The sequence below is a fragment of the Hyla sarda genome, chromosome 5 (assembly GCF_029499605.1).
Source record: "Hyla sarda isolate aHylSar1 chromosome 5, aHylSar1.hap1, whole genome shotgun sequence".
Taxonomy (NCBI): Eukaryota; Metazoa; Chordata; class Amphibia; order Anura; family Hylidae; genus Hyla; species Hyla sarda.
The window spans coordinates 229,312,958-229,601,315 of NC_079193.1; positions in this window are offsets into that span (position 1 = coordinate 229,312,958).

Consider the following 288,358-nt stretch of genomic DNA (forward strand, 5'->3'; position numbering starts at 1 on the left):
CTGTGCAGAATCAGACAAGTATAATGGAGATCCAGATGTGGAGGTCCTTGAATGGAGAGTTCCACAGTGGTTGTGGTGGAATTTGTGCAGTAGAATTTTATGTCTCTAAGGAGCTCCATCTTCAGGATTACCATTTCTGACGACATTTGTGTCATGAAAACTGTTAGATTGGAATTTTACACTATCTTACTGGAAAACCAACAAGTTATCTGGTGAGTGATCAACTTAAGGTGTCCATAAACTTTATACTGACATTGTCAGCTGCAGGATTGTCCAACTATCTAAGGTGGATTAGTTTCTCCTAACTCTCAGCCAACAGATAATGTCAGCAAATAGGTGACCTCCAAACTGTCAACAGGATTCAAAGGCACTGGACACACAAATGCAGGGATCTCAAGTTTATTCACCAATGATGCAATGTGTTTCACAGAAAGACTGCTTCATCAGGTATGATAATGTCGATACAGATGATGGCAATATAGAGAAGGGTCAGGCGTTTTGGACCCTATTGTTTAGGGAGCAATACATCACAAGAGCTATCTGGCTGCAACTTACCCCTTCCCATAGAGAACACATGAACATCATGTGGCTGACCTTTCTTGAAAATGCTGGAAGCCTTTAAAGACAAAACACACAATGTGGTCTTTATTTATTTTAACAAATTTTTTTATTTTTTGATAATTTAGACTTTTTAATAAAAAAAAAACATTAACATATTAATCATTTTAGAACTCTGTATGCAAAGTTTTTGTTAGAATATAGTACATATAGCAGTACGTTCATGGGTGTAAATTTTGGAACCCCTGAAATTTTTCAAGAAAGTGAGGAATTTCTCACAGAAAAGGACTGCAGTAACACATGTTTTGCTATACACATATTTATTCCCTTTGTGTGTATTGGAACTAAACCAAAAAAGGGAGGAAAAAAGCAAATTGGACATAATGTCACACCAAACTCCAAAAATGGGCTGGACAAAATGATTGGCACCATTTCAAAATTGTGGAAAAATAAGATTGTTTCAAGCATGTGATGCTCCTTTAAACTAACCTTGGGCAAGTAACCGGTGTGGGCATGGATAACAGAAAGAGGAGAACTGTCTGAGGACTTGAGAACCAAAATTGTGAAAAAAATATCAACAATCTCAAGGTTACAAGTCCATCTCCAGAGATCTAGATTTGCCTTTGTCCACATTGCGCAACATTATATCGAGAAGCTTGCAAACCCTGGCACTGTAGCTAATCTCCCTGGGCGTGGACGGAAGAGAAAAATTGATGAAAGGTGTCAACGCAAGATAGTCCGGATGGTGGATAAGCAGCCCCAAACAAGTTCCAAAGATATTCAAGCTGTCCTGCAGGCTCAGGGAGCATCAGTGTCAGCGCAAACTATCTGTCGACATTTAAATGAAATGAAACGCTATGGCAGGAGACCCAGTAGGACCCCACTGCTGACACAGAGACATAAAAAAGCAAGACTACATTTTGCTAAAATGAACTTGAGTAAGCCAAAATCCTTCTGGGAAAACATCTTGTGGACAGATGAAACCAAGATAGAGCTTTTTGGTAAGACACATCATTCTACTGTTTACCGAAAACGGAATGAGGCCAACATAGAAAAGAACACATTACCTACAGTGAAATATGGTGGAGGTTCAATTATGTTTTGGTGTTGTTTTGCTGCCTCTGGCACTGGGTGCCTTGAATGTGCGCAAGGCATCATAAAATCTGAGGATTACCAATGGATTTTGGGTCGCACTGTACAGCCCAGTGTCAGAAAGCTGGGTTTGCGTCCAGCAGGACAATGACCCCAAACATATGTCAAAAAGCACCCAGAAATGGATGGCAACAAAGCGCTGGAGAGTTCAGAAGTGGCCAGCAATGAGTCCAGATCTAAATCCCATTGAACACCGGTGGAGAGATCTTAAAATTGCTGTTGGGAAAAGGCGCCCTTCCAATAAGAGAGATCTGGAGCAGTTTGCAAAAGAAGAGTGGTCCAACAAGCTTATTGATGGTTATAGGAAGTGACTGATTTCAGTTATTTTTTCCAAAGAGTGTGCAACAAAATATTAAGTTAAGGGTGCCAATAATTTTGTCCAGCCCATTTTTTGAGTTTGGTGGGACATAATGACCATTTTTTCCCCTCCCATTTTCCTCCCATTTTTGGGAATAAACATGTGTATAGCAACACATGTGTTACTGCAGTCCTTTTGTGTGAGAAATACTTAATTTTCTTGAAAAATTTCAGGGGTGCCAACATTTACAGCCATAACTGTATATATATATATATATATATATATATATATATATATATATATATATATATAGTTGTAAAATAAATAATAATAGAACAAGTGAGAAAATGTTAATGTTAAATAGTAAAGTCTATAATTAAATACAAATATAACCTTAGGAAAGAAAGAGAAGGGAACACAAAAGAAGAAAAAGGAAAACAGAGACAAAATAAATAAATAAATAAATAAATAAAAAAGAACAATGTAGTAGCATAAGGATAATAAGTCAAAATTAAGAAATAGGCCCAGTATTTATCAGCCTGAAACCCAAGTTGTCTGGTTTTCCCATAGCAACCAATCATAGCTCAACTTTCACTTTACAAAAGCTTGCTAAGATATAAAATCTGATCTGTGATTGGTTGTTATGGGAAAAAGCAGACAATTAGGGTTTCAGGCATAAATCCTCCCCATAATGTTATTTTTAGTATTAAGTAAATATATATAATAAAAAATGTACATAGAGACAATATAACATTTTATTATATTTGCCATTGTACAGGATATGTTAAGAGAGAAGTATCAGTTGTCATCGGTTTGCATCACCACAGTAGGAATATGTGAAATATGTGAGTTTAATATATAAATATAATAAGAAAAAAATATACTGTATATAGAATTGTCTATCTTAAATGTATAAGAAAAAAATTTACATTTCAACCCCTTGGTGGAATTTTTTTTATCCAACTTTCCGTCGCTTGACTGAAAGGCCAAAACCTTTTCGGTTGCATAGTTAGTGCTTATTAGAATAGTGATTAGAATAGTGATTCTTGTCCTTTACACCAGGGGATGTTGCCAGGAATATTTTAGCTAATTTTACTGATGTGAAATATCATCTTGTTCCATCTTGGTAAAATTTTTTAGGTATTGTTCCTAGTGGAGAATTTTTTAGTCAATTGAAAAGCTAGTTTCCATTTGTTAACTGGAAAATCTCACATAGATTGTTTTTCCTCGTACATAGGAGATGGAGTCTATGTGTGGAAGGATGTGGTCTTGATTTTTACAGAAAATCTGCCATCAGCATTACTAGCACTAAACTATTTGTACAGGCTTGTAGTGCGGGTGACACTGAAGACAATGGTACTTAAAGGAAAACTGTCACACATTTTCTCCCGCACTATCCACAGGTATTGGTGGATAGTGCGGGAGACACTGATTAAAATGAGCCCTACTTTGATCTGATCTGCGCCGCCGTTCGCCCGCAATTGTAGTTTTAATCTCTGTGTATATACTGCTGTAACTGGCAAAGGCGGGGCTTCTGCGGGCTAACGGACACTGATGTCAGCGCCGCTCATGAATAGTCATCTCTCCCTCTGGTTAGGAGCGGCCAAGAGAGGGAGAACAGGAGGGATGAATATTCATGAGCGGCGCTGACGTCAGTGTCCGTTAGCCTGCAAAATCAACTGGTGCCAGAAAGTTAAACAGATTTGTAAATGACGTCTATCTATTTAAAAAATCTTAATCCTTCCAGTACTTATTAGATGCTGAATACTACAGAGGAAATGGTTTTCTTTTTGGAACACTGAGCTCTCTGCTGACATCATGACCACAGTGCTCTCTGCTGACATCTCTGTCCATTTTAGGAACCGTCCAGAGCAGCATATGTTTTCTGTGGGGATTTTCTCCTAGTCTGGACAGTTCTTAAAATGGACAGAGATGTCAGCAGAGAACACTGTGGTCATGATGTCAGCAGAGAGCTCTGTGTTCCAAAAAGAGAACCATTTCCTCTGTAGTATTCAGCAGCTAATAAGTACTGGAAGGATTAAGATTTTTTAATAGAAGACATTTACAAATCTGTTTAACTTTCTGGCACAGTTGATTTAAAAGAAAAAGTTTTCCACGGGAGTACCCCTTTAACCCCTTAAGGACTCAGGGTTTTTCCGTTTTTGCACTTTCGTTTTTTCCTCCTTACCTTTTAAAAATCGTAATCCTTTCAATTTTCCACCTAAAAATCCATATTATGGTTTATTTTTTGCGTCGCCAATTCTACTTTGCAGTGAAATTAGTCATTTTACCCAAAAATGCACGGCGAAACAGAAAAAAAAATCATTGTGCGACAAAATCGAAAAAAACGCCATTTTGTAACTTTTGGGGGCTTCCGTTTCTACGCAGTGCATATTTCGGTAAAAATTACACCTTATCATTATTCTGTAGGTCCATACGGTTAAAATGATACCCTACTTATATAGGTTTGATTTTGTCGCACTTCTGGAAAAAATCATAACTACATGCAGGAAAATTTATATGTTTAAAAATGTCATCTTCTGACCCCTATAACTTTTTTATTTTTCCACGTACAGGGCGGTATGAGGACTAATTTTTTGCGCTGTGATCTGAAGTTTTTATCAGTGTTTCGATCGGACTTTTTGATCACTTTTTATTCATTTTTTAATGGTATAAAAGTGACCAAAAATGCACTTTTTTTGAATTTGGAATTTTTTTGCGCGTACGCCATTGACCGTGCGGTTTAATTAATTATATATTTTTATAGTTCGGACATTTACGCAAGCAGCGATACCACATATGTTTATTTTTATTATTTTTACACTGTTTTAAATTTTTTATGGGAAAAGGGGGGTGATACAAACTTTTATTAGGGAAGGGGTTAAATGACCTTTATTAACACTTTTTTTTTACTTTTTTTTTGCAGTGTTATAGGTCCCATAGGGACCTATAACACTGCACACACTGATCTCTCATCCTGATCACAGGCGTGTATTAACACGCCTGTGATCAGTGCTATCGGCGCTTGACTGCTCCTGCCTGGATCTCAGGCACGGAGCAGTCATTCGCCGATCGGACACCGAGGAGGCAGATAAGGGCCCTCCCGGTGTCCTGCAAGCTGTTCGGGATGCCGCGATTTCACCGCGGCGGTCCCGAACAGCCCGACTGAGCAGCAGGGTCACTTTCACTTTCACTTTAGAAGCGGCGGTCAGCTTTGACAGCCGCTTCTAAAGGGTTAATACCGCACATTGCCGCGATCGGCGATGTGTTGTATTAGCCGCGGGTCCCGGCCGTTGATGAGCGCCGGGACCGACGCGATATGATGCGGGATCGCCGCGCGATCCCGCTTCATATCGCGGGAGCCGGCGCAGGACGTAAATATACGTCCTGCGTCGTTAAGGGGTTAACAGCAGTTTCTTTTTGCATTGTTTTGCTAAAATCTTTTTTATTTTGGATACTGCATAATTTGGGACTGTTTGGTCAAGTTCAACATAGGACTGAGCACCCGCCTGGATCCTGGGATCTATAATCCCACACAGTGCCACCCCTGCCTTCACATTTTTCGAGATATATATGTATATATATATATATATATATATATATATATATATATATATATATACGTTTTGAGTGGTGCAACAAATTATCTAACATTCACCCACAGAACAAAGTACAGGAACCCAGTATAATTATATAGAAACACTCAATATTTCAGAGTGTTGCTATTTTTCACTATACAGTAAATAGATCATTGGGGAAATCACCTTTCATCTATTGATGTAGGTCTCTTTGAAACACGTTTAACTGCTGCAATATATATATGTCCAGGTAATTGACATTGATCAATTGCTCATGGGAATAACTGCTTCTGTAAATCTATTGTTCTGTTTCTACAATTGTTCAGTCACAAAATGTTTTTTTTATTCTGTGTTTATTGAAGTACAATAATGAAATTCAACAAGAACAGAACAACTAATATGTCCATATCCCCAGCTTGATCAGAGCACAAGCACAATATGAAACTGATGGATAAACACCAAACATAGCATGTCAATTTTGAATCAGATGGCGATAGGGCTTCTTTCACACTGCCGTTAGTGCACGCCAGTGTGACGGCTGTCGGGAGAGTCGGGCAGAATAGTGGGAGAAAATGTACTGCTTGTGTCGTCTTTTTCTCCCGCTATTCATAACAGGGCCCAGCGGCCCCCATAATAGTAAATGGGAGCCACTGAGACCTGTTGTTTTCCGTTGCTCCCTGTCATGAGAACGACCATCAGGAAAAAATTTTACTTTGACGGAGACCTCAACAGGGAGCAATGGCAGTTTGTAAGGGGCTTTACAAATTATTTTCTTACTACAATGTTTCTGCAGGAAGGTGTCTATCCAATAAACTCCCTGTAATGTCCTTTTTTGTTTTGCCTTTCCCAATTTTGGATGTATCTGGTTGTTGCTTGACTCCTATTGCTTGGTTTTCCAGGCCAGTACAATTGGTGGTCTATCCTCAGGATAGGCCATCAACTGATGATCAGTGAGGTGCTGACATCCAGCTCTCTGCTAGTCAACTGTTTGGCTCACACACTAAATGTGAATGGAGATTGAAAAAGGTAGCCCATCCACTATGCAGTAAACAGAGCCAATAGCATCTAGCCCCATTCACTGTGCAGTGCAGATGCAGAACAGCTGATTGGCAGGGGTGCCAAATGTCGACATCCCGCCTGAGGATCAACCATCAATTATTCTGTCCCGGAAAACTCATTAAACAGTCTACATACGTTATGCACCTGCCAATGATATTATTAAGTTAATCTGTGTGTCTATGCACTGGGTCCTAATATGCCTGTTGGTAAGTTAGTATATAGGTTTGACTGCTGACAATGATACTTATGAAGCGTGTTTCTTGTGTGATTCCTGGAGGATCTTCTTATTCTGCTGCTTTAGGGAAATCCTGGTTCTGCAGACTAGTGACTCACCAGCATTATTACACTCATACATATGTGTCGCCTCATAACCAAATCCTGAAAATTCTAATAAAAACTTTAATCCAGTGCTCCGCCTGATTTCCAGAGGCCAACTACTTCCAGAGGCCAAATACTTCAATACTAATATGTTGACCACCAGAAAGTACATTTAATGTACCACTAACTACTAAGTGCCAGGTTATGATTAGTAAAAAGGTCATGAAGAACAGCTTTGATCTACAGGAAAAAATAATGATTTTGCTGGGAAAGTATACAGCTAGCCTTGTAACATGTAACATCATCACTGTGACTTTGAGACAAGTATAAAAACTAAAAGGCAAAACAATTCAAAGAGGAGCTTTTAGCTGGTGGCTTCTTTTTGCTTTTCCTCTTTTCTAGAGCCCCACTCCACAAGGACAGATGGAGCTAGATGATATTGGTAATGGCCTTTATAAACTGGAAAGCAGCTAGTCATTATATAGACCAGGGGTGCACAACTACTATAAGTTGAGATCCCCCTTATCTATGTCTGGCTTAAAACCGAGGTCCAAACTGAACGCTAAGGCCCAGTTCACACCTAGCAGCCACTGCAATGCAAGAAAGAGGCACTGTATGTTGTGGAAAATTATTATTACCCAAATAATATGTCACAGGGTAAAAAAAATTCCTTTTGAAGTATGTATGATGTATATCTACAGTTTGTAGTGTGACTTTAACGTTTAATGCTAACTGAAAAAAATCAGCCATTATCTCACTACAGATCATACAAGAACTACAGTACTCATTAGATGCAGTCAGAGTCATAATATTCATTTATATCTAGGGTTTCACAAAGAAATAGGGAAAAGTTTAGCCCTGAGCTTGCCCCAAACAACTGTCCCTGTTTGCTTGGATGACCCTAAGTGTCAGCCCCCAACTGGGCACTACACTCAGCTAATTCATGGGACATCAAGAGAGGTCAAACAGACCAGGTCAAGAACAAGTCACAAAATCTTAACAAAGAGGTCAGTACAGTACACAAACCAAAATCAAAGCAATAAATGGTCAAGCCAGGAAAGAAGCGTGTTACAAAATCAGCAATAAAGAAGGAAATCTAAATAAAGGCAAAGGTCAGGTAAGGTTAGGTTCCAACACAGGGGACAGGCAGAGAAAAAAAAAGGAACATGTTTTAAATCTTCCATCACAGGGAGGTTAGAGCACCAGTGCCAAGGTTGATTGGCTCAATGCTCCCACCTCCTATCTGACTAGGTTGACTGTGTCAATAGTAACGATCAGTCCTATACCATGCAGGACACGTCACTAGGGACAATAAGGAATGCTGCCAGTGGTGCCTGATAGAGACCTGAGACAGCGATGGACTGGGACAGGTAAGATTGTTACACAAGGACACACAAGTGAGATATTTTTAGATTGGATCTTCACTGTCTATACTAGAATCAAATATTTTACACTGTGCACCCCTACATATTATATTGCCACAGCCTGAATACAATACTGTCACATGCCATTCCCCAAATATAATATTGCCACACACTGTGTACTGAATAAAAACATTTTTTATTTTGCCTCCTGATACAATAAATGATGCAACTCAAATAGTGAGTTGTTCTACTGTGACCCCTAATGAACTGTACCCCTGTCCCCATAATAAACTATTCCCCCCCCCCCCCCCCCCATGAACTGGCCCACTGCTACTTTAATGAACTGTGTCAATGTGCTCGAATCAACTTTTTCACTCTGCCCATAATGATCTGTGCCACCCCCTTATGAACTGTGCCTTTGTCTACATAATAAACTGCCAATATCTGCATAATGAACTGTGCCACTGTCCTCATAATAAAGTGTACCACTGTCCCCTTAATAAACTGTGCAACTCTTCCCTTAATTAATCCTATTCTAATAAAAATGATAATTCTATAATGTAGATAATAACATTAAATGTATATTTGTCAGGGGTCAAGCCCTGCAAGACTCCTGCTAATAGAAATAGTGTTCCTGTTGTAGAAAAAGTGCAGGAACTCAGTTCCAACACATTTCTGCACGACTTAAGCCCTGATATTTGTAATATACATTGGTTAAAAAATATGTATATTTTTAGCTAAAAAAAAAGCTGACTTGCCCCCTCCCATAGACTTGCATTGAGGGAGTGGGGCATGATGTCATGAGGGGGCAGGGCTATGATGTCACGAGCTCCCGGCGGTGGCTCCAGCATTTGGAACAGTTTATTCCAGAAGCTGAGCTACCCCTTTAAGTTATTCAAAGTTTGTCTCAGGCTATCTGTGTCTCTGTGGCAACGCCCAGGCCAATTAGGGAGCTTGGAGCCTTTCCTTTCTGGTCTCAGCTTTCATCCCAGTCAGTCTGTTTATCAAGTCAACTGTGTTAGATATATCAGCACTAGCATCTATTCTACTACTTACTTGAACCTTTCTGTGTACTTTTAACTCTAGGCTGAGTTCCAACTATCTCTCTGTCTTCTATTTTTGTTCTGCAGACTTTCTTAATTTGATTGAGCCTGTCTGACTATGCTTTCTCTGTCTATTTATTGCCAGTGTTTTATACTTTGTGCTTTGCCTGTTACCCCTTTGTATCCTGACCTGCCTTCCTGATGTCTATACAGTGTTCTGTTTATTGTTATGGATCTTGTTACGCTCTTACACATACTCAGAACAGGAACAGCCATTCAGTTGAGGATCAGATACTCAAGTAAGCAGGGAAAATTTCTGCGAGTGAGTTTAGGGCTGCACTAATCCCTGTCCGACTTGACACATACATTTTGGAACAGGATATTTAACTCATGGGAGGATGTTCAAATATTTGCACAGATTTCTTTACATCTACCATATGGTTTATCTTCTATCATTCAAGCAATATGCTTTGCAAAGTTTAAGCTTATTTTTATTATAGCAAAATTTTGCTCATTTTACTTTGAAAGGCTTAAAGCGTACCTGTCAGATCCAACAAAAAACATTTTTTAAATATATCACTCAATACCTAATCCTGACCGCGTAATTTTTATGTGTCTAGCACATTTTTTTTTTATTACACTTTTAATTTAGCTCACTAGTCTGAATTCCTCTCAAAGGGAGGGGGTGGGGCCTCATTGTGCAGGTCTCCGCCCCCTCTGTCAGTATGCTGTCTGCTCACATCTCCCCTACCATTAGCAAAAGCTGACAGTGGGAGAATTTTTCCTCCAGCTGTGAGCCCTGTGCTCGCAGCTGTCAATCAAGGAAGTGTGTCCATGACACATGGACACAGCAGGACTAGTATGTGTCCAAGCAGGCAAGGGGGCAGTTGTTTGACTGGCTTTTTCAGTATGAAATACTGAAATTTTTTTAAATGAAAGCAATTGCAAAACCTATTGGTTTTGCAGCTTTACAACATATCAAAAGTTTTTGTATCTGACATTGCCCATTTAAACAGAAAATAAATATTGCTCAGTTTAAAGCAGTTTCTCCCTATAGTTAGAGCTATTTTTGTGGCCACGAGTCTGTAGTATATTTTTGTACAATGCCAAGGCAGAATATTTTCAGGAAAGAATATTGGATCAACTTATTTTTGTTCAATAAAACCTTATCCTGTACAGCTGTAAGTTAAATTTTTGACATACAGGGGGTGATAAAGTGGCTTTACAAAGTCACTCAGAGAACATGCTGAGTAATACATTAAATATGGATTCTCGCTGCAAAGTAGTGGAAGGCCAATATATTCATCAGTATGGCACTTACAAGTGATTTTAGTGCCCACAGTAAAAGCTAAAATAATACATTATGCAGCTATGACCAGTCTTTACTAACCCTTTCTATTCTACTACCAAGTGATAAAAGGGGTATTCCAGAATTCTAAATTTTCTCATATGTTGCTGGGGGTGCAGAAAAAAAATTGTACTAAAATACCCCAGTTGCTGGAGCTCTCGTTCCAGGGATTTCCTGTATCTTGTTGCTACTTCCAAGATGAATCTTCTCATGAGAATGTGCCGATCATTGGCTGCAGCGGTGTCCTGCCTTAATCAGTGATTGGCTAAGTGGGCAGGTCCTGCTGAGGAGACCTGCCTTAGGAGTCACAACTGGTGACAAGTGGAAAACTGGAAGATGCTGAAAGCAGAGCTGCGGGGGATTTATTTCTTAACACGTCCCCTGCAACATATCAATATTTTGGATACTTGAATATCCCTTTAACATTGTTCCATGCAGAGTATGTATTAAAATAATTTCACCTAAAAAAATGACAGATTTTAGCAAGGGGTTACCCAACTCTTACATTAGACTCTAATAGGACACCCTAATCACCATTATGGGGCCTTCTCAGCATTCTCAATGTATGTGCTGCTTTTATGGCAGTAATGATGCAATGTTTTGATCATTAGTAAATTAATAGGATTTACCATTACCGTCCGTCCATATTGGACAAAGCAGTCTGAAAGTATTTATGCAACCGGTTAATTTTACTTCAGATTAAGCACCACTGGGGTTAACACAAAAGCCTTCCTTTTTATGACAGACATTTAGGGCTGCAGCTAACGATTATTTTAATAATCGATTAGTTGTCAATTATTTAATCGATTAATTGGAAAAAATGTCAAAATGCCAAAAGAAAGGTGTTCAGCTGATTCTACTTGAAAAGTAAAATGGCCATATTTAAAGTTTCCAGCATGTGATGTGACCAAACAGCAACATTTTTTTTTAAAGTTTACGCCGGTTGCTGTACAGGATCATTATTAATGATCCTGTACAGAAACCAGCGTATGTTTGATATTGCCACATGGGTAACTGTCTGAACTTTTAAAATAAAATGTTAATGATTTACTAACATTTAATTTTAATAGTTCAGACAGTTAGCCATGCGGCAGTATCAGATATGTAAAAAAAATATGTTTCTTTTTTTTGTATAGCAATTGGAAAAGGGGGAGATAATTTGTTTTGGTGGAGCATTGCACCTGACCCATGTCTGTAGTACAGACTCTATAGTACTACAAACACTATGATGCAATGCTCTGCACATACTACCAAGTGTATAGCAGTGAATATGTACTACATACACACTGCTTTACCCATGGGGGTATGTGCAGAGCATTCGTCCCTTGTGTCTGTACTACAGGCACAAGGGTGCAATGCTCTGTACATACCCCTATGGGTAAAGCGGTGTGCTCTGCACACACTCTATTAAGTAGGGCCATTATATTACCTCCCTTTGATGCCCCTGTGCCATTATATCCCCCCCCCTCTGATGCTCCCTGTGCCATTATACCCCCTCCCCCCTATAATGACTCCTGTGTCATTATATTCCCCCCTCTGATGCTCCCTGTGCCATTATACCCCTCCCCCTCTAATGACTCCTGTGTCATTATATTCACCCCCTCTGATGCCCCCTGTGTCATTGTACCCCCCTCTGAAGCCCCCTGTGTCATTATATTCCCCCCTCTGATGCCCCCTCTTTCATTATATCACCCCCTCTGATGCCCCCTCTTTCATTATATTCCCCCTCTCTCATGCACTGTGTCATTATACTCCTCCTCTGATGCCCCCGTGTCATGATATTTCAGCTCAACCCCTTCCCCTCTCCTGTACCACATTATTACCAAACCTCCCCTCCTCTCTGATCCCCTGCTACCTGCACTCCGCCCCTATGTGCGCTCCGGCAGACTCAGGGGCTCGGCGGTCATTGTTGGTAATGGACGGCATCCTCAGTCCGGATGGAGGTGCGTGCGGTGAGTGGCGTCATCACACGTACCTACACCGGGACACTCGTCCTGTGCAGCTCGCTATAGGCTGCGGCGCACAGCTGCAGCCTATAGAAGTTTAGTTACAGGGCAAAACCGATTGCCCCGATATATGTGAATTTCTCAGGCATTTGGCCCTGCTTGCCCGAAGAACTGCATGTCCCGGGCGTCGGGCGATACAATTTCCACAGTGACTCACTGTCACTGCGACTGCTGCAGGATTTTCGGGATTTGTGATTGACCGCAGCAGCCTCCTTGCTGTGGACTTGGAATCGGGCGATTATTCGATAACGAGAGTCGTCGACAACGAATCCCAATATCGTATTTAATCGATTTTATCGATTAATAATTGCAGCTCTACAGACATTAGTGTAGGGGTATGTGTATTTTAATCAAATATCCAGTGAACCGTTATTAGCAGGTATGTATAGGTATTCATAGCGGTTTACTTTATACAATATATGTTATAGTTACACCAATTTGTGTACAGTACTTTTGGCAGATAATAATGCACTAGGGTTATAGTAGTTCCCCAAATACCATATTATGAGATATTACTGATATTAAAAGAAACATCACCCTGAAAACCAACGCTAATAAGAATCAATGAGGCAATTTGTAAAATAATTTTTTAGAACAATCTCAAGTTCTAAGTTCTCGAGCAGCCTTGTCTGTGCATCTATGGAGAGACGGCTAAATAGACTTGTGCAGTAGTAAGTGCGCAATGACATCAGGCTGAGAACGGCCAGAATAAACCTGACAGAGAAGAAGTTCTCCATTGGACAGTGCTGTTGTCATTCATGTGGCTTTGTGGCTAATTCCAATTGAAGAATGAAATTAGCATTTGGTTGGTAAATTATTTTGTCCATCAGATCTCAACTTTTGAGATTGTTTTTATTGGAAATTAGGCTGCATGATTGTGCAATTAAACTGTGTCATCATACAAGAGAGGTTGTAAAAGCCCTGCTGTGGCTTGTTTGCATGATATATACCCATTTGCACTTGATAAAGCCATAGTGTGTAGTGAAATGTTGTGTTTTATAATCACCTGCATGGTTCATGTACCTTGTGGGCCATTTATATCGATACACTAGTGATGAGTGGCATTGCCCATATTCGAATTCGCAATATTTCACAAATATATGGACTAATATTCGTCCTATATTCGCGAATTTCGCGTTTTCATTATATTCGCATTAGTGAATATTCGCATATGCGAATATTCCCATATACGAATATTCGCATATGTGAATATTCACATATTCGATGAAGAAAACAGTGAGGGGTGGGCAACTTTACTATTGCTTGCTAGGGATGTTGTTGAAAACCTCTGACAAGTGTTTTTGCATCATTCTAACTGGCCCCAAGTGAAAAGAAGGAATAAGCGAATATTCACATATGCCAATATTCACATATGCGAATATGCGCATATGCAAATATTCTCATATGCGAATATGCGCATATGCGGGAAAAAAGCTAATATTCGCTATTTCGAATATATAGTGCTATATTTGCAATATTCGTGAATTTGCGAATATGCGATATTCGCAATTAAAATTCAAATTGCGAATATTCTTGAGCAACACTAGGATACACCTTAATAAAATGGGAATGGTTTGTAATATTAACTTCCTGTTTGTGGCACATTAGTATATGTGAGGGCGGAAACTTTTCAAGATGGGTAGTGACCATGGTGGCCATTTTGAAGTTGGTCATTTTGAATCCAACTTTTGTTTTTTCCATAGGAAGAAGGTCATGTGACACATAAAACTAATTGGGAATTTCACAAGAAAAACAATGATGTGCTTGGTTTTAAAGTAACTTTATTCTTTCATGAGTTATTTACACGTTTCTGAACACCTATAAAATGTGTTAAATGTGCTGCCCATTGTGTTGGATTGTCAATGCAACCCTCTTCTCCCACTCTTCACACACTGATAGCAACACCGCAGGAGAAATGCTAGCACAGGCTTCCAGTATCCGTAGTTTCAGGTGCTGCACATCTTGTATCTTCACAGCATAGACAATTGCCTTCAGATGACCCCAAAGATAAAAGTCTAAGGGGGTCAGATCGGGAGACCTTGGGGGCCATTCAACTGGCCCACGATGACCAATCCACTTTCCAGGAAACTTTTCATCTAGGAATGCTCGGACCTGACACCCATAATGTGGTGGTGCACCATCTTGCTGGAAAAACTCAGAGAACGTGCCAGCTTCAGTGCATAAAGAGGGAAACACATCATCATGTAGCAATTTCGCATATCCAGTGGCCTTGAGGTTTCAATTGATGAAGAATGGCCCCACTATCTTTGTACCCCATATACCATACCATCAATTTTTGTGTTCCAACAGTCTTGGAGGGATCTATCCAATGTGGGTTAGTGTCAGACCAATAGCGGTGGTTTTGTTTGTTAACTTCACCATTCACATAAAAGTTTGCCTCATCACTGAACAAAATCTTCTGCGTAAACTGAGGGTCCTGTTCCAATTTTTGTTTTGCCCATTCTGCAGCACCTGAAACTACGGATACTGGAAGCCTGTGCTAGCATTTCTCCTGCGGTGTTGCTATCAGTGTGTGAAGAGTGGGAGAAGAGGATTGCATTGACAATCCAACACAATGGGCAGCACATTGAACACATTTTATAAGTGGTCAGAAACTTGTAAATAACTCATGAAAGAATAAAGTTATGTTAAAACCAAGCACATCATTGTTTTTCTTGTGAAATTCCCAATACGTTTTTTGTGTCACATGACCTTCTTGCTATTGAAAAAACAAAAGTTGGATTCAAAATGGCCGCCATGGTCACCACCCATCTTGAAAAATTTTCCCCCTCACATATACTAATGTGCCACAAACAGGAAGTCAATATCACCAACCATTCCCATTTTATTAATGTGTATCCATATAAGTGGCCCACCCTGTATATTGCTGAGGAAACATTGTGTAGAAGAATAGGAATTATAGCATTTTTTTTATATTAATCCTTTTATTTTCAAATCCACAATTTTTTTATCCTCTATGGAGAATTGGATAGGATGTGGAAGATGGTGTTGTGATGGAGGGTAAATAAATTTTATGTGATAACCTGTTATTGTATTTAAAATAATCCATGAGTCAACATTTTCCAATTTTGGAAAAAATATTGGAGTCTCCCTCCTAATGGAATATGAGGAGACGGAAGTAGACTTACCTGAGGAGGACATTGGTCTGAAGTTTCCGTGTCTTCCTCTAGCCCTTCATGATCGGCCCCTGTAGGGGGGTGGACTGTATAGGAGGGGTTGGGAAGGATGGACGTAAAGGTTGAATGGGGCCTCTATGAGATGATCTATAATATGATGCAAGGCTGGGAGAGCGACCCCATCCTCTCCCAGCCCTGCCGAAAACCTTGGTAGCAAATACCTTTTTTTATAGAAGCTTGAGCCTTGTCAAGGCTAGAAAAAAGGCCTACATATTTAGAAGTCACCTTAATGAACGAGTAGCCAAATAGCAAACCTTTAGTTGGAGATGATGACTCTTGGGAGGCCAAATGTGATAATTCATTATCTAATTTCATAAAAATAGTTTTGCGTCTCTCAGAGCAAAAGGCAGAATTGGCATTGCTAAATTGACATATTGACCTTTGGCGCATTCTTTGAGCATGTCAATGTCTAATGGAGTATTAGTAGATGAGGCAACTTCGGCCAAGTCCCAAATTTTTGTCAATGGGCCGAGCAAATCAAGAAATTTGTCTTGACAGGTTTTGAATGATCTATCCAAGACTTTTTAGGGTTCTTTCCAGATTTTAATAAGTATTTATTAAGAATGGGGTCTATATCGGGAGTAGCCGCTGCGTTCATCGGTAAGGAGGGTCTATGGTGTGACTTAGAGACACCTGCATGAGGGCTAACATTTTTAGATGAGCCTGGTATGTGGTCTTGACCTACTTCTTTGCATATTTTATTACGGCTAGAGGAGGAATGGTCGTCATTGACTAAATGTCGTTTTTTAGCGGTATGCTTGCGACCCCTAGTGGAATTATCAGCTTCCTCAGCCGACCAAAATTGTTCGGACTGAGCCGAAGCAGTTGCTTGGGGAGATTTTTGGGGATTATTTTGAGAAATAGCAAAAGCCACTGAATGAGAAATGGATTCTTGCATGGTAACCAATGCCGCATGAATGGCTGCATGGACAGATTTTGATACAGAATCATGTATAAAATTTTTTATTTGATCTCTGGACATATGATCAAAATCAATGTCATCAGGTCTGTCATGGGAAGACAGTAATAAACTGATATACTAAAAATATAAAATATAAAAGGGTATGGGAATAATAAATATTAAAAATGATATAAATATTTATGGAATTAATTAGAGATGAGGGAAATTACAGTAAATTCGATTTGTCACGAACTTCTCGGCTCGGCAGTTGATGACTTTTCCTGCGTAAATTAGTTCAGCCTTCAGGTGGTGGATACAGTCCTAGGAAAGAGTCTCCTAGGACTGTATCCACCTTTTCCAGCCCACCAGAGCACCGGAAAGCTGAACTAATTTATGCAGGAAAAGTCATCAACTGCCGAGCCGAGAAGTTCGTGACGAATCTAATTTACTGTAAGTTCGCTCATCTCTAGAATTAATGTATAAATTAATTATAGATAATATAATTAATTTAATATAGAATCATGAGGGAAATTAATGATATTAAGTAAAAATGTATGTAATGAAAAAAATGTTTTAATGAAAAGATCATGAGGAGATTAAATAAATAATTTTATTATATAGGAATGAATTATATAGGAAATAATTAATGTATGTAATTAATTAATAATGGGTAATGAGGGGAAGAGAAGAAAAGGGGGGAGGGAGATAAAAATCAGTACTACCTCAGTAACACCAGTAGATGACGCTGTAAGCTGTGTAATTAGAAGGGGAGCCGGACTGAGCTGAATGAAGGTCAGATGGAGCTGAAAGACTAACGCTGACAGGACGGGAGCCGGAGATGAAGGCTGTGACAGGAGTCCCTCACTGAAGCGAACGGCGGGAAACGGCGGGTGAGGTATAAGAATATCAACTTCACAACAGTAAACACGAGCGGAACGGAACACGTGACCGGGTAATGAACGTTAAGATAATATGCAGTAAGAATAAGAGTATATGGGGAAAGGATAGATATGAAGAAAATATGTACATAGATATAATTAAAATATTTAAATGATGGTATGTGAGAAAATAGTAACAAGGAGGCAATAATATGGGAATAATCAATGATGAAAAGAGGGATATGAAATATAAATATGAAAAGAAAATATTAATAAAAGATATATATTCTGATATTAATAGTAATAAATATAAGAAATGAAATAAATAAATAATGTCATAATAAGGGATTGGAAAGAAATTAATGGAGACACATTAATGACACATGCACTTATTATCTCTTTGGAAGCAGCAAAGAAAGAGGATGTTGACTAGAGTGTCACACCTTATATAACCTATGCTGTTCTCCAATTGGTGCTTACAAGTATAGCATGTTTGTATACGCTATTTCAAGTTTATTTTTCTGTAACTTATTATTAACCATTTGTTTGCTGCTATACAGTAAAAAGAAAGAGTGCATTTCATAACGTGAAGTCTCCGTCCTGTAATAAAATCCCCAAACCAAGGTTTGCAAACCTTGTGACATCATACTCAAGAAGACTGTAATTGCTGTCAATGGCAATTTAACTAAATAATATGTAAGGGGTCTGAATACTTATGTCAATGCAATATTTTAGTTTTTCCTTTTCAATAAATTAGCAAATATTTGTTACATTCTGTGTTCGCTTTGTCATTAAGGCAAATTGAGTATAGAATGATGGGAAAAAACATGTGAAAAGGTTGCAACATAACAAAATGTGAAAAAAGTAAAGGGTATTAGAACTGTCCAAATGCACTGCATGTACAATTTTTAACCAATTTACGGTAGAACTATATTTTTAAAACACTCCATCAATGGCTATAATAAGCATACCACCCATCACCACCAGCTCCAGGAAAGGTACAGTTTGCTTTAATACCCTAACAGCTATCCAATCTTGTCTGCAGGCCTTAAAGGGGTATTCCAGACTATTTTTAATTTCAGCCTTCAAGCATGCAGAGTTACAATACTGTGTGATATGCTTCTATTACCTCCATATTTTACATGAAGGTAAACTCTTATAGTGTCAGGGACCACAGAATATACTGAGTAAGTGGCCTGTGATGTGTATGCATTGACAGTCACATACTCAGCTCTATGAAAACTGTGAATACATGTTTGACAGTGGCTATATTTGTATCTAAGATACAGTATATAACCAACAACAATGGAATTAACTTATAAATTATGTACTTGTCCTTACTCCATGACTGGGCCCATATGCTCAGTTAATAGTCTGCTGAGGTTATACGTAAAATTAAGCATTTCAGAGACTTCTGACAATTCCACATTAAAGGGGTTATCCAGGAATAGAAAAACAGAAGTCATTTTTTTCAAAAAACGCTCCCTGTCTGTCTCCAGGTTGGGTGTGGCATTACAACTTGGCTCCATTCACTTCAACGGAACTGAGCTGCAGAACCACACCCAACCTGGAGACAGACAGGGAGCGATTTTGGAAAGAATATACCTCTGTTTTTCTATTCCTGGATAACCCGTTTAAGTTTGATCGAACATTTACAAACAACAGCCGACTTATCATCTTTGCAGGATGGAGCATTGTTATGGAGCAGTTTTTGGGGTTTTGTTTTTCACATGAATTTTCAATTGGAATGGCATCCAAACTATGAATGACTTTAATAAAAATGATTTAGTATTCTTATTTCTACACCTAGATACATTACCATCCTGAAAAATGACTTTATTATCACCAAACCTATTTAGTATCAATGGAATAAAAAAGAAGTCTAAAATATCTATGTACATGTGGGCATTGACTGTTGACATTTGCCATCTTCCTGGTCCTTTAGCTATAGAATTCACACAACACAGAGTATACTTGAGAAAGGAGGGGTAACCTCCGAAACATCATCTGTGTTCAACGCGATCCCAGCTGCTGTGTCCTTAGTGAGAGGAAGGAACGTTGGCTGCAGGATGCCCAGGAGTGGGCGAAAATGATCTGGCTAAGTGCGTCTAGTTGGTGCACCCTGAGTGCACCCTGGGTGAATGTAATGTGTTTTATACCTATTTTTGATACTCTTGGACTGTGTTGTCTATGATGAAGAAAAAACACTAAAGCTGCAGAAGAAAAAGAGACTGTGTTGTGTGAATTATATTGCTTGTGTATGTATACTTAACGGGGAGAGGGAGCCTCCATACTGTTCACACTGCTATATCCTGGTGCTGGTAGGTTATTTATATATTTCTTGGACTTCCTGGTCCTTTATCCTACCTGAAAGTCCATATCATAAAGAAGTGAGAAAATGTGTCTGTTTTCTATAGGCAGTCATTAGAAATCACCAGGAAAAAGTTCCCGCATCATCTCTTTGGCAGGCACAAAAGATCACTTTGGATGAATCATCCACACTCCATCATTAGTCCACTGGAACTTTGTTTTCTCTTTAGGGTTTAGTGGTGGTGGTTGTCTGGCTTTTCTACATGTAAATCCCATTATATTTAGTCCTTTTTTTACAGTCCTGTCACAAACACTGGCTCATTACCCCTTATTACAATTTTATTTGTTAGGTTGCACATTTTTTATTTTTGGACTAATTGCTTTGAGTTTTCTATTCTTTATTTTACATTTTTTGACCCTTCTATTTTTTTTCCCACTTGAACCAAAATAATACACAATGCTAGCTTAGAACAGCCAAAATATTTTGCCATATTCTGGGTTAGATTTCTGTCCTTAAGAAGTTTTATAATTCATTTCCTTGATCAATTGACAACTCTTGTGGGACCATAATTTCTTTCACTTAGACAGGTTGTAATGGTGGTGGACCCTCTGGGCCTGTGTGGATGATGACGTAAGCCATGCAAGGTAGCAGAGTCTAAGGTGCCGCTAGTTTTCACCAGAGCCGCCCAAAGCGGGATGGTCTTGCTGTGGAAGGCGGCACCCAGTTCGCTACCCTGGCATGACTCGTCCACACATGTAGCTGGTATGAAGCGTGGTACAGATGGATAAGGAGAAGACAAGGTCAGGATAGCTGAAGGTCAGGGCAGATGTTACGCCTAGCGCTCCGGGTCCCCGCTCCTCCCCGGAGCGCGTACGGCGTCTCTCTCTCCGCAGCGCCCCGGTCGGTCCCGCTGACCGGGAGCGCTGCCCTGTCATGGCCGTTGGGGATGCGATTCGCACAGCGGGACGCGCCCGCTCGCGAATCGCATCCCAGGTCACTTACCCGTTCCCGTCTCCTGCTGTCATGTGCTGGCGCGCGCGGCTCCGCTCTCTAGGGCGCGCGCGCGCCAGCTCCCTGAGATTTAAAGGGCCAGTGCACCAATGATTGGTGCCTGGCCCAATTAGCTTATTGTGTTCACCTGTGCACTTCCCTATATCTAGTCACTTCCCTTGCACTCCCTTGCCGGATCTTGTTGCCTTAGTGCCTAGTGAAAGCGTTCCCTAGTCTGTTCCTAGTCCGTGTTCCTGACCTCCTGCCGTTGCCCCTGACTACGATCCTTGCCGCCTGCCCCCGACCTTCTGCTACGTCCGACCTTGCTTCTGCCTACTCCATTGTACCGCGCCTATCTTCAGCATCTTCAGCAGCCAGAGAGGTAAGCCGTTGCTAGTGGATACGACCTGGTCACTACCGCCGCAGCAAGACCATCCCGCTTTGCGGCGGGCTCTGGTGAAAACCTGTAGTGGCTTAGAACCGGTCCACTAGCGCGGTCCTCGCCATCCCTCTCTGGCACAGGGGATCCACTACCTGCCAGCCGGCATCGTGACAGTAGATCCGGCCATGGATCCCGCTGAAGTTCCTCTGTCAGTGGTCGCTGACCTCACCACGGTGGCCGCCCAGCAAGCCCGACTGATCGCCCTTCTAACCCGTCAGCTGTCGGAAATGTCCACCATTTCGCACCAACTTCAGTCGCAACTTCTCCAGCAATCTTCTCCTCCGCCAGCTCCTGCACCTCCTCCGCAGCGAGTGGCCACTCCTAGCCTCTGCCTGTCCTTGCCGGACAAATTTGATGGGGACTCTAAGTATTGCCGTGGCTTTCTTTCGCAATGTTCCCAGCACTTGGAGATGATGTCGGACCAGTTTCCTACTGAGAGGTCTATGGTGGCTTTCGTAGTCAGCCTTCTGTCTGGAAAAGCCCTGTCATGGGCCGCACCGCTCTGGGACCGCAATGACCCCGTCACTGCCTCTGTACACTCCTTCTTCTCGGAAATTCGAAGTGTCTTTGAGGAACCTGCCCGAGCTTCTTCAGCCGAGATTGCCCTGCTGAACCTGGCCCAGGGTGTTTCTTCCGTTGGCGAGTACGCCATTCAGTTCCGTGCTCTTGCTTACGAGTTGTCCTGGAATAGTGAGGTTCTCTGCGCGACCTTTAAAAAAGGCCTATCCAGCAACATTAAAGATGTTCTGGCCGCACGAGAGACTCCTGCTGACCTACATGAACTCATTCATCTTGCCACTCGCATTGACATGCGTTCTTCCGGATGGCGTCTGGAGCTTCGCCTGGATATGGACTTTGTTCGCACGAAGCGTTTTTTCTCCCCGGCTCCTCTCTCCTCTGGTCCTCTGCAATCTGTTCCTGTGCTTCCCGCCGCGGAGGCTATGCAAGTTGACCGGTCTCGCTTGACACCTCAAGAGAGGACACGATGCCGTATGGAGAACCTCTGCCTGTACTGTGCTAGTACCGAACACTTCCTAAGAGATTGTCCTATCCGTCCTCCCCGCCAGGAAAGACGTACGCTGACTCCGCACAAAGGTGAGACAGTCCTTGATGTCTACTCTGCTTCTCCACGTCTTACTGTGCCTGTGCGGATGTCTGCCTCTGCCTTCTCCTTCTCTACAGTGGCCTTCTTGGATTCCGGATCTGCAGGAAAATTTTTTTTGGCCTCTCTCATCAACAGGTTCTACGTTCCTGTGACCAGTCTCGCCAGACCCCTCTACATCTATTGTTTTTACAATAAAAGATTGGACTGTCTCGTTCGTTTCCACACAGAACCCCTCCTAATTTGCATCGGACCTCATCACGGAAAAATTGAATTTTTTTTCCTCAGGTTCTTTGGCCCCAAGAAGAGGGGGAGACCTAAGGGGGGGGGGTACTGTTACGCCTAGCGCTCCGGGTCCCCGCTCCTCCCCGGAGCGCGTACGGCGTCTCTCTCTCCGCAGCGCCCCGGTCGGTCCCGCTGACCGGGAGCGCTGCCCTGTCATGGCCGTTGGGGATGCGATTCGCACAGCGGGACGCACCCGCTCGCGAATCGCATCCCAGGTCACTTACCCGTTCCCGTCTCCTGCTGTCATGTGCTGGCGCGCGCGGCTCCGCTCTCTAGGGCGCGCGCGCGCCAGCTCCCTGAGATTTAAAGGGCCAGTGCACCAATGATTGGTGCCTGGCCCAATTAGCTTATTGTGTTCACCTGTGCACTTCCCTATATCTAGTCACTTCCCTTGCACTCCCTTGCCGGATCTTGTTGCCTTAGTGCCTAGTGAAAGCGTTCCCTAGTCTGTTCCTAGTCCGTGTTCCTGACCTCCTGCCGTTGCCCCTGACTACGATCCTTGCCGCCTGCCCCCGACCTTCTGCTACGTCCGACCTTGCTTCTGCCTACTCCATTGTACCGCGCCTATCTTCAGCATCTTCAGCAGCCAGAGAGGTAAGCCGTTGCTAGTGGATACGACCTGGTCACTACCGCCGCAGCAAGACCATCCCGCTTTGCGGCGGGCTCTGGTGAAAACCTGTAGTGGCTTAGAACCGGTCCACTAGCGCGGTCCTCGCCATCCCTCTCTGGCACAGGGGATCCACTACCTGCCAGCCGGCATCGTGACAGCAGATGGCACAGTAGCAGGGTCAGGTCATGGAACAAGGTTTAGGTTCACAGATAGACAGGATCACAGGAATACAGTAGCTTTCTCTATGGCACTAGGGCAACAAAGATCCGGCCCCAGGCAGGGGTAGGTGCACACACTTATAGGGAAGGTACAGGTGAAGGCACTAATTAGGGCATACTGGCCCTTTAAACCACAGCGCTCCTTCGCGCGCGTGCCCTAAGAGGCAGGGGCACGCGCGCCTGGACTAAGAACATGGAAGACCAGGGAGGTGAGTGACAGGCTGGAAATCGCATGCGGGTGCATCCTGTGATGCGAATCCCAGCCCTGACTGCATCGGGGACATGAGAAGAGAGCGCTCACGGCCAGCGTGTCTGGCCGGAGCGCTGACATTACAGTACCCCCCTTTGGTCTCCCTCTTTTCTTGGAATTTAGAAGTACAGGAAGGCAGGTCAGTAATAAAGGTCTCAGCACAATGAGACCAAGGTTTCAGAAGTGGGCAAAGGCTGTAGGTGGTCCGCAGGTTTCTGTAGAATAGTTTTGTTACGGGCACAGGTAACGCAGGAACAAACAAAATCTGCAACATCGCTTTCAAGGTGCGAGATCAATTAAATAGTCTTCTGTTTTCCAGGGTGAACAGGCAGCAAAGAAGACTGTCCCCAATTCAAGACTTTACATCTCAGTTTAGCAGGTACAACAGATTTCCAGGTGGAACTTGCTGAAAATAGACAGGAGCCAAAGGAATCAATCGCTCAGGAGGAATATTATGCCTTGGCGTGGAGTCCAAACCTGCGACATCGGAGGACCTGGAAAAAGCGTCAGCCCTGAAGTTTTTGTTAGCAGGCCTAGGAGGAGGTGAAGAAAGAGTTTTAGACCGGATCATCACAAGACAATGATTTTTGTAAAACTGTCCCCAACATGTGATTTCGCCAGCTTTCCAGTCTAGTTGAGAATGACGTTGAAGCCAAGGAAGATCAAGAAGAAGCTCCGAAGTACATTTGGAAGCACATAGAACTCAATGTTTTCCTTATGCAAATCTCCTACTTGCACGATGAGAGGTTCAGTGCAGTATAGCACCTTACAGTTCAGATTTTGTCCATTAACCGAGGAAATGTACAAGGGCTTGGCAAGATGAGTCACTAGAAGACAAAGTTTCTGGACAAGGGAGAAACCAATGAAGCCGCCAGCGAAACCAGAGTCCAAAAATGCCGAAGCATTGAAAGATGCCTTGGCAGGAGAAAAGACCTGAACTGGAATGGAACGCCAGGGACGCCACTCTTACTTGTCCAAGATGCAAGCGTTCTCCCAGACACGGACTGGCACAATATAGGCACAAATTCTCATTGCGTCGACGGGATATTTCCTGATGCGTTAGGCGAAAGCGATCCACCTCCATAGCCTCGTCGGCAGGAGGCAAAGAAGACGGAAGAGGTGAAGGTTGGAACACAGGAGCCAGTTGAGGAAATTGCAGTGTTCAAGCAGGTTCTCTTTCCAAATGAAGTTCTTCCTGCCTCTCGGCAAAATGCACATCAATACGGGTGGTCAAATGGATAAGTTTGCTCAGGTTAGTCGGAGGATCTTGAGCAGAGAAAGGATCCTTGATTCTACTGGAGAGTCAATTTTTAAAGGTGACACACATGGCTTTGTCATTCCAAGCCAGTTCGGAAGCAAGTGTGTGGAATTGAACAGCATAGTTGCCCACAAAGGAGTTACTTTGACAAAGAGTAAGAAGAGCCATCTCAGCAGAGAAGGCTCGTGCGGGTTCTTCAAATACTTTGCGGAATTCTGCAAGGAAGGCCGGCAGGTTCAAGAAGACTGGATCATTATGATCCCAGAGAGGTGTAGCCCAGGCCAGGGCTTTACCTGACAGTAGATTGTTCTCAAATGCCACTTTAGCATGCTCCGTCAGGAATTCATTTACCATGAGTTTAAGATGCATAGAACACTGTGTGACAGAGCCTCTACGCAGCTTGGTATCTCTGTAAAACTTTGAGGGCAAGGATAAGCGAAGCTTGGACTCGGAAGAAACAGCTGACACTGGAGGAGGCTCAGGCACAGGTTGCTGCTGTTGTTGCTGCTGAGTGGCAAGAAGTTGTTGCACCATAGTTGATTCAGCTGTTTCGCTTGATGAGCTAACTGCTGCGACTGTTGAGCCACGATGGTGGAGAGATCCGAAACATCTGGCAGAGGCACCCCAGCGGGATCCATGGCCGGATCTTACTGTAAGGTTCACGGCAGGTGGTGTATACTCTGCGCCTGTGTGGATGATTACGTGAGCCGTGCGAGGGAGTGGAGTCTAAGGTGCCACTGGTTTTCACCAGAGCCCATCGTAAAGCGGGATGGTCTTGCTGCGGCAGGCAGCACCCAGGTCGCTACCCCTGGCGCGACTCGTCCACACAGGTAGCTGGGATGAAGCGTGGTATAGATGGATAAGGACAAGACGAGATCAGGATAGCTGAAGGTCAGGGCAGGCGGCACAGTAGCAGGGTCAGGTAACGGAACAAGGATCAGGTACACGGATAGACAGGATCACAGGAATAAAGTAGCTTTCCCTCAGGCACTAGGGCAACAAAGATCCAGCCCCAGGCAGGGGGAGGTGCACACACTTATAGAGAAGGAACAGGTGAAAACACTAATTAGGGTGTACTGGTCCTTTAAATCACAGAGCTCTGGCGTGCACATGCCATAGGAGACGGGGGCACGTACACCGGGACTGAGAACACAGAAGACCAGGGAGGTAAGTGATGGGCTGGAACTTGCATGCGGGCTCGTTCCGCAATGCGAATCCCAGCCCCCGGGACATGAGAGGAGAGTGCTCATGGCCAGCGTGCCTGGCCTGAGCGCTGACATTACACAAGTCCATAGCTTGCTCAGGTCTGATAGCAATTTCCCTTTTAACTGCAGAATTATTAGCATTTCTACTTGTGTAAGTATTTTTTTTATTAGAAATGCAAATTGCAAGGTTATTCCATATTCTGTTTTTCCTCTACTTGTGATTTGTACAGGGCTGGCATCAGAAATTTTGGGGCCCCTTACACAGCTCAAGGCCTGCCCCACCCCCACCTCAATCCCCAGGGCCTGCCCGCTATCTTGCTATCTTCCCAATCATCCATTCATCAATAAAAATAAATGTAAACCACAGGACAAGAAAATCAAGAGCCCTTTTGTTCAATGGGAGAGGAAGGAGGATATACATCACCATGCATATTACTGTCATACTGTTACTGACCAAATCCTGTATACTAAGACCAATACTACCAAAAATACCAGTATACAAGGAGGAATATTATTACCATACATACTACCATCATACTGTTCATCATACTGTTACTTACCAAATCCTGTATACTGAGACCAATTTTACCAATAATACCAGTATACAAAGTGGAATATTATCAACATACATATAACCATTGTACTGTTACTGACCAAATCCTGTATACTGGGACCAATATTGCCAATTATACCAGTATACAAGGAGGAAATATTACCCCCCCCCCCCATACAGTAACCATATAGTGGTAGATATTAGCTCTACACAGGCTCTACAGACCATATAGGTGATTACCTACTGTTATATCAGGTGACGTCTTCTCTGATCGGGGTCATTCACTTTCTTTTTCCTTCTTCTTCCAGCCCAGACCATCATGACGACTTCTTCCTTTAAAAACTTGTCTCCACAGAACCTGCCAGACAAACATTTTAGGCTCCGCACTTTTCCTGCACCTATAACGCACCATATAGTAATGATAGAGTGACTAGATAAGTGGGCTGGGGAAGAGTAGGTAGGTTCATCCCCAGGGCCGGCGTTAAGGTGGGGCAAACTGGGCAATTGCCCAGGGCACCCAACCCTGCGTGTGCCCATAGGAACGTAGGAGTGGAGCATGGTGGAGGAGGACGCGTGCTGGCGTTTACCAGATGCACGTCATCTTTGGTACTCCGACCACCGCTCATTTGGTCCCGGGACCTACTGCCCAGAGGAGCAGTGCACAGAGCACTGAAGTGGGGCTGTACAAAGACATACACCCTCCAGCCATACACTGTATATGGCTGAAGGCTGTATGTCTGTGGGGGAACTATACTGCCGACCTAATGTGGGGGAACTATACTGCCAACCTAATGTGGGGGGGACTACAACCTAATGTGGGGGAACTGTACTGCCTACTTAATGTGGGGGAATATACTGCTAACCTAATGTTGGGGAACTATACTGCCAACCTAATGTGGGAGAACTACAACCTAATGTTGGGAAACTATACTGCTAGCCTACTGTACGGGAACTACAACCTAATGGAGGGGGGACTAAGCTGCCAACCTAATGTGGGGGAACTACAACCTAATGTTGGGAAACTATACTGCTAGCCTACTGTACGGGAACTACAACCTAATGTTGGAGAACTATACTGCCAGCCTAATGTGGGGGAACTATACTGCCAACCTAATGTGGGGGAACTATACTGCCAACCTAATGTAGGGGAACTATACTGCCAACCTAATGTGGGGAAACTATACTGCAAACCTAAAATCAAGAGGGCGCTCTAGGCGGCCACCTGTCTTACCTATCAGTGGTGCTGGCCCTACAATGATAAATCTAGCCTCCCTGCTGCCTGAGGCGAACTAAAGGAAGGTGCCCATATATACAGGTGCAATGAGCCGAAGTTTTTACTGGTACCACTTTTGCATAGTTAATTTTAAGATCACTTTTAATTACATTTTCTGGGATGTGATGTGACCAAAAATCATCGATTTTGGCATTTAGAATTTTTTTGTACTTACACCATCGACTGTATGGGATCAGGAACAACATTTTGAAAATGGGAATACAGGGTCAATTTGCATTTTAATGGGAGTTTCGTTTCTTTTTTTTCTTTTTTTTCTTGTTTTTTTTTTCTTTTTTAACACTTTTCTATCCCTTCTAGGGGCCTTTTACAATTATTGACCATGATTAGAGAGCTTATATAGATTAATGTAATGCACATTAATTACCTTGATCTATAGGATTGGTGCTCTATTGATACAGCCTTCTATAGGCAGGCTGTATCAATAGCTAAATGATGTAAGGCATCAAGGCCTAGTGCAGGCTTTAGGCTGCCCTGACAACCATTCAAGTGCCAATCTCAACACTATACATTAGAGATGAATGTCAAAAAATGTGTTAAATGCCAACTGTTTAACTGGTTAAACAGTTAAATGACCATCATTGTAGTGAGCTCCAATGTTGATTATTTCCTGCTGGAGTCTTCTGCAGATAGCAGCCGGCACCCACAAAATGTGAAGCAGACCTGAACTGAATTATTACTATTTTTGCTATATTGTGGAAATGAAAGGCCTTAATATCACTAAGAGATTTTGAAATATCCTCTTACAAAAAAAGTTGGAGGCTGAAAAGGCAAATTAATAAAAACATTTATAGATATCTAGAACTAGAGCCACAAGGAGTGACTTGCAAAATTAGACAGAGTGCCTTTAGAGACACATTTTAAGATGTCTAAATCACTGAAAAAATCTCTATTGATTTTACTAGAAGCACATCCTGCAGTACTTTCTGCCTGGAAACTCGTTTGTTAGTCAGCAGATAACTGGCTTAACCATAATCTAACTACTGGTACTGATACAAGGGCAAAATGCTGTCAATGTGGCTACATAATTTCTCTTACCCCTTAAGGACCAAGCCCATTTTGACCTTAAAGCGTACTCGTCAGATCCAACAAAAAAAAACTTTTTTTTAAATATATCACTCAGTACCTAATCCTGACCATGTACATCTAATTTGTATGTGTCTAGCACCTTTATTTATATTTTATTACACTTTAAATTTAGCTCAATAGTCTGAATTCCTCTCAAAGGGAGGGGGCGTGGCCTCACTGAGCAGGTCTCCGCCCCCTCCCTCAGTATACTGTCTGCTCACATCTCCACTAGCATTAGCAAAACTATAGCTCCCAGCTTGTCCTCACTGACAGTAGCGGGAAACAAGCTGACAGTGGAAGGATTTTTTCTCCAGCTGTGAGCCCTGTGCTCACAGCTGTCAATCAAGAAATTGTGTCCATGATGTAGGTGATGACTCGTGGACACAGCAGGATTGGTATGTGTCCAAGCAGGCAGGGGGGGCAGTTGTTTGACTGGCTTTTTCAGTATGAAATACTGAAAATGTTCTAATGAAAGCAATTGCAAAACCTATTGGTTGGTTTACAACATATCAAAAGTTTTTGTATCTGACAGTGCCCATTGGACACAGCCAATTTTATTTTTGTATTTTCGTTTTTTCCTCCTCGCCTTCTAAAAATCATAACTCTTTTATATTTTCATCTACAGATGAGTATCCGGGCTTATTTTTGGTGCGATGAGTTGTCCTTTTAATGATATCACTCATTTTACCATAAAATGAATGGCACAACCAAAAAAATACTATTTGTGTGGGGAAATTGAAAAGAAAAAGAAATATAATTTATGGAAAAATTACATGTTTTCTTTATTCTGTAGGGCAATACAATTACATATGTGATACACATGATTACATACTTTTCTGTTATTGTACTGCTTTAAAAAAAAACTCAAACTTTTTAACCAAATTAGTACTTGTGGTCCTCTATTTTGACGACCTATAACTTTTTCATTTTTTTGTATAAGCTTCGGTATGAGGGCAAATTTTTTGCGCCATGATCTGTACTTTTTATTGATACCACATTGGTGTATATAAAACTTTTAATAATTTTTTATATTAATTTTTTCTGGAATATGATGTGACAAAAAAAATCTGCAATTTTGGACTTTAAAAAAATAATAATTTTACACCGTTTACGCCGTTTACCGTATGGGATCATTAACATTATATTTTGATAGTTTGGACATTTACGCATGGTAAAATGGGAAAAAAGGGACAATTTTTATTGGGGGAGGGGACTTTTTTTTCTTTACACTTTTTATGTCCCTATAGGGGACTTTTTATAGCAATTACTTGATTGCTAATACTGCTCAGTGCTATGCAGAGGAATAGCACTGATCAATGTTCTCAGCTATCTTCTGCTCTGGTCTGTAACTATTCTGCTCTGGTCTGTAACCATAATAAAAATATTACCACATATGTGTAGAAACGGAAGCCCCCAAAAGGTTTGGGTAAAACGACTCATGTCATTACAAAGTAGAATTCATGGCGCAAAGAATAAGTCATTATATGGATTTTTACGTGCAAGATTGAAAGGGTTATTATTTTTAAAAGGTAAGGAGGAAAAAATGAAAGTGCAAAAATGGAAAAATGCTTGGTCCTTAAGGGGTTAAGAAAGGATTACACTCTCCTTGTTACGCCGAGCGCTCCGGGTCCCCGCTCCTCCCCGGAGCGCTCGCTACTCTCTCGCTACTGCAGCGCTCCGGTCAGATCCACTGACCCGGTGCGCTGCGATTCCGCCTCCAGCCGGGATGCGATTCGCGATGCGGGTGGCGCCCGCTCGCGATGCGCACCCCGGCTCCCGTACCTGACTCGCTCTCCGTCGGTCCTGTCCCGGCGCGCGCGGCCCCGCTCCCTAGGGCGCGCGCGCGCCGGGTCTCTGCGATTTAAAGGGCCACTGCGCCGCTGATTGGCGCAAGTGGTTCTAATTAGTGTGTTCACCTGTGCACTCCCTATGTATACCTCACTTCCCCTGCACTCCCTCGCCGGATCTTGTTGCCATTGTGCCAGTGAAAGCGTTTCCTTGTGTGTTCCTAGCCTGTGTTCCAGACCTCCTGCCGTTGCCCCTGACTACGATCCTTGCTGCCTGCCCCAACCTTCTGCTACGTCCGACCTTGCTTCTGTCTACTCCCTTGTACCGCGCCTATCTTCAGCAGTCAGAGAGGTTGAGCCGTTGCTAGTGGATACGACCTGGTCACTACCGCCGCGGCAAGACCATCCCGCTTTGCGGCGGGCTCTGGTGAATACCAGTAGTGACTTAGAACCGGTCCACTAGCACGGTCCACGCCAATCCCTCTCTGGCACAGAGGATCCACCTCCTGCCAGCCGGCATCGTGACAGTAGATCCGGCCATGGATCCCGCTGAAGTTCCTCTGCCAGTTGTCGCCGACCTCACCACGGTGGTCGCCCAGCAGTCACAACAGATAGCGCAACAAGGCCACCAGCTGTCTCAACTGACCGTGATGCTACAGCAGCTACTACCACAGCTTCAGCAATCATCTCCTCCGCCAGCTCCTGCACCTCCTCCGCAGCGAGTGGCCGCTTCAGGCCTACGACTATCCTTGCCGGATAAATTTGATGGGGACTCTAAATTTTGCCGTGGCTTTCTTTCTCAATGTTCCCTGCACTTGGAGATGATGTCGGACCAGTTTTCTACTGAAAGGTCTAAGGTGGCTTTCGTAGTCAGCCTTCTGTCTGGAAAAGCTCTGTCATGGGCCACACCGCTCTGGGACCGCAATGACCCCGTCACTGCCTCTGTACACTCCTTCTTCTCGGAAATTCAAAGTGTCTTTGAGGAACCTGCCCGAGCCTCTTCTGCTGAGACTGCCCTGTTGAACCTGGTCCAAGGTAATTCTTCCGTTGGCGAGTACGCCGTACAATTCCGTACTCTTGCTTCAGAACTATCCTGGAATAATGAGGCCCTCTGCGCGACCTTTAAAAAAGGCCTATCCAGCAACATTAAAGATGTTCTGGCCGCACGAGAAATCCCTGCTAACCTACATGAACTCATTCATCTAGCCACTCGCATTGACATGCGTTTTTCCGAAAGGCGTCAGGAGCTCCGCCAGGATATGGACTTTGTTCGCACGAGGCGTTTTTTCTCCCCAGCTCCTCTCTCCTCTGGTCCCCTGCAATCCGTTCCTGTGCCTTCAGCCGTGGAGGCTATGCAGGTCAACCGGTCTCGCCTGACACCTCAAGAGAGGACACGACGCCGCATGGAGAATCTCTGCCTGTACTGTGCCGGTACCGAACACTTCCTGAAGGATTGTCCTATCCGTCCTCCCCGCCTGGAAAGACGTACGCTGACTCCGCACAAAGGTGAAACAGTCCTTGATGTCAACTCTGCTTCTCCACGTCTTACTGTGCCTGTGCGGATATCTGCCTCTACCTTCTCCTTCTCTACTATGGCCTTCTTGGATTCCGGATCTGCAGGAAATTTTATTTTGGCCTCTCTCATCAACAGGTTCAACATCCCGGTGACCAGTCTCGCCAGACCCCTCTACATCAATTGTGTTAACAATGAAAAATTGGACTGTACCATACGTTTCCGCACGGAGCCTCTCCTAATGTGCATCGGACCTCATCACGAAAAAATTGAGTTTTTGGTCCTCCCCAATTGTACTTCCGAAATTCTCCTTGGTCTACCCTGGCTTCAACACCATTCCCCAACCCTGGATTGGTCCACTGGGGAGATCAAGAGTTGGGGTACCTCTTGTTTCAAGGACTGCCTTAAACCGGTTCCCAGTACTCCTTGCCGTGACCCTGTGGTTTCCCCTGTAACCGGTCTCCCTAAGGCCTATATGGACTTTGCGGATGTATTTTGCAAAAAACAAGCTGAGACTCTACCTCCTCACAGGCCTTATGACTGTCCTATTGACCTCCTCCCGGGCACTACTCCACCCCGGGGCAGAATTTATCCTCTCTCCGCCCCAGAGACTCTTGCTATGTCTGAGTACATCCAGGAAAATTTAAAAAAGGGCTTTATCCGCAAATCCTCCTCTCCTGCCGGAGCCGGATTTTTCTTTGTGTCCAAAAAAGATGGCTCCCTACGTCCTTGCATTGACTACCGCGGTCTTAAAAAAATCACGGTAAAGAACCGCTACCCTCTACCTCTTATCTCTGAACTCTTTGATCGCCTCCAAGGTGCCCACATCTTTACCAAACTGGACTTAAGAGGTGCTTATAATCTCATCCGCATCAGAGAGGGGGATGAATGGAAAACGGCATTTAACACTAGAGATGGACACTTTGAGTATCTGGTCATGCCCTTTGGCCTGTGCAACGCCCCTGCCGTCTTCCAAGACTTTGTTAATGAAATTTTTCGTGATCTCTTATATTCCTGTGTTGTTGTGTATCTGGACGATATCCTGATTTTTTCTGCCAACCTAGAAGAACACCGCCAGCATGTCCGCATGGTTCTTCAGAGACTTCGTGACAATCAACTTTATGCCAAGATGGAGAAATGTCTATTTGAATGTCAATCTCTTCCTTTCCTAGGATACTTGGTCTCTGGCCAGGGACTACAAATGGATCCAGACAAACTCTCTGCCATCTTAGATTGGCCACGCCCCTCCGGACTCCATGCTATCCAACGTTTTTTGGGGTTCGCCAATTATTACAGACAATTTATTCCACATTTTTCCACCATTGTGGCTCCTATCGTGGCTTTAACCAAAAAGAATGCCAATCCTAAGTCATGGCCTCCTCAAGCGGAAGACGCCTTTAAACAGCTCAAGTCTGCCTTTTCTTCTGCTCCCGTGCTCTCCAGACCTGACCCATCTAAACCCTTCCTATTGGAGGTAGATGCCTCCTCAGTAGGAGCGGGAGCGGTCCTTCTACAAAAAAATTCTTCCGGGCATGCTGTTACTTGTGGTTTTTTTTCTAAGACCTTCTCTCCGGCGGAGAGGAACTACTCCATCGGGGATCGAGAGCTACTAGCCATTAAATTAGCACTTGAGGAATGGAGGCATCTGCTGGAGGGATCAAGATTTCCAGTTATTATTTACACCGATCTCAAGAATCTCTCCTATCTCCAGTCTGCCCAACGGCTGAATCCTCGCCAGGCCAGGTGGTCTCTGTTCTTTGCCCGATTTAATTTTGAAATTCACTTTCGGCCTGCCGATAAGAACATTAGGGCCGATGCTCTCTCTCGTTCTTCGCATGCCTCGGAAGTAGAGCTCTCTCCGCAACACATCATTCCTCCTGACTGCCTGATCTCCACTTCTCCAGCCTCCATCAGGCAAACTCCTCCAGGGAAGACCTTCGTCACTCCACGCCAACGCCTCGGAATCCTCAAATGGGGTCACTCCTCCCATCTCGCAGGCCATGCGAGCATCAAGAAATCTGTGCAACTCATCTCTCATTTCTATTGGTGGCCGACTCTGGAGACGGATGTTGTTGATTTTGTGCGGGCCTGCACTGTCTGTGCCCGGGATAAGACTCCTCGCCAGAAGCCCGCTGGTCTTCTTCATCCTCTGCCTGTCCCCGAACAGCCTTGGTCTCTGATTGGTATGGACTTTATTACAGACTTACCCCCATCCCGTGGCAACACTGTTGTTTGGGTGGTCGTTGATCGATTCTCCAAGATGGCACATTTCATCCCTCTTCCTGGTCTTCCTTCTGCGCCTCAGTTGGCAAAACAATTTTTTGTACACATTTTTCGTCTTCACGGGTTGCCCACGCAGATCGTCTCGGATAGAGGCGTCCAATTCGTGTCAAAATTCTGGAGGGCTCTCTGTAAACAACTCAAGATTAAATTGAACTTTTCTTCTGCTTATCATCCTCAATCCAATGGGCAAGTAGAAAGAATTAACCAGGTCCTGGGTGATTATTTACGGCATTTTGTTTCCTCCCGCCAGGATGACTGGGCAGATCTTCTACCATGGGCCGAATTCTCGTATAACTTCAGAGTTTCTGAATCTTCTTCCAAATCTCCATTTTTCGTGGTGTACGGCCGTCACCCTCTTCCCCCCCTCCCTACTCCCTTGCCCTCTGGTTTGCCCGCTGTGGATGAAATAACTCGTGATCTTTCCACCATATGGAAAGAGACCCAAAATTCTCTCTTACAGGCTTCATCACGCATGAAGAAGTTTGCTGATAAGAAAAGAAGAGCTCCCCCCATTTTTTCTCCAGGAGACAAGGTATGGCTCTCCGCTAAATATGTCCGCTTCCGTGTTCCTAGCTACAAATTGGGACCACGCTATCTTGGTCCTTTCAAAATTTTGTGCCAGATTAATCCTGTCTCTTACAAACTTCTTCTTCCTCCTTCTCTTCGTATTCCTAATGCCTTTCACGTTTCTCTTCTTAAACCACTCATCATCAACCGTTTCTCTCCCAAACTTGTTTCTCCCACTCCTGTTTCCGGCTCCTCGGACATCTTCTCAGTAAAGGAGATACTGGCCTCCAAGAAGGTCAGAGGGAAAAACTTTTTTTTTGGTCGATTGGGAGGGCTGTGGTCCTGAAGAGAGATCCTGGGAACCTGAGGACAATATCCTAGACAAAAGTCTGCTCCTCAGGTTCTCAGGCTCTAAGAAGAGGGGGAGACCCAAGGGGGGGGGTACTGTTACGCCGAGCGCTCCGGGTCCCCGCTCCTCCCCGGAGCGCTCGCTACTCTCTCGCTACTGCAGCGCTTCGGTCAGATCCACTGACCCGGTGCGCTGCGATTCCGCCTCCAGCCGGGATGCGATTCGCGATGCGGGTGGCGCCCGCTCGCGATGCGCACCCCGGCTCCCGTACCTGACTCGCTCTCCGTCTGTCCTGTCCCAGCGCGCGCGGCCCCGCTCCCTAGGGCGCGCGCGCGCCGGGTCTCTGCGATTTAAAGGGCCACTGCGCCGCTGATTGGCGCAAGTGGTTCTAATTAGTGTGTTCACCTGTGCACTCCCTATGTATACCTCACTTCCCCTGCACTCCCTCGCCGGATCTTGTTGCCATTGTGCCAGTGAAAGCGTTTCCTTGTGTGTTCCTAGCCTGTGTTCCAGACCTCCTGCCGTTGCCCCTGACTACGATCCTTGCTGCCTGCCCCGACCTTCTGCTACGTCCGACCTTGCTTCTGTCTACTCCCTTGTACCGCGCCTATCTTCAGCAGTCAGAGAGGTTGAGCCGTTGCTAGTGGATACGACCTGGTCACTACCGCCGCAGCAAGACCATCCCGCTTTGCGGCGGGCTCTGGTGAATACCAGTAGTGACTTAGAACCGGTCCACTAGCACGGTCCACGCCAATCCCTCTCTGGCACAGAGGATCCACCTCCTGCCAGCCGGCATCGTGACACTCCTGCCTAATGGATCTTTCAATAGGGATGCTTCCTCTTAAGGAAAGACAGATTTTTCTAAGAGCTTAGTTACTGCTAGGTAACTTTGGGTTGCACTTCCCAAGCAGAAACTTCCTTAGAATCAAGTCCTTACAGATTTATTTACCTAAGCCCAAATTCTAGTTTATTGTCAGGTTTCTGCCATCTATTTTACATACACTCCTGCAAAAGCTGATGCCCTGGAAAAACCTTTTCTTTGTTTGGAGGGAAATAGAACAAACAATCCTTATTTGATTTGTTCTCAGTATCTTTGTCAGATTCCAGTGTGTGCTTTACCGCCTTAAGCAGAGAAGAAATCTTATCATTCTGAAACAAATACACATCCCAGATAGAAAGATCATCAGAGCTATCTGAGGAAAGCTCCCTGGCCAACATCAGAGGAAGATGAAGAGAGAGTAATAGCCAGGATGGGGATTCTTATGAATCCATAGATTTCTTTTTAAGGCTAAAAGACAATACCTAAACCCCTTAATGATGCAGCGATTTTTCATCTTTTGAATTTTCATTTTTTCCTCTTCACCTTTTAAAATGACATCACTCATTTTACCACAAAATGTACGGTGAAAGGCAAAAAAAAATTATTTGTGGGGCAAAAAAAAAAATGCTATTATGCAACTTTTAGGGGGTTTAGTTTCTTCATAGTGCACTTTCAAGTAAAAATGACATATTTTTATCGAGTACAAATAATTACAACAATACCTAATGTACAGTGACCCCCGACCTACGATGGCCCCGACATACAATAATTTCAGAGGCCATCGCATGTTGAAGGCAACATCAACATACAATGCTTTTGTATGTCGGGCCATGGCATAAACGGCTATCAGGCAGCGCTGACTGCTTCAGCTGCCACCTGATAGCCGTTTACGGTGCCCCGTGTGCTCCAGTGATGGTCTATTACCTGTCCTCGGGGTTCCAGAGCGTTCTCTTTGGGATCCCCTCCATCGCCGGCGCTCTCCATCGTCGACATCACGTCGCCGCGCACGCCGTCCCATCATCCAAAAGGAGTGGCGTACGTAGTGACGTGATCACGGCGACGTGAGAGCGACGTACCCGGGCAGCAGAGACGTTCCGGAGCGGCGGGGACACCCCGGGGACACGCCGACAGCGATGGAGCGCAACATCCAGGGCAGCGGTGAACCAGCGGTGACGGGTCCGGAGTGGCGGGGACAGGTGAGTACAACTTCCTATTCTTTACATTGCAATGGTTCATTTGGAGGGACCATCGTATGTTGAGGGACCACTGTATGTAGGTTTTGTTTTATTTTACTAGTCAAAAAAATTATAACTGTTTGTAAGAAAATTTTATTTTCCGTAAACAGGGCTGTATTGTTTTACACCATGATCTCTAGTTTTTATTGGTATCATTTTTGTTTTGATAGGAGTTTTTGATCCCTTTTTATTCATTTTCTGGTACATGAAGTGACCACAATTCTTGACTTTGCTTTTTACTGCCTTCAGGGTACTACTCCGTGGGTCTGATACATAGCACCCGGCCCACAGAATGTAAAGAGGTAAGTAATAATGCATAAACCACTTTTCTGTAACCCATGCTGAGCTGAGCAATATATGCTGGTCCAACATGAAATGAGTGCTAGTTTATTCAATGGGGGTATACAGTATATACAGCCTTCTATATAGATGACTGTATACTGTATACATGTCCACTTATCCTCCTGACTTCTGCTGTGATCTTGTCTGGTGTTGCCCCGCCTCTAGTGAAGACATCCTTAGAGGCGTAGCTACAGCCAGGAACTGAATGCTAAGTGAGGCTCTGTTCACATTGAACATTTTTACCATGCTTTTTTTGTTTAAAAAAATGCATATTAAAAATGTATAATGTGAGCAGAGTATTTCTGGCAGTGTCTTTCCAAACAGGAAGCCTCCAGCTGTTAGTAAACTACAACTTCCATTATTCTGTTGGGATCACACTGCTTTAAGGGTGCTCTCCCCAGGGGAGAACACCCAAAATGTACTAACCAATGTTTTGTGTTTTTATTTTCTTCTCTTTCAGATACGTGTATGCCAAGGACTACTTTAGATATGGTGGACTACGTTGATGACCGGCATTTTTATTTTTATTTAAAAAAAAAAGGTTACAGAGGGCTTGTGGGAGAGTGTTTTTTGTAATAACTTTCTCCATGTGTCGTGTTTTTATTTTATTTTTAAAAACTTAGTATTGGAAGCTGTCTTATAGATGGTGTCCATTACTATGTTGGGGCTTAGCGTTAGTCCAAACAACAGCTAGCGCTAACCCCCAATTCTTACCCCAGTACCTACTTTCACACAAACCCAAAAACATTAAAATGCTAAATCCAGACATGCAAAATGGGTTTAGCATTTTATATTCTCCTAATGACTCCCTACCAATATCTGTGGGACCAGAGAATCTGGTTTCTTGGAGAGTCCTTTAGGTCTTTTTTAGCAAAAATCTAGGCAGGCTTTTAAATATTTTTTATTTAATTTTTTACTAAAGAAAGGCTTCTTTCTGACAAGCCCAGATTGGTGGAATGTTGCAGTGATAGTTGACCTTATGAAAGTTTTTTCCATCTGCATACAGAACCTTTGGAGCTCAGCGAAAGTGACCTGGGTTCCTGGTCACCTCTTTACCAAAGCCCTTCTCTCCGATTAATTAATTTGGTAGGGTGGCCAGCTTAAGAAAGTGTTCTGTGTGCTCCAAACTTTTTCCATTGAGGAATTTTGGAAGTCAATGTGTTGGCCTCTATACAAGCCTATCTCTACAGGCAACTCTTTCCCTTCTCATGGCTTTGGTTTGCTCTGATATACATTGTACGCTGTGAGACTTTATATAGACAGGGCAATGTCTTTTCAAATAATGACCAATCAATTCAATTTACCACAGGTGACTCTAATCAAGGTCCAGAAACACCTCAGAGATTATCAAGAGAGGACCCCTGAGCTAAATTTAGCAAAAGGACTGAATACTTATGTCCGTGTATTTTTTCTTTTATTTGCAAAGAAATAATAAAAAAAAATAATAATAATAATAGTTTTTTTTTTTACCTTGTCATTATGGGGTGCTGAGTGCAGAATGTTGGGGAAAAACTTAATAATTATTAATAATATTTGTATTTTAGCAAAAGGCCACAATAAAATATGCAAGGGTCTGAAAACTTTTTAATGCATTGTATGTTTAAATGTGTCGTATGACTGTATATTGACAGGTCAGCTCTTTATGTTTTATGTATTTGAACATGCTGTTCAAAAACAGTAAAACCTCTTTTGAGAAGACCACCCAAATTTGTATTAAATATTGGTCCTTTCTGGTGGATCTGAAGAGACAAAAAGGGGAGAAGGCGCTCTTATGTGCAGGAATCCAAGCAATCCCACAGGGAGGGGGAGAAGGAAGACAGCCGGTTACCAAAGTTAGTTGTGTAACATACACAACAATGTGAAGCGCATATCAAGCAAGTTCCATCTGCAGCCGTCCTGTCAGAATGTATGTATAGCAAAGAGGACTTCAGAATATGGCAGGATCTCCCGGCGCTGATCGGAACAAGAAGAGAAGGAGAACAAAACAGTTTACAAAATATAAAAGAATTCGGACCTCAAGGAACAGTTGGCAAAAATGGTAATAAATTAAAAATATGGCTAGAGATGTGGCTGGTTTTAAAATACGTCTTTTATTTAATAGATCAATATAGTCTGGTATAGTGATAATAGTGTGGAACTGTACCCTGAGCAGGGCCCTTGCTGCATGGTCAGCACATGTATAACATATCATATAAAATAATATAAAATATAATGCAGATTTAAAATACATAAGTTAATATCAGTGGACAAGACTTCTGCCACCTGTGATAATATAGGTGTTCAGTGTTCAGAGCGCTGGTATCGGTATATAAAAGGCTATTATTGCCGCAATGGTATGTCAGAGAGTATCAGTTATACATTAATACAGCTGAAGTACAGGAGAAAGAGAAAGTACAGTCTACTCGCAGGGTGGCACGGGTATGTACCCGGCCTACTGTTCTGATAGTGCCTGCGGTCCTGGGATGGTGTGCAAATATGCAAATGCAGGATGGAGATTAGCAGGTGGTAGTGAGACTTGCCTGTCTGCCAGGTGGAAATGCTGAAGGGTGATCCAACTTCTGGATGGCACAGAGCAGTGTCCGGCTCGATGGAGATAGGTCCAGGTAGTGGATGTGTGGTGGCGGATGAGAGGTTACTGTCTTGTGGGAGTGTAGGGTAATTAGGGTGTTGCTGTTCAGGATAGTTAATGGCGCCGTTAACCCTTGTCACTCGTGATGCCAGGGTGAAGGTTAAATGCTGTTTTTCTTGATAGGCCTATTGCCACCCTTCCCAAGAGCAATAGGTGATGCAGAAAATAAAGGATTGTCGACTATCGCTGTTAACTCAAAACTTGCTGGAACTTTTACTGAAGAATTTCTGTACATGAAGTAATAGTAACAGTCCAGATAACAGAGTCTCTCTACATATAGCTTGAGCAGCGATTGACAGTCGGTTGGAATCAGATAAGCCCAATTTAGCTTCTTAAGGATTGTATAGCAGAGATCCGCTGGATTTAGGGGAATATTTAGGTCCAGTGATCTTGCGATGAGTAGCGGGGAATTGCTTAGTCTATCCACTATGTTAGAGGCCTAGGCCGCAAGGCTTTGGCCTAGTAAATTGTCTTGTAAGCTGCAGAGGTCCTACCTCTTCCAGAGTCAGCAGCCCAAGAGAGAAGAGGACGATCAAGATGGCGCAGGTCCCTTATATGGGCAGGGGCCGGCCGCTTTTGACTGGTCCGTAACGACTGTCACTCACCGTTACAGTGCATTGGGTAAACACGTCACGGGAACCTCCAAAGGTCCTGTAGCAAAACCATAGAGTTCTAACCTAATCACGTGACCTGCAGGTCCTGCCATGCTCCGAACAGGTAAATAACTAAATATATACATATCTATACTTATACTTCTATTTATATTGATAAGAACTGCTTTATAGTAATCGACTAAGTGTGAGGTGACAAGGGGAAAACAACAAAAGAGGGACCCCGACGTCCTAGGGACTCTGACTATGGGGACCTCTATACAGGTAACTGTCACGATGCCGGCTGGCAGGTAGTGGACCCTCTGTGCCAGAGAGGGATTGGCGTGGACCGTGCTAGTGGACCGGTTCTAAGCCACTACTGGTTTTCACCAGAGCCCGCCGCAAAGCGGGATGGTCTTGCTGCGGCGGTAGTGACCAGGTCGTATCCACTAGCAACGGCTCACCTCTCTGGCTGCTGAAGATAGGCGCGGTACAAGGGAGTAGGCAGAAGCAAGGTCGGACGTAGCAGAAGGTCGGGGCAGGCAGCAAGGATCGTAGTCAGGGGCAACGGCAGAAGGTCTGGAAACACAGGCAAGGAACACACAAGGAACGCTTTCACTGGCACTAAGGCAACAAGATCCGGCAAGGGAGTGCAAGGGAAGTGAGGTAATATAGGGAAGTGCACAGGTGAAAACCCTAATTGGAACCACTGCGCCAATCAGCGGCGCAGTGGCCCTTTAAATCGCAGAGACCCGGCGCGCGCGCGCCCTAGGGAGCGGGGCCGCGCGCGCCGGGACAGAACAGACGGGGAGCGAGTCAGGTAGGGGAGCCGGGGTGCGCATCGCGAGCGGGCGCTACCCGCATCGCGAATCGCATCCCGGCTGGCAGCAGGATCGCAGCGCCCCGGGTCAGAGGACGTGACCGGAGCGCTGCAGCGGAGGGAGTGAAGCGAGCGCTCCGGGGAGGAGCGGGGACCCGGAGCGCTCGGCGTAACAGTACCCCCCCCCCTTGGGTCTCCCCCTCTTCTTGGAGCCTGAGAACCTGAGGAGCAGACTTTTGTCAAGGATGTTGTCCTCAGGTTCCCAGGATCTCTCTTCAGGACCACAACCCTCCCAGTCTACTAAAAAAAAATTTTTCCCTCTGACCTTTTTGGCAGCCAAAATTTCCTTGACCGAGAAGACGTCCGAGGAGCCGGAAACAGGAGTGGGAGGAACAGATTTGGGAGAAAAACGGTTGAGGATGAGTGGTTTGAGAAGAGAGACGTGAAAGGCATTAGGGATACGAAGAGAAGGAGGAAGAAGAAGTTTATAAGAGACAGGATTAATTTGACACAAAATTTTGAAAGGACCAAGATAGCGTGGTCCCAACTTGTAGCTAGGGACACGGAAGCGGACATATTTAGCGGAGAGCCATACCTTGTCTCCAGGGGAAAAAACGGGGGGAGCTCTTCTTTTCTTATCCGCGAACCTCTTCATGCGTGAAGAAGCCTGTAAGAGAGAATTTTGGGTCTCTCTCCATATAATGGAAAGGTCACGAGAAATTTCATCCACAGCGGGCAGACCAGAGGGCAAGGGGGTAGGGAGGGGGGGAAGAGGGTGACGGCCGTACACCACGAAAAATGGGGATTTGGAGGAAGATTCAGAGACCCTGAAGTTATACGAAAATTCGGCCCATGGAAGGAGATCTGCCCAGTCATCCTGGCGGGAGGAAACAAAATGTCGCAAATAATCACCCAGGATCTGGTTAATTCTTTCTACTTGTCCATTGGACTGGGGATGATATGCAGAGGAAAAATTTAATTTAATCTTGAGTTGTTTACAGAGAGCCCTCCAGAATTTAGACACGAATTGGACCCCTCTATCCGAGACAATCTGCGTAGGCAACCCGTGAAGACGAAAAATGTGTACAAAAAATTGTTTAGCCAACTGAGGCGCAGAAGGAAGACCAGGAAGAGGGATGAAATGTGCCATTTTGGAGAATCGATCAACGACCACCCAAATAACGGTGTTGCCACGGGAAGGGGGTAAATCAGTAATAAAATCCATACCAATCAGAGACCAAGGCTGTTCGGGGACAGGCAGAGGATGAAGAAAACCAGCGGGCTTCTGGCGAGGAGTCTTATCCCGGGCACAGATAGTGCAGGCTCGCACAAAGTCCCCAACATCCGTCTCCAGAGTCGGCCACCAATAGAAGCGGGAGATGAGTTGCACAGATTTCTTGATGCCCGCATGACCTGCGAGATGGGAGGAGTGACCCCATTTGAGGATTCCGAGGCGTTGGCGTGGAGAAACAAAGGTCTTTCCTGGAGGAGTCTGCCTGATGGAGGCAGGAGAAGTGGAGATCAGGCAGTCAGGTGGAATGATGTGTTGCGGAGGGAGATCAACTTCTGAGGCATCCGAGGAACGAGAGAGAGCATCGGCCCTAATGTTCTTATCGGCAGGACGAAAGTGAATCTCAAAATTAAATCGGGCAAAGAACAGAGACCACCGGGCCTGGCGAGGATTCAGCCGTTGGGCCGACTGGAGGTAGGAGAGGTTCTTGTGGTCGGTGTAGATAATAACAGGAAATCTTGATCCCTCCAGCAGATGCCTCCATTCCTCAAGTGCTAATTTAATGGCTAGAAGCTCTCGATCCCCGATGGAGTAGTTCCTCTCCGCTGGAGAGAAGGTCCTAGAGAAAAAACCACAAGTGACAGCATGCCCGGAAGGATTTTTTTGTAGAAGAACAGCTCCAGCTCCTACTGAGGAGGCATCAACCTCCAATAGGAAGGGTTTGGAAGGGTCAGGTCTGGAGAGCACGGGAGCCGAAGAAAAGGCAGACTTGAGTCGTTTAAAGGAGTCTTCTGCTTGAGGAGGCCAGGACTTGGGATCAGCATTTTTCTTGGTTAAAGCCACGATAGGAGCCACAATGGTAGAAAAATGTGGAATAAATTGCCTGTAATAATTGGCGAACCCCAAAAAGCGTTGGATAGCACGGAGTCCGGAGGGGCGTGGCCAATTTAAGACGGCAGAGAGTTTGTCTGGATCCATCTGTAGTCCCTGGCCAGAGACCAAATATCCTAGAAAAGGAAGAGATTGGCATTCAAACAGACATTTCTCAATTTTGGCATAGAGTTGGTTGTCACGAAGTCTCTGAAGAACCATACGGACATGCTGGCGGTGTTCTTCTAGATTGGCAGAAAAAATTAGGATATCGTCCAGATATACCACAACACAGGAGTATAACAGATCACGAAAAATTTCATTGACAAAGTCTTGGAAGACGGCAGGGGCATTGCACAGTCCAAAGGGCATGACCAGATACTCAAAGTGTCCATCTCTGGTGTTAAATGCCGTTTTCCACTCGTCCCCCTCTCTGATGCGGATGAGGTTATAGGCGCCTCTTAAGTCCAATTTAGTGAAGATGTGGGCACCTTGGAGGCGATCAAAGAGTTCAGAGATGAGGGGTAAGGGGTAGCGGTTCTTAACCGTGATTTTATTAAGACCGCGGTAGTCAATGCAAGGACGTAGGGAGCCATCTTTTTTGGACACAAAGAAAAATCCGGCTCCGGCAGGAGAGGAGGATTTACGGATAAAACCCTTTTTTAGATTCTCCTGGACGTATTCGGACATGGCAAGAGTCTCTGGGGCAGAGAGAGGATAAATTCTGCCCCGGGGTGGAGTAGTACCCGGGAGGAGGTCGATAGGGCAATCATAAGGCCTGTGAGGAGGTAGAGTCTCAGCTTGTTTTTTGCAGAAAACATCCGCGAAGTCCATATAGGCCTTAGGGAGACCGGCTACTGGAGGAACCACAGAGTTACGGCAAGGGTTACTGGGAACCGGTTTTAGACAGTTCTTGGAACAAGAGGACCCCCAACTCTTGATCTCCCCAGTGGACCAATCCAGGGTTGGGGAATGAAGTTGAAGCCAGGGAAGTCCAAGGAGAATCTCCGAGGTGCAATTGGGGAGGACCAAAAGTTCAATCCTCTCATGATGAGATCCGATGCTCATAAGAAGGGGCTCCGTGCGGAAACGTATGGTACAGTCCAATCTTTCATTATTTACACAATTGATGTAGAGGGGTCTGGCGAGACTGGTCACTGGGATGTTGAACCTGTTGACGAGAGAGGCCAAAATAAAATTTCCTGCAGATCCAGAGTCCAAGAAGGCCACTGTAGAGAAGGAGAAGGCAGAGGCAGACATCCGCACAGGCACAGTAAGACGTGGAGAAGCAGAGTAGACATCAAGGACTGTCTCACCTTTGTGCGGAGTCAGCGTACGTCTTTCCAGGCGGGGAGGACGGATAGGACAATCCCTCAGGAAGTGTTCGGTACTAGCACAGTACAGGCAGAGGTTCTCCATACGGCGTCGTGTCCTCTCTTGAGGTGTCAGGCGAGACCGGTCGACCTGCATAGCCTCCACGGCGGGAGGCACAGGAACAGATTGCAGGGGACCAGAGGAGAGAGGAGCCGAGGAGACGAAACGCCTCGTGCGAACAGAGTCCATATCTTGGCGGAGTTCCTGACGCCTTTCAGAAAAACGCATGTCAATGCGAGTGGCTAGGTGAATAAGTTCATGTAGATTAGCAGGAATTTCTCGTGCGGCCAGAACATCTTTAATGTTGCTGGATAGGCCTTTTTTGAAGGTCGCGCAGAGGGCCTCATTATTCCAGGACAATTCTGAAGCAAGTGTACGGAATTGTACGGCATACTCGCCAACGGAAGAATTACCCTGGACCAGGTTCAACAGGGCAGTCTCAGCAGAAGAGGCTCGGGCAGGTTCCTCAAAGACACTTCGGATTTCCGAGAAGAAGGAGTGTACAGAGGCAGTGACGGGGTCATTGCGGTCCCAGAGCGGTGTGGCCCATGACAGGGCTTTTCCGGACAGAAGACTGACTACGAAAGCCACCTTAGACCTTTCAGTGGGAAACAGGTCCGACATCATCTCCAGATGCAGGGAACATTGGGAAAGAAAGCCACGGCAAAACTTAGAGTCCCCATCAAATTTATCCGGCAAGGATAAGCGTATCCCAGGAGCGGCCACTCGCTGCGGAGGAGGTGCAGGAGCTGGCGGAGGAGATGACTGCTGAAGCTGTGGTAGCAACTGTTGTAGCATAACGGTCAGTTGAGACAGCTGTTGGCCTTGTTGCGCTATCTGTTGTGACTGCTGGGCGACCACCGTGGTGAGGTCAGCGACAACTGGCAGAGGAACTTCAGCGGGATCCATGGCCGGATCTACTGTCACGATGCCGGCTGGCAGGTAGTGGACCCTCTGTGCCAGAGAGGGATTGGCGTGGACCGTGCTAGTGGACCGGTTCTAAGCCACTACTGGTTTTCACCAGAGCCCGCCGCAAAGCGGGATGGTCTTGCTGCGGCGGTAGTGACCAGGTCGTATCCACTAGCAACGGCTCACCTCTCTGGCTGCTGAAGATAGGCGCGGTACAAGGGAGTAGGCAGAAGCAAGGTCGGACGTAGCAGAAGGTCAGGGCAGGCAGCAAGGATCGTAGTCAGGGGCAACGGCAGAAGGTCTGGAAACACAGGCAAGGAACACACAAGGAACGCTTTCACTGGCACTAAGGCAACAAGATCCGGCAAGGGAGTGCAAGGGAAGTGAGGTAATATAGGGAAGTGCACAGGTGAAAACCCTAATTGGAACCACTGCGCCAATCAGCGGCGCAGTGGCCCTTTAAATCGCAGAGACCCGGCGCGCGCGCGCCCTAGGGAGCGGGGCCGCGCGCGCCGGGACAGAACAGACGGGGAGCGAGTCAGGTAGGGGAGCCGGGGTGCGCATCGCGAGCGGGCGCTACCCGCATCGCGAATCGCATCCCGGCTGGCAGCAGGATCGCAGCGCCCCGGGTCAGAGGACGTGACCGGAGCGCTGCAGCGGAGGGAGTGAAGCGAGCGCTCCGGGGAGGAGCGGGGACCCGGAGCGCTCGGCGTAACAGTAACGTATACAATACGGTACCGGGACACCACAGATGCGATGCATGCGCTTCAGGCAGCAGCATCCTCGTGCAGCAATTGCCGTTTAAGCATGCATCACACTGTACGGTGGTACACTAAATAGGAGGTTGCAGCGTTTGCAAGGAGTGTATGTGAGTGGTGTTTTCTGTGGCAGATCATAAGTGTAGATCTGTGGAAATATCTAACTTATGTATTTTAAACCTGCATTATCATATTTTATATTATTTTAGTTAGTTTAGGGTACAGTTCTACGCTGTATTGATCTATTAAATTAAAGACGTATTGTGTAAAACCAGCCACATCTCTAGACATATTTTAAATTAATTACCATTTTTGCCAACTGTTCCTTGAGGTCTGAATACCTTTATATTTTGTAAACTGTTGTTTGGCACTACGGGTATAGTGCAACTCAGTACCTCGGCACAGTTTGGACACCCATTATTTTAGTGTGTAGCCACCCACCCCTTTTTTTTTTTTTTTATATATAACTGTTTATTTTATTTTTGCAAGAAAAATAACATAATAAAATAACATACCATATTAACAGTGCATAAGACATAGAAAATTGTCATAAAGACACAGCTGTCATCAATCAAGGTCTGTAGAAGAATATATAAAGCAGTTCAATCAGTATCTTTGATGGGGTCAAAGAGAGAGAAAGTATTCAAGAAGATCATTAATCCAACAATTTTTTCTAGTTCACTAGGACAACAAAACCTTCAGTTGAGTAGCTTTAATGATCCAAGATGCAATGCGTTTAGCTGCACATGCGCAGCGATACATGTTGCATCTTGGATCATTAAAGCTACTCACCTGAAGGTTTTGTTGTCCTCTTCTTGTTCCGATCAGCGCCGGGAGATCCTGCTACCTTCTGAAGTCCTCTTTGCTATACTTTCATGGTGGATGGTCGCTATGTAAAGTGTAAAGTGAACTGAAAAGCCAAAAAGCCATCTTGCAAAATTTGCTCTGGATAAGGGGCTTCACATTTTTAATATATTGTTTTTCTTTATACTAGACAATTAAATGTGCCAACGATGTGCTTTAGTAGCCTTCAACCACACTGCTTCTCCTGCAGAATGCAGAAGGACAAACGTGTATCTTAATGTATTGGCCTCAGTCCTGCTTTTTGTCTATACAGGCCACAGCATTCTCCTCTAGCACCTCTTGTAGCTGTCTACACTCTCCTTAATGGGTGCAGGTTTTTAACAAATTTCCCATGGCTCTTTTGAACGAGTATTGAAGTGCAGCAGAGTGGAGTTGTGGTGTCCCAGCACAAATATGTGTCCTGTGGCTTTGGACTGCTTCAGGCAGCTTGGCAGCACAAGCTGTTGGGCCCCCTAGAGACTAATAGTTAAATTAATTATATTTGTACTTTACTGCAAAATAATATATTTTTCTAAATTAATTATATTAATGTTATTTGTACTGTATATGTATTAAGCCTATAAATGGCTGTATTTGTGCCAGGGGCGTGAGTATCCATCAACCCCTCCACCTCTAGGCGGGGTTATAAGAGTTAGTGCGGGGAGGGTATGTGTATATAAAGCCCCTTATTCCTTAGGGCAGAGTGCACGTGACGTTTTTGGAGCGGGACATTTACTAAATCGGCGTTCGGGGTTTGGATTTTCTGCCAAGATTCCGGCAGCTGCAAGCGGCAACGCTCTCACTGCAACTACTGGGGCCTCTCTGCTTCTCACGCAGCCCGACGACTGCCTAAGGTGGGATTCTAGCCACTCGACACCCGCAAGGTACGGCCTCTCTGCCTCTGAGTACAGAGGTTGCGGCGGTGCTCAGTTACTTAGAGGTACGGGCGGGGGTCAGTGGTGAAGGCATCTGCACGCATGAGGCATGGAGGTGCTTACTTTAGGGACACTACTATATTGATCGTAGGGAATGTCAGGGTGCTGGCTGGTGATTCTTCTCAGCTAGCGGGTTGCCAGTGGCCCTACCACAAGGGGCTTAACTGGAGACCTGGCCAATTGCTGGGAAGGAGGATGTTCTGAAGATGCATTCAGCGTAGCTGAACCAAACCCCCTGCACCCCCGTGGCGCCCTGGCCCAGCCAGGTGCACGTGCAGCACACTTTCCTTCATTCCTGTCCTGTCACACTGTGACGAGCTCCCCAGCTGTGGTCAGCACATTTTCTTAAGGTGGATGCTCTGGCTGCAGCTATATTACACGCTAGGTTAAAAGTCATAAGTTTTATACTGTTTATTGCATTATTTCTTGAGTTCATTCAGAACATCCATGCAATACGTCAGTTCAAAACTTTATACAATACTTACAGTCATAATTTTACACCTTAGATTAGCAGTGTCTGAGCTCACACTATCCTGGGCACACTCATAGTTGTTATACCAGACACACGTGCATATCAGAGCATTTATGCAGTACGTGCGCTTACAGCATTTAGACAATACACATGCTTATAGCATTTTACAGTATGTGCACTCATTGCATTTATACAGTAGGTATGCTCATAGTGTTTTTACAGTATGTACGCTCATAGCATTATACGGTATGTATGCTCATAGCATTATACGTTATGTACGCTCATAGAGGTTATACAGTATGGATGCTCATTGCATTTATACAACACGCATGCTCATAGCATTATATGGTATATACTCTCATAGCATTACACGGTACGTACGCTCACAGCATTATACGGTATGTACACTCATAACAGTTATTCAGTACAGATGCTTATAGAAGTTATACAGTGCAGTTATACATTACATACATTCTAGCATTCATGCAGTGTATAAGTTCATAGCATTTATGCTAGGAATCCTCAAACTTTTTAAACAGGGGGCCAGTTCACTGTCCCTCAGACCATTGGAGGGCCAGACTATAGTTAAAAAAAAACTATGAACAAATTCCTATGCACACTGCATCTATCTTATTTTGAAGTGAAGAAACAAAACAGGAACAAATACAATATTTAAAATGAAGAATAAGTAAAGTTAACTCAACAAACTTGCCAGTATTTCAATGGGAACTATGGGCCTGCTTTTGGCTTATGAGATGGTCAATGTCCGGTTTCATATTTGTCACTGCTAGTCGTAACAAGTGATGCAAGTGTTGGAGATTTCAAATGTTTCATTCTGGAAAAAGTCTGTTCACAGACATAAGTGTTGCCAAAGATTGTTGCCCTTTTTGAGTGCATGGTTCCTGAGATGAGGATATGTCTCAGAGGGGAGAGATGCATAGAAATTATGAAGGCTGCTTGACTTGAATGCATCTTTCAGAGAGTCACAATTCTGCAGTTCAGCCAATTCCATTTGGCTGTATCCCCATTTTCACTGTCAATAGAAAATGGGTTACGGAAAAGCTGTAAGTCCTGTTCATGGAGATGAAGCTCTTTAAATCTACATAGGAACTCCTTTTGCAATATTTCCAGTGTATCCACATGTTTTATTTGGGAATGCAACCAATGGTTTTTCCGCTAACAGATTTTGAGTTGTGGGGAGATGGCAGAAGTTTTCCTCTTTCACTTGTTTGATGAGGAGGCCTAATTTTACTTCAAATGCTTTGACATGTGATTGCATATCACAGATGAGCTTCCCCTTTCCTTGAAGTTGCACATTGAAACTGTTGAGTAGCACTGTTACATCTGTTAGAAAGGCAAGGTGCCATTTCCATTCTGCATCATTGAGCTCTGGTACTTCTTTGTTTTTTTGAAGGCAGAAAAGCTGTAACTGTGGAAGTACCGTATTTATCGGGGCATACCACGCACCGGCCTATAACACGCACCCTCATTGTACCAAGGATATTTGATAAAAAAAGTTTGTGTGTGCCTGTGTATACCCCGATACACTGTTTCTTACCCCGCAGAAGCCCCCAGGAAAGGCAGGGGGAGAGAGGCCGTCGCTGCCCGCTTCTCTCCCCCTGCCTTTCCTGGGGTCTAGAGCTGTGTCACTCGTCATTGCGCCGTGCAGCGCATAGCAACGGCGCAGGGGACGCACACCGGAGGCCTGAAGCAGCACGGACCCGACCCCGGCAACAGGTAATTATACAATCGGGGATGGGGGAGGCAACGGGGCAGCGGCGCCAACAGACAGGGGGAGAGAAGGGGCGGAGGCACCCATTGCCGGCACCGCTGCCCCATTGCCGGCACCTCTTCTCTCCCCTTGGCTATCGGCGCCGGCAATGAGCCAGCGGCACCGATAGCCAGGGGGAGAGAAGGGGCAGCGGCACCGATAGACAGGGGGAGAGAAGGGGCAGCAGCGCCGATAGCAGGGGGAGAGAAGCGGCGGCAGAAGGGACCCCAGGACAGGCAGGGGCAGAGAAGCCGGCAGCGCTGGCAGTCTCTGCACCTGAAAAAGCCGCTGCAGTTCATTGATTTAAAGCGCCCACTTTAAATCATTGAACTGCAGCGGCTTATCGGCGTATAACACGCAGGTAGACTTTAGGCTAAAAATTTTTGCCTAAAAAATGCGTGTTATACGCCGATAAATACGGTAAGTCATAGAAATGTTTCAAAACGCTCCCTCGACTCAGCCAACGGACTTCTGTGTGGTACAGAACATCTTCATAGTCAGCATTTAGCTCAGACAGAAATTCCTGAAATTGTCTGTGGTTTAGTGCATGAGCTCTAATGAAGTTAACACAAGATACCACAATTTTCATAACAGAGTCCCACTTCAGTGATTTACTACACAGCGCTTGTTGGTGGATGAGGCAGTGTATGGCTATTGGATGAGAATGGTTATGTTTGTCCATCTCTTGGTTAATGCGAGCAATTAATCCTTTCTTAGACCCCAACATGCTAGGAACACCATCAGTTGTCACACTGGCTAGTTTAGCCCAGTCCAGCTCCAAACCATTCACAGATGGGCAAACCTTTTCATAGATACCCTCTCCTGTAGATGTTCCTTTGATGCTTTGCAGTGCAGCAAGCTTTTCTATGACTTCGAAATGGTCATTCGTCCCACAAATACAAATTTGAAGTTGTGCAGAATCGCGAACATCATTGCTTTCGTCGAGTGCCAAGGAAAAATAGGAAAGTTTTTTTGTTGAATTTTGCAAATTCTGATGCAAATTGTCTCCCATTTCTTCAATCCTCCGTGTAATTGTAGGTCCTAAAAGACTCACTGTACTAAATAAATCGACACATTTCTTTGGCAACAGAAAGAAGGCATTCTTTAAATTCTCCCTCCACAAATGGACTGCCAGTGCACGCTATTAGCTTGGCAACTTGAAAACTTGCTCACAGTGATGACATATTTAGCTGCTTCTGCTTCACAAAAGTATTTTGATGAGTTGTCAATGTAATTTTCAGTTTTAATATTTTATCTTTTCTCACTTCTCCGACCAAAACAATCATATTTATATTTATGTTGAGTTTCACAATGTTGACGCAAATTGTATTCTTTGAACACAGACACTATATTCTGGCATATCAGACACACTTTCCTTGTACTGTATGAAAAAGTAATCATAAGTCTACTGTTCTTTGAATATCCTACACTTGGAGTCAATTTTTCTCTTTCTTGACGTCACTGTTTCCTAGGGATTCCAAATTGCTATTAGTAAAATACCAATATATATATACAGCACTACAAAAACAATATGCCAGCAATAACTTTGCCCACACAGAGACATACAGAATGCACTGACCATCAATGCAGTCTGATTAGTGTCCATCAATGCAGTGTGATTGGTGGAACTGCGCTTTTACCCCAGGCTCACACTGGTGCGGGTGCCCTTTAACAAAGGGGCCTACCCAAACTATATGGAAGCTGCAACCATGAACAGAGAGGCCTACACAAACTATATCGGTGACTCCATATAATTTGGGTAGGCCCCTCTGTTAATAGTTGCCCCCATAGTTGTGGTAGGCAAAACACTCTGTGCCCTTCACACATAGCAATAATGCCCTATCCTGTGCCCCCACATATAATACTAATAATAATAATTATGACCTGTTCTGTGCCCCACATAGTAATAAAGTCTGTCCTGTTCCCCTCACATAATAATGCCCTTTGTCCTGTGCCCCTAACATATAATGACCCTGCCCTGCCCTGCCCCCTCAGGGGGCATTATATTGAGGGGCACATGAGGGGGCAAAATATATGTGAGGAGCACAGCACAGGGGGCATTATATGTGAGAAGCACATGACAAAGGCCCTCTTGTCATGTGTCCCTCACATATAATGCCCCCTGTCATGTGCCCCTCACTTATAATGCTCCCTGCCATGTTTCTCTCACATTACTTTTATGTGCCCCTACGTTTCATAATGCCCTGTGTACTATACAGTGCCCCTGTGGTGTTTCCTACAGCTTACCAAAACCAGACACCAAACCCCAGTCACCGTGGATGAAGGGGGTATGAAACCCCTAACTGAATCTTCCCTCCCTATATATAATATTTCACTTTTACACTGATAAAAGGTCCCATATAGTGAGTTAAAATCACAGCAAACTTCCCTATTTAATTGATTACACTCCTGTATGGAGATAATATATGATTGACAGTGGCTGCAGACCACTGTCTACTTGGGAATAGAGCTGCTGTTTAAAATATAATCAATTTGTCTCCCCTACATGTTTTGTGGTATGACTCATGTCCTCAGGGGTTTAGAGACAAATGGCCATGTGTAGATGAAAGTGCTTCCTCATATAATTATCCATACAGTAGTGTAATCAATTGAATAGGGAAGTTTGCTGTGATTTTAACTCACTGTATGGGACCTTTTATCAGTGTAAAAGTGAAGTTTTATATATAAGGAGGGAATATTAAGTTAAGGGTTTCATACCTTGTCAGCCACGGTGACTGGGGTTTGGTGTCTGGTTTTGGTTTATTTAACCCCCTTTCCCACCCTGGGCAAATTTATTATAGTCAGACCTACAGCTTACCACACATACTCTCTCTATCACACACACACACACTCACTCACTCACACTCACACACTCACTCACACACACTCACACTCCGTTTTAGCTAGCCCAGTCTATAGCGTCTTACTGAGCTTACTTGGTCTTTGGGAGCTGCGGGGACGTGATTGCCTGGTGTCGGCGCGATGATGTGCCCTGAGAGATCGCGACCCTGCCGCTCACATGCTGCTCCATGCAAGGAGCAAGCAGCGTGAGAAAAAGATGTGTGAATGGTGGAGCGGGAGCTCACAGCTCCCGCTCCACCATGCTACAGTACAGGGGGGGGGGGATCCACCACTGGTCTGACCACAGTGCTCCTGCACTCGCCCATTTTAAAACAGGTATGACAAGCCATTATCCGGCGGGCCGGATAAATGTCCTCCACAGGCCGTATGTGGCTCGCGGGCCGTAGTTTGAGGACCCCTGATTTATGCAGTGCATGCACACATTACATTATGCAGTGCGCATGCTCATGGCATTTGTGCTGGGTGTATGCTCATAGCGCTCATACAGTACGTACGCTAATTGCTCTTACACAGTGGGCACATTTATACAATATGTACCTTTATAGCACTCTTACAGAATGCACTCTCATAACATTCATACATTACATATTCTCGTAACAGTTATACAGTACATACGCTCATAGCATGCATATGTTACGTACACTCATAGCATCCATATATTTCATACGCTCATAGCATTTATATATTATGTACAACACAAATAGAAAAACATAGCCGCACATCCACCATTTGTATATTGATCTACTTGCTTCCCAGCATAATTTTAAAAACTAACAGGTTGTTAGTATACATTTTTATCAAAAAGTACAAGCCCACTCGCCACATCAAGGCCACCTAGTAGGAGTGGGTCCCTAACCCAACACTGGTGTAGCGCCGGGTGGCGACCACCGCCTCCGAGACACCATGCCCATCGGGGGGGGGGGGGGGGGACCCAGTGGCCAGGCAGCCCCACTGCTGCCCAATCAAGCCCCTGGCTTTGGGTCGCACCACCCCACAGACAAATCATCATAGAAACAATGGCCACCACAGAGAACCACATCAGTGTGAACACATACCACGTGTTCCCTACCAGAGGGCTGGGAGAATGTTAGGAGGAAACCCTTGTGCAGTCTCCTGCTCATAAAATGTATATATTTATATATTACGTGCGTTCTAAACATTCATATATTGCGTACTCTCATAGGGGGCTAGAGTTATCATTAGGTGTCTATTGTAGACACAGATCTACCCCTTTACACTGCTTGTCTAATTTTCACTCTTGCTCAAGATTTACTAAAGTTGTGCACTCCTTTGATAAATTTTGTGCAAATATAGAAACAACCCCTCTTGCTCTACCATGCACTCCTTCTCTATCTCACACTTCACAGAGCTTCACTTCTCAGAACTGTGGCATTTTCCTTCTGTACACTGCTTATATATCTAGAAGTGCCAGAGCAGTAGCGTATGCCGAACAAAACTCTGCACAATAGTAAAATCATAAATCTTTATAAAGAGGGGGAGATTCTCAAAGAATTTTGCACCCAAAAAAAATAAATTATAATAATTTTGGCGCGAAAAGTATCGACCACATTTTCAAAGAGCTTTGTGCTGCGGTTTACACTGTTGACATCAGTTTTGTTTGTAAAAGTGGCCATGTATATTGTCTGCTTTACATGATATTTTCGAAGGGGTGAGAGTCCAGTTTACATCAAAAATTTCACACCAGCTTTTAGATTTTTCAGGCTTAGTAGTAGAAGCCGTCTTGTAGACAGAATCCAGTATTAAGTCAGGGCTTAGCATAGCCCTAAAATCAGCTAGTGCTAACCACCAATTATTACTCCCCGGTACCCACCGCCACAGGGGTGCCGGGAAGAGCCGGTACCAACAGGCCCGGAGCATCAAAAATGGCGCTCCTGGGCCTAGGTGGTAACAGGCTGGTGTTATTTAGGCTGTTGCTGCTTAGTTGGTATCTGGCTGATAATGAAAAAATGGGGGAACCACACACTTTTTTTTAAAATTTATTTATTTAAAATAATTTTAAAAAATGCATAGGGTTCCCCCTATTTTCAGTATCAGCCAGATACCAACCAAGCAGCAGCAGCCTTATGTTACCAGGGTGGGCGAGGACCATTGTTACTGGCCCTCCCCAGCCTAAATAATGCCAACCTGTTACCGCTTAGGCCCAGGAGCGCCATTTTTGACGCTCTGGGCCTGTTGGTATCGGCACCCCTGTGGGGGTGGGTATCAGGGTAATAATTAGAGGTTAGCGTTTGCTGATTTTTGGGCTAACGCTAAGACCTGGCATAGTGATGGATGTCATCTATAAGACGGCTTCCACTACTAAGCCTAAAAGTTCAATTATAAAAAACACAACACATTGAAAAAAAAATTTTATTTAAAAAACAATCCCCCACAGCCCTCGTTAACCATTTTAATTAAATAAAAAAAAATGCTGGTCATCGTCGCAGTCCACCGAATCTGGTCTAGTCATGTGCATTCAGGTATCTGAAATGAGAAGAAAAGAAAAACAAGAAATATGGGTTAGTAAATGTTTTGCGCTCTCCCCTGGGGAGCACAATGTTCTGCCGAGTTTTACAGTCAATAAATGCGGATCGCAGCAGGTCGCTGGAGAATGCGCTGCCCGCCGGCTCCTGTATACTGTATCACATTTCATAATCCCGCCCGGGAGACGGGAGCTCTGATTGGTGAAAAGCTATTCACAAATCAGAGCTCCTGTCTCCTGGCGGCGGGGATTATGAAATATGAGTGGTGCTGGAGGCCTGCACAGTGTAGCCGCATGTTCCACTGGCTTTTACAGTTAATAAATGCTGATTGAAGCGGGTCTCTGGAGAATGACCCAGTGCGATCTGCCTTTCAGCCCCTGGACTACAACTCCTATCACGGGACCGAGTCTGTCCCAAGATGGGAGTAGTTGTCGTACCGCAGTGCTGGGGGATGGCACTTGCACATCTCCCGGCTACAGCACTTTTAGGACTACTACTCCCATCATGGACAGACTCCATCCATGATGGGAGTTATAGTCCATGGGCTGAGGTGCAGAGCGCCCCGGGTCATTCTCCAGAGACCCGTTTAAAGAAAAGAGAGAAAGAACTGATAACCAGAGTGAGTGCACACCAACCGCTGCATTAATGCAATTGAATAAAATGAATCTTTATTAACAAACGACAAAGAAGGAGGGGGTACAAATACCATAAAAACACTTAAAAACATACACAAAAAAATACGTAGAGCCTAGGAACGTAATCCCATCTCTGTCCCCTGACTCATGCAAAAAATAGCAACTTGGGTGAATCAAATAGTATAAATATCAGTCCATCAAAAAATATCTATAGATATAACTATAAATATGAACCAGAACCCTGATATTAGCAGCAATAAACAGCAACAAGCCTATGTAAAGTGCTATGTGCCTACCAAAGAATATCCAATGAAGTCTACCAAACAAAAATAAGTGCTCTATAGCAATAAAATATAAATGTGCAAAACACCAATATAAATACCTACAATACATGTGTGACAACCAAAAGATAAAATCCCTCATGTGAATATTGCAGAAAGGTCCCGGCCACAAAAAGTATAAGCTATAAAAATGTGCAATAGGACATGAACTAGATATCACCCAGAGTCAGGGGACCTGCTTGCTCCACGCATTCCGCCACCCCCACCGGTGGCTTCCTCAGGAGTAACTCAACACCCCCCTCCCATGTCTTATATATATCAATAATCATGACAAATGCATACACCTGTAGGCATATGTCAGTTACCTGTTATTAGGTGGATCCAACATGGCTCCCGTTTGTTTTCCCATTTCAGTACGCAGTTACCGGAAATGGGTCAGGACGCTGAGAGCTCCCGGAAGTGTGTCAGCTCCCAGCTTTCTGCACATGCGTCCCTATACATCTACGTATCTGTGCGCATCACCTGTGACAGATCCACACACTGCGCATATGTGGATCGAAACATCAGTGCGGGCTCCGGAAGTGACGTATGTCCGCACATAATGCAGTCACCGGTAACATGGCTGCCCCCTATTACAGTGCGCATGTGCCGTACATATGGCGGCGCATCTAAGTGCATCTAGTACCCTCATCATAGTCTCCGGAAATGTCGTTTACATGGCGATGCGTCTATGTGCACCTAATAGTCTATTTGCACCTAATAGTCTCATAGTAATCTCCGGACATGTACTGCGCACGCGCCTCCCCTATATCACCAGGGAAGCGTGTGCGCTAGAGAATATTTGGCTCTAATGGTAAGTATCTCATATTTTTGTATAAATGACATACAAATAACCTAAACCAATCTAGAGTTATAGCTCAATTTTACTGTGCACTGCATGGGTAATACAAACCAAACAAATATCACAATCATATCTTAATGTCCCTCTATTGGCCATGTCCATATACAATCAGCTTGCCAAAAGAGAATGCATTCTCTAAATGCATCAAAAAAGACGCATCTATATAGCAATCAAGGATTTTCTTCACCTGAAGATACGGTGAGAGTTCCTTTTTTAAATTGAGGGACAACCATCACAAAAAGCAATGGAAAAGATGGATAACAAACTTCCTAGAAAGAGGCCAGCCAGGAGAAGGGGCCATGAAAGAAAAGGGAAATCTTAAGAGTGTTGCAGTCCTTGCCATAATACGATTGATGTTCAGAACAATAGGGCATCTTGGAGCCAACATCATGGATCCCTCCAACTTCTTCATTTTATCAAAGGTCAGAGATGTGTCCCATAAGAGTAACCATCAAAACAAACAGCGGTCAAAGACCAGAAAAACGGGACGTCATGCCGGGGCTCAAACTTCAAAGTAAAAGGTTCTTTATTTGATGAGATGCAACGCTAAACAGTAGGGAGCGTTTCTTGCCCGTACCGGGCTCATCGTCAGGCAATGACAAACAAATGAAAGGACAGGTATTTAAGACAAAGTGTAAAAATACTTCCCAATACCCAATACGCCTGCTCACTTTGGTTGAGTTTCACTATACACCCGCATCCATACCGGACTGTTCCTTATGACGTCATTTACACTAGGTACGGAACATTGTGTTGTTACTTTTAACCTTATTTAAATTTTTTATGTGTATGCTCTTTTATTAATATGTATGGACTTCCTCTTTGGACTATATCATTATTCAATTGATGTTTTACTTGTATACAATTTTTCCTCCGGTCCATTTTGACCCAGAAGTATTTTTACACTTTGTCTTAAATACCTGTCCTTTCATTTGCTTGTCATGCCTGACGAAGAGTCCGGTATGGGCTAGAAACGCTCCCGACTGTTTAGCGTTGCGTCTCACCAAATAAAGAACCTTTTACTTTGAAGTTCGCGCCCTGGCAGGACGTCCCGTTTTTCTGGTCTTTGACCGCTGTGTGCTTTGAAGTGTTACCGTTTTCCGCTGGAATCACGGAGGGACCAGGAGGCTGCACTTCCCATTTGATATGCTTGTCCAGATGTTATGCTCTTAGCATAACTTATAAAGGTAAGGGTCCACCTTGCGGACACTTCTTTTGTGCCATTCTTCACTCATATTGTACTTGGGTTACCTGCACGAGGTGCGCACCTGTATTTTTCTTTCTCCTGTTATAAGAGTAACCATGTGTCAGCTGGCACAACTCAGTAAGTGAGACGGAGATAGGTTGTTGCTTCTGAAAATACTAAATAAACAAATATTAGTACTGAAAGAATAAAAAAATGTTTTTTGTGTGTTGAATCAATAATGTGCTAGTGTGTAAATAAGCATGTACTGTGTGCAAATGTTGTATGATAACTAATACTGTGTTTGCAAACAATTATGTGATCATGGTGGACTATGTGCATGATGATAATTGATATAGAAAGCTGAATGTGATGAAAAATTGTGTCATATGTGAATGGGAACAAAATATGCGAAAGGAAGAAAGGAGAGGGAAGGGGAAAGGGGAGAAGAACGAACAAAAAAGAGAGGAAAAAAAAGGGAGGGATGTGTGAAACAGGTGAACAAACAAAGACAAACCAAACAGTGCCGAAAAAAGTGCATAATGAAAAAAAATTTAATAAAAATAAAATAAAATATTAAAATAACAATTTTGGACAATTTATTACTACTTATTGCTATATTAGCCCAAAAAGCCTGTAAAGGCTAATTCCTCATTTAGTCCGTGTGGCACAACTGTATTTAAATCAAAAATCCATTTGGGTTCATGTCGGAGTAGGAGACCAACCATATCTTCGTCACGGATCCCACACATTAGTTTCTCAAGTCCCACAACCTTCATACGCCGAGGCTTACCTTGATGTTTAGTCCGAAAATGTGCTGCCACAGAGGTCAAGGTGGGGTCTCTCCTGAAATCTCTCTCCACCAGGGATATGGTCGATAGATGTTACCGGCGTACAATTACGGCATATCCGCAGAAATTGGCCTATTGGAACTCCTCGTCTCGTATTTACTGGGTGAAAGCTGTTAAAATTAAGCAAACTATTGGTTGCTGTTTCCTTACAGTAGAGTGATGTCATTATATTTTCACCCAGTACCTCCAATTTGAGATCCAAAAATTCTACCATTTCCTCCGACATCTTTGAAGTCAAGCGTATGTTCAATTGGTTCCTATTCAGGCAGTCGATGAATTCCCGGCACTGTTCCTGTGTTCCTGTCCAGAGAAAAAGGATATCGTCGATATACCTATACCATTTGAGAACATGTTTTTTTATACACTTCCATCGGGTACACGTGTGCCCCCTACCCCAAAAAGAGATTGGCGTAGGAGGGAGCACGACGTGCATCCATGGCGGTCCCTGAGATCTGCCTATAATACTTGCCGCCAAACAGAAAAAAGTTAAGTCGTAGAATGAAATTAAGTAAGTCTATGAGGAATGAATCATGCATATGTTTGCGATTAACTTGTCCATCTAGGATTTCCGATACTGCTCTAATGTCATCCTCATGGGAAATATTCGAGTACAAGGACTCCACGTTGCAGGTTACAAGTGTGAGGCCCCGTGGTGCCTCAATCGTCTGAATCTGTTTCATTAGATGCATTGAGTCTCTCACATAAGACGGTAGGTCCTGTGCCAGCTGTTGGAGAAAAAAATCCACATAAGTGCAAGCATGTTCAGTAAGACTTCCAATTCCCGCTACAATCGGTCCCCCTGGTGGTCTCATAAGGTCTTTATGCACCTTGGGCAACATATAAAAGGTACTGGTCACAGGTGTTGTAACATACATGTTGTGGTCTTCAATGGAAGAAAAGAAAGATGCAGGCACTTGCTGGACTAGCTGAGATGGTATGGTGCAGTATATATGCTAGTGGCAAACGGACAACAGAAACGCTGCAACTACGGTGGTGCTCATTTGTAGAAAAGACCAAGCATGATGTGACATCCAAAAAAGAGGAAATACAAAGGCACTCACCCGTACAGTGATTTTTCTTGCTTTATTGTTCAAAAGTCCATACAGACATATGGCTGCGGCATGCAGCTACAGCAGGTGAGAGACGCCAGTGCGCACTGATAGGTGACAGCTGTTTCTTTCCTTTCAGAACTTCAACAGACCAATTCCTCTAGCCCGTGCTACAGTGATTAAGTACACTCCCCTCTAGTGTGACTGGGAACACAGGTAAGTGGAAGGGGTGGTACAAATAGAAAAAGTGATATAATATAAATATCATTATAAAACAGTGTAATACATATTTAAAAATCTATCTGTATCTATTAAGTTGCAAAATGTCACAGAAAGACTCCCATGTCTATCCTGTCATTCAAACCTGTGTTTTCCTGTGCTCGCATTCGCAGGATCCATCTGGCTTCTGATTCACGTAGTCTTTTTATATTATCTTGACCCACTTCTAACTTGAGTTTATGCCCTGTTAATGCGTCTAGAAAGGAGAGGGTACCCTAAAAAAGTCCTGGAGGATGCCCTCCAATGAGTGCATAATGTTGATCGAAAAACACTGCTGAAAAAAACACACCACAAGTATGTCAGATTTAAAAATGACACGGAAGAGACCACAGGTTGTTTTTCCTTTTCTTTTAAATTCAGTCCCCTTGCCGATCTTACTAAAAAAATCTATTCTGTCTCACTGGAATCTATTAGAAAGAGATCCCACTCTTGGACCACAGCGTTTATCAAAACCTATGATAACTTTTAAATGCACTAGTAATCTTAAGGATACTCTAGTAAGTAGTAGGTTCACAGAAGACTAGTGCTTAAAGTTTGCTAAATAGAACCCCTGTAAAAGGTAACTGGAAATGTGGGCACTGTAACTGGTGCGCACAATTTGAAACAGGTAAAGATGTAACATTAGGTGGTGTGAACAGGCGCCTAAATGACTTCATGTGCTGCAGGTCCAAATTCGTAGTATACGCAATCGAATACGATTGTAAGCGCTACTATATTGGCAGTACAATTAGACCAATGAACACCAGATTTAGAGAGCATGTCAGATCTGTAGTAACTGGAAAAGGTTCCCCCAGATTAATAACACATATTAGATCCGAACATCATAGTGATACAAATAAATAAAAATTCATGGGTCTGCAAAAAAGTTAGAAGCGGTTCAAGATAATATAAAAAGACTATGTGAATTAGAAGCCAGATGGATCCTGCGAACGCGAGTACTAGAAAACGCAGGTTTGAATGACAGGATAGACATGGGAGTCTTTCTGTGACATTTTGCAACTGAATAGATACAGATTTTTAAATAGGTATTACACTGTTTTATAATGATATTGATATTATATCATTTTTTCTATTTGTACCACCCCTTCCACTTACCTGTGTTCCACGTCACACTAGAGGGGAGTGTACTTAATCACTGGAGCACGGGCTAGAGGAATTGGTCTGTTGAAGTTCCGAAAGGAAGGAAACAGCTGTCACCTATCAGTGCGCACTGGCATCTCTCACCTGCTGTAGCTGCATGCCGCAGCCATATGTCTGTATGGACTTTTGAACAATAAAGCAAGAAGAATCACTGTATGAGTGCCGTTGTATTTCCTCTTTTTTGGATGTCACACCATGCTTGGTCTTTTCTACAAATGAGCACCACCGTAGTTGCAGCGTTTCTGTTGTCCTGTTGGCACTAGCATATATACTGCACCATACCATCTCAGCTAGTCCAGCACGTGCCTGCATCTTACTTTTCTTCCATTGAAGATTATTTGCATTTCTTTGAGTATGAGCACGCCGGAAGAACTAGCTATATTAATGGACAATATGGAGACTGGAGCTACACCCAAAGAACCCGTCTCCAAGGCAAAGGACACACTATCAGCGGGTAGAGAAGACGCCAGTGCGTTTTTTGCATCTTGCAACGGAATAGACATGTTCCATTTCATGAGCACTAAAACCCTCACATTCAAAATTACCAGTCTGGCCGAAAAAAAGACACGGTTCTGAAATCTTACCAGGACTGTGCTAGAGTTCCTAGAGGATTACACAGGTATAAAGAAGCCTCACAGTACACAGAAGACCCGACGTTCATGTAAAAATGGCACGATCTACACAAAAATTATTCCCTACAAATGTTGGATCTAGTCCTACAAAGAAAAAAAGAGGAGTATGATACAACTCAATGTGAACTTAGCCAGGCTAAAAGTGAGCTGCGATTGAGACTCTCGGATGATGCCTTCGATGAGTTCAATCAAAAGATAGACAAAAAACTATCTCTCCTACAGAAAATCATAAAAAAGACAAAAAGAGATACATTTTTGAGAGATCGTGCAGACTATGATTCCGGATTAGTTTTCGACTATGCAAATAAAAAGAATAAAGGAGGAAATAAAAACTTCCAAACTCAGAGAAAACAACGCCCTCCTAGCAATAAAAAATCTAAAAAAAAAGTTTCAGATTTTTGGACCACGGATGGAGACTCCAGCACCTCAGAAGAAACCAGTGATGTAAGGGAAGAAGTTTCACTGCCAAAAAACGGGGGGACTTTGCCACAGCAAAAAAGAGAAGTAAAAAGATCAGAAGAGGGCGAGGAAGCCAAAGAAAAGGAAAAAGAAAAGAAGAAAACAAAACGCAAACGAGTGGTGTGGAATCACTAATGGATATTTCTAGTGTGAACAGTCCCTATGAGGTTAATAAAGAAGCACCAGCAGTAGTTAATCTTTCAGATCTTGTGTTTGATGAAGTTGCAATACAATTATTATCTATCTTAACTTTTGTTTAGTTGAGGATTTCAGTCTCGAAGATTTCGAGATTGATTTCTTCAAAAACATACGTAAATTAAATTAAAAAAAATTCTTTGCAGAGCAAAATGTAATTAATAAAAAAGGACCTAGTAAAAAAGGAGAAATTCCTACATCTATAGGCCCCCTAGGTTTTTCAGCTTTTAGAGAGGGCACTATACAGGATAAAGAATGTTTAAGCAACCTCATTGAATTAGCAGGCAGCAGTATGCTAGCATCTGATGTTGAAACAGAGTTTGGAGTGTTTCTAGGTGGGAGCAGTTCCAGGTTCTCTCCACCCCTCCAACCGGAAGGTAGCCTTGATCTGTACCAGCATAAGGTACTAAGTGATGTTAGAGCCCTGATTTATCCTAAAGCTATAAAGAACTTAAGTGAAGGAGAGCAAAAAGCCCTCAAATGGTTAAAAGAACAGGACAAAATAATTATAAAAAAAGGCCGATAAAGGGGGTAATACAGTTGTCATGAACAAATCTTATTATTTGGCGGAAGCCAAAAGGCAACTGTATAACCCTGACACGTACACTAAATTACCAGCTAACCCTATGAAAAAATTACAATCAAAATTGCAAAAACATTTCTATGTAAGCAAGTGGAGAATAATGTATTGTCTGAAAAAAGTGCTAAAAAATTGTTTCCGTTACATCCCAAGAATGCCAAATGGTACTTCGTACCTAAAATTCATAAGACTTTAGAAAGTCCACCGGGTCGCCCTATTGTGGCAGGGGTAGGTTCTTTAATTGAACCCCTGTCACAGTATGTCGACTGGCTACTGTGGCCCCTCCTAGAAGAGGTACCGGTGTTGGTAAAAGATACCAATGAATTTCTTCAGGCATTAGAAGGGATAACTGTAACCGAAGGCATGATTTTAACATCTATAGACGTAGAGTCATTATATACACGTATTCCACAACACATTGCTATTGACAGCATCCGTCACATTTTAAAGAGAACTAATAAAACTGACAATTTCATTAATTTTGTATGTGAGGCCTTGGAATTTATACTTAAAAACAATGTGTTACAATTTGGAGAAGAATGGTTCTCTCAAAATGGCGCCACGGCGATGGGCACGCCCGTAGGGTGCTCGCTAGCCCATTTATTCCTGGCCTGCTTCGAGGAGAAGTATGTTTTTTCACCGGGGAACCGCACCTAAGGCACATAGGATGTTATCTGCATTTTGTAGATGACATCTTTATGTTGTGCAGCGGTTCCCCGGATGAGTTCATTCAGTTCGTGGCCGCACTCAATGGGAACGACATGAATATGCGGTTCACGTCAAAATGGAGTAAAAGTGAGATTGAGGTCCTAGACGTCACAAGGAGACCACTTACGAACTGAAGGATACCGTAAACCCACTGCCACTAACACTATACTCCACTATTCAAGTTACCATCCCACACACACTAAAACTGCTATACCAGTCAATTGTTACGCCTGAAACGTATTAACAGTACAGCAGAAACTTTCAATGAACAAGCTACTTCCCTGTTAATGTGTCTAGAAAGGAGAGGGTACCCTAAAAAAGTCCTGGAGGATGCCCTCCAAGGAGTTCATAATGTTGATCGAAAAACACTTCTGAAAAAAACACACCGCAAGCATGTCAGATTTAAAAATGACACGGAAGAGACCACAGGTTGTTTTTCCTTTTCTTTTAAATTCACTCCCCTTGCTGATCTTATTAAAAAATCTATTCTGTCTCACTGGAATCTATTAGAAAGAGATCTCACTCTTGGACCACAGCGTTTATCAAAACCTATGATAACTTTTAAAAGCACTAGTAATCTTAAGGATGCTCTAGTAAGTAGTAGGTTCACAGAAGATAAGACTAGTGCTGAAAGTTGGCTAAATAGAACCCCTGTAAAAGGTAACTGGAAATGTGGGTACTGTAACTGGTGCGCACAATACGAAACAGGTAAAGATGTAACATTAGGTGGTGTGAACAGTGACCTAAATGACTTCATGCTGCAGGTCCAAATTCATAGTATACGCAATCGAATGCGATTGTAAGCACTACTGTAACGCCGAGCGATCCGGGTCCCGCTCCTTCCCCGGAGCGCTCGCGGTGTTCGTCTTCTGTTAGCAGCGCCCCGGTCAGACTCACTGACCCGGAGTGCTGCTCTGAGTCCCCCGGCGGGGATGCGATCCGCACGGCGGGACGTGCCTGCCCGCAGGTCGCATCCCGTTCTGCTCACCTGCCCTGTCCTCCTTCTGTCCCGTCCCGGCACGCGTGGCCCCGCTCTCTAGGGCGCGCGCGTGCCGGCTCTCTGAAATTTAAAGGGCCAGTGCACCACTAATTGGTGCCTGGCCCAATCAAGTGCAATCACCTCCATTCTTATAAAAACCCACTTCCCCTTCCTGTCCTCGCCGGATCTTGTTGCCTTGTGCCGTGAGAAAGCGTTTCTGTGTGTTCCCTAGCCTTTGTATCCAGACCCCTTGCCGTTGCCCCTGACTACGAACCTTGCCGCCCGCCTCGACCTTTTTCTACGTCTGACCTCGCCTTGCCTTGTCCTTGTGTACCGCGCCTGTCTCAGCTGTCAGTGAGGTTGAGTCGCTATCGGGTGGAACGACCTTGGGGTTACCTGCCGCAGCAAGTCCATCCCGCTTTGCGGTGGGCTCTGGTGAAAACCAGTAACCTCTTAGATTCCGTTCCCCTGGTACCGCCCACGCCATCGCCTCACTGATACAGAGGATCCACTCCAGTGCCCTTCCTGCATACCAGCCCGGATCCTGACAGTAGATCTGGCCATGGATCCCGCTAAGGTGCCGCTGCCGAGTCTTGCTGATCTCACTACCGTTGTTGCCCAGCAGTCCCAGCAGATCGCCCAGCAAGGACAACAGCTGACGCAGTTGACCGCCATGCTCCAGCAGCTTCTGCCAGCCCAGTGTCAACCATCTCCTCCGCCAGCTCCAGCATCTCCTACACTCCGCGTTGCTGCAACTACCTTTAGATCCGCTTGTCTCTCCCGGAGAAATTTGATGGGGACTCTAAGTTGTGGAGGGGATTCATGTCCCAATGTTCCCTGCACCTCGAAATGATGTCGGACCAGTTCCCCACAGAATGGTCTATGGTGGCTTTCGTGGTCAGTTTGTTATCTGGAAAGGCCTTGTCCTGGGCCACACCGCTGTGGGACCGCAACGATCCTGCCACTGCTTCTGTTCAGTCCTTCTTCTCCGAAGTACGCAGCGTCTTCGAGGAGCCAGCCCGGGCTTCTCTGCCAAGACAGCTCTTCGGAATCTCGTCCAAGTGAGCTCTCCAGTGGGCGAATATGCCATCCAGTTCCGCACCCTCGCCTCTGAGCTAGCTTGGAACAATGAGGCCCTCTGCGCGACCTTCAAGAATGGTTTATCCAGCCACATCAAAGATTTCCTGGCCGCACGAGAAATTCCTGCTACCTTGTCTGAACTTATCCATTTGGCCACCCGCATTGATATGCGTTTCTCTGAAAGACGCCAGGAGCTTCGCCAGGAAAAGGATCTTGTTCACACCAGGCGGTTTTCTCGCTTGGCACCTCTCTTCCAGAGTCCTCTGTAACCTACTCCTGTGCCTCCCGCCGAGGAGACTATGCAAGTGGACTGGTCTCGCCTAACCCAAGAAGAGAGGACTCGCAGCAGAAATGGAAACCTCTACTTGTACTGTGCCAGTACTGAACATTTCCTTAAAGATTGCCCTATTCGCCCTCCACGTCAGGGAAACGCTCGCACCTAGTTAATGTGGGAGAGGCGTTACTAGGTGTGAATTCCTCCTCTCCACGCCTGACTATTCCAGTGCGGATTTCTCCATCTGCTAACTCCTCCTTCTCTGCGGTGGCCTTCCTGGACTCTGATTCTGCAGGAAATTTTATTTAAGCCTCGTTCATCAACAGATTTAACATTCCTGTTACTTGTCTCATCAAACCCTTCTACATCTCATCAGTAAACGGAGAGAATCTGGACTGCACCGTGCGTTACCGCACTGAACCCTTGCTCATGACCGTTGGAATTCTCCACCAAGAAAAAATTGAATTCTTTGTTTTGCCAAATTGTACCTCGGACATTCTGCTTGGTTTGCCCTGGCTCCAGCGTCATACTCCTACCCTCGATTGGACCACTGGGGACATTAAGTCCTGGGGCGCTTCCTGTCACAAACATTGCCTTAAGTCTGTACCCATCAGCCAAGTCCCCATCGCTACTCCATGGCCTGGCCTTCCTAAGGTCTACCAGGACTTTGCTGACGTCTTTAGTAAAAAGCAAGCGGAGGTCCTGCCTCCACATAGACCCTACGACTGTCCTATTGACTTGCTTCCGGGCACCACTCCGCCCCGTGGCAGAATCTATCCTCTCTCCGCTCCTGAAACCAGGGCCATGTCTGAATACATTCAGGAAAATCTTGACAGGTTTCATTAGGAAGTCTTCTTCACCAGCCGGAGCGGGGTTCTTCTTTGTTGCCAAGAAAAATGGATCACTACGCCCCTGCATAGACTATCGTGGCCTCAATAAAATTACAGGAAAGAACCACTACCCTCTGCCTCTCATCTCTGAGCTCTTTGACTGTCTGCGCGGAGCAAACGTTTTTACAAAGCTTGACCTCAGGGGCGTCTACAACCTCATCAGAATTCATGAAGGAGATGAGTGGAAAACCACTTTTAATACCAGAGATGGCCACTTCGAATATCTCCTCATGCCATTTGGACTTTGCAATGCCCCTGTCAACAAAATCTTTCGGGACTCACTGTATACCTGCGTAGTGGTCTATCTAGATGACATCCTATTTTTTTCCTCCAACCTTGAGGAACACTGGCTCCATGTGCGTCAAGTACTCCAGCGCCTTCGTGTAAACCATCTTTACGCCAAATTAGAAAAATGCCTTTTTGAACGTAGCTGTCTTCCTTTCCTGGAATACCTGGTCTCTGGACAGGGTCTTCAAATGAATCCTGACAAGCTCTCCGCGGTCTTGGATTGGCCACGACCCTCTGAACTCCGTGCTATCCAGCGCTTCCTCGGATTCACCAACTACTATCGTCAGTTCATTCCCCACTTCTCCACCATCATTGCCCCTATTGTGGCACTGATGAAGAAAAGCGTGAATCCGAAGTCCTGGCCTTCCCAAGCGGATGAAGCTTTTACTCACCTTAAGGCCGCTTTTGCTTCTGCACCAGTCTTATCTAGGCCAGATCCACTGAAGACTTTCTTCCTTGAGGTTGACGCCTCCTCGGTAGGAGCCGGGGCTGTCCTTCTTCAAAGAATCGCTAAAGGAAAAAACGTCACTTGCAGTTTTTTCTCCAAAACTTTTTCTCCTCCTGAAAAGAACTATTCCATAGGAGACCGTGAACTGTTGGCCATCAAGTTGGCACTTGAAGAGTGGAGACAACTCCTGGAAGGGTCCCTTCACCCTATCATCATCTACACTGACCATAAAAATCTGTCTTATCTTCAGTCCGCCCAGCGTTTAAATCCTTGCCAGGCCAGGTAGTCGTTGTTCTTTGCCCGCTTCAATTTTCAAATTCATTTTTGTTCTGCAGATAAGAATATCCGGGCTGATGCCTTATCACGTTCCACCGATGCCTCCGAAGCCGAGACCCCTCCTCAGCACATCATACCTCCAGAGTGCCTGATCTCCTCTGCTCCTGCTTCTCTGGTGCCAGTTCCTCCAGGAAAAACTTATGTTCCTCCACGTCTTCGCCTCCAGACTCTCAAATGGGGTCATTCCTCCCATCTTGCTGGTCACGCTGGAATAAAAAAATCCATACAGTGGATTTCCAGACACTACTGGTGGTCTTCCCTGGAAAAAGATGTGACTGATTTCGTACGGGCCTGTACAGTATGTGCACGTGATAAAACTCCACGCCAGAAGCCTGCAGGTCTTCTCCACCCCCTGCTGGTGCCTGAACAGCCATGGTCCCACATAGCCATGGACTTCATCATGGACCTTCCTTCATCTCATGGCAACACGGTCATTTGAGTGGTCGTTGATCGTTTTTCCAAAATGGCTCATTTTGTCCCGCTTCCTTGCCTTCCTTTTGCGCCACAGTTGGCAAAGCATGTTTTTCTGCAGATTTTTCGTCTCCAAGGGCTTCCCACGCATATCGTCTCTGATAGAGGCGTTCAATTTATCTCAAAATTTTGGAGAGCACTCTGCACTCAATTAAAGATGAAATTACATTTCTCGTCCGCCTATCACCCCTAATCCAATGGACAAGTGGAGAGGGTGAATCAAATTCTTGGTGAATACCTGCGACATTTTGTCTCCTCCCGTCAAGATGATTGGGTTGATCTGCTGCCCTGGCCCAAATTTTCGCACAATTTCAAGAATTCTGAGTCTTCCGCCAAATCTCCATTTTTTGTAGTGTACAGCCGTCACCCGCTGCCCCCCCCCCCCTTCCCATTCCCATTTCATCTGGAGTTCCTGCCATAGATGAATTGATTCAGGACTTCTCATTTATCTGGAAGGAGACTCAAAAGTCGCTTTCACTGGCCTCGTCTCGCATGAAGAGACGTGCGGATAAGAAGAGAAGAACTCCTCCTGTCTTTGCCCCTGGTGACAAAGTATGGCTCTCTGCCAAATTCATTCAGTTCCGGGTCTCTAGTAGTGTTGCTCGCGAATATTCGCAATTCGAATATTATTCGCGAATATCGCATATTCGCGAATTCGCGAATTTCGCAAATATAGCGCTATATATTCGTAATTACGAATATTCGTTTTTTTTTTTTCTTCACAGTACACATCACAGTGATCACCCCTCTCTGCTTCCAGCTTGTGTGGTGTAAAGAAGGCTGTAATACTACTGTGTGAGACTGGGGTGCAAACATTCGCATATGCGAAAATTAGCATATGCTAATGTTTGCATATGTTAATTTTGTATATGCTAATTTTCACATATGTTAATTTTCGCATACGCGAATTTTCGCATATGCGCAAATAAAACGAGAATATAACGAATATGCGAATATTCGCGAATATATGACGAATTTTCGTCCATATATTCGCAAATATTCGCGAATTCGAATATGGCCTATGCCGCTCAACACTAGTCCCTAGCTACAAGCTGGGCCCTCGTTACCTAGGGCCTTTTAAAATCAAAAATCTAATTAATTCTGTCTCCTACAAGCTCCATCTTCCTCCCTCTCTTCGTATTCCTAACTCTTTCCATGTCTCCCTTCTCAAACCCCTCATACTTAACCGTTATTCCCCAAGGTCACCGCTCCTGCTCCTGTTACTGGGTCCTCTGATGTCTTCTCAGTGAAAGAGATCCTCGCCTCCAAGGTCATCCGAGGTAAAAAAAAAAATTCTTGTTTATTGGGAGAATTGTGGCCCCGGAGAGAGTTCTTGGGAACCTGAAGCCAATATCCTGGACAAGGAACTCATTTATAATTTTTGGGGTTCTAAAAAGAGGGGGAGACCCAAGGGGGGGGGGGAACTGTAACGCCGAACGCCCCGGGTCCCGCTCCTCCCCCGGAGCGCTCGCGGCATTCGTCTTCTGTTAGCAGCGCCCCGGTCAATGACCGGGAATGCTGCTCTGAGTCCCCCGGTGGGGATGCGATCCGCACGGCGGGACATGCCTGCCCGCGGGTCGCGTCCCGTTCTGCTCACCTGCCCCGTCCTCCTTCTGTCCCGTCCCAGCACGCGCGGCCCCGCTCTCTAGGGCGCGTGCGCGCCGGCTCTCTGACATTTAAAGGGCCAGTGCACCACTAATTGGTGCCTGGCCCAATCAAGTACAATCACCTCCATTCTTATAAAAACCCACTTCCCCTTCCTGTCCTCACCGGATCTTGTTGCTTTGTGCCCTGAGAAAGCATTTCTGTGTGTTTCCTAGCCTGTGTATCCAGACCCCTTGCCGTTGCCCCTGACTACGAACCCTGCCGCCCGCCTCGACCTTCTGCTACGTCTGATCTCGCCTTGCCTTGTCCTAGTGTACCGCGCCTGTCTCAGCTGTCAGTGAGGTTGAGTCGCTATTGGGTGGAACGACCTGTGGGTTACCTGCCGCAGCAAGTCCATCCCGCTTTGCGGCGGGCTCTGGTGAAAACCAGTAACCTCTTAGATTCCGTTCCTCTGGTACGGCCCACGCCATCGCCTCACTGACACAGAGGATCCACTCCAGTGCCCTTCCTGCATAACAGCCCGGATCCTGACAGCTACTATATTGGCAGTACAATTAGACCAATGAACACCAGATTTAGAGAACATGTCAGATCTGTAGTTGGAAAAGGTTCCCCCAGATTAATAACACATATTAGATCCGAACATCATAGTGATACAAATAAATTAAAATTCATGGGTCTGCAAAAACTCAAGTTAGAAGCGGGTCTAGATAATTTGAAAAGACTACGTGAATTTGAAGCCAGATGGAACCTGCGAACGCGAGCACAAGAAAATGCAGGTTTGAATGACAGGATAGACATGGGAGTCTTTCTGTGACATTTTGCAACTGAATAGATACAGATAGATTTTTAAATATGTATTACACTGTTTTATAATGATATTTATATTATATCACTTTTTCTATTTGTACCACCCCTTCCACTTACCTGTGTTCCACGTCACACTAGAGGGGAGTGTACTTAATCACTGGAGCACGGGCTAGAGGAATTGGTCTGTTGAAGTTCCGAAAGGAAGGAAACAGCTGTCACCTATCAGTGAGCACTGGCATCTCTCACCTGCTGTAGCTGCATGCCGCAGCCATATGTCTGTATGGACTTTTGAACAATAAAGCAAGAAGAATCACTGTACGGGTGAGTGCCTTTGTATTTCCTCTTTTTTGGATGTCATACATGTAGCGGTGTTCTCTGTCTGTGACAATCCCATACCATTGAGCGGCATCCAAGAGCATTCCCAATTTCTTCTTAAAAATTTCAGTAGGGTCCGAAGGCAGGATTGAGTAGTAATCACTGTTCTCCAACTGTCTCTTGGCTTCTGCAACAAATAAATCAATGGGCCATAAGACAATGTTGCCCCCTTTATCGGCCTCCTTAATTACGAAATCACTTTGCCCCTGCAAAGATTTTATAGCTTTCAATTCCTTCTGGGTTAGATTTTTACCAGTAAGAACCAACTTAGGTAGCTTTTTGATTTCCTGAGTCAATACATTAAAGAAGACCTGGATAGAGGGGAAACCAGAAAAAGAGGGTGCAAACTTAGAAGGAGGTCTAGCTGGAAAGCGCGTCATATTACCTGGTTGTTCTTCATTTTCTGTAAGCAGGTCAAACAGGTCCCGCAGGACCTGCTGGTCCAATTGTCCATCATGCATATCCTCCCGATGTGTATAGATCATCCTGAGTGCCAGTTTTCTGCAAAAAATATATAAATCCTTTACTAACATGAATTTATCAATTCGGGCTGTAGGTGAGAATGAGAGGCCCTTCTCCAATACGGACCTCTCTTCTATGCTCAAATTGTATGCAGACAGGTTGTGACTTGTAAAGATTGGGAGGGGCTATCTACCTGCGCCTCCTGGACCGACTCCCGTACGTCGGTGGATAGTTGTAGTCTGCCTTCCGTTGTCTGGGGGCCTTTTTTCTGGGGTTGTGGCGTCTGCCCTGCCGAGTCCTGTGTCTGTATCGCTTGACCCTAAAAAATCACTGGGGCTTGATGTGCCCTGTCCAGAGGTCAATGCTGCATCCTTATGCTCATAAAAACCTCTCGTATTGCCAGTCTGCTTCCACTTATAAGTCGACCCTCTCGCATAGTCGCCTTTATCACGTGCAAATTTTGACCTTTTCCCTGCTATAATATCCCTTTCATACTTATTCAAGATGTCACTTAACCTCTTCTTAAATGGTTCCACTTGTTCCACCTTATCAAAGGAATCAAATTTTGCCTCCAGAGCCCGTATGTTCTGTTTGGTCTCTTCAATTAACCTTCTATCATTGTCCAACAACATATTGGTAATAATCCTTGAGCATTGCGCCAACCTGGTTTCCCAGGTCTCCTTAACCAATTAAGGACCAAGAACGTACCGGTACGTCCTTGGTCCTGCTCCCGTGATATAACGCGGGGTTACACGGTAACCCCGCATCATATCATGGCGGGCCTGGCGTCATAGTGAAGCCGGGACCCACCGCTAATAGCGCGCAACGCCGATCGCGGCGCCGTGCGCTATTAACCCTTTAGCCGCGCGCTCAGAGCTGAGCCACGCGGCTAAAAGTGAAAGTGAAAACTGCCGGTTAACTCAGTGGGCTGTTCGGGATAGCAGTGGTGAAATCGCGGCATCCCGAACAGCTTACAGGAGAGCGGGAGGGTCCCTACCTGCCTCCTCGCTGTCCGATTGCTTCTGCTTCTGTCTCCCGGCTGCGGGGATTATGAATTATGAACGGTGTATACAGGAGCCGGCGGCCAGCACAGTGGAGCCGCATGTTCTACCGGCTTTTACAGTTAATAAATGCGGATCGCAGCGGGTCTCTGGAGAATGACCCGATGCGATCGGCACCTCAGCCCCTGGACTACAACTCCCATCATGGGACCGAGTCTGTCCCATGAGGGCAGTAGTTGTAGTACTTGGCACTTGCACATCCCCCGGCTGTGGGACTTTTAGGACTACTGTTCCCATCATGCACAGACTCAGTCCATGAAGGGAGTTATAGTCCAGGGGCTGAGGAGCAGATTGCATCGGGTCATTCTCCAGAGACCTGCTGCAATCCGCATTTATTAACTGTAAAAGCCGGAGGCACATGCGACTACATTGCGCTGCCCGCTGGCTCCTGTATACTATATCACATTTCATAATCCCCGCCCGGGAGACGGGAGCTCTGATTGGTGAAAAGCTATTCACCAATCAGAGCTCCTGTCTCTCGGCGGCGGGGATTATGAAATATGAGTGGTGTATACAGGAGCCGGCGGCCAGCGCAGTGGAGCTGCATGTTCCACCGGCTTTTATAGTTAATAAATGCGGATCGCAGCGGGTCTCTGCAGAATGACCCAGTGTGATTTGCACCTCAGCCCCTGGACTACAACTCCCATCATGGGCAGAGTCTGTCCATGATGGGAGTAGTAGTCCTAACTGTCCCAAAATAGTTAATATAATTCTCAGATGCTTTAGAACACTTGGGTACGTTGTAGTACCGCAGCGCTGAGGGATGGTACTTGCACATCCCCCCCGGCTGCGGGGCTTTTAGAACTACTATTCCCATCATCGACAGACTCCGTCTTTCATATTATGAAATACGAGCAGTGTATACAGGAGTCGGCGGCCAGCGCAGTGGAGCCGCATGTTTCGCTGGCTTTTACAGTTAATAAATGCAGATCGCATCTTTTCACCAATCAGCTTTTCACCAATCATAGCTCACATCTCCCGGGCGGGGATTATGAAACGTGATACAGTATACAGGAGCCGGCGGGGAGCGGCAATAAATGTGGATTGCAGCGGGTCTCTGCACAATGACCCGGTGTGATCTGCACCTCAGCTCCTGGACTACAACTCCCATCATGGGCAGAGTCTGTCCATGATGGGAGTAGTAGTCCTAACAGTCCCAAAATAGTTAATATAATTCTCAGATGCTTTAGAACACTTGGGTACGTGTCCTCCGAGGTGGTGTATATTTGCGCAAGAAAAGTGCATCTGTGCATTTTTTTTGCATAAAAAAAAACCACGTAGTTAAATAAATTTGATTCTACAGTAGAAAGTGCTTTACGGTAATCTTAACTGTAGACATGGCTATGAAGAATTCCATCACATTTTGCGGGGGAAAAAAAGACGCAAAAAAACTCTTGCACAAATTTTTGCGTTAAAAAATAGATTTAAAAAAAGCTATATACAGTGATAAATTCCCCCCACAGCTTTCATATATTTCATATGCTCATAGCATTTATATATTACGTAAGCGCATAATATTTATATTTAAGGACGCTTACATCATTTATATATTGTGGACGCTCATAGCATTTATATAGTATGTACGCTCATAGTATTAATAGCACGTACGCTCATAGCATTTATATAGTACGTACGCTTATAGCATTTATATATCACAAATGCTCATAGCTTAATTTCATTTATACTCTCTCGTAATAGTCACGTCACGTACACGACCTCAAAAGTAATTTCATGTATACGGTTATAGTAGTCATTCTTACGCCCTCATAATAGTCCTGTCATGTATACGCTCTCATAGTAGTCATTTCATGTATACGCTCTCATAGTTATCACTGCATGTATTTACTCTCATAACAGTCATTTCATGTATATGCTCTCATAGTAGTCATTCGTACACTCGCATACTAGTCATTTCATGTATATGGTCTCGTAATAGTCATTCTTGTGCTCTCACAGTTGTCACTTCATGGATATACTATCATAGCAGTCTTTTCATGAATACGCTCTCATAATAGTCATTCTTATGCTCTCATAATAGTCATTTCAGGTATACGCTCTCATAGTAGTCATTCTTACGCTCTAATTTCTTATCACTTCATATATACATCCTCATAGCAGTCATTTCATGTATACACTCGAATAGTAGTCATACTTACGCTCTCATAATAGTAATTTCATGTATACGCTCTCATAGTAGTTATTCTTTCACTCTCATTGTTGTCACTGCATGTATACCCTCTAATAGCAGACATTTCATGTATACGCTCACATAGTAGTCATTCTACGCTTCATTATAGTCATTTCATATACGCTCTCATAGTAGTTATTTCATGGATACGCTCTGATAGTAGTAGTATATGCTCTCATAACAGTCTTTACATGTCTACACTCTCATACTTCATGTAAGCGCTCTCATAGTAGTCACATCAGGCATATGCTCTCATAGTAGTCTTTCTACCCTCGCATAGTTGTCACTTCATGTTATGTTCTCACAGTAATCTTTCTTACGCTTTCTTAGTTGTCACTTCATGTATACACTCTCATTCTAGTCATTTTTACGCTCTCATAATAGCCATTGCATGTATACGCTCTCATAGTAGTCACTTCATGTATATGCTCTCATAGCAGTCATTTCATGTAGAACGCTCTCAGAGCAGTCACTACATTTATACGGTCTCATAGTAGTCATTTCATACGCTCTCATAGTCGTCATGTCATGTATATGCTCTCATAATAGTCACTTAATGGAAATGCTCTCATAGCAGTCATTTCATGTATATGCGCTCATAGTAGTCATTCTTCTGCTCTCATAGTTGTCACTTCACATATATGTTCTAATAATAGTCACTTCATGTATACGCTCTCATAATAGTCACGTCATGTATACGCTCTCATAGTAGGCATTTCATATATACGCTTTCATGGTAATCATTCTTACGTTCTCATAGTTGTCACTTCATATATTCGCTCTGATAGTAGTAACTTCATGTATGCATTCTCATAATAGTCACTTCATGTATAGGCTCTCATAGTAGTCAACTAAGGTGTCACGTCTGGGTAGGGAAGGAGTGCACATTATTCTTGCCCACTCCCCTGTCGCAGCCTAAACGACAGGTTCATATCCACGGTGACAGTCCCTTCCTAAATAAGCGAGGGACAGACAGAAAGTAAAAACAATAAACTACAAAACTGACAAAAGGTTGGGAAAGGCTGGAGGTACACGACTAACAGAAAACAAACTTAAACACGCACACACAAAAATACGTACTCAGAGGGCCGAGCCTAAACCTGGAGAGCATGAAGTACAGTAACAGAGTATCGAAGGGAAGTCAAAAGCTAAGTCAAAAGTCACAAAACCAGAATAAACAGAATGAGTACAGAGATAGCTAGGTAAGTTACTAAGAACTATCAAAAGCAGAGAATGACTGAAAAGTGCCTCCTTATATATGCCTGAGCTGCAACCAGGAGGACTCTAATTGCCTCAGCAAGCTTAACCACACCCAGGAGCACAGAGGCATCGTCCCAGCAACCAAAACAAACAACAGGGCTAGAAATCATTAACCCTATGGGTTTTGGCAGAACCAGTCATCACAGTACCCCCCTTTTATGAGGGGCCACCGGACCCTTACAAATCTTAGAGGGTTGAGAGACAGACGGACCATCGATCTCCTCTATCGTGTCCTCATCCTCAATATCACACCATTCATTGGTGTCATCTAGCTCAATATTATCCTCATCACAATCCACAGACACAGGTTCAACATGAAAATTTTAGCTGGCTTCTTAAAACTCCCAGAAAAAACATTAGTTGATACAACAGGCATAGCAATTCCCCCCAGAGACAAATTAGCATGTTTACATTTTTGGGAATCGGAAAATACCTGTGCGCCCAAGTGGCTGCCACGATGACCACTTTAACACGGACGCTTGGCCCAGGTACTGATGAAATGAGTATCCTCTCCACAATAGAAACACAGGCCGTTGAGATACTGGAACCTTTTAGGATTTTCTGGAGTAGATATGGAGCCAAGCTGCATGGGCTCCTCCTCAGACACCAGTTGATTATTGGAAACAGAAGAGGAGACAGGAAAAAATGGAGAGACAGAGGAGGAACAACATTCTTGTCTGCGTTCACGGAAACGTCTATCTAAACATACCGCTAAAGTCATAGCTTGGTCTAAGGTGTCAGGAGAGGGGTAGGTCACCAGCATGTTCTTTAGGATGTCAGATAACCCCAGTCTGAACTGGCAAATCAAAGCTGGGGTGTTCTATTTGGAAGTCACACACCACTTCCTAAAATCTGTGCAATATTCCAGGTCTACGTCCCTGTTTGAATGAAATGTACGCAGCTCGATCAGGTTCTGCATACAGAAGACCCAAGCCAGCAAACAGAGAGTCCACAGAGGACAACTCAGGGGCATCAGGATCAAGAGAAAATACCCACTCTTGGGGACCTCCTTGCAAAAGAGACATAATAATATCAACTTTTTGCGCCTCAGTATCAGACGAATGGGGTCTTAACCGAAAGTATAGCTTGCAATTTACACAAAAAGTTTTAAAAGCTTTCCGGTTCCCAGAAAAACGCTCAGGAAGACTAAACTGAGGTTCCAAAGGAGCCAAAAGAGAAGTAGGAACAATTGAGTGTGAAGACTCAAGCTCCAAGATTCTGGACAACAACCTCTGATTCAGCTGCTCCTTATGTTCAAGCCTTTCAATCAAGTCCTGGTTTATTCTAGACTGAGATTAAGACGACTCTTGCTGCTGTACCATCTCAGCCAAATCCTGGACCAACTGAGTTAGGTTCTGCATCTGACCAACAAGAGCTGTCATGGGGTCTATGTCTAACAACAAAACAGATGCAGTAGTTTGGCTTGAGATAATGTCACGTCTGGGCAGGGAAGGAGTGCACACTATATTTGACCACTCCCCTATCCCTGTCCTAGACGACAGGTCTGTAACCAGTGACAGTCCCTTCCTAAATGAGTGAGGGGCAGTAAAAAAAGTGAAAACAATAAACTACAAAACTGACAAAATGTCGGGAAAGGCTGGAGGTACACGACTAACAGAAAACAAACCTAAACACGCACACACAAAAATACGTAGTCAGAGGGCCGAGTCTAAAATTGTAGAGCAGAAAGTACAGTAATAGAGTATCAAAGGGAAGTCAAAAGCCAAGCCAAAAGTCACAAAATCAGAATAAACAGAACGAGTACAGAGATAGCTAGGTGAGTTACTAAGAACTATCACAAGCAGAGAATGACAGAAAAGGGCCTCCTTATATATGCCTGAGCTTCAACCAGGAGGGCTCTAATTGGCTCAGCAAGCTTAACCACACCCAGGAGCACAGAGGCATCATCCCAGCAACCAAAACAAACAACAGGGCTAGAAATCATTAACCCTATGGGTTCTGGCAGAACCAGTCATCACATAAGGTTTACACGCTCATATTAGTCATTCACACACGCTCATAATAGTCGTGCACATGCTCTCATAGTGGTCTTTTCATTAAGTCGACACAAGTGGCAGTCCTCACAGTACCTGACACGTCAGATGAGAAGCGATTTACATCATTATTTTTACTGAAATGTTTTCAGAGCAATAATACCTCAACATATAGGGGGTCTTATCACCACAGTACCTGACACGTCTTCAAGTGGGATGCGATTGGCCCAATTGTTATTATTGACACGTCTTCAGAGCAATAATAACTCGACATATAGGTGCTTGTATCCCCCTGGTACCTGATTCACAGTCAGGTTTGAGTTTAACAGTTATTGTTACTGACACGCTGTCAGAGCAATAACGTCTTGATACATAGCTGGTTGTAGTCTCATGTTATTGGATGGATTTGGTCGGATGCATCATTGTGGTTTAAGCTTGCGAGGTAAGCCGCATACTGTTACTACAGCAGATATACCGCCTACATTGTTTCTAGAGCATAGTTCATGCATAGCATGCGTTCCTTACATACGTCCGCAATGGCAGATATGTCATGCATGCCTGTGCTGTGGTATCTTTTCTACACATATGGTTTGCTATGGCACTGTTACTATGCAATCGATACTACAGAGAATAAACAGTGCATTAGTTATCAACTTATTAGTGTTACTGACACATTTCTGTAAGAGTGGGTAGGTACATCTGGCAAATGAGGGTATGACTGTATTTAGTTTGGTAATGTCTTCAGGTAAGATATTTGCATGAGTTTCGGTTAGTCTACAGGTGAACGTTCGTCACAAGGTCATCATCTGCAAAGATCTGTCTGGTTGTCAGGTTATCATTTATCTAACAAGTTATTTTGCCTCTTAATAGCAGGGACCTGGGATAGCATTAGGTTTATGCCTGGCAAGCATAGAACAGTTCCCTCCTTGCCACATTGACAAAGGTAAGTTGGCGAATATATACAGTAGCTAGGATGTCAGCCTGGTTTGGTATCAATTCATTATATTTAGTGTGGGCGTTACCAACACAGCTTCTCATTACCAGGTATCAGCTCATATGGTCACCAGTTGGCAGCTGCAATGCTGTCTCGCGAGATATAGTTAAGCCTAGGGGACATGAGTGTTGAGGTGGCTAGTGTGTGAGGTATTCATTTATGATAATTGTCATTGTTATTCTTTCTATTATGTTGACTTTTGCCCTCTATAGGCATGCCCTCGAACAAGGTTTATGGCACACCTCTGACCGCTTTTCTAAAGTTATTGTAGTTCATACAGGTAGGTATGCAACGTTTGCAGCCACAAGTACGAGTTTATAGCCCCAAGTACAAGTATTAAGCCTGTAAATGGCTATATTTGGGGGGGGGGGGCTTGAGTGCACGTGACTTTTTGGAACCCGCCCATCCCTCCCTTATTCATTCATTTACACGGTTTATGGCACACCTCTGACCGCTTAGCTAAAGTTATTGTAGAACATACAGGTCGGTATGCAACGTTTGTAGCCACAAGTACGAGTTTGTACCTCGAGTATAAAGGTTATTAATGTGTTACTATACCCTTAAGTGAGAATCGTATGTGACCCTTCCTGCCAATGGGAACCCTTAAAGTCTCTCCTATATAGAGCAGTGGGGAAAGGAGTTAACCAAAGTTCTAGTTTAGTTACTACTGAGCACAGTGATGTTCAGGTGCTTTGTGCTGTGTGCTCTCAGGGAAGGCCTAGCTCAAATCTACTCTCTCTGGTCATCCTGCAAGAATCTCCCGTACGGTGGAAGTTCATGCCCCAACAGAGAAGGCTTCAATACCTTGACAGGACCCTACCTACTAGGATTCATCTAACCATCTTTCAAGTCAGTATAAATCTGTTTGGTGAAAGCACAAGTCCCAACAAGGAGACAGGGCTCCCATGGGGTTAAGCTGCACTCTCTCACCTAAAGCCAACTGTCTGTGTAATACCATCTGCACCCAGCTCAGTAAAGACATAACATAATGCCGGTTTGTTCATTTACTCCAGTAAAAGCTGTTTCCAACCTCAGACCGTGTATAGGATAATGGTGCCCTGGCATCACAAAGTGATGAGGTATTTCTACTAACACCCTGTGGCTATCACAGAGTTATCACAGGCATCATATTTCTTTTGGATGTATAGTATCCATTGAAAGTGAAAATCAACTATTGACAAAAGGATACAGTTCCTGCAAGGGAGAATGCACAGTCCATCTTACTTTCATATGATCTGTGATACATTTTAATTATGTAGACATTTAAATAAGCTCTGACCAGACTTAGTACAGCCATGAAGCTCCTCAATTTATATGTCTATCCACGGGAAAACAACATAAAACCATCAATAGCTACTTTATTAGAGCATAGAGTCAGATGCCTTTAAAATTATTAAGTGACAGTCATTACATTCGCTATGACTCTTTTTTGTCTTCCTATTAGCCATTTAGGTGACAGCTGCTGTATTACACATAAAGATGAACCATTCCTTCAGGAATGATTGTAGTTCCACTGTGACACTACTGGCATAAAATATTATCAGACCATAGCTGTGCTCAGCGCCATCAGTGTCTCCTAGGCACCTATCAGTACCCTCATTATCTGCATGGCAGAGTGTCTAGGAAGAAGACTGCCAGGCTTCACAGCTTTGCAGCTCATTTGAAGAGAGGAAATTAAATATCCCAGGAGAAAGCCAAGCACATTGTAATGGCAGTTATGCTATATAACAATAACATGTTGACTGTTGTAGCACTGTCTTCTATCTCATTAATTTAATAGGCTCCTGGAATGAGATTTGGAAGGTACAAAATCAGCATTTACTAGGAACATCAGCAGTTCGCAAATTTTCACCCATTATTTCTGCTATGAAAAATTAAGGCTGGGTTACATTTTATGCTCAAAAGTAGGGCATCATTTAACTTATTACTTAAAGTACATATTTTACTAACTTATTTTAACTTTTCACATAGTGTAAAATGAAAACAAAAAAGGCAGAAAATAAGTATAAAAAACTGCAGTTTTTTGTAATAATGTGTTCTATTAATGTCTATAAAAATTAACTGCAAGTGCCCTCATTGTAAAAAAAAAAAACAGCCTTTTTGAGTTAAAGTCAGAAGTGGACCCATGAGGAAGGAGAAGTGTAAGTCTTTCCATTGTATTCCTCATTCCTTCTGAATACATTTCTGGCTTTGACTTAAAAATTGCAGGCTCAAGAAAAAAAAAAGGAGCCAGAAAAAAGCCTGTGTGAAAATCTAGCCTTTTCCTGTGTTTTTTGACCCACTCCTGGTATATGGTAAAAATACAGACCAGAATGTGTGAACCCAGCCTTAGATTTAAAAAAAAAAAAAAAAAAAAATGTCACTTTTTATACCTATTTTACTGTTGTCTTTTCTTTTTATATTTAACTTCACACTCAATGAAATGCATAGTCCACAGTAGGAAAAATGCACATGTTGCTTTATTCCCTTAAGAACATTAAATTATCAAATTTTAAAACAACTGCCCTCTATTTGATAGCTTGCATGAGTTCTAAAATATGTGTAAATCTCTTCATTTACAAAAATGACTCAATGACTCATTACTTAAAAAAAGCTCTAAAGTCTTCTAGAGACAACATTATGCATTTCACTTTCACGCAAACTGCTGTCCGTGTCCTGTTGTCAGGGGAATTATGTATTTCTTTAGTAGCAGAGAGACCAAGAATGAACACAAAAAGCGGGGACAGGGCTTACATAGCACCTTGCAAACACATTACATGGATAACCACTCCCCCCCTTACATGTGACCTTTAGTACTGTATCCCCAATATAATGCCAGCCTGTGTAGTCTAAGCAGTACACTTATCTCTTGCACTGACTATGGCCCTCATTTACTATTCTAAACCCGACCTCTTTTGTCGGGTTTTTTTGTCGCATCTTTGTCTGCGCCATGTCGCAGACATCGTGCGCCAGTCTGCGACACTATGCGACATTTCTTCCCGACAGACCCGATGTGGATTCTCCCAAACCCGAAAAAGGGGCGTAACCTGACATTTCTGAGCTTTCCCATGTATTTATTAAGGTTTCCAACCCAAATTTGTTGAATTGTTGTGGATTTTTTCCCGACAGCTCAGAGGAGTTGGAAACCAAAACCTACAAAACCCACGTGCGACAAACAGGATGCAACATAATAATAAATACCAGGGGAAAAAAGCAGTCGGGTAAGAAAGCAACATAGACTTACAACCCGATTTTCTTAGTAAATGAGGGCCAATGTGTACCATGTCTCCTCTTCATCAAAGCCATAGAGGCATAGTACAGAGAAAAAACTATTCTTATAGATTGGTGCTCTCCTGTCATTGTGCATATAGCAAAGAGAAAGGAACTCAATGTGTGAGTACAGATAGAAAACAGCTCAGCTCTGGTCCTGCCCCTGAAATGGAGGAAATAAGAAATAGCAGTGCACAATGGAGTGGGCTCTCAGGGGCTCAATATAGTTCATAAAGTTGAAAAAATACCAGAGTTCATCAAGTTCAACCTATGACCCTATTGCAAGCTATAACCCTATTGTGAGAGAACTGAAAAAAAGAAACCCTTGGAGTATGGTGCTGCAGACTCTTGGTGATGGAAGAAGCGAAGTCCAGATGTAATCGTTAAAGGTCCTCAGCAGGATCATTTATTAAAAAACAATAAAATGGGTTAAAATACAGGATGATTACGCATTTCGGGAGGAGCCCTCCCTTCCTCAGATAAGGGTACAAAGATAGTGCCATACTCAGATATATATAGCCCAAAATAGGCACCAAAAACAAGGGGGAGTGGTGTACATGGGATAACCGTATTTGCATAAGCAGCTTCCAAAATACATACACATAAAAATGTATACAATTATCGGCGAATGAAAGACATATTCGGCAGGGATTAAGCATAAAAATAAATCATATAAAGAATAATCATTCAGGTGGCGTTGTCCTCCGCACCGCTGTGTAGAAATGCAACATCATGTGTAGAAAAGATGATGGAGGCACTCACCAAATAAATTAAATGCTGTACTTTATTCCATGGGAGACATACAAAAGGCAGGTGTAAACACGTAGCGTCCCACGTGTTTACACCTGCCTTTTGTATGTCTTCCACGGAATGAAGTTGTTATTATGATGCTGGGTGATATGTCTGGAGACACTATGTAGGAGAAAACCATTAGAGTTATTCCTATGAGAAAACCACCAGAGTTATTCTTATGTTTAGTGATCCTTTCACGTAGACATCTAATGGTTATCAACACATACTGTACCCCACACTGACATTGAAAAAGATATATTACATATTGTGTGGAGCAGTTACATAATTACATAGTACGGTTGAAAAAAGACATACGTCCATCAAGTTCAACCAGGAAATTGAAGGGTAGGGGTGTGGCGCGATATTGGGGAAGGGATGGGATTTTTTATTTCTTCTTAAGCATTAATGTTATTTTGTTCCAGGAATGTATCTAACCCTGTTTTAAAGCTGTTAATTTTTCCTGCTCTGACTAGTTCCTGAGGTAGACTGTTCCATAAGTTCACAGTTCTTATGGTAAAGAAGGCGTGTCGCCCCTTGAGACTAAACCTTTTCTTCTCCAGATGGAGGGAGTGCCCTCTCGTCCTTTGGGGGGGGGGGGGGGGGGGGGTTTAACCTGGAACAGTTTTTCTCCATATTTTTTGTATGGGCCATTAATATACTTATATACATTTATCATATCCCCCCTTAAACGTCTCTTCTCAAGACTAAACAACTGTAACTCCTTTAACCTGTTCAGGACCCAGGGCGTAATTTTACTCCCCGGCACCCTGGTACTTAAGGACCCAGGGAGTAAACTTACGCCCTGGCGGTTTCTGGTCCCTGCCGCGAGCCGGGCGGGGATCAGAATCGGATGCCTGCTGAAATGCTTCAGCCGGCATCCAGGGCCAACGCCGAGGGGGGCCATGTAGGCCATTGCGATCTGCGGCGATACCGGGCTGATCGGGTCTCTGGGACCCGACCGTCCGGTAATTTTGCATGATCCCGGCTGTCACAGACAGCCAGGACCATGCTAAAGTATAGGAGCGAGGTGGCAAGCCTGCCACCTCCTCCCATACCCTGCGATCCGTGGGTTAGTTAACCGACCAATCGCAGGGGGGGGGGGGGGGCGGTTACTTCCTCCCATCCTGCCCTGCCCCTGAAAGTCCGGAGAGGACAGGAGGAAGACCGGAAGACTCGACGGGGGAGTGCTGGGTACTTACCTCGTCCCTGAAGACCCGGATCCCGGAGATGAAGATGGCGGCGACAGGTGAGTTCCTCTTCAGCCGTGGTAGGGCCCTTTACAGCAATGCACGTTGCCGTAAAGCGACATGCATTGCTGTAATGGGATCCTGTATACTACAACTCCCAGCATGCCCAGACAGCCCTTGGCGTCTGGGCATGCTGGGAGTTGCAGTTTTGCAACATCTGGAGGTCCACAGTTTGGAGACCACTGTGCCCTTCCAGATGTTGCAAAACTACACATCCTCAGCATGCCCTTACTGTCCAGGCATGCTGGGAGTAGTAGTTCTGTAACATCTGGCCCTTCAGATGTTGCAGAACTACAACTCTCAGCATGCCTGGACAATTTTGGCATACTGGGAGTTGTAGTTTTGCAACATCTGGAAGGGCACAGATTGGGAACCACTGTATTAGTGGTCTGCAAACTAGTCCTCCAGATGTTGCAAAACTACAACTCCAAACATGCTGGGAGTTGTAGTTAGGCAACATCTGGCTCTAAAGATGTTGCCGAACTACTACTTCCAGCATGCCTGAGAATGTTTGGGAGTAGTGGTTTTGCAACAACTGGAGGCACACTGGTTGGCAAACATTGTCTGTTTCCTAACTCAGTGTTTCCCAACCCGTGTGCCTCCAGCTGTTGCAAAACTATAACTACCAGCATGCACTGATAGACTGTACATGCTGGGAGCTGTAGTTTTGCAACAGCTGGAGGTCCCCCCCCCTGTGAATGTACAGGGTACATTCACATGGGCAGGGGGCTTACAGTGAGTATCAGGCTGCAAGTTTGCGATGCAGCAAATTTTGCGCGGCAGCTCAAACTCGCAGCGGGAAACTCGCTGTAATCCCCCGCCCGTGTGACTGTACCCTAAAAACACTACACTACCACAAAATAAAATAAAAAGTAAAAAACACTACATACACACATACCCCTACACAGCCCCCCTCCCCAATAAAAATTAAAAACGTCTGGTACGCCACTGTTTCCAAAATGGAGCCTCCAGCTGTTGCAAAACAACAACTCCCAGTATTGTCGGACAGCCATTGACTGTCCAAGCATTCTGGGAGTTTTGCAACAGCTGGAGGCACCCTGTTTGGGAATCACTGGTGTAGAATACCCCTATGTCCACCCCTATGCAAATCCCTAATTCAGGCCTCAAATGCGCATTGCGCTCTCACTTTGGAGCCCTGTTGTATTTCAAGGCAACAGTTTAGAGCCACATATGGGGTATCGCCGTACTCGGGAGAAATTGCCTAACAAATTTTGGGGGGCTTTTTCTCCTTTCACCCCTTATGAAAAGGTGAAGTTTGGGTTTACGCCAGCATGTTAGTGTAAAAAAATAATTTTTTTACACTAACATGCTGGTGTTGCCCTATACTTTTCATTTTGACAAGAGGTCAAAGGGAAAAACACCCCCCAAAATTTGTAAAGCAATTTCTCCCGACTACGGAGATACCCCATATGTGGGCGTAAAGTCCTCTGGGGGCGCACAACAAGGCCCAGAAGGGAGAGTGCACCATGTACATTTTAGGTGATTTGCACAGGGGTGGCTGATTGTTACAGCGGTTTTGACAAACGCAAAAAAAAAACAAAAAAAAAAACATATGTGACCCCATTTCGGAAACTACACCCCTCACAGAATGTAATGAGGGGTGCAGTGGGAATTTACACCACACAGGTGTCTGACAGAGCTTTGGAACAGTGAGCTGTGCAAATAAAAAATTTTGTACAGCTCACTGTTTCAAAGATCTGACAGACATCAGTGGGGGGTAAATGCTCACTGTACCCTTTGTTACGTTCCTCAAGGGGTCTTGTTTCCAAAATGGTATGCCATGGGGGGTTATTTTGCTGTCCTGGCACCATAGGGGCGTCCTAAATGCGACATGCCCCCGAGCAAAATTTGCTCTCAAAAAGCCAAATATGACTCCTTCTCTTCTGAGCATTGTAGTTCGCCGTAGTGCACTTCAGGTCAACTTATGGGGTACCTTCATACTCAGAAGAGATGGGGTTACAAATTTTGGCGGGTATTTTCTGCTATTAACCCTTGCAAAAATGTGAAATTTGGGGGGAAACACACATTTTAGTGAAAGAAATTATATATTTTTTTTACATATGCAAAAGTCGTGAAACACCTGTGGGGTATTAAGGCTCACTTTATTCCTTGTTACGTTCCTCAAGGGGTCTAGTTTCCAAAATGGTATGCCATGTGGGGGGGGGTTGCTGTTCTGGCACCATAGGGGCTTCCCAAATGCAACATGCCCCCCAAAAACCATTTCAGAAAAACATACTCTCCAAAATCCCCTTGTCGCTCCTTCGCTTCTGAGCCCTCTACTGCGCCCGCCGAACACTTTAACTAGACATATGAGGTATGTGCTTACTCGAGAGAAATTGGGCTACAAAAATAATTAACAATCCATTTTCTCCTTTTACCCCTTTTAAAAATTAAAAAATTTGGTCTGCAAGAACATGCGAGTGTAAAAAATGAAGATTGTGAATTTTCTCCTTCACTTTGCTGCTATTCCTGTGAAACACCTAAAGGGTTAAAATGCTGACTGAATGTAATTTTTAATACTTTGGGGGGTGCAGTTTTTATAATGGGGTCATTTGTGGGGTATTTCTAAGATGAAGACCCTTCAAATCCACTTCAAACCTGAACTGGTCCCTGAAAAATTGTGATTTTGGAAATTTTGTGAAAAATTGGAAAATTGCTGCTGAACTTTGAAGCCCTCTGGTGTCTTCCAAAAGTAAAAACACATCGATTTTATGATGCAAACATAAAGTAGACATATTTTATATTCCAGAGTTATTAATGTTTAAAGTGACAGTGGTCAGATGTGCAAAAAATGGCCGGGTCCTAAGGTGTAAAATGGCTGGGTCCTTAAGGGGTTAATCGCTCCTCATAGCTAAGATATTCCATGCCCCATATTAGTTTAGTTGCGCGTCTCTGCACCCTTTCCAGCTCCACAGTGTCCCTTTTATGGACTTGTGCCCAAAACTGAACAGCATATTCCAGGTGAGGCCGTACCAATGCTTTATAAAGGGGGGATATTAAGTCCCTGTCCCTCGAGTCCATGCCTCTTTTTATACATGACAATATCCTGCCGGCCTTGGAAGCAGCAGCCTGACATTGCATGCTATTTTGAAGTCTGTGATCTACAAGTACACCCAGATCCTTCTCTACCAATCCCCCCTAAGACATACGACGCATGGATGTTATTAGTACCCAGATGCATATCTTTACATTTATCCACATTGAACCTCATTTGCCAAGTGGATGCCCAGACACTTAGTCTATCCAAGTCATCTTGTAACCTATACACATCCTCTATAGACTGTACCGTGCTACAAAGCTTGGTGTTATCTGCAAAGATAGAAACAGAGCTGTTAATGCCATCCTCTATATCATTGATAAATAAATTAAACAACAGCGGGCCCAGTACTGAACCTTGGGGTACACCACTAATTACCGGGGACCAATCAGAGTACGAATCATTGATCACCACTCTCTGGGTACGATCCATGAGCCAGTGTTCAAACCAGTTACAAACTAAAGTTTCCAAGCCCAAAGACCTTAACTTACCTGTCAGATGTCTATGAAGGACAGTATCAAACACTTTAGCAAAATTCAGAAACACTATATCCACAGCCATTCCTCTGTCAAGGCTTCTACTCACATCTTCATAAAAGCCAATTAGATTTCTTTGACAACTTCCATCCTTAGTAAACCCATGCTGGCTATCACTTACAATACAATTATCCGCTATGTATTCCTGTATGTAATCCCTTATAAGTCCTTCAAACAATTTACCCACAATGCACGTTAAACTTACCGGTCTATAGTTTCCTGGGGAAGACCTAGAGCCCTTTTTGAAGATTGGCACCACATTCGCCTTGCGCCAGTCCCTTGGCCAGTGAATCTCTAAATATCATGAACAGGGGTACAGATATTACTGAACTTAGTTCTCTAAGAACTCTTGGTGCAATCCATCTGGCCCTGGAGTTTTGCTTACATTTATATTACTTAACTTACCTTGTACCATTTCTACATTAAGCCAGTTCAGTACATTACATGATGTGTTACCAGCACTGACCTGTAGTGTTTTAATGGGGAAGGTGTCTCCTCTGGTGTTAGAGGAAAAGGTCTTGGCCCGGTGGTTGATGTTGGCACAACATTTACATCTTGTATGCCCATCTTTATAAGCCCCTATCATAGAAAAAAAGTTCTCTGGGATAAGTCTCTTTGTTTTGAGGTGGCTTGGGGCTATAATGTTTCAATGGGTCTTACCTCTTCTGAAAGTAACCCCTGATTTTTGTGGGAGAGTGTTTCGTAGGAAGGAATCATTCCTCAGAATGGGCAAATGTTTCATTTGATGGCTCCATGTTCTCTAGTGTATGTGGTAATAAAGTTCATAGACTTATTCTTGACAGTGTTGATAGCAGCATTGTTTCTAGTTAAACAATCAGATTGAGATAGGGCATCCGCCCTCTTAAAAGATGATTCCACAATGGCCTTGGGGTATTTTTGTGCTTTAAAGTTTCTTTAAAATAAAACTTTGATCTTTAAAATCATTAGTATTCGAGCAATTTTTGTAGTGTGAACTAGTAAAATCAAGGTAACTGTTACTGTCTACCTTTTTAAAGAAAGTTTTCGTATTTAAACTCTCATGGGCATTGTGGAATACACCAACATCTAAAAGCTCTGCATCATCTTTAAAAACATTCTGTGTAAAATTCAATCCCCAAGTATTATTATTGAGATATTATAAAAATTCATCAAGTAAACTTACAGGTCCCTTCCAGATAAAAAAGATATCTGTCACGATGCCGGCTGGCAGGTAGTGGACCCTCTGTGCCAGAGAGGGATTGGCGTGGACCGTGCTAGTGGACCGGTTCTAAGCCACTACTGGTTTTCACCAGAGCCCGCCGCAAAGCGGGATGGTCTTGCTGCGGCGGTAGTGACCAGGTCGTATCCACTAGCAACGGCTCACCTCTCCGGCTGCTGAAGATAGGCGCGGTACAAGGGAGTAGGCAGAAGCAAGGTCGGACGTAGCAGAAGGTCGGGGCAGGCAGCAAGGATCGTAGTCAGGGGCAACGGCAGAAGGTCTGGAAACACAGGCAAGGAACACACAAGGAACGCTTTCACTGGCACTAAGGCAACAAGATCCGGCAAGGGAGTGCAAGGGAAGTGAGGTAATATAGGGAAGTGCACAGGTGAAAACCCTAATAGGAACCACTGCGCCAATCAGCGGCGCAGTGGCCCTTTAAATCGCAGAGACCCGGCGCGCGCGCGCCCTAGGGAGCGGGGCCGCGCGCGCCGGGACAGAACAGACGGGGAGCGAGTCAGGTAGGGGAGCCGGGGTGCGCATCGCGAGCGGGCGCTACCCGCATCGCGAATCGCATCCCGGCTGGCAGCAGGATCGCAGCGCCCCGGGTCAGAGGACGTGACCGGAGCGCTGCAGCGGAGGGAGTGAAGCGAGCGCTCCGGGGAGGAGCGGGGACCCGGAGCGCTCGGCGTAACAGTACCCCCCCCCTTGGGTCTCCCCCTCTTCTTGGAGCCTGAGAACCTGAGGAGCAGACTTTTGTCAAGGATGTTGTCCTCAGGTTCCCAGGATCTCTCTTCAGGACCACAACCCTCCCAGTCTACTAAAAAAAAATTTTTCCCTCTGACCTTTTTGGCAGCCAAAATTTCCTTGACCGAGAAGACGTCCGAGGAGCCGGAAACAGGAGTGGGAGGAACAGATTTGGGAGAAAAACGGTTGAGGATGAGTGGTTTGAGAAGAGAGACGTGAAAGGCATTAGGGATACGAAGAGAAGGAGGAAGAAGAAGTTTATAAGAGACAGGATTAATTTGACACAAAATTTTGAAAGGACCAAGATAGCGTGGTCCCAACTTGTAGCTAGGGACACGGAAGCGGACATATTTAGCGGAGAGCCATACCTTGTCTCCAGGGGAAAAAACGGGGGGAGCTCTTCTTTTCTTATCCGCGAACCTCTTCATGCGTGAAGAAGCCTGTAAGAGAGAATTTTGGGTCTCTCTCCATATAATGGAAAGGTCACGAGAAATTTCATCCACAGCGGGCAGACCAGAGGGCAAGGGGGTAGGGAGGGGGGGAAGAGGGTGACGGCCGTACACCACGAAAAATGGGGATTTGGAGGAAGATTCAGAGACCCTGAAGTTATACGAAAATTCGGCCCATGGAAGGAGATCTGCCCAGTCATCCTGGCGGGAGGAAACAAAATGTCGCAAATAATCACCCAGGATCTGGTTAATTCTTTCTACTTGTCCATTGGACTGGGGATGATATGCAGAGGAAAAATTTAATTTAATCTTGAGTTGTTTACAGAGAGCCCTCCAGAATTTAGACACGAATTGGACCCCTCTATCCGAGACAATCTGCGTAGGCAACCCGTGAAGACGAAAAATGTGTACAAAAAATTGTTTAGCCAACTGAGGCGCAGAAGGAAGACCAGGAAGAGGGATGAAATGTGCCATTTTGGAGAATCGATCAACGACCACCCAAATAACGGTGTTGCCACGGGAAGGGGGTAAATCAGTAATAAAATCCATACCAATCAGAGACCAAGGCTGTTCGGGGACAGGCAGAGGATGAAGAAAACCAGCGGGCTTCTGGCGAGGAGTCTTATCCCGGGCACAGATAGTGCAGGCACGCACAAAGTCCCCAACATCCGTCTCCAGAGTCGGCCACCAATAGAAGCGGGAGATGAGTTGCACAGATTTCTTGATGCCCGCATGACCTGCGAGATGGGAGGAGTGACCCCATTTGAGGATTCCGAGGCGTTGGCGTGGAGAAACAAAGGTCTTTCCTGGAGGAGTCTGCCTGATGGAGGCAGGAGAAGTGGAGATCAGGCAGTCAGGTGGAATGATGTGTTGCGGAGGGAGATCAACTTCTGAGGCATCCGAGGAACGAGAGAGAGCATCGGCCCTAATGTTCTTATCGGCAGGACGAAAGTGAATCTCAAAATTAAATCGGGCAAAGAACAGAGACCACCGGGCCTGGCGAGGATTCAGCCGTTGGGCCGACTGGAGGTAGGAGAGGTTCTTGTGGTCGGTGTAGATAATAACAGGAAATCTTGATCCCTCCAGCAGATGCCTCCATTCCTCAAGTGCTAATTTAATGGCTAGAAGCTCTCGATCCCCGATGGAGTAGTTCCTCTCCGCTGGAGAGAAGGTCCTAGAGAAAAAACCACAAGTGACAGCATGCCCGGAAGGATTTTTTTGTAGAAGAACAGCTCCAGCTCCTACTGAGGAGGCATCAACCTCCAATAGGAAGGGTTTGGAAGGGTCAGGTCTGGAGAGCACGGGAGCCGAAGAAAAGGCAGACTTGAGTCGTTTAAAGGAGTCTTCTGCTTGAGGAGGCCAGGACTTGGGATCAGCATTTTTCTTGGTTAAAACCACGATAGGAGCCACAATGGTAGAAAAATGTGGAATAAATTGCCTGTAATAATTGGCGAACCCCAAAAAGCGTTGGATAGCACGGAGTCCGGAGGGGCGTGGCCAATTTAAGACGGCCGAGAGTTTGTCTGGATCCATCTGTAGTCCCTGGCCAGAGACCAAATATCCTAGAAAAGGAAGAGATTGGCATTCAAACAGACATTTCTCAATTTTGGCATAGAGTTGGTTGTCACGAAGTCTCTGAAGAACCATACGGACATGCTGGCGGTGTTCTTCTAGATTGGCAGAAAAAATTAGGATATCGTCCAGATATACCACAACACAGGAGTATAACAGATCACGAAAAATTTCATTGACAAAGTCTTGGAAGACGGCAGGGGCATTGCACAGTCCAAAGGGCATGACCAGATACTCAAAGTGTCCATCTCTGGTGTTAAATGCCGTTTTCCACTCGTCCCCCTCTCTGATGCGGATGAGGTTATAGGCGCCTCTTAAGTCCAATTTAGTGAAGATGTGGGCACCTTGGAGGCGATCAAAGAGTTCAGAGATGAGGGGTAAGGGGTAGCGGTTCTTAACCGTGATTTTATTAAGACCGCGGTAGTCAATGCAAGGACGTAGGGAGCCATCTTTTTTGGACACAAAGAAAAATCCGGCTCCGGCAGGAGAGGAGGATTTACGGATAAAGCCCTTTTTTAGATTCTCCTGGACGTATTCGGACATGGCAAGAGTCTCTGGGGCAGAGAGAGGATAAATTCTGCCCCGGGGTGGAGTAGTACCCGGGAGGAGGTCGATAGGGCAATCATAAGGCCTGTGAGGAGGTAGAGTCTCAGCTTGTTTTTTGCAGAAAACATCCGCGAAGTCCATATAGGCCTTAGGGAGACCGGTTACTGGAGGAACCACAGAGTTACGGCAAGGGTTACTGGGAACCGGTTTTAGACAGTTCTTGGAACAAGAGGACCCCCAACTCTTGATCTCCCCAGTGGACCAATCCAGGGTTGGGGAATGAAGTTGAAGCCAGGGAAGTCCAAGGAGAATCTCCGAGGTGCAATTGGGGAGGACCAAAAGTTCAATCCTCTCATGATGAGATCCGATGCTCATAAGAAGGGGCTCCGTGCGGAAACGTATGGTACAGTCCAATCTTTCATTATTTACACAATTGATGTAGAGGGGTCTGGCGAGACTGGTCACTGGAATGTTGAACCTGTTGACGAGAGAGGCCAAAATAAAATTTCCTGCAGATCCAGAGTCCAAGAAGGCCACTGTAGAGAAGGAGAAGGCAGAGGCAGACATCCGCACAGGCACAGTAAGACGTGGAGAAGCAGAGTAGACATCAAGGACTGTCTCACCTTTGTGCGGAGTCAGCGTACGTCTTTCCAGGCGGGGAGGACGGATAGGACAATCCCTCAGGAAGTGTTCGGTACTAGCACAGTACAGGCAGAGGTTCTCCATACGGCGTCGTGTCCTCTCTTGAGGTGTCAGGCAAGACCGGTCGACCTGCATAGCCTCCACGGCGGGAGGCACAGGAACAGATTGCAGGGGACCAGAGGAGAGAGGAGCCGAGGAGACGAAACGCCTCGTGCGAACAGAGTCCATATCTTGGCGGAGTTCCTGACGCCTTTCAGAAAAACGCATGTCAATGCGAGTGGCTAGGTGAATAAGTTCATGTAGATTAGCAGGAATTTCTCGTGCGGCCAGAACATCTTTAATGTTGCTGGATAGGCCTTTTTTGAAGGTCGCGCAGAGGGCCTCATTATTCCAGGACAATTCTGAAGCAAGTGTACGGAATTGTACGGCATACTCGCCAACGGAAGAATTACCCTGGACCAGGTTCAACAGGGCAGTCTCAGCAGAAGAGGCTCGGGCAGGTTCCTCAAAGACACTTCGGATTTCCGAGAAGAAGGAGTGTACAGAGGCAGTGACGGGGTCATTGCGGTCCCAGAGCGGTGTGGCCCATGACAGGGCTTTTCCGGACAGAAGACTGACTACGAAAGCCACCTTAGACCTTTCAGTGGGAAACAGGTCCGACATCATCTCCAGATGCAGGGAACATTGGGAAAGAAAGCCACGGCAAAACTTAGAGTCCCCATCAAATTTATCCGGCAAGGATAAGCGTATCCCAGGAGCGGCCACTCGCTGCGGAGGAGGTGCAGGAGCTGGCGGAGGAGATGACTGCTGAAGCTGTGGTAGCAACTGTTGTAGCATAACGGTCAGTTGAGACAGCTGTTGGCCTTGTTGCGCTATCTGTTGTGACTGCTGGGCGACCACCGTGGTGAGGTCAGCGACAACTGGCAGAGGAACTTCAGCGGGATCCATGGCCGGATCTACTGTCACGATGCCGGCTGGCAGGTAGTGGACCCTCTGTGCCAGAGAGGGATTGGCGTGGACCGTGCTAGTGGACCGGTTCTAAGCCACTACTGGTTTTCACCAGAGCCCGCCGCAAAGCGGGATGGTCTTGCTGCGGCGGTAGTGACCAGGTCGTATCCACTAGCAACGGCTCACCTCTCCGGCTGCTGAAGATAGGCGCGGTACAAGGGAGTAGGCAGAAGCAAGGTCGGACGTAGCAGAAGGTCGGGGCAGGCAGCAAGGATCGTAGTCAGGGGCAACGGCAGAAGGTCTGGAAACACAGGCAAGGAACACACAAGGAACGCTTTCACTGGCACTAAGGCAACAAGATCCGGCAAGGGAGTGCAAGGGAAGTGAGGTAATATAGGGAAGTGCACAGGTGAAAACCCTAATAGGAACCACTGCGCCAATCAGCGGCGCAGTGGCCCTTTAAATCGCAGAGACCCGGCGCGCGCGCGCCCTAGGGAGCGGGGCCGCGCGCGCCGGGACAGAACAGACGGGGAGCGAGTCAGGTAGGGGAGCCGGGGTGCGCATCGCGAGCGGGCGCTACCCGCATCGCGAATCGCATCCCGGCTGGCAGCAGGATCGCAGCGCCCCGGGTCAGAGGACGTGACCGGAGCGCTGCAGCGGAGGGAGTGAAGCGAGCGCTCCGGGGAGGAGCGGGGACCCGGAGCGCTCGGCGTAACAATATCATCAATGAACCGCTTGTAAAATACACAGTGTTGAAATAAGTGATGAGGGTAAATAAAGGTCTCTTTAAACAGGCCCACAAAGAGGTTTGCGAAACAAGGTTAAAATGGGCTTGGTCCTTAAAGGGTTAACTAAAACTCCTAAGGCATTTTCCATGTCAGTCTTCCCCAGTGTTTTCCCTTTTTAATACATATTCCCAGTTTGGATTTTTCTCCCCATGTACATAACCTTACATTTATCAGTGTTGAACCTCATCTGCCACTTCTCAGCCCAAGCCTTCAACTTATCCAAACCATTTGTAACAATGTGCTGTCCTCTATTGTGTTAATCGCTTTGCAGAGCTTAGTATCATCTGCAAATATTGATACTTTACAATATAATCCCTCTACAATGTCATTAATAAATATATAAAAAATAATAGACCCCAAAACTGACCCATGTAAAACCCCACTAGTAACATTCACCCAGAGTATGTACTATTAATAACCACAAACCTTTTATTTATGCACAATTTTAAATGCTTTAGAAAAATCAAGATATATGAAATCCACCAATTCACCCTGGTCCAGTATTTAGCTCAACTTCTCATCTACTCTCTACCAGAGGACAGTGGCTGCAGGCTTGGATATTTTGAAAAGTCAATTTAGGTATTGTGCTCTTAGCACAACTCTACTCAGTGAGTACCATTCCAACCACCATCGATACCCTCTATATGAACGTACTTCACTAGGGGCGCAATTGTTTTCCCCCTTTTCTTTTTTCTTTCTATTTGTGGCTACTACTACGTAGGAGTTAAACCCAACGGTACAAGCTGAAGCTCAGGGCAGAGCTGCCCCCTGCAGAGGTCGCGTTCATCGAGGATGGAATGTTATCAAAACAGGATCAGCCTGTGGGAACAACAAATCACTAGGCTTACCAGAGGAGGATCTTTGAAAGATACAGGACGGAACTCAGAAGGTGTCGGTGACCAAGAATTTTTGGACACTGATATCCAAACCATGACTGGACTTTTCAATACTTTGAAACAGCATCTAAAAACTGAGCTACAACACCAGGTAGACGTTACCTTTTTGAATATCTATTTATGTGAAAAGATCACCCCTAGGGGATTGAGACTGATTGTCAATCCTGCCTTTCCAGATGATGTAGAATATGCACAAGAATGGTTTAAATTACTTGACCATAGCACATTTAATATGTTACGTATGTTGATTGAAAAAAGATGTGCTTTGTGTGTTACTGCAGAAAAAAATATAAAAGAAATCATGGGAAAATTACAGAAATATCACAACCATACTGATTTTCACTATATTAATCACAATATCACTACTAGATTCACCAGGTTAGAGGCTGATATTATTGACAATAAAGTGCACAAAGTAAATAGGGATAGGGGGGATTACATAAAAGGGGACCCCTGGAACTTGAAGGAGGAAACAGGGTCATCAAGACACTCACACCAACATCCACATGTCCAGAATAGCAATTGTGACCACCCCACCCCCATCCCCGCACATACCAAAAACAAAATGGATAAACATCAAAAAACCACACTAAACTCATATAATAATAACACCCACATTAATAACCAAACCAAATATAAAAAACTACAGAAATAACAAAACAAGGGAAAAGAAGTATCTAGGGCCATGGAAATGGGAAAAAGTATGAAAACCTTGGACAAGCTGAATCTTCTGGACAAACTCCAGAAACTCCCTCTAAGAATATCTCACAAAAGGGTTCTCAGATAACCATGGGTCAAGATGAAAACAAAATACCAGAACAAACTAACATGACCATGCTATGGCTACTACAAGCAGGCTTGAGCTTCAAAAAGAAATATGAAGCAATCCTCAAAAAAAAAAAATGAATTGTCACTCATGGGATCACCCATAAGTCTCAAAACCAGAACTACTAGAATCACTAGTTCTTTATACCACCTCCTGGACCTCTCAGTCCATGATCAACCTGAGTTCCAAAATACTGAAATACTAAAAATAACGAGGTTCGGAATACCCAAACTATCAACAAAGAAGTAAGTATTGTAATACTTGACAACACGGCTAATGCATCAACTTTAGTACCATTTCTAAAAACAGCCACAAGTGAAACAAATCATGGCGATTGTGATGCAAAGTAGTTCAACACCAAGATGAAAACAGATCACCAAATGACCATCAGGATTTTTGTTTCCCAATATATATTTTTATTAAATTTAAGAGCATCATACAACATGTACAATCGGCGGGTGCAGAAGAAAGAGTGCTAGGCACCAATAGAGGATAGCAATCATTGTTCAAAACAGAAAGATAATAACTAAATTGAACATAACATTTCGTAAAATATCAGCCGCCGTCAACGGAGCTCTGACGATGGAAGCCAAAGGTGATATTGTGTAGTTGGCATAATGAAAGGCCTAAGGCCGTGACCTGACGGAGGGATCAATGAGATAGGATAAGAAAAGGAGAAAGCAAAAGGGAAAAGGTCAGGTGGGAGAGCGGTGGAAGGGAGGAGGAGGAGTAGAGGGAGAAGGAAGAAATAAGAGAGGAGGAAAGAAAGAAGGACCTCAGACGTAGAATACTTCCCAGGCGAACCGATACGATCCAGGAGCCCCACCGACGCCCATCAGCATAATAGCAAGAAAAGGGAGAAGGGGGGGAGAGTCCAGTCAACAGTGAATGGTAGGTGTGGTGCGACGAGGTACGCCAGGAGGGTGGGCGGTCGGGTGGGAAGAGTCAGCCGACAAGGTACAGGCTGTCATAGTCCGAGGAGGACACAAAGGTCACCCAAGGCAGCAAAATTAGTCTATAGCTGGCCAATTGGCTTGGGGACTTGGCCATCAGCTCCTCCATCCTATGAAGTCGGGAAACCTCCTGGAGCCATGCGGAGATGGAAGGGGGAGACTGTGTCTTCCACAGTCTGGGTATCACTGTCCTAGCTGCCAGGAGCATAAATGATATTAGGCGAGTGGAGGCCCTGGGGGTTGAGAGTGGAAGAATGCATAGTAGGAGGGACTCAGGTGAGCGCTGGAGAGCCACCAAGGTAACATGGTAGATAATATCTATCACTCTGGACCAGTAGGTCGATAGGCAAGGGCAGGTCAACCAGATATGCAGCATCGTGCCCCTCTCAGTAGTATATCTCCAGCACCGGTCCGAGGCTCCTGGGTACATGGTGGCCAGTAGAGATGGGACTCTATACCATCTAGATAGTATTTTATAATTCACCTCCTGGGCCCTGCAAGAAATTGAAGTCGTGTGACACCTGATGAGAGCAGTATTCCAATCTGGGTCAGAAATCGGGTGCCCCATATCTCTCTCCCAGCCCGCTGTAAATGGAAGTGGTGCGTCCGTCTGCGTCTCAAGAACCATAGGATATAGTACACTAATAGCGTGGGGTATCGGGGATGAGGATAAGCACAACTTTTCGAACACTCTGAGTGGGCGATGGAGACGCAAAGTTTGTGCAGAGGACATATAAAAGTGTCTCAGCTGGGCATGGTAAAAGAACTGGATGGGGGAAGGACAATCCCCTCCTATTATCTTAGAGAGGGTTTCAGGGTCGTTTCTGTCAGGAGGGACTGCAGTGTGGTGTAATCTTGTTTGTGAAATGACAAAAAGGAACCCCTAGATTGTGCTGGGGGGAATGCAGGATTATCAAATAGGGGCATCAGGGGTCCGTCTCGGGTGAAGAAGGGTTTGCGGGTCATGTAGAGCCGTATGGAGTGGTGTAAGGAGGCCGAGACTGGTGGAAAGGTAGAGGTATCCAGAGGACGATCAAAAGTATGGGGGCGCCACAGTATAGAACGCTGGTCACATTTTAGGGCGGCGGATTCAAGTAGAATCCACTGTTTATCGGAGGTGTTGTGGAAGCAATCTAGAATGCGAGTGAGAATCGTCGCTTGGTAGTAGGAGATATTATCAGGTAGGGCCAATCCTCCGTCACGTTTGCGTCTGATCAATGAGTGCCACGCCAGCCTGGGGTGCCGATGGGCCCATACAAAATTGGTTTGGATTGCAGAGAGTTCCTTGAAGAAGTTGCAGGGGGGGGGGGACGACTACGAGAAGACAAGAGAAGAGGTAAAGCAAGCGGGGCAGGATGTTCATTTTGAGAATATTAATTCTGCCTATCCAGGAGAAGTCCTTTTTGTCCCATTTGGAAAGATCAGCCCGTAGTGCATGTAAGATAGGTGGGTAGTTAAGTTTAAAGGCATCTGAGAAACGTGATGGTACCTGAATTCCAAGGTATTTAATCGAGGTGGGTTGCCACTTAAATGGGTAGGTGGTTTTCAGGAGGTGATCTGTGTGTGAAGGGAGAGGGATATTGAGCGCCTTGCATTTGGCCATGTTAAGTTTATAGTTACTAAGGGACGTGAAACGTTTAATGGTGGAGAGTAGGGACGGGACGGAGATTACGGGGGAGGAGAGGTACAGCAGGAGATTGTCAGCAAATGCAGGACACTTGCTATGGCACTCAGGCAGGAGAAGGCCCCAAATATCTGGATTTAGGGGAATAGCCATCAAGATTTTTTAGGGAGGAAGCCATTTGAAAATCCATCACCCCTCTCAGATCACCATAGACCCGATCTTTGAATCTCGGAAACAGCAAATGAAGAACCAAAAAAGAATAAAAGAACTAGAGGAAGCCAAGCAGGCAAAAAGAGAAAAAATTGAGTAACAGAATCCAATATTAAAATAATAAAAATCCCAAAGATACAGAAAAATCTTCAATCTCTCCCAATACAAATTAAACCCATATGAGATATCCCTGTTAAGAAAGGGATTATCTTTTTGTCCAACACATCATCCTGACAAATTCCAGCTTTTTCTGGACGTACACAGCTTTACAAGGAAAATCACAAGCAAAAGATTCTTCTACATGCAACAAAACAAGATTCCACCTGAACAAGCTGGTTCTTCCACAGATTTAGTGGATGAAAACCATATTAAACACCAATCAGAGAGCACCCTCAAGTGGGAGCACCCCTTTACCGTATACACTCTCAGGGTCACCATATTAGTACTTTTCATGATTTTCTATGCAAGGAATTCAAGGAACTACCCACCAAAAAAACTAAATCCAACCTTTTGTAACATGAACAGCTAAATACATAACGAACTTGTAACACTGTTTCAGCAAGCAGTTGATAACAATATACTTAACAAACAGGAACATCAGTTCCTGACAGTCAACAATCACAACCATCCGTATTTTTATTACCTGCCCAAAATTCACTTACTAAACCGGCATATGTCATGATCACATGCGATGTAACCTCTCTGTATACGAACATCGACCACCAACTGGGGCTGAGAGTAGTGGTGACATTCCTGGTCAATGATACAGAGATTTCTAAAACTCAGAGACAGTTCCTGATGGATGGCCTCAAGTTTATTCTAGAGAACAATTTATTTTCTTATAATGGTACCACCTACCAGCAGAGGAAAGGTACCGCAATGGGGGCCAGAGTAGCCCCCACATATGCCAACTTATTCATGGGGACCTTTGAGGACCAACATATCTAGGGCAATGCCTCCATTATGGAACAGGTAGTCTGATATAGGCGATATATTGACAACCTGGTGTTCATTTCTAGTCACCTGCTTGAAAGCCTCAACAACAACAACTGGGGCATCTCCTTTACCATACACACCAGCAGAGACTCCATAGAATTTTTGGATCTGATCATCTCTCATGACGACGAAAAATTCCTTATTTCCACTTTTTTCAAGAAGGTCGACACACATATATCGATATCTGCTATATCGATTTCTCAAGCGGCCACTATAAAAAGTGGTTGGAAAACATAACGCACTTATAGTACAAGAGAGTGAGAAAAAACTGTACAAACAACTAAGACTTCAATATACAAGCAGGGATATTAAAAAAGAGAGTCATCGCCCAAAAATACCCTCCTAAGCTGCTCTCAGACACATACCAAAAAACAAAAATGCTAACCCGAGAAGACTGCCTGAATCCGAAATCAGGAGGTAAACCCACGAAAAACTGGGATTACAATTTCATCACTACAAATAGCTCCTCATTCAGAGATATAAAAAGGACAAGGAGACAACACTGGCACATCCTGGAACATGACAGTCACCTAAAGGACACGTTACCCAAAAACCCAGCGGAGACATTTCGAAGGGCCCCATCCATAAAAAACATCCTTGCTCCTAGCCAGTTGAAGCAGCCAGGGCCGTTTGAAGGAATTTGGGGGCCCCAAGCAAAATGGACATGGAGCCCCCCCCCCTTGATGTTCACGCATGTCACGCTCTAGGGCCGGCGTTAGGACGTAGTAATGCCGGCCCTTGAATGCTGGGAACGCGGCGTGAGCGAATGTCTATACGAGGCCCCCACATTAGGTGCAGCACAGCTCCCCCACATTAGGTGCGGCACAGTCGTCCCCCCCAAGTTAGGTGCGGCACAGTTCCCCCCACGTTAGGTACGGCACAGTTCCCCCCATGTTAGGTGCGGCACAGGTCCCCCCACGTTAGGTGCGGCACAGTTCCCCCCACGTTCGGTGTGGCACAGTTCCTCCCATGTTAGGTGCGGTAGAGTTCCCCCCGCATTAGGTGCAGCAGAGTTTCCCCACATTAGGTGCAGCAGAGTTCTCCCCACATTAGGCTAGCAGTGTTCCCCCACATTAGGCAGTATAGTTACCCACATTAGGTGCAGTATAGTTCCCCACATTAGGTGCAGTATAGTTCCCCCACATTAGGCTGTAGTTCCCCCACATTAGGTGCAGTATAGTTCTCCACATTAGGTGCAGTATAGTTCCCCCACATTAGGTGCAGTATAGTTCTCCCCACATTAGGTGCATTATAGTGCCCACACATTAGGTGCAGTATAGTTCCCCCACATTAGGTGCAGTATAGTCCCCCACATTCGGTGCAGTATAGTTCTCCCCACATTAGGTGCAGTACAGTTCCCCCACATTAGGTGCAGTATAGTTCTCCCCACATTAGGTGCAGTATAGTCCCCCACATTAGGTGCAGTATAGTTCTCCCCACTTTAGGTGTAGCATAGTTCTCCCCACATTAGGTGCAGTATAATCCTCCCCACATTAGGTGCAGTATAGTTCTCCCCACATTAGATGCAGTATAGTTCTCCACATTAGGTGCAGTATAGTTCCCCACATTAGGTGCAGTATAGTTCTCCACATTAGGTTGGCAGCATAGTTTACCCCACATTAGGTGCAGTATAGTTCTCCACATTAGGTGCAGTATAGTTCTCCACATTAGGTTGGCAGTATAGTTTACCCCACATTAGGTGCAGTATAGTCCCCCCACATTAGGTGTAGTATGGCTGGAGGCTGTATGCCTGTTTACTGCCCTACTTAAGTGTTCTGACCACTGCTCCTTTTGTTCGGCCAACAGAGCAGTAGGTCCGGGGACTGGAGGAGCGGTGGTCGGAGCACTGAAGCTGATGTGCCGCTGGTCACTTACCATGCTGGCCAGCGTATGTCCTGCTCCTCCGTGTTGCTTTCCAATGGGCGCACGCACGGAATGGTGCAATTGCCCTGTTTGCCACCCTGGATCTGCCACTGCATGCATTATATACACACACAACACACTGTATACATTACATACTGTACATGCATGCTTCATGCACACACAACACACTGTACATGCATGCTTCATACACAAACAACATACTGTACACATTACATACTGTACATGCTTCATACACACAAAACACACTGTACACATTACATACTGTACATGCATGCCTCATACACACACAGACACTGTACACATTACATACTGTACATACATGCTTCATGCACACACAACACACTGTACATGCATGCTTCATACACACACAACACACTGTACACATTACATACTGTACATGCATGCTTCATACACACACACAACACACTGTACACATTACATACTGTACATGCATGCTTCATACACACACAACACACTGTACACATTACATACTGTACATGCATCATACACACACACATTCTGTACACATTACATACTGTACATGCATCATACACACTGTACACATTACATACTGTTCATGCATGCTTCATACACACACAACATACACATTACATACTGTACATGCTTCATACACACAAAACACACTGTACACATTACATACTGTACATGCATCATACACACACAACACATACTGTACACATTACATACTGTACATGCATCATATACACACACATACTGTACACATTACATACTGTGCATGCATCATACACACACTGTACACATTACATACTGTACATGCATTATACACACACACACTGTACACATTACATACTGCACATGCATCAAACACACACACACACACACTGTATACATTACATACTGTACATGCATCATACACACACTGTACACATTACATAGTGTACATGCATCACACACACATTGTACACATTACATACTGTACATGCATCATACACACACACTGTACACATTACATACTGTACATGCATCATACACACACTGTACACATTACATACTGTACATGCATCGTACACACACACTGTACACATTACATACTGTACATGCATCATACACACTGTACACATTACATACTGTACATGCATCACACACACTGTACACATTACATACTGTACATGCATCATACACACACACACTGTACACATTACATACTGTACATGCATCATACACACACATACTGTACACATTACATACTGTACATGCATCATACACACAACATACTGTACACATTACATACTTCTACATGCTTCATACACACACAACATACTGTACACATTACATACTGTACATGCATCATACACACACATACTGTACACATTACATATTGTACATGCATCATACACACACAACATACTGTACACATTACATACTGTACATGCATCCTACACACACATACTGTACATATTACATACTGTACATGCATCATACACACAACATACTGTACACATTACATACTGTACATGCATCATACACACACTGTACACATTACATACTGTACATTCATCATACACACACACACACTGTACACATTACATACTGTACATGTATCACACACACACACACTGTACACATTACATACTGTACATGCTTCATACACACACATACTGTACACATTACATACTGTACATGCATCATGCACACATTACATACTGTACACTTTACATACTGTACATGCATCATACACTCACATACTGTACACATTACATACTATACATGCTTCATACACACAGAATAGATCAGTGTTTCCCAACCAGAATGCCTACAGAGGTTGCAAAACTACAACTTCCAGCATGCCCAGACAGCCTTTGGCTGTCTGGGCATGCTGGGAGTTGTAGTTTTGCAACAACTGGAGGCACCCTGGTTGGGAAACACTGGTATAGATACACACATGCACTTTACATATAGTCATCCACAGTAGTAACACACACAGGCACAGTACATAGACATACACATATGTACACACATATATATATATCCATACACACACACGCTTATACACAAATACATGCAGGGACACCTACGTTAGTCAGGCCCCATGTTGTACAGCCTCTGCGGTCTCCTTTCTTCACAGCTCTCTCCTCCCCCCTCCCACTCCTCCTGCTCAGACGGCTGAAGGCTGAGAGAAGAGTCCGGGCTGAGGGAAGATACCAAGTGCAGCGGGGGTGGGAGGAGTGTGATTGTGGTGAGGTGAGAAGAACTCCAAAGCTGCAAATTAGTTTATTTTAAAAACATGGCAGACATTCGGGGGCCCTCTTGTTTGGGTTCCTGGGGCCCAGAGCACAAACTCCAAGAGCAGGATTGTTAATCGCTACAGGATGGGCAAGCACTGGCTGTGCTCGGGGGCCCCCAGCCAGCTCGGGGGCCCCAAGCAATTGCTTGGTTTGCCTGTCCTGTAGCGATGGGCCTGGAAGCAGCAACAACCGAAGGAATCCCAACATGGCCCAAGAGTTGCCTCGGCTGTGGGAAGAATCGGTGCCTGTCTTGCAAAGAAATCTCTCACAACAGTCAGAACTTTAACTCGACAGGGACAGGAGAGACATTCAAGATAAAAATATCATCTGACCTGCTAATAAGAATTCATTATCTTCTTAATCCAATGTCACTGCGGTCTGCAATATATTGGGAGAACACTCAGAAACTCAGAAGTAGAATCAACAAGCACAGATTCAACATCAAAACTGGATTTCTGTTACACAGCCTATCTTGACACTGTGCCACTGTCCATAGAGAAGTCAAAAAAACATTCAAAGTTCTCCCAATCGACCATGTTTCAAAATACAGATCCAACAGATTTGAAATCTTGAAACAACTCCCCTTTTAAACTCTGCAACGCCCCTTTTAAACTCCGCTACAGCACACCATGGCGCCCTGTCTACCAGTGCCACCATTCTCTCCTGAACATACTCCCTCTGATTCCAGCTTACTCAAGCGCTAGCTCCGAGAGACCCAGGGAGCTCGGACACTCCATATATACTCTGATCACAGTAACTGGGAGCAATTATGACTATGTTCGTCATATCGCTGGGATTAAACATACTTGGCATATGTCTAACATATGATGCTTTTATTTCTTGTTTTATTTCTTGCTTTGTGTTCTAAGTTTTTTGTTATGTGCACGAAATTTCTTACCTGTAGTTTGCGCAGTGACAGCAACTGCGCATACTACGTTACAACAAGTTCCTGAATATCCAAATTAACGTAACCTTTGAATTTACGTACTGAGTGTATTTCTACACTGCCGTTCACACTTTTTGTATACATTTTGCCTGACGAAGGGTCCGGTATGGACTAGAAATGTGTTACCTGTGTTTGTCCAAATAAACTACTTTTAAAAGACATTACCAGATGTCCTAGTCCTAATGCCTTCAGCAGACCAGCACCAAGACGGTCATTTTTTCCTACTTTATCTACTATTCTTGTTTTGAGGACATTATCCCAGTTTCCCAGTACTCCGCCCCAAGACATCTTAGCCCCTATTCAAAGGACAGGGGATAAGATGTCTGATCGCAGGGGTCCTGCCGCTGGGGATCCCCGTAATCTCTCCTGCAGAACCCACTTGTCATTAGCTGCACAAAGCGAAGATCGCTCAGTGTCTGACGACTCACGATACAGGAGCTGGAGAATCGTGACGTCACTGCTTTGCCCCCTCATGATGTCATGCCCTGCCCCCTCAAAGCAAGTCTATGGGAAGGGGCGTGGCAGCCATCACGTGCCCCTCCCATAGGGATGCATTGAGGGGGCAGAGCCATGGTGTCACAATACTCCGGCTCCTGTATCGTGAGTCATTATACACAGAGCAATCCTTGCTAGGCTTGTGCAATTCATTTCGGACGTAATTCGTTTTTGTCCGAATTGTTCAAATTTCGTACCTTGGGATTGATTCAAATGTACGAAATATTTACATCCGAATGAATCCGAATTCATAACAAAATGAATTGTACATGCCTACGAAATTGTGAAAAACAAATTTTATTTTTGTTAAAACAAAATTACTTTTCATTTAGAAGCAAGGGACCATTTAATAAAGTGTGTGTTTCACTTTTTTTCTCTATCCTTAAAATTTTTTAGGTAGTACTACTACTTCCAGCATGGAACAGACTGTTCAATGTTGGCAGTAGTAGCACCTGTACTAATAGACATATTGCCCCGGGTCAGTCGTGTCACCCAATGCGATTGTCCGTAACATAGCAGAGATGCAGAGCTGCTCTATACATCGCTCGCATCTCTGCACTATACTCCGGCCAGTGATGTGACTGATCACTCATTCCTATTTTCCGCCCAGAGTGGTGATTGGCCGGATGGTTGCAGCCAAGCCCCGCTCTCTGAGGGAAATATGAATGAGTGGCCGGACGGAGTATAGTGCAGAGATGCGAGCGCACTAGAAAGCCGCTCCATTTCTGCAATAGACAGGTCGATCATAGCGGATGCTAGTAGTGATACCCACATGATCTTTTCTTACCTGCAGGTACTACTACTCCCAACATGGAGCACACTCTGCTCCATGCTGGGAGCTGTAGTACCTGCATTAATAGACAGATTGCAGTGAGTGTAAATTCTGAAACCTGTTGCGATCTGTCTATTAATGCAGGCACTACAGCTCCCAGCATGGAGCAGAGTGTGCTCCATGTTGGGAGTAGTAGTACCTGCAGTTAAGTAAAGATCACAGCGGATGTCACTCCTGACACCTGCTGTGATCCTCCTGTATAATGTATAGATGCGGTCAGCCGCTCTTCTATGGTCCCCTGCACTGACATATATACACACATTCATATTTTCCACAGAGAGTTGTGATTGGCTGGAACCATCTGGACAATCACAGCCCTCTGTGGGAAATATGAATAGGTGTATATATACAGCAGTGCAGGGGACCATAGAGGAGCAGCCAGCCGCATCTAAACATTATACAGGAGGATCACAACAAACCCTGGGCGATCTTTCAACTAGTACATGTACTACTACTCCCATCATGGATCAGTGTGTTCCATGCTGGGAGTAGTAGTACTACCTAAAAAAATGTAAAAATAAAGAAAAAAAGTGAAAAACACACACACACTACATTTTTATTATTGTCGGCTACATTTTTAGTGCCCTGCCCGCAAACATAAATTGATCTCTGTTTAAAAATGAAGAAAAAATTTGTTATAAAAAGATACATTTTGTTAGATACAATTTTTTCATTCACTACTGAATCTTTTCTATTTTAGTTTTTTAATGGTACCCTATGAAATTTTATTTAAAAAAGGTATCTCCATCTCCAATAACCATAAAAACGAATAACGAAATTGGCCGAAAACTAAAGTAAAACTAATGACATGTATAACGAATAGATCCGAAATAACTAATTCATCCGAAAGCCTAACAGTTTCCGAATAGAAAGAGAAAAAAAATATATGAATAGGTCCGAAAACAGAATAAAATGAATTACTGTATCCCGAAGATTTAACAGAGCCAAAATTTTTGGTTGTGCACATGTCTAATCTTCGCTCTGTGCAGCTAATGACAAGTGGGTGCTGCAGGAGAGATAGCGGGGGGGGGGGGGGGGGTCCCCAGCAGTGGGACCCCCACGATCATACATCTTAACACCTTTCCTTTGGATAAGGGATAAGATGTCTAGGGGCGGAGTACCCCTTTAAGGGCTTGTCTTAGCTAAGCAAACTTTGCCTTCCTAAAGTTCATTGTTCTTGTGGCTTCTCGTAGGGTTATTGAAGGACAAGTTATGATCTATTAAATTGTGATCACTATTTCCTAGGTGTCCTCCTACCTGCACATTATTTATTCTGTCAGGTTTATTGGTTAATATTAAGTCCAGTAGGGTGCCTCTGGAGATGAGCACATTTTTGAAAAATTATATTGTGGCAGCAGGGAGACCATATGGCATCAAAATTGAAGAGAGTAAATAGATTTTTTTATGTAATTTTTATTTAATGTAATATGAATTTATTTAAATTTTGTGAGTACCAATTATGGTTAGCATCGAGCTGGCGGTTCGCCACGAGGCGAGCTACTACCTGTTCCAGCCTGTGACTCTCAATGCCCCCCCCCCCCCCATTGTCTTACTCTTTTGTGGAACTGCAAATGTTTCATTTAATCAGTAATAGTTCATTGTGATCGCTCCAACCTGTTTCATTGGATTCTTGTGGTAATTCCACAGTTACTATATGACATCGACAACCATAGGACCTCAGTCTTGAAAAGATTACATAGATTTTTTTAAATTGAAATTTAAGATGTTGAAATTGAAATTTAAGATTTTGAAATTGAAATATAAGATTTTAAATTGAAATTTTATCTAACACTCCCAAGTTTTAGTGTCCTGGGCCCAGGCGTGTGGATACATAGGACCAAATGTCCAAACATGTCACATCACAGCATGATGACAGAGCCTAGAGGTGGCATCAGTATGAGGAGACCATATAGTGGCTGAATGACCACCTGGAGTTTGTGGCAGCATGAAGACACCATATAATGTCTAAATAGCACAGCCTGAAGGTGGCTGAAGCATGAAGAGAATAGTGGCTGAAGCATAAAGTGGCTGAATGGCACAGTGGCTGAATGGCACAGCCTGGAGTTTGCGGCAGCATGAGGAGACCATATAGTGTCTGAATGGCACAGCCTGGAGTTGGCTGAAGCATAAAGGGGAGAACATATACTGTCTGAATGGCACAGCCTGGAGGTGGCTGAAGCATGAGGAGACCATATAGTGGCTGAATGACACAGCCTGGAGTTGTCTGAAGCATGAGGATACCATACAGTGGCTGAATGGCACAGCCTGGAGGTGGCTGAAGCATGAAGAGACCATATAGTGGCTGAATGGCACTGCATGGAGTATGTGGCAGCATGAGGAGACCATGTAGTGTCTGCATGGCACAGCCTGGAGGTGGCTGAAGCATGAGGAGACCATATAGTGGCTGAATGGCACAGCCTGGAGTTTGTGGCAGCAGGAGGAGACCATATAGTGTCTGAATGGCACAGCTTGGAGGTGGCTGAAGCATGAGGATACCATACAGTGGCTGAATGGCACAGCCTGGAGTTGGCTGAAGCATGAGGATAACATATAGTGACTGAATAGCACAGCCTGGAGGTGGCTGAAGCATGAGGAGAAATCATATAGTGTCTGAATGGCACAGCCTGGAGTTTGTGGCAACATGAGGATACTATATAGTGTCTGAATGGCACAGCCTGGAGGTGGCTGAAGCATGAGGAGAGACCATATAGTGTCTGAATGGCACAGCATGGAGTTGGCAGCACCATGAGGAGACCATATAGTGTCTGAATGGCACAGCCTGGAGGTGGCTGAAGCATGAGAAGAGACCATATAGTGGCTAAATGGCACAGCCTGGAGGTGGCTGAAGCACGAGGAGACCATATATTGGCTGAATGGCGCATTCTAGAGTTTGTTGCAGCATGAAGAGACCATATAGTGGCTGAATGGCACAGCCTGGAGGTGGCTGAAGCATGAGAAGACCATATAATGGCTGAATGCACAGCCTGGAGGTGGCTGAAGCATGAAAGACTATATAGTGGCTGAATGGCACAGCCTGGAGTTGGGTGAAGCATGTCCTTTCACTGTATGTAGGCCCTTGACAGATTATTAGGTACAAAATAGTATACCACTTAGATGTAGGTATGTGGTATGCAATCATGAGGGCAGAAAAATGCGCTACAGTACTCTTAAAAAACGTATTGGAGTAAAACACCAGCCGTTGATTACTTTTGGCTGTCCTTTCACAGTATGTAGGCCCTTGACAGATTAACAGGTACAAAATAGTACACTACTTAGATGTAGGTATGTGGTATGTACTTATGAGGGCAGAAAAAATGTGCTACAGTATGCAGTACAAAATAGTGCTGCAGCACACAGTCACTGTGTACTAAACCCAAAATTGCAAAAAGACTCTTTCTCATATACTATTAGGAATGGACTGCTGGGTATGGATTACACCGTCTACAGACTAGTATAACAAGCAGAAACAGATTTGCCCTAATAAAAAAAATTATTCCTCCTCTGAAAACGTTTCTGCAGCTGAAGCAACACACAGCTATCTGCCCCTCTCTGTAATACAATGCTGTTCACAGTGACTGAGGGGTTAATTGCTGCAGTAAGAATTCATTTGTGTGCAAAAAATTTATGCTGTGCTCTGTGTCCAACAGAAGGCTGAGGTGACTAGGAGGTAAAACGCTGCTTTAAAAGCTTTTCTGTGTAACACACACACAGCGATGTCCGTCCTATCTCTCTGCAGTGTAATAAATGAAATGATGAGCCGGAATATGGCTGCCAAATATATAGGGTTGTGACATCACAGGGGTGACTGGCTGCTGATAGGCTGAATCCTGCATATTATTCAGGGTCATCACGCCCACTCACCTTCCCGCCTTGCCTTCCCGCCTTCCCAGCATTCCTTGTCCCATGTCCTGACATGTGGATCCGCCATTTTAGATGCCCTGGAGCCTGGACCGTAATAAATGGAGTTTAATGAAAAGATTCGCACGATAGAATCGCGGCAATATTCACTTTTGTTGCAAATCAAAATTTTCATGAAATTCGTAACTAATTCGGGTTCGTCGACTTCCATTTGCTCATCTCTAATATTTATCTTTAGCTGTAGTCAGAAACCTGCTTCTCTTATGAGATACACAGCTCTGTTTCCCAGTTTATATGGGGATAGTTAATGCCCCCCAATAATAACCTCCTTATTACGATTTGCTGCCTTGTTTATTTTCCTTAATAATTGTTGTCCCTTCTTTAAATTGGTATGTTATTATTTTTCTCTCCATATATTTTTACCCATAATGATTCCTCACTATCATTTCTGTCACATATATCCTCCTGCAGGTAGCCTTCAGACTGGACTTTACATAGAGGATACCATTTTTCAAAGAGCAATTGTGGTGTCCCGGTACCGCATTGTATACGGTACCTATGTATATGTGGGTCCCCATAGCCAGAGTCCCTAGGATGTAGGGATTCCTGTGATGTAGTTTACCCCTTGTCGCCTCTGTTCCAGCTCATAGACCAGTAATTTATTTAAGGTTAATGTAAATAGGGTAATATATATGTAACTAAATGGTAAATTACCTGTTCCATAGCGTTGCAGGACCTGCGGGTCATATGACTTGGTAAACTCTATGGTATTCTGCTTAAGGACCTTTGGAGGCCCTGTGACGTAAGCAATCCCATTACTCTCTGTAATGGTGAGTGACAGATGTTCGGACCAATCGGATTCGCCCCGCCCCCTGCCCATATAAGGGAGCGGCGGCCATCTTCTCGCTCTTTTGTTCCTGGGCTGTCAAACGAGAAGGACCTGTACAGCAACTAACGCAGTGAGTTAGGCCCGAGCCTTGCACCAACGGCTGAATCATTCCAAATATAGAGTGTATCAATTCCCAGACAGCATCACCGGACCTAATAATACCCCTAAATCCAGACGGATCTGCAAATATCTACCCTAAATTCAGAGACTGTTTAAATAGCAAGGTCCGCAACAACTGTCAGTCACTAAGCGATATAAGGACTGTTTGTACGAGACTGTTACTGTGCCCTCGATGTATCGCAAGCACTTAAGTAAAGTTGTTCAAGTTCAAGTTCAATCTCCTTGTGGACCTTCCATACACCCACCACTGCCATACACCCCCCAAGGGCTACCACAAAGCCTTTTTGGCGTCCCGAACAGGATTCGGGTGTTTGCCTATTATTGCCACTAGTGAAAGTGTACTCCCCCCCCCAGAAAACAAGCTTTATTTATGTGTTGCTGTGTACAGGAACAGTGCTTGTGGTGCACCATACAAGTGGGCCAAGAGAAAAGTAAGGGGGGAGGCGAAGATTTGTCTACAGTTGAAATGTGTAAACTGCGCAATGAATTCATGCTGCGATCCTCTGGTCCGGTCGGCACAGGTGGAGCTGAACTGCTGCCGGAAAAGCGCGCAAAGAAAGCCCGTGCTGCGCCACGCCCTGCCCCGGGGCGTGGACGCCAAGTTGCTGCATCCCAGCCGAAAGGGAACTCAGAGATGCAGGAGTCGTTTCTGGAGGGACCGGAAGTCGGGGCTGCACCGATAGCGTCCTTCCTGCCCAGTGCCATTTTGGAGAAGCCCACTATAAAAGACGCCACACAGAGCAACCTCTTCAGTCTGCAGAGAGAGCCGGAGAGTACAGACATGGCGGAGAGCAGCGTTCCACGTGGTAAAGTTGGCAAAATGGCGCTGGAAACACGGAAAGTTGTGGCAGTCGCAGCCCAACTTTTTCAAGAGCTTGCTGACCATATGCAGCGGTTGTCATTAGACGAAGAGGGGGCATGCAATCTTCCCCCACTGCCTGATGATGATGACGATTGGCCAGAGACACCTCCAGCGAACAGTGCAGGGACACCTGGAGGTGCGTCACCAGTGAGATTATTCCTTCACCACAGGACCTGGGGCTCATGGGCCAAGATCCCGTCGGAGGAGTCTGCTGTGGGTACCCCGCCAGAGGCGGCCTATTCTTCCTCCTCCAGCTCTGAGGTCATTCCTCGATCAAGTTTGCCAAGTGCACGACCTTGCTCACCAAAATTGCCGCAATGGGTGTTCGGAGATGAGCCGGAGCTGATCGAGTACATGCACAGAGTATTGCAACCATTACCTGGGAAAACCACTCCCACCAATCCCAACTGCAGAAAGGGAAAGGGCCCATCAAGAAGCCGAGCTGGCCGAATTGAAGGAAAAGCTAAAGGCCCGATACAAAGAACTCTATGCTCCAAAACATGTACATTTGCCTTATGAAGAAAGAGTGCAGTATCAAGAAAATACCAAAGAAATGGAGGCATTGTACATCCGTAAATGGGATCACCCCCAAGAAGGGGAGGAGCCATTAGAAAGAAGAAGAGCAACTGTGGCCAAGTTCGACAAGGTCAGAGGTTATGGGACACTCCTTGACTGCCACACTGGGCAGACCATCCTCGTAAACCGGCGAGCAGTGCAAAGGCCATATCTCCATAAGAAGTTCTACACCTTGGAGGTGGGTGAAATTGTGGAGTAAACCCCCGTCCAGAGCCTTTGTGGAGAATGGGCTGCAGCGGTCACCAGACCAACAGCCCCAACACAGCTTCCTTTCAAATATTTCCCGTCAACGGATTGGGAGTCCGATCCCTTCAACTTGAGGCCGAAAAGGTCTGCTCCTAAAGCCTAAATATGTTTATGGTTCTGTGCACGGAGAGATATCCTTGTATCTTTGTACATAAAAAGTAAGTTAGAGTTGTACATGGAAAATTTCGACATACTGCACGTGTACACTCAACACTAAAAATATGTACAATACTGGTACATACAAATGTATAATAAACTAAAGATGTTTAGTAGGTAACTCAGCAGGGGACACCTCGGCTCCTCCGAGGGTAGTATTTTTGTTGTCGCCCATCGCTAGCACCTGTCTCCACCAAAAATGACAGGGAGGATTTCCTTTCAAATAGTACTTGCACACAGTACCCTCAATTACTCACTTAATGGTACTACCTCAACATTTCTCTAGTACATAAATCAAAATAAATATCTCACTTAAGAAAACACTTAAGGAATTGTAACATATTGGTACCCAATTCCAGCCACTGTTAGGTACACTTCTTTTCTTTTTTCATTGCGTGTGTGAGATGCTCTGCCTGGCCAGTAGGTGCTCTTGCTAATACAGAATTATACACATAATCCTAAGAATAACCTAATAGGTTGTTTTGAAAGTGCTCTAGGGGTAAGTAGCGTGTAATCGATAGACCCTAGCAGCCACCCTTACTGTGACCTAGCTTCCGGCTAGCCAGTATACCTTTCGTATACTAACTAACAGGTAACTTATTGTTGGCGAATAGAATGTGTGAGATAATACAAATGCCTAGTCAGCTTGAAGCTAACTGTATAGAAAGCTGTACTAATGTCTAGCCTTATTTATAGAAGTATGTGCTAATGTTCAGTTTAGCCTCATAAAAATGTATAGAGAGCTAATAAAGTGTCTTAGGAGCTAGCAACTACATGTCAGATAGCTACCTAATTGTCTAGTAAGCTTAAAAATGTATAATACGTTTAATAAAGTTGTATAGGAAGCTAGAAACTAAAGGATAGATAGCTTCTTTAAATGTCTAGATAACTTTAAATGTGTAGATAGCTTTAAATGTCTAGATAGCATTGAATGTCTAGATACCATTATATGTCTAGATAGACTTCTAATAGCCTAATCCAGATACTAGGAAAGGTATCAAAAGAATGTAAATGTGTTTAATCTACTTAGGATGTATAGCAAAAGAACAGATCATCCTGTTCTATAGCATCCTGTTCTAGTCCTAGTCCCTCTGTCTCAGGGAACAGACGTCGAGGCCGACTTATCTTAAGTAAGGGGGTTTGTGGTGTCCCGGTACCGCATTGTATACGGTACCTATGTATATGTGGGTCCCCATAGCCAGAGTCCCTAGGACATAGGGATTCCTGTGATGTAGTTTACCCCTTGTCGCCTCTGTTCCAGCTCAAAGACCAGTAATTTATTTAAGGTTAATGTAAATAGGGTAATATATATGTAATTAAATGGTTAATTACCTTTTCCATAGCGTTGCAGGACCTGTGGGTCACGTGACTTGGTAAATTCTATGGTATTCTGCTTAAAGGGGTTCTCCCTTGTTTATACTGTTTTTTGTTATTATGTTTGTGTGTTATGTGTGTATAAGTAGGTGTTTTTTTATGTGTGTTGTGATTATGTATATATGAATTTTCTTACCTTTTTCTTCCAGTGGCTTGCTGTGTACCTCGGCCTCCGCCATGTTGTGTTCGGTAAGTCGGATGTCGGGGGGTGTGTTCTTGCTTCTGTCCTTCCTATCTTCTGACGTCTGAGGCAAATCTTTTCTTCCTGTTTCTTTCGTGGCTCAGCGACAAATCTGCGTCCTCTTCCGGCGCATGCGCAGGTAGTATTTTTTATTTATTTTACCAATAAAGTTTTTTTGTCTAATTGACAAACTGTCTGCGCATGCGCGAGTACGCAAGTGCTACGCTAACAGCATAGCGTACATTAGGTCTACTCTAATAGTGTAGCTTCGCGCAAGCGCAGACAGTTTGTCACTTAGACAAAAAATACTTTATTGGTAAAAAAAAAAAAAACTGTGCATGTGCCGGAAGAGGCCGCAGATTCGTCACTGAGCCACTGAAGAAACAGGAAGAAAAGATTTGCCTCAGACGTCAGAAGATAGGAAGGACAGAAGCAAGAACATACGCCCCAACATCCCACTTACTGAACACAACATGGCGGAGGCTGAGGTACACAGCAAGCCACTGGAAGAAAAAGGGGCCAGCTTCCGGATCTTCACAAAAGGTAAGAAAATAAATATATACATAATCACAACACACATAAAAAAAACACATACTTATACACACAAAACACAAACATAACAACAAAAAACAGTATAAACAAGGAAGAAACCCTTTTAGGACCTTTGGAGGCCCTGTGACGTAAGCAATCCCATTACTCTCTGTAATGGTGAGTGACAGATGTTCGGACCAATCGGATTCGCCCCACCCCCTGCCCATATAAGGGAGCGGCGGCCATCTTCTCGCTCTCTTGTTCCTGGGCTGACAAACGAGAAGGACTTGTACAGCAACTAACGCAGTGAGTTAGGCCCGAGCCTTGCGGCAACGGCTGAATCATTCCAAATATAGAGTGTATCAATTCCCAAACACTCTGCAGCATCACCGGACCTAAATCCGGACGGATCTGCAAATATCTACCCTAAATTCAGAGACTGTTTAAATAGCAAGGTCCGCAACAACTGTCAGTCACTAAGCGATATAAGGACTGTTTGTACGAGACTGTTACTGTGCCTTGGATGTATCGCAAGCACTTAAGTAAAGTTGTTCAAGTTCAATCTCCTTGTGGACCTTCAGTCATTTCATGCACCAATCTTTACTGGGAAGGGCGGCGATAGGCTGGAAGATTGACTCAGCATACCAGCCCTCAGCCTGGCGTCACGAACTATAAGGTCAACATTAACCCCTCATATACCGATACCATACCACCACTACCATACACCCACCAAGGGCTACCACACAATAAAATCATATTGTTGTCCCTGACAAAATCTAACAGAATCATGCTGACTTCTAAAAATCCACATTTATTTATGAAAACATGACTGTTGTGTATGGTATTTGTCATATACATACCCTGCAGGCTTACTATTTGTCACGATGCCGGCTGGCAGGTAGTGGATCCTCTGTGCCAGAGAGGGATTGGCGTGGACCGTGCTAGTGGATCGGTTCTAAGTCACTACTGGTTTTCACCAGAGCCCGCCGCAAAGCGGGATGGACTTGCTGCGGCGGTAGTGACCAGGTCGTATCCACTAGCAACGGCTCAACCTCTCTGACTGCTGAAGATAGGCGCGGTACAAGGGAGTAGACAGAAGCAAGGTCGGACGTAGCAGAAGGTCGGGGCAGGCAGCAAGGATCGTAGTCAGGGGCAACGGCAGGAGGTCTGGAACACAGGCTAGGAACACACAAGGAAACGCTTTCACTGGCACGATGGCAACAAGATCCGGCAAGGGAGTGCAGGGGAAGTGAGGTGATATAGGGAAGTGCACAGGTGAACACACTAATTGGAATCACTGCGCCAATCAGCGGCGCAGTGGCCCTTTAAATCGCAAAGACCCGGCGTGCGCGCGCCCTAGGGAGCGGGGCCGCGCGCGCCGGGACAGGACCGAGGGAGAGCGAGTCAGGTACGGGAGCCGGGGTGCGCATCGCGAGCGGGCGCTACCCGCATCGCGGATCGCATCCTGGCTGGAAGCGGAATCGCAGTGCCCCGGGTCAGTGGATCTGACCGGAGCGCTGCAGTGGGGAGAGTGTAGCGAGCGCTCCGGGGAGGAGCGGGGACCCGGAGCGCTCGGCGTAACAGTACCCCCCCCCTTGGGTCTCCCCCTCTTCTTAGAGCCTGAGAACCTGAGGAGCAGACTTTTGTCTAGGATGTTGTCCTCAGGTTCCCAGGATCTCTCTTCTGGACCACAACCCTCCCAATCCACTAAAAAAAAGGTTTTCCCTCTGACCTTTTTAGATGCTAGAATCTCTTTGACGGAGAAGATGTCCGAGGAGCCGGAAACAGGAGTGGGAGGAACAGATTTGGGAGAGAAACGGTTGATGATGAGTGGTTTAAGAAGAGAAACGTGAAAGGCATTAGGAATACGAAGAGAAGGAGGAAGAAGAAGTTTGTAAGAGACAGGATTAATCTGACACAAAATTTTGAAAGGACCAAGATAGCGTGGTCCCAACTTGTAGCTAGGGACACGGAAGCGGACATATTTAGCGGAGAGCCATACCTTGTCTCCAGGGGAAAAAATGGGAGGAGCTCTTCTTTTCTTATCCGCGAACTTCTTCATGCGTGATGAAGCCTGTAAGAGAGAATTTTGGGTCTCTCTCCATATGATGGAAAGGTCACGAGAAATTTCATCCACAGCGGGCAGACCAGAGGGCAAGGGGGTAGGGAGGGGGGGAAGAGGGTGACGACCGTACACCACGAAAAATGGGGATTTGGAGGAAGATTCAGAGACTCGGAAGTTATACGAGAATTCGGCCCATGGAAGGAGATCTGCCCAGTCATCCTGGCGGGAGGAAACAAAATGTCGTAAATAATCACCCAAGACCTGGTTAATTCTTTCTACTTGTCCATTGGATTGGGGATGATATGCAGAAGAAAAATTTAATTTAATCTTGAGTTGTTTACAGAGAGCCCTCCAGAATTTAGACACGAATTGGACGCCTCTATCCGAGACTATCTGTGTGGGCAACCCGTGAAGACGAAAAATGTGTACAAAAAATTGTTTAGCCAACTGAGGCGCTGAAGGAAGACCAGGAAGAGGGATGAAATGCGCCATTTTGGAGAATCGATCAACGACCACCCAAATAACAGTGTTGCCACGGGAAGGGGGTAAATCAGTAATAAAATCCATACCAATCAGAGACCAAGGCTGTTCGGGGACAGGCAGGGGATGAAGAAAACCAGCGGGCTTCTGGCGAGGAGTCTTATCCCGGGCACAGATAGTGCAGGCTCGTACAAAGTCCACAACATCCGTCTCCAGAGTCGGCCACCAATAGAAGCGGGAGATGAGTTGCACAGATTTCTTGATGCCCACATGACCTGCGAGATGGGAGGAGTGACCCCATTTGAGGATTCCGAGGCGTTGGCGTGGAGAAACAAAGTCTTTCCTGGAGGAGTTTGCCTGATGGAGGCTGGAGAAGTGGAAATCAGGCAGTCAGGAGGAATGATGTGTTGCGGAGAGAGTTCAACTTCCGAGGCATCCGAGGAACGAGAGAGAGCATCGGCCCTAATGTTCTTATCGGCAGGCCGAAAGTGAATTTCAAAATTAAATCGGGCAAAGAACAGAGACCACCGGGCCTGGCGAGGATTCAGCCGTTGGGCAGACTGGAGGTTTAAAGGCGTCTTCCGCTTGAGGAGGCCAAGACTTGGGATCGGCATTTTTTTTGGTTAAAGCCACGATAGGAGCCACAACGGTAGAAAAATGTGGAATAAATTGCCTGTAATAATTGGCGAACCCCAAAAAGCGTTGGATAGCACGGAGTCCGGAGGGGCGTGGCCAATCTAAGACGGCAGAGAGTTTGTCTGGATCCATTTGTAGTCCCTGGCCAGAGACCAAGTATCCTAGAAAAGGAAGAGATTGGCATTCAAACAGACATTTCTCAATTTTGGCATAGAGTTGATTGTCACGAAGTCTCTGAAGAACCATACGGACATGCTGGCGGTGTTCTTCTAGATTGGCAGAAAAAATTAGGATATCGTCCAGATATACAACAACACAGGAGTATAAAAGATCACGAAAAATTTCATTAACAAAGTCTTGGAAGACGGCAGGGGCGTTGCACAGGCCAAAGGGCATGACCAGATACTCAAAGTGTCCATCTCTGGTGTTAAATGCCGTTTTCCATTCATCCCCCTCTCTGATGCGGATGAGATTATAAGCACCTCTTAAGTCCAGTTTAGTGAAGATGTGGGCACCTTGGAGGCGATCAAAGAGTTCAGAGATGAGGGGTAGGGGGTAGCGGTTCTTAACCGTGATTTTATTAAGACCGCGGTAGTCAATGCAAGGACGTAGGGAGCCATCTTTTTTGGACACAAAGAAAAATCCGGCTCCGGCAGGAGAGGAGGATTTACGGATAAAGCCCTTTTTTAAATTTTCCTGGACGTATTCAGACATGGCAAGAGTCTCTGGGGCGGACAGAGGATAAATTCTGCCCCGGGGTGGAGTAGTGCCCGGGAGGAGGTCAATAGGACAATCATAAGGCCTGTGAGGAGGTAGAGTCTCAGCTTGTTTTTTGCAGAAAACATCCGCAAAGTCCATATAGGCCTCAGGGAGACCGGTTACTGGAGGAACCACAGAGTCACGGCAAGGGTTACTGGGAACCGGTTTTAGACAGTCCTTGGAACAAGAGGGCCCCCAACTCTTGATCTCCCCAGTGGACCAATCCAGGGTTGGGGAATGAAGTTGAAGCCAGGGAAGTCCAAGGAGAATTTCAGAAGTGCAATTGGGGAGGACCAAAAGTTCAATCCTCTCGTGATGAGATCCGATACACATTAGAAGGGGCTCCGTGCGGAAACGTATGGTACAGTCCAATCTTTCATTGTTTACACAATTGATATAAAGGGGTCTGGCGAGACTGGTCACTGGGATGTTGAACTTGTTGACGAGAGAGGCCAAAATAAAATTTCCTGCAGATCCAGAGTCCAAGAAGGCCATAGTAGAGAAGGAGAAGGCAGAGGCAGACATCCGCACAGGCACAGTAAGACGTGGAGAAGCAGAGTAGACATCAAGGACTGTCTCACCTTTGTGCGGAGTCAGCGTACGTTTTTCCAGGCGGGGAGGACGGATAGGACAATCCCTCAGGAAGTGTTCGGTACTAGCACAGTACAGGCAGAGATTCTCCATGCGGCGTCGTGTCCTCTCTTGAGGTGTCAGGCGAGACCGGTCGACCTGCATAGCCTCCACGGCGGGAGGCACAGGAACGGATTGCAGGGGACCAGAGGAGAGAGGAGCCGAGGAGAAGAAACGCCTCGTGCGAACAGAGTCCATATCTTGGCGGAGCTCCTGACGCCTTTCGGAAAAACGCATGTCAATGCGAGTGGCTAGGTGAATGAGTTCATGTAGATTAGCAGGGATTTCTCGTGCGGCCAGAACATCTTTAATGTTGCTGGATAGGCCTTTTTTAAAGGTCGCGCAGAGGGCCTCATTATTCCAGGATAATTCTGAAGCAAGAGTACGGAATTGTACGGCATACTCGCCAACGGAAGAATTACCCTGGACCAGGTTCAACAGGGCAGTCTCAGCAGAAGAGGCTCGGGCAGGTTCCTCAAAGACACTTTGGATTTCCGAGAAGAAGGAGTGTACAGAGGCAGTGACGGGGTCATTGCGGTCCCAGAGCGGTGTGGCCCATGACAGAGCTTTTCCAGACAGAAGGCTGACTACGAAAGCCACCTTAGACCTTTCAGTGGGAAACTGGTCCGACATCATCTCCAGGTGCAGGGAACATTGGGAAAGAAAGCCACGGCAAAACTTAGAGTCCCCATCAAATTTATCCGGCAAGGATAGGCGTAGACCAGAGGCGGCCACTCGCTGCGGAGGAGGTGCAGGAGCTGGCGGAGGAGATGATTGCTGAAGCTGTGGTAGTAACTGCTGTAGCATAACGGTCAGTTGAGACAGCTGTTGGCCTTGTTGCGCTATCTGTTGTGACTGCTGGGCGACCACCGTGGTGAGGTCAGCGACAACTGGCAGAGGAACTTCAGCGGGATCCATGGCCGGATCTACTGTCACGATGCCGGCTGGCAGGTAGTGGATCCTCTGTGCCAGAGAGGGATTGGCGTGGACCGTGCTAGTGGATCGGTTCTAAGTCACTACTGGTTTTCACCAGAGCCCGCCGCAAAGCGGGATGGACTTGCTGCGGCGGTAGTGACCAGGTCGTATCCACTAGCAACGGCTCAACCTCTCTGACTGCTGAAGATAGGCGCGGTACAAGGGAGTAGACAGAAGCAAGGTCGGACGTAGCAGAAGGTCGGGGCAGGCAGCAAGGATCGTAGTCAGGGGCAACGGCAGGAGGTCTGGAACACAGGCTAGGAACACACAAGGAAACGCTTTCACTGGCACGATGGCAACAAGATCCGGCAAGGGAGTGCAGGGGAAGTGAGGTGATATAGGGAAGTGCACAGGTGAACACACTAATTGGAATCACTGCGCCAATCAGCGGCGCAGTGGCCCTTTAAATCGCAAAGACCCGGCGCGCGCGCGCCCTAGGGAGCGGGGCCGCGCGCGCCGGGACAGGACCGAGGGAGAGCGAGTCAGGTACGGGAGCCGGGGTGCGCATCGCGAGCGGGCGCTACCCGCATCGCGGATCGCATCCTGGCTGGAAGCGGAATCGCAGCGCCCCGGGTCAGTGGATCTGACCGGAGCGCTGCAGTGGGGAGAGTGTAGCGAGCGCTCCGGGGAGGAGCGGGGACCCGGAGCGCTCGGCGTAACACTATTTAGCATGAATATAGTCAATTAATTTTGATAAACTGTTTAGGATACAAAAGTCAACAGATATTATAGAATATATGGTGATGTTATGGAAAGGCAATATTGTGTTCTCTGTGCCAAGCTGTCAAGACTTTATTAAAGTTGCAGGCCTGTTAAAATTTAATTAGGACCAGAGATTCATTCACATCCTGCCCCAGAGTACACATATGCATCTGTATATTTAACTCACATTAACAGGGCTGCAGCTTTGTCCTTGTCAATTCTTGTTACCTTGTCTCTTATTCTCTGAACAAACACAAGCAGATGTCCATTAGGTCAAAGCTTGAGTGTTATCTAAATAGCAAGAAAGTAAAATATAAAACCTATTTTTTTTTTAAATGCATTGGTCCTTAGCAACACAGTATTGTACAACGATGTCATATGGTATCTTTAGATGGAATTCATGACACGTACTTCTTCAAGTTAAATAAAATATATCTTTACAATGCATAGGGTATTTTAACCCTTTCAGGACAGACAATTTTCAATTTTTTGTTTTTTCCTCCTCACATTCTAAGACACATCGCTCTTTCATTCTTTATCTACAGATCCATATGACAAGACCAATTTTGCAGGACAAATTACACTTTGTGGTGAGTTCCTTTATTTCATCATATGATATAGTGTTCAGCGTGTGGTAAAACCAGGGGCGTAGGAACCGGGGGGATGTGGGGGAGGGATCCCCCTAGGAATTCCTGCTTGGGAACCGATAATGAAGTTATCCCCCCACTGTGCTGGTACCGGCTGCTGGGTACTTACAGGCAGAGCTGTAGCTGCCATGAGGCTCTCCTGTCCAGGAGAAGACCAACAGGCTCACACAGTGAGCGGAGGCTACAGAGTCTGACCTACAGTACAGAGAGGACTCTCCTCTCTTGCCTCTTCTCTGCATCTCTGGCTCCTCCTCCTGCTGGCACACAGGAACAGTTGCTGCACAGGGGAAGATGTGCTGCTCTGGGTGAGAGGAATTTGATCTTATTACTGGGAGTTCTGCTATGTGTGTGAATGTGTGTGTGTGGGGTGGGGGGGGGGGGTGGGGTCTGAGAGTCCTTCTATGTTCCTTGTATGTGGTGGTGGTGGAGGGGGGGGGTTGAGGCTAAATAGGGGGGCCTGTTATGTGGAAGGTAGAGGGGAGCCGAGCGTCCTGCGAGGGGAGACCTACTATAAGGGGGGGCTGGGGAGGAGAGATGTGTTATAAGAGGGGGGCTGGAGAGGGGAGATGTGTTATGGGGGTTGGGCTGGAGAGGGGAGATGTGTAATAAGGGGGGCTGGAGAGGGGAGAAGCGTTAAAGGGGGGAGGCTGAAGACGGGAGACGTGGCTGAAGAGGGGAGACCTGCTGAGCACTTTAGTTTTCTTTTTTTGCAATGTAATTTGCTTACTTATTTTTTATTGTCTTTCAATTAAGTATATTTTACTATATTTAAAGGAAAACTGTCAGCAGAGTGATACTGTCTGGTATTGCGGGTGACACTGATAAAACGATGCTGACCAAGCCCGCATCCGATGCTCTGTTATCTTCATTTTTCAAAATATGCAAATGAGCAACAAATGGCATGGGCAGGATTATAATCCTTGCCTAGGGCACTGTGACATCAGCTCTGTTTGTTCAGCGCTCGGACCGGCTGATCATTATTCATTGCCTCCCTCTGCCTCTCCCTGCTCTTTATTCTCATCTGTTGAGCATGTATAGCTTCCTGGGTACACCTGGAAGCGGCCTGACTGCAGCTGCATAGTGGGTCTTCAAGTGGGTCTCCAGCTGTCCAGGCATGCTGGGAGTTGTAGTTTTGCAAAAGCTAGCTACACACCGTTTGGTAGAGATACAGTTCAGTATGTATCAGCGTACTGTACCGCATTTTTCTGCCCTCATAAGTGCATAGCACATACCTACATCTAAGTGGTCTACTAGTTTTTACCTGATAATCTGTCAAGGGCCTACATACTGTGAAAGGACAGCCAAAAGTAATCACCGGCTGGTGTTTTACTCAAATCATTTTTTGAGCGTATAGTAGCGCATTTTTCTGCCCTCATAAGTCCATACCACATACCTACATCTAAGTACTGTACTATTTTGTACCTGTTAATCTGTCAAGGGCCTACATACTGTGAAAGGACAGCCAAAAGTAATCACCGGCTGGTGTTTTACTCAAATCATTTTTTGAGCGTATAGTAGCGCATTTTTCTGCCCTCATAAGTCCATACCACATACCTACATCTAAGTACTGTACTATTTTGTACCTGTTAATCTGTCAAGGGCCTAGATACTGTGAAAGTCCAGGCAAAAGTACACATCTGCTGCTGTTCTAGACAAATACTGCTTTAAGCGTAGTGAAGCGTATTGTACTCTCCTCACTAAGTATGTCAGGCAGAGGAGTGCCAGGACGTACACAGAGGCGTGGCAGAGGCCTAAATTCATCAGTCAGAGGTCACAGCAGACTAGGGGCGAGTGGCAGCAGGAGTCGCAGCAAGAGGCCTGAGCTCCTGATATCAGCTAGTGGTCGTGTCTCGACCAGCAACCCATCTGCCGTCATCGATTGGTTAACACAAGAGATGATCGATTTTTTCAAAAATTCGATTTGGCCGATTCGCCGAATTTTCCCAAAAAGTTTGTTTCCATTTTTATTTTTTCGCGGCGAATCTATATTAAAAAAGGCTATTTCTAGCCTATATACAGCCTGTATAGGGGTATAGAACACTTTGCTGTGTTCTAAAACGCATATGGAGTGTGCTGGGGCAGTGAAATAATACTGTTATTCAGAATTACATGCAGATTACCGGCATCGCTTTTAGATTCACTGCCACACAGCAGCACAATTACAGAGCCTGGTGGTGGCATCAGTGTCAGGAGACCATATAGTGACTGAATGACAGCTCGGAGGTGTTGGCAGCATGAGGACACCATATAGTGGCTGAATGGCACAGCGTGGAGGTGTTGGCAGCATGAGGAGACCATATAGTGGCTGAATGGCACAGCGTGGAGGTGTTGGCAGCATGAGGACACCATATAGTGGCTGAATGACACAGTGTGGACATGTTGGCAGCATGAGGAGACCATATAGTGGCTGAATGAAACAGCGTGGAGGTGTTGGCAGCATGAGGAGACCATATAGTGGATGAATGGCACAGCCGGGAGTTGCCAGCAGCATGAGTAGGCACTAGGCCTTCACAATCCCTAAGATTAAAAGATGAATTAAGAAATTTAAACCGAAGATTTTGGATAGCGGGTGCTACCTATGAGAAAATTTGAAATTCCCAGACCCAGGCCCCACAGCGGCATCAGTAAACCATATATTGCCTGAATGACACAGCCTGGAGTTGGCTGATGCACAAGCACACAGCAGGGCTTCACAATCCCCCCAAAAAACAACACAATTTTAGAAATTTTTGAAAAAGATTTTGGATAGCAGGTGCTACCTATGAGAAAATTTGAAATTCCCAGACCCAGGCCCAGCAACGCCATAATTTTTTGATTTGAAAATTAAATCAAACTTTGAGTGTCCCGGACCCCAGCTTGTGGGTACGAAGGACCAAATATAACAAGCCCCCACAGGGCTCATGTGGCCGTGAGATGTAGGCACAACGTCTCCATTGCCCTGACCGGCCATTGTTTCCAAGACTTTTCGCCTCGTCTCCCCAGCAGCCATGGCAGTGGAAGGTGAATGCAGAGGGCCCCCCGAGTCAGAACTGCGAGTGGATGGACCATGTGGCCGATAGGCCTCGGCCAACTGACTACGTAGAATCTCTCTGTAGTAGGTCGGTTTGTCCTCCCTCTCAGTGGGTGTAAAAAAAGGCCCCCATTCTGGGACGGTAGCGAGGGTCTAATAAGGTGGAGATCCAGAAATCATCCCGCTGACAAATTTTGACAATTCGGGGGTCACTACAAAAGCAACTGAGCATGCATCGTGCCATTTGCGTTAGTGACTTGGAGGGACTACCTGCCTCCATCTCCACTGCATACTGCCACGGTGTGTCTGGGTCCTCTGTCTCGACTTCCTCATAAACCTCCAGCTCCTCTGGCTGCTCCTGCTCCTCCTCTCCTGTCCGAAGACTAGAAACACCGGCCATCTCATCCAACCTAAACTGTGCTCCGCTCTGCCCCTCATCATCCTCCTCCTCCAGTTCAGCCTTGAGATGTAGGCGCAACGTCTCCATTGCCGTGACCAGCAATGGTTTCAATAATTTGTTGTAGGAATTATGTTGTTCATGGCGTAATCCTGGCGATTTACAAATAATGTGGCTTCCTCAAAGGGCCTCAGCAAATGGCAGGTGTCACGTATGAGCTGCCACTGGTTCACATTGAAGTTACACAAGGGAGTACTCCTATCTGCTTGGATCATCAAGAAATCGGTGATGGCTTTTCTTTGTTCGTATAGTCTGTCCAACATATGGAGGGTGGAATTCCAACGTGTGGCAACGTCAAAAATAAGACTATGTTGTGGGATACCGTTCTGATGCTGCAGCTCAAAGAAGGTGTGCTTGGCGGTGTATGAGTGGCTGAAGTGCATGCACAGTTTCCTTGCCATTTTCAGGATGTTTTGCAAATGGGGTGAAGACTTGAGGAAGTGCTTGACAACCAGATTCAACATGTGCGCCATGCAGGGCGCATGTTTCACACTTCCTTGTCGCAGCGAGGACACAATGTTCTTCCCATTGTCGGTCACCATGGTTCCCATTTCCAGATTTCGTGGAGTAAGCCATACTCGGATTTCTTTATGAATGAACTTTAGCAGTTCCTCCCCTGTGTGACTCCGTTCGCCAAGGCAAACCATGTGAAGAACAGCTTGACACCGCTGTGCCCTACTCACATTGTACGATGACGGGCCACAGAGATTTGGACATGCAGTGGAGGCCTAGGACACAGTGGAGGATGAAGAGGCTGCGTTGCACACTGTAACAGGACCAACTGCCTGAGAGCGAGAGCGTGGAGGAGGAAGCAGTGTGACCTGTCCAAGTTGCTGTTGTGGCTGTACAGGAACCACATTTACCCAGTGGGCCGTAAAAGACAAGTATTGTCCCTGCCCGTAGTTACAGCTCCAGACATCGGCGCTGCCGTGCACTTTTGAACACACCAACAGGCTCAAGGACTGGCCCACCTTCTCTTGTGCAAACTTATGCAGGGCTGGGACTGCCTTCCTCGAAAAGAAATGACGGCTTGGGACTCTCCACCTCGGCTCGGCACAAGCAATCAATTCTCTGAAAGGTGCAGAGTCCACCACTTGAAAAGGGAGGGACTGCAACACCAACAACTTGGACAGGAGCACATTCAACTTCTGTGCCGTTGGATGAGTGGGCGCATACTGTTGTCTCTTGGACATGGCTTTGCCGATGGATTGTTGGCGGAATGGCTGACTAAAAGCGGGAGAAGCAGGAGCGACAGAAGGGGGGTTTGACACACAGCTCTGTTTGGCTGAGGGGGTGGAGCCTTGGCTGGATGAAGGAGAGAGCGGATGGCCACTGGGTGATGCAGCAGGCTGGACCACTACATCGGAGCCACGGTTCTCCCAGGCTGCTTTATGGTGGCGAAGCATGTGTTGACGCAGGGCCATGGTGCCGACATTGGGACCCTACCAACGCTTAACCTTCTGCCGACAGATCTTGCATGTGGCTACGTGAACCTCCTCCGGATGCCTGATGAAAAACTTCCACATCGCCGAGTAGCTGATTTTCCCACTCACAGTCCGCACTAATTGATTGCTACTGGCGCCGTCTCCAGGAACCCCTGTTCCACTACCTCACGGAAAGGTAGGCTGCCGCGAAGCAGGTGGTCTCCCCTGAGCACGTTTGGCTCCCGAATTTTCACTCCTGCCACCACGCTGACTGCCAAATGTGCTACCGCCTTGCTGCCTCAAGGGCAGCCTGCAACTCTCTTCTCCTGATGATGATGAAGCCCCTTCTGCACCCGGCTCCCAATTGCGATCGGCTTCATCATCATCAACAGGTGTGTGCACGTCACTGATGTCCTCCTCAGGTTCCCCAACAGTGTCTCCTTCAGGACCAGGAACCCTTGCAACACAGCCTCCCACGTCACTCTCCGCATCACTACTTGGCCGCCTAGCGGAGCAAGCGGCGCATGTCTCCTCCCCTTCTTGGCTGGGTAGTAGCTGCTGACTATCCTCTATTAGATCGTCCTCAGGAAATAGTGGAGCTGAACCCACAGCATAAGATACTTCTCTAAGAGAGGGAACAGCATAGGACAAAGGCAATGGGAGGACAGGGACTGCTCCCGGGCCATGCCAACTGAGGGTTGTGTCTGAGGAACCCACCGACTGTTGACTGGGGGTGTCAGATGTCACTTGTGATGATGTGGATGAGCGTGCTATCCAATCGACGACGGCAGATGGGTTGCAGGTCGAGACACGACCGCTGGCTGATAACGGGAGCTCAGGCCTCTCGCTGTGACTCCTGCTGCCACTCGCCCCTAGTCTGCTGCCAACTCTGCCAGAAGTATTTAGGCCTCTGCACGTCCTGGCACTTCTCTGCCTGACATACTTAGTGCGTATATGAGGGTATTACAATACGCTACACTACTCAAACAGTATTTGTCTAGAACAGCAGCAGGTGATTACCTATGGCTGTCCTTTAACAGTATGTAGGCCCTTGACAGATTAACCCCTTAAGTACGCAGCCCTTTTTCACCTTAAGGACTGAGCCCTTTTTCGCAATTCTGACCACCGAAGCTTTACGAATTAATAACTCGAAAATGCTTTTACCGAATATTCTGATTCTGAGATTGCTTTTTCTTGACATATTCTACTTTATTTTGGTGGTAAATTTTTGGCGTTACTTGCATCCTTTTTTTTTGTGGTGAAAAATCCCAAAATTTCATGAAAATTTCGAAAAGTTTGCATTTTTCAAATTTTGAAGCTCTCTACTTGTAAGGAAAATGGATATTCCCAATAAATTTTATTTTTATTCACAAATACAACATGTCCACTTTATTTTGGCATCATAAAATGGACAAATTTTTGCTTTTTGAAAAAAATTTGAGGGCTTCAAAGTAGAGCATCAATTTTCAAAAATGTCATGAAAATTGCAAAATCTGAAGTGACAGATGTTACAGAACTACAACTCCCAGCATGACTGGGCAGTCTAAGCATGCTGAGAGTTGTAGTTTGGCAACATCTGGAGGGCTACCATTTGGGCACCACTGTAACAGTGGTCTCCAAACTCTGACCCTCCAGATGTTGCAAAACTACAACTCCCAGCATGCCTTTGACTGTCTGGGCATACTGGGAGTTGCAATTTGGCCTTCCTAGTGGTTGCCAGAGTAAAGATCACTTTACTTTCACTTTCATTGACGTCCCCCCCCCCCCCCCCCCGCCCCACCCTCGTTTCCCTACCTGTGCCTGTCTCCAGCGATGATCCGGGGTCCCCACGCATCTTCTCCTCCAGGTACCGGCCTCCATCTTCTCCCCACGTTCCCCACGACATCCAGGGGTGGGCAGAACGGGGGGTTGTCATGGCCTGCCATTGGTCAGAATCAGTTCTGACCAATGGCAGGGGATAGGAGGAGATCGCAGCATTGCGACCTCGCTCCTAGCCCTCAGAATGATCGGGGTTGTCACTGACAGCTCCGATCATCCCTATTTTCTGGGTGATCGGGTCACCAGAGACCCGATCAGCCCGGAATAGCAGAAAATCGCATGTCTGAATTGACATGCAATTTTCTGCGATCGCCGACATGGGGGGGTGGTCTCAGGACCCCCCTGGGCGATGTGCCTGGATGCCTGCTGAATGATTTTAGTGGGCATCCCGGTCTGGTCCCCAATCGGCTAGCGGCAGGGACCGGAATTCCCACGGGAGTATGCATACGCCCCACGTCCTTCAGGACTTGGGATGCAGGGCGTATGCATACGCCCGGCATCCTGAAGAGGTTAACAGGTACAAGATGGTACACTACTTGGATGTACGTATGCGGTATGCACTGATGAGGGCAGTAATATGCGCAACTATACGCAGAAAAAACTGTTTGTTTGTTTTTTAAAACACCAGCCGGTGAATACTATTGTTTGGACTTTGACAGTATGTAGCCCCTTGACAGATTAACAGGTACAAAATGCTACAATACTTGGATGTACCTATGCGGTATGCACTGATAAGGGCAGCAATATGCGCAACTATATGCAGAAAAACTCTGTATTTTTGTAAAACACCAGCCGATGAATACTATTGTTTGGACTTTGACAGTATGTAGCCCCTTGACAGATTAACAGGTAAAAAATGGTGCAATACTTGGATGTACCTATGCATTATGCACTGATGAGGGCAGTGATATGCGCAACTATATGCAGAAAAAACTCTGTATTTTTGTAAAACACCAGCCGGTGAATACTATTGTTTGGACTTTGACAGTATGTAGCCCCTTGACAGATTAACAGGTACTAAATGGTACAATACTTGGATGTACCTATGCAGTATGCACTGATGAGGGCAGTAATATGTGCAACTATACGCAGAAAAAAACTCTGTATATTCGTAAAACACCAGCCGGTGAAAACTATTGTTTGGACTTTTACAGTTTGTGGTCATGGCTCGAAAGGCCGTACGAGCAAGTATACGAAAAAAGGAGAACAAGAGTACTTACCGTCCTGAGCCTTGGAACCCCGGTAGACCTAGTACAGAATTATGAAATACAAACAGCGGATGAGGTGTGCCCAATAACCGCGACCGAGGGCACGCCTATAGAGGGCAAAGAGTCAAGAGTAGGGTGTAACTCTATTTTATTTGTATCACAACACCAAAACTTTAAACACATTAGCCATTTCGGTAGAGGGATCCGGAATGTACCGGTCAAAACAGCTGGAGTTCCAGCGGCCTAGCTTCTTAATGATGTGAGCTGGGACATCATGTTTGGAGGCTGCGGAGGCCGCCCCGATCCTGAATGAGTGTCCTGAGATGACAGCGGGATCATGACCTAGCATGGTGACTAGGGAGCGGACGTGTCTGATAAACTGGGAGGAAGACAGAGCCTGCCCAGCCACCGGGAGGAGCGGACTGTCCGCTGCTTGCCCGGACAGCATTGAGAGGAGGTCGGTGAGAGACGAGACTGGGCACCACTGATGTGAGGTGGGGAAATATCTGATGGATGCTCCCCATCTGCAGGTTTTAGTGGATGGAAGGGTGAAAGTGAAACCTAGCCTGTTGGATGATAGCTGGCTCAGGGTTGGCCCGGGTGCTCTGCAGCCAGTGCGCGTGAACTCCCCCGGTCTAAGGAAGCCGTAAAAAGCAAGGTGTATGGAGGCTTTGATGACCGTGCTGAGGTGAAAACCAAAAGGGTGCGTGTCCAGTAAGGAAGACATAGCCCGGAAAAGATCCCCCGTGACCGGTGCGCGAGAAAGAGATTTGGGGTGCGACAAGACTGAAATACCCTTGAGTGCTGCTTTGATCGGATGAGCAGAGAGTAGAGAAGAGGCGTGAGGGTGCGAGAGTGACCTGTGGTGTTGAAGACCTGTTAAGTGAAGTTTGATGGTGTTCTGGGATAAGTGTAAAGAAGAATGGCAAAAACCAACAAAAGCTAGGGCAGAGTGTAAAGTGATTGTGGGGGAAAGCCCTAAGCCCTGCATGAAGGAGGAGAAAACCGCCAAAGAGGTATCATAAGCCTGGATCGTGCTGGGAGCTAAAGACTTCTTGATTAGAGTGTTGGCAATGGAGACGTATCTGGCTAGTCCGTCAGCAGTTGTTGGAACGGAGGCACCGGGACTCCGACCCGGTCTGCGTCTGGTTGTACCTGAAAAAACACACCGAATTTAGCCCGAGAGAGTGCATCAGCCGCCAAGTTCTTCCTACCTTCTATGTGTTCGATCAAAAAATGGAAATTGTGCTGGAGAGACAATAAAATGAACCTCCTGACAAAGCGCATTATGTGGGGGGACCTAGAGCGTCCTCTGTTGAGAATTTCCCCAGACAGCAGCGGCGGCTACGATGGGAAATGTTTCAAACAGGGCTGAAGTTACTCTGAAGTCAGGAATGTTGCGGATCTCAGCTGGCCAGGGGCCGGCTAACCACTTGTTCCCGAAAATGGCTGCGAAGCCAACCGATGAGGCATCGGACACTATAGTCGGGGACCCGTCTGATAAAGGGGGAACGAAGAAAGAGACACCGTTCCAGCTCTCCAAGAAGTGATCCCACATGAGTAGGTCAGCCATCGCCTCATTGTTGATGTGAATGACCTGCCTCTGACCCGATACTGAAGGGAGAAGGTCCAAAAGTCTGGATATGAAGGCTCTCCCCTGCGGGATGATCCTCATAGCGAAAGCCATCATGCCCAGGAGGCTCTGGAGTTCGACCCTGGTTACTGTGCGACTCCTGGACAGGTTGTGTATCATCTCCCGGGTTCTGACTAGTTTCTCCTGGGGAAGCCTAGCCTGCATGTTTACAGTGTCTAGGATGACGCCCAAGAACACCAGCTGCCTGACGGGGCCCTCCGTCTTGTGAGGTGCCACTGGGACCCCGATTTCCTTGAACAGAGACAGTAGTGAAGTGAGGTTGAGAGGAGCGAGACTGGGATGTTCGAGTAGTAAGAAGTCATCCAGGTAATGTATGACGTGCTGGCAGTCAGCCACGTTCTGGAGTGCCCAATGCAGTGCTGTGGCTAGTTGGTCAAAGAGCCAGGGGCTGCTCTTTGCCCCGAACGTGAGCTTAACTGCGAAATAATACTTGTCCAGCCATCTGACACTGTGCCATTGCCAGAGGTCTTGTCTGATCGGGAGTAGTTTGAAAGCGTCCGTTATGTCCGCTTTGGACAACCAAGTGTTCCTCCCTAACTGTAGGATGATCTGTATGGCTCGGTCAATAGTAGCATATTTCATGGAGAACTCGTCGGAGGGGATTAAAGCATTGATGCTGGGAATGATGGAGGAATAAGGCGCTGAGAGGTCATAAATTAATCTTCTTTTATTGGAATATTTGCCTGTGGCAAGCCCCAGAGGGCTGACTCTCCAACATGAAAAAGGGGGCACATCAAAGGGACCTATCATGAAACCTTTTGCCAGTTCCTGCTGGATTAGCCCGGACACAATCTCTGGCTCGGAAAGGGCTGATGACAGGTTACCACATTCATACGTGCTTTGCGGCAAAGCGACCAAACCTGTGTGGAACCCATCGCAGAAACCCGCCACCAGCCATCTCACCCAGTCAGGCTCAGGATGACCAGCTAGGACCTGGGCGAGGACCTGGACCTGTACCACGCCTAGTCATGCCTGAGGGCCCTTCTGGGAGCAGATAGAGCTGGGGTGAGCCCTGAAACAAATGAAATACACATGTAGTAGTCTGCAATTGCTGTACACGCAGGAGGAAAGATTGAAGTTGTTGCAGATCTGGGTCTTGCCTAGGTACCTCACTGGTCTACCGAGCCTATCTAAGGTGGCCACGTTCCTTGGAGCTGGAGGGGTGAAGGCGTTCAGGCTCCTACTGGTGCTGGGTTCCCCTGGGTTGCTGACCTGCGGGCACCAGCTGGAGGAATGCGTGGTCACCCCGCATGCGGTGCAGGAGGGGGCTTTCAGACCCGCGAAATGTTCGCAGTATAGCTCTGTGTCTATGGACCCCCAGTTGGTGACGTAGCCGAACTGCGCATATGCGGCTGCTACTTTTGCTGAAAAAGACTTGTGGTACTCGTAGAACGTGGTACCCCCGTATTTGTACGCCATCTGCACAACCCTGTGTAAATACAGGTCCAACTCCTCCCTGCGGCCAGGGCTGACTGAACAGAGTACGTCCCTGAATAGTCCAAATGCCAGCACAAACTCAGTGACACTCAACTTCCTGCTGAGCCTAGCGTCCTTGCTTTTGAACGTGACCACCAGCTCCCCGCAGGCAACGGTTTTGGTATCATGTACGTCCGTGGTGGCAATTAGCAGAGAGGCGAGGTTGACCTCTTTTCCCTCAAGGATGTCCTTTTTTATGGCTGCCGGGATGAAATGTGCGGGCGTGATGATCGGTGGAGGATGTGGCATACCTGAAGGCGTGGCCTGAGAGGTAGAAGCCGTGGGCGACGCTGCGGTCGGGACTGCTTCGTCGCTCCTGGAGAGTTCCATTAGGTCTAGCCTAGCCTTGAAACCTGACACCGTCGTAAGCACCTCAGTCATCATAGTGTGAAGCTGAGACAAGGAGGCGCTTGAGACTTGATCCTGGGCCGCAGCCTGGCTACCCCGGGGGGCTTGGTCAGCATTCAGCAAGTTGAATAACTCGCCCTTCCTAGCTGAGGCCGGAAAGGGGACACCCCTCCTTCTCAACTCTTCCATTAGCCTGGGGATGGTCCAGGACCTGTACGAGGGCAAGCTGCCTCGGTCCGAGGCCCTGGCGGGAGTCTCAGGAACCGAGAGTGCCTCCTCGATATCCGCTGGCTGAGACATGCTGCTGGCAACCTGTCCGGGCCATAGAAGGGTGCCGGCAAGAATAAGAGGAAAGAGAGAACAAAAAAAAAAAATGACTAGTGAAAAAGAAAAATATCCTCCCTGTATATATATATATATACTCTCTGTACACAGGTTTTTCTTTTTTCTTTTTTAATTTTTTTTTTCAGTTCTCCTGGCTACAGGAGGGAACTGACCTGCTGAATTTCCTGAAAAGCTTCAAACACCGGGAGTACTGACTGCACGGCAATGGCTGCCAGCTGTGGATATTTAGGGAAAGATTAATTACACATGAAATGTGACCGACCGAAAGGTGTGATGGAGGAAAGTGTGTGTCACGATGCCGGCTGGCAGGAGGTGGATCCTCTGTGCCAGAGAGGGATTGGCGTGGACCGTGCTAGTGGACCGGTTCTAAGTCACTACTGGTTTTCACCAGAGCCCGCCGCAAAGCGGGATGGTCTTGCTGCGGCGGTAGTGACCAGGTCGTATCCACTAGCAACGGCTCAACCTCTCTGACTGCTGAAGATAGGCGCGGTACAAGGGGGTAGACAGAAGCAAGGTCGGACGTAGCAGAAGGTCGGGGGCAGGCGGCAAGGTTCGTAGTCAGGGTGGATAGCAGAAGTTCTGGTACACAGGCTTTAGACACACAAAACGCTTTCACTAGGCACAAGGGCAACAAGATCCGGCAAGGGAGTGCAAGGAAGGAGCTCAGATATAGCCAGGGAGCAGGTGGGAGCCAATTAAGCTAATTGGGCCAGGCACCAATCATTGGTGCACTGGCCCTTTAAGTCTCAGGGAGCTGGCGCGTGCGCGCCCTAGAGAGCGGAGCCGCGCGCGCCAGCATATGACAGCAGGAGACGGGAACGGGTAAGTGACCTGGGATGCGATTCGCGAGCGGGCGCGTCCCGCTGTGCGAATCGCATCCCCGACGGCCATGACAGTGCAGCGCTCCCGGTCAGCGGGACCGACCGGGGCGCTGCGGAGAGAGAGACGCCGTACGCGCTCCGGGGAGGAGCGGGGACCCGGAGCGCTAGGCGTAACAGTACCCCCCCCCTTAGGTCTCCCCTTCTCTTTGTCCGGTAACTGCCTCCCCTGGGATGAGGAGACCGGGAAAGGATGGAGGGATTCCTCAACGGAAGGCAGAACAGCAGGAGTAGGAATGGGGAGGGAGGGCAGAGGGCGAGGCCTGGCACGGGGCAGTGTGACACCAGGACGAGGGCCATGAGGAGGCACCGAGGCTTGCCTGACTGGACTGGGAGGGGGGGAGAGGCACTTCTTAAGGCAGGCAGAGTCCATAACGACTTTAGGGAGACTGGATACAGGAGGAACCACAGGGTCACGGCAGGGAGTACTGGGAACCGGTTTAAGGCAGTCCTTGAAGCAAGAGGTACCCCAGCTCTTGATCTCCCCTGTGGACCAATCCAGGGTTGGGGAATGGTGTTGAAGCCAGGGTAGTCCCAGGAGAATTTCGGACGTGCAATTGGAGAGGACCAAAAACTCAATTTTTTCGTGATGATTTCCGATGCACATTAGGAGGGGCTTCGTGCGATAACGCACGGTGCAATCCAACCTGGCTCCGTTGACCGCGGAAATGTGGAGTGGCTTGACAAGACGGGTCACCGGGATGCGGAATTTATTCACCAAGGACTCCCGAATAAAATTCCCAGAGGCACCAGAGTCCAGGCAGGCCACGGCTGAGAGGGAAGAGCTGGCTGAAGTAGAAATCCGTACAGGCACCGTGAGACGTGGAGAAGCCGACTTAGCATCAAGAGACGCCACACTCACGAGAGCTGGGTGCGAGCGTGCGTTTCCTAGACGTGGAGGACGGATAGGGCAATCCACCAAAAAATGTTCGGTACTGGCACAGTACAGACAAAGATTCTCTTCCTTACGGCGATTCCTCTCTTCCAGGGTCAGGCGAGACCGATCCACTTGCATGGCCTCCTCGGCGGGAGGCCTAGGCGCAGATTGCAATGGAGACTGTGGGAGAGGTGTCCAGAGATCTAAGTCTTTTTCCTGGCGGAGCTCTTGATGCCTCTCAGAAAAACGCATGTCAATGCGAGTGGCTAGATGAATGAGTTCATGCAGGTTAGCAGGAGTTTCTCGTGCGGCCAGAACATCTTTAATGTTGCTGGATAGGCCTTTTTTAAAGGTCGCGCAGAGGGCCTCATTATTCCAGGATAGTTCTGAAGCAAGAGTACGGAATTGTATGGCGTACTCGCCAACGGAAGAATTACCCTGGACCAGGTTCAGCAGGGCAGTCTCAGCAGAAGAGGCTCGGGCAGGTTCCTCAAAGACACTTCGAATTTCCGAGAAGAAGGAGTGTACAGAGGCAGTGACGGGGTCATTGGGGTCCCAGAGCGGTGTGGCCCATGACAGGGCTTTTCCAGACAGAAGGCTGACTACGAAAGCCACCTTAGACCTTTCAGTAGGAAACTGGTCCGACATCATCTCCAAGTGCAGGGAACATTGCGAAAGAAAGCCACGGCAACACTTAGAGTCCCCATTAAATTTGTCCGGCAAGGACAGGCGGAGGCTAGGAGTGGCCACTCGCTGCGGAAGAGGTGCAGGAGCTGGCGGAGGAGATGGTTGTTGCTGCTGTAGCTGAGACTGAAATTGCTGTTGCTGTGACTGGAGCTGCTGAAGCTGCGATTGGAGTTGCTGTGTCATGGTGGTCAAGTACGACAGCTGGTGCTCTTGACGGGCTTGCTGGGCGACCAGTGTAGGGAGGTCGGCGACAACTGGCAGAGGAACTTCAGCGGGATCCATGGCCGGATCTACTGTCACGATGCCGGCTGGCAGGAGGTGGATCCTCTGTGCCAGAGAGGGATTGGCGTGGACTGTGCTAGTGGACCGGTTCTAAGTCACTACTGGTTTTCACCAGAGCCCGCCGCAAAGCGGGATGGTCTTGCTGCGGCGGTAGTGACCAGGTCGTATCCACTAGCAACGGCTCAACCTCTCTGACTGCTGAAGATAGGCGCGGTACAAGGGGGTAGACAGAAGCAAGGTCGGACGTAGCAGAAGGTCGGGGGCAGGCGGCAAGGTTCGTAGTCAGGGTGGATAGCAGAAGTTCTGGTACACAGGCTTTAGACACACAAAACGCTTTCACTAGGCACAAGGGCAACAAGATCCGGCAAGGGAGTGCAAGGAAGGAGCTCAGATATAGCCAGGGAGCAGGTGGGAGCCAATTAAGCTAATTGGGCCAGGCACCAATCATTGGTGCACTGGCCCTTTAAGTCTCAGGGAGCTGGCGCGTGCGCGCCCTAGAGAGCGGAGCCGCGCGCGCCAGCATATGACAGCAGGAGACGGGAACGGGTAAGTGACCTGGGATGCGATTCGCGAGCGGGCGCGTCCCGCTGTGCGAATCGCATCCCCGACGGCCATGACAGTGCAGCGCTCCCGGTCAGCGGGACCGACCGGGGCGCTGCGGAGAGAGAGACGCCGTACGCGCTCCGGGGAGGAGCGGGGACCCGGAGCGCTAGGCGTAACAGTGTGATACTGAAACTGAGGCTAAGTGTGTACTGTTGCGCTGAAGAAGAGTCAGAACAGCATACGCAGAGGATCCCACTGAAGATGAGTCAGACGCAGGTGATCCTCTGCCTATGAGTGGTGTCGAGTTGTTCTGAAGAAGAGTCAGAAATAACCATGTCGTCAAGCCCCAACTGAAATTGAGTCAGGCTGGGGCCGATTGACGTGAGTGTGGTGACGCACGTGGCTCTGAAGATGTGTCAGTAGCAGCATCCTAACCAGTGGCGGGAGTGCTCGTGACTGCGTAAATGTACGAGATGAGTATGGAGTGATAGACGGAGGGAGAACATACGGTTCCCCTCTCTAACATTGATTCTGTAAGTACCTCAACTGAAAGCTGTATGAGATGTTTCGGGAATACGGACACGATCCGACCACCTGGTACCCTGTGGAGCAAGCAAAACGTGATGAGGCAGGAAGCAACCTGCCTGACCGTGACTGCCAACGTTGATGAGCCACCGGCCGACAAGCTACATATGTATACAGTGACATCAAGCAAACAAATTCCGTGCCGTAGTGGTGATAAGCAGCTCCTAACCCTGCTCCCTTGACACCCCCTCCCCCTCCCTCCGGCAACCAGGACCGGCTGGGCCTTGCGACTCCTGCCACGTGCCCACCCTTGGCATGCGAGACGGGGGTGGGGGGGTGGGGGGGGGAAGTGGTGGGAAAGAGTCGTTGTCGCCTGAGAGAAATCCGACGTGGTAAGCAAGGCCTGCGTGCCCAAGAGGGTAGCAGTGGCCTCCGTGCGTGGCTCTAAACAAAAACTGAAATCTACCCACCCCCAGCCGACTGGCGAAGGGGAGCGGGACTGTGTGGCGGGTCCCGGGAAACCCCTCCCCTTTGGCCGGGGCAGTTTATGGGGAGGCCGTCAGCGGCAGCGACCTTTGGCTGAGCTACGGCAGCGCCGCGGCGCCGGACTATGCCGCCACTAAACCCCCCCCCCGGGCCCGGAACCCCGCCCAGCCAGCGCACGTGGCAGGAGATGGCGTGGAGACGGGCCACCAGGCCCGGACGGAGCGGCTGGACCGCCGAGCGGCGGCGGCGCGGCTGAGCCGGGGAGGTCCCCCACCCACACCCGGAAGTGCGACACCGGGGAGAACGCCGCAGTGCAGGGCCCGACAACCCCTTCCCCCCCCCGGCCAGCCGAGGAAGTGTTGACGGCCGGCAGGAGAGGACGGGCCGCGCGACCCGCAAGAGCAGCGCCCCCCCCAGAGCGGCAGCGAACAGGTAGCAGGTGGGTAACCGGGACAGGGGCCTGGGGCTGCGGCAGGAGTGATACTCACCGACCTGAACACGAAACACGAAAATAACTGCAACCAACTGCAAACGACTGACACCTCCGAGACGTTCGCCCTAACACGATATCCTGCAAGAGAGATACCGCCCACGAGTCATACGCCCCTACCTGAGGGAGAGGGGAGTTTATATACCCCACGCCACTCCCACAAATGCAGCCAATTAGGCTTTTTACATGTAGCCCCTTGACAGATTAATAGGTACTAAATGGTACAATACTTGGATGTACCTATGCGGTATGCACTGATGAGGGCAGTAATATGCGCAACTATACCGAGAAAAAACTCAGTATATTTGTAAAACACCAGCCAGTGAATACTATTGTTTGGACTTTTACAGTATGTAGCCCCTTGACAGATTAACATGTACTAAATGGTACAATACTTGGATGTACCTATGCGGTATGCCCTGATGAGGGCAATAATATGCGCAACTATACGCAGAAAAAATAAGTATTGTTTAAAAACACCAGCAGGTGATATGTGTTATGCACGTATGAGGGCAGACAAATGCACTACAGTCCGGTGAAAAATAACGTATTTGTGAACAGCAGCAGGACCCAACAGTGCAGCACCGCAATAAAAAAAATACAGGGATTAAACCCTAAATTGCACTCTGTCACACAATTCTGAGCAGAAGATGATATGTGGAGCAAAAAAAAAATACTGAATTGTGCTGAAAAATGAGGTGGTAAGATGGTTGATAAAGTTCAGGCAGCTTGTTGATCTGTATGAGGCAGCTAACAGCTCTCTGCCCCTCTCTGCTGCAATGCTCAATAACGTGAATAGGAGGTTTAGCTATCAATGATCCTTCTCAGTGTGAAATGCAAAGCACTCTGCACTCCTGTCTTTCCCCAATGCTGATGTGACTAGCAGTTGCAGTGTAACTCTGTGGTATAAGCTAGTCAGACACACGCAGTCCCGTTCTCTCTATCTCTGAGTGCATAGACAAAATGAAGAGAGGCAAGATGGCTGCCGATTATATAGGGCTGTGACATCACAGGGGTCAATGAATGCTGATAGGCTTCATCTCACATGTGATTCAGGGTCATCCCGCCTACCTTCATTCCCGCCCTCCCATAATCCCCTGCCCCATGTACTCACACGTGGATCCGCCATTTTAGGTCTCCAATAGCTTGGAACGCTGTAAAATGAAGTTTAATAAAGTGATTCGCGCGATCGAATCACGGCAATATTCGCATTCGCTGCGAATCGAATATTTCATGAAATTCGTAGCAAATTCGGGTTCATCAGCTTTGATTCGCTCATCTCTAGTTAACACGGTCATCCAATTCATCACAAGTGACTCCCAGTCAACAGTCGGTGGGTTCCTCAGACACAACCCTCAGTTGGCATGGCCCGGGAGCAGTCCCTGTCCTCCCATTGCCCCTGTCCTATGCTGTTCCCTCCCCTACAGAAGTATCTTATGCTATGGGTTCAGCTCCACTATTCACTGAGGATGATCTAATAGAGGACAGTCAGCAGCTACTGCCCAGCCAAGAAGTGGAGGAGACCTCCGCCACTTCCTTCGCTAGGTGGGCAAGTAGTGATGAGGAGAGTGACATGGGATGCGGTGTTGCCAGGGTTCAGGGTCCTGAAGCAGACACTGTTGAGGAACCTGAGGAGGACATGAGTGACGTGCAGACACTTGTTGATGATGATGAAGCCGATCGCAATTGCGAGCTGGGTGCAGAAGGGGCTTCATCATCATCAGGAGAAGAGAGTTGCAGGTTGCCCATGAGGCAGCAGCTGAGTGAATAAGGTGGTAGCATGGTTGGCAGTCAGCATGGTGGCAGAAGTGGAAATTCTGGAGCCAAATGTGCCCGGGAAGACCACCTGCTTCGCGGCATCCTACCTTCCCGGGAGGTAGTGGAACAGGAGTTTCTGGAGACCGCGGCAGTAGCAGTCAATTAGTGCGGACTGTTGGTGGGAAAGTCAGCTACTCTGCGGTGTGGCAGTTTTTCATCAAGCATCTGGAGGAGGTTCACATAGCCACATGCAAGATATGTCGGCCGAAGGTGAAGTGTGATCAGGTTCCCAATGTTGGCACCACGGCCCTGCGTCAACATATGCTTTGCCACGATAAAGCCGCCTGGGAGAACTGTGACTCCGATGTAGTGGTCCAGCCTGCTGCATCACCCAGTGGAACGCCGCTCCCTCTTTCAGCCAGCCAATGCTCCACCACCTCAGCCGAAGGGAGCTGTGTGTCATACCCTCCTTCTGTCGCTCCAGATGCTCCTGCTCCTCCTACTTTTAGTCAGCCATTCCACCAACAATCCATCGGCAAAGCCATGTCCAAAAGACAACAGTATGCGCCCACTCATCCAATGGCGCAGAAGCTGAATGTGCTCCTGTTCAAGTTGCTGGTGCTGCAGTCCCTGCCTTTTCAAGCGGTGGACTCAGCACCTTTCAGAGAACTGATGGCTTGTGCCGAGCCGAAAGGAAGAGTGCCAAGCCGTCATTTCTTTGCGAAGAAGGCAGTGTTTACTAAAGTGCACGGCAGCACCGACATCTGGAGCTGTAAATATGGTCAGGGACAATACGTGTCCTTTACGGCTCACTGGGTGAATGTGGTTCCTACACAGCCACAACACCATCTTGGAAAGGTCACGACTCTTCCTCCTCCACGCTCTCAGGTCATTGGTCCTGTGACATTGTGCGACTCCGCCTCCTCATCCGCCACAGTGTCCTCACTCTCCATTGCCCAGACAAGTCTCAGTGGCCCTTTAGCATACCATGTGTGCAAGGCACAGCGTTGTTCACTCTGTTCTTCACATGGTTTGCCTTGGTGAAAAGAGTCACACAGGGGAGGAACTGCTAAAAGTCATTCGTAAAGAAATCGGAGCATGGCTTACTCCACGAAAACTGGAAATGGGAACCATGGTGACTGACAACAGGAAGAACATCTTGTCTGCACTGCGACTGGGAAGGCTGAGCCATGCGCCCTGCATGGCACACGTGTTCAATCTGGTTGTGAAGCAGTTCCTGATGTGTTCCCCCATTTGCAAGACATCCTAACAACAGGAAGGAAACTTTGCATGCACTTCAGCCACTCAGACACAACAAAGCACACCCTCCTTGAGCTGCAGTGTCAGAACGGTATCCCCCAACATAGTCTGATTTGTGACATTGCCACAAGTTGGAATTCCACCCTCCACATGTTGGACCGACTGTACGAACAGAGAAAAGCCATCACCGATTGCTTGATGATCCAAGCGAATAGAGGTACTCCCCTTTGTAACTTCAATGTGAACCAGAGGCAGCTCATACGTCACACCTGCCATTTGCTCAGGCCCTTTGAGGAAGCCACATTATTAGTAAGTCGCCAGGATTACAGGTTGAACAACATCATTCCACTGTTTCATTTCTTACAACACGTGTTGTCAGGACACTGGAGACATGGCGCCTACATCTCACGGCCACATGAGCCCTGTGGGGGCTGAACTGGAGGAGGAGAAGGAGGAGCACAGTGGAGCACAGTTTAGGGTTCGCAAAATGGGCAGTTTTTCTAGTAATCTGAGAGGAGAGGAGGAGCAGAAGCAGCCAGAGGAGTTTGAGGGTTATGAGGAAGGCGAGACAGAGGATCCAGACACACCATGGCAGTATTCAGTGGAGATGGAGGCAGGGAGTCCCTCCGAGTCACTTGCACAAATGCTCACAGCTGACAGCCGAATTGTCACCATTCAGCAGCGGGATGACTTCTGGATCTCCACCTTATTGGACCCTCACTACCGCCACAAAATAGGGGCCTTTTTTTACACCCACTGAGAGGGAGGACAAAGTGACCTACTACAGAGGCATCCTATGTAGTCAGTTGACCGATGCCTATCAGCGCCATCATCCATCCTCTTGCAGGTCTGAATCGGGGGGGCCCCCTGCGCTCACCTTCCACTGCCATGGCTGCTGGGGAGGGGTGGCAGGAGCAGTACCTGCTCCATCAGCAGCAGCCTGAGTCTACAGTTGCTGATGAGTGACTTTCTTCACCCGCAAAGTGAAGCGACTCATCAGCAGAAGATATACCTTGACATGCCCATGCCAACACAACTTGAAGATCCGCATGACTTCTGGGCAGCCAAACTCGATTTGTGATCGCAACTAGCAGAGTTTGCCCTGGAAAAGCTGTCCTGCCCGGCCAGTAGTTGTTACGCCTAGCGCTCCGGGTCCCCGCTCCTCCCCGGAGCGCGAACGGCGTCTCTCTCTCCGCAGCGCCCCGGTCGGTCCCGCTGACCGGGAGCGCTGCCCTGTCATGGCCGTTGGGGATGCGATTCGCACAGCAGGACGCGCCCGCTCACGAATCGCATCCCAGGTCACTTACCCGTTCCCGTCTCCTGCTGTCATGTGCTGGCGCGCGCGGCTCCGCTCTCTAGGGCGCGCGCGCGCCAGCTCCCTGAGACTTAAAGGGCCAGTGCACCAATGATTGGTGCCTGGCCCAATTAGCTTAATTGGCGCCCACCTGTTCCCTGGCTATATCTAGTCTCCTCCCCTGCACTCCCTTGCCGGATCTTGTTGCCCTTGTGCCTAGTGAAAGCGTTTTGTGTGTTTAAAGCCTGTGTACCAGAACTTCTGCTATCTCCCCTGACTACGAATCTTGCCGCCTGCCCCCGACCTTCTGCTACGTCCGACTTTGCTTCTGCCTACTCCCTTGTACCGCGCCTATCTACAGCAGCCAGAGAGGTGAGCCGTTGCTAGTGGATACGACCTGGTCACTACCGCCGCAGCAAGACCATCCCGCTTTGCGGCGGGCTCTGGTGAAAACCTGTAGTGGCTTAGAACCGGTCCACTAGCGCGGTCCTCGCCATCCCTCTCTGGCACAGAGGATCCACTACCTGCCAGCCGGCATCGTGACAGTAGATCCGGCCATGGATCCCGCTGAGGTCCCTCTGCCTTATATCTCGGATATCACCACGGTGATCGCCCAGCAATCCCGACAGATCGCCCATCTATCCCACCAGCTGTCGGAAATGTCCACCATTGTGCGCCAACTTCAGTCGCAACTTCAGCAGCAATCATCTCCTCCGCCAGCTCCTGCACCCCCTCCGCAGCGAGTGGCCACTCCTAGCCTCCGCCTGTCCTTGCCGGACAAATTTAATGGGGACTCTAAGTTTTGCCGTGGCTTTCTTTCACAATGTTCCCTGCACTTGGAGATGATGTCGGACCAGTTTCCCACTGAAAGGTCTAAGGTGGCTTTCGTAGTCAGCCTTCTCTCTGGAAAAGCCCTGTCATGGGCCACACCGCTCTGGGACCGCAATGACCCCGTCACCGCCTCTGTACACTCCTTCTTCTCGGAAATTCGAAGTGTCTTTGAGGAACCTGCCCGAGCCTCTTCTGCTGAGACTGCCCTGCTGAACCTGGTCCAGGGTAATTCCTCCGTTGGCGAGTACGCCATACAATTCCGTACCCTTGCTTCTGAACTTTCCTGGAATAATGAGGCTCTCTGCGCGACCTTTAAAAAAGGCCTATCCAGCAACATTAAAGATGTTCTGGCCGCACGAGAGACTCCTGCTAACCTGCATGAACTCATTCATCTAGCCACTCGCATTGACATGCGTTTTTCTGAGAGGCATCAAGAGCTCCGCCAGGAAAAAGACTTAGATCTCTGGACACCTCTCCCACAGTCTCCACTGCAATCTGCGCCTAGGCCTCCCGCCGAGGAGGCCATGCAAGTGGATCGGTCTCGCCTGACCCTGGAAGAGAGGAATCGCCGTAAGGAAGAGAATCTTTGTCTGTACTGTGCCAGTACTGAACATTTTTTGGTGGAGTGCCCAATCCGTCCTCCACGTCTGGGAAACGCACGCTCGCACCCAGCTCTCGTGGGTGTGGCGTCTCTTGATGCTAAGTCGACTTCTCCACGTCTCACGGTGCCTGTTCGGATTTCTACGTCAGCCAGCTCTCCCCTCTCAGCCGTGGCCTGCCTGGACTCTGGAGCTTCTGGGAATTTTATTCGGGAGTCCTTAGTGAATAAATTCCGCATTCCGGTGACCCGTCTTGTCAAGCCACTCCACATTTCCGCAGTCAACGGAGCCAGATTGGACTGCACCGTGCGTTATCGCACGGAGCCCCTCCTAATGTGCATCGGACCTCATCACGAGGAAATTGTATTTTTTGTCCTTCCTAATTGCACTTCTGAAGTTCTCCTTGGACTACCCTGGCTTCAACACCATTCCCCAACCCTGGATTGGTCCACTGGGGAGATCAAGAGTTGGGGTCCCTCTTGTTCCAAGGACTGCCTTCAACCGGTCCCCAGTACTCCCTGCCGTGACCCTGTGGTTCCTCCTGTATCCGGTCTCCCTAAGGTCGTTATGGACTCTGCCTGCCACAAGAAATGCCTCTCCCCCCCTCCCAGTCCCATCAGGCAAGCCTCTGTGTCCCCTCATGGCCCTCGTCCTGGTGTCACACTGCCCCGTGCCAAGTCTCGCCCTCTGCCCTCCCTCCCCATTCCTACTCCTGCTGTTCTGCCTGCCGTTGAGGAATCCCTCCATCCTTTCCCGGTGTCCTCATCCCAGGGGAGGCAGTTACCGGACAAAGAGAAGGGGAGACCTAAGGGGGGGGGGGTACTGTTACGCCTAGCGCTCCGGGTCCCCGCTCCTCCCCGGAGCGCGAACGGCGTCTCTCTCTCCGCAGCGCCCCGGTCGGTCCCGCTGACCGGGAGCGCTGCCCTGTCATGGCCGTTGGGGATGCGATTCGCACAGCAGGACGCGCCCGCTCGCGAATCGCATCCCAGGTCACTTACCCGTTCCCGTCTCCTGCTGTCATGTGCTGGCGCGCGCGGCTCCGCTCTCTAGGGCGCGCGCGCGCCAGCTCCCTGAGACTTAAAGGGCCAGTGCACCAATGATTGGTGCCTGGCCCAATTAGCTTAATTGGCGCCCACCTGTTCCCTGGCTATATCTAGTCTCCTCCCCTGCACTCCCTTGCCGGATCTTGTTGCCCTTGTGCCTAGTGAAAGCGTTTTGTGTGTTTAAAGCCTGTGTACCAGAACTTCTGCTATCTCCCCTGACTACGAATCTTGCCGCCTGCCCCCGACCTTCTGCTACGTCCGACTTTGCTTCTGCCTACTCCCTTGTACCGCGCCTATCTACAGCAGCCAGAGAGGTGAGCCGTTGCTAGTGGATACGACCTGGTCACTACCGCCGCAGCAAGACCATCCCGCTTTGCGGCGGGCTCTGGTGAAAACCTGTAGTGGCTTAGAACCGGTCCACTAGCGCGGTCCTCGCCATCCCTCTCTGGCACAGAGGATCCACTACCTGCCAGCCGGCATCGTGACAGTAGTGTGCCATCAGAACAGGTGTATAGTGCGGCAGGGGCCATAGTCACCCCAAGGAGAACTCGTCTGTCCACGAAAAATGTGGAGAAAATTACCTTTGTGAAGATGAATCAGGCTTGGATCAGCCAGGATTTCCCACCACCAATGCCTGATGCAGATTGACCATTGTACCACACCAACACTTCACAAATGTGGATAGTGCCAAACAGATTTAAGGCGCTGCTCCCCAGTTACAAACATTCCTCCATATCAGACCTTTTTTGAGCCACCTTCGTCACTGGGTACTGGTATTTCCACCCACTGTACCACTCTGTCACTAGGTCACTTTCAGCACTCCTGATGCTGCTGCTGCTGCCACCTCCAGGCTGTCTAATTCAGCCACTATATTGTCTCTTCTCATGCTTCAGCCAACTCCAGGCTGTGTCATTCAGCAACTATATGGTCTCCTCATGTTTCAGCCACCGCCATGCTGTGTAATTCAGCTAATATATGGTTTACTGATGCTGCTGGGCCTGGCCTAAAATATTTTATGGTAGCACTACCATAAATCTTCAATTTAAATTTCAAAATTCATCTTTTAATCTTAGGGATTGTGAAGCCCTAGTGTCTGCTCATGCTACTGCCAGCTCCAGGCTGTGTCATTCAGCAACTAAATGGTCTCCTCATGCTGCCAACACCTCCAGGCTGTGTCATTCATCCAATATATGGTTTACGGATGCTTCAACCACCTCCTGGCTGTGCCATTCATCCAATATTTTGTTTACTGATGCTTCAGCCACCTCCAGGCTGTGCCATTCATCCAATATATGGTTTACAGATGCTTCAGCCACCTCCAGGTTGTGCCATTCATACAATATATGTTTTACTGATGCTTCAGCCAGCTTCAGTCTGTGTCAACAACTTCAGCAACTACATGGTTTAGTGATGCAGCTGGGCCTAGGACATTACCTATATATGTTTATATAGCACTAGGTACCATACATCTTCAAAGGAAGTTTTAAAATTCATCTTTTATTCTTAGAGATTGTGAGGCCCTATTGTCTCCTCATCTGCCGCTAACTCCAGGCTTTGCCATTCAGACACTATATGGTCTCTTCATGCTGCCACAAACTCCAGGCTGTGCCATTCAGCCACTATATGGTCTCCTCATGCTTCAGCCAACTCCAGGCTGTGACATTCAGCCACCATATGGTCTCCTCATGCTTCAGCCACCTCCAGGCTGTGCCATGCAGCCACTATATGTTCTCTTCATGCTGCCAAAAACTCCAGGCTGTGCCATTCAGTCACTATATGGTCTCCTCATGCTTCAGCCACCTCCAGGCTGTGCCATTCAGAAATTATATGGTCTCCTCATGCAGCAGCTACTTCCACGCTGTGCTATTCAGACACTATATGGTCTTCTCATTCTTCAACCAAATCCAGGCTGTGCCATTCAGACACGATATGGTCTCCCCATGCTGCCACAACTCCAGGAAGTCATTCAGCCACTATATGGTCTCCTCATACTGATGCCACCTCCAGGCTGTCTCATTCAACCACTGTATGGTCTCTTCAGCCAACTCCAGGCTGTGCCATATGGTATCTTCAGCCAACTCCAGGCTGTGCCATTTAGACAATACATGGTCTCCTCCTACTGATGCCACCTCCAGGCTCTGTCATTGTGCTGCCATGTGACTTCTGGTTAGATTTGGTCCTTTGTACCCACACGCCGGGGCCCAGGACACTAAAACTTTAGTTTTTTTTTTTTATTTCAATTTCAAAATCTTCAATTTCAATTTCAAAATCTTACATTTCTATTTAAAAATCTTAAATTTCAATGGTCTCCTCATGCTTCTGCCAATTCCTGGCTGTGCCATTCAGGCTTCAGTCAACTCCAGGCTGTTTCATTCAGCCACTATATGGTCTCCTCATGCTTCAGCCACCTCCAGGCTGTGTCATTCAGCCAATGTATGGCTTACTGATGTTGCTGGGCCTAAACATTTTTTTATGGTAGCAGTAGCTACCATAAATTTTCTATTTACATTTAAAAATTAATCTTTTAATCTTAGGGATTTTGAGGCCCTAGTGTCTACTCATGCTGCTACCAGCTCCAGGCTGTATCATTCAGCCACTATATGGTCTCCTTATGCTGCCAACACCTCCAAACTGTGTCATTCTGCCACAATATGGTCTCCTCATGCTGCGAACACCTCCATGCTATGTCATTCAGCCACTATATGGTCTGCTCATGCTTCCAACACCTCCACACTGTCACGATTCGGCTAGCTGGATGTGGATCCTCTGTGTCAGCGAGGGATTGGCGTGGACCGTGTCGGTGGACCGGTTCTAAGATGCTACTGGTATTCACCAGAGCCAGCCGCAAAGCGGGATGGTCTTGCTGCGGTGGTAGCAACCAGGTCGTATCCACCGGCAACGGCTCAACCTCGCTGACTGCTGAGAAGGCGTGGGACAGAAGGACTAGGCAGAGGCAAGGTCAGACGTAGCAGAAGGTCGGGGCAGGCGGCAAGGTTCGTAGTCAATATGGATAGCAGAAGATCTGGAAACACAGGCTTTGGACAACACTAAACACTTTCACTGGCACAAGGCAACAAGATCCGGCAGGGGAGTGCAGGGGAAGTGAGGTATTATTGCCAGGGAGCAGGTGGAAGCTAATTAAGCTAATTGGGCCAGGCACCAATCATTGGTGCACTGGCCCTTTAAATCTTAGAGAGCTGGCGCGCGCGCGCCCTAAGGAGCGGAGCCGCGCGCGCCAGGACATGACAGCCGGGGGCCGGGACAGGTCAGTGACTTGGAATGCGATTCGCGAGCGGGCGCATCCCGCTATGCGAATCGCATCCCCGCCGGCAATATCAGTGCAGCGCTCCCGGTCAGCGGGTCTGACCGGGGCGCTGCAGAGAGAGGAACGCCGCGAGCGCTCCGGGGAGGAGCAGGGACCCGGAGCGCTCGGCGTAACAGTACCCCCCCCCCTTAGGTCTCCCCCTTTTTTTGTCCGGCAATTGCTTCACATGGGACGAGGACACTGGGAGCGATTGTAGGGTTTCCTCAAAGGCAGGCAGTTCAGCAGGAGTGGGAATGGGGAGGGAGGGCAGAGGGTGAAGCTTAGCACGGGGCAGGGTGTCACCAGGACGGAGGCTATGAGGAGGCACGGCACAGTCCCGATAGGCCTTGGGGAGACCAGGCACAGGAGGCGACACTGAGGCCCGACAGACGGGACTGGGAGCAGAGGTGAGGCATTTCTTGCGGCAAGCAGGGCCCCAATTCTTGATCTCCCCGGTGGTCCAGTCAAGGGTGGGAGAATGATGCTGGAGCCATGGCAGACCGAGGAGGACTTCAGAGGTGCAGTTGGGAAGGACGAACAATCTTTTCGTGATGGGGTCCAATGCACATTAATAGGGGTTTTGTGCGGTAACGCACGGTGCAATCCAATTTAACTCCGTTGACCGAGGAAATGTAGAGCGGCTTGACGAGATGGGTCACAGGGATGCAGAACTTATTCACCAAAGAGTCCAGAATAAAATTTCCAGAGGCACTAGAGTCCAAGCAGGCCACGGCTGAGAGGGAGGAGTTGGCAGAAGGAGAAATCCGCACGGGCACCGTGAGACGTGGAGAAGCAGACTTCGTACTAAGAGATGCCACACCCACGTGAGCTGGGTGCGTGCGTGCGTTTCCAAGACGTGGAGGACGAATAGGGCAATCCACCAAGAAATGTTCGGTACTGGCGCAGTACAGACAAAGATTTTCTTCCCTACGGCGAGTCCTCTCTTTCTGGGTCAGGCGAGACCGATCCACTTGCATAGCCTCCTCGGCGGGAGGCACAGGCGTAGATTGCAAAGGATACTGTGGGAGAGGTGCCCAGAGATCTAGGTCTTTTTCCTGGCGGAGCTCCTGGTGTCTCTCAGAAAAACGCATGTCAATGCGGGTGGCCAAATGGATAAGTTCTTGCAGGTTGGCAGGAATCTCTCGTGCGGCCAGCACATCCTTGATGTTACTGGATAGGCCTTTTTTAAAGGTCGCGCAGAGAGCCTCGTTATTCCAAGATAATTCGGAAGCGAGAGTACGAAATTGGATGGCGTACTCGCCTACTGAAGAATTACCCTGGACCAGGTTCAGCAGGGCAGTCTCGGCAGAAGAAGCTCGGGCTGGTTCCTCGAAGACACTACGGACTTCAGCAAAGAAAGACTGGACTGTGGCTGTGGCAGGATCATTGCGGTCCCAGAGCGGTGTGGCCCAAGACAAAGCCTTTCCAGATAGAAGACTCACTACGAACGCCACCTTAGACCGTTCTGAAGGAAATTGGTCCGACAACATCTCCATATGCAGGGAACATTGAGACAAGAAGCCACGGCAGAGTCGGGAGTCCCCATCAAACTTGTCCGGCAGGGACAAGCGGAGGCTAGGAGCGGCCACTCGCTGCGGAGGAGGTGCAGGAGCTGGCGGAGGAGATGGTTGCTGCTGTAGCAGTGGCAGAAGTTGCTGTAACGTGGCGGTCAACTGCGACAGCTGCTGTCCTTGTTGGGCGATTTGCTGCGATTGCTGAGCGACCACCGTGGATAGGTCAGCGAGACTTGGCAGCGGCACCTCAGCGGGATCCATGGCCGGATCTACTGTCACGATTCGGCTAGCTGGATGTGGATCCTCTGTGTCAGCGAGGGATTGGCGTGGACCGTGTCGGTGGACCGGTTCTAAGATGCTACTGGTATTCACCAGAGCCCGCCGCAAAGCGGGATGGTCTTGCTGCGGCAGTAGCAACCAGGTCGTATCCACCGGCAACGGCTCAACCTCGCTGACTGCTGAGAAGGCGTGGGACAGAAGGACTAGGCAGAGGCAAGGTCAGACGTAGCAGAAGGTCGGGGCAGGCGGCAAGGTTCGTTGTCAATATGGATAGCAGAAGATCTGGAAACACAGGCTTTGGACAACACTAAACACTTTCACTGGCATAAGGCAACAAGATCCGGCAGGGGAGTGTAGGGGAAGTGAGGTATTATAGCCAGTGAGCAGGTGGAAGCTAATTAAGCTAATTGGGCCAGGCACCAATCATTGGTGCACTCGCCCTTTAAATCTTAGAGAGCTGGCGCGCGCGCGCCCTAAGGAGCGGAGCCGCGCACGCCAGGACATGGGACCGGGACCGGTCAGTGACTTGGAATGCGATTCGCGAGCGGGCGCGTCCCGCTATGCGAATCGCATCCCGCCGGCAATGTCAGTGCAGCGCTCCCGGTCAGCGGGTCTGACCGGGGCGCTGCAGAGAGAGGAAAGCCGCGAGCACTCCGGGGAGGAGCAGGGACCCGGAGCGCTCGGCGTAACACACACTGTGTCATTCTGCCACAATATGGTCTCCTCATGCTGCGAACACCTCCACGCTGTGTCATTCAGCCACTATATGGTCTGCTCATGCTTCCAACACCTCCACACTGTGTCATTCAGCCACTATATGGTTTCCTTATACTTATGCCACCTCCAGGCTCTGTCATTGTGCCGCTCTGCGGCAGTGATTCTAAAAGTGATGCCTGTAAGCTGCATGTCATACTGAATAACAGTATTATTTCACTACCCCAGCACACTCCATATGTGTGTTAGAACAAAGCAAAGTGTTCTACACCCCTATTGAGGCTCTCTGTAGTCCAGAAATAGCCATTTTTAATATAGATTCACTGCAAATAAATTCACATCGAACCAATTTTTTTCAAAAAATTTGACGAATCGACCTAATAGAATTTTTCAAAAGTTCGCTCATCTCTATTACACACAATGCCTTTTTTTTAAAGCCTGTTTTCACTTTTATACAAGCCTGATTTGCTGCCATGTGTTTTTCAGAGGCTACAACTGTATCCTAAACAACTTGCTAAACCTATCATTTGGTAACATTGCATCTGTTGATGGGGCAAATAAAAATATTAATGACCTCAATCTGAGTGTATGTAAACTTATGACTTCAACTGTACATTAAGATAATGTTAAACAATGTTAGCACTTAATAAAGTGGTAGAAACGGTTAAGAGGATGTTTCAAAAAGTGGTCTAGATGAAGGAGGCCCAATAGGAAAAATAACATTGAGTTCACCATCTCATCGTTCCAATCTTGTGTAAAAAAAAAAATTCTGGGATGTTCTTCTGGCCATTATCCCTCAGTGATGTTAGTGGGACTGAACAATGATCAAATGTTTATGGGGTCAATCCTACTGACCCTCCTTATCTGCTTCTAGTGGCATGTTAAATAAGCCAACCCCCATGGTGCCCGGCAATTATTCACTTGTACCCATTAAAATAAACATGCACACTTGGGGAATGAAGCATGCATGATAAAGGGGTATTCCGGCTTTTTAAATCTTATCCCCTATCCAAAGGACAGGGGATAAGATGTATGATCTCAAGGGTCCCGCCACTTGGACCCCCACAATCTCTGTGCAGCACCCAGCATTCTGTGCTGGGCGCTGCCACCGAGACAGAGACGTGACATTACGGCCACATCCCCTCGTGATGTCACGCAACGCCCCCTCCATTCATGTCTATGAGAGGGGCGTGATGGCCGTCATGCCCTCTCCCATAGACATGAATGGAGGTGGCATGGCACAAAATGCAGGGGGGCTGCACCGAGATCGCGGAGGTCCCAGCGGCGGGATAAGATGTTTAAAGCCAGAATACCCCTTTACCGTGCATGCTCCATTCCCCAAGTGTGCATGTTTATTTTAAAGGGTACCTCTCATCAAATAAACTTTTGATATATTTTAGATTAATGAATGTTGAATAACTTTCCAATAGCATGTTAATGAAAAATATGCTTCTTTCTATTGTATTTTTCCCGATCAGTCCTGTCAGCAAGCATTTCGGACTCATGCTGGAGTCCTAAACACTCAGAGCTGCCAGCCTGCTTTGTTCACAGCCAATCAGGCTGTGAACAAAGCAGGCTGGCAGCTCTGAGTGTTCTCCTTTGTGAACAAAGCAAACTGGCAGCTCGTAGTGTTTAGGACTCCAGCGTGAGTCTGAAATGCTTGCTGCCAGGACTGGTAGGGAGACCCCTAGTGGTCATTTCTTCAAAGTGGAAAATTCAATAGAAAGAAGCATATTTTTTAATAACATGCAATTGTAAAGTTATTCTGCATACATTAATCTATAATATATCAAAAGTTTTTTTGATGAGAGGTACCCTTTAATGAATAATTGCCGGGCACCATGGGGGTTGGCTTATTTAACATTCCCAATTCCACGAGAAGCAGATAAGGAGGGTCAGTAAGATTGACCCCATAAACATTTGATCATTGTTCACTCCCAGTAACATAGACATGAATAAAGGGGGCATGATGGCCATCACGCCTCTCCCATAGGCATGAATGGAGGGGGCGTGGTGTGACATCACAAGGGTGTGTGGCTGCGATGTCACGCCTCGGAGGCAGTGCCCGGCACAGAATGCCGGGGGCTGCACAAAGATCGCAGGGGTGCCAGCAACGGAACACCTGCAATCATACATCTTATACTCTGTCCTTTGGATAGGGGATAAGATGTATAAAGCTGGAATGCCCCTTTAAATAGGGATTTGGGCAAAATACATGCTTGATCGACTAGCAACTATCTGATGTGTATGTCTACCTTTAGTGTGAAAGAAATTGGTAAGTGCCTTAAAACTGAAGATCTACCTGCAGTCGTGTTTAGGAGTTTTCAAGAACTCAATACCTACAATGAATATGTCCTGTATATACAATGATTATATACAGTATGTTTTTTTTTCCTTTTGCTGTGGATTGCCCTTTTTCATACTCTGGTCTCCACTTGTTTCAATCTATTTTCTATATTTAAACTAGAAACTGAAATGAGCCATTTTACCATTGTGCTTCCATCACTATATAAGGCACAATTTTAGGCGCCAAAGAAAACAGAAGCAGACTTATATTAGGAAACATTACACTCTGCCAAATGCCAGCAATTGCCTGAAAGCTTCTCTTGTTCATCGTTCCCTCCTTGGACAATTCTTCTGAAAGGACCCTACACATTTAATGTTTCCATTTCTCTAACTTACCACCAGCAGAAATGACAAAGCAATAGCACAGCTGGTCTTACTTAAAGGAATAAATGCCGAGTTTACAGACGTGTTGCGTGGAGTTTTGTACGTGCTTTCTCTTTCACTTGAAGTGAAGCACTGGTAACAGAAGACTGCCAGAAGCTTATAATACTTTAACTAACATAATGCTGATGCCTCAGCACTTCATTTAGGCTACAATGTACTGGCACTCTTCAAAGGCATAGGTCATATACAGAAATCTGTGAGCTATTAGTTATACTTTATATGGTTATTATGGCTGTGATTTTCTGCAATTGATATTTTAGAATATGAAATGTTGCATTAAACAGAGACAACCTATTTCAAAATGTGGTTGCAGGATTGTCACATGATTGTCCCAGGCCCAGTACCCAGCAACCAGCTGATAGAAAATGTTACTGTAGAAAATGTAAGTTACGTGACAATCAATTTGATCAGGGGTGGACATATCACCTGTGCAGCCGGTTCAGCTGCACAGGAGCCCAGCGTGTGAGGGAGCCCGCCGCCCTTCGTTGTGCTGCCGCTGCACCTCACTGTTCTGAAGTGGCCGCGGCCCATAATACCAGCTCCGGAGGAGCTGGAAAGGTAGTGACTAGTGATGAGCGAATCGAAACTGACAAATCCGAATTCATTATGAATTTCAGGAAAAATTTGATTCGCAGCGAATGTGAATATCACCGCGATTCAATCACGCGGATAACTTCATTAAACTCCATTTAGTGCAGTCCAGGCTCCAGGGCATTTAAAATGGTGGATCCACATGTGAGAACATGGGGCAAGGAATCCTGGGAAGGCGGGAACAAGGGTAGGCGGGATGACCCTAAATCACATGCAACATGCAGCCTATGAACAGCCAGCCACCCCTGTGATGTCACAGCCCTATATAATCGGCAGCCAACTTGCGGCCACTCACATCAGCATTCTATTTCAAAGAGAGAGAGGGGGACAGAGAGCAGTCTCTTGTGCAGAAAAGCTTTTTTACAGCAGAGATTCACTTCAAGCCCAAATCCAGCCTAAAAGCACTGATAGGGAAGGGAGAGAGAGTGAGAGAGAAAGTGCAATTGTGGGTGTATTACAGCAGTGATTCACCTCAAGCCCAATTCCAGCCTAGAGGCACTGACAGGGAAGGGAGTGAGATTGAGAGAGAAAGTGCAGTTTTGGGTGTAGTACACGGCGACTGTGTGCTGCAGCACTTGTGTGTACAACAACTGAAAAGCTAATAGTAGCCAGCCAGTTAAGGTGAGCAGAGCACTAAAAGCGTCCTCTATTAAGTGCAACCTGTGCGTACATCTAAGTGGTGTACCATTTTGTTCCTGTTACTCTTAAAGGCCAGCCAAAAGTATACACCTGCTGGTGTTGTAGACAAATACTGTTTTAAGTGTAGTGGAGCGCATTGTACACCCCTCATATACGCACTAAGTATGTCAGGCAGAGAAGTGCTAGAACGTGCAAAGAGGAGTTGCAGCGGCCTAAATTTATGAGGCAGAGGTCGCAGCAGACTAGGGGTGAGTAGCAGAAGGAGTCACAGCGAAAGGCCTGAGTTTCCAGTATCAGCTAGCCATCGTGTCTTGACCAGCAACAAATCTGCCATCATCGATTGGTTAACATGGATATCCACTTTATCACAAGTGACATCTGACACCCCCACTCAACAGTCAGTGGGTTCCTCAGACACAACCCTCAGTTGGCATGGCCCGGGAGCAGTCCCTATCCTCCCATTGCCTCTGTTCTATGCTGTTCCCCCCCCCACAGAAGTATCTTATGCTCTGAGTTCAGCTCCACTATTAAGTGAGGACGATCTACTAGAGGACAGTCAGCAGCTACTGCCAAGCCAAGAAGTGGAGGAGACATCCACTGCTTCCTCCGCTAGGCGGGCAAGTAGTGATCAGGAGAGTAGTGTGGGAGGTGGTGTTGCAAGTGATCAGGGTCCTGAAGCCGACACTGTTGAGGAACCTGAGGAGGACATAAGTGAAGTACAGACACAACTTGATGATGATGAAGCCGATCGCACTTGGGAGCAGAGTGCAGAAGGGGCTTCATCATCATCAGGAGAAGAGGGCTGCAGGTTGCCCTTGAGGCAGCAGCTTAGCCAGCAAGGTGGTAGCATGGTTGGCAGTCAGCATGGTGGCAGAAGTGGAAATTCTGGAGCCAAACGTACCCGGGGTAGACCACCTACTGCACGGCAGCCTACCTTCCCGAGAGGTATTGGAACAGGGATTCCTGTAGTCGGCAGCAGTAGCAGTCAATCAGTGCTGACTGTTGGGAAAATGACCTACTCAGTGGTGTAGCAGTGGCCAGGGTCCCAATGTTTGCACCACGGCCCTGTGTCAACATAGGCAGCGTCACCATAAAGCTGCCTGGGAGAACCTTGGCTCCGATGTGGTGGTCCAGGCTGCTGCATCACCCAGTGGCACGCCGCTCCCTGTTTCAGCCAGCCAAGGGAGCTGTGTGTCAAACCCATCTTCTGGTCGCTCCAGATGCTCCTGCTCCTCCTACTTCGAGTCAATCATTCCGCCAGCAATATTGTGGTGGATGGACTGCTGTGGGATGGACCCATTAGGCCAATTACTATGATCTATGGGGCATCTATAAGGCATTCATCATCAGGGGCAGATAAATATCTGTGGCGGCTCCTATATGTTTGAGCCCTCATCTAAGGGTTACACCACCAATTTATAGGTTCCTTGAGAAACCCCAATATTATAGGGGGGGAAACGCGTCAGAACAATTTTAAAGTAGGATCTTTTTATATCACTTTATCACACTGTGAACTTGATGGAGGAGTGGGCCACAACTAATGACCTGGTGCATTCATTATCTGTATCATCTGAATAATCTAATGAGGTGCACAGTAAATAATCCATGATAAACTAGTATGTGGTCCAGACCCCAATGTCAAATAACATTCAAGGTGCTGGTATTTTTGTTATTATTTAGAGCCACTAATCATTGTTACACTGAGTGGGGGAATTTTTGCTTTTATAAAGGGGGGATTTATTTGCTGTGACATATTCCGCCAGCAATCCATCAGCGAAGCCATGTCCAATAAACAACAGTATGCACCCACTCATCCAATGGCGCAGAAGCTTAATGTGCTCCTGTCCAAGTTGCCGGTGCTGCAGTCCCTCCCTTTTCAAGTGGTGGACTCTGCACCTTTCCGAGAACTGATGGCTTATGCCAAGCTGAGGTGGAGAGTCCCAAGCCGCAATTCCTTTGTGAAAAAGGCAGTACCAGCCCTGCACAATTTTGTGGGAGAGAAGGTGGGCCAGTCCTTGAGCCTGTCGGTGTGTACCAAAGTGCACGGCAGCACCGACGTGTGAAGCTGTAACTACGTTCAGGGACAATACATGTCCTTTACGACCCACTGGGTAAATGTGGTTCCTGTACAGCCACAACAGTAGCTTGGACAGGTCACACCGCTTCCGCCTCCGCGCTCTCAGGCCATTGGTCCAGTTACAGTGTGCAACTCTGCCTCCTCATCCTCCACTGTGTCCTCAGCCTCAACTGCATGGACAAGTCTCATTGCCCCTCCAGAACAATGTGTGCAGGGAACGGCAGTGTCACGCTGTTCTTCACATGGTTTGCCTTGGCGAACGGAGTCACACAGGGGAGGAACTGCTGAAAGTCATTCATCAAGAAATCATGACTTACTCCACGAAAACTGGAAATGGGAACCATGATGACTGACAATGGGAAGAACATCTTGTCTGCGCTGCTACAAGGAAGCCTGAGCCATGCGCCCTTCATGGTACACGTGTTCAATCTGGTTATCAAGAAGTACCTGAAGTATCGCCCCCCCCCCCCCCATCTGCAAGACATCCTAACAATGGGAAGGAAACTTTGCATGCACTTCAGCCACTCGTACACCCCAAAGCACACCCTCCTTGAGCTGCAGTGTCAGAACGGTATCCCCCAACATAGTCTGATTTGCGACTTTTCCACACATTGGAATTTCAACCTCCATATGTTGGACCGACTATACGAACAGAGAAAATCACTGATTTCTTGATGATCCAAGTGGATAGGGGGACTCCCATGTGTCACTTCAATGTCAACCAGTGGCAGCTCATACGTGCCGTTAGCTCAGGCCCTTTGAGGAAGCCACCTTGTTAGTCAGTCATCAGGATTACGGGATGAACAATGCAATTCTACTGCTTCATTTACTACACCACATATTGGAAACGAAGGCTGGTCAGGGCACTGGAGTCGTGGCGGCTACATCTCACAGCCACATGAGCCCTGAGGGGGCTGGATTGGAGGAGGAGGAAGGGGAGGGGCACAGTGGAGCACAGTTTTGGTTTTGCGAGATGGGCAGTTTTTCTAGTCATCTAACAGGAGAGGAGGAGCAGGAGCAGCCAGAGGAGCTAGAGGGTTATGAGAAAGGCGAGACAGAGGACCCAGACATACCGTGGCAGTGTGCAGTGGAGAGCGAGGAAGGGAGTCCCTCCGAGTCACTTGCACAAATGGCACGATGCATGCTTACTTGCTTGCGCAGTGACCACCGCATTGTCACCATTCGGAAGCGGGAGGACTTCTGGTTCTCCACCTTATTGCACCCTAACTACCAGCACAAAATGGGGGCCTTTTTTACACCCACTGAGAGGGAGGACAAGCTGACCTACTACAGAGACATCCTACGTAGTCAGTTGGCCGATGCCTATCTGCGCCATCGTCCATCCTCTTGCAGGTCTGACTCTGGGGGCCCTCTGCGCTCACCTTCCACTGCCATGGCTGCTGGGGAGGGGTGGGGTGGCAGGAGCAGTATCAGGTCCATCAGCAGCCGCCTGAGTCTACAGTCACTGATGAGTAGCTTTCTTCACCCGCATAGTGAGGCAACTCATCATCAGCAGGTAGACTTGGAGCAGGACCTGAACCAGCATGGGGTGGTATACCATGACCATGCCAACACACTTTGAAGATCCGCTGGACTTCTGGGCAGCCAAACTTGATTTGTGGCCGCAACTAGCAGAGATTGCCCTGGAAAAGCTTTCCTGTCTGGCCAGTAGTGTGCCATCAGAGTGGGTGTTTATTGCGGCGGGGGCCATAGTCACCCCAAGGAGAACTCATCTGTCCACGAAAAATGTGGAGAGACTGACCTTTGTGAAGATGAATCAGGCATGGATCAGCCAGGATTTCCACCCACCAATGCCTGATGCATCAGAGTAGATTGACCATGGTGCCATACCAACTCTTCACAAATACAGTGCATAGTGAAAGTATTCGGCCCCCTTGAACTTTTTGACCATTTGCCACATTTCAGGCTTCAAACATAAAGATATAAAACTGTAGGTTAGGTTAGAGAGGGGTCAGGACATAATGGTGGGTGGAGAGGAGTCCTGTGGGGGGAGGTTAAGAGCAGTGGATAAGGAGATTCATGCGTTACAAACCAGCTGTAAAAATAAATGTAGCCCGAAAAATTGTAATCCCAATAATTCAAAAAATTCCATTAGCCCCAATAACTCAATAACTACAATAAGCCCCATTAACTCAAAAAATACCGTTAGCCCCAATAACTTAAATAACAACGTTAGACGCAATAACGCAAAAAATCCCATTAGCCCCAATAACTTAAATAATAACGTTAGACCCAATAACTCAAAAAATATCATGAGCCCCAATAACTTAAATAGTACAATTAGCCCTTATAACTCAAAAAATAACATTAACCCCAATAACTCTGAAAATCCCATTAGTGAGACTATATGTGTAAAACTTAATGGAAATGTAAAGTGTATGTTCACAAATGCCAGAAGCCTAGCAAATAAAATTGGGGAGCTTGAGGCCTTGATACTGGAGGAACATATTGATACAGTTGGGGTCACTGAGACATGGCTGGACTCCTCGCATGACTGGGCTGTCAATCTGCAGGGGTTTACATTGTTTCGCAAAGATAGAATGAACAGAAAAGGTGGTGGAGTCTGTCTGTATGTAAGAAGTGGTATGAAAGTCAGTGTGAACGATGCCATAGTGTGTGATGATTCTGAGGAGGTGGAATCACTGTGGGTAGAATTACAAAAGGAGGGAAATACTGAAAAAATAATATTTGGTGTAATCTACAGACCCCCTAATATCACTGAAGAGATAGAAGGACGGCTGTATAAACAAATAGAGAGGGCCGCCTGGGCAGGTACAGTGGTAATAATGGGAGATTTTATCTATCCAGATATAGATTGGGGCCGGGGGCTGGCTAAAACTACAAAGGGGAGAAAATTCCTAAAATTATTGCAGGATAATTTTATGGGCCAGTTTGTGGAGGACCCAACAAGAAGTGATTCCTTGTTGGATCTGATCATTTCCAACAACGCAGAGCTGGTTGGTAATGTAACTGTGCGGGAAAACCTTGGTAATAGCGACCACAATATAGTTACTTTTGACTTAAAATGTAGAAAACAAAGACAGACGGGGAAAGCAAAAACATATAACTTTAAAAAGGCAAATTTCCCTGGGCTGAGAGCTGCACTACAGGACATAGACTTGGGGGAAGTGTTCTTAAATATTGATACAGAAGGTCAATGGGACATCTTTAAATCAACTCTAAATAACTATACAGCTAAATATATACCAAAGGGGAACAAATATAAACGATTAAAACTAAATCCTACATGGCTGACAAATGAGGTTAAAAGAGCAATGAACAACAAAAAATTTGCCTTCAAAAAATTAAAATCTGATGGGTCAGCTATAGCATTTAAACAGTACAAAGAGCTTAATAAAATCTGTAAAAATTTAATAAAAACAGCAAAATTTCAAAATGAGAGACAGGTGGCCAAAGAAAGCAAAACTAATCCTAAATATTTTTTTAGATATGTGGGAAGCCTATCAGGCTGAATTTGTGGGAGGGGCTTTGGCTATTTAACATCCATCGGCCCCTCCCTCTGGGCGTATGCTGGGTTGGCGAAATTGCGGGGGTTCTTTCGTTGCGTACGCTGGGTCAGGTGTGTGGTGGTGCAGGTAAGTGCCGGGTGACCGGCAGGTTTCTTTTACTGGGGCCCTGGTCTGTTGCTATTGCTCCCCTCGTTTGGCGGGCAGGCTCCGGCACCCAGCGTGTTATGTAGGCGGCGGTCCGTCGGTGCAGCGCATGCCCGGGCTGGCCGCAGTGAACACGGCCTCTGGATCCAGCGGCAGCTGGCGGCATGGCAGGCGCGGGGAGACGCGACCCACGTGGGTCTCCCTGTGCCGGTGTCTCACGTGCAACACGGGGCTCTGAACGGGCGGAGTCACAGCATGCCAGTGAGCCGGCGGTATAGCTCCACGGATGTGTGTGTGAGGAAATGTTAGGCTTACAGAGTGTATTGGTACCATGCAGTAATAGGGGCTGGCTCATGGTGCACCGGTGTCAGGCCACAGTTCCTGACACATGCACTGTCGCAGGCAAGGGGCAGCTTGTAAAGTTAATAATACGATAATCCATATCACTGTGGCTTCGGTTAGGGGGGGGGTGGTCATGCATATCGGGGTACCGGGTCAGAAGCTTGGGGTAGTCAAGTAATTAGTGGGGTTGGGGTAGTTTCAGGCATAGGGGGGGGGGGGGGGGTAAGGGGGGGTCAGCATGTATGGGTCTGAGGTGGTAGGTGGCGCGTAAACCATATGGTTAGTACACTGTTAGTTTCTCTTGCAGTTTAGATGGGCTGTATCCAGTTAGGTGGTCGTTACGTTCCTGGTCATTGCAAATTTGGCTACGGTCAGTACCAACCGTACGGCGGTTGTTCATGTTATTTATTCACGTTTCACGGTGGTCATCACTTTCGCTAGCAGACGCTAGTTCACGTCATTTCAGTCAAATGCTTAATACTCCTGTTACATTAGTTAATGTTACGCACTACCGCTGTTACACATAGGCCCTGAATCACTGTATATCTGACTCGACATGTCAGATAGGGTTCAAGGCGTCATTGCTACTGTCACGCATACAGAGCATTTCGTTTACACGGGTAGTGGTCACTGCGATCTTGACTCTTCTTCAAGGGTGATCACTTGCCTGCGGTGGTTGCTGACACGTCTTCAGAGCCATCGCTAGTTAGTTAGAAACGGTGCACACTGTAATCTTGACTCGCAGTCAGGAGGTGTTCACGGTTTAATTATTCATGACTATACGCGTCATGCACACGTTCTCGGTCAGACACACGGTCAGGCCTCGTTTCAAACTATTCAGGTGGTACTCTGGGTCGCACTGGCACTACGGTCAGCACTTGGGTTCGGCCACATTGCACGGGCAGTCTGCAGCTGTAAGCTAACATTAAGCATGTATTCGGTTGTTTGCAGGGTTACAGTCGATTTGCTGTTCGTTCAGACGTCTTACTGTTGTGTTACAGTGGTGGTAAGGTCAGTCAGTACTCAGCAAGGGGGGTACACGTTTCTCATATCTGGTGACTCACGATTACCGTTTTGTTTCCCCGGCACCCGTGACGGCCTGGACAGGTCATGTCTCACGTGTCAGACATAGAGGACCCGATGTCCATCCCTGATACACCAGCTAGAAGCTCCGTGCGAGGGACGCCCTCCTCTGCAGCTTACAGGGCTTGGACGATCCCCAAATTGATGGAGGAGTTGCGCAAGAGAGCAATTCCATTTCCAGCAACCGCCCGAAAAGCAGAGTTGTACAAACTCCTCATGGCGGATCAGGGGGCTGGCGACAGTCAGGAGGGGACCTCGAGCCAGTCCACCCTCTCTGAACTGCATGCAATGATGACTTCCATGTTGGGCAGGCTGGATTCTCTGGAGAGAAGGGGCATTCAGGGGCCTCCAGCTCCAGCAGCATTGCAGGCGCCAACGCCTACACAGATGTCTGCCCCTGTTCCGGTAGGCAACCCAGGTAGGCGCTCTGGGCCACTAAGGGTGTCACCAGTCCATTTTGTCCCAGCGGCCCTGAGGAAAGACATACTGGAAGGGAAGGACATCAATTTGGCGGCCCTGTTGCTATCTGCCTTCGACGTTGAGGACACTAGAACGGTAGCATGCGCTGACTTATCTGTTGTCCTTAAGAGTAAGGACACCAGGCTGAAACGGAAGCTAAATATCCATGAGTTTGTGATTGCCTTCAGCAAATACAGGGAAGTGATATGCTCAGCCAGGCCGGAGCGCAGAGAGGAGCTCGACCTGTATTTGCTGAGGGTTACTGAATACGCATACAAATACGGTGGTACCCATTTCTACGATTATCATAGAAGTTTCTCAGCCATGGCAGCGGCGGCCTTCAGCCAAGATGGGTACCTCACGGACTGGAGCATCGAAGATTCACAGATGTTCTGCAGCCACTTCGCAAATCTCAAATTCCCCGCATGTGCCGCCTGTCAATCAATCACGCATACTACGGCGTGGTGTGTAGGGCTGGCTCAACAGGGCGAGCAGGGCGCTACCAGACCGTCCACTTCCACGGACAGTTTCAGCAGGTCCGCACCTTCCGTGGATAAGTTGGGCCGTCCAGTACACTACCTCGGAGGCTCACAAATTTGTAACAACTATAACATGTCTTCGTGCAACTTCAGCAATTGCAGGTTATTACACGTCTGCTTCTACTGCTTCAGGGCACATCCGGGCTCTGCATGTAGGCAGAAAGGGCCAGCATGACTAGGCGGGGTACGTACCCCAGTCCTGGCCGCTCTGCTCGCGGATCACCCGGACCCAGATTGGGTCCAATGGTTGATCAATAGTTTTGATAGAGGCTTCCACGCCGGCATGGTCACACTGCCGCAGGCCACATTTGAATGCGACAATCTGCTGTCTGCCGTAAACGATCCCGCTGTTGTCACTGAATTAATAAATGCTGAGCTAATGAAAGGTTATATGATTGGCCCCTTGTTAGTTTCTCCATTCAGGTCTTGGAGGGTCAGTCCGGTAGGGGTGGTAACAGGCAAGTTCAACGGGAAAAAGAGACTGATATTTGACTTGTCGGCTCCTCATGGGTCACTTGTCCCCAGTATCAACTCTCTCATTCCATCCGAGGAGTTTAGCATGCATTATTCTTCCATAGACCAGGCTATTCAGGTAATCTTGGCGCTCGGCCCAGGGACTTGGATGGCGAAGGCGGATATCACTGACGCCTTCAAGTTGCTGCCATTGCACAGGGACCAGTGGCAATGGTTTGGGCTCAAATGGCAAGGGGCATATTACTTTGCTTCCAAGTTGACTTTCGGATGCAAGAGCAGCCCGTGGCTGTTTGACCAACTGGCCCAGGCATTGCACTGGCTGCTGGTTAATGTCTCTGGATGCAGCCAGGTCATCCATTACTTGGATGACTTTCTTCTGCTCAGTCGCCCGAGGGAAGAGCCGGACCAGTTGGTCAGATTGCTGAAACTGTTCACTGATATTGGGGTGCCAGTGTCTCCCAAGAAAACGGTCGGTCCAACTAAGTGTCTCACCTTTCTGGGAGTAATCCTAGATTCAGTCGCAATGCAAGTCAGCTTGCCCACTGACAAACTCAACCGTATCAGAGACACTATCCACAAGTACACGGTCTCCCAGGTCACGACCAAGGGCGAGTTGCAGAGCTTGCTGGGAATGCTGGCATTTGCTATGCGAGCAATCCCGCAGGGCAGAGCGTTCGTATCCAGAATATTGTCTTTGCTGCATGGTGTCCCTCATCAACATAGTAGGGTTTGGTTAGATTGCCAAGCCCTGGCTGACCTGAACATGTGGGATAGGTTCATGGCACAATGGAATGGGACGGCTATGTTTGTCCCGCCAGCCTCCGAGTTATCCCCCAAGATCTGCACCGATGCGTCATCTTCCATCGGTTATGGTGCAGTGTGGGGCAGCAGGTGGATGGCGGGCCAATGGTCCAAGCAGGTATTGGCTCTGGCAGGCTTCAGCAGCACTTCGGCACTTTTTGAGGTTTTCCCCATTGTAGCAGCTGCAGTGACATGGGGCGACAAGTGGTCAGGGCAGATGGTGGAGTTTCAGTGTGACAATCAGGCGACAGTTGCCATAGTCAACAAGGGCAGTTCTGGGCATGCTACTGTCATGTCATTCATGCGCAGACTAGTCTGGGTGTCCTTACAACACAACTTCAATTTTGTAGCCAGACACATACCGGGGGTAGACAACACGGCCGCAGATGCTCTGTCCAGGGCTAATTTCCATCTCTTTTCACAGGTGGCTCCGCAAGCAGACGCAGTAGGAACACAACCCCCTTGCCTGGCACAATTAATCTTGGACTGAATTATTACACACAGGTGGCCCGGGAGTTAATGTCGGACGCCTTAGCCCCCAATACCAGAAAGGCCTATCATGCAGCACACGACACCTTCAGGGCATATCTGTCGCAACATAGCATCCCCTTTTCTTACGACACCACTATCATTCTATCTTTCATCGGTTTCTGCCACTCTTCTCTGCACCTGTCTCATAGCACTATCAAATCTTACCTTTCGGGCATTCAGCATTTCATTTCTTTATCCCACCCAGACAGGCTATCTATCTTATCATCTCAGGCTGTCAAGGCTGCGCTCAGAGGGGTGGTGGCTCGTAGCGCCACAGCGCCAAATCTCAGGAAACCGATCAGCGGCGAGCTGTTCCGAGCCATGTCTGACGCATTAGCCAATAACCCGTTTGGCTTCGAGCGCAGTCTGATAATCAAATCTGCCATTTATCTAGCCTTCTATGGCTTCCTCCGGCCGGGTGAATTTTCATGTACCAGGCGGGGAGCGACACATCCACAGAAGGCTCATTTAAGGTGGCAGGGTTCTTGGTTCGAAGTGTCACTGTCTGTCACAAAAACTTGTAGGTGGGGGGCGGTGGTTAAGTATTTTCCTTCAGGTAATAACTGGTGCCCGGTGGCGGTGTTGGCACAACTGGTTGAGTTCCTCCATGATAAGCCTCCGGAGTCACCACTGTTGCCTTTCGGTGGGGGTGCTCTTACCACTTCTCTTTTCACATCGCATGTCCGCACGCTGCTTGGTAATTTAGGACACAACCCCAGAGAGTTCTCAGGTCACTCATTCCGCATAGGAGCAGCATCGGCGGCCTCCAGGCACAAAGTGCCTGTACATGTCATCCAGAAGTTGGGGAGGTGGCGGTCTGATGCATATACCACTTATGTCCCAGATCCCTCAAGGGAAATGGCAGAGGCATTTCAATTTTTGGCACTATAAATAAATTATACTTAATTACCCTAACTGGTGGTGTATTTTTGCCCTCTATAGGCTGACCCTCGACGCGGTTTTCAGGCACACCTCAACCGCTGTTCTATGTTATAAGTAGAGTTTTGGGTTAGGTCTTGGTAAATCTAGTTTCTTGCAGGTGGCCTTGGCAGGAGATAACAGGTAAGCCCATGCACGGTTCAAAGTCCTGACCACAAGTGGGAAGCCTATCAGGCTGAATTTGTGGGAGGGGCTTTGGCTATTTAACATCCATCGGCCCCTCCCTCTGGGCGTATGCTGGGTTGGCGAAACCCACCCTCCTCACCCTTTTCTTCATCACCATACATAAGGGAATGCCCTCTATAGGCTGACCCTCGACGCGGTTTTCAGGCACACCTCAACCGCTGTTCTATGTTATAAGTAGAGTTTTGGGTTAGGTCTTGGTAAATCTAGTTTCTTGCAGGTGGCCTTGGCAGGAGATAACTGGTAAGCCCATGCACGGTTCAAAGTCCTGACCACAAATAATTACAAAAAAACCAAGGACAGAGCATGTAGGACCCCTTAATAATGATAATGGGAAGGTTGTCACGGGCGATCAAGAGAAGGCGGAGCTACTGAATGGGTTCTTTAGTTCTGTATATACTATGGAAGAAGGAGCTGACATTGGCCAGGTCAGTGCTGGTAACACATCATATAATGTATTGAACTGGCTTAATGTAGAGATGGTACATGGTAAGTTAAGTAAAGTAAATGTAAGCAAATCTCCAGGGCCGGATGGACTACACCCAAGAGTTCTTATAGAGGTAAGTTCAGTAATATCTGTACCCTTGTTCATGATATTTAGAGATTCTCTGGTGTCTGGTATTGTGCCAAGGGACTGGCGCAAGGCGAATGTGGTACCAATCTTCAAGAAGGGCTCTTATAGACCGGTAAGTCTAACGTGCATTGTGGGTAAATAGTTTGAAGGACTTATAAGGGATTACATACAGGAATACATAGCAGATAATAGTATTATAAGTGATAGCCAGCATGGGTTTACTAAGGATAGAAGTTGTCAAACCAATCTAATTTGCTTTTATGAAGAGGTGAGTAGAAGCCTTGACAGAGGAATGGCTGTGGATATAGTGTTTCTGGATTTTGCCAAAGCGTTTGATACTGTCCCTCACAGACGTCTGACAGGTAAGTTAAGGTTCTTGGGCTTGGAAACTTTAGTTTGTAACTGGATTGAACACTGGCTCATGGATCGTACCCAGAGAGTGGTGGTCAATGATTCGTACTCTGATTGGTCCCCGGTTATTAGTGGTGTACCCCAAGGTTCAGTACTGGGCCCGCTGCTGTTTAATTTATTTATCAATGATATAGAGGATGGTATTAACAGCTCTGTTTCTATCTTTGCAGATGACACCAAGCTTTGTAGCACGGTACAGTCTATAGAGGATGTGCATAAGTTACAAGATGACTTGGATAGACTAAGTGTCTGGGCATTGACTTGGCAAATGAGGTTCAATGTGGATAAATGTAAAGTTATGCATCTGGGTACTAATAACCTGCATGCGTCGTATGTCTTAGGGGGGATTAAACTGGCAGAGTCACTGGTAGAGAAGGATCTGGGTGTACTTGTGGATCAGAGACTACAGAATAGCATGCAATGTCAGGCTGCTGCTTCCAAAGCCGGCAGGATATTGTCATGTATCAAAAGAGGCATGGACTCAAGGGACAGGGACATAATACTCCCCCTTTATAAAGCATTGGTACGGCCTCACCTGGAATATGCTGTTCAGTTTTGGTCGCCTGTTCATAAAAGGGACACTGCGGAGTTGGAAAGGGTGCAGAGACGTGCGACTAAACTAATATGGGGCATGAAACATCTTAGCTATGAGGAGCTATTAAAGGAGTTACAATTGTTTACTCTTGAGAAGAGACGTTTAAGGGGGGATATGATAAACGTATATAAGTATATAAATGGCCCATACAAAAAATATGGAGAAAAACTGTTCCAGGTTAAACCCCCCCCAAAGGACGAGGGGGCACTCCCTCCGTCTGGAGAAGAAAAGGTTTAGTCTAAAGGGGCGACCCGCCTTCTTTACCATGAGGACTGTGAATTTATGGAACGGTCTACCTCAGGAACTGGTCACAGCAGGAACAATTAACAGCTTTAAAACAGGATTAGATACATTCCTGGAACAAAATAACATTAATGCTTATGCAAAATTATAAAACTACATCCCTTTCCCTTATCCCCTTACACCCTTCCCTTCAATTCCCTGGTTGGACTTGATGGACATATGTCTTTTTTCAACCATACTAACTATGTAACATATGTAACTATGTAACTATGTAATTTTTCGTGAAGAATCAACAACAAGTGGGACACAATCATGAAGTGGAACGTAAAGCAAAATCTACAATGGAATGGTTCACAAATAAACATATCCAGGTGTTAGAATGGCCAAGTCAAAGTCCAGACCTGAATCCAATCGAGAATCTGTGGAAAGAGCTGAAAACTGCTGTTCACAAACGCTCTCCATCCAACCTCACTGAGCTCCAGCTGTTTTGCAAGGAGGAATGGGCAAAAATTTCAGTCTCTCGATGTGCAAAACTGATAGAGACATACCCCAAGCAACTTACAGCTGTAGTCTCAGCAAAAGCTGGCACTACAAAGTATTATTAACTTAAGGGGGCTGAAAAATTTAGCACTCCCAATATTTCAGTTTTTTATTTGTTAAAAAAGTTTGAAATATCCAATAAATTTTGTTCCACTTCTTGATTGTGTCCCACTTGTTGTTGATTCTTCACAAAAAATTACAGTTTTATATCTTTATGTTTAAAGCCTGAAATGTGGCAAAAGGTAAAAAAAAAAAAGTTCAAGAGGGCCGAATACTTTCACTATGCACTGTATGGATAGTGCAAAACATATTTAAGGTGCTGCTCCCCAGTTACAGACATTCCTCGGCATCAGACCACAAGTAAGTATTGAGGATATGCATTAAGCTAAACTTAACTTTTCTTAGGATAATATATATGTACCCACATTTTTTTTTTTTATCAAATAAAAGGCAAGGTGTGCAAAAAACACCATGTGCCACCTACACCACCAAGTATTGATGTGATGCAAAGACCTCTAAAAGGTGGAAGGGAACAACATATGGTCCATTGTAACCGGTGGGGGTAAAAACTTCCCCTGTAAGGCCCTACTCTCGCATTATTAATTCCCTTCCTGGCAAGTGTTACTCGCCCTAAAAAGGGCGAACCCACACAGGAACCTCTCTCTATTTCCACCTACAAACACTGCCATTTCACAGGGTTTTTAGGTGGAAATAGGGAGAGTTTCCTGTGTGGGGCCACCCTTTTTAGGGTAACACTTGCCAAGAAGGGAATTAATAGGCCGAGAGTAGGGCCTTACAGGATCATTTTTACCCTCACCTGCTACAATGGACAATACGTTGTTCCCTTCCACCTTTTCGAGGAAAGTGTTCTTCATCTTAAAAAGGGCGGCCCCACACAGAAACCTCTCCATATTTCCACCTAAAAACCCTGGGGAATGGCAGTGTTTGTAGGTGGAAATAGGGAGAGGTTCCTGTGTGGGGCCACCCTTTTTAGGTCGAGTAACACTTGCAAAGAAGGGAATTAATAATGTGGTTACAATGAACCATACGTTGTTCCCTTCTACCTTTTGAGTTCTTTGCATCACATCAATACTTGGTGGTGTAGGTGGCACATTGTGTTTTTTTTTGCACACCTTTCCTTTTGTTTCGATTTTTTTTTGGGTACATATAGTTTATCCTAAGAATATTATTAAAAGTTACGTTTTGCGTAATGCATATCCTCCATATTGTGCACACTAACACTTTTACAAAAGAGACCGTTTTCTTCTGCCTATCTGCCTAGGCTACTATTCTGATCCTGCCAATCGCCTGATGCCACACATCTGATGCCAAGTTCTCCTTTTTTCACTCACCTTCATCACCGGGTACTGGTATTGCCATCCTCTGCCCCACTCTGTCACCGGGTCACTTTCAGGATTCCTGATGCTGCTGATGCCACCTCCAGGCTGTCTCATTCTGCAACCATATGTTCTTTTTATGCTGATTCCAGCTAAAGGCTGTCTCATACTGCGACACCATGTGTTCTTCTCAGGGCCGGTTTTAGCCTTAGCGTGGCCCTAGGCAAAATCAAAAGTGGGGCCCCAAAAGTCGTATTTGTGCACTACAAGATTTGCACATTTTTGGTCACTTCAAATACCATAAAAAAAATTGAAAAGTCCAAGCAAAACAAAAATTGTACCGATAAAAACTACAAATCAAAGCGCAAAAAATGACCCTGATACATTCCCATATACAGAAAAGTAAAAGAGTTATAGGGATCAGAATTACACATTAGGTTGGCAGAATAGTTCCCCCACATTAGGTTGACAGTATAGTTCCCCCACATTAGATTGTAGTTCCCCTACATTAAGTTGGCAGTATAGGTCCCCCACATTAGGTTGACAGCATAGTTCCCCCACATCAGGTTGGCATTACAGTTCCCCCAGATCAGGTTGGCAGTATAGTTCCCCCACATTAGTTAGGCAGTATAGTTCCCCCACATTAGGTTGTAGTTCCCCCACATTAGGTTGGCAGTATAGTTTCCCCACATTAGGTTGGCAGTATAGTTCCCCAACATAAGGTTGTATTTCCCCCACCTTAGATTGGCAGCACAGTTCCCCCACATTAGGCTGGCAGTATAAGTCTCCCCACATTAAGTTGTAGTTCCCCCCACATTAGGCTGGCAGTGTAGTTCCCCACATTAGATAGCATTATAGTTCTCCCACATTAGGTTGTCAGTATAGTTCCCCCTCATTAGGTTGGCAGTATAGTTCCCCCACATTAGGCTGGCAGTATAAGTCCCCCCACATTAGGTTAGCAGTATAGTTCCCCCACATTAGGTTGGCATTGTAGTTCTCCCACATTAGGTTGGCAGTATAGTTCCCCCACATTAGGTTGGCAGTATAGTTCCTCCACATTAGGTTGGCAGTATAGTTCCTCCACATTAGGTTGGCAGTATAGTTCCTCCACATTAGGTTGGCAGTATAATTCGCCCACATTAGTTTGGCTGTACATGTCCCCCATATTAGGTTGGCAGTATAGTTTCACCACATTAGGTGCAGTATAGTTCCCCCACATTAGGTGCAGTATAGTTCCCCCACATTAGGTGCAGTATTGTTCCCCCACATTAGGTGCAGTATATTTCCCCCACATTATGTGCAGTATAGTTCCCCCACTTTAGGTGCAGCATAGTTCCCCCACATTAAGTTGGCAGCATAGTTCCCCCACATCAGGTTGGCAGTATAGTTCTCCTACATTATGTAGGCAGTATAGTTCCCCCGTCATTAGTTTGTAGTTCCCCCACATTAGGGTGGCAGTATAGTTTCCCCACATTAGGTTGGCAGTATAGTTCCCCCACATTAGGTTGGCAGTATAGTTCCCCCACATTAGGTTGGCAGTATTGTTCCCCCATATTAGGTTGGCAGTATAATTCCCCCACATTAGTTTGGCAGTATAGGTCCCCCATATTAAGTTGGCAGTATAGTTCCCCCACATTAGGTGCAGTATAGTTCCCCCACATCAGGGGTCTCAAACTCAAATTATCCGGGGGCCACTGGAGGTAGCAGCTGGGTGAGGCTGGGCCGCATGCGCCCATTACTTATAATGCCCTCATTAGACGCCCCTCATCATCCACCAGCAACACCCTCCACCAACAGTAGCACCCCCATCATCCACCAGCAACCCCCTATTCCCCCTACCCCGTGTGGTAATAGCATGAGCTGACGGATGATGGGGGTGCTACTTCTGGGGGTTCCCCACAGGTAGGCAGCAGGTTCCCCACATTAGGTAGGCAGCAGGTTCCCCACATTAGGTAGTAGCAGGTTCCCCACATTAGGTAGCAGCAGGTTCCCAACATTAGGTAGGCAGCAGGTTCCCCACATTAGGTAGTAGCAGGTTCCCCACATTAGGTAGGCAGCAGGTTCTCCACATTAGGTAGCAGCAGGTTCCCCACATTAGGTGGGCAGCAGGTTCCCCACATTAGGTGGGCAGCAGGTTCCCCACATTAGGTGGGCAACAGGTTCCCCACATTAGGTGGGCAGCAGGTTCCCCACATTAGGTAGAAGCATATTCCCCACATTAGGTAGAAGCAGGTTCCCCACATTAGGTAGAAGCAGGTTCCCCACATTAGGTAGTAGCAGTTTCTTCACATTAGGTAGCATTTTCGATTACCCCCCTCCCCCCCGACTCACACACACAGACACACACAGACAGACACCCTTACATGCACACACACATAGACAGATACACACACAGACAGACAAACACACATAGACAGACAGACACCCACACATGCACACACATAGACAGACAGACATACACACACATATGCACACACACATAGACAGACACATGTGCACACACACAGAGACAGACAGACAGACACACACACACACATGCACACACATAGACAGACAGACACCCACACATGCACACACACATAGACAGACACCCACACACGCACACACACATAGACAGACAGGCACACACATGCACACACACATAGACAGACAGACACATACACATGCACACACACATAGACAGACAGACAGACACATACACATGCACACACACATAGACACAAGCAGACAGACACCCACACATGCACACACAGACAGACAGACACACACACACACACACACAAGCAGACACCCACACATGCACACACAGACAGACAGACACACACACATGCACACACGCAGACAGACACACACATGCACACATGCAGACAAACACCCACACATGCACACACACACATAGACAGGCACACCCACATGCACACACACATAGACAGACAGACAGACACCCACATATGCACACGCACATAGACACAAGCAGACAGACACCCACACATGCACACACACATAGACAGACAGACACACACACACACAAGCAGACAGACAGACACCCACACATGCACACACAGACAGACAGACACGCTCACATGCACACACACATAGACAGACAGACACACACACATAGACAGACAGACACCCATATGCACACACACATAGACAGACAGACACACACACAGACAGACACACATGCACACACACATAGACAGACAGACAGACACACACACACATAGACAAACACAGACAGACACAGACGCACATACACAGACACACACACACACACACATAGACAGACACACACATAGACAGACACACACACACACATAGACAGACAGACACACACACACACATGCACACACATAGACAGACAGACACACACACATAGACAGACAGAGACACACACACTCAGACATACACACACACATGCACACACATAGACACAAGCAGACAGATACCCACACGTGCACACACACATAGACAGACAGACACACACACACATAGACAGACACACACACATGCACACACACATAGACAGATAGACACACACACACACACATGCACACACACATAGACAGAAAGACACCAACACATGCACACACACACATAGACACAAGCAGACAGATACCCACACATGCACACACATATAGACAGACAGACACACACATGCACACACACATAGACAGACAGACACATGCACACACACATAGACAGACAGACCCACACATAGCCAGACACACACACATAGACACAAGCAGACAGATACACACACATGCACACACACACACACAGACAGACACACACAAAAGCAGACAGACAGACACCCACACATGCACACACACATAGACAGACAGACACCCACACATGTACACACACATAGACAGACAGACACATACACATGCACACACATAGACACAAGCAGACAGACACCCACACATGCACACACACAGACAGACAGACACACACATAGACAATCTTACCTGTCCTGCCCTGCGCTTCTCCTCTCCGGAGTAGTGAAGAAAACTGTGTCTTGAAGTGTTCTGCGTCCCGAATAGCTGAGGAAAGTGCTGAGTCACTGTGCTGAGTGCTGAGACACTGTGATTGGTTGATGGGGGGGGGGGGGCGTGTGCAGTCTCTGCTCTGCTCAGGACACAGAACTGCTTCAAGACACAGTTTTCTTCACTACATACCTGGTGCGGGCCACAAACTTTCATTCCGCGGGCCGCAAATGGCCCGCGGGCCGGGAGTTTGAGACCCCTGCCCCACATAGTTTCAAGGTTTTTTCAGTTGTATCTCTAGGGTATCCTCTAGTGATAAGATGATCTGTTAGTTCTTTGGCTTGTGATTCAAAAATGCTAGGTTCACTGTTGATTTTTTTAAGACGAAGAAGTTGAAGAAGACTGAACGGTAATCCTTCTTTTGTGAGTAGGATGGAATCTTTCATAGTGAAGGTATAACAAAGGTGAAGAGGGCTTTCTGAAGCCTTTTGTATGTATTTAATTATTATTTATGGTGACACAAATGTCTAAAAACGTGATTTCTATTTGACTGAACAAAGATGTAAAGTTCATGTTCATTTTATTATCCATATTGAGGTAGCTCACAAAATAATTAAGCAAGTCCTCCAGGCCATCCCAGATAACAAAAATATCATCCACACACCTTTTATACAGTTTGATATTATGGATGAATTTATTTTTTGAAGAATAATGGAGTTCTGCTTCCAACATGGCGAGGTGTAAGTTTTCAAAAGTGCAGGAGACTGACTGTCAACGTGCACTGCTTGTACCAGGTATTGTCAAATTGAAAAAAATTGTTGCAAAGAATGAAGGTGAGGGCATCTGTGACAAATGAGCAAAATTCTTTTGACCTTCCTGCTGCTTGTAAAAAGGACATAATGGTTGTTGCTCTAGATCTTGTGGATGCCTGGTGTACAAAGATTCCACATCTATAGTGCCTAGGGCATAAGTGTCCTCGACCACAATATCTTGCAACAGCTCCAAGAAAGAATCAGTATCCTTGCGGTATGAAGGGATGTCTACAAGGAGAGGTCTCAGTAACCAATCTGTGTACTGGGAGAGGTACTCCGTAATCCAATATAATGAATCTTATCGGGTTAAAAGCACCTTGAGTGTAAGGTTGTGCAGCTGAGACTCCACTCACTCCCTGGCCACAGACTTGTGAGCGTGTTTGCTGCTAGTCCGTAAGGAAAGCTGGTTGATCAACACAACATGAAAGCTCTGGCTATAGCAAAAGCTTTACAATAAGATGCCGCATCCCTGAAAAGCGACGAGCACTTGGGTGAATATGTTCTGTTTATTACTGTCTCCGTTATTTGAAGTTTTGTAAGAAACAAACGTAAAAGAAAAGTAAAGTATATGGAATAGGAGCATTAACCTTTTGCACGTGTGCATTTCTTCTGAGTATATTTACTCCGTAACCCAGCCATTGCCTGAGATTATTGGGCGCCCAGGTGGCATTTCCAGGGATTTGTGGAACTTGAGTAGGAAGTACCACTGCGGTTTTCTTGGGACATCAGGAAGCGTTAATTTTTAACGTAAATTTGTTTTCCCTTAGTCCTAACAGCAGCACAAGTGGGGTGTTCTGCCCCTGTGAAGCTGGCAGGACGGTGGAATTTTTAATTCCACCCAAGTAATTAAAGACTTAATTAGACCCCCATATAAGGCCTCCTCCCTTAGGCCACATTGCTTAATAACAAGTAAAACAAAACAATTTGGGCGGGAAAATTTGTGTGCTGCTGTTAGGACTAAGGGAAAACAAATTTACGTTAAAAATTAACGCTTCCCTTACGTCCTAACCAGCAGCACAAGTGGGGACTTAGCAAGTAACAACACAAATAGGGAGGGACTACGGCAGAGTGGCACTTAGGATTGATTGCCCGAAGGCCAACTCTTCCGATCGTTTGGCATTAACCCTGTAATGACTAATAAATGTATTATGCGTGCTCCAGGAGGTAGCAGCGCAGACTTGTTCTAGAGGAACAGCTTTTCTTTCTGCAAAAGAAGTAGAGACTGCCCTAGGGGAATGGGCAGTGACAAAGGCAGGAGGAGCTAACTCCTGGGCTACAAAAGCCTCCCGGATTGCCTCTTTAATCCATCTACTCAGAGAGGGTTTAGAGGCTTTAAGACCTTTGTTCTTCCCAGAAAAGGAAACAAGAAGGTGCTCGGTTCTTCTAAATTCTCCAGTTCTTGAGATGTAAATTCTGAGGATTCTTGAAATGTCCAGAGTATGGTCAGCAGCTTCCTCGGGAGAGGATGGATTAGGACACAGAACTGGAAGGGATATAGCTTGATTGATGTTGGAGAACGTCGGGACCTTAGGAACAAAGGTGGGCAAAAATCTCAACAGGACTCTATCCTGGAGAAAAAGCGTATAAGGCTCGAAAGCCGAAAGGGCCTGAAGCTCGCCAATCCTTTTGGCTGAGGTTATGGCCAATAAGAAGGTGACTTTAAGGGACAAATACCTAAAGTCGACTTCTTCCAGAGGTTCAAAGGGGTGTGAGCATAACCCCTTAAGAACAATAGTCAAATCCCATTTGGGAATGGGTCTGAGAACTGTGGGTTTAAGTCTTTCATCTCCCTTAAGGAATCTTCTGATTAGGGATTCTTGTGATAAAGATCTGCCTAAAAAGGCAGAGAGCGCTGAAACTTGAACCCTCAAAGTGGATGGGCTAAGACCCTTGTCAAGGCCATCCTGAAGGAAAAGTAAAATTGCAGAAAGAGAAGGATCTGAGGTTACTACCTCTTTCGTAGCACACCATCGAAGGAAAATCTTCTTTATCCTAGAATAGACTTTGTTTGTAGACTCTGCTCTAGAGTGTGCAATAGTTCTCAAGACCTCCGCAGGAAGCCCACTACTTAGGGTCCTGTCAATCTCCAGGCTGTCAGATTGAGTCTCCTCAGATCTAGGCAGGAGCCTGTGTTGTGAGACACAAGGTTCTGCACGTGGGGAAGCCTCCAATAACACCCCTGACTCATCCTCATGAGTTGGGTGAACCAGGACCTCTTGGGCCAGAATGGTATGATGGCAATCACTGAGGTCTGGTCTTGCCTGACTTTCATCAATACCCTTGGTATCATGGAAAGTGGAGGGAATATGTAGGCCAGCCTGAACCTCCATGGAATGGACAGAGCGTCTATCGCCACTGGATTGTCCTCTTTGTAAAGAGAGCAAAACTTGTTCACCTTGGCGTTCAGACGAGTTGACATGAGATCTATCTCTGGCATACCCCACCTTAGGGTTATCTTCTTGAAGATGTCTTCGTTCAGGGACCATTCCCCTTGGACCGGAAGCCTGCGACTTAGACGATCTGCCACTATGTTGAGATCCCCCTTGATAAGGACTGCAGAAAGGTGGGTTAGATTTAGCTCTGCCCAAGAAAGAATTAGTCCGGTCTCTTTGAGGAGCACTTGGGACTTTGTGCCACCCTGTCTGTTGATGTAAGCCACCACAGTGGTGTTGTCTGACCGAACTCTTATCGCTTTCCCTAGAATAAGTGGTGCGAAATGGAGAAGAGCTAGACGAACTGCTCTCAGTTCTCTCATGTTGGAGGAGAGAAGTCTCTCCCGAGGGTTCCAAGTACCCTGTACTGGATTCTCGTCCAGATGGGCTCCCCAGCCCAGAAGGGAGGCGTCCGTGGTTAAAGTGATCCACTGAGGTTGAATCAAGGACTTCCCATCTGTCAGATTCGTCCACCATCTGAGAGATGCACGGACCTGGGTCGACAGGTTGCACTTTTTGTCCAACCCTCTGGGGTTGCGATTCCAGACCTTCAAGACTTGATATTGGAGAGGCCGGAGGTGCCATAGGGCCCAGGGGACTGCCTCTGCAGACGCTGACATATGACCCAACATCTTCATTAGAGTTCTGATGGGAACCTTGCGAGTAGTGTTGAGCGGCATAGGCCATATTCGAATTCGCGAATATTCGCGAATATATGGACGAATATTCGTCATATATTCGCGAATATTCGCATATTCGTTATATTCTAGTTTTATTTTCGCATATGCGAAAATTCGTGTATGCGAAAATTAACATATGTGAATATTAGCATATGCAAAATTAGCATATGCGAAAATTCGCATATGCAAAAATGCGCATATGCTAATTTTCGCATATGCGAATTTTCGCACGCCAGTCTCACACAGTAGTATTACAGCCTTCTTTACACCACACAAGCTGGAAGCAGAGAGGGGTGATCACTGTGATGTGTACTGTGAAGAAAAAAAAACAAAACAAAAAAAAGAATATTCGTAATTACGAATATATAGCGCTATATTCGCGAAATTCGCGAATTCGCGAATATGCGATATTCGCGAATAATATTCGAATTGCGAATATTCGTGAGCAACACTACTTGCGAGGAACCATCAAAAACTCGGCGGCTCTTATGACTCGATCTTTCCTTTCTGGAGTGAGGGATACAGTCATCTGAGAGGAGTTCAGGACAAACCCCAGAAACTTCCTTGAGGTGGACGGGTTGATTTCTGATTTCTCCCAATTTATAAGCCAGCCCAAGTGCTGGAGAAAATCTAGAGCCAGATGAAGATGAGACTGTAGAACGTCTAGAGTAGCGGCTTTTAGAAGCCAGTCGTCTAGATAAGGAATGATCTCTAGACCTTTTAGTCTTAGAGCAGAGACCACTGGAGCCACCACCTTTGTAAAGGTGTGGGGGCTGAAGTGATGCCGAAAGGCAGAACAGCGAACTGGAAATGCTTTACCATACCGTTTATGGTGACAGCAACCCTCAAATATTTCCTGTGAGCAGGAAAAATAGGAACATGCAGGTAAGCATCCTTCAAGTCAATAGTAACCATGAGATCTTGAGGGTCCAGGATATTGACTACTGAGCGAATGGTTTCCATCCTGAACCGCCTTTTCCTCCCAGTACACAGATTGGTTACTGAGACCGCTCCTTGTGAACATCCCTTCATACCTCAAGGATGCTGATTCTTTCTTGGAGCTGTTGCAAGATATTGTGGTTGAGGACACTTATGCCCTAGGCACTATAGAAGTGGAATCCTTCTACACCGGGCATCCACAAGATCTAGGAGCAACAACCATTATGTCCTTTTTACAAGCAGCAGGAAAGTCAAAAGAATATTGCTCATTTGTCACAGATGCCCTCACTTTCATTCTTTCCAACAATTGTTTTCAATTTGACAATACCTGGTACAAGCATTGCACGGGGACATCCATGGGGACCCCAGTCCCCCCAAATCACGGTCCTCAATGTTACAGAAAAGAAAGAACGACTCTACAGAAAATCCACACAAATGTATTTTCTCTTTCAAACACAGTAACATGATGCCTGAAATAAAAAGAACCATTCTAAGACATTGTCATTTCATCTCTGACGACCTTGACCTCTATGAAGTTGCCATTAATAATCCTCTAATCACGTACGAAAAAAACAAGACTATCAAAGATGTCTTAGTCCGCAGTACCTTCTCTTCCACACCGCATAAAGACAACTGGCTATCTTCTACAACACCAGAAGGAAATTTCAAATGTGGACATTGGGGGACATGTAACAAAGATTTTACCCCTGTTCTGTGTGTATTTTTTTGCGCAAAATTTAGCGCTAGCCCTTTTTTTGCGCATTTTTTTTGCGCACGTTTTGGTAGAGCATGTTCTCCAGATGTGGCTGAATTGGGGTACCTTGGAGTGACATCTATAGTATGCATGCATTTATTAACTGCGTACTTTTCCTTTACACCAAAAATTTTGCCGCAAGTGCTGTTTTTTTTGCGCAAATATAAGCCATCTTGGACTTGACGTAGCAAGATGCTCTAAATCATCGATTCTATTTTCCAAAGAGTGGATTGAGGAGATTACTATATTTACCCGCAATTTATGAAGCTCATTGCGCTTGATTGATAAATTTAGTTCTTCTGCGCATAATTTTGAATTCGGGAAAAGGGGTAAAATGCTTCTAACATACACAAATAATGATACATGTCCCCCATTGTTCCTATTGTTCTTTCTGTATCCCAGACAGGAAATACAATTTAGGAGGTAACAAGAATTCATCACTTGCCGCTCTGACTTTGTTGTATACGAGATTATCTGCCCATGCGGCTTATGTACCATCATATGTCTTTTCAGAGAACATTTAAGACTATATCAGCTAGGTTAAGGAGTACCGAAACTAGCAGAACACATGGTCTGCACTCTGCCCCACCCCCTCATCCCAACCCTATATAAAGTAGCAGGTAGCTACACAGGGCCCTTTAATTTCTGGCAGCCTCCTAGTCTGACTGGGAGCACACGGTAAGTGAGCTTTTACACCTTGTTCACACTGGTGTGGTGCCGTGCGGCGTCCATTGCTGCCGTGGCGCCGTGTCTGTGGGGAGGTGCGGCCCGGAGACTGGTTTGATTGGCAGTGGGGCCGCTCTGCCAGTGGGTCGCTCCCCCTGTGGGCACTGGTGTTGCAGCTGTGGTGGTTGCCACCCAGTGCTACACCATTTTATGCTAGGGATGTTAGGGACCCACTTTAAATAGGTGGCCTTGACGTGGCGAGTGGGCTTGTACCTTTTGATCAAAATGTATACTAACAACCTGTTACTTTTTGAATTTATGCTGAGAAGCAATTAGATCAAAATACAATTTGTGCATGTGCAACCATGTCTGTTTTCTCTACTTGAATTAACATTCAAAAGATCCACCATGGTGATTCCAGAGTCCTGTCCTTTTTTGGATTAGAAAGAATAAAAAAAAAAACATACCTGGAAAAAATAAAGAAGCAGTTCTACGACAAAGGGAAGCCATTCCAATATCAAGATTTTGTGCTATGCAAGGCTTAGGCCTGAACAACAAAAATAAACCTAATGTTTTTCTATGAGTCTCATTTGATTGGCTGATCGCCCGTCAGCCAGCACCATGGTTGGTTATTTCAAATGGTTTTTGTATTTTCTCATTCCTTGATTGGCTACATCCTCTCATATGTTCTTTCTCTGCTCTTCTTGTCCGTATCTTTACGACCGGCCTCTGATTGGTCGCTTCATTTTCCAGTCCTTTTATTGGTCAATTCTTATTGCTCTTCTTTTTCGTCTATCCCCGCTTTTTTCAGCTAGTTATTATGACTTACACTTCTGTTTCTTACCTACAGTTTCATGTTTCAAGCTAGTATTTTTTCTGTCCCTCCCAGCATAGTCCTACTCTGCAAATGTTTTGCTTGATCCAACATGCTTCATTCTGGTTTCATTTTGATAATCCCAAATATCTAGTTTTTACATTATGTGCAATTAATTCAAGCACTTCTATTTTGCCACACCACTTGTAACTCAATTTCTTCTCACATGTCATATCCCCTTATCACCACCCGCCTTCCCTTCTCCACATCAGATCTGGTGGAGTACGATGACCAGCGCTTTTTGGTTTAATATTAATAAAATGGTTAATGAAAGGCTTGTGGGGGAGTGTTTTTTTTTTTCAAATAAAAGTTTTTTTTTAAATATGTTGTGTTTTTTTTTATTTACTTTACAGGCTTAGTAGTGGAGTCCATTACTCCACAAAAGCCACAAAAACAGCATGCGCTAACCCCCAATTATTACCCAGGTACTCACCGCCACAAGGGTGCCAGGAAGAGCCAGTATCAACAGGCCCAGAGCATCAAAGATGGCACTCCTGGGCCCAGGCAGTAACAGGATGGAGTTATTTAGGCTGGGGAGGGCCAGTAACAATGGTCCTCGCCCACCCGGGTAATGTCCGGCTGTTGCTGTTTGGTTGGCATTTGGCTGAGAATAAAAATATGTGGAACCACACATGGTGGTTACCAGGATGGGCGAGGACCATTGTTATTGGCCCTCCTTAGCCTAAATAACACAAGCCTGTTACCGCCTAGGCCAAGGAGCGCCATTTTTGACACTCCAGGTCTCTTGGTACCAGCTCTTCCCGGCACCCCTGTGGCGGTGGGTACTGGGGCAATAATAAAATTGAGGGCTAGCGCTAGCTGTTTTGGGGCTAACACTAAGCCCTGGCTTAGTAATGGATTCTGTCTATAAGACGACTTCCACTATTAAGCCTGTAAAGCAAATAAAAAAATACAACGTGTTTAATAAAACTTTTATTCCATTAAACATTCCCCAACAAGCCCTTGTTAAATACTTTATTAACATTAAAAAAAAAAAGCTGGTCATTGACATAGTCCACCGAATCAGAAGTAGTCCACAGGATACACGGATCTGAAATGAGAAGAAAAAAACCACGGAAAATAGGTTAGTACATTTATTATCACCCACCCGCACATCTCCCGCCCGCACCGCACGACTACAACTTCCAGCATGTCCTCACTGTAAGGGCATGCTGGGAGTTGTAGTCATGCAATGGCGGACTGGTGGGAGATGTGCAGGCGAGTGACAAGCAAGCCAGAGAAGCTTTTCACCTGCTCACACATCTCATGCCACCTGCCCCACATGACTACAACTCCCAGCATGTCCTTTCAGTAAGGTCATGCGTGGAGTTGGAGTCCTGCAGCACAGACGGGAGATGTGCGGGCCGGTGACAAGCTTTTCACCTGCCCCGCCGCACGAATACAACTCCCAGCATGCCTTTACAGGAAGGACATGCTGGGAGTTGTAGTTGTGTGACACGGCAGGCTGGATATGTGATTGTCACCTGCCTCCGCCGCACGGCTACAACTCCCAACATGCCCATACTGCGAGGGCATGCTGGGAGTTGTAGTCATGCAGCAGGGGAAGATGACAAGCTTGTCGCCTGCTCCCACCACAGGACTACAACTCCCAGCATGCCCATATAGTAAGGGCATGCTGAGAGTCATAGTCGTGCAGCCGGGGCAGGGGACAAGCTTGTTACCAACCCCAGGACTACAACTCCCAGCATGTCCTTACTGCAAGGGCATGCTGGGAGTTGTAGTCGTGCAGCAAGGGAAAGTGACAAGCTTGTCACCCGCTCCCACCGCAAAACTACAACTCCCAGCATGCTCTTAAAGTAAGGACATGCTGGGAGTTGTAGAGTTGTAGTTGTTCTTCGCGAGTGACAAGGTTGCCAACCACCCGTACATCTTCTGCCTGGCCGCGCTGCACCACTACAACTGCCATCATGTCCTTAATGTAAGGATATGTTGGGAGTTGTAGTAGTGGGGTGTGTTGGCGGGTGACAAGGAAGCCAGGTAAGCAGGCGGCTTATGCTCCGCCCCCTGGCTTCCCAGCGGGAAAATGAAATTTCGGAACTGTAACTTAAAGGGGTACTCCCCTGGAAAAAAAAGGTGTCAGCAGAGAGCACTGTGGTCAGACAGAAAGGAAATTCAAAAAGAAAAGAACTTTCTGTGAAGCATAAAGCTGACAAATACTGGAATGGTTAAGATTTTTAAATAGAAGTAATTAAAAAATCTGTTTAACTTTCTGGCACCAGTTGATTTAAAAAAAAAAATTTTCAGGGGAGTACCCCTTTAATATTTCCCTCTGGAAGCTGTGATTGGCCAGAAGGTCTGGACCAATCACAGGTCTGCCCAGGAAATATGAAATTACAGTGCTGTTATTTCATATTCCCGTTGGCCGGCTCTGCTCCCCATCCACCCGCCCGCATCTATCTGTTTCCCGCTAGGTATTGCAGAACTACAAATCCCAGCATGTCCTCACTGTAAGGGCATGCTGGAAGTTGTAGTTTTGCAATACCTAGCGAACGGGTGATAGATGTGGGCGAGGGGGCCGGGGAGCGGAGCTGCACAAAAAGTTGCATAAAAGTCGCAATGTGCGGCTTTTTAAACATTTCTGTGAAAGGATAGTTTGTATGCGGCGATCGCTGACAGCGGCATACAAAGGTGTCTGTATCCCATCCGTGGTGGTCCAGTGGGGTGGTTAACCCCCCCACAGCGAGATCGCGGGGGGGGGGGGCGATCCACTGTGGAGGTAGCCTGAGGGCTTACCTCTCCTTCCATGGCAGCTCCTGCGCTCTGAATGATAAAGCCTGGCAGGACCAGGCTTTATCAATCGAGCGCAGAGCACACAGATCAATGTGGTTTTATGAAACCATATTGATCTGTATGAGGAATACAATGATTCCTCCTAAAAGTCCCCTAAGGGGACTAAAAATGTAATAAAAAAAAAAAGTTTAAAAAAAGTTTAAAAACGCACACATTAACCCCTTCCTTATTAAAAGTTTAAATCACCACCCTTTTCCCAAATTCCATACAAAAAATATGTAAACATAATAAAAATAAACATATGTGGTATCACCGCACGCGTAAATGTCCGAACTATAAACATATATTGTATATTAAACCGCACGGTCAATGGCGTACGCGCAAAAAAATTCCAAAGTCCAAAGTAGTGTATTTTTGGTCACTGTTTATACCATTTAAAAAAGGAATAAAAAGCAACCAAAAGGTCCGATCAAAACAAAAATGGTACTAATTAAAACCTCAGATAACGGTGCAAAAAATGAGCCCATACCATCATGTACAGAGAAAAAATTTAAAAGTTATAGGGATCAGAAGAGGACAATTATAAATGTATTAATTTTCGTGCATGCAGTCATGATTTTTTCCAAAAGTACAACAAAATCAAACCTAAATAAGTAGAGTATCATTTTAATCGTATTGACCTACAGAATAAAAGATAAAGTGTAATTTTTTACCGAAAAATAGATAGAAACGGAAGCCCCCAAAAGTTCCGAAATGGTGTTTTTTCTTCAATTTTGTCGCACAATGATTTTTTTTTCCCATTTTGTCATAGATTTTTGGGTAAAATGACTGGTGTCATTACAAAGTAGAATTGGTGGCACAAAAAATAAGCCCCATATGAATTTTTAGGTGCAAAATTGAAAGGGTTATGATTTTTAAAATGTAAGGAGGAAAAAACTAAAGTGCAAAAACAGAAAAATGCTTTGTCCTTAAGGGGTTAAATCCCTCGATAAATGTCCCTCCATGTGTTTCTAATCCATTGCTACTAATAATAAAGGTAATGCCAGACTCGTGCAAAGTCAGAATAGGGAAATTTTTGCCATGCTTTTTTTCTTTAAAAAAAAAAAAAAAAAAAAGTTTTAATCCCTTCCCGCCCCAGTACGTATGCATACGTCCAAGTTGCTAGCTTGTTAGCGCAACTGGACGTGTGCATATGATCTAGCGATCTCCTGCTCTACGCGATGCGCTCCAGGAAATCGCCGATGGGACCTGGCTGTCAATCACAGCCGGGGTCCCGCCGCAGCTGCTGGTCCCGGAAGCATTAACCCCATAGATGCCGTGATCAATCCTGATTACGGCATCTATGGTGTTGACAGGGGGAGGGTGCTCTCCCTGTTCACCAACGGTGAACCGTTGGTTGCTATGGCAGCAGGAGGTCAGATGATGATCTCCTGTTTGCCTGCTATGGAAGCCTGTGAGATTCAGCCAGAGGCTGGATCGCACAGGCTGTAGTGTGCAGCTCATCAGGTCATACTGTGTTGTAGTACAAATGTATTGTAGCATAGTATAACTTGTAAAAAGTGAAAAAAAAATTATAAAAAGGTTCTTCAATAGTGATGTCGCGAACATAAAATTTTCGGTTCCCGAACCGCGAACGTCCGCGAACCGGCGAACCGGGCGTACCGCCATTGACTTCAATGGGCAGGCAAATTTTAAAACCCACAGGGACTCTTTCTGGACACAATAGTGATTTAAAAGTTGTTTCAAGGGGACTAACACCTGGACTGTGGCGTGCCGGAGTGGGATCCATGGCAAAACTGCCATGGAAAATTACATAGTTGATGCAGAGTCTGGTTTTAATCCATAAAGGGCATAAATCACCTATTATTCCTAAATGGTTTGGAATAACATGCTTTAGCCCCCTTTAGGCAGCACATAGATCCCCCCTTTAGGCATCACATAGTTAGATTCCCCCATATTAGGCAGCACATAGTTAGATTCCCCCTTTAGGCAGCACATAGTTAGAGCTCCCCTTTAGGCAGCACATAAGATTCCCCCATATTAGGCAGCACATAGTTAGTGCCCCCCTTGAGGCAGCACATAGTGGGATTTGAACACAAGGCCCCAGCGCTGCAACGCAGCAGTGCTAACCTCTGAGCCACCATGCTACCCTTAGCATACATCTAATATCCACGGTTGCAAAAATGGACAGAGATGTCAGCAGATGGTACCTGAAAAATTAGGTATGTACACATGCCTGAAAAATTTGGTATTGTTGCAGCTGCTTCTGTAGCAGCGGCCATAAAAATTGCAGCACCATAACAATTGCAGCAGAAGAGGCCAGAAAAATTAGGCATGTACACATGGATGAAAAATTGGGTATTGTCGCAGCCGCATCTGTAGCAGCAGCCAGAAAAATTGCAGCACCATAACAAGTGCAGCAGCAGAGGCCATAAAAATTAGGCATGTACACCTGGCAGGAAAATTTGGTATTGTCGCAGCTGTAGCAGCGGCCATAAAGATTGCAGCACCATAACAAGTGCAGCAGCAGAGGCCAGAAAAAATAGGCATGTACACATGGAGGAAAAATTGGGTATTGTCGCAGACGCATCTGTAGCAGCAGCCAGAAAAATTGCAGCACCATAACAAGTTCAGCAGCAGAGGCCAGAAAAATTAGGCATGTACACCTGGCTGGAAAATTTGGTATTGTCGCAGCCGCTGATGTAGCAGCGGCCTGAAAAATTTCTGTTGGTTTTGCCAGGCAGAAAGTGCCCTAAAACATTGCGCCTTGAACCCTAGTTGGTGACGGATAAGTCACGCAAGTCATCCGGCATTCAGAGTTCAAATACAGCAGTGTGTGGACCATTTTTAGGCCAAGGCAGGCCATCTGATCAGACCTTGTTCCGTCAAATGTATCGCCCAGTGTCAGTCCCTTCGGTATCCATCCCTCATTCATCTTAAGAAAGGTGAGGTAATCCAGACTTTTTTGACCAAGGCGACTCCTCTTCTCAGTAACACTACCTCCTGCTGCACTGAAGGTCCTTTCTGACAGGACACTTGAAGCGGGACAGGAAAGAAGTTCGAGCGCAAATTGGGATAGCTCAGGCCACAGGTCAAGCCGGCACACCCAGTAGTCAAGGGGTTCATCGCTCCTCAGAGTGTCGATATCTGCGGTTAAGGCCAGGTAGTCTGCTACCTGTCGGTCAAGTCTTTCTCTGATGGTGGACCCCGAAGGGCTGTGGCGATGCGTAGGACTTAAAAAGCTCCACATGTCCTCCATCAACAGCATGTCTGTATAGCTTTCTGTCCTTGCCGGCGTGTTCGTGGGAGGAAGAGGAGGATTACTTTCACCTCTTCCCCTGTTAGATCCCTGTTGTGCTGTGACATGACCCTTATACGCTGTGAACAGCATACTTCTCAATTTATTTTCGACCTGCTGAAGCCTTTCCGCCTTGCTGTAATGCGGTAACATGTCAGGCACTTTATGTTTATACCGGGGGTCTAGTAGCGTGGACACCCAGTACAGGTCGTTCTACTTCATCCTTTTTATACGAGGGTCCTTCAACAGTCACTACAGCATGAAAGACCCCATTTGCACAAGGACAGATGCCGAGCTACTCATGTCCCATTCCTCGTCCTCAGTGATGTCAGGGAAGGTATAATCTTCTTCCGCCCAGCCACGTATAACACCACGGGAACCAGATAGGTGACAAGGAGCACCCTGAGATGCCTGCTGTGGTTGGTCTTCCTCCTCCTCTTCAAAGCCACATTCCTCCTCTGACTCCTTTTCCTCACAATCCTCTTCCAGCGTTGCCGCAGGTCCAGCAAGCGATGCTGATAAGGCTGTTTCTGGTGGTGATGGTGTCCACAACTCTTCCTCTTCACGCTCATCTACTGCCTGATCAAGTACTCTTCGCAGATCACGCTCCAGGAAGAAAACAAACGGTATGATGTCGCTTATGGTGCCTTTGGTGCGACTGACCAGGTTTGTCACCTCCTCAAAAGGACGCATGAGCCTACAGGCATTGCGCATGAGCCTCCAGTAACGTGGCAAAAAAAATCCCAGTTCCGCAGATGATGTCCTAGCACCCCGGTCATACAAATATTCGTTGACGGCTTTTTCTTGTTGGAGCAGGCGGTCGAACATTAGGAGTGTTGAATTCCAACGTGTTGGGCTGTCGCAAATCAAGCGCCTCACTGGCATGTTGTTTTGCCGCTGGATATCTGACAAGTGCGCCATGGCCGTGTAGGAATGCCTGAAATGGCCACACACCTTCCTGGACTGCTTCAGGACATCCTGTAAGCCTGGGTACTTGAGCACAAAGCGTTGTATAATCAGATTACACACATGTGCCATGCACGGCACATGTGTCAACTTGCCCAACCTCAATGCCGCCAACAAATTTGTTCGGTTGTCACAAACCACCTTGCCGATCTCCAGTTTGTGCGGAGTCAGCCACTGGTCCACCTGTGTGTTCAGGGCCAACAGGAGCGCTGGTGCGGTGTGACTCTCCGCTTTGAGGCAAGTCAACCCCAAGATGGCGTGACACTGCTGTATCCGGGATGTGGAATAGCACCTGGGGAGCTGGGGGGGGTGCCGGTGATGTGGAGAAAGACGCAGCAGTGGAAGAGGACTCTGCCGAGGATGTTATGGAAGAGGATGGAGTAGGAGGAGTAGAGGAGGTGGCAGCAGGCCTGCCTGCAAGTCGTGGCGGTGTCACCAACTCCTCTGCAGAGCCACGCATTCCATGCTTGGCAGCCATCACCAGGTTTACCCAATGAGCAGTGTAGGTGATATACCTGCCCTGACCATGCTTTGCAGACCAGGTATCAGTGGACAGATGGACCCTTGCCCCTACACTGTGTGCCAGAAATGCCATAATTTCCTTTTGCACAATGGAGTAAAGGTTGGGGATTGCCTTTTGTGTAAAAAATTTTCGTCCGGGTACCTTCCACTGCGGTGTCCCAATGGCTACAAAATTTTTTAAAGGCCTCAGACTCCACCAGCTTGTATGGTAAAAGCTGGCGGGCTAGCAGTTACGACAAGCCATCTGTCAGACGCCGGGCTAGGGGGTGACTTTGAGACAATGTCTTCTTGCGCTCAAACATCTCCTTGATAGACACCTGACTGTGGGCAGATGAGCAGGAACTGCTCAAGGCGAGAGACGGAGAGGCGGATGGTTGAGAGGGGGCAAGGAGGGCAGCAGTGGTTGACCTGGCTGAAGATGCTGGACCAGGAGGAGGATGGCAGCTTTGACTTTGTGTGCTGCTTGTGCTGACGTGTTGATCCCATAGGCGTTTGTGATGTGACATCATGTGCCTTCACAAAGCAGTTGTGCCCAGGTGGGTGTTGGACTTCCCACGACTCAGTTTCTTCTGGCACAGGTTGCAAATGGCCTCACTGTTGTCAGAGGCAGACACACAAAAAAAATTCCACACTGCTGAGCTCTGCGATGACGGCATTCTGGTGGTGGCAACAGCATGCGTTGATTGGCGTCCCGTCTGGCTGACCCCGGGTGCCGATGCATGCTGTCTGACTGTGCCACTAGCTCCTTGCGACGACCTCCCCCTGCTTCCAACTCCTCTCCTCCTCCTCTCTGTCTCCCCATCTGAACTTTCCCCCTCTTCCTCCCTTCTAGCGGGCACCCACGTGGCATCCACGGACACATCGTCATCATCAACACCTTCACCGCTATCTGACACCTCAAGAAAGGAAGCAGCAGCGGGTACAACATCATCATCACACCGTACGTCCATGTGTGTAATGCTGCCTGACTGAGACATATCCCTGTTAACTACATCCTCTGGCAATAATGGTTGTGCATCACTCATGTCTTCAAACTGATGTGTAAATAACTTCTCTGACAGATCAAGTAAAGCTGCTGTGGTGCTAGTGTTGGTGGTGGCGGCAGGCGGGCAAGTGGTAGCATGAGAGGTGCCCGAAGCTAAGCTAGAGGAGGAGAAGGATGGTGCATCAAGGTTCCGAGCGGAAGCTTTAGTAGTAGATTGGGTGTCTTGTGATAGCCAGTCAACTAAGTCCTCAGAACTTTGGGGGTTCAGGGTACGTGGCCTCTGAACACTGGCCATTCTAGGGCCAAAAGGAATCCCAGCACCACGACGGCCCCTGCGAGGTGGCCTTCCTCTGTCTGTAATTTTTTTGGTTAAATTTACACAAGTGTCACACCTAATTTGATTTGCACTAGGGTGACACAATTTGCCCTGCAGGCAAGAAAAATGACAACTGTGACGTGAATTAACAGTCACAGCTGATTTTATTTAACAGCCAAAATAGGTATTTTTTTTTACATTTGCACAACTGTCGCACCTAATGTGATTTGCACTAGGGTGACACAATTTGCCCTGCAGGCAGGAAAAATGGCAACTGTGACGTGAACTAACAGTGATGGCTGATTTTATTTAACAGCCAAAAAAGGTTTTTTTTATTTTATTTGCGCAACTGTCACACCTAATGTGATTTGCCCTAGGGTGACACAATTTGCCCTGCAGGCAGGAAAAATGGCAACTGTGATGTGAACTAACAGTGACGGCTGATTTTATTTAACAGCCAAAAAAGGTTTTGTTTTTTTTTATTTGCGCAACTGTCACACCTAATGTGATTTGTACTAGGGTGACGCAATTTGCCCTGCAGGCAGGAAAAATGGCAACTGTGACGGGAACTAACAGTGACGGCTGATTTTATTTAACAGCCAAAAAAGGTATTTTTTTTTTAAATTTGCGCAACTGTCACACCTAATGTGATTTGCACTAGGGTGACACAATTTGCCCTGCAGGCAGGAAAAATGGCAACTGTGACGTGAACTAACAGTGACGGCTGATTTTATTTAACAGCCAAAAAAGGTTTTTTTTTTTTTATTTGCGCAACTGTCACACCTAATGTGATTTGCACTAGGGTGACACAATTTGCCCTGCATGCAGGAAAAATGGCAACTGTGACGTGAACTAACAGTGATGGCTGATTTTATTTAACAGCCCAAAAAGTTTTTTTTTTTTAATTTGCGCAACTGTCACACTAATGTGATTTTGCACTAGTGATTTTGCACCCTTTTATGCAGTGGTCCCCAACCAGGGTGCCTCCAGCTGTTGCAAAACACACAGACTGATATATTTCAGCCCTTTGAATACTAGTAGTTAGTTGCTTTACAGAAAAAAAGCTTGCCAGCGGAGTTCCCCTTTTAAGCAGTGGTCCCCAACCCGGGTACCTACAGCTGTTGCAAAACACACGGACTGATATCTTTCAGCCCTTTGAATACTGTAGTAGTTAGTAGCTTGAAGGAACTTAAGTTTGATTCTGGGGTACCCCTTTTAACCAGCAGTTCCCTCTAAACCAGGGTGCCTCCAGCTGTTGCAAGACTAACGGACTGATATCTTTCAGCCCTTTGAATACTGTAGTAGATAGTTGCTTGAAGGAACTTAAGTTTGATTCTGGAGTACCCCTTTTAACAAGCGGTTCCCTCCCAACTATGACTGATATCATTCAGCCCTAAAAAGGGCTTTTTTGGGTGCTGTCCTTAACCCCTTAAGGACTCAGCCCATTTTGGCCTTAAGGACTCAGACAATTTAATTTTTACGTTTTCATTTTTTCCTCCTCGCCTTCTAAAAATCATAACTCTTTTATATTTTCATCCACAGACTAGTATGAGGGCTTGTTTTTTGCGCGACCAGTTGTCCTTTGTAATGACATCACTCATTATATCATAAAATGTATGGCGCAACCAAAAAACACTATTTTTGTGGGGAAATTAAAACGAAAAACGCAATTTTGCTAATTTTGGAAGGTTTTGTTTTCACGCCGTACAATTTATGGTAAAAATGACATGTGTTCTTTATTTTGAGGGTCAATACGATTAAAATGATACCCATTATTATATACTTTTATATTATTGTTGCGCTTAAAAAAAATCACAAACTTTTTAACCAAATTAGTACGTTTATAATCCCTTTATTTTGATGACCTCTAACTTTTTTATTATTCCGTATAAGTGGCGATATGGGGGCTAATTTTTTGCGCCATGATCTGTACTTTTTTTTGATACCACATTTGCATATAAAAAACTTTTAATCCATTTTTATAATTTTTTTAAATAAAATGTATTAAAAAAGTAGGAATTTTTGACTTTTTTTTTTTTTTTTTCGTTCACGCCGTTCACCGTACGGGATCATTAATATTTTATTTTAATAGTTCGGACATTTACGCACGCGGCGATACCAAATATGTCTATAAAAAATGTTTTTTACGCTTTTTGGGGGTAAAATAGGAAAAAACGGACGTTTTACTTTTTTATTGGGGGAGGGGATTTTTCACTTTTTTTTTACTTTTACTTTTACATTTTTTTACATTTTTTTTTACACTTGAATAGTCCCCATAGGGGACTATTCATAGCAATACCATGATTGCTAATACTGATCTGTTCTATGTATAGGACATAGAACAGATCAGTATTATCGGTCATCTCCTGCTCTGGTCTGCTCGATCACAGACCAGAGCAGGAGACGCCGGGAGCCGCACAGAGGAAGGTGAGGGGACCTCCGTGCGGCGTTATGAATGATCGGATCCCCGCAGCAGCGCTGCGGGCGATCCGATCGTTCATTTAAATGGCGAACTGCCGCAGATGCCGGGATCTGTATTGATCCCGGCACCTGAGGGGTTAATGGCGGACGCCCGCAAGATCGCGGACGTCGGCCATTGCCGGCGGGTCCCTGGCTGCGATCAGCAGCCGGGATCAGCCGCGCATGACACGGGCATCGCTCCGATGCCCGCGGTTATGCTTAGGACGTAAATGTACGTCCTGGTGCGTTAAGTACCACCTCACCAGGACGTACATTTACGTCCTGCGTCCTTAAGGGGTTAAAGCAGATGTTACACTAGTGCTTTAGGAGTAAACTGGACCCTGAATAAACCACCTAACAATAACCTAGCTATCGCTTTCCCTATACAGCAGGAGCAGCTTCTCTAACCCTCCACTTCCTAAGCCTGCAGCATACTGAATGAGGCTAAAAAGGCGTCCGTGCAAGAGGTAGGAGGGTCTGGAAGGGAGGGACTGATGCTGATTGGCTGCAATGTGTCTGCTGACTCTAACTCACAGGGTCAAAGTTTACTGCAGTGTTAAAGTATAGGGGGCGGATTGAACTTCACATATGTTCGCCCGGCGATGCGAATGCGAACATGCGAAATTCGCCGGGAACTGTTCGCCGGCGAACAATTCGTGACATATCTATTCTTCAATAAAAGTATAAATAAAAATAAAATAAATGCCCCTTTCCCAATAAAAGCCCTGCAATATCATATATTTAAAAAAAAAAATAGACAAATCATAGACATACTGGCCCACATTTATCATTGTAGGTGTAAGTGAAGCATTTTTTTCACATCCTTTTTTTGTGTGCTGATAATGTGTAGGATCACCAAATTTATTAAATGTTCACAGAGCATTTGATAAATTTTGTGCAGGTAAACATTTTCTCAAATTTCTCTCTTCGCATACACTAAAAAGCTACGCCAGGTCTGGGATGGGGAAGTGTTAGAGACTTTTCAGTGGCTTTGCGCCTTTTTTGTGCCTTTTTACAAAAGGCGCAGTTCATAAATCCCTTCTATATCAAGTGTATTGCCAAAATCAGTGGCTCGCAACTCAAAATCAGTGGATTGCAACTCAAAATCAGCAGAAATGTGTAAACAAAAAGGCGCAAAAAAGGCGCAAATAAACCCTGCTTGCGCCTTTTTGTGCCTCTTGTAGACACAAAAAACAGTCTAAAGACAATGATAAATGTCGGCCACTAGGTATTGCCACATCCATAATGTACTATAAAGCTATAATGTAAAATATCCCACACGGTGAACACCTTAAAAAAAAAAAAAGACAAAAAAGTACAAAATTTGCCAATATTGGTGCAAATAGCAGAGTAAAAAAAGATCAAAAGGTAGCATGTAGAGCAAAAAATATACCAATAAAAGGTACAGCTTGACCGGCAAAAAATAAGCCCTCAATCAATGGCGTTGGACTAAAAGTAAAAAAAAAGAATATAAAATGGGTATCACCATAATCGCAACGACCCACAGAATAAATGTAACATCACTTTTACCCCACAGTGAACACCATAAAAAAGAATTAAAGAAAAAGCAGGACATTTTCCAGTTTTTAACAATATTTTTTAGTTTTTCACAAAAAATGCTGCATGTGTCAAAAAAATGCACCACTTATATAAAGTACAATATGTCACGAAAAAAACTGTCTCAGAATCGCTCAGCTCAGAACAAGCGTTCTAAAGTTATTACCATTTAAAGAAACACATGTTAATAAAAAAAAATAAAAATAAATAAAAAGAGCCTGGTCATTAGGGTAAAAACTGAATTTTCCCTAAACTGGGTATTGTTGTAATCATATAGATTTTTTTTCTTTTGTCTCACTGTACATTTCGTGTTAAAATTAGTGATGTCATTTTAAAGTAAATTTGGTTCCATATAACTCAAGCCTTCCTATAGCCCTGTACAGTGGTCCCTCAACATACGATGGTAATCCGTTCCAAACGGACCATCATTTGTTGAAACCATTGTATGTTGAGGGATCCGTGCAATGTAAAGTATAGGACAGAGGTCTACAACCTGCGGACCTCCAGATGTTGCAAAACTACAACACCCAGCATGCCATGCTGGGTGTTGTAGTTTTGCAACATCTGGAGGTCCGCAGGTTGTAGACCACTGTTAGACGAAGCTGTACTCACGTGTCCCTGCCGTGTCACCGCTCGTCACCGCTGCCCGGGATGTCGCCTTCCATCGCTGTCGCCACGTCCCCGGGGTGTCCCCGACGCTCCGGCAAGGCCTCTGCTTCCCCGGCATCCGCGCTCTCCGTCGCCGCCATCACGTCGCTACGCACGCCGCTCCTATTGGATGACGGGACGGCATGCGCAGCAACATGATGACGTCGATGGAGAGCGCCGACGATGCAGAGGATCCCGAAGAGGACGCGCCGGAGCCACAAGGACAGGTAAGTGATCGTCAGCGGACCACACGGGGCACCGTAAACGGCTATCCAGCGGCAGCTGAAGCAGTCAGCGCTGCCAGATGGCCGCTTATGCGATGGCCCTGACATAAAAAAAGCATCGTATGTTGATGCTCCGAAAGGCCATCACATGTTGATATTATCGTATGTCGGGGCCATCGTAGTTTGAAAATGTAAACAGCTCTTGGAAAGAGAAGACAAAAAACAAACAAACCATGATTTAACTGCAAAAATGAAAATTTGCTGAGTCTTCAAGGGGTTAATTCATGTTGTTTTCGCTAGTTTACCGATGCAAAGTGTCATAGAGTATCATCACATGCTATAATATTGCTATAAGTTACTATAAGGAGTTGTCTGAAATCAAACATTTGCTTTCTGTACAAGGCAGAGGGAAGCATATCTTTATTTCCTTGGAGAGATTAGCACCTGTGAAGGGAGGAGATTTGGCCAGCATATCTTTGAACAGGTGAAGTAAATAAAAGTAAAGTTAACAGAAAGTTTTCTGGAGAAGAGCAATAGGAAACACGTCTAGTTCACGCTCATGTACAGTTTATATAATTGAATCACATGCCAAAAAGCATGCAGAGGAGATTACATAATAAGTATGATACATAGTATGAAGTATGATACTTCTATAAAAATTACTTAAACCTAGGGAAGTGCATATTAATTAAAAGTGTGTACTTCTATAACTATGTTGCCAGTCATTCGATTGTTGTGTTCACGTCTGACACCTTTGCAGAATTGGGCAGTTTGTTTTTAGAGGAACTCATTTTTTTTCGCCAGCTAAACAAACAGAACACATGACTACTGCTGAAGTGTTTTGTATGCTCATTCAATAGGGTGTGTGAAAAGTTTGTTGAAGGTTCTTCAAACTCTATGCTCTATGATCGTGAATAAAATAAAGAAAGCTGAAGGAACATGGGAGTTACATGAATCTTTCACCTCAATGTTTCGTGAAGAACTCACTTGAGAGCCCTAAGCAACTGTACATAACCAAACCTCACACTTGTAAGTTTGTATTTATGAGGTTTTTTTCAGCAAAAAATATTATTCTTTGTATAATATTTTTTTTCCTATAAACTTGTTGTTGCATTTTTTCTGTTTACTGTCATTTAATAGAAATGATTAGCTTCTAGGGGATGACAATCTGTTCTGGTCATTACAGGACAGAGCTCTGATAAATGTAGCTGTTACGCCGAGCGCTCCGGGTCCCCGCTCCTCCCCGGAGCGCTCGCTTCACTCCCTCCGCTGCAGCGCTCCGGTCACGTCCTCTGACCCGGGGCGCTGCGATCCTGCTGCCAGCCGGGATGCGATTCGCGATGCGGGTAGCGCCCGCTCGCGATGCGCACCCCGGCTCCCCTACCTGACTCGCTCCCCGTCTGTTCTGTCCCGGCGCGCGCGGCCCCGCTCCCTAGGGCGCGCGCGCGCCGGGTCTCTGCGATTTAAAGGGCCACTGCGCCGCTGATTGGCGCAGTGGTTCCAATTAGGGTTTTCACCTGTGCACTTCCCTATATTACCTCACTTCCCCTGCACTCCCTTGCCGGATCTTGTTGCCTTAGTGCCAGTGAAAGCGTTCCTTGTGTGTTCCTTGCCTGTGTTTCCAGACCTTCTGCCGTTGCCCCTGACTACGATCCTTGCTGCCTGCCCCGACCTTCTGCTACGTCCGACCTTGCTTCTGCCTACTCCCTTGTACCGCGCCTATCTTCAGCAGCCAGAGAGGTGAGCCGTTGCTAGTGGATACGACCTGGTCACTACCGCCGCAGCAAGACCATCCCGCTTTGCGGCGGGCTCTGGTGAAAACCAGTAGTGGCTTAGAACCGGTCCACTAGCACGGTCCACGCCAATCCCTCTCTGGCACAGAGGGTCCACTACCTGCCAGCCGGCATCGTGACAGTAGATCCGGCCATGGATCCCGCTGAAGTTCCTCTGCCAGTTGTCGCTGACCTCACCACGGTGGTCGCCCAGCAGTCACAACAGATAGCGCAACAAGGCCAACAGCTGTCTCAACTGACCGTTATGCTACAACAGTTGCTACCACAGCTTCAGCAGTCATCTCCTCCGCCAGCTCCTGCACCTCCTCCGCAGCGAGTGGCCGCTCCTGGGATACGCTTATCCTTGCCGGATAAATTTGATGGGGACTCTAAGTTTTGCCGTGGCTTTCTTTCCCAATGTTCCCTGCATCTGGAGATGATGTCGGACCTGTTTCCCACTGAAAGGTCTAAGGTGGCTTTCGTAGTCAGTCTTCTGTCCGGAAAAGCCCTGTCATGGGCCACACCGCTCTGGGACCGCAATGACCCCGTCACTGCCTCTGTACACTCCTTCTTCTCGGAAATCCGAAGTGTCTTTGAGGAACCTGCCCGAGCCTCTTCTGCTGAGACTGCCCTGTTGAACCTGGTCCAGGGTAATTCTTCCGTTGGCGAGTATGCCGTACAATTCCGTACACTTGCTTCAGAATTGTCCTGGAATAATGAGGCCCTCTGCGCGACCTTCAAAAAAGGCCTATCCAGCAACATTAAAGATGTTCTGGCCGCACGAGAAATTCCTGCTAATCTACATGAACTTATTCACCTAGCCACTCGCATTGACATGCGTTTTTCTGAAAGGCGTCAGGAACTCCGCCAAGATATGGACTCTGTTCGCACGAGGCGTTTCGTCTCCTTGGCTCCTCTCTCCTCTGGTCCCCTGCAATCTGTTCCTGTGCCTCCCGCCGTGGAGGCTATGCAGGTCGACCGGTCTCGCCTGACACCTCAAGAGAGGACACGACGCCGTATGGAGAACCTCTGCCTGTACTGTGCTAGTACCGAACACTTCCTGAGGGATTGTCCTATCCGTCCTCCCCGCCTGGAAAGACGTACGCTGACTCCGCACAAAGGTGAGACAGTCCTTGATGTCTACTCTGCTTCTCCACGTCTTACTGTGCCTGTGCGGATGTCTGCCTCTGCCTTCTCCTTCTCTACAGTGGCCTTCTTGGACTCTGGATCTGCAGGAAATTTTATTTTGGCCTCTCTCGTCAACAGGTTCAACATCCCAGTGACCAGTCTCGCCAGACCCCTCTACATCAATTGTGTAAATAATGAAAGATTGGACTGTACCATACGTTTCCGCACGGAGCCCCTTCTTATGAGCATCGGATCTCATCATGAGAGGATTGAACTTTTGGTCCTCCCCAATTGCACCTCGGAGATTCTCCTTGGACTTCCCTGGCTTCAACTTCATTCCCCAACCCTGGATTGGTCCACTGGGGAGATCAAGAGTTGGGGGTCCTCTTGTTCCAAGAACTGTCTAAAACCGGTTCCCAGTAACCCTTGCCGTAACTCTGTGGTTCCTCCAGTAACCGGTCTCCCTAAGGCCTATATGGACTTCGCGGATGTTTTCTGCAAAAAACAAGCTGAGACTCTACCTCCTCACAGGCCTTATGATTGCCCTATCGACCTCCTCCCGGGTACTACTCCACCCCGGGGCAGAATTTATCCTCTCTCTGCCCCAGAGACTCTTGCCATGTCCGAATACGTCCAGGAGAATCTAAAAAAGGGCTTTATCCGTAAATCCTCCTCTCCTGCCGGAGCCGGATTTTTCTTTGTGTCCAAAAAAGATGGCTCCCTACGTCCTTGCATTGACTACCGCGGTCTTAATAAAATCACGGTTAAGAACCGCTACCCCTTACCCCTCATCTCTGAACTCTTTGATCGCCTCCAAGGTGCCCACATCTTCACTAAACTGGACTTAAGAGGCGCCTATAACCTCATCCGCATCAGAGAGGGGGACGAGTGGAAAACGGCATTTAACACCAGAGATGGACACTTTGAGTATCTGGTCATGCCCTTTGGACTGTGCAATGCCCCTGCCGTCTTCCAAGACTTTGTCAATGAAATTTTTCGTGATCTGTTATACTCCTGTGTTGTGGTATATCTGGACGATATCTTAATTTTTTCTGCCAATCTAGAAGAACACCGCCAGCATGTCCGTATGGTTCTTCAGAGACTTCGTGACAACCAACTCTATGCCAAAATTGAGAAATGTCTGTTTGAATGCCAATCTCTTCCTTTTCTAGGATATTTGGTCTCTGGCCAGGGACTACAGATGGATCCAGACAAACTCTCTGCCGTCTTAAATTGGCCACGCCCCTCCGGACTCCGTGCTATCCAACGCTTTTTGGGGTTCGCCAATTATTACAGGCAATTTATTCCACATTTTTCTACCATTGTGGCTCCTATCGTGGCTTTAACCAAGAAAAATGCTGATCCCAAGTCCTGGCCTCCTCAAGCAGAAGACTCCTTTAAACGACTCAAGTCTGCCTTTTCTTCGGCTCCCGTGCTCTCCAGACCTGACCCTTCCAAACCCTTCCTATTGGAGGTTGATGCCTCCTCAGTAGGAGCTGGAGCTGTTCTTCTACAAAAAAATCCTTCCGGGCATGCTGTCACTTGTGGTTTTTTCTCTAGGACCTTCTCTCCAGCGGAGAGGAACTACTCCATCGGGGATCGAGAGCTTCTAGCCATTAAATTAGCACTTGAGGAATGGAGGCATCTGCTGGAGGGATCAAGATTTCCTGTTATTATCTACACCGACCACAAGAACCTCTCCTACCTCCAGTCGGCCCAACGGCTGAATCCTCGCCAGGCCCGGTGGTCTCTGTTCTTTGCCCGATTTAATTTTGAGATTCACTTTCGTCCTGCCGATAAGAACATTAGGGCCGATGCTCTCTCTCGTTCCTCGGATGCCTCAGAAGTTGATCTCCCTCCGCAACACATCATTCCACCTGACTGCCTGATCTCCACTTCTCCTGCCTCCATCAGGCAGACTCCTCCAGGAAAGACCTTTGTTTCTCCACGCCAACGCCTCGGAATCCTCAAATGGGGTCACTCCTCCCATCTCGCAGGTCATGCGGGCATCAAGAAATCTGTGCAACTCATCTCCCGCTTCTATTGGTGGCCGACTCTGGAGACGGATGTTGGGGACTTTGTGCGAGCCTGCACTATCTGTGCCCGGGATAAGACTCCTCGCCAGAAGCCCGCTGGTTTTCTTCATCCTCTGCCTGTCCCCGAACAGCCTTGGTCTCTGATTGGTATGGATTTTATTACTGATTTACCCCCTTCCCGTGGCAACACCGTTATTTGGGTGGTCGTTGATCGATTCTCCAAAATGGCACATTTCATCCCTCTTCCTGGTCTTCCTTCTGCGCCTCAGTTGGCTAAACAATTTTTTGTACACATTTTTCGTCTTCACGGGTTGCCTACGCAGATTGTCTCGGATAGAGGGGTCCAATTCGTGTCTAAATTCTGGAGGGCTCTCTGTAAACAACTCAAGATTAAATTAAATTTTTCCTCTGCATATCATCCCCAGTCCAATGGACAAGTAGAAAGAATTAACCAGATCCTGGGTGATTATTTGCGACATTTTGTTTCCTCCCGCCAGGATGACTGGGCAGATCTCCTTCCATGGGCCGAATTTTCGTATAACTTCAGGGTCTCTGAATCTTCCTCCAAATCCCCATTTTTCGTGGTGTACGGCCGTCACCCTCTTCCCCCCCTCCCTACCCCCTTGCCCTCTGGTCTGCCCGCTGTGGATGAAATTTCTCGTGACCTTTCCATTATATGGAGAGAGACCCAAAATTCTCTCTTACAGGCTTCTTCACGCATGAAGAGGTTCGCGGATAAGAAAAGAAGAGCTCCCCCCGTTTTTTCCCCTGGAGACAAGGTATGGCTCTCCGCTAAATATGTCCGCTTCCGTGTCCCTAGCTACAAGTTGGGACCACGCTATCTTGGTCCTTTCAAAATTTTGTGTCAAATTAATCCTGTCTCTTATAAACTTCTTCTTCCTCCTTCTCTTCGTATCCCTAATGCCTTTCACGTCTCTCTTCTCAAACCACTCATCCTCAACCGTTTTTCTCCCAAATCTGTTCCTCCCACTCCTGTTTCCGGCTCCTCGGACGTCTTCTCGGTCAAGGAAATTTTGGCTGCCAAAAAGGTCAGAGGGAAAAATTTTTTTTTAGTAGACTGGGAGGGTTGTGGTCCTGAAGAGAGATCCTGGGAACCTGAGGACAACATCCTTGACAAAAGTCTGCTCCTCAGGTTCTCAGGCTCCAAGAAGAGGGGGAGACCCAAGGGGGGGGGTACTGTTACGCCGAGCGCTCCGGGTCCCCGCTCCTCCCCGGAGCGCTCGCTTCACTCCCTCCGCTGCAGCGCTCCGGTCACGTCCTCTGACCCGGGGCGCTGCGATCCTGCTGCCAGCCGGGATGCGATTCGCGATGCGGGTAGCGCCCGCTCGCGATGCGCACCCCGGCTCCCCTACCTGACTCGCTCCCCGTCTGTTCTGTCCCGGCGCGCGCGGCCCCGCTCCCTAGGGCGCGCGCGCGCCGGGTCTCTGCGATTTAAAGGGCCACTGCGCCGCTGATTGGCGCAGTGGTTCCAATTAGGGTTTTCACCTGTGCACTTCCCTATATTACCTCACTTCCCCTGCACTCCCTTGCCGGATCTTGTTGCCTTAGTGCCAGTGAAAGCGTTCCTTGTGTGTTCCTTGCCTGTGTTTCCAGACCTTCTGCCGTTGCCCCTGACTACGATCCTTGCTGCCTGCCCCGACCTTCTGCTACGTCCGACCTTGCTTCTGCCTACTCCCTTGTACCGCGCCTATCTTCAGCAGCCAGAGAGGTGAGCCGTTGCTAGTGGATACGACCTGGTCACTACCGCCGCAGCAAGACCATCCCGCTTTGCGGCGGGCTCTGGTGAAAACCAGTAGTGGCTTAGAACCGGTCCACTAGCACGGTCCACGCCAATCCCTCTCTGGCACAGAGGGTCCACTACCTGCCAGCCGGCATCGTGACAGTAGCCATAGGCGTGCGCACAGGGTGTGCCTGGTGTGCCTGGGAACACCCTAATCGCCCCCGTCACATGCGGGACATCCCTGTGTATTTCGGGACACAAGGATGTCCCTGTTACCATTCTGTGGCCCCGCGTTAACTTTAAAAATGCAGGGACCGCCGGGAGGTAGTAAACATAGGGACGTCACTGACGTATGCGCCCATAGGAACGGAGGAGCGGCATATCGAGGAGCAGGACGCGCGCACATGGTAAGTTGAAAGTCATCTTCGGTGCTCCGACCACCGCTCCTCTAGTCACAGGACCTACTGCTATGGCCTAGCAGTAGATCGTGACCCCGGACCGGAGGAGCGGTGGTCGGAACACTGAAGTGGGGCTCCAGCCATACACTGTATATGGTTGAAGGCTGTATGTCTGTGGGGAACTATACTGCACCTAAGGTAGGGAACTAAACTGCACCTAATGTGGGGAACAATACTGCACCTAATGTGCGGGAACTATACTGCACCGTATGTGGGGAACTATACTACTTTGTATGGGGGGGGGGAAGTATACTGCACCTAATGTGGGGAACTATACTGCACCTAATCTGGGGAACTATACTGCACCTAATGTGGGGGAACTATACTGCACATAATGTGGGGGACCTATACTGCACCTAATGTGGAGGATCTATGCTGCACCTAATGTGGGGGAACTATACTGCACCTAATGCGGGGGGACTATACTGCCAACCTAATGTGGAGAAACTATACTGCACCTAATGTGGGGGAACTCTACTGCACCTAATGTGGGGGAACTACACTGCACCTAATGTGGGGGAACTATACTGCACCTAATGTGGGGGAACTATACTGCAACTAATGTGTGGGAACTATACTGCACCTAATGTTTGGGAACTATACTGCACCTAATGTGGGGGAACTATACTGCACCTAATGTGGGGGAACTATACTGCACCTAATGTGGAGGAACTATACTGCACCTAATGTGGGGGAACTATACTGCACCTAATGTGGGAGAACTGTACTGCACCTAATGTGGAGGAACTATACTGCACCTAATGTGGGGGAACTATACTGCACCTAATGTGGAGGAACTATACTGCACCTAATGTGGGGGAACTATACTGCACCTAATGTGGGAGAACTGTACTGCACCTAATGTGGAGGAACTATACTGCACCTAATGTGGGGGAACTATACTGCACCTAATGTGGGGGAACTATACTGCACCTAATGTGGGAGAACTATACTGCACCTAATGTGGGGGAACTGTACTGCACCTAATGTGGAGGAATTGTACTGCACCTAATGTGGGGGGAACTATACTGCACCTAATGTGGGGGAACTATACTGCACCTAATGTGGGGGAACTATACTGTACCTAATGTGGGGGAACTGTACTGCAACTGATTTGGGGGAACTGTACTGCCAACCTAATGTGGGGAACCATACTGCCAACCTAATGTGGGGGAACTGTACTGCCAACCTAATGTGGGGGAACTGTACTGCCAACCTAATGTGGAGGAACTGTACTGCCAACCTAATGTGGGGGAACTGTACTGCCAACCTAATGTGGGGGAACTGTACTGCCAACCTAATGTGGAGGAACTGTGCTGCCAAACTAATGTGGGGAAACTGTACCGCCAACCCAATGTGGGGGAAATTGTACTGCCAACCCAATGTGAGGGAACTTGTACTGCCAACCCAATGTGGGGGAACTTGTACTGCCAACCTATTGTGGGGGAACTTGTACTGCCAACCTAATGTGGGGGAACTATACTAACTATGTGTATATGTGTGTGTGTGTGTGTGTGTATATATATATATATATATATATATATATATATATACGCATGTGCGTGGCGTGAGTTTGTGCTTTAGGGTGCACACCCTAATGCAATAGGCTGCACACACATATGAACTTAGCCAGTCAAGCACCTGTGTGTCCATCACATGACTAGAACTGTTTGTTTTATACTGGAACTGAGCAAATATTCCAAATTCCTCAGACACATATGTGAACAGAGCCTTATTCAGTCTAAATGTTTTACATGATTAGAATGCACCTGCTGGTGTTGGCTGACTTTATACCCAGAGGGGTTAAATGGGTACTCCAGCCGAAAACTATTTATTTTTTATTTTTTTCAAATGAACTGGTGCCAGAAAGTTAAACAGATTTGTAAATGACTTCTATTTAAAAACCTTAATCCTTCCATTACTAATCAGCTGCTGTGTACTACAGAGGAAGCTCTTTTCTTTTTGAAGTTCTATTCTGTCTGACCACAGTGCTCTTTACTGACACCTCTGTCCATGTCAGGAACTGTCCAGAGCAGGAGAATATCCCCATAGCAAACCTCTCCTGCTCTGTAAAGTTCCTGACAGGACACAGCAGAGAGCACTGTGGTCAGACTGAAAAGAATAAAAAATAATTTAAAAAAAAAGAACTTCCTCTGTGGTATACAGCAGCTAATAAGTACTGGAAGGATTAAGATTTTTTAATAGAAGTAATTTACAAATCTAAAAAAATACAATGTAGCCCGGACCTTCTAGATGAGTATAAATGGATATACAAGGATCGTGCTTCAATAATAATTGTCATTTATTTATAAAAATAAAATTTCATCACTTCTCACAGGGCCCTTGTGAGAAGAGCATACATAAAAAAAGGTATTAGGCAATAGTATTAAAATTAAACACTTGGCATAGAGTATAGAATAATAGAATAAAATAGCTGAGTAAGAGCTGTACCATACAGATATATTAGAAAGTTTAGGGTAAATATGTCCCTTTTTTTTAGGATACAGTGACAGACAGTCTGTATTGATAGTAATTGTTACCGGTCTGTCGGTTGTGGCTCAGGCGGTGGATGTTGCTCCCGCAATAGATAAGTGTCCGTAGTATATACAGTCCACTGTATGTTGCCTCCAATTGTGAGCCTGATCCAGTAAGGTCTGAGCGTGGTGGCAGTCGCTGTCGGATAAGGCGCTGGCAGGCGCCAAAGATCGTGATGGTGTCCGGGGACTGCTGGCGCTAGCGTGCGCTAAAGTTGGTATTCCTCACCGCTTCATTAGTTGGAAAACAGGACCATGTACTGGAAGGCTGGAGGTTCACCTCGTGGTGCCGGCGTCTGACGTCAGAGCCGGGATGGTTACAGCAGGATAGTTGCACCGGGATGATTGCGCCGGGATGGATCCGAACTGCTGGACCGGGTGAATAGTAGAGCGTGAGCACAACTGGTGTTACAGTTCATAGAATGTAACTGGCCATAGAATTTGGGCACAGTTTTAGTACTGCTATGCCAGTAGATAAAGACTAGACGCGTTTCAGGGTTGTATGGTATAACCCTTTCCTCAGTAGTCAACTAACTAGTCAACTGACTACTGAGGAAAGGGTTATACCATACAACCCTGAAACGCGTCTAGTCTTTATCTACTGGCATAGCAGTACTAAAACTGTGCCCAAATTCTATGGCCAGTTACATTCTATGAACTGTACCACCAGTTGTGCTCACGCTCTACTATTCACCCGGTCCAGCAGTTCGGATCCATCCCGGCGCAATCATCCCGGTGCAACTATCCTGCTGTAACCATCCCGGCTCTGACGTCAGACGCCGGCACCACGAGGTGAACCTCCAGCCTTCCAGTACATGGTCCTGTTTTCCAACTAATGAAGCGGTGAGGAATACCAACTTTAGCGCACGCTAGCGCCAGCAGTCCCCGGACACCATCACGATCTTTGGCGCTTGCCAGCGCCTTATCCGACAGCGACTGCCACCACGCTCAGACCTTACTGGATCAGGCTCACAATTGGAGGCAACATACAGTGGACTGTATATACTACGGACACTTATCTATTGCGGGAGCAACATCCACCGCCTGAGCCACAACCGACAGACCGGTAACAATTACTATCAATACAGACTGTCTGTCACTGTATCCTAAAAAAAAGGGACATATTTACCCTAAACTTTCTAATATATCTGTATGGTACAGCTCTTACTCAGCTATTTTATTCTATTATTCTATACTCTATGCCAAGTGTTTAATTTTAATACTATTGCCTAATACCTTTTTTTATGTATGCTCTTCTCACAAGGGCCCTGTGAGAAGTGATGAAATTTTATTTTTATAAATAAATGAAAATTATTATTGAAGCACGATCCTTGTATATCCATTTATACTCATCTAGAAGGTCCGGGCTACATTGTATTTTTTTGGTTTCCCTTTTCTTAGCAATTAAGGTATAGTTGCTTGCCCTGTTTGACCTCGGTGCGTAATAGTTGTGAGCTGCACACATCCACATAGTTTTTCTAATTTACAAATCTGGATAACTTTCTGGCACCAGTTGATTTAAAAATTTCCACCGTAGTACCCTTAAGCTCTCGGTCAACTGACAACCTTCTGTTAGGCAACCCCCTTCCCTAGGAGTGGCAGTAAGTTTGCACCATTTAACAGAGTCCGGACTTATACTTAGAAAAAGTGGTTGTCAAATATGTGATAGCCTACTGCACTTTAAGTACTTTATAGAATAAGGGAGATTGTGCCAGTCTACATGAAAACTACAGGGATAGGCCACAAGGTCTAGCAGCAAATGAGAGCCTAAATAAAGAGCCAGTGGTGTTTCACTGTAGATGAGTGGCCATAAAGGTAGATTACAATTATGTCAGAGTGCTGGAAGGTTGTTGAGCACAGTTGTTGAACTTTGTATCAACGAAGTGCCTCTCTGTAGAGAAAATACTCTTAGTTACTCTTCTTGGTGCCGCCATTCCAGAGGTAGGTGCTGTATTGGCCTAAGTGAGAGCCAGAGAGGTGAGAGCCAGAGCTCGATGCGATCCCCTTACTTCTCCTCTTGGCCTGTGATGAGCTGATTCTCTTCTCCATGTAAATACCTCAATCATGCCTTTCTCTTACAGCAGAGAAGCATAGCAGGGATTAGGGGGAGCAGATTGCAGAACCTCAGGCCCATAGATTTCTGCTGATTTTCTGCTCCATGTAAACAACTATACCCTGCTGCCTCTCTCTTAGGGTGCGTTCCCACTTGGCGTATACGCAGCGTATTTCACGCTGCGCAAAATTTACGGCAGCAGCGGGAAATACGCTGCGTATTCCTTACTCACTATACACACAGGGCTTTTAAGCGGCAGCCCTATGTGTGTAGTGAGTTTTATAGGCGTAGTCGCGCGTCACGGTCACGCCGTCACACGGCCCCACCTCCAAAACTCCCTGCACACATAGAGCTGCCACCGAAAAGCCCTGTGTGTATAGTGAGCAAGGAATACGCAGCGTATTTCCCGCTGCTGCCGTAAATTTTGCACAGTGTGAGATACGCTGCGTATACGCCCGGTGGAAACACACTCTTACTGTGGAGAAGCAAGCAGGGGCTGAGCCTCGGACCCATGATATTCTGTTACTAACATAAACCATTGTTCAGGGGAGAGCAAGGAGCGGGCGTGATTGGGGTGATGAGAAGGGCTGAGCTCCCTGCTTCACTTCTCCACTGAAAGAAAAAAGCAGGGTGGAGGTGTGTACACGGAGCAGTGAATCAGCTCATCGCAGCCTATCGTTTAATTTAAAATATTCTTTATGAGGTGTCAACAATTTTGAACCACACATATATATATTTTTAAATAATAAAATATTCTTAAAACAGAAAAACATTCTTGTAGGAATAACATTTGAAATGAATATGTGTATTATTTATTTTACATGTTATCTTTTGCCCAATTTTTTGGAAGGTGGCAATCATTTAGGAGTTTACAAACTGTTAGCGTAACATCTATTCTCCATGTTATTATCCTGTGTTTTCCATCCAGGGGGACGCCCGCTGTTGCAAAACTACTGTTGTAGTTTTGTAACAGCTGGAGCCACACTGGATGTGAAACACTGATATAATCGGTAGGTTCTGTTTTTGTAATTTTTCCTTTTTCTGCTGTTCATTCAAACTACCTTTCTATTGAACTATTTTAACCTCTTCAGGACGCCGGATGCATGCATACGCCCTGCATCCCGAGTCCTTAAGGATGTGGGGCGTATGCAAACGCCCATGGGAATTCTGGTTCCCGCCGCTAGCCGGTTGGGACTGGACCAGGATGCCTGCTGAAATCATTCAGCAGGCATCCCGACATATTGCCCAGGGGGGTCCTTAGACCCCCCCATGTTGGCGATCGCAGAAAATCGCATGTTAATTCAGACATGCATTTTCTGCTATGCCGGGCTGATCGGGTCTCTGGTGACCCGATCACCCGGAAAATAGGGATGATCGGAGCTGTCAGTGACAGCCCCGATCATCCTGAGGGCTAGGAGCAGGTCGCAATGCTGGGAGTTTTAGTTTTGCAACATCTGGAGGGTCATAGTTTGGAGACCACTGTTACAGTGATGCCCAAACGGTAGCCCTCCAGATGTTGCCAAACTACAACTCTCAGCATGCCTAGACTGCCCAGGCATGCTGGGAGTTGTAGTTCTGTAACATCTGTCCCTTCAGATTTTGCAATTTTCATGAAATTTTTGAAAATTGCTGCTCTACTTTGAAGCCCTCTAATTTTTTCAAAAAGCTAAAATATGTCCATTTTATGACGCCAACATAAAGTGGACGTATTGTATTTGTGAATAAAAATAACATTTATTGGGAATATCAATTTTCCTTACAAGTAGAGAGCTTCAAAGTTAGAAAAATGCTAAATTTTCAAAATTTTCAAGAAATTTTGGGATTTTTCACCAAAAAAGGATGCAAGTAACGCCGAAAATTTACCACCAAAATAAAGTAGAATATGTCACGAAAAAACTTTCTGAGAATCAGAATATCCGGTAAAAGCGTTTTCAAGTTATTAATTCGTAAAGCAACGGTGGTCAGAATTGCGAAAAAGGGCTCAGTCCTTAAGGTGAAAAAGGGCTGCGTCCTTAAGGGGTTAAACAAGCACTGTCAGATTCAAAAACTTTTTTTATGTCATACATTTTGGCAAAACATTAACTTTTCTAGTAAACTTCACAAAAAAATGTTTTGCTTCTTTTTATAGAAATCATGGCTTATTAAAAAATAAAATAAAATAAAAAAAAACACTATGGGTCCCCATAAAATCCAGAACATAACTTTGTCCAGCTGCAGCATCATCTTTGTCCAAGCTGAAGCATGGGCTGAGACAGACTCCTGTCTAAAAACAGAGACTAGGGTTATAGAGCAACCTGCGGTGACTGGAGGAAGAGACCCAGCACAGCAGACTGAAGGATGAAGATGAGTCATGCAAAGTGAAGGCAGGAGACTGACGTGCCCCCTCCAGAGCGCAGAATGACAAACCAAGTGAGCAATAATAGGGTATTTGTTAGAGAAATATAGGTGCTAGACACATAATCACAATAACAAGCCAGCGCTTAGAGATAGAATGGCTGAAACTGTAACATACATAGAAAGGTAGGTACAGGAAATATAACTCATTCCACAGTAGGGGGACTGTATCTTACATCCAGTGCCCCCCTCTGGTTGGGCGTGCAAGTAAACCCCACGTGTAGTTCCTCCGATCCACATATGAGTAACGATCCCGATGTAGGACAATCACATTTATTACAGTGCTACGGGGATCCAATCATCCATAATAAAGGGACGGAGGTCCCTTCACCTGCTTCTGTCCGTCTCCAGGGGTCTTCAACTCTGGCCTGAGATCAAGCAGACCAGAGCAGAAGATACTGATAATACTGATCAGCGCTATGCCCTATGCATAGCAGTGAACAATATTAGCAATCAAATGATTGCTATTAATAGTCAGGATATAAAAAGTGTAAAAAAAAAAAGTTTTGTAAATGTAAATAGTCCCTTTTCCCCATTTTACACCCAAAAAGTGAAAAAAAAATTATAATAAATAAACTTATTTGGTATCCGAACTATCAAAATATAATGATAATTATCCTGTATAGTGAACGGTGTAAACATAAAAAAAAAAAGAGTCCAAAATTGCTGTTTTTTTGTCACAATATATTAATAAAATTAATAAATTAATAAAAATTAATAAAAATATTTATATTTATCACATATCTGCAGATGTGGTACCAATAATAACTACAGATCACGGAGCATGAGCCCTCAAAATGAGCCCTTATACATCTCCGTATACTAAAAGAAAGTAAATGTTATAGGTTGTCAAAAGAGGGCAATTTTAAACATACTTATTTTTTGGGAAAAAAAAAGTTTTTTTTTAACCCCTTAAATGGGCACTGTCATGAAATAAAAAAATTGATATGTTGTAGTACTTAAGTACTACAACATATCTCTAATATAGTTTAATTAAAAAAAGTGATTTTAAACCAGTTTAAAATCACTTTTAAATTCGGCCACTAGGGGTCGCCCTCCTAGTGGCCGAATGCATTCGGCAGTGACGTCACTACAGAATTTCGTCTCATTTGAGCCTGGCAAATGAGTTAAAATTCCAGTCACTGCGGTGCTCGCTCCCGCCTGTCAATCAAACAGGCGAGAGCAAGCACAGTGAAATCCAGGGCTGCGCATTGGCTCCCTGGACACAGGGCTGCGCATTGGCTCCCTGCTGCATATTCTCCCTGCAGCAGGGAGGCACATGGCTCTTACCTCTCCTTACAGCCGCTGCTCCAGTGGGGATACGCCGCCTCCTCACAGCTGTGTCCTGTCATTACCGGGGGGAGCGCTTTATACGGAGAGGGAGGCGTCATTTACAGGAGTGCCCATCACACACTGAGCAACAAGCGTGTGCCCGGCTTCCTGTCATGCTCCTACACTCTGGTAACTCTCTCTATGGTTCTGGAGGACTTTCAATCCTCCAGAAACATAGAGACAGGTTCCAGAGTGTACGGGCATGACAGGAAGCCGGGCACACGCTTGTTGCTTGCTACGGACCCCCGCTCATGGTCCGGCACAGTTGTGGGGGGGGGGGGGGAGGAGGGGCGATATTGGTCGGGGGCTGGGTGTCTTCCAACACAGGGTGTCTTCAGTTGTTTCACCACTACAACTCCCAGCATGCCCTGACAGAAAATAGATGTCAGGGCATGCTGGGAGTTGTAGTGGTGAAACAGCCGGAGGCACCCTGTCAGGAGAACTAAGGGCGGAAGTCGGCCCCCAGCAGGCATCAGTGACGTGGTGCCTGCTGGGGAAGTCTGCCTGGTAGTGAACACACTACCAGGCAGACAAAATGCCATTTTTAAGATAATAAAAAATAAAAATAAAGGCAGGGAGGGGGTTAGGGATAGATGGGCAATAGGCAGGGACAGAAAAAAAAAAAGAGGATGGTGGGAGCTACCCTTTAAGGACTCAGCGTTTTTCCGTTTTTGCATTTTCGTTTTTCCCTCCTTACCTTTAAAAAAATCATAACTATTTCAATTTTGCACCTAAAAATCCATATGCTGGCTTATTTTTTGCGCCACCAATTCTACTTTGTAATTACATCAGTCATTTTACCCAAAAATCTATGGTGAAACGGGAAAAAAACCACCATTTTGTAACTTTTGGGGGCTTCCGTTTCTACACAGTACATTTTTTGGTAAAAATGACACCTTATCTTTATTCTGTAGGTCCATACGATTAAAATGATACTCTACTTATATAGGTTTGTTTTTCTTGTACTTCTGGAAAAAATCATAACTACATGCAGGAAAATTTATACGTTTAAAATTGTCCTCTTCTGACCCCTATAACATTTCTATTTTTCTGCATATGGGGCGGTATGAGGGCAAATTTTTTGTGCCGTGATCTGAAGTTTTTAGCGGTACCATTTTTTCATTGATCGGACTTTTTGATCACTATATATACATTTTTTCTTGATATAAAAAGTGACCAAAAATGCACTATTTTGGACTTTGGAATTTTTTTTGCGCGCACGCCATTGACCGTGCGGTTTAATTAACGATATATTTTTATAATTCGGACATTTCCACACGCGGCGATACCACATATGTTTATTTTTATTTTTATTTACATTGGGGTTTTTTTTTATGGGAAAAGGGAGGTGTTTCAAACTTTTAATAGGGAAGGGGTTAAATGATCTTTATTCACTTTTTTTTTCACTTTTTTTTGCAGTGTTATAGATCTCATAGGGACCTATAACACTGCACACACTGATCTTTCACATTGATCACTGGTTTCTCATAGGAAACCAGTGATCGATGATTCTGCCGCTTGACTGCTCATGCCTGGATCTCTGGCACTGAGCAGTCATTTGGCGATCGAACAGCGAGGAGGCAGGTAGGGACCCTACTGCTGTCCTGTAAGCTGTTCAGGATGCCGCGATTTCACCACGGCTATCCCGAACAGCTTCCTGAGCTAACCGACATGCTTTCACTTTCGACTAAAGGGTTAATAGCGGTCAATGCCGCGCGCTATTAGCCACGGGGCCGTTGTTAGAGGCTGGGCCCGACCCGCTATGAAGCCGTGGCCCAGCGTTATAGATCGGGAGCGGACTCATGACGTAGCGGTACGTCATGAGTCCTTAAGGGGTTAAAGCAGTACAGTAATAGAAAAGTATAAAATTATGGGTATCATTTTAATTGTGTTGACCCACAGAATAAAGAAAACATGTCAATTTTACACTATAGTGTACAAAGTAAAAGCGAAACCCTCCAAAATGTGCAAAATTGCAGTTTTCATTTCATTTTCCCCACCCAAATAATATATTTTTTTGGTTTTGCCATACATTTTTTGGTAAAATAAGAGGTGTCATTACAAAGTACAATTGGTCACGCAAAAAAAAAAAAAAAACAAGTCCTCATATGGGTCTGTGGATGGAAATATAAAAGAGTTATGATTTTTAGAATGCGAGGAGGAAAAAACGAAAATGCAAAAATAAAATTTCCTGTGTCCTTAAAGGGGTACTCCGGTGCTTAGACATCTTATCCCCTATCCAAAGGATAGGGGATAAGATGCCTGATCGTGGGGTTCCCGCCGCTGGGGACCCCCGTGATCTTGCACGCCGCACCCCGTTAAAATCAGTCCCCGTGTAATATCACGCTCTGCCCCCTCAATGCAAGCCTATGGGAGGGGGCGTGACAGCTGCCATGCCCCCTCCCATAGACTTGCATTGAGGGGGCAGGGCATGACGTCACACGGGGGCGGAGTCGTGACGTCACGATCTTCCGTTCCCGTGGTCGGGAGGCAGAACCTCCAGCGCTGCCAGAAGCATATACAGGTGGGTGCTGCATGCTATCAGACATCTTATCCCCTATCCTTTGGATAGGGGATAAGATGTCTAGGGGTGGAGTACCCCTTTAAGGCCAAAATGGGTTGTGTTCAAAAGAGGTTAAATCTTTGTCTCTTTTTGATCAATTGTACGGCCTACATCTCTAAGTCCACAAGGGGACTCTAAAAGATATTTCAAATATTTAGACAATTAAAATAATGGTTAATAATATACGGTCAGGACTGGTGCAAGGATTTTTGCCACCCTAGGCGAAAGCTAATTTTGCCGCCCATTGACCCCGCCCACTGGCTCCACCCTTTGACATGCTTCACCTTACTACTGGGGTGACACACTATAACAAATCCACTCCTCGTGTATCTCCTTACTACTGGGGAGACACACTATAACAAATCCGCTCCTCACGCGATGGTGGTTCTGGCTGGGCGAGTGGTTCAGATGAGCAGCGGATGCTTCAGATGCTGGCTGGTTACTAACTTTCTTGCAGCGGGCATCAAGAGGGCGCTCTAGGCGGCTGCCTGTTTTGCCTATAGGCAGAACCTGCCCTGTATATGGTTGGGTCTTCCTTTCTATATTAATTTGGGTGGTCTTATGGGCTATGTGAGAACAACACTTACATCGCATAGAGCTACATCTAATAAAAAAAAACTTAAGGCTGGTAAAGCTAAATTTTGTTGTTATCTTCTGTTTACGAGGCACAGACAGAGCTACCAAGTTTTTTAAGGTATGAGTCCTCCTAAAGATACAACTTGGCTTATGATAGATTTTTCTACCTGCAATAGGAACACTAGTGAGAATGCTCCTACTCTTTTCTAAAATGTTGTGAATATCTAAATGGAATACATTATAATTAGTAAGAAAAGCTATATCATAGGATCCTTTGTCTTTCTTTCTTTTTGTTCTGCCTTATGAGGTCTAGCTAAACATTCCTTTTGTGCCATATTTTCAATCTTCTTTTGAGCCCCCTCAATGAGAGACTGTGGGTATCCCTTCTCCTGGAATCACTGCTTAAGGACTGTTATTTGTTTAATGCACTCAGTATTAGAGCTACAGTTTAACCTAATCTGTTTAATTTGCCCCAATCTGTTTAATTTGGGATGTTATGGTTCCACGATTTTAGGTGGCAGCTCCCAAAGTCCAGGTAACTGTTCGCATCCTCCCGTTAAAAATAGGTGGTTGTGCAAACAGCTCCCTGATCAATACTGTTCAAGTCTAAAAAGACCACTTCCCAGGCATCAACATGAGCTGTGAAATGTAGACCCCAATCATTACAATTAAGGTTACTAATAAATTCTATGAGCTCCCCTCATGGGCCATCCCATATAATGATGATATCATCAATGAATCTACAATAAAAATTCACACGGGGATCACAAACACTCCTCTTGAAGGCTCCCATGTACAGGTATGCATAGCTAGAGGCAAACTTCGTCCCCATAGTTGTCCCGCAAACCTGTACATAGAAGCCTCAGTCATAGGTAAAGTAATTGTGTCCCAGCGTAAATAATATGGCATCCAGAATAAATTGTTGCTGTTTAGTGGGCATTAATGGATCCTCGGCCAAAAAGGATGCCCCGGCCTGCACACCTCTATAGTGAGGGATGTTACTGTACAAAGGCGTGACTTCCAGAGTGGCACAAAGGTATCTCTCATTCCAGTGTATCTCACTAAGTATACTCAGAAAATAACCTGTATCTTTATGATAAGTAGGTAGATGGATTACATACCGCTGAAGTTGATGATAAGAGATAAGCTAATTTTTTTAAAAATTCGATTTGGCCGATTGGCCGAATTTTCCGGAAAAATCGGTCCGAATTTATTTGCGGTGAATCTGTATGTAACACGCATAGGGTGTGTGCTGGGTTAGTGAAATGATACTGTTATTCAGTATGACATGCAGATTAGAGGCATCACTATTATAATCACTGTCGCAGAGCGACACAATAACAGAATATAACCTACACTCTTCCTCTGAAATATAACACCAATAGAAATGGCAACAAAAACCACCTATGGTAATACTCCTACAATTGTCACCATAAAATAATCACCAATAATGCAAGATTCATGCAAAAAATAGTATAAATTTTATTAGATAAACAATTACAAACTAAAGGACAGACAACCCCACCCCTAAAAAACATATACCCCAGAATAGCACTAGTGCCCTGGTCCTGATTATCAAGGTGGTAAATATAAGGAACACTGCATGAAATATTATTATATCCCTCTTAAATATCAGTACGGTAGTGTATACATCAATACAAAATCACCGCTAAATCAATCAAAAAAAATGATATATATCCATTAAACACTACCTGTAGTAGGCATGTTCCCACAGGCCATCCAGGGACACAGTGCACCCTCAACGGACGTCGTTTCGTGGGTCTCCCCACTACGTCAGGAGGTGCTGTCATCTCATCCCTTAGCTCCTTATATATGCCTCCATCGCCGGCGCACAGATCGCGTGCGGAAGTGGAATCCGGAACCCGCCGCGTCACAGGGTGTCCACTGTCATGTGACCATGACAGTTTCCGCCCAAACGTGACACATAGGGATCCGAACTTCCGCCCGGGATCGCGATGCGCGCGCACACAGAGGACCCAGACTGGAAAACCCAAATAGTTAATTAAAATACAATTCCCTGGATGGCCAATAGATGTCACCACATATTAGTAAGTAATATAAGGAAACCTATAATGAGTGAACATATTAATATTACCAATTACCGTTGGTTCAGAGAGAAATAGCCATATGCATATAAAATATATATACATTTCATATATGTATAACCGTTATACTAATTATTCACAACAATAGAACCGGTTTGTGCCATTCCCCATAGGGGTCATACATAGAACAATTATTAATATTAATCTTACACCTGGGGGCATACCCAGTTCATATAAAGTACTCTAAAATCATATTGATCAGTTCGGGGTCAAATATTAATATTCAAATCATGCATATAATAATCAAAACTCTTATTCACGATATATAATAATTCATAATAACTAATAAATTATGACAATTAGAGATTAACAATTCATAATACTCAATACATATTAGATATCACATAATAAATAATCCATAATTCAACAATAATAAATAATAAAATAAAATTATAGAATGAATTAATCATATGCATATACTTATAAATACATGTATCACCAAAACATAATAAATCCATATTATAGTGACCATATCGTCCCAAACCATCCATAAACCAAATTGTGACAACACCCAATTAAATCTATATATGTATATATAATACCAATAAATTATTGCCATAAACCCCCTGTATATGGATCAATACCCCCTCATACATTACCTGATCTATCCATCCCTATCAATGATTGAATTCACAATATGTACACAATACCCATATTCTATTAATAAAACAAACCTAGTATCCAATACCGTATACCCCCAGAAAATTACAACATCTAAAAAGTGATCAATATCAATACATATATATATATAAGGTGCTCAGAAAAAATACATAATCAAGTATACCCATCACATCAATTAGGGTGCCCTAAGAGGACCAAGTCCATAACAATGAAATTATTAAGTGTAAACCATCCCTACCATCCTTTTCCTTTTCTTACTAGGTCATCCGGAATCCTCATTCGATATCAACTCCACAAGGTGCAAAAAAGGTAAGGAATCACTAGGGTCATAACTGGAATGAAAAAATTATAATTAAAATCATAATAAAATAACATCTATAAAAATGCACTGAAGCTCAGGTTCTCGTTTAGTCCTCTAGGGTTTAATGTGTTAAGTTTTATAATCCATTTGGTTTCTTTCTGTTGTAATATCCTTGTCATATTGCCACCCCGGTTACCACTATACACCCTGTCAATGCCTTTGAACTTAAGTAATCTCCAGTTGTTCTGATGGCAATCTCTAAAGTGTTTTGCAACTGGTTTCCATTTTAATTTCTCAGGGTCCAGGCGGGTTCTGCTTTTGAAGTCCCGAATATGTTAAAGTATCCTGACCCTGAACTCCCTGGTAGTCATGCCAATATAAATCTTCCGACAAGGACATTGTGCATAGTAAATAACATTAGATGTTTTGCAGTTGAAAAAATGAACAATTTAAAATTTCTCCCCATCAGTTCCCTCAAATGTATTGGATCTTTCCATTGAGGTACAGGCAGTACAATTTCCACAACACACATTGCCCCATTTAGATCCTTTACTATTAAGGAAGCTGGGGTTGCTGGGAGGAATGTAGTGGCTAGTCACCAATAGATCACGTAAATTAGGTGATCTCTTGGGTGTCAGAGATGGGATCTCCGGTAGGAATTCACCCATTTTTTTATCGGTCAACAGTATCGGCCAATATTTTTTAAAGATGTTCTTCATAGTGCCCCATTGTTTATTGTATCTTGATATGAATCGCACTACCTCATTCTCATTCTGATTCTTCTTTCTCTTAACCAATAGTGTTTGTCGATCAACCCTGCTCACTTCATTCCTAGTTCGTCTTAATGCATTCCCCTCATAACCTCTACCTATGAATCGCTGTTCAATATCCTTAGCTCGTCTTTCAAAGATATCCTGGTTCGAGCACACCCTCCTAGCTCTTATGAACTGTCCTTTGGGGATAGCCTTAATTACATGAGGGGGATGAGAGGATTCTGCTTTCAAATAAGAGTTAACGGCTGTATCTTTTCTATGAATATCAGTACTAATCCTACCTTCATCATCCACCATGATGTTAATATCAAGAAAATCAATATTTGTCCTACTAAATTTGGTAGTTAGTCTGATATTCATATCGTTCTGTTGCAGTGTTCTAAAGAACGAGTGGAGGGATTCATCGGTGCCCTGCCAAATACATAGAATGTCATCGATGAATCGCCTCCACAAGATGACCACTCCCCCCATCTCCTGATCATCACTATGGATCGCTGCTCACTCCCAATAGCCCATAAAAAGGTTGGCATATGAGGGGGCACAAGCCACCCCCATAGCCACCCCCCTTATTTGTAAATAGAACTTGTCCCGGAAGACAAAATAATTATGCGCCAGGACAAATTCCAATAATTCCAGGACTAGTTCTGTCATCGCACTGTCAAGGTTACTACTTTCAAGAAAGAATCTACATGCTTGTAAACCATGCACATTGTGAATGGATGTATACAGAGATTCAACATCACTGGTGACTAGTATCATATTCTTTTCTAGTCTCATCCCCTCTAAAGCCACCAGGATGTCCGTGGAATCTCGAACACGCGATGGCAGAGTCTCCACACAGGGTTTGAGATAATGCTCTATAAATAGGCATACAGGTCCGCATAGGTTGCCCACACCCGACACAATGGGACGGCCGGGTGGGCACTCAACACTTTTGTGAACCTTGGGTAGGAAGTACAGGGTAGCTATACGTGGCTGTTCAACTCGTAATCCCTCCAAGACTTGTTTGGTAATAATACCCTCATTGTGTGCTCTCACCAAGATATTCTCCAGCTCACGACCAAATATCGCTGTGGGGTTGTGTGGTAGTTTACGATACGTGGTTCCATCACTCAAATGTTTCTGTGCCTCTGTCTCATACATCGTACATGGCCATACCACCACATTAGGGCACCCTAATTGATGTGATGGGTATACTTGATTATGTATTTTTTCCGAGCACCTTATATATATATATATATTTGTGCTCGGGGCTACAAATAGCGAGCCTACCTACTTAAAACTAATTCAACTATGGCTAGGCAGTCTGAACTGTGCCATATACTGCCGCGTAAGGGTACACCTTGTAAAATAAGAGGGCATACCTTGGAAGAAGTAGAAGAAAAGAAGGGAGGGCAGGGTGGGACAACGCGAGAGCCGCGGCGCACTGAACACAGGGAGCCGCGGCTTTTAAGCGCAAGTACCGCCCCTCCCACAAACACAGGTTAAGTGACTCAGTCAATTAACCTTCGCACTTGTGCTCGGGGCTACAAATAGCGAGCCTATCTACTTAAAACTAACTCAACTATGGCTAGGCAGTCTGAACTGTTCCATATACTGCCGCGTAAGGGTACACCTTGTAAAATAAGAGGGCAAAACTCAAACCAAACAGGCAACTCAGAAATCAAAACAAACTTTATTAGTAATTACAACACAAGCGATTCAAAAGCACACTGCATCTCCAATTTCGGGTTTGGAACATAATGTATGTACGCACTGGACTTCCAGCGACCTAACTTCCTGATAACATGAGCAGGAACACCATGACGAGAGGCAGACGCGGCTGCCCCTATGCGTAGAGAATGACCGGATATGACCGAAGCATCATGGCCTAAGGATTTAACTAAAACACGTAAAAAACGAACAAAAACTGAGGAAGTAAGAGCAATGTTACTAAACAACAACAAAGGGCATTCTGGACTGTCATGAACACGAAGAGCAAGTAACGAGTTAAAGACCAAGACCGGACACCATTTGTGAGAGGTTTTAAAATATTTGACGTGCACCTTGTGACCGGGAAGTGATGTCTTAGTGTCGTTCAGAACGAGAGTGAAATGATCCGTGGCTCGCTGCAATTGTCCCAACTTGAGAAATGGAGCGGTACTAGTTCTACTCATGAACTCGCCCGGCCTCAGAAAGCCATAGAAACCTAAGAAGAGGGCTGCTTTTAGCGTTAAACTATTACCTAGACCAAACGGGGAGTGATCCAGGGCATCTGCCAGCTCTCTAAACAGCGACCCCGAGATGGGCTGCCGGCCTGGAGGCTTTGGTACTCTACTTTTGGCAACCCCCTTAAGGGCAGCCTTAACTGCATGCGAAGTAAACAAAGATGCCCGATCCGGGAACTTCAAAGTAACAAAGTGTTGTATGCCTGCCAAATAAATCTTTATGGTGTTATATGCTAGCCGTAAGGAGGAGTGGCAAAACCCTATAAAGGCTAAAATAAAAGATACTGAAAGGACATCGTTATGCGGGTGAGACTGACAGAACTTAGTAAACAGATTAAAGGCCGTACGGTAAACTTTCTGAGTGTTACGGGAAAGTGAACTATTAATCAAGTCCTGACCTACAGACAAATAGGCATTTAGTTCAAAATCAAATCGTGGAACGCTGGAACCGTGCATCCTGATGGATCGGCCTCTGGCATTACCTGGAAGAAAAGTGCAAAATTGAGCCTAGACAGTGCATCAGCAGCCGTGTTCCTAACACCATCTATATGAGCACTAGAAAAGTGAAAATTATGTAACAATGATAACCATACCAGTTTACGCATCAAAGACATGACCTGTGGGGACGAGGATCTACCTTTAAGTAGAATATACACCGTAGCTTCATTATCAGAAACAAACAGTACTGACTTCCTAAACCATAGGTGACCCCACACACTGGCAGCTGCAACTATAGGGTACAACTCAAACAATGCTGAGGACCTGCTAAAACCCGGAGACTGAAATACCTCAATTGGCCAAGCACTGGCCAACCAATGATTCTCCCCAATGGCTGCAAAACCCACTGAGGAGGAAGCATCGGAAAAAACTAAAGGAGAGGCATTATCGATACCAGGGGTGAAAAAGGATACCCCATTCCAGTTAGTCAAAAACGTATGCCACATAGCAAAATCGGCAATCGCTTGTCTATCAAATATGACTACGTCGCTTTGGCCAGGCACAGAATTCATAGCGTCTAACAACCTGGAAACAAAACTCCTACCCTGTGGAATTACACGCATGGCAAAGTTCAGCATGCCGAGAATGGATTGCAGCTGCACCTTGGTCACCCGGGGTGAATTGACAAGATCATGCATGGTCTGTCTAATACGTGAGAGCTTGTCGAGCGGTAATCGGGCTTCCATGACCTGTGTGTCTAGAACAATACCTAAGAAAGTCAGTGACTTGCAAGGGCCCTCAACTTTTTTATCTGACACCGGAACCGCCAGTTGCTGGAACACTGCTAACGAGGCTGACAAGTCCCTGGGGCACACATTACCTGGCTCAATAAACAAAAAGTCGTCCAAGTAGTGGATGACATAGGAACAGTCAAACCTGTTTTCCAGGAGCCAGTGTAGGGATTGCGCAAATTTATCAAATAACCAAGGACTACTCCTGGAACCAAAAGTTAACTTAACAGCAAAATAATACTTGTCGCGCCATTTAATACCGTGCCACTTCCATAGCTGAGGCATAATGGGCAGGAGCTTAAAGGCATCGGAAATATCGATCTTGGACAGCCACGTGTTACCGCCCATGCTCAGGATGACCGCTATTGCCTCATCTATGGAAGCATATTTCAGGGAGAACTCTTCAGCGGGAATAAGAGAGTTTAAACTAGGTGTGTGTGCAGAGTAAGGGGCGGACAAATCATAAATTAAACGAAGTTTATTACTGAATTTCCCAGCCACCAACTCCAATGGGCTTACTCTCCAAACGTCAAAGGGGGGGCTCATCAAACGGACCAATAACAAAACCCTTGTCTATTTCAGCTTGTATCAGGGTATCTACAGCCCTAGGGTCCCTTAGAGCAGAACGTAAATTGTCACACTCATACGTAGCAGAGGGTAAAGTAATGAAACCTGTGTGGAAACCTGACCGGAATCCATTAATCAAAAACTGAACAAAACACCTATCTGGATGATCAGCAAGAAAATGTTCTAAACACAACACGTCTATCACTGCTAGTCATGCTTTCGACTTCTGTGGACAACTGGCCTTAGGATGGGCCCTGAAACAGAATGCACAGACATGTAAAAGTCTACACTGGTTATAATTGCAAGACCCAAAATTGAAATTATTGCAAATTTGAGATTTACCAAGATACTTGATGGGCCTACCTAACTTGTCAATCAAGCCCGGGTGTTTCTGATACCTAGGCTGAAATGTGGGTGAGGACGTGCCGGGATTTACCTCGGATGGGGAATTAACAGTATTGCACCATTCAGTGGTATGGGCGATGGACTGACACCGAGAGCAAACGGGGGCTTTAAGACCTGCAAAATGATTGCAGAAAATCTCGGTGTCAACCAACGCCCAATTAACTGTATAGTTGTACTGCACTAGAGCTGCCGCCGCCTTAGCTGAAAATGATTTATGATAATCATAAAACGTGAACCCACCATATTTATGAGCTAACTCTGTGACTTTGTACAGATACATGTCAAGCTCTTCACGTCTTTCTGGCTTGACTGAGCATAAAACGTCACGATAAATGGCGAACGCCATACTGAATTCAGCTAGTGTAAGCTTGCGACTTAACCTTACATCTTTTGCTTTCAGAATAACCGACACCTCACCGCAAGCAATAGTCTTGTTCTCGGAAACATCATGAGATGCAATAAGCAAGGAAGCGAGATTAACATCCTTACCATCAAGAATGTCCTTCTTCAGATTAGTCGGGATAAAATGACATTTGGCACGAGCATATTAAGTCCAACCGGTAATACTGAAGCCTGCGGGGTAGCAGAAACCTGAGGGGGAACGGAAGTGTGTGGAACGGCCGAAGTCGAACCCACCACTGGGGCCGGAGCGGGAGCCTCCGAACTCTTACACTCCAAGGTATCAACTCTAGAGCACAGCGAGTTAATTAACGTATGCAACTGCAAGATGGACGTATTGAGTGTCTGCATGGACACTTCTTCACTGCTAGGGCCTGCTTGATCACAGGGTCCCGAGTGCTCAGAGACCAATAAGCGATAAAGTTCCGCCTTGCGGGCAGTAGCCGGGAACGGGATGCCTTTGCGGACGAGTTCAGCCGTCAGTTTAGGAATGGTCCAGTTACGAAGAGATGGGACGCTACCCAGATCCGTTGTTCTAGCGACATTGTCCAGAACAGAAGCTGCATCTTCAATGTCTGATGCGTGAGACATTTCTGAAAATGAGATATAGAACAATCAAATCCTGACCCAAGGAACAAACCAAAAACGAAATACACCTGTCAGAGCAAGACTAACCCGGAAACCAAAACCACTGCCACCACAGAATCAGACTAGAAAGTGAAGAGTACCGAGTGGTGACTAAACAGCGCTAACAGCGTGACACGTAAAGTTACTCGTGACTAACGAACCCCTTGGCCCAAAGACGTGATGAGCAGGGGATAAAGAGTACACCCAAGGACGTGATGGGTAACGAACTAAGACATGAATACCTGGGCTTCCTGAAGCCTAAAACAGACCGCACCTTGACAACTGGGTTATGACGGTCAATCTCGACACGAACAGGCGCTGGAACAACGTAGAAGCTGAAGCGAGGCGAGACCACCAGGATGAACACTGCGAGCCAAAGGAGAACCGTATGAAGAGAATGTTTACTATAACTAACCCAAAAAATGGACTGCACATACCTGTACCGAGGGTGATAAGCCAACACGAAGTTCACGACAGCAGACGTTTAAGCCACAAGAGCGTGCGTGGACAACTGCTGAATAAAACACACAGGCATATAACTTAACAACACACAGGCTAAGGCAGATCCACACGAGGACCCAAAGACGAGTTGAGTCGGTGGAAAGGACACGAACCGAGCCCCAAAGGGCGAGTTGGGGGAAGAAAAACAACTTGCATGAACATAAAACTTTAAATTAACACCTATATACATATATGCAAAATTTCAAATATACTCTTTTATCTCTTTTTACCTAAAAGCGACCGGGCCGAGGACAGCGAACTAGCGTAAAGATGAACTTCGAGCCTAGACAGCTACACAGCGTTACTGAGCTAGTAAGACGATAGTCTAATGCAGGAGGTAGATATCTTGCGAATAAACTGAAAATAGGAAAACCAACGTAAATACACCGCTTGACCGAAAATGAGAAACGATTGTAAGGCACAATACTACGTTAGGGCGAGGAGAAAAACTAAAATGTAAAAACAAGAATAATGGCAAAGGTAAACCCACCACATAACTGAATAGGTACAGGTGTGGATCAACACCTACAAGGCGCTTAGTGAGGCTATGACGAAGAATTTAGCTAGTAACATGACAAAAACACTTAACCAGGTAAAAGAGTAACCATAGGAGCACAGGAACAATAAATCAGCAGCGCACATTGAAGACCATGCTACAAGCCAGGCAAACTAATTTAGGAACAACCGCCTTATTCACTACCACAACAAGTTAGAGTAAAACGGTACCAAACAACTAGCAAAGTAAATAACTACGACTAGCAATAAATACCATGAAGCAATAAATACCATGAAGACAGAGGCGAAACAGCGGAAGGCAAATTGACCATGTGAGAACAGAATTATAGTACCAGACAAATAGCGGAGCATATAGTGGCAGTGTATCAGCAGCGTATGCAGAAGGAATGTGAGTTTGATTGAATATATATATATATATATATATATATATATATATTTTTTTTTTTTTAATTTATTTATATATATATATATATTATATATATATATATTATTTTTTTTTTCAAAAACAACAACTAACGAACTAACAGACTCATGAGTTAAAACATGACTAATACGGACCAATGTATGCTGCCGAAGTGTAGATACGAGGAGCAACAGTGTAAAATACATGGAATATGAAACAGATTAGGTATATGAGAAGCAACTGCGGAACAAACGCGTCAACCAGTGAAAAACACAGCAGGGACATCTGTGACGCATTAACGAAGCGTGACCAGTAGACAACGTGTACTGACACTAAGACTAACACCTGGAACTACAAGACTATAATACCTACAGTATGCAAACAAGCACCCAGCATGCAGAGCTTGCGTAAGGCAGCGGAAAGCCGGCATGCGTAAGGCAGCGGAACGGGACGGGAGAATACCGCGGAGCTCCGAAGGACATATGCTCCGAAAGGTAACTCCCGCTGTCACCTCCCCCAACCAGCACCAAACATCTGAAAAGAAACCCCCGACATGCAGAGCCGGGCAGCCGGAAGCGCACAACGTTGCTTAGCAGCCCGCTACAGCTGCTGAACAACAACACCAACATGCGAAAGGCAGGGCACGGGAGACAACCGCTGGGCTGATACAAGACACGAGCCCCCAGACTCCTGCAGTCACCCCCCGGACCTGCTCCGCCGTCGCCCCCTACCTAGCATCTGAACTAACCTGAAATGACGTGCACAGCAGAGCACAGGAACGAACACGAGGCTGGAGAGACTTCCCCCGGCGTCTGACGTCACGGACTCCAAACAACGCGAGAGCCGCGGCGCACTGAACACAGGGAGCCGCGGCTTTTAAGCGCAAGTACCGCCCCTCCCACAAACACAGGTTAAGTGACTCAGTCAATTAACCTTCGCACATATGTATTGATATTGATCACTTTTTAGATGTTGTAATTTTCTGGGGGTATACGATATATTGGATACTAGGTTTGTTTTATTAATAGAATATGGGTATTGTGTACATATTGTGAATTCAATCATTGATAGGGATGGATAGATCGGGTAATGTATGAGGGGGTATTGATCCATCTACAGGGGGTTTATGGCAATAATTTATTGGTATTATATATATATATATAGATTTAATTGGGTGTTGTCACAATTTGGTTTATGGATGGTTTGGGACGATATGGTCACTATAATATGGATTTATTATGTTTTGGTGATGCATGTACCGTATTTATAAGTATATGCATATGATTATTTCATTCTATAATTTTATTTTATTATTTATTATTGTTGAATTATGGATTATTTATTATGTGATATCTAATATGTATTGAGTATTATGAATTGCTAATCTCTAATTGTCATAATTTATTAGTTATTATGAATTATTATATATCGTGAATAAGAGTTTTGATTATTATATGTATGATTTGAATATTAATATTTGCCCCCGAACTGATCAATATGATTTTAGAGTACTTTATATGAACTGGATATGCCCCCAGATGTAAGATTAATATTAATGATTGTTCTATGTATGACCCCTATGGGGAATGGCAGCAACCTGTTCTATTGTTGTGAATAATTAGTATATCAGTTATACATATATGAAATGTATATATATTTTATATGCATATGGCTATTTCTCTTTGAACCAACGGTAATTGGTAATATTAATATGTTCACTCATTATAGGTTTCCTTATATTACTTACTAATATTTGGCGACATCTTTTCGCCATCCAGGGAATTGTATTTTAATTAACTATTTGGGTTTTCCAGTCTGGGTCCTCTGTGTGCGCGCGCATCGCGATCCCGGGCGGAAGTTCGGATCCCTATGTGTCACGTTTGGGCGGAAACTGTCATGGTTACATGACGGTGGACACCCTGTGACGCGGCGGGTTCCGGATTCCGCTTCCGGACGCGATCTGTGCGCCGGCGATGGAGGCATATATAAGGAGCAAAGGGGTGAGATGACAGCAGCTCCTGACGAAGTGGGGAGACCCACGAAATGACGTCCGTTGAGGGTGCACTGTGTCCCTGGATGGCCTGTTGGAACATATCTACTACAGGTAGTGTTTAATGGATATATATAATTTTTTTGATTGATTTAGCGGTGATTTTGTATTGATGTATACACTACCGTACTGATATTTAAGAGGGATATAATAATATTTCATGCAGTGTTCCTTATATTTACCACCTTGATAATCAGGACCAGGGCACTAGTGCTATTCTGGGGTATATGTTTTTAGGGGTGGGGTTGTCTGTCCTTTAGTTTGTAATTGTTTATCTAATAAAGTTTATACTATTTTTTTTGCATGAATCTTGCATTATTGGTGATTATTTTATGGTGACAATTGAAGGAGTATCGACACAATAACAGAGCCTGGAGGGGGCATCAGTATGAGGAAACTATATAGTGGGTGAATGACACAGCGTGGAGGTGGCAGCAGCATGAAGAGACCATATAGTGGCTGAAGGACCCAGCCTGGAGATGGCAACAGCCTGATGTGACCATAGGGCCTCACTAGAGATGAGCGAACTTACAGTAAATTAGATTCGTCATGAACTTCTCGGCTCGGCAGTTGATGACTTTTCCTGCATAAATTAGTTCAGCTTTCCGGTGCTCCGGTGGGCTGGAAAAGGCAGATACAGTCCTAGGAGACTCTTTCCTAGGAATGTATCCACCTTTTCCAGCCCACCGTAGCCCCTGAAGGCTGAACTAATTTACGCAGGAAAAGTCATCAACTGCCGAGCCGAGAAGTTCGTGAAGAATCGAATTTACTGTAAGTTCGCTCATCTCTAGGCCTCACAATTAAAAACATTACAGATCATTTTTAACATTTATATTGAAGATTTCAAATAGATGAACCTAAAAAGTTTTATTTTATAATCCAGTAGCATGAGGAGACCCCATGGTGGTACAATGACACAGCCTGGAGGTGACAGAAGCATGAGGAGACCATATAGTTGCTGAATGATACAACTTGTAGTTGGCAGCAGCATGAGGAGACCATATAGTTGCTGAATGACACAGCCTGGAGTTGGAGGCAGCATGAGGAGACCATATAGTGGCTGAATGACACATCCTGGAGTTGGTGGAAGCATGAGGAGACCATATAGTTGCAGAATTAGACAGCCTGGAGGTGGCAGCAGCATGAGGAGAACATATGGTGGCAGTATGAGACAGTCTGGAGGTGGCATCAGCAGCATCAGGAGTCCTGAAAGTGACTCGGTGACACAGCGGCGGAGGGTGGCATTACCAGTACCCGGTGATAATGGTGGGTGAAAAAAGCAGAACTTGGCATCAGATGTGTGGCATCAGGCAGGTGGCCGGATCAGAATAAAATAACACTTTTGTAAAAGTGTTAGTGTGCACAAGTAAATATTGAGGATATGCATTACGTAAAACGTAAATTTTAATAAATTCTTACGATAAAATATATGGACCCAAATTTTTTTTTTAATCAAACAAAAGGAAAGATGTGCAAAAAACACCATGTGCCACCTACACCACCAAGTATTGATGTGATGCAAAGACCTCTAAAAGGTGGAAGAGAACAACGTATGGTTCATTGTAACCAGTGGGGGTAAAAACTTCCCATGTAAGGCCCTACTCTCGCACTATTAATTCCCTTCATGGCAAGTGTTACTCGCCCTAAAAAGGGTGTCCCCACACAGGAAACTCTTCCATTTCCAACTAAAAACCCTGTGAAATGTCAGGGTTTGTAGGTGGAAATAGGGAGATCTTCCTGTGTGGGGCTGCCCTTTTAGGGCGAGTAACGCTTGCCAAGAAGTGAATTAATAATGCAAGAGTAGGGCCTTACAGGGGAAGTTTTTACCCCCACCAGTTACAATGGACCATACGTTATTCCCTTCCACCTTTTAGAGGTCTGTGCATCACATAAGTACTTGGTGGTGTAGGTAGCGAATTGCATTTTTTGCACACCTTTCCTTTTGTTTGATTGGAAAAAAAAAATTGGATACATATATTTTATCCTATGAAAAGTAACGTTTTAGCTAATGCCTATCCTCAATACTTACTTGTGGTTTGATACGAAGGAATGTCTGTAACTGTGGAGCAGCACCTTAAATATGTTTTGCACTATCCATATTTTTGAAATGTTGGTGTGGCACCATGGTCAATCTATTCAGATGCATCAGGCATTGGTGGGTGGAAATCCTGGCTGATCCATGCCTGATTCTTCTTCACAAAGGTCAGTCTCTCCACATTTTTCGTGGACAGACTAGTTCTCCTTGGGGTTACTATGGTCCCCGCCGCACTAAACACCCGCCTCGATGGCACACTACTGGCCGGGAAGGCCAGCTTTTCCAGGGCAAACTGTGCACGTCTCCAGTGCCCTGACCAGCCATCGTTTCCAACACGTGTTGTAATAAATGAAGTAGTGGAATGACGTTTTTCCTCCCGTAATCCTGGTGACTGACTAATATTGTGGCTTCCTCAAAGGGCCTGAGCAAACGGCAGGTGTCACGTATGAGCTGCCACCGGTTGACATTGAAGTTACACAAGCGAGTCCCCCTATCCACTTGGATCATCAAGAAATCGGTGATGGCTTTTCTCTGTTCGTATCGGTCCAACATAGGGAGGCTGGAATTCCAACGTGTGGAAATGTTGCAAATTAGACTATGTTGGGGGGATAATGTTCTGACGCTGCAGCTCAAGTAGCGTGAGCTTTGCGTTTTACGAGTGGCTGAAGTGCATGCAAAGTTTCTTTCCAATTGTTAGGATGTCTTGCAGATGGGAGGGAACACTTCAGGAACAGGCTGACAACCAGATTGAACACATGTGCCATGCAGGGCGCATGTCTCAGGCTTCCTTGTCGCAGCACAGATAAGATGTTCTTCCTGTTGTGGGTCACCATGGTTCCCATTTCCAGTTTTCATGGAGTAAGCCATGATTTGATTTCTTGATGAATGACTTTTAGCAGTTCCTCCTCTGTGTGACTCCGTTTGCCAAGGCAAACCATGTGAAGAACAGCGTGACACCACCGTTCCCTGTGCACCTGGTATGCTGGAGGGACACTGAGACTTGTCCGTGCAGTGGAGGCTGAGGAGGTGGAGTTGCACACTGTCACAGGACCAACGGTCTGAGTGCGAGGAGGCGGAAGCGGTGTAACCTGTCTAAGTTGCTGTTGTGGCTTTGCATGAACCACATTTATCCAGTGTGCCGTAAAGGATATGTGTTGTCCACAACCGTAGTTACAGCTCCACACGTCGGCGCTGCGGTGCACTTTGGTACACATCGACAGGCTCAAGGACTGGCCCACCTTCTGTTCAGCAAAATTGTGCAGGGCTGGTACTGCCTTCTTCGCAAAGAAATGAGACGGCTTGGGACTGCTCCAGGGCCATGCCAACTGAGGTTTGTGTTTGAGGAACTGTTGACTGGGGAGTCAGATGTAACTTGTGATGAAGTGGATGACCGTGTTAACCAATCAATGACGGCAGATGGGTTGCTGATCGAGATACGACCGTTAGCTGATACCGGGAGCTCCGGCCTCTCACTGTGACTCCTGCTGCCACTTGCCCCTAGTCTGCTGCGACCTCTGCCTGATGAATTTAGGCCTCTGCCACTCCTCTTTGCACGTCCTGGCTCTTGTCTGCCTGACATACTCAGTGCGTTTATAAGGGGAGTACAATACGCTACGCTACGCTTAAAACAGTATTTGTCTACAACACCAGCAGGTGTGTTCTTTTGGCGGTCCTTTCACAGAATCTAGGCCCTTAAGACTTTAACAGGAACAAGATCGTACACCACTTAGATGTACGTATGTGTTATGTACTTATGAGAGGAGGACAATGCACTCCGGTAGGCTTAAAACAGTATTTGTCTACAACACCAGCAGGTGTGTACTTTTGGCTGGCCTTTCACAGTATCTAGAGCCTTAAGACTTTAACAGGAACAAAATGGTACAACACTTTTAGTGCTCTGCTCACCCTAACTGGCTGGCTGCTATTAGCTTTTCAGTTGTTGTACACACAAGTGCTGCAGCACACAGTCGCTGTGTACTACACCCAAAAATTGCACTTTCTCTCTTAATCTCACTCCCTTCCCTATCAGTGCTTCTAGGCTGGATTTGGGCTTGAGGTGAATTGCTCCTGTAAAAAAAAACTTTTCTATGCAACACACTGCTTTCTGTCCCTCGTTCTCAGCAATAGAACGCTGAGGTGACTGGGAGGTGAATCACTGCTGTAAAAATGCTTTTCTGTGCAACACACACTGCTGTCTGTCCCTCTCTCTCTGTAATAGAACGCTGATGTGTCTGGCCACAAGATGGCTGCGGATTATATAGGGCTGTGACATCACAGTGGTGGCTGGCTACTGATAGGCTGCATGCTGCATGTGATTATTCCCGCCTTCCCAGGATTCCTTGCCCCATGTCCTCACATATGGAGCCGCCATTTTAGATGCCCTGCCCCTGGAGCCTGGACCTCACTAAATTGAGTTTAATGAAGCATTTTGTGCGATCAAACCGCAACGAAATTCTCATTCGTTGCGAATCAAATTTTTCCTGAAATTCGCAACGAATTTGGATTCGTCAGATTCGATTCGCTCATCCCTATTGATGGTCAATATATTCTGACAAACTTCCAGTGATGGACCCCATGTTTTCAATGATAAGATGCCTGGGAGGGTGCACAGGATCTTTGTGCAACTTGGGTAAAAAGTAAAAATATGATATATTAGGGTTCGGGTTAAAGATATAATCCCTTTCTCTTTTGAGGAGACAATGTTGTTTAAAGGCTTTTTCTAATAATATTTTCATTTCTTTATTAAATCTTTCAGTAGGCTCTTGTTCTTGCTTCTCATAGTATTATTTCTCATCAGATAATATATTAACCCCTTAAGGACCCAGCCATTTTACACCTTAGGACCCGGCCATTTTTTGCACATCTGACCACTGTCACTTTAAACATTAATAACTCTGGAATGCTTTTAGTTATCATGCTGATTCCGAGATAGTTTTTTCGTGACATATTCTACTTTAACTTAGTGGTAAAAAAATTTTGTAACTTGCATCCTTTCTTGGTGAAAAATCCCAAAATTTGATGAAAAATTTGAAAATTTTGCATTTTTCTAACTTTGAAGCTCTCTGCTTGTAATGAAAATGGATATTCCAAATATTATTTTATTTTATTCACATATACAATATGTCTACTTTATATTTGCATCATAAAATTGACGAGTTTTTACTTTTGGAAGACACTAGAGGGCTTCAAAGTTCAGCAGCAATTTTCAAATTTTTCACAAAATTTCCCAAATCACAATTTTTACGGGACCAGTTCAGGTTTGAAGTGGATTTGAAGGGTCTTCATCTTAGAAATACCCCACAAATGACCCCATTATAAAAACTGCACCCCCCAAAGTATTCAAAATGACATTCAGTCAGCATTTTAACCCTTTAGGTGTTTCACAGGAATAGCAGCAAAGTGAAGGAGAAAATTCACAATCTTCATTTTTTACACTTGCATGTTCTTGTAGACCCAATTTTTGAATTTTTACAAGGGGTAAAAGGAGAAATGTATACTTATATTTGTAGCCCAATTTCTCTCGAGTAAGGACAAACCTCACATGTCTATGTAAAGTATTCGGCGGGCACAGTAGAGGGCTCAGAAGGGAAGGAGCGACAAGGGGATTTTGGAGCGTTCGTTTTTCTGAAATGGTTTTTGGGGGGCATGTTGCATTTAGGAAGCCTCTATGGTGCCAGAACAGGAAAAAAAAACACATGGCATACCATTTTGGAAACTAGACCCCTTGAGGAACGTAACAAGGAATAAAGTGAGCCTTAATACCCCACAGGTGTTTCACGACTTCTGCATATGTAGAAAAATGTAAAAAAAAAAATTCAATAAAATTTGTGTTTCCCCCCAAATTTCACATTTTTGCAAGGGTTAATAGCAGAAAATACCCCCAAAATTTGTAACCCCATCTCTTCTGAGTATGGAGGTACCCCATAAGTTGACCTGAAGCGCACTACGGGCGAACTACAATGCTCAGAAGAGAAGGAGTCATATTTGGCTTTTTGAGAGCAAATTTTGCTCTAGGGGCATGTCGCATTTAGGAAGCCCCTATGGTGCCAGAACAGCAAAATAACCCCACATGGCATACAATTTTGGAAACTAGACCCCTTGAGGAACGTAACAAGGGGTACAGTGAGCATTTACCCCCACTGGTGTCTGTCAGATCTTTGGAACAGTGGGCTGTGCAAAATTTTTAATTTGCGCAGCCCACTGTTCCAAAGATCTGTCAGACACCAGTGGGGTGTAAATTCTCACTGCACCCCTCATTACATTCCGTGAGAGGTGTAGTTTCCGAAATGGGGTCACATGTGTTTTTTTTTTTTTTTTTTTGCGTTTGTCAAAACCGCTGTAACAATCAGCCACCCCTGTGCAAATCACCTCAAATGTACATGGTGCACTCTCCCTTCTGGGCCTTGTTGTGCGCTCCCAGAGCACTTTGCGCCCACATATGGGGTATCTCCGTAGTCGGGAGAAATTGCATTACAAATTTTGGGGGGCTTTTTTCCCTTTTACCTCTTGTCAAAATGAAAATTATAGGGCAACACCAGCATGTTAGTGTAAACAATAAAGATTTTTACACTAACATGCTGGTGTAGACCCCAACTTCACCTTTTCATAAGGGGTGAAAGGAGAAAAAGCCCCACAAAATTTGTAAGCCAATTTCTCCCGAGTACGACGATACCCCATATGTGACCCTAAACTGTTGCCTTGAAATACGACAGGGCTCCAAAGTGAGAGCGCCATGCGCATTTGAGCCCTTAATTAGGGATTTGCATAGGGGTGGACAGAGGGGTATTCTACGCCAGTGATTCCCAAACAGGGTGCCTCCAGCTGTTGCAAAACTCCCAGCATGCTTGGACAGTCGACGGCTGTCCGGCAATACTGGGAGTTGTTGTTTTGCAACAGCTGGAGGCTCCATTTTGAAAACAGTGGCGTACCAGACGTTTTTCATTTTTTTGGGGAGGGGAGGGGGGCTGTGTAGGGGTATGTGTATATGTAGTGTTTTTTACTTTTTATTTTATTTTGTGTTAGTGTAGTGTAGTGTTTATAGGGTACAGTCACACGGGCAGGGGGGGTTACAGCGATTTTCCAGCTGCGAGTTTGAGCTGCCGCGCAAAATTTGCTGCATCGCAAACTTGCAGCCTGATACTCACTGTAAGCCCCCTGCCCATGTGAATGTACCCTGTACATTCACAAGGGGGGGACCTCCAGCTGTTGCAAAACTACAACTCCCAGCATGCACAGTCTATCAGTGCATGCTGGTAGTTATAGTTTTGCAACAGCTGGAGGCACACGGGTTGGGAAACACTGAGTTAGGAAACAGACAATGTTTCCCAACCAGTGTGCCTCCTGTTGTTGCAAAACCACAACTCCCAGCATTCTCAGGCATGCTGGGAGTAGTAGTTCGGCAACATCTTTAGAGCCAGATGTTGCCGAACTACAACTCCCAGCATGCTTGGAGTTGTAGTTTGCAACATCTGGAGGACTACAGTTTGCAGACCACTAATACAGTGGTTCCCAATCTGTGCCCTTCCAGATGTTGCAAAACTACAACTCCCAGTATGCCCTTACTGTCCAGGCATGCTGGGAGTTGTAGTTCTGCAACATCTGAAGGGCCAGATGTTACAGAACTACAACTCCCAGCATGCCTGGACAGTAAGGGCATGCTGAGAATGTGTAGTTTTGCAACATCTGGAAGGGCACAGTGGTCCCAAAACTGTGGACCTCCAGATGTTGCTAAACTGCAACTCCCAGCATGCCCAGATGCCAAGGGCTGTCTGGGCATGCTGGGAATTGTAGTATACAGGGTCCCAATACAGCAATGCATGTCGCTTTACGGCGACGTGCATTGCTGTAAAGGGCCCGACCGCGGCTGAAGATCTACTCACCTGTCGCCGCCGCCGCCTTCATCATCTGGATCCGGGTCTTCAGGGACGAGGTAAGTACCGGGGCCGGTCCCCAGCACTCCCCCGTCCCCCGCCACGTCCTCCAGTCTTCCTCCCGTCCTCTCCGGACTTCCAGGGGCCGGGCAGGACGGGAGGAAGTAACCGCCCCCCCCCCCCCTGCGATTGGTCGGTTAACTAACCGACGGATCGCAGGGGATCGTAGGAGGTGGCAGGCTTGCCACCTCACTCCTAGTCTTCAGCATGGTCCTGGCTGTCTGTGACAGCCGGGATCATGCGAAATTACCGGGCGGTCGGGTCCCAGAGACCCGATCAGCCCGGTATCACGGCAGATCGCAAGGGCGATTTCCCCCCTCGGCGTTTTCCCTGGATCAATGCTGAAGGATTTCAGCAGGGATCTGCTTCCGATCTCCGCCGGGTGAGTGGCGGAGACCAGGAAAAGACATGACGTATGCATACGTCATGGGTCCTTAAGACCCAGGGTGTGATGACGTATGCATACGTCATGGGCCCTAAGAGGTTAAGGGACTCCTGGTGATAGTATAAGTAATCCATTAGAACAGCCCCCCCTTATCTACTGGTTTAATAACCAATTGGTTATAATCAGCTAAAGATGCTAGAGTCCTTATCTGAGCTTGATTTAACTTATTTTTATATTTATTTTTCTTCCTAATGTTTTTTTGGTTTAGATTTTTAAACCCACCAAAACCTGACTGTAAAATGCTTCAAGAAAGGGCCCTTTGATGGCCAAAGGATAGAGTTTAAAATCGGTGGTAATAGGGGCCTCTGTGATATTTTGCACCAGTTCTTCCATATCTACAAAAAAATTGTTCTTACTATTGGTATCTAGAATGAGTAGGACTCTCCCTACATGGTTACCTATATTCTTCAACACAAAGTGTCTCTTCAAAGTCATCTTTCCCACAAATCTACAAATCAACAAAAAGCTCGAACAAATTGAACCCACTGGTGGGGCAAAAAGACAGTCCTTTACTCAAAACCTCTCTTTCCTCTTTGGTTGGTTAATATATGACTAGAAAGATTAAAGTAACCTGCTTCCCCAGGTTCACAGGTTTTATTTAATAGATCCCCATTTTGAGCTTCTTTCTTATTTCTGTGCTGTCTATTCTTTCTCCCTCCTCTATGACCTCTTCATCTTCTACTTCGGAGTTGACGGAGTTGAAGAACTGGGTTATTTTCGGGGGGGGGGGGAAGACTGTGTGTTGGTAATTCTAATCTGGGGGTCAATTGTAGAAACTCTGTCACAACTATTGGCGGGGGAACAGGGGACCCATTCCGCAACTCTGGTGGACTTTGGTTGGGCACGGGTATCTCTAAAAAAAAAAAGGTAAGGGGTTATATTAGATACAACCTTATTTTCAAGAGTCCAGTCGGACTTCAACTACAAGGGTGGTTAGTTTCTGGGTCACTACCGTCTCTATCTCCTGATTCATCATGGGTAGGGGTTCACAGTAGGGTTATGTCAGACCATTCGATTTTGTGATTCATCCCATCTTAAAATTAACCTCTTGATCTATTTTAGAATGGGTTTTGCAAATTTTCCTATAGTATTTGCTATTATAGAACGTCCTAGTCTTGAATATTGAATCTACTAGATGTGTGGTTGTCCTCACATAAGATGGTTTAGTAGGCTGGGAACAATGTAATGGCTTATATCTTTTCTTGGGCAGAAATGGGATGGTTTCCCATCTACCAAGTGCAACCAACGGGGCTCATCCCCTATGGCTGCACTATCCATCAGACTACTAGACTTATGATTGTCCATAGGGGGTACAACAACATTATTTGGGCAAGCCTTACTCAAAAAGTTTAACTCCTGATTTTCAAAGTGAGATAACAACCATGGTTCATTCTCTAATATTCGTAATGAAGGACACTGTAATAATTTAGAAAGGTTACTGTTAGATAAAGCATGCCTCATCAACAATTTATCCAGCATTAGGATCAAGAATGTCTCCATCATCACCTCCCACTCTCTTGTGAAGGAGGGATCATTTTTTGAAGGCGGATTTGAAGGGCATTATCAAACCTTTCTGTGTCAGCTTGACTTTACGATATACATGTAGAAAAATTCAATCGAATTTTATCCAATACAATCAACAAATCTTATACAATATTTTTTATACCATAATTTTTCTTATCATAGTCCACATCTTTAAGCCACTCAGGAACCCCTAAAGGGACAAAGGTCCATTCAGGAACAGGTAACAATTCAAAGTCCCCCTGTATAGTGAAAGTCTCTGGTATTTTTCCCACTGTATAGTGAAAGTCTCTGGTATTTTTCCAACTGTATAGTGAAAGTCTCTGGTATTTTTCAGCATTAGGTTTAGTAAAATATAGATTTTTTTCTGGTAAGGATTAGATACTGAGTAACATGCACTGTACCTCTTACTTTGTCATTGGTTCCAATATGTACCATGACCGCTGGGTCCTCTCCAGCCCCACCCAGCAACCTGTCAACCCGATCCGCGATGTGCCGAACTCAAGTGCCAGGAAGACAACACACTGTTCAGCAATCCCGGTCTTTGTGACAGATCGCCCTGTCTGTCCCCCTAATAATTGAGTCCCCCACTACCAGTACCTGTCTGGCATGCCCTGCACTCCTCCTTCCCTCCTTACTGGAGCAGACACCCCCCTGGCAGTGAGAGGCAGAGTCCTGCTTCAGTACTGCTAGCTCTGAAATGACAACCCCCTCATCTGCCAACCGGGCAAACTTGTTGGGGTATGCCAGATGAGGACTAGCCTCCCTGACACTTTTCCCTCTACCCCATTTTCTAACTGTAACCCAGCTAGCTGACTGACTGTTCTGCACCTCCGTCTACTATCCTCCCCCACCTCTACCCCAGAGAGTACTTGCTCAGTGAACAGGAGACTCCTCTCCAAGTTGTCAATGCATCTCAATGTTGCCAGTTGCTCCTCTAGATCCAGGATCTGGGCTTCCAAATGAACAACTCGCATACATCTCGCACAACAGTATGCACCCTTGAACTGCTTTTCAAGGATTGCATACATTGCGCAAGATGTACACCAGACTGTGTTTTACAACATGGAGGCCATCTAGTTATGGGGTTTCACAGATTAACAGCCAAAAACCGACAGTGACTATTACAATTAAATTCTAAGTAGACCTTGTGAGTTATAGTCGCTACAGTGTAAGTAAAGTAACACTTACAGCAATCTCAAACTCCTGCTTTCAAACTCTCAGTTTTATAACTCTCTTTCACTTCACTTTCACATCAGTGACCCCTTTATGTGCAAATGTAAGTACTCACACAAGTCCCTCCAATTTCGCAGATTCACTCCGCTCAGCATATATCTTTCAGTTTTATAACTCTCTTTCACTTCCTCTCTTCCAAAGCCAACTTAAACAGAGCACGCTCAGAGCTGAGCCCCAAACTAAGATTTATACACCTGTGAGCAATTTACCCCTGCCCCTAGAGGTTGAGTACAGAGAAAAAAAGAGTGAAAAGGCTGTTTTAAATTCTATCAGTGATCCCTCTATGGGCAAATGTAAGTACTCACACAAGTCACTCCAATTTCACAGATTCACTCCGGACAGCAGATATCTTTCAGTTTTATAACTCTCTTTCACTTCCTCTCTTCCAAAGCCCACTCAAACAGAGCATGCCTGGTCTGCCAGGGATGATGGCCGGAGCAGGTAAGGAGACCTCTGGTCACCATGTCGGATGATCGGATCTCCGCGGCAGTGCTGCAGGCGATCCGATCTTCCATTCAAAGTGCCACATTGCCGCAGATTCCGTGCTCTGTATTGATCACGGCATCTGAGGGGTTAATAGCAGACATGAGTGCAATCTCTGATGTTCACCATTACCAGCAGCTCCCTGGCTGCTGATAGCAACCGGGATGTGCCATGAATGATGTGAGCACCGATCCAATGCTTGAGTGATGTACAGTATGTAAATGTCCGTCCTTGTGCCCTTAGTCCCAGTGGATCAGGACATACACTTACCTCCATTGTCCTTAATGGGGTTAGATTTTCTTCACAATGCAATCTATTTCACCGAGTTTTTAGAGTCTTTTTAGACCGTGAAATTTCTCTTTTAAGAAATAGTAATGAAGTTTCACAACATGCATAAACAAATGTATGCATAAATGGGAAAATGAATAAAAAATCACTATAATAAGGGATGAAAAAAAGGAGAAAACATAATATTTAGATGCTGAAAATAAAAAAATTGAATATCAGTTATCTGCTATTTACATATGAGCCCCCAAATCAGACTATGCAGTACATTGGTGGAATGTGTGCAGATGTCCTCTGGTGTAAAGTCTCTACTTTTGTTGTTTATCAGTCTACTGAGAATATCATCTGTTACTTAGGATTGCTGATCCCATTGGCAGCATTTGTGGTGCAGTTGTTTACACACCTCATTGACTTTAATGGGCTTTGTCAGGTCTTAATTTTCTTTTTTTCTTTGTTATTTTTTTTTGTTACTTGTTAAATAGTGTAACAGAAGACTATGCTAATCTTCCATCAAAGGCAATGGGAACCTGATAGTTGTCAAAAATGAGTGGGGAACAATGCAGATATGATCTTACTCCAAACCACTATACCTATTTGGATGATTCACCCTAAACAGTAGCCCCCAACTGGCATCAGGGAGTTCAGAAAGGCTAGGTTGGCCACACATGGACACATCTGAAGGCAGAGGGTCCAGTCAATTCAGAATACAGACACAAAGCAGAAAAAGTTGGTGACAGGAAGAACCACAATCACAGGCACCTGAGAGTAGCATACTCCCATTTAAATCTCCCTCTGCCAGAAGGTGTCAGCGATCCCACCTCTTGTTTGGCTTGGCCAGTTGTGTCACAGAGTGACAAATTCTCCTGCACCAGGCAGTAGAGGTCAACAGGAACAAGGGATACTGTCGGTGGCACCTGGTGGAGATCTGAGGTGATGCTGGATCCGGGACTGGTGTGTTCATAACAATAGACAAGATACTTGCAGACACAAACTACTTTCTCAAGTATTCTATTGAATGTAGTATTTTTTTAAATAAATGTGATAAAAAAAAAATGTAGACAGTGTAACAGAACCTAATCGTGTCAATCCCACAAGTAAATAAAATTAAAGTAACAATGGAAATGCATCCCTTAAAAAGTACCTGTCACTAAATAAACTTTTCTAAACTAACTCAGCCTATATTCCCTAACTACTCCTCTAACACCCCCCCCCCACACACACACACACACACCCTTAAAAAAAAATGTCAGACCTTTAAAAAGCTCTGTATCTCACCTTTATTCTTGCTCACATAGTACAATCTCCCAGCAGGAGAAAGTGGGTGTTTCCCAGCAGGCATGACATCACTGAAGCCTGCTGGGGGACCACTTCTGCCCTCACATCATTGCAGTGCTATGATGAATAGAAGACCTCAGGCTCTGTGTAGCTTTCAGTGAGGCTCTTTGCAGCTTTCAATGAGGCTCTTTGCAGCTTCAGTGAGGCTATGTGCAGCTGTCAATCAAGCTCAGTGCAGAGAAGCACTTCCAGAGTTTGATCTCTTGCCAGGCTGGGAGGAGACTGAACTTACTGTATTGATTGTGGCAGGGAACAGAACAGAGCCACCCAGTGGCCGTTTTTTTCTATTACATTTTAAACATATTTATGTTGATAATTTTAAAAACAATTGAATAGGAAAGCGTCTGCTAATTACACAAGGAACACTATATTAAAAGTTTTATTTGGTGACAGGTACTCATTAAGGGTAGGGTCACGTGTCATATTTTGCTGCATATTTCTTGCTGTGTATATTTCTACTGATTGACTTCAATGGGTAGGAAAATACGCAGCAGCAAATACACCGCAAAATAGGGCACATGTGACCCTACCCTAGGGTGTATTCCAATATCAGAAAATTGTATTTGAATAAGACTATCACCTCAAAATAAATAACTTACTATTATAGTGTTATCACAAATTGTACTGGCTTTAGCATGCTTATGCTTGATTCACCTGACAGGAAGTTGTGTAAGTCTTTCCTTTTCACTTTATTATTGTCTTCAGCATCCTGGCTTCTCCTTTTCTCCATCACTGTGTATTATAACTGTACTGTGACATCACTGTGTGTATTACCCCTGTATTGTGTTGTCACTGTGTTTACTATCTCTGTTCTGTGACATTACTGTGCATATTTTCCCTGTTTGGTGACATCACTGGGTTTATTATCTCTGCACTGTGATGTCACTGTGTGCATTATTCCGGTACTGTGACATTATTATGTGCATTATTTCTGTATAGTGGCTTTACTGTGTATTATACCTGTGCTGTGACATCACTGTGTGTATTATTCCTGTACTATGACATCATTATGTGCTTTATTCCTGTTTTGTGATTTCACTGTGCACATTATCCATGTACTGTGACATCTCTGTTCATATTGACACTGTTACTGTACATGGATAATATGCACAGTAACAATATAGTACAGGGTTAATATGCATAGTGAAATCACAAACATTGGTTTGATCATTAACTCTTTATATGTGTTGCTCAATGCCTATTACAAAAACACAACTCAAAGAGAGATATATCGAAAATTGAGGTACAGGTGGGTTTGGGGAATCCTATTGAACTCCTGCAGTGCAATCACATGGTGTCTGATGAGTAAAAATTGGTGGATTGAGGTCTTTTACCCTCCTTTGTGTCACAGGATGGACAATCTTGTGCAAGCTGCCTAGCTGATCAGTTCTATGGAATAACATTTTTGGTTACATCATGTGTCAGAAGAAATTAATAAAAAGAGGTAATAAAATAAATGAAAATGGATCCAATAAAAACTACAGATCAAGAAGCAAGAAATACACCTTAGTATATACAAAAGAAATTTATAGGGGTCAGAATAGAGCGATTTTATACATACTGTGTTTTTTTGAATCAGTACAATAATAGAAAAGCAATTTATTGTCCACTAATTGCATCGCTACACCATACATTTTATGATATAAGGAAAGGTGTCACTACAAAGTCCAATTGGTCTTGCAAAAAAAAAAAAAACATAGATTTCAAGATTGAAAAATAAAAGAGTTATGACTCTCAAAAAGCAAGGAGGAAAAAAAAAAAAAAACACAAAAATTAAAAAATTAAAATCTGCCGCAGACCCCAAATCCATCCAAAAGCACCCCCTCTTTACACAGTGCCCCCCATTTACTGCTCCCTATACCCCTACATACAGCTCCCTATGGCCCCCTATCTCACACATACTGCTCCCTATCCCCAATATACTGCTCCCTATGACCTCCCTACCCCCATATACATTGGATTCTACACCCGCAACATCCCCCCCTTTACCCCATACCTTTCAGTACCTGATGATGTCATCAAAGCTCCTTAAAGTTCCTGTAACTGTGTTTGTGCTACTGTATGGGCTCTGTGCAGCCCAAACAGCTATAAAACAACATTCATATTATTTAAATCTGCTGCATTTGTGCAAAATCGTTATTTTACCATTTTACCATGTTTACCATTGTGGCAGAATGAAATAATATGCCTGACAATAGGTCATCAAAAGGCAGATGCAAAAAAAAGGGCAGGGGCTCAAGCTCCCTTTTATGCCTATGTGCATGTCCCTGCTGTCATATACACATTACATATCTTTATTGTAACTTTAAGGGGAAAATGAGGTGTGCTCAAAGAATGCTTCCTTGTGCTGAGCAATACCACAAACACTGACAAGGAATGAATTAAGCAGGTTCTGCAGATTGTTTTGCTCTGTAGAGAAATTATCTGGAGTAGCTCTGGGCAGGGAACTGTCAGGAGTACTGTGGAAGGGGAGTATGCAGGGTGGGGGGACTGTGATAAAGAGCTGAGAGAAAGCAATTTATTCTGAGAATTGTAGTACTGGGCAACTGCTCAACCAGTAAATAGTGTTTCAGACATGGTAGAGTGGAGGACTACAGATGCACAAAACAAATGTTTTGTGGCAGGCAGGTAAGGAATGCTATATGTTTCTACAGCATTTTATTTATTTATTTAATTTTTTTTTTAACCAAAAGTCTGAATGCCAAATTATTACACCAACCTTACAGTGCTTAAAGAGTACCTGTCATCAAACCATATTTTATAAACTAACTTAGATTATATTTAGAGATGAGTGAACTTTTGAAAAATTCGATTTGTCGGATTTGCTGAATTTTTTCGAAAAACTTTGGTTCCATCCGAATTTATTCGTGGTGAATCTATATAAAAAAATGGCTATTTCTGAACTGCAGAGAGCCTCAGTAGGGAGTGTAGAACACTTTGCTTTGTTCTAACACGCATATGGAGTGTGCTGGGGTAGTGAAATAATACTGTTATTCAGTTTGACATGCAGCTTACAGGCATCGCTATTAGAATCACTGTCGCAGAGCGGCACAATGACAGAGCCTGGAGTTGGCATCAGTATGAGGAGACCATATAGTGGCTGAATGACACAGCGTGGAGGTGTTGGCAGAATGAGAAGACCATACAACGTGGAGTTGTTGGCAGCATGAGGAGACCATACAGTGCCTAAATGACACAGCGTGGAGGTGTTGGCAGCATGAATAGACCATATAGTGGCTGAATGACACATTTTGGAGTTGGCTGAAGCATCAGGAGACCATATAGTGTCTAAATGGCACAGCCTGAGTTGGCAACATCATGAATAGACACTAGGGCTTCACAAAACCTAAGATTAAAAGATGAACTTTGAAATTTTAATGAAAGATTTAGAATAGCTAGTGCTGCCATAAAAATTTTTAGGCCATGGCCCAGCAGCATCAGTAAACCATATATTGTCTGAATGACACAGCCTAGAGTTGGCTGAAGCATGAGGAGACCATATAGTGTCTGAATGACACAGCCTGGAGTTGGCTGGAGTATGAGACCATTGAAATTTAAGATTTTTAAATAGAAATGTGAGATTTAATTTTTATTTTGAAATTGAGGATTTTGAAATTGTCCCGGGCTGCGACGTGTGGGTACAAAGGACCAAATCTAACAAGGAATCACATGTCACATGGCAGCACAATGACAGAGCCTGTGTCACGATGCCGGCTGGCAGGTAGTGGATCCTCTGTGCCAGAGAGGGATTGGCGTGGACCGTGCTAGTGGACCGGTTCTAAGCCACTACTGGTTTTCACCAGAGCCCGCCGCAAAGCGGGATGGTCTTGCTGCGGCGGTAGTGACCAGGTCGTATCCACTAGCAACGGCTCACCTCTCTGGCTGCTGAAGATAGGCGCGGTACAAGGGAGTAGGCAGAAGCAAGGTCGGACGTAGCAGAAGGTCGGGGCAGGCAGCAAGGATCGTAGTCAGGGGCAACGGCAGAAGGTCTGGAAACACAGGCAAGGAACACACAAGGAACGCTTTCACTGGCACTAAGGCAACAAGATCCGGCAAGGGAGTGCAAGGGAAGTGAGGTAATATAGGGAAGTGCACAGGTGATTACCCTAATTGGAACCACTGCGCCAATCAGCGGCGCAGTGGCCCTTTAAATCGTAGAGACCCGGCGCGCGCGCGCCCTAGGGAGCGGGGCCGCGCGCGCCGGGACAGAACAGACGGGGAGCGAGTCAGGTAGGGGAGCCGGGGTGCGCATCGCGAGCGGGCGCTACCCGCATCGCGAATCGCATCCCGGCTGGCAGCGGGATCGCAGCGCCCCGGGTCAGAGGACGTGACCGGAGCGCTGCAGCGGAGAGAGTGAAGCGAGCGCTCCGGGGAGGAGCGGGGACCCGGAGCGCTCGGCGTAACAGTACCCCCCCCCTTGGGTCTCCCCCTCTTCTTGGAGCCTGAGAACCTGAGGAGCAGACTTTTGTCAAGGATGTTGTCCTCAGGTTCCCAGGATCTCTCTTCAGGACCACAACCCTCCCAGTCTACTAAAAAAAAATTTTTCCCTCTGACCTTTTTGGCAGCCAAAATTTCCTTGACCGAGAAGACGTCCGAGGAGCCGGAAACAGGAGTGGGAGGAACAGATTTGGGAGAAAAACGGTTGAGGATGAGTGGTTTGAGAAGAGAGACGTGAAAGGCATTAGGGATACGAAGAGAAGGAGGAAGAAGAAGTTTATAAGAGACAGGATTAATTTGACACAAAATTTTGAAAGGACCAAGATAGCGTGGTCCCAACTTGTAGCTAGGGACACGGAAGCGGACATATTTAGCGGAGAGCCATACCTTGTCTCCAGGGGAAAAAACGGGGGGAGCTCTTCTTTTCTTATCCGCGAACCTCTTCATGCGTGAAGAAGCCTGTAAGAGAGAATTTTGGGTCTCTCTCCATATAATGGAAAGGTCACGAGAAATTTCATCCACAGCGGGCAGACCAGAGGGCAAGGGGGTAGGGAGGGGGGGAAGAGGGTGACGGCCGTACACCACGAAAAATGGGGATTTGGAGGAAGATTCAGAGACCCTGAAGTTATACGAGAATTCGGCCCATGGAAGGAGATCTGCCCAGTCATCCTGGCGGGAGGAAACAAAATGTCGCAAATAATCACCCAAGATCTGGTTAATTCTTTCTACTTGTCCATTGGACTGGGGATGATATGCAGAGGAAAAATTTAATTTAATCTTGAGTTGTTTACAGAGAGCCCTCCAGAATTTAGACACGAATTGGACACCTCTATCCGAGACAATCTGCGTAGGCAACCCGTGAAGACGAAAAATGTGTACAAAAAATTGTTTAGCCAACTGAGGCGCAGAAGGAAGACCAGGAAGAGGGATGAAATGTGCCATTTTGGAGAATCGATCAACGACCACCCAAATAACAGTGTTGCCACGGGAAGGGGGTAAATCAGTAATAAAATCCATACCAATCAGAGACCAAGGCTGTTCGGGGACAGGCAGAGGATGAAGAAAACCAGCGGGCTTCTGGCGAGGAGTCTTATCCCGGGCACAGATAGTGCAGGCTCGCACAAAGTCCCCAACATCCATCTCCAGAGTCGGCCACCAATAGAAGCGGGAGATGAGTTGCACAGATTTCTTGATGCCCGCATGACCTGCGAGATGGGAGGAGTGACCCCATTTGAGGATTCCGAGGCGTTGGCGTGGAGAAACAAAGGTCTTTCCTGGAGGAGTCTGCCTGATGGAGGCAGGAGAAGTGGAGATCAGGCAGTCAGGTGGAATGATGTGTTGCGGAGGGAGATCAACTTCTGAGGCATCCGAGGAACGAGAGAGAGCATCGGCCCTAATGTTCTTATCGGCAGGACGAAAGTGAATCTCAAAATTAAATCGGGCAAAGAACAGAGACCACCGGGCCTGGCGAGGATTCAGCCGTTGGGCAGACTGGAGGTAGGAGAGGTTCTTGTGGTCGGTGTAGATAATAACAGGAAATCTTGATCCCTCCAGCAGATGCCTCCATTCCTCAAGTGCTAATTTAATGGCTAGAAGCTCTCGATCCCCGATGGAGTAGTTCCTCTCCGCTGGAGAGAAGGTCCTAGAGAAAAAACCACAAGTGACAGCATGCCCGGAAGAATTTTTTTGTAGAAGAACAGCTCCAGCTCCTACTGAGGAGGCATCAACCTCCAATAGGAAGGGTTTGGAAGGGTCAGGTCTGGAGAGCACGGGAGCCGAAGAAAAGGCAGACTTGAGTCGTTTAAAGGCGTCTTCTGCTTGAGGAGGCCAGGACTTGGGATCAGCATTTTTTTTGGTTAAAGCCACGATAGGAGCCACAACGGTAGAAAAATGTGGAATAAATTGCCTGTAATAATTGGCGAACCCCAAAAAGCGTTGGATAGCACGGAGTCCGGAGGGGCGTGGCCAATCTAAGACGGCAGAGAGTTTGTCTGGATCCATCTGTAGTCCCTGGCCAGAGACCAAATATCCTAGAAAAGGAAGAGATTGGCATTCAAACAGACATTTCTCAATTTTGGCATAGAGTTGGTTGTCACGAAGTCTCTGAAGAACCATACGGACATGCTGGCGGTGTTCTTCTAGATTGGCAGAAAAAATTAGGATATCGTCCAGATATACAACAACACAGGAGTATAACAGATCACGAAAAATTTCATTGACAAAGTCTTGGAAGACGGCAGGGGCATTGCACAGTCCAAAGGGCATGACCAGATACTCAAAGTGTCCATCTCTGGTGTTAAATGCCGTTTTCCACTCGTCCCCCTCTCTGATGCGGATGAGGTTATAGGCGCCTCTTAAGTCCAATTTAGTGAAGATGTGGGCACCTTGGAGGCGATCAAAGAGTTCAGAGATGAGGGGTAAGGGGTAGCGGTTCTTAACCGTGATTTTATTAAGACCGCGGTAGTCAATGCAAGGACGTAGGGAGCCATCTTTTTTGGACACAAAGAAAAATCCGGCTCCGGCAGGAGAGGAGGATTTACGGATAAAGCCCTTTTTTAGATTCTCCTGGACGTATTCGGACATGGCAAGAGTCTCTGGGGCAGAGAGAGGATAAATTCTGCCCCGGGGTGGAGTAGTGCCCGGGAGGAGGTCGATAGGGCAATCATAAGGCCTGTGAGGAGGTAGAGTCTCAGCTTGTTTTTTGCAGAAAACATCCGCGAAGTCCATATAGGCCTTAGGGAGACCGGTTACTGGAGGAACCACAGAGTTACGGCAAGGATTACTGGGAACCGGTTTTAGACAGTTCTTGGAACAAGAGGACCCCCAACTCTTGATCTCCCCAGTGGACCAATCCAGGGTTGGGGAATGAAGTTGAAGCCAGGGAAGTCCAAGGAGAATTTCTGAGGTGCAATTGGGGAGGACCAAAAGTTCAATCCTCTCATGATGAGATCCGATGCTCATAAGAAGGGGCTCCGTGCGGAAACGTATGGTACAGTCCAATCTTTCATTATTTACACAATTGATGTAGAGGGGTCTGGCGAGACTGGTCACCGGGATGTTGAACCTGTTGACGAGAGAGGCCAAAATAAAATTTCCTGCAGATCCAGAGTCCAAGAAGGCCACAGCAGGGAAGGAGAAGGCAGAGGCAGACATCCGCACAGGCACTGTAAGACGTGGAGAAGCAGAGTAGACATCAAGGACTGTCTCACCTTTGTGCGGAGTCAGCGTACGTCTTTCCAGGCGGGGAGGACGGATAGGACAATCCCTCAGGAAGTGTTCGGTACTAGCACAGTACAGGCAGAGGTTCTCCATACGGCGTCGTGTCCTCTCTTGAGGTGTCAGGCGAGACCGGTCGACCTGCATAGCCTCCACGGCGGAAGGCACAAGAACAGATTGCAGGGGACCAGAGGAGAGAGGAGCCGAGGAGGAGAAACGCCTCGTGCGAACAGAGTCCATATCTTGGCGGAGTTCCTGACGCCTTTCGGAAAAACGCATGTCAATGCGAGTGGCTAGGTGAATAAGTTCATGTAGATTAGCAGGAATTTCTCGTGCGGCCAGAACATCTTTAATGTTGCTGGATAGGCCTTTTTTGAAGGTCGCGCAGAGGGCCTCATTATTCCAGGACAATTCTGAAGCAAGAGTACGGAATTGTACGGCATACTCGCCAACGGAAGAATTACCCTGGACCAGGTTCAACAGGGCAGTCTCAGCAGAAGAGGCTCGGGCAGGTTCCTCAAAGACACTTCGGATTTCCGAGAAGAAGGAGTGTACAGAGGCAGTGACGGGGTAATTGCGGTCCCAGAGCGGTGTGGCCCATGACAGGGCTTTTCCGGACAGAAGGCTGACTACGAAAGCCACCTTAGACCTTTCAGTGGGAAACAGGTCCGACATCATCTCCAGATGCAGGGAACATTGGGAAAGAAAGCCACGGCAAAACTTAGAGTCCCCATCAAATTTATCCGGCAAGGATAGGCGTAGCCCAGGAGCGGCCACTCGCTGCGGAGGAGGTGCAGGAGCTGGCGGCGGAGATGACTGCTGAAGCTGTGGTAGTAACTGTTGTAGCATAACGGTCAGTTGAGACAGCTGTTGGCCTTGTTGCGCTATCTGTTGTGACTGCTGGGTGACCACCGTGGTGAGGTCAGCGACAACTGGCAGAGGAACTTCAGCGGGATCCATGGCCGGATCTACTGTCACGATGCCGGCTGGCAGGTAGTGGATCCTCTGTGCCAGAGAGGGATTGGCGTGGACCGTGCTAGTGGACCGGTTCTAAGCCACTACTGGTTTTCACCAGAGCCCGCCGCAAAGCGGGATGGTCTTGCTGCGGCGGTAGTGACCAGGTCGTATCCACTAGCAACGGCTCACCTCTCTGGCTGCTGAAGATAGGCGCGGTACAAGGGAGTAGGCAGAAGCAAGGTCGGACGTAGCAGAAGGTCGGGGCAGGCAGCAAGGATCGTAGTCAGGGGCAACGGCAGAAGGTCTGGAAACACAGGCAAGGAACACACAAGGAACGCTTTCACTGGCACTAAGGCAACAAGATCCGGCAAGGGAGTGCAAGGGAAGTGAGGTAATATAGGGAAGTGCACAGGTGATTACCCTAATTGGAACCACTGCGCCAATCAGCGGCGCAGTGGCCCTTTAAATCGTAGAGACCCGGCGCGCGCGCGCCCTAGGGAGCGGGGCCGCGCGCGCCGGGACAGAACAGACGGGGAGCGAGTCAGGTAGGGGAGCCGGGGTGCGCATCGCGAGCGGGCGCTACCCGCATCGCGAATCGCATCCCGGCTGGCAGCGGGATCGCAGCGCCCCGGGTCAGAGGACGTGACCGGAGCGCTGCAGCGGAGAGAGTGAAGCGAGCGCTCCGGGGAGGAGCGGGGACCCGGAGCGCTCGGCGTAACAGCCTGGAGGTGGCATCAGTATGAGGAGACCATATAGTGGCTGAATGACTGCCTGGAGTTTCTGGCAGCATGGGGAGACCATATAGTGCCTGAACGGCAAAGCTTGGAGTTTGTGGCAGCATGAAGAGACCATATAGTTTCTGAATGGCACAGCCTGGAGTTGGTGGCAGATGAGGAGACAATAGGGCCTCACAATCTCTAAGAATAAAAGATGAATTTTGAAATTTCCATTGAAGATGCATAGTACCTAGTGCTACCATAAACATATATAGGTAATGTCCTAGGCCCAGCAGCATCACTAAACAATGTAGTTGCTGAATGACACAGACTGGAGCTGGATGAAGCATCAGTAAACCATATATTGGATGAATGGCACAGCCTGGAGGTGGTTGAAGCATGAGGAGACCATTTAGTGGCTGAATTACACAGCCTGGAGTTGGCTGAAGCATGAGCAGAGACCATATAGTGGCTGAATGACACAGCCTAGAGGTGGCAGCAGCCGCATCAGGAGTCCTGAAAGTGACCCGGTGACAGAGTGGTGCGGTGGGTGACAATACCAGTTCCCGGTGACGAAGGTAGGTGAAAAAAGGTCTCATGCAGAGGAATGTTTGTAACTGTGGAGCAGTGCCTTAAATCTGTTTGGCACTATCCATATTTGTGAAGTGTTGGTGTAGCACCATGGTCAATCTACTCTCATGCATCAGGTATTAATGGTTGGAAATCCTGGCTGATCCATGCCTGATTCATCTTCACAAAGGTCAGTCTCTCCACATTTTTCGTGGAAAGACAAGTTCTCCTTGGGGGGACTATGGCCCCCGCCGCACTAAACACCCGCTCTGATGCAACTCCACTGGCTGGGAAGGACAGCTTTTCCAGGGCAAGCTCTGTTAGTTGCAGCCACAAATCAAGTTTGGCTGCCCAGAAGTCCAGCGAATCTTCAAGGTGTGTTGGCATGGTCATGTCAAGGTATGCCACCACCTGCTGGTGGTCTACCTGCTGTTGATGAGTTGTTTCACTATGCGGGTGAAGAAAGCTACTCATCATCGACTGTAGAGTCAGACTTCTGCTGATGGAGCTGGTACTGCTCCTGCCACCCCACCCCTCCCCAGCAGCCATGGCAGTGGAAGGAGAGCACAGAGGGTCCCCCGAGTCAAACCTGCGAGAGGATGGACAAAGGCACAGATAGGCATCGGCCAACTGACTACGTATGATGTCTCTGTAGTAGGTCAGTTTGTCCTCCCTCTCACTGGGTGTAAAAAAAGGCCCCCATTTTGTGCCAGTAGCAAGGGTCCAATAAGGGGCAGAGCCGGAAGTCATCCCCGCTGCTGAATGGGGACAATTCAGCGGTCACTACGCAAGCAATTGAGCATGCATCGTGCCATTTGTGCAAGTGACTCGGAGGGACTCCCTGCCTCCATCTCCACTGCATACTACGATGGTGTGTCTGGATTCTATGTCTCGCCTTCCTCATAACCCTCTAGCTCCTCTGGCTGTTCCTGCTCCTCCTCTCCTGTCAGAGGACTAGAAAAGCCACCCATTTTGCAAAACCTAAACTGTGCTCCACTGTGCCCCTCCCCCTGCTCTTCCTCCTCCAGTTCAGCCCCGCATGTGGCCATGACATGTAGGTGCCACGTCTCCAGTGCCCTGACCAGCCATCTTTTCCAACACGTGTTGTAGGAAATGAAGCAGTGGAAAGACGTTGTTCATCCCAAAATCCAAAATAGAAGGTGTCATGTATGAGCTGCCACTGGTTGACATTGAAGTTACACAGGGGAGTCCGCCTATCCGCTTGGATCATCAAGAAATCGGTGATGGCTTTTCTCTGTTCATATAGTCGGTCCAACATATGGAGGATGGAATTCAAATGTGTGGAAACATTGCAAATCAGACTATGTTGGGGGATACTGCTCAAGGAGGATGTGCTTTGCAGTGTACGAGTGGCTGAAGTGCATGCAAAGTTTCCATCCCATTGTTAAGATGTCTTGCAGATGGGGGGGAACACTTCATGAACCGATTGACAACCAGATTGAACACGTGTGCCATTCGATTTCTTGATGAATGACTTTTAGCAGTTCCTCCCCTGTGTGACTCCGTTCGTCAAGGCAAACCATTTGAAGAACAGTGTGACACTGTTGTGTCCTGAACACGTGGTATGCTGGAGGGGCACTGAGACTTGTCCATGCAGTGGAGGCTGAGGACACGGTGGAGGATGAGGAGGCGGAGTCACACACTGTCACTGGACCAACAGCCTGATAGTGTGGAGGCATAATCAGCGTGACCTGTCCAAGTTGCTGCTGTGGCTGTGCATGAACCACATAAAGGACATGTATTGTCCCTGACTGTAGTTACAGCTCCACACATCGTCGCTTGCGTGCACTTTGGTACACACCGACAGGCTCAAGGACTGGCCCACCTTCTGTTCCACAAAATTGTGCAGGGCTGGTACTGCCTTTTTCACAAAGAAATGACGGCTTGGGACTATCCATCTCGGCTGGGCACAAGCCATCAGCTTTCTGAAAGGTGCAGAGTCCACCACTTGAAAAGAGAAGGACTGCAGCACCAGCAACTTGGAAAGGAGCGCATTCAGCTTCTGCACTGTTGGATGAGTGGGCGCATACTGTTGTCTCTTGGATATGGCTTCGCCGATGGATTGCTGATGGAATGGCTGACTCGAAGTAGGAGGAGCAGGAGCATCTGGAGCGACATAGCATGGGCATGAAACAAAGCTCCCTTCGGCTCAGGTGGTGGAGCCTTGGCTGGCTGAAACAGGGAGCAGTGTGCCACTGGGTGATGCAGCAGGCTGGACCACCACATCGGAGCCATGGTTCTCCCAGTGTGCTTTATGGTGATGCTGCATATGTTGACGCAGGGCCGTGTTGCCAACATTGGGACCCTGGCCACGCATTACCTTCTGCCGACACATCTTGCATGTGGCCAAGGTAACCTCCTCCGGATGCTTGAAGAAAAACTGCAACACCGCTGAGTAGCTGATTTTCCCACCAACAGTACACACTGATTGACTGCTACTGCCGCAGACTCCAGAAACCCCTGGGAAGGCAAGCTGCCTCGAAGCAGGTGGTCTCCCTCGGGCATGTTTGGCTCCAGACTTCCCACTTCTGCCACCACGCTGACTGCCAACCATGCTACCACCTTGCTGGCTCAGCTGCTTCCTGACGGGCAACCTGCAACCCTTTTCTCCTGATAATGATGAAACCCCTTCTGCACCCAGCTCCCAAGTGCGATCTGCTTCATCATCATCGAGTTGTGTCTGCACGTTACTGATGTCCTCCTCAGGTTCCTCAACAGTGTCTGCTTCAGGAGCCTGAACACTTTCAACACCACTTCCCTCGCCACTTTCCTCATCACTACTTTCCCTCCTAGCGGAGGAAGCGGCTGTTGTCTCCTCCACTTCTTGACTGGGCAGTAGCTGCTGACTATCCTCTAATATATCGTCCTCACTAAATAGTGGAGCTGAACCCACAGCATAAGATACTTCTGTGGTGTATGGGAACAGCATAGGACAGAGGCAATGGGAGGACAGGGACTGCTCCCGGGCCATGTCAACTGAGGATTGTGTCTGACGAACCCACAGACTGTTGACTGGGGGTGTCAGATGTCACTTGTGATGTAGTGGATGACCTTGTTAACCAATCGATGACGGCAGATGGGTTGCTGGTCGAGACTCGACCGCTAGATGATACCGGGAGCTCAGGCCTCTCGCTGTGACTCCTGCTGCCACTCGCCACCCGTCTGCTGCAACCTCTGTCTGCGCCTGATGAATTTAGGCCTTTACCACTCCTCTGTGCATGTCCTGGCACTTCTTTGCCTGACATATTTAGTGCATATATGAGGGGAGGACAATGCGCTTCACTATGCTTAAAACAGTATTTGTCTACAACACCAGCAGGTGAGTACTTTTGGCTGGCGTTTCACAGTAACTAGGCCCTTAAGACTCTAACAGGAACAACATGGTACACCACGTAGATGTACGTACCTGGTATGCACATATGAGGGGAGTACAATGCGCTCCGCTAAGCTTAAAACAGTATTTGACTACAAAACCAGCAGGTGTGTACTTTTGGCTTGCCTTTCACAGTAACTAGGCCCTTAACACTTTAACAGGAACAAAATGGTACACCACTTAGGTGTACGTACGTCGTATGCACTTATGAGGGGAGTACAATGTGCTCCACTATGCTTTAAAACATTATTTGTCTCCAACATTAGCAGGTGTGTACTTTTGGCTGGCCTTTCACAATAACTAGGCTCTTAGGACTTTAACAGGAAAAAAATGGTACACCACTTAGTTGTACATATGTGGTATGCACTTATGAGGGGAGTACAATGCACTCCAGTACGCTTAAAACAATATTTGTCTACAACACCAGCAGGTGTGTACTTTTGACTGGCCTTACACAGTAACTAGGCCCTTAAGACTTTAAGAGGAACAAAATGGTACACCACATAGATGTACGTACCTGGTATGCACTTATGAGGGGAGTACAATGTGCTCCACTACGCTTAAAACAGTATTTGTCTACAAAACCAGCAGGTGTGTACTTTTGGCTTGCCTTTCACAGTAACAAGGCCCTTAGGACTTTTACAGGAACAAAATGGTACACTACTTAGATGTACGTACGTGGTATGCACTTATGAGGGGAGTACAAAGCCCTCCACTATGCTTAAAACAGTATTTGTCTACAACACCAGCAGGTGTGTACTTTTGGCTGGCCTTTCACAGTAACTAGGCCCTTAAGACTCTAACAGGAACAAAATGGTACACCACATAGATGTTCGTACGTGGTATGCACTTATCAGGGGAGTACAATTCGCTCCACTACGCTTAAAACAGTATTTGTCTCCAACATTAGCAGGTGTGTACTTTTGGCTGCCCTTTCACAGTAACTAGGCCCTTAGAAATTTAACAAGAACAAAATGGTACACCACTTAGATGTACGTACGTGGTATGTACTTATGAGGGGCCTACAATGCGCTCCAGTATGCTTAAAACTGTATTTTCTGCAACACCAGCAGGTGTGTACTTTTGGCTGGCCTTTCACAGTGACTAGGCATTTAGGACTTTAATGGGAACAAAATAGTACACCACTTAGATGTACGTACGTGGTATGCACTTATGAAGGGCACACAATGCGCTCCACTATGCTTAAAACAGTATTTGTCTACAACACCAGCAGGTGTATACTTTTGGCTGGCCTTTCACAGTAACTAGGCCCTTAAGACTTTAACAGGAACAAAATGGTACACCACTTAGATGTACGTACGTGGTAGGCACTTATGAGGGGAGTACAATGCGCTCCAGTACGCTTAAAACAGTATTTGTCTACACAAGCAGGTGTGTACTTTTGACTGGCCTTTCACAGTAACTAGGCCCTTAAGACTTTAAAAGGAACAAAATGGTATACTACATAGATGTATGTACATGTAATGCACTTATGAGGGGAGTACAATGCGCTCCACTACGCTTAAAACAGTATTTGTCTACAAAACCAGGACTTGTGTATTTTTGGCTTGCCTTTCACCGTAACAAGGCCCTTAGAACTTTAACAGGAACAAAATGGTACACCACTTAGATGTACGTACGTGGTATGCACTTATGAGGGGAGTACAGTACACTCCACTATGCATAAAACAGTATTTCTCTACAACACCTGCAGGTGTGTACTTTTGGCTGGCCTTTCACAGTAACTAGGTCCTTAAGACTTTAACAGGAACAAAATAGTACTGTTAAAGTTTTAATCAACTGGTGCCAGAAAGTTAAACAGATTTGTAAATTACTTCTATTAAAAAAATCTTAATCCTTCCAGTACTAATTAGCTGCTGAATACTACAGCGAAAATTCTCTTATTTTTGGAACACAGTGCTCTCTGCTGACATCTCTGTCCATTTTAGGAACTGTCCAGAGCAGCATATGTTTGCTATGGAGATTTTCGCCTTCTCTGGACAGTTCTTAAAAAGGACAGAGATGTCAGCAGAGATCACTGTACTCGTGATATCACCAGAGAGCACTGTGTTCCAAAAAGAACAGAATTTCCTCTGTAGTATTCAGCAGCTAATAAGTACTGGAAGGATAAAGATTTTTTAGGAGCAGTAATTTACAATTCTGTTTAACTTTCTAGCACTAGTTGATTTAACCCCTTAAGGACCAGGGGGTTTTCCGTTTTTGCACTTATGTTTTTTTCTCCTTTCCTTTAAAAAATCATAACCCTTTCAATTTTGCACCTAAAAATCAGTATGTGTCTTATTTTTTGCGCCACCAACTCTACTTTGTAATGACATCAGTCATTTTACCCAAAAATCTACAGCGAAATGGGAAAAAAATCACTGTGAGACAAAATTGAAAAAAAAGCCATTTTGTAACTTTTGGGGGCTTCTGTTTCTACGCAGTCCATTTTTCGGTAAAAATTACACATTGTCTTTATTCTGTAGGTCCATACGATTAAAATGATACCCTACTTATATCGGTTTGATTTTGTCATACTTCTGAAAAAAATCATAACTACATGCAGGAAAATGTATACATTTAAAATTGTCATCTTCTGACCCCTATAACTTTTTTGTTTTACCGCGTATGGGTCAATATGAGGGCTCATTTTTTGTACTGTGATCTGAAGGTGTTAGCGGTACCCTTTTTGTATTGATTGGACTTGTTAATCACTTTTTATTCATTTTTTCATGATATAAAAAGTGACCAAAAATACACTATTTTGAAATTTTGAATTTTTTTGCGCGCACGCCATTGACCATGCGGTTTAATTAATAATATATTTTTATAATTCGGACATTTCCGCACGCAGCGATACTACATACGTTTATTTGTATTTACACTGTTTTATTTTGTTACTAGGAAATGCTGGGGGATTTAACCCCTTAAGGAATCAGGGTTTTTCCGTTTTTGCACTTTCGTTTTTTCCTCCTTACCTTTTAAAAATCATAACCCTTTCAATTTTCCACCTAAAAATCCATATTATGGCTTATTTTTTGCGTCACCAATTCTACTTTGCAGTGACATTAGTCATTTTACCCAAAAATGCACGGCGAAATGGGAAAAAAATCATTGTGCGACAAAATCGAAGAAAAAAGCCATTTTGTAACTTTTGGGGGCTTCCGTTTCTACGCACTGCATATTTCGGTAAAAATTACACCTTATCATTATTCTGTAGGTCCATATGGTTAAATTGATACCCTACTTATATAGGTTTGAGTTTGTCGCACTTCTGGAAAAAATCATAACTACATGCAGGAAAATTTATACGTTTAAAAATGTCATCTTCTGACCCCTATAACTTTTTTATTTTTCCACGTACAGGGCGGTATGAGGACTCATTTTTTGCGCCGTGATCTGAAGTTTTTATCAGTATGGTTTTTGTTTTGATCGGACTTTTTGATCACTTTTTATTCATTTTTTAATGGTATAAAAAGTGACCAAAAATGCGCTTTTTTTGACTTTGGAATTTTTTTGCGCGTACGCCATTGACCGTGCGGTTTAATTAATTATATATTTTTATAATTCGGATATTTACGCACGCGGCGATACCACATATGTTTATTTTTTTTTTTTTACACTGTTTTATTTTTTTTCTGGGAAAAAGGGGGTGATTTAAACTTTTATTAGGGAAGGGGTTAAATGACCTTTATTAACACTTTTTTTTACATTTTTTTTTTGCAGTGTTACACACTGATCTTTTACACAGATCACAGGCGTGTATTAACACGCCTGTGATCAGTGTTATCGGCGCTTGAATGCTCCTGCCTGGATCTCAGGCACGGAGCAGTCATTCGCCGATCGGACACCGAGGAGGCAGGTAAGGGCCCTCCCGGTGTCCTGTCAGCTGTTCGGGATGCCGCGATTTCACCGCGGCGGTCCCGAACAGCCCGACTGGGCAGCCGGGTCACTTTCACTTTCACTTTAGAAGCGGCGGTCAGCTTTGACCACCGCTTCTAAAGGGTTAATACCGCACATCGCCGCGATCGGCAATGTGTGGTATTAGCCGCGGGACCTGGCCGTTGATGAGCGCCGGGACCGACGCGATATGATGCGGGATCGCGGCGCGATCCCGCTTCATATCGCGGGAGCCGACGCAGGACGTAAATATACGTCCTGCGTCGTTAAGGGGTTAAACTTTTAATTCAGAAGGGAATACCTGAAAGGGTTAACTTTTTTTACACTTTTTTTTTTGCGAGCTCCTATAGGGACCTATGAGCTTGCAATGGCTGATTGCATACACAGATTGTTGCCTTGCCGTTACATGGCAACAAGCTGTGTAATCGGCGGTTGATTGCTCCAGCCTGTAACTCAGGCATGGAGCTATCAATCAGAGCCGGGACGCCGACGGAAGAAGGTAAGGACCTTTTTCTCTCCGGGTAGCTTCACTTTCGATGCCGCGCTCAGCTTTGAGCACCGCATCAGAAGGGTTAATAACGCGTGGCCGAACGATCGCGGCTGCGCGCTATTAGCTGTGAATAGGCGCTGGGACCATCCCGCTATGACGCCGGGACCCCGGTTTAGAGACAGGGACCGGATTTAGGACGTACTCATACGTCCTATGTTCTTATGGGGTTGAAAAATTAAAAAAAAAGTTTTCCACCGGAGCACTGTGCTCATGAGGTCAGCAGAGAGCACTGTGTTCCAAAAAGAACAAAATTTCCTCTGTAGTATTCAGCAGCTAATAAGTACTGGAAGGTTTAAGATTTTTTAATAGAAGTAATTTACAAATCTGACACAAATAGAAAAATGTGTGCAGCTCACAACCGGTATCCGAGGTTAAATGTGGTATAAACAATTTATTTTACTATTGTATTTTAATAAAACTTTCAATTTTTAAAACTGTTTATATCAATTTACTAATCTGTTTAACTTTCTGGCACCAGTTGATAAAAAAAAAATTAAAATTTTTCCACCTGAGTAACCCTTTAGGGGCCTAGTTACTGTGTTAACAGGAACAAAATGGTACACCACCTATGTACGCACAGGTTACACTTAACAGAGGACAATACACTCCACTACTCAACCAGTATTAGGCACTAATAGCAGGTGATTATGGCTTTTAGTGCTCTGCTCAGCTTAACTGGCTGGCTACTATTAGCTTTTCAGTTGTTGTTCACAACAGTGCTGCAGCACACAGTCGCTGTGTACTACACCCATAATTGCACTCTCTCAACCTCTCTCCCTTCCCTATCAGTGCTTCTAGGCTGGATTTGGGCTTGAGGTAAATCGCTTCTGTAAGACACCCACAATTGCACTCTCTCTGTCCCTCTCTCTCTGCGTTACAACGCTGATGTGACTGGCCGCAAGATGGCTGCCGATTATATAGGGCTGTGACATCACAGGGGTGGCTGGCTGCTGATAGGCTGCATGCTGCATGTGATTCAGGGTCATCCCGCCTACCCGCCTTGCCACCTTCCCAGTGTTCCTTGCCTCATGTCCTGACATGTGGAGCCGCCATCTCAGATGCCCTGGAGCCTGGACCGAAATAAATGGAGTTTAATGAAGCAATTTGTGAGATCAAAATCTCAGCGATATTCGCATTCGTTGTGAAGCAAATATTTCCTGAAATTCATAACAAATTCGGATTCGTCAGATTCGATTCGCTCATCCCTACTCCTGCACATTGCTCTTTAACCCCTTAAGGACCAAGGACGTACCGGTACGTCATTGGTCCTGCTCTTCTGATATAACGCGGGGTTACACAGTAACCCCGCGTCATATCATGGCGGGCCCGGCGTCATAGTGAAGCCGGGACCCGCCTCTAATAGCGCGCAGCCCCGATCGCGGCGCCGCGCGCTATTAACCCTTTAGCCGCGCGCTCAAAGCTGAGCCGCGCGGCTAAAAGTGAAAGTGAAAGTTCCCGGCTAGCTCAGTCGGGCTGTTCGGGATAGCCGCGGCTAATCGCGGCATCCCGAACAGCTGACAGGACAGCGGGAGGGCCTCTTCCTGCCTCCTCGCTGTCCGATCGCCGAATGACTGCTCAGTGCCTGAGATCCAGGCATGAGCAGTCATGCGGCAGAATCGTTGATCACTGGTTTCTTATGAGAAACCAGTGATCAACATAGAAGATCAGTGTGTGCAGTGTTATAGGTCCCTATGGGACCTATAACACTGCAAAAAAAAAGTGAAAAAAAAAGTGAATAAAGATCATTTAACTCCTCCCCTATTAAAAGTTTGAATCACCCCCCTTTTCCAATAAAAAAAAAACACAGTGTAAATAAAAATAAAAATAAACATATGTGGTATCACCGCATGCGGAAATGTCCGAATTATAAAAATATATCATTAATTAAACCGCTCGGTCAATGGCGTGCGCGCAAAAAAATTCCAAAGTCCAAAATAGTGCATTTTTGGTCACTTTTTATATCATTTAAAAATGAATAAAAAGTGATCAATAAGTCCTATCAATGCATAAATGGTACCGTTAAAAACTTCAGATCACGGCGCAAAAAATGAGCCCTCATACCGCCCCATACACGGAAAAATAAAAAAGTTATAGGGGTCAGAAGATGACAATTTTAAACGTATTAATTTTCCTGCATGTAGTTATGATTTTTTCCAAAAGTCCGACAAAATCAAACCTATATAAGTAGGGTATCATTTTAATCGTATGGACCTACAGAATACATATCAGGTGTCATTTTTACCGAAAAATGTACTACGTAGAAACGGAAGCCCCCAAAACTTACAAAACAGCGTTTTTTTTTTCAATTTTGTCGCACAATGATTTTTTTTCCCGCTTCACCATAGATTTTTGGGCAAAATGACTGACGTCATTACAAAGTAGAATTGGTGGCGCAAAAAATAAGCCATCATATGGATTTTTAGGTGTAAATTTGAAAGAGTTATGATTTTTTAAAGGCAAGGAGCAAAAAACGAAAATGCAAAAACGGAAAAACCTCCGGTCCTTAAGGGGTTAATATAAAGAAGGGCCATATTTGTTAGAGAGCTAGCTTTCTTCATGGGGGCCAAATGCCTAAAGTGGATTTGGTTCAAAAACTCCATTTTAGAGCTAGGCTGCTAAAACTTAAAATACTGTATGAATGACGTAAAATAAATTACAAGTTACAAAATTGGCACATACTTGTCACAAGATTAATCTCACACCTAAACTGAAAGATGTTGGAAATGAGCAAAGCATGCTAAATACTGCTAAAGCCTACAATACAATATAGTACAATATTATACTCCATATCATGTCATAGAGTAAATTGAGGTGTAACAAATATAACATACATGGTTAAAGTAAACTGAGGTTGGTCTGTAATTTCTAGGCCACATGACTTACAGTAGAATATACTGTACAGTAAACAGTGAGTAATATCAATGAGATTTGTAGGAGGTAAAGACTGACAATAAAGTACATAGGCAGGAAATGGTTCAAAGAGGAGGGAGACATTATGACATCTGAACTATTGTTTGCTGTAGGGGCAGAACATTCATCTACAATATAGGAACATATTATTCTCTTTCTTATTCTATGTTAAATACACAGATTACATATTTGAAGGCATTTGTGCTGGGTGTGATAAAGTTGTAAGTGAAGTGAGGGCAGGTAAGGTTTTGACAGGTGCATTTGCTAATAATATGTTGTAGTCAAGTTTGGAGAATATATGTTTCTAATGTTGATAGAATGTGATCTTATGACTTTACAGTAGATGTTTAGATGTATTCATATAAGCTACACTCTTTAGATCTGCCATTGGAAACTGTAATTTTGAAATAAGCAAAAAGGAATTCTGATAATAAATAGGTGATCATAATGAATAGGTAGGTGGCCTAGGCATAGTTAGGGGTTTTACCACAGGGGAAGGGGAGCATATCCAACATCCAAGTGCAATCCCAATACAGGTTTACTACTGCCAACCATATAAGTGATAGAATGTGACCTTGTGACTTTACAGTAGATGATTAGATTTCTCCATACAAACTTCAGTCTTTAGATCTGCCATTGAAAGATATAGTTAAATCTAGTTAGACTACAGGGGACATCTCTTCCTGGGGTTGTTCAGTTTTCCTTTTCTTCTCTATCTGACCCAGACAACTGTGATGACTTCTTCCAGCCCTCTATGCAAACATTTCATCATGCTACTCCTTTTACCAGTACCATCTTGCTTCTTCATACAACTCTTAGTTTGCTGCTGCCTTGATCCTGTCATAACTATAGATCCAGCCCCCCCCCACACACACACACACACAAATAGTGCCAAACAGAACCCCAGGTGGTAATAATGCCCCCCACAATATTAGTGCTCCCTTTGTGCCCGGTAGTAGCTGGTGCCCACAGTTTGAATTGAAGTAAAACATGACAAGATATTGCTTTGCTGCAGATGAAGTCTCTAAATATTTCACAAAAATTGTAAAAACATTACAGGCTTATATTTAGATTCAGAAGTGTTACCAGGGTCTCATGAGATCTGGGGCACAGGCCTCCAGTGATGTAATTATCCAGTGATGAGTCAGCATATATAAGGCTTGGAGGTGTTCTTTCTACCTTTCAAAAATTTTCTCTTATCTGCATTTCTTATGAATAAAATTGAATAAAAAATTGGTTAATATACTGCTGGAGGAAGGAAAAAAAATCAAACCTCAAAAAAAAAAAAAAAAAAACAATTTACACTCCACTTTATTGAAATTGCATTTGCAACACCAAGAAGAAAAAGTCCTGGAATTATGGCAATCACAGGATTCATATGCAAATGAAAAACAATATTACTTAAAACATCTCGATTTATTAAGTATAAGCAGTATGTGCAGAAATACACAAATTTACCCACCTTAGCATACTATAAATGAGGTTAATTATGGTTGTCTAAAGAATGTTCTATCACAATGCACCTGGGCACGCAAATCATTGAGATCCACTGCTAGCATCTCCATTTGCAATTGCCAAAGTCCCAGATGTGGTAAATCGTTGATGAGTACAGAGACACTGCAATGTTGTGTAAGCATCCACTCATGTTTTGTGTAGACAATGCTTAATGCCCTAAGCTTGGTTTGTAACATCCAATTTCCCTTACAGTACCAAAAAGATCACTGATCCGTCCTAAAAGTAAAAAATAAGTCAATAAAGATCATTTAATCCCTCCCCTAATAAAAGTTTGAATCCCCCCCCCTTTTCCCATAAAAAAACAGTGTAAATAAAAAATAAACATATGTGATATCGCTGCATATGGAAATGTCCGAATGATAAAAATATATTGTTAATTAAACCGCACAGTCAATGGCGTACGTGCAAAAAAATTCCAAAATAGTGTACTTTTGGTCACTTTTTATGTCATGAAAAAATGAATAAAAAGTGACCAATAAATCCGATTAATACAAAAATGGTACCACTAAAACCTTCAGATATTGGCACAAAAAATGAGCCCTCATACTGCCCCATACGCAAAAAAATGTAAAAGTTATAGGGGTCAGAAGATGACAATATTAAAAGTATAAATTTTCCTGCATGTAGTTATGATTTTTTCCAGAAGTACGAAAAAATCAAACCTATATAAGTAGGGTATCATTTTAATCCTATGGATCTACTGAATAAAGAGAAGGTGTAATTTTTACCCAAAAATGTACTGTTTAGAAACGGAAGTCCCCAAAAGTTAATAAATAGCGTTTTTTTGTATTTTTTTCAATTTTGTCTCACAATGATTTTTTTTCCGTTTCGCCATAGATTTTTGGGTAAAATGACTGACGTCATTACAAAGTAGGATTGGTGGCGCAAAAAATAAGCCATCATATGGACTTTTAGTTGCAAAATTGAAAGAGTTATGATTTTTTAAGGAGGAAAAAACGAAAATGCAAAAACGGAAAACCCCGGGTCCTTAGGGGGTTAAAATGTTAAATATAAATGAGAAAGTTCTAAAGGAATAATTAAACATATTTGTAGTAATTAGAACACAAACAAGTATTCCTGGCACTATAGTCCTGAAGTGGCAATAGGACTGCAAATCAATCTGTCAAATGAAAATTAATTGGTAAACCAGACACACAGTGTATAAGGTATTTATATCTATAGTCCAGGCATATCTTTCTTATAAGATTTACTTGCTTTATTTCCTTTATTTCAGGGGAATTTGGAGAGGCGTAGCCCTGGGCCTGCTGTACCGGGGGCCGCATCTGAGATGTTTTTATTCTGATTCCAAGACAGTTTTTTCTTGACATATTCTACTTTACCAGAGTAGTACATTTTTGTCATTACTTGCATCCCTTCTTGGTGAAAAATCCCCAAATTTCATAAAATTTCCTGTGCAGAGGAAAAGTTGCCCATAGCAACCAATCAGCTTGCTTCTTTCATTTTTAACATGGCCTCTGTAAAATATGGGCAACTCAGCAACTTTTCATCTGCACAGGTTATGATAAATCTCCCCCAATATGTCTACTTTATGTTTGCATCATAAAGTTGAAATGTTTTTACTTTATGAAGACATTAGAGGGCTTCAAAGTATAGCAGCAATTTTCAATATTTTCACCAAAAATTCTTAATCTGAGACCAGTTAAGTTTGAAGTGAATTTGAGGGGCCTTTCTGTGAGAAATACCCCATAAATGACCCCATTATAGAAGCTGCTCCCCTCAAAGTATTCAAAGTGACATTCAGAAAGTTTCTTAACCCTTTAGGTGTTTCACAGGAATAGTAGCAAAGTGAAGGAGTAAATTCAAAATCTTAATTTTTTACACTTACATGTTCTTGTAGAGCCATTTTTTAAAAGGGGGAAAAGCAGATAAAGCCCCCAAAAATTTTTGACCCAATTTCTCTCAAGTATGGAAATACCTCATGTGTGAGTGTAAAGTGCTCTGTTTTCCATTGTGAAAATAGTTTTTTTTTTTTCCATCAAACTTTAATGAAAATTCGTCAATCACCTGTAGGGTGTTATGGCTCACTATACTCCTTGTTACATTCCGTGAGGGGTGTAGTTTCCAAAATGGGTCACATGTGGGTATTCATTTTTTTGCATTCATGTCAGAACCGCTGTAAAATCAGCCACTCCTGTACAAATATATATATGGCCCCTCCACCGTTTCTATATATCTTTCCCCCTGCTGCGCTATATCAAACTTAGTGCCCGCTGCACTTGAATAAATGTACTGCCCCCCCCCCAGCGCTATTATATATCTATACTGACCCCAGCTGCGCATATACTGACCCCCGCGGTGAGCCGGCACCTGTATATATAGATGCTGTGAGGGTCAGACATATATCCATATGTCTGACCCCTACCGCGCATCTATATATACAGGTGCTGGCTCACTGCTATGAATGACAAGTAAAGCAGTGCAGGGAGGCTCGCGCTGCTGCTGCCAATAGCTTACTTGTCATTCATAGCGGTGAGCCGGCATTTTTATATGTATGCTGCGAGGGTCAGACATATATCCATATGTCTGACCCCCACAGCATGATATGCAGCTGCTGCCCGCTATGAATGACAAACTCTTAGCAGCGAGAGCGGGCAGCAGCCCTCCGCTCCCCCGCTAATAGAGTTTTCATTCATTGGCAGCCAGGGGAGGGAGAACATGAAGATTAATATGCGCAGTTTGGGGGGGGGCAGTATATATATATATAAATATGCGCAGCGGGGGTCACTATATGCACAGCGGGGGTCAGTATAGATATATAATAGCGCTGGGGGGCAGTACATTTATTCAAGCGCAGCGGGCACTAAGTTTGATATAGCGCAGCAGGGGGAAAGATATATAGAAACGGTGGAGGGGCCAGATATATACCCCCCCCCCCAGCGATTCTATACATATTTGCCCACCACAGCGCTTCTATATTAAAACTCTGCCAGGAGCCCTGATTGGCTCCTCGGTCCCGGCCATTCAGGGCTTCTGGTGGGGAATTTAAAAATGAAAATTTACAGTACATTGCAGGAGATCGGAACATGCCGCCCGCTCCCCTGCTTAATAACTTTTGATCGGATCGGGTCTCAGAAGTGAGACCCGGTGCGATCAATCCCTCAGCCCCTGTACTACTACCCCAAACATGGAACAGACCCTGTTCCATGCTGCGGGTAGCAGGATTTACTCCATTTTGAGTAATTTCCCAAAACTCACAGGTTTTCCTGTGAGTTTATTAAACACTCGGAGGGTTTTTTCTCTTTTTGTCTGGAACACGCCCCTTTTGTCGGGAAAAACGCCCCTTTTGTAGGTTTTTCTTTTTTCATTCTGAGTGATTTTGATCTTGTCGGGTTGTGCGCCAGATTCTGGCGCAAATTCTGGCGCAGACAGAATTCTGGTGCAAAACCCGACAAAAAGTGTCGGGATCCTGTTAGTAAATGAGGGCCAATGTGTCCGAAATTGAAGGCCATGTGTGTTTACAAAGCCCCCATAGTGCAAGAACAGTAAACCCCCCACATGTGGCCCCATTTTGGAAACTACACCCCTCATGTAATGTAATAAGAGGTGCAGTGAGCATTTACACCCCACAGGTGCCTGACAGATTTTTGAAAAATGTAATTATTCATTTGCACAGCCCACTGTTCCAAAGATCTGTCAAACACCAGTGGGGTGTAAATGTTCACTGCACCCCTGTAGTTTCCAAAATGGGGTCACATGTGGGGGAGGGTACACTGTTCCATCATGGGGGCTTTCTAAATGCACATGGCCCAACCAAATTCTCTCTCCAAAAGCTCAATGGCGATCCTTCTCTTCTGATAATTGTAGTTCGCCCGGAGAGCACTCTACATCCACATATGGGGTATTTTGGGGTTACAAATTTTGGGAGGCTTTTGCTCCTATTTAACTTTGTGAAAATGAACAATTTGGGGTGACACCTGCATTTTAGTAAAAAAAAAAAAATTTTCATTTTCACCTCCAAATTTAGCGGAAATTTGTCAAACACCTGTGGGGTGTTAAGGCTCACTGTACCCCTTGTTACGTTTCTTGAGGGGTGTAGTTTCCAAAATAGCATGTCATGTCTGTTTTTTTGCTGTTATGGCACCATAGGGGCTTTCTAAATGGGACATGCCCCCAAAAACCATTTCAGCAAAATTTGGTTTCTTAAAAGACAAGCATTGACTGAGCATTGTAGTGCGCCCGCAGTGCACTTGATGTCCACACATGGGGTATTTCCATACTCAGAAGACATGGCGTTACAAATTTTGAAGGGCATTTTCTCCTATTTCCACTTGTAAAAATGTCAAATTTAGGGGAAAACCAGCATTTTAGTGGAAAAAAAATTAATTTACACATTTGATTTTAATGAAAAGTCGTCAAGCACCTGTGGGGTGTTAAGGCTCACTGTACCCCTTATTAAGTTCCTTGAGGGGTGTAGTTTCCAAAATAGTATGCCATGTTGTTGTTTTTTTTTTTAGGGCCAGGCAATCCGGGCAATTGCCCAGGGCCCCCAGGGGGCCCCCTGTGGGCTGCTCAGTGGCGGATCCAGGGGCGGGATCGAGGATGTCCAGGTTACCTTTCTGCTTAACTTTAACTTAACTTAAAAAACGCAGGGGCCTCTGGGAGGTAGCGCACGTTGGGACGTCACTGTCGTCCTGTGCGTGCACCCATAGGATTGGAGGAGCAGAGAAACAGAGCATGGAGGAGGAGGACGCGTGCGCATGGTAAGTTATGTGCATGTCATCTTCAGTGCTCCGACCACTTCTCCTCCAATCCCAAGACTAACCCTAATCTATAGGCCATAGCAGTAAATTGTGACCCCTGACCGGAGGAGCGGTGGACAGAGCACTGAAGTGGGGAAGTACACATTCATACAGCCTTCAGCCATGCACTGTATATGGCTGAAGGCTGTATGTCTGTAGGGGAGCTACTGTATACTGCACCTAATGTGGGGAAATACAGTGTACTGCACCTAATGTGGGGAGCTATACTGCACCTAATGTGGGGAACTATGCTGCACCTAATGTGGGGGAAATATACTGCACCTTATGTAGGGCAACTATATTGCACCTAATGTGGGGGAACTATACTGCACCTAATGTGGGGGAAATATACTGCACCTTATGTAGGGGAAATATACTGCACCTTATGTAGGGGAAATATACTGCACCTTATGTAGGGGAACTTTACTGTACCTAATGTGGGGGAACTATACTGCACCAAATGTGGGGAACTATACTGCACCTAATGTTGGGGAACTATACTGCACCTAATGTGGGGGAACTATACTGCACCTAATGTGGGGGAACTATACTACCAACCTAATGTGGGGGGACGTATAATGCCAACCTAATGTGGTGGAACTAAAACCTAATGTGGGGAAACTACAACCTAATGTGGGGGGACTTATATTGCCAGCCTAATGTGGGGGAACTGTGCTACCAATGTAATGTGGGGGAACGACAACCTAATATGGGGGAACGACAACCTAATGTGGGGGAACTATACTGCCAACCTAATGTGGGGAACTACAACCTAATGTGAGGGAACTATACTGCCAACCTAATGTGGGGGAACTAACCCTAATGTGGAGGAACTACAGCCTAATGTGGGGGAACTATACTGACAACCTAATGTGGGGGAACTATGCTGACAACCTAATGTGGGGGAACCTATACTGCCAGCCTAATGTGGGGGAACTATACTGATAACCTTATGGGGGGAACTATACTGACAACCTAATGTGGGGGAACTATACTGACAACCCAATGTGGGGGGACCTATACGGCCAACCTAATGTGGGGGAACTACAACCTAATGTGGGGGAACTATACTGCCTAGCTAATGTGGGGGAACTATACTGCCAACCTAATGTGGGGGAACTATGCTGCCAACCTAATGTGGGGGAACTGTACTGCCATCCTAATGTGGGGGAACTTTACTGCCAACCTAATGTGGGGGAACCATACAAAAATATAAAATTTGTACTATTCTGATCGCTATAACTTTTATTTTTCTGCATATGGGATGTATGAGGGCTTATTTATTCCACTGTAATATTTAGTTTTTATCGGTACCATTTTATTTTTGTTGGGACTTTTCAATTGCTTTTTAGATATATTTTTTTAATGGTATTTGAAGTGATGAAAAATGTGCACATCTGGTTAGTGCACTATTACGACTTTTGGGGCCCCACTTTTGATTTTGTCCAGGGTCACACTAAGCCTAAAACCGGCCCTATTCCCTTCTGAGCCCTCTAGTGCACCCACAGAGCACTTTACGTTCACATATGAGGTATTTACTTACTCAAGAGAAATTGGGTTACACATTTGGGGGGGCTTTTTCACCTTTTACCCCTTGTAAAAATTCAAAAACTGGGTCTACAAGAACATGGGTTAACAAACTTTCGGAATGTCATTTTGTATACTTTGAGGGGTGCAGTTTTTATAATAGGGGCATTTATGAGGAATTTCTAATATAAAGGCCCCTCAAGTCCCCTTCAAAACTGAACTGGTCCCTGAAAAATTCTTATTTAGAAAATTTCTGCTGAACTTTAAAGTTAATTTCTTCCAAAAGTAAAAACATGTCAACTTTATGATGCCAACATAAAGTAGACATATTGTATATGTGAATCAATATATAATTATGGTTGGTATGTGTATTTTCCTTACAAGCAGAGATATTCAAAGTTAGAAAAATGCTAAATTTTCAAAAAAAAATCTTTCACTAAGAAATTATGCAAGCATCAAGGAAAATTTTCCACTATGTTAAAGTAGAATATGTCATGAAAAAACTATCTCGGAATGAAATTCATAAGTAAAAGCATCCCAGAGTTATTAATGCTTAAAGTGACAGTGGTCAGATGTGCAAAAATGCCTAAGGTGAAAATGGGCTTGGTCCTTTAGGGGTTAATACACTTCTATGGGAACAAAAATAGAGAAACATAGCTGCACATCCACCAATTGTATTTTTAACTACTTGCTTCTCAGCATAATTTAAAAAAACAACAGGTTGTTAGTATACATTTTGATCAAAAAGTATAAGCCTACTTCTCATGTCCAGGAGCCTGCATAGGGGTTTCCTCCTTACATTCTCCCAGTCCTCTGGCAGGGAGCACATGATAGGTTTCACACTGGTGTGGTTCTCTGTGGAGGCCATTGTTTCTTCTTTGTCTGTGGGGTGGTGTGTCCCAGAGCCAGGGGCTTGGTCGGGCAACAGTGGGGCTGCCTGGCCACTGGGTCATTGCCCTGGTGGGCTTGGTGTCTCGGAGGCAGTGGTTGCCACCCAGCGCTATGCCAGTGTCAGGTTAGGGACTCACTCTGACTAGGTGGCCTTGACATGGCGAGTGGGCTTGTACTTTTTGATCAAATTGTATACTAAAAATCTGTTAGTTTTTTTAAATTATGCTGAGAAGCAAGTAGATCAATATACAAATGAAGGATGTGCGGCTATGTTTCTCTATTTTTGTTGTACACTTCTATGGGAGTCCACACTCCCATTCACACTTCTGCAGAATTTTTGCTTGGATTTTGCACCAATTCAGCACAAAATTCTCCAAAGCGGAAGCGGCATTGGGGTGGATAAGCAAAAATTCTGCCGTTTGAATACGGCCTTACAGTTGCCTCCGCTAACAAAAATATTCTATGCCAGTGATTCCCAAACAGGGTGCCTCCAGCTGTTGCTGTACTCCCAGCATGCCTGGACAGTCTGTGGCTGCCCGGCAATGCTGGGAGTTGTTGTTTTGCAACAGCTGGAGGCTTCATTTTGGAAAAACTGCCGTATGAGATGTTTTTCATTTTTATTGGGGGGAGAAGGGGGGGGGGGCAGTGTAAGGATGTGGATATGTAGTGTTTTACCCTTCATTTTGAGTAGTGTAGTGTAGTGTTTTTAGGGTACATTTGCACTGGAGGGTGTTTATGGTGAGTTTCCCGCTAGGAGTTTGAGCTGTGGTGGAAAATTTGCCGGAGCTCAAACTTGAAATGCCATTTTTAAACTTTTGGAGGCTTTCGTTTCTACGCAGTGCATTTTTCGGTAAAAATGACACATTATCTTTATTCTGTAGTTCCATACGATTAAAATGATACACTACTTATGTAGGTTTGATTTTGTTTTACTTCTGGTAAAAATCATAACCACATGCATAAAAATGTATACGTTTAACTATAGCTTTTTTACATTTTTCTGCATATGGGAATGTATGAGGGCTCATTTCTTGCGCCATGATCTGAAGTTTTTATCGGTTCCGTTTTTGTTTTGATGGGAATTTTTGATCGTCTTTTATTTATTTTTTATGGTATAAAAAGTGACCAAAAATACGCCATTTTGGACTTTTCTTTACGTGTACGACATTGACCATGGGGTTTCATTAACAATATATTTTTATAGGGAGAATTTTGGAGAGTCTCTTGTCAGGCTAGTTACCAATGAAGAACTGAGCTACCCAACTGACGCCTATACCCACGGTGTCTGAAAATAGACTAAATACAATATGGAATTTGCAGCTCAAGGTCACGGATATTCAATATAATATTTATTAATTGTAATAAAATCAGCATAAAAATGTAATCATAAAACAGTTATGTCACTGATAGTCAAGATCAATATCAATAAAATTACAATAAAACCAATCATCAGAGGTTTTGAGAGGTTTTAATGACTCACCGGTCTGGTAGTACAGTAATAGGAGGTCCTCAAATCCTGGTTTATGACATCTGGTTTAGTGATGAGCGGCATTGGCCATATTCGAATTCTCGATATTTCACGAATATATAGACGAATATTCGTCCTATATTCGCGAATTTGGCACATTCTTTATATTCGTATATTCGCGTATTCGAATAAGAAAACAGTGAGGGGGTGGGCAACTTTACTATTGGTTGCTAGGGATGTTGTTGATAACCTCTGACAAGTATATTTGCATCATTCTAATTGGCCCACAAGTGAAAAGAAGGAATATGCAAATATTCACATAAGCGAATATTCACGTATGCGAATATGCGCATATGCGGAAAAAAGTGAATATTCATAATTTCGAATATATAGTGAATATATTCGCAATATTCACGAATTTGCGAATTACAATAAAAATTAGAAATGCGAATATTCGAGCCCAACACTAATCTGGATAATATTTTTACTGGCAGCAGCACTGTTGTCTACATATATAAATAATTAATAACTCTGAAGATAAGAACTGTAACATAACATAGGATTTACTGATCGCATATATCCTTATGAAGGACTGGTCACATCGAGTGTGTGGTTTTATTGTAATGTTACTGATAGTGATACTGACGGCACACAAGGGCCCTGTGAGTCGCAGGACACAGTGCATTGTATACTGTTTTATAACTGTTTTATGATTACATTTTTATGCTGATTTTATTACAATTAATAAATATCATATTGAACATCCGTGACCTTGAGCCCCAAATTCCATATTGTATTTTTAAATATTTTTATAGTTCGGACATTTACGCAAGCAGCGATACTACATATGTTTATAATTATATTTATTTACATAGTTTTTTTTTTTAATGGGAAAAGGGGGGGGGTGATTCAAACTAACATTAAGGAAGGGGTTAAATCACATTTATTAAAACATTTTTTACCCTTTTTTTTTACACTGTTATAGCCCCCACAGGGGACTATTACATGTGATCTTCTGATTACATACACTGATCAATGCTATGCCATAGCATTGCATTGATCAGTGTTTCAGCACTCAATTTCTCCAGCCTGGATCTCGCGGATCAGTTGCCGAGGTGGAAGTTAGGGACACTGCTCGTGTTTCACTGCAGTGGTCCCGATCAGCCCGAGCTGCCAGGAATTATTTTTTTACATTTTAGACGCAGCAATCAACTTTGATCGTTTCGTCTAAGGGGTTATTACCGAACATCACCACGGCATAAGCCACCACGGAACATCACCTGGCCATTGTTAGGTGCCAGGACCGACCCGATATGACGCAGAGTCAACCCGTGACTCCGCTTTATATCGAGGGAGTCGGCGTACAGGTACACCCTTTGTCCTTAACAGGTTAAGCCTTGAAAATGTCTCCATAAATTGGCCAGGTTTTGGCCTACAATTATCTATAGATTGATGCAACATTGGTCTCTAATATAGTCACATAAGGTTAATGTTGGTAAAACTTTTCCTGCAAAGTATTGTGAGTTTTGTATCAAGCCTGAATCCTGTTCCATATTCTAGCGGTGCCTTGCCTTCCTCAATCACATACTGAGGCTGATTATACCGAATGCTCGGGCTGATTATGATCAACACTATTCTTTATAAGCATTATAGGGAGTTTGTCTAGTTGAAATGAATAAACAGTTGCTGCTTTGCAGATAAAAGGTTAAATGCTATTTCAAAGAGAATTAATTCTTCTTTTTCCCATTTTTTATTATTCTGGGGTGGCACAATATATCGCCAGCCATGAGCAATCAATAGAGCTCTAAGTACAATTTCACTGCAAAGTTAGTCTGAAAAGAAGTAAATACATAAAAGGATATTTTAATGGTCTTAATCAGTAACAGATTTTTATAGAATCCAGGGGGAAAAGTGTGATCAAAGGAAGGGAAACTTTGACACACTTTCTCTCCTTGATGCTCTATTTTTTTTCTGCCTGTTACTCAAAGACATTTGTTAGGACTACAGAATCCATGAATTATTTCTACAGCTTAGTAAAACATTTAAAATGTAAAAATGTATTTTTTCCTATGCCTCTACATCTTGTTAGCGTTCCTGGATGAGAATATAGATATATTGACATGCATCTGATAAACCAAGATCCCGAGCAGTTCACGAATGCCAACTGAAAAGAAGAATTATTAATGAGGGTTGGCTCTCTCCTACCGAACAGATTAATTATTTATGAAAACTCTCTGTTTCGCCTTATTAAAATATTTTTTTTTTGCACTCAGCTTCCTAGAAAATTATCATTCAGAAACCTTGATTTTTTTTTTTGTCGGATCGGAAAGAATGCTTTTTGTAGATTTATTTTACTAGAAGATGAATATAGTCGTGGGTTATTAAACTGGAATGAAAAAACACATCTCATTAGAACTTACATGGTGATTTTTATTCTCACTAGTTTCAAATAAACTTAATGATGCAGAATACATTTTTATGCTCATACTATTTTAAAATGGTGCCTGGAGCAAAATAGCTTCCATTACTGCCAGTTTGGTATTTCAAATACAATTTGATGTAATTTACTTCAAATATATATGGATGATGAAGGATAATGGTAAATGGGTTTTTCAAAAGTAGATGTAGGTTATGTAATGGAAGTGATTTGTAAAATCATGAGGTTTAAGATTAAAGTGTTTTCAACACTGCAGAAAATTAACCCATTCACATCTACTTTCAACCGGTATCTTTCCATGTCTAGGAGACATTATATTACATCCCATCAAACAGACAGCAATAAGAATCTATGCTATACGCATTGCATATAATGCAAGTCCACAAAAAATCCTGTCTGTCCAGCCCAGGAACAGTGCTGTTCTAGCTTCCATTCTGCCATCACTATGGTCAGACTGCCCTAGTAATAGCTCATTTATTTAGTAATGTGGAAAGAAATTGAAATAATATGTTTTTTGTCATTAGAGTGAGAAGACACTAGGTTGTGTTAGCTGCCTAGCTGCTGCAGAAATATTGCTTCTGTATCAATAGGTTGACTTGGTCAGTCATGACTGTGTATAAAAAAATTAAAAATATAAACACCAAATTTAACCTCTAAAAATGTTGAATTTATACAAGTGACATAAACCCTACACCACCTACACTGTCCTCTTGCATGAAATGAACTAATTATACATAGGGTTCACATACTAAAGTTATTGAAGACAATATGTGAGCCTGGGTTCAGATCTTTATCATACAGTGGGGAGAACAAGCATTTGATACACTGCTGATTTTGCAGGTTTTCCTATTTACAAAGCATGTAGAGGTCTGTAGCTTTTATCACAGTTACTCTTAAACTGACGGAATCTAAAACTAAAATCCAGCAAATCACATTGTATGATTTACATTTTTTTATTGCATTACATAAATATTTGATCACCTACCAACCAGAAAGAATTCCGACTCTCACAGACCTGTTATTTTTTCTTTAAGGAGCCCTCCTGTTTTCCACTCATTACCTGTATTAACTGCACCTGTTTGAACTTGTTACCTGTATAAACGACCCCTGTCCATACACTCAATTAAACAGACTCCAACGTCTCAATGATGACCAAGACCAGAGAGCTGTGTAAGGATATCAGGGATAGAATTGTAGACCTGCACAAGGCTGGGATGGTTTACAGGACAATAGGCAAGCAGCTTGGTGAGAAGGCAACAACTGTTGGTGCAAGTATTAGAAAATGAAAGAAGTTCAAGATGATGGTCAATCTCCCTCAGTCTGGGGTTCCATGCAAGATATCACCTCGTGGGGGCATTAATGATCATGAGAAAGGGGAACTACACAACAGTACCTTGTCAATGACCTGAAGAGAGCTAGGACCACAGTCTTCAAGAAAACCATTAGTAACACACGACATTGTCATGGAATAAAAAGCTGCTTGCAAAGTCCCCCTGCTCAAGCCAGCGCATGCCCAGGTCCGTCTGAAGTTTGCAAGACCATCTGGATGATCCAAAGAAGGAATGGGAGAAGGTCATGTGGTCTGATCAGATAAAAATAGAGCTTTTTGGTCTAAGCTCCACTCATTGTGTTTGAAGGAAGAAGAATTAGTACAACCCCAAGAACACCATCCCAGCCGTGAAGCATGGAGGTGGAAACATCATTCTTTGGGGCTGCTTTCCTGCAAAGGGGACAGGATGATGGCACCGTATTGAGGGAAGGATGGATGGGGCCATGTTTTGCAAGATCTTGGCCACCAACCTCCTTCCCTCAGTAAGAACATTGAAGATGGGTCGTGGCTGGGGTCTTTCAGCATGACAATGAGCCAAAACAAACAGCCAGGGCAACTAAGGAATGGCTCCATAAGAAGCATCTCTAGGTCCTAGAGTGGCCTAGCCAGTCTTTGGACCTGAACCCACTAGAAAATCTTTGGAGGCAGCTGAAAGTCCGTATTGCCCAGCAGCAGCCCTGAAACCTGAAGAATCTGGAGAAGGTCTGTATGGAGGAGTGGCCCTGCTGCAGTGGTTGTGATTTTCTGATGTATCAAATACTTATGTCATGCAATAAAATGCTAATACATTTTTTTTTTAAATAGTACAATGTGATTTTTCTGGATTTCTGTTTTAGAATCCGTCTCTTACAGTTGAAGAGTATCCATGAACAAAATTACAAACCTCCACATGCTTTGTAAGTAGGAAAATCTGCAAAATTCGCAATGTATCAAATACTTGTTCTCTCAACTGTATGTATATATCTGTGGTCTCAGGTGACTCACATGTTCCTCTGCAGGCTGATGATTGTTAATCATGCGGTAGGGGGCTGCCCCCGAACCAAGCAGTTAGTGCTGCTCCCCCAGTCTTCACACCCCTCAGGCATAAGGGACTCACTCACAGCAGCCGATATAATGCTCAGTGCCAGAGCTTCACCACAGACCTGATGTACATGATAACATGACATCAAGCTCTGCATGCCCACGCTGTGCCCCTGTATGTTTGCAAATTAACTCCCCAACTGCATCAGGTACTAGCGGCATCACGGCTACATCTGTTTTGCAGCCTACGCCCAATATCTCCATGCCCTCCCCTCACCCCCAATGCTCACCCCCAGCAAGGGCCAGGTTCACCTAAGCGTAGATATGCCACTGGTCATATTAATTGCCATTCTTGTTAGTCATGTTATAGATTCGGAACTGCCATCATTTACATTTTTTTTTTTTGTTCATTTGATATACCAGGACAACATGTGAATCTAACATAAAATAGTCTTCAAAAAAGATTATACAAGCCTTTAATTCTCATTGTTATAGATTCTGCAATATCATATCTATATAGCTAGAAATCTTTGTACATAATCATTTTGCATCCAAATGTAGATGCATCTAAGGGATAGACACTTTATAAACTAATATAACTGCCTTTTTATTGGTCTTTGTAGCTGTACTCAACTTTCAATGAAGGACTGACCAATTTAAAAGACCTTTATTTCAGAAAGAGGGCCGAACCTAAAACATAACCTTTATTGATCATCGATAAACGTAAAAAAAAAATTACCAAACAAGTGAAACCTATATATTGATAAACAATTTGCCCAGATCCAGACCAATAACAAAAATATCAACAAAAAATCCCATGTTATGCAGCGGGTTATTATAATGCTTGATCTGAACTTTCTTTCCCTGTTATGAGACTATAAGGCTGGGTTAACATAAAGCAGGTGTCTGGCTCAGTTTCCTTCCGGCGTGCACCGGAGGGAAACTGATGCTAGAACTGATCCCATTCATTTCAATGGGACAGTTCACATTCATCCAGCATATCAATTTTGACGCCAGATGGTTGGACATGCGGGAGGGCACCAGACAGGGGAATATGGTTTGCTGCGTTCCCCTGTCCGGCATCCAGAAACAATGGACGCCGGACGCCATACAACTGACGACCACTTATCATCAGTTGTGGCATCAGTTGCAACCAGATCTAGGTTGAGTTCACCTATGCCCGATGCCAGACAGGTGAACCCAGCCTAACAATCCTTAGTCCTAGGCGTAGTGTACTCCCTGATAAAGGCCTCCCTGCTTCTAAATCTTACTCACCCTAAATGTCCCTACTGTCTTAGGGTATGTTCACACTGAGGAATTGGAGAGGAATTTCCACGAGTAACCTGCTCGCTTTTTCCTCTCCAAATCATTCAGCAGTGAAAACCCCATAGAGTTGTACAGAATTTCTGCCCCTCAGTTCACACTGAGGAATTTCCTCAAGCAGAATTCTGACGAGGAAGTATGTTCCGCTTGAAGGCGGAATCAGCGTCGTTCTCCCATAGAGATCAATGTAATTTTTTTTTTCAGTCAGAAGCATTTCCACGCGGAATTCGCACGGAATTTCTGCAGGGGAAAAAAAAAAGAGGAGTAAAAAACATATATTACGCCCACTCTCCAACCTGCATTTCCGCGCGGAATTCCGCGTGATTTCCGCTCGGATTCCGCGCGAAATCGCTGCTAATTCTGAGCGGAAAAAAAACTGTATTTTGGGGTGGAAATCTTCAGCGTGATTTCCGCCCCAATTCCTCAGTGTGAACATACCCTTAGGAGGACCACCCTATATGATACAGGCCCCCTTGGAACTGGCCAAAGCTTAAATTGTAGTTAGCAGGCCAAGCATTATGATAATAATACTCTATTGGTTCGTCACTGATCTCCTTTTTGTTGTTGGTCCAGATCTGGTTAAATTGCTTATTATTTATATGAGTTTTACTTTTTTTGGTAATTTTTTAACTATACATTCTTTCTATGATGTGGTACTGCTACTGATATACACCAAAGAAGTAGGATTAAATTATGAAAAATATTTCACCCACATTTGTATTCCACTAAATTCTGCCTTATAACTTATACAAACTTCCTTAATATAAATTGACCATAGACAGCAGGACATTTTAAAGACCCTGTCAGAGAGGAATCTACCTGCCATCACTATAATTACTACACTAGTATTACTGGCAGTGTGAGGTGGCAGAAGGGCAACACTTTCTTTTTGATATTTGAGAGATTTGGGGAGTTATTAATAGTGGTAGCTTTCAGTTTAAAGAGTATCTGTCACCAAACTAAACTTTTAATATATTATTCCTTATGTTATTAGAAGACACATTGCTATTTACTTGCTGTTAAAATTCTCAACCTTTATATGTTTTTTAATGTGATTGAAAAAAGGGCCACTAGGGGCAGGTGGGGTGTTAAGAGTAGTAAGTGAATATAATCTGAGCTAGTTTAGAAAATATGGTTTGATGACAGGTACTCTTTAATCATTAGCCTTTGAAATGTAATGGTTTATTTATAGTCGTCTCTCACTTCTATAGCAGACAAAGCCAGTCTCCATTGTTGGAATAGAAATATGCTTTAAACAACTAGCTTTTTCTCAGTTACACGGGTATGCCACTACCTTAAAAACAGTATTCTCTATCTGCAGGATAAGGGATGAGTGTCTGATGACAGGGGGTCCGACCTCTAGGATGTTGAAATCATCCGCATTAGGACTGTGCGGATGTGCGCAATCTTATAAATGGCAATGCAGTCTGATAAAATTTTGCCTAAAGAATGAGCATGTCTATTCTGCAGGCAGAATTATGCTGCAGCAGAATGCCCTTTAAAACAATGGGTCTCTGCCACTAGCGGAATTCTGCGGACAGAATGTCCCCAGTGTGAACGAGCCCTTAACCCCTTAAGGACGCAGGACGTAAATGTACGTCCTGGTGAGGTGGTACTTAACGCACCAGGACGTACATTTACGTCCTGTGCATAACCGCGGGCATCGGAGCGATGCCCGTGTCATGCGCGGCTGATCCCGGCTGCTGATCGCAGCCAGGGACCCGCCGGCAATGGCCGACGCCCGCGATCTCGCGGGCGTCCGCCATTAACCCCTCAGGTGCCGGGATCAATACAGATCCCGGCATCTGCGGCAGTGCGCGATTTGAATGAATGATCGGATCGCCCGCAGCGCTGCTGCGGGGATCTGATCATTCATAACGCCGCACGGAGGTCCCCTCTCCTTCCTCCGTTCGGCTCCCGGCGTCTCCTGCTCTGATCTGTGATCGAGCAGACCAGAGCAGAATATCACCGAAAACACTGATCTGTTCTATGTCCTATACAAAGAACAGATCAGTATTAGCAATCATGGTATTGCTATGAATAGTCCCCTATGGGGACTATTCAAGTGTTAAAAAAAATGTAAAAAAAATGTAAAAGTAAAAAAAAGTGAAAAATCCCCTCCCCCAATAAAAAAGTAAAACGTACGTTTTTTCCTATTTTACCCCCAAAAAGCGTAAAAATTTTTTTTTATAGACATATTTGGTATCGTCGCGTGCGTAAATGTCCGAACTATTAAAATAAAATGTTAATGATCCCGTACGGTGAACGGTGTGAACGAAAAAAAAAAGTCCAAAATTCCTACTTTTTAAATACATTTTATTAAAAAAAATTATAAAAAATGTATTAAAAGCTTTTTATATGCAAATGTGGTATCAAAAAAAAGTACAGATCATGGCGCAAAAAAATGAGCCCCCCATACCGCCGCTTATATGGAAAAATAAAAAAGCTAGAGGTCATCAAAATAAAGGGATTATAAACGTACTAATTTGGTTAAAAAGTTTGTGATTTTTTTTAAGCGTAACAATAATATAAAAGTATGTAATAATGGGTATCATTTTAATCGTATTGACCCTCAGAATAAAGAACACACGTCATTTTCACCATAAATTGTACGGCGTGAAAACGAAACCTTCCAAAATTAGCAAAATTGCGTTTTTTGTTTTAATTTCCCCACAAAAATAGTGTTTTTTGGTTGCGCCATACATTTTATGATATAATGAGTGATGTCATTACAAAGGACAACTGGTCGCGCAAAAAACAAGCCCTCATTCTAGTCTGTGGATGAAAATCTAAAAGAGTTATGATTTTTAGAAGGCGAGGAGGAAAAAATGAAAACGTAAAAATTAAATTGTCTGAGTCCTTAAGGCCAAAATGGGCTGAGTCCTTAAGGGGTTAAAATATTTAGTAACTTGTTTATCCCTCTGATGAATCTTCCTGCCTGTTGAAATAATGGACTCAACTTTGACAACCTGTTGCCTGCTGATTCTACCGTTACGTGACCATTTGGCTTTGGACCATACCCTGACTATATGTTGTCTGCCAATTCTGCTACTATGTGACCTACAGGTATTGACCCAGCTAGTTGGACCTTTATTCTCTCCGTCTAGGTTAAATAAGAACCATCAACATGTTTGGAGTTGCCCTTATTAGGGCAAGTGCCCCAAGTAATCAAGGAGGAGGATATGGGTCGAGATTAGGGCTGCACACCTCCTTAGTAAGTACAGTAAATTCATACCTGTACAATGCATGTTTCCTGACAAAACGTTAATATCAAAGATCTATTTTGGCCAAAATCATTGGTGATCACTCTTTACCAAATGATATGTAACAAAACAGGTCACAAAATCTCTAGAGATATAATTTAGTTGAAATATTCAACATTAAAATTTTCAATTTCTTAGTACTTGAGGCAAACCTATTTATTATATGCATGTGTGTGGGCTGTGTGTGGACTCTGAAACAATACTTAGAACCTTGCAGTATTTGGTAAGATCATCCTACCTATAAATCAATGTCTTCACCATAAGAAATATGTTTAATAGAAGAAAAACTGCTAATTGTTTGAAGATACAGATGTTCTTATTAAATGAAGTACAATCCCATAGATTTGGAGCATGGAGAGCAACCAAATTACCACCCCAGTACTCAAGCTGTGAGATCTTATTATTCATTAGCCAGTCAGCAAGGGGTACAGAACAGATACATTTTTCTACCAATGTTGTTTAATGGCAATCAAAGCTGATTTATTTCTTTATAGCCAGGATCATACTTGCTACACATGAAAGTTTTTTTTGTGAGAAAATAAGGATATGAAGGAAAGTAACAAATAGCAGAACGATACAAAAGCAAGTTTAAGTTATACATAGTACATACCCTTTATGGTGGTAAACAGTATATAAAGTAAAATCTACAATCTAAGAAAGTGGCTTTAGATCATTCTCAAATGATATATATTAAAAACTGTGCAACTTTTTTGCCCTCCATATTACTAATACCACACTTTGAGTGGAAACAAACATTTCTAAAAGTGGGGGAAAAGCAAATATAAAAGGCAATTTATTTGTTGGCTTACTTGGCATTGCTATGGTTATAGCAATGAGGTTCCTGGATTCAAGCTGAAGAATATATTTATTGCTATATAAACAAAGGATCTATTATTATGTAGTACATGCACTATTTCTCCCTTTACTTTCTCCCGTCACAAAAAAATGTCCGTTATTAATAACGGGCCATGATGGGTTAAAACGGGTAATGTAAAAATCCCATAGACTATAATGGGATTTTGTAATGGCCGTTTAACACCCATTTTTTATGGTTTTGTTAATGGGTCATTATTAGTGTTGCTCGCGAATATTCGCAATTCGAATATTATTCGCGAATATCGCATATTCGCGAATTCGCGAATTTTGCGAATATAGCGCTATATATTCGTAATTACGAATATTCGTTTTTTTTTTGTTTTTTTCTTCACAGTACACATCACAGTGATCACCCCTCTCTGCTTCCAGCTTGTGTGGTGTAAAGAAGGCTCTAATACTACTGTGTGAGACTGGCGTGCGAAAATTCGCATATACGAAAATTCGCACATGCTAATTTTCGCATATGCGAATTTTCACATATGTTACTTTCGCATACGCGAATTTCCGCATATGCGAAAATAAAACGAGAATATAACGAATATGCGAATATATGACGAATATTCGTCCATATATTCGCGAATATTCGCGAATTCGAATATGGCCTATGCCGCTCAACACTAGTCATTATAACGGATCTTCAATACTGAGAATTCTATAGTGTGAAAGCAGCCTTAGCGACACCCCTGCGATCATCCTGTATAATGTATAGATGCGAGTGGCTTTCTCCTGCGCTTGCATCTCTGCAATAGATGGTACAATCACATCGGGTGTCAGGAGTGACATCTGTTGTGATCTGTCCTTAACTGCAGGTACTACTGCTCCCAACATGGAGCACACTCTGCCCCATGCTGGGAGCTGTAGTACCTGTCACTCCTGACACCCGATGCGATTGTCCTTTCTATTGCAGAGATAGAGCGGCTTTCTCCTGCGCTGGCATCACTGCACTATACTCCAGCCAGCCAGTGATGTGAATAGAATTCACATCACTTATTCATATTTCCCGCAGAGAGCTGTTATTGGCCATATGGTTCCAGCCACTCACAGCAGTCTGCGGGAAATATGAATAATAGGTATATGTACGGCATATACTCATACTGCAGTGGGACCAGAGAAGAGCGGCCGGCCGCCCGCATCTATACATTATACAGCACGACGCTGTGATCTCTCTATTAATGCAGGTAATACAGCTCCCAGCATGAAGTAGAGTGTGATCCATGTTAGGAGCAGTAGTACCTGCAGTTGTGGACAGATCACAGTGGATGTCACTTCTGACACCCGATGCGATCGTCCTATCTAGATACGAGAAAGCCACCCGCATCTATACATTATATAGGATGATCGCAGCGGGTGTCAGGAGTGACACCCAGGGTAATCTGTCTATTAGCACAGATACTACTAATCCTATAATGGAACAGTCTGTTCCATGCTGGGAGTACTAGTACTACCTAATAAATGTAAAACAATAGAGAAAAAAAGGGAAACACATACACACACTTTATTAAACACATTATTAAAATACATTACTAATAAAAATATGGCAATTTTTTATTCGGATCAAATCCATTTTGAAAAAAAAATTGGCAAATCGTCCGAATCGAATTGCTCCTCTCTAAACATGACCAAATTATCTCACAATTAAAACCACAGGTATGTGAGAATTGAGGTAATAGACAGTTAGATGTGTATATATATATATATATATATATATATATATATATATACACACACACACACACACACACACAAAGCTATTCCTTCTGGATTTATAAACACCTTGAATAAAACCTACATTGGGGCAAAAAAGTATTTAGTCAGCCACCAATTGTGCAAGTTCTCCCACTTAAAAGATGAGAGAGGCCTGTCAATTTCACCATAGGTATACCTCAAAAGTGAGAGACATAATGAGGAAAAAAAATCCATAAAATAACATTGTCTGATTTTTTGAATAATTATTTGCAAATTATGGTGGAAAATAAGTATTTAGTCAATAAAAAAAAGTTCATCTCAATACTTTGTTATATACCCTTTGTTGGCAATGACAGAGGTCAAACGTTTTCCGTAAGTCTTCACAAGATTTTCACACAGTGTTGTTGGTATTTTGACCCATTCCTCCATGTAGCTCCTGTAGAGCAGTGATGTTTTCGGGCAACACAGACTTTAAACTCCCTCCAAAGTTTTTTTATGGGGTTGAGATCTGGAGACTGGCTAGGCCACTCCAGGACCTTGAAATGCTTCTTACGAAGCCATTCCTTCATTGCCCGGGCGTTGTGTTTGTGATCATTGTCATGTTGAAAGACCCAGCCACGTTCCAGGTTTTCACTCAAAATCTCATGATACATGGCCCCATTCATTCTTTCCTTTGCATGGATCAGTCGTCCTGGTCCCTTAGCAGAAAAACAGCCCCAAAGCATGATGTTTCCACCCCCATGCTTCACAACTCAGCATTATTTCTCCTCCAAACACAACGAGTTCAATTTTTACCAAAAAGTTCTACTTTGGTTTCATCTGACCATATGACATTCTCCCAATACTCTTCTGGATCATCCAAATGCTCTCTAGCAAACCTGAGATGGGCCCGGACATGTACTGGCTTAAGCAGGGGAACACGTCTGGCACTGTATGATTTGAGTCCCTGGCAGTGTTGTGTTAGTGAGGGCAGCCTTTGTTACTTTGATCATAGCTTTCTGCAGGTCATTCACTAGGTCCCCCCATGTGGTTCTGGGATTTTTGCTCACCGTTCTTGTGATCATCTTGCGTGGAGCCCCAGATCAAGGGAGATTATCAGTGGTCTTGTATGTCTTCCATTTTCTAATAATTACTCTCACAGTTGATTTATTCACACCAAGCTGCTTGCCTATTGCAGATTCAGTCTTCCCAGCCTGGTGCAGGTCTACAATTTTGTTTCTGGTGTCCTTCAACAGCACTTTGGTCTTGGCCATAGTGGAGTTTGGAGTGTGACTGTTTAAGGTTGTGGACAGGTGTCTTTTATATAGATAACAAGTTCAAACAGGTGCCATTAATACAGATAGCGGGTGGAGGACAGAGGAGACTCTTAAAGAAGAAGTTACAGTTCTGTGAGAGTCAGAAATCTTTCTTGTTTGTAGGTGACCACTTACTTCTTTTCCACCATAATCAGCAAACAAATTCTTTAAAAATCAGACAATGTGATTTTATGAATTTTTCTTCTTATCATGTCTCTTATAGTTGAGGTATACTACTGTAAAAATTACAGGCCTCTCTCATCTTTTTAAGTTGGAGAACTTGCACAATTTGTGGCTGACTAAATATTTTTTGCCCCACTGTATATTGTAAGATTGCACAATGTAATTTGAATATAAGATATCCATAACTTCTTAGATGCATCGGATATCAGTATGAAATTGACAATATATGTGATATATGTTTGGAGCTACATAGTTTCAATATTGATCTCTTCTCATCTTTTTATTCTTTAGATGAAAACTACAAAATATATTTGTATCAATTAGCTATGAGATTGAAATAATATATATATATATATATATATATATATATATATATATATGTTACGCCGAGCGCTCCGGGTCCCCGCTCCTCCCCGGAGCGCTCGATACATCCTCGCAATTGCAGCGCCCCGGTCAGATCTGCTGACCGGGTGCGCTGCGATACCTCTCCCAGCCAGGATGCGATTCGCGATGCGGGTGGCGCCCGCTCGCGATGCGCACCCCGGCTCCCATACCTGACTCGCTCTCCGTCGGTCCTGTCCCGGCGCGCGCGGCCCCGCTCCTTAGGGCGCGCGTGCGCCGGGTCTCTGCGATTTAAAGGGCCACTGCGCCACTGATTGGCTTAATTAGTGTGTTCACCTGTGCACTCCCTATTTATACCTCACTTCCCCTGCACTCCCTCGCCGGATCTTGTTGCCATTGTGCCAGTGAAAGCGTTTCCTTGTGTGTTCCTAGCCTGTGTTCCAGACCTCCTGCCGTTGCCCCTGACTACGATCCTTGCTGCCTGCCCCGACCTTCTGCTACGTCCGACCTTGCTCTTGTCTACTCCCTTGTACCGCGCCTATCTTCAGCAGTCAGAGAGGTTGAGCCGTTGCTAGTGGATACGACCTGGTTGCTACCGCCGCAGCAAGACCATCCCGCTTTGCGGCGGGCTCTGGTGAATACCAGTAGCAACTTAGAACCGGTCCACTAGCACGGTCCACGCCAATCCCTCTCTGGCACAGAGGATCCACCTCCTGCCAGCCGAATCGTGACAGTAGATCCGGCCATGGATCCCGCTGAAGTTCCACTGCCAGTTGTCGCCGACCTCACCACGGTGGTCGCCCAACAGTCGCAACAGATAGCGCAACAAGGCCACCAGCTGTCTCAACTGACCGTGATGCTACAGCAGCTACTACCACAGCTTCAGCAATCATCTCCTCCGCCAGCTCCTGCACCTCCTCCGCAGCGAGTGGCCGCTTCCGGCCTACGACTATCCTTGCCGGATAAATTTGATGGGGACTCTAAGTTTTGCCGTGGCTTTCTTTCACAATGTTCCCTGCACTTGGAGATGATGTCGGACCAGTTTCCTACTGAAAGGTCTAAGGTGGCTTTCGTAGTCAGCCTTCTGTCTGGGAAAGCTCTGTCATGGGCCACACCGCTCTGGGACCGCAATGACCCCGTCACTGCCTCTGTACACTCCTTCTTCTCGGAAATTCGAAGTGTCTTTGAGGAACCTGCCCGAGCCTCTTCTGCTGAGACTGCCCTGCTGAACCTGGTCCAGGGTAATTCTTCGGTTGGCGAGTACGCCATCCAATTCCGTACTCTTGCTTCCGAATTATCCTGGAATAATGAGGCCCTCTGCGTGACCTTTAAAAAAGGCCTATCCAGCAACATTAAAGATGTTCTGGCTGCACGAGAAATTCCTGCTAACCTGCATGAACTTATTCATCTAGCCACTCGCATTGACATGCGTTTTTCCGAAAGGCGTCAGGAGCTCCGCCAGGATATGGTCTTTGTTCGCACGAGGCGTTTTTTCTCCCCGGCTCCTCTCTCCTCTGGTCCTCTGCAATCCGTTCCTGTGCCTCCCGCCGTGGAGGCTATGCAAGTTGACCGGTCTCGCTTGACACCTCAAGAGAGGACACGACGCCGCATGGAGAATCTGTGCCTGTACTGTGCCGGTACCGAACACTTCCTGAAGGATTGTCCTATCCGTCCTCCCCGCCTGGAAAGACGTACCCTGACTCCGCACAGAGTTGAGACAGTTCTTGATGTCAACTCTGCTTCTCCACGCCTTACTGTGCCTGTGCGGATATCTGCCTCTACCTTCTCCTTCTCTACTATGGCCTTCTTGGATTCCGGATCTGCAGGAAATTTTATTTTGGCCTCTCTCATCAACAGGTTCAACATCCCGGTGACCAGTCTCGCCAGACCCCTCTACATCAATTGTGTTAACAATGAAAGATTGGACTGTACCGTGCGTTACCGCACGGAACCCCTCCTAATGTGCATCGGACCTCATCACGAAAAAATTTAGTTTTTGGTCCTCTCCAATTGCACTTCCGAAATTCTCCTTGGATTACCGTGGCTTC